The sequence below is a fragment of the Colossoma macropomum genome, unplaced genomic scaffold, assembly GCF_904425465.1.
Source record: "Colossoma macropomum unplaced genomic scaffold, Colossoma_macropomum, whole genome shotgun sequence".
In the NCBI taxonomy this organism is placed as follows: domain Eukaryota; kingdom Metazoa; phylum Chordata; class Actinopteri; order Characiformes; family Serrasalmidae; genus Colossoma; species Colossoma macropomum.
In genome coordinates this window covers 30,707,340-30,985,389 of record NW_023494786.1, presented here as the reverse complement: position 1 = coordinate 30,985,389, position 278,050 = coordinate 30,707,340, and the positions used below count along the sequence as shown (strand labels likewise).

Genomic DNA, 278,050 nt, shown 5'->3' with positions numbered 1-278,050 from the left:
GTGGACCTAGATAATAAATGGAGCTCACGAAGTAGTCAGTGAGCAGAAGTACAAGCAGGTGTTTCCAATAAAGTGGACAGTGAATCAGGTAGCTGCTTTGATGGTATCTGAGCAAAACCTTGGTCTGAAGAAGAGGGGAAAAAAAGTGGTCAGCAAAGTCCAGCTATGGCAGAAAGTACAGAGAGTGCAGCAGAAGGTTGAGGTAACGTTCCTCGGAAAATGGGCACTGTCCAACAGAAAGAAGTGCTAAGGCAGAATGAGCACTACACCAAGTGTAGCCGCTGTGATGGAGATCTGGAATGTGTTATGAATGTCTGTAAGCTACGGAGCCCCGCTGGTCACATCCCCTCTAAATAAAAATAATGACTTGGTAAGATGTGGTAATGAGAATTAAGCATTGACCACAGCTTAATAAGGCATGATCTCGTTCCCTTGCCTTACTAAGTCGTGGCCACGCATTACGATCTCATTCCCATGCAGAGTTTTTTATTAATACGGGATGTGACCAGCAGGGCCCCGTAATAAGATATTCAGCATAAAACCAAAAGACATAAAGCTCTTATTGGAATCTGCAGGGCCACAACACAGCACAGTCTAGCGTTTCCCTCATTCAGACGCACCATAAAGGAATAATCCAGCGCTTTACATCTACTGACGGCCAATTAGTACAGAATTCTGATACATTTCCCTATAAATTAAAACTAATTTTCTAATAGAAACCACTGGGCAGTTTAATTTATCAACTGTCCAACAGCTTCTGTTACAAGAAAGCTGCGAGTTTGACTTTGTGATGCTTTTTTAGATACAGGGAAACATAATCGTCATTGATGACTGACGGAACGTACAGACTGTGGCAGACAGAATAGAAAAAGGCAACCGTAGTCCTTTAAAGACCCTTTGAGGTTCTCAACCTTTTCCACTTCAACGTCCACCAGCCAGGTTATCACTAGAAAGCATGAAGCCTCAATGTCGAAATGTCATTTTTGGGAAATTTTCAACACAGCGATTTGTGGGGGCCGACTCTTGCAATGCATGATGTACATGGAATATCAGCAGAATATTGGTGTGGACAACTGAAAGGTCAGGTTTTTCTAGAGGCAAAGGAAAAATTATATTGTATTATTTAATTGTATTGATGTTGTTAACCGCCCGAAAACATTTTATATCTTTTTTTATTAGGTCAATTATTTTTTCAATATATTTTTCATGACAAAGTGCCATCATAGGTGCCCAACAGACCACTGCCCCCACCTCGGTATAGGTCCAAGGACCACCAAGGGGTGTGTTGTGGCCCACTTGTGGTCCTCGCCCCAGTTGTTGAGAAACCCTGCTTTAAAAACCTGTGGTCGCATAAAACGTCTTTAAAGGACCTGAAACTGAAATTTCCTCACCTTTATAAACAAGAGTTTTGGTGTAGTATGTAAGAACTGCTGAATTAACAAAATGTACTGTCCACTCTGAAGTCCATGCAGTCTGTATACTGAAACTAAGCTGCAAAAACATCGTTTTGAATTCATTGTTTTTATGAGGTCACATTACACACGTCCACCCATTCAGCTGTTTAGCGCCACCAATTCATGCTGAAGTTATAAGGAATGTTTGAGGCCAGACTTTAATGAGGCATTGCAGTGCAGCCAATCAGAACAGAGCTCATTTACGTATATCAGTCTTAAAGGCACAGTAATAAAAAAAACAGCCTGTTCATTTCTAAGGGCTGGAGTTAAGTTCTTTCAGTGAATTTCAGTCTTAATATCTTGTACAATGAATTTTAGACTCTAAGTTTCAGCACTTTTTATATAAATTTACAGTTTTAAATGCATCGATTATGTGTTTAATTTAAAAAGAATAACGTAAGATGTTTCATGCAAGTGGTTGCAGGTAAATTGAATGAGAGAAATCACTTCTTTAGAGCTTTTGGGTGAAGTTGCCCTGCAGATTTGAGGAAAAAGAAGAAAAAGTGACCCAATGAAAGCTGGTAAGTTGCATCAGATAGTAGTTTGAGGGGTGAAGAGAATGTGTAGTACATCACTGTACATGACACTGTTTCAAAAAGACCACAGTCGTGCCTAAAACACATACATTCTACTGTATAATAATAAACCTAAAGCCACCTCAACAGTCCACTGGGTTAGAGACAGCTTCCTCAGTGGATGAGTTAAAAAAACAGCTGTCCACTGAAGACGACCACCGCAATGAGCTGAGCAGCGGTGGTCTGTCGTCTCTGCAAGAAACCCAGAACAGAAGCAATATAAAAAGAGAGAAGAAAGAGGGAAAGTGAGAGATGCTAGACTGGAAGTCCTCCACAGTGTAGGTGGGTGCCAGGCGCTGTCTGGGGTTGTGCCTGCCAATCCCTGTGCCAGCGCTGCCAAGAGGTTTGGGTGAGGAGGGCTTAAACGGTTTTCCTGGCCGTGAGCACACGGACGATGGAGCCCACGCCGCCTGCTGAGAGAGCCTAAGAACAAAGACAGAAAGAGCACTTAGGTTCAGTCCCAATTTCACCCTTCGCCCCTACCACTTAGCCCTTCCCCTACGTTTTGAGTGTTCATGTCTAGGGGTAGGGTGTCCTGATTGTTGTTGAGATAGAGGGGTAGGGCTACATGGCTGAGCAAGAGACCAAAGAAACCCACAAATGTGAGAATTTTCTCTGTTACAAAATTACAATAACCATTTTATTATCTTAGTTTAACGTAATTTCAGTGTGTTATGGTCCTTTTCTTCATAACAAGCATAAAAATTGCTAGTATTATGCTGATGTCTCGGAAACTGCTAGCTAACTTTCCCGTTCCACCTTAAATGGTGCAGCAGTTACAGTCTGGCACCTCAGGCATCAGAACTACTACCCACATTTAAGGTGGAACGGGAAAATTCGAACAAGAAGCTGGTGAATATCTGACTTCAGCTTCATATCACTGAAGAATTAGGGGTGGGTGATAAAGGCATATGATGCCCTAAATGTAACTAAAGCCCAGCAGTGAGGAGCTGAACTTTACCCTCCTCTGCTGTCACTGCAGACTGGCAGGGTCGCCTACAGAGCAGCACTAGTAGCTGTTAATGAAGTGATGCTCTTTTTATTTGAGGGTTTCATTTCATAGGGAAGATTTCAACCACTAAAACCTGTAACTCAGCTACAAGGGACAAAGTGAAAACTCAAAAACAAGGGTAGGGGTAAAAATAAGAGATGGGACTGGGCCCTAGACGCATCCAGGAGTGGGTGATATGACAAAATACAACATCACGATACTTAAAGACGTTTTCTTGATACATAAAATTTAGCCTGTGTTCACACTGCAGGCAAAACCAGATTTCTTATATCTGACTTTTCAGTCTGACTGTTCAGATTTCGAGTAACGAAATCCGATTTGGACGGTCAGACTGCAGTCGCACTTGCTCACATATCTACAGTGGTTGCCGTAGTAACTGTGCACCTATGCATACGCTGACCAGTGGGGTCAAAACTTGATGATAACTAGCAAACAGCACTTACTTGTGTCACCTGTTTTAACACCGTCATTGTTTTCTTATTTAACACGTTCTGTGTTAAAAGTATCTCCGAATGCGTCTCCAACTGAACACGCCGACGTGTCCAGTTAGAGACAGAATGTGCTATTTTTAGTTTTTAGTGTATATTTCACAACAGTGTTCACAACAACAGCATGAACAGAATGTGACATTAGTGAAGCTTGACCAGGTCAACAGACTGCTAATAAGCTCAGGGCTGCAGCGATATTCAGAGACGGGCTTTGTCGCTGTGAAACAAGATACGAAGTAAAAAATATGGTACCTAAATGTCCGTTTAAATATGCATCGCTGACTTTCTTGTCACACACTGATGTCATGAACTGCTGCGCTCTGAATGAGAATCACATGAAATCCAACCTGACCACTCAAATTAAGTCACATGCAGGTGGAATCGGATTTCAAATCACTTACAAGGAGGCTTGAGTATGACTGAAAAAAGTCAGATTTAATGTGGCTTTTTGACATGTGTACATACACACACACACACACACACACACACACATATATATATATATATATATATATATATATATATATATATATATATATATATATATATATATAGATAGATAGATAGATAGATAGATAGATAAAATGGTAACTTGACAGGAGAGAGCAAAAACATTCTTAACTTTTAATGCAAGTCAGTGTGAAGATATTTATTCCAAGTAATTTTAGAGGATTCCTATTGGCTCATTCATCATGAAATTTTCACACGATGTAAAAGACAGTCACCATGTTCAAATAATGCAGAAAATTAAAATTTGACAAAAATAGAGAGACATGTTTTTCTTTGGACAGCGATGATACACACACACACACACACACACACACACAGCTCCTGTCAGAACAAAACCTTGTAATTTTTCAGTTCTTGACATAATTAGAAAATACCCGTTGTCCTTTACACTGTGTGTTAATTTCATGAAGAATGGACCAAAAGAAACGGCCCAAAATGACTTGGAAGAAAAGTCTGGTTCCATTGACTTACATTAAAAGTAAAGTAGGTTTTTTCCTTCTCCTGTAAAGTTACTAATTTGGAGATACGAGTTTTTAATCCGACAACAGCGATATATATATAGATTTTTTGTCGTGCTCAAATCAGCTAACAAGGCAAGTTTCTGAGGCTTAATAAGTTGCAACAGACAAAGAACCACATTCAATAATAAGGTCTAAAACTAATGCAATGTTCAGACAGGCAGCTTAAACGCAGTTTTTTTTTGTTCTCTAATCTCAACACCTCTGACGTACTGTTATCTATGTGCTATACACTTTCGTGAGGCCCTCAGGGTGTGTCCTCAGTGAAGGAGTGAGCAAAGTCGCTCTGCTGTTCCTCTGTTTCAGCTTTCGCTGCTGAGGAAGCTGCGCTCATGTGACGCTGAAGATTATGAATAAAATATTACCTTTTCGTGCCACTGCAGCAGAACCGCACTGCTGTTCTCCGAGGGCCGCTCGAAGCCTTTGTAGATGTACTTCATCAGGAGGTCCACTTTGTTCTTATCCAGAGACTGCACCGCCTTCTCTATATCACTGCTCTTAAAGGCTGTGAGTACTTTCAGCACCAGACCCTCAGCTCGGTCCTGCACACAAACACACGAGGTACAGTTACACTGACCATGTGACATGAACCTACAGGTAACAGGTAAAATGAGTTACCAGAAAACTGACTGAGTGTTGGGGATGCACCGATACAGGAATCATTCCCAGATTAGCATTACAGTGAAATCTAACATTTATTGCTGCAGGGCTTCATTTAGTGTAGTAATCCAGCTCCTGTGCTCTATAACCGTTATATTTTACATTTCACTGCTGTCAGAAGAAAAGCTTGTATCTCCATTTATGTTGTTTTTCAGTTTTTGACATAGTTTGAAAATGCCTGCTGTCCTTTACATTGTGTGTACATTTCACGAAGAATGTACCAAAAGAAACGACCCAAACTGACCTGAAAAAAACTCTGGTTCCTTTGACTTACATTAAAAGTAAAGTAGGTTTTTTTCCTTCTCCTGTAAAGTTACCATTTTGGAGATACGAGGTTTTCTTCAGACAACAGCGAGATATATATATATATATAAGTTGTGAATAAGATGTCTGCTGTCAGGCTCTGTTTCGCACTGCTGCTGTGACACTGTGGGCCGAAAACCTATTTTTAGAGAAACTTACTGAGTCAGAGCTGTTCACAGTGGTGGTGATAGGAACCAGACGTCCACCTCTAAAAGCTCCCTCACAGAGAGTTACTACATGAACTGGTTATTAATACACTGCCTGATGACTGAGACACTGTTTTCTGATAGTTTTTGACTTTTTTAAATCTTATTTATGCCAGAGGAGTACATGCAGGGTGTTTGTCTGACGTCTGAGACCTTGTTTTATTATTTTTTTCAGGTTTTGGCCTAAAATATATTTTTAAACTTATTTATAGTGAAGAGGGTCAAGGGTGTAAAATAAAATAGTCCCCAAAGAAAATGTTCAGATTTTCCACTATTTTCCCATCATCAACATTGCATATAAAACTCAGAAGACTCCTGTAGGTTCACTGGTGGTTCTGGATAGTAAATAAACTGCCTATATTTGTGTTGTAGTCATGGCGACCCCTGGTTCCTATCACCACCACCATAAAGACATCTGAGTCTCTACAACCAACCATTTCACACCAAACCACTCTGAATGACTCTGTTTACGACGATTTCATTATGGAGATATTTTCAAAAATTTGGTGGAATTCCCCTTCAAAGAAGCTGAACCTATTCAATATAAGGGCTGTGCAGATACACACTAAAAAAGATGGATCTTCAAGGGTTCTTAAGTAAGAGCAATGGTTCTATTTCTACATGCAAAGAACCCTTTAAGCATGAAATGGTTCTATATAGAACTCCTGGTTCTAAACAGAACCATTGCCTTTACAACTTTTGGCCATGCAGTGCGGCTCTGGTGTTCCTAAACTCTGACTCACCTTCACGTTCTGGTTCTTGGTGTTGATTGGTGGGTTCTTCAGCACGGCCTGCAGCGCCCCCATCAGGTTTCCTGTGAGCAGCACTCAGGAAAAAACTCCACTTTAACAGCAACTGTAGCTTTAAAAACTACACCAAACACATCTAATCTAACAGATCTAATCTAACAGATCTAATCCAACAGATCTAATCTAACACATCTAATCCAACAGATCTAATCTAACACATCTAATCCAACAGATCTAATCTAACACATCTAATCCAACAGATCTAATCTAACACATCTAATCCAACACACCTAATCATTCACTATTACAGCCCAGTCACTGCTGCACTGTCTAAGTTACGGAGCTCCTACGGTGACACGGTGATTATTTTTAATACGGTGTGGCCAAAAATGTCTACATTAAAGCCACATATTCATATACTGAGACCACAAATTAATATACAAGCCACACATTAAAATATTGAGGCCACAAATGAATGTTGAGGCCACAAGTAACTATGTTGAGGCCACAAATTAATATACTGAGGCCACAAATTCATACAGAGGTCACATATTAACATAGTAAGGCCACAAATTAATATAGTGAGGACACAAATTAATATATTGAGGCCATAAATTACAATAGCAAGGCCACAAGTTAAAATATTGAGGCCACACATTAATATATTGAGGCCACAAATTCATACAGAGGTCACATATTAATATAGTGAGGCCACAAATTAATATAGTGAGGCCACAAATTAATATATTGAGGCCATAAATTACAACAGCAAGTCCACAAATTAAAATATCGAGGCCACACATTAACATACTGAGGCCACAAATTAAAATATTGAGGCCACGAGTAACTACAATGAACTCGTCGCCTCAATATAGTAAATCGTGGCCACGCCTTATTAACAAATAATCACCTGGTCAGCTCAGGGGCTCCGTTAGACCGCAGGTAGCCCGGTTAACTTTACACTGACGCTATTTCTGCACATTTGCAGTCAGAGTTGGCGCAGCGGGCGGAAGCTGCCGCCGCTGCTGCGGGGAAATGGGGTGAACGGTAAATGAATGGAGCCACTGCCGCTACCACACCCATCACAGCCGCGGACGGAGAGGCGCGAGACTCGGCTTAATCACCGATCAGCGCCAAAACAGCACGTTTCATCACAAAACAGCACGCGGGTGCGCGCGCGAACTGCCCGGCCGCAGGGCGGCTGGTTCTGAAGGATATTGTCTGATCAGCGAGTCCACCTCAGCCTCGTCCGGACCCAGCTGGTTCTCCCCGCCCTCCTCCTCGTCCACGAACTTATTCTCGTCATACTCGTCCACGTCCACCTTCCTGAAGCGGTCCGACACCGTGTTCTTCGACATATTTGACTCCTTATTAAAGTCAGCGAACGAAAACCGTCTAAATCTGAACGCCGGGCCTCCGGGACTCACTTCTCTTCCTGTAGCCGCTTCCGCGATGAGCTCCTCTCAGAGCGCCGCCTGCTGGCCGCCTGCGCGATCGCTGCATGCACTGCCACACTTTGACCACTGGGTTGTGCTAAAGCGCTTTCGCTCGCCTGTCCACTATCAAGCGCGTGGTTGCTGATTTTAAATGGTCTAAATTTCCTAGGTTTTCTGTTCCCCCCCCACTTGTAACGTCTATGTGTGTGTCTGGACCCCAAAACAGTCGTAATTCATACTGCAGAAATGTTAATACCAGATTATTATTTCCACAGCATGTATTCGCGGAGTTATTATACAGGGACTCTTATTGTGAAGGAGGGACTGGCTTGTGTTTCTGTGTACTTCACCTAGATATACAAACTGTGACTTTTTATTATTATTATTATTTATTTATTTATTAATAATTACATTTGTACAAAAGCAGTCTAAAGCAGAACAGATATAGTTAAGTCAGATAACAAAATGCATAAACAAAAGATGTGGTTAACAAATTTAAACAACGAAGTTTAAACAAAAAAAGAAAGCCAGAGGAAAGAACGCGTGTTTTTACAAAAACAAATAAGGTGCATATACCATCATATACGTCATTCTTTGACAGCTTTTTTTTGGAGAGGGTAACAGAAGTTATGTGTTGTTTAGCTTCTGTTTCAAATTTGAGAAAATCTGGTTTGGAGTGAGTAAAGTTACATTTATGTATGTATATGTGTGTGTATATATATATATATATATATATATATATATATATATATATATATATATATATATATATATATATATATATATATATATATAAACTGAGATAAGTGCCGGTTTATGAGGAGCCTGGCCTTTTCCTGTTTCCCCCATTCTATCTAAAACATGACTGCAAAACAGCAGAGGGCGCCCGCGAGCGAGTCCTCAACGAATGGGGGTGAACAGAGCAGCTAAAAACAAGGAGTTAAAATAGTTTCTAATCACTTAAACAGAACTGTCCTTTAATTTTAGAAAGTAGAAGGATGCATTTTACCAAAAAGGCAAAGAAAACTCACCTGTACGTTTCCTTCTTTCCACAGCAAACGAGTTTTGGGCAGCTACAGAAAAGTCTTATCTTTTTGTCTTAACTTAAGATCTGACAGGTCAGGATACGATTTTTCGTATTACAGAAGTAAATTTTATCTAAATTTAGGAATCTTATCTTACAGCATCTTATCTTTTCTCAAGTTAGGAAATCTTAACGTACTCGATTGAAGTCGACAATCAACTGTTGTGTCTGTTACCTAGCAACCAACCACACACACAGCTGAAACGTAAACACGTAATCAAGTTAGTTAGCCAGACGGCTAACGTTAACATTAGCTACCGTTACTGAGGTAAACAGGGTCAAATGAAACTAAAGCGCGATGAACCACCATCACTGTAATAATTCATCAACATTAACACACGAAGGTAATCAGCGGGACGGTGGAGGTCGAGTCTGCAGCGTCTGGAGCTTTAAAACGCTGTTAGAAAAAAAAACCCACAAGTCAAAGCACCGTTTTCAACAGACCACTGGAGTCGTGTCGTCATTTTGTAGTCCGCTCCATGCTCGTATGCCCATATTAGGAACTCCAGGTCTGAGCTCCATTTCTCTATGGACAGAATGAATAGGGTTTTCTAAAAATCGCCTCTAGCGCCCCCTGTGTTAAATAAAAAATGTTCAGAACCCGATACGTTCTGTCCTGTGAACACTTTTCTCCCGAATACCACTGGATCCTCCGAATCATGAGGTCGTTAAAGAGCTTTCCCTGTCGGTTCTATACCAGCCAGAGTCTCTGCTGCTCTGCTAACACTGTAATCTGTGATCAGTCACCCATTACAGAACTGACTCTCTGTGTGTTTTCCTTTCTTTCTTTTCTTTGCCGAGTTGAACAGCTGCCCATCCTGTGCATCTGATGCTGCTGCCTCTTCTGCCTTGATCAGGTGCCACCGCTGCCAGCCCTCTGGACCGGCTTGACCACCATTGAGCTTCTTGCTGTACAACGCTGTGCAAACCTCACCCTCACAACCTGACCCCACTGATGCTGCTGCTGCTGCGTGAACTAAACTAATCAAATTAATCATTTGCTCCACCTGTTTTCTACGGAGCCCTGCTGGTGACATCCTGTATAAATACAAATAATGTGTGGCCACGACTTAGTAAGGCGTGGGAATGAGATGATTAGGTCGTGGCCACGACTTAGTAAAGCGTGGGAACGAGATCCTAATGTGTGGCCACGACTTAGTAAGCCGTGATCTCGTTCCCACACCTTACTAAGTCATGGCCACGACTTAATCATCTCATTCCCACGCCTTACTAAGTCGTGGCCACGCATTATTTTTATTTATACAGGATGTCACCAGCAGGGCTCCGTAGTTTTCCCTGTTTTTATACTATAATCTTTTATACTAATGCTGTTTACTATCCGGTGTGGACCAGAGGAGGATGGGTTCCCCTTCTGAGTCTTGGTTCCTCTCAAGGTTTCTTCCTGTTTCTCTTAGGAAGTTTTTCCTTGCCACTGTTGCCACTGGCGACGCTCATGGGGGCTCGGACCCGGATTTCTTTCTGTAATGCTGATTTCTTTGTAAAGCTGCTTTGTGACAACACCTGTTGTAAAAAGCGCTTTATAAATAAACTTTGCTTGCTATAACACTAATAGTGCTACATGCGAGCTAAAGCTACTGTGCATCAATCTGATGTCACTAAGCTACACGAAACTAAGGCAGTCAGTGGCGGTGCTCTGACCAGCTGTGCTGCCTTATCGAAATGCTCTACCGTAGCGCAGAATTACACCCTCTGGGTTCATCTTACAGTTAAGAAAATATTTAGGATATTTTGGCAACTTAGGATGTTTCTGTAAAACCATTTTCTTATCTGGAAATAAGATCAGATTACAGACTTAAGAACTGTTGTTCCGTAATGGCCTCTGTCCTAAATTCAGTTTTAAGTTGCCATGACAACAAAGCAGATCTCAGACTTAAGAATTTTCTGTAATACGGCCCCAGGACCCCAGCATTATTGCTACCGAGTGCTGATTGGTCAGAATTACTGCTACTGAGTGCTGATTGGTTGACGAGCGGAGCAGCTCATTCTGTTTGCACTCACTGACGTCATGAACGTAAATTAGGCGCCGTTTTAAACTCCTATAACTCGAGTTTAAAAGCTCTTAAAATATAACAGCGGTGTTAAAATGTTTTATGCTGTTCTGTGTTCAGGAAATGATTGTGCTCCATATCAACCCATTCATTTTGGACTCGCTCGGGAGCGCCCTCTAGTGTTTGAGAAACCCGGAAGATACTACACAGTGGTAATTCTCCTCTCTACAGGTTCTCTGCTAAAACCACGCTAATCATGAACTACATATTTTGAGCCTCTAGCTTTAGGCCAGTGTCTCATTTTGTTTACAGGATGTCTTTTAGTCCCGATTCTGGGTCTGAGACACCCTTCATCACTCATCTTCATCATTCGCGTAACCTGCAGTGCCGTTTAAGAAGAAAATATGATTTCATACATTTGTTTATTCTGTTTGTTTATTTTATAATCATGAAATAAACATTAAAATAATATTGAAATCATTGACAGCCTTTAAATATATAACATAGAACTTAACAGATAATATTAAACATGCCTGATTCATAAATAAGACTGGTTTACTATTAATTAATGAGCATATACACGATGCCATTCAGAAACATTCAACAGTATTAAAGGAGAGTTCCACCCATTTTTCAGAATTGCTGCATAATTAAATCGTTGAGATATACAAAGTCTGAATGCCTCTAAAAGCTCCCTCACAGAAAGTCTCATGTCTGAGACACTGTGTTATGATATTTTTGACAAGGTTTTGGCCTAAAATATGTTTTTAGACTCCATTCATACATGCAGGGTGTTGTGAGGCAAAATAGTCCCTAAAAGAAAACTTATTTTTCAGGTTTTTCACTATTTCACCATCAACATTCCATATAAAACCCAGAAGACGTGTAGGTTCACTGGTGGTTTTGGATAGTAAATAAAATGTCTATATTTGTGTTGTAGTCATGGTAACCCTTGGCTCCTATCACCACCACTGTAAAGATATCAGAACCATTTCACACGAAACCACTCTGAATGACTCTGGTTACATCTCAAACACTGAATTATGCAGAAATTATGAAAGATTGGTGGATTTGCCCTTTAACAAATGATGACAAATGATGATGAAGGAAACAAAAATAGTGATTAAATAAAAAATAATGTAACTAAATCATTATAAAACCTCTGCTACTCGGCCACAGCCTTATGAACGTCTCCGTACTACAGAGGACCCAGTGAGTGAGGTGATGGTGGAATGTGCATGAGGAGTAAAGCAGATAGCAGGCAGTCGGTGAGGTGTGTAAAACATGCCACATCACGCCATCACTTTCAGCCCATCCCAAACGGGGGGTGGTGCTTACAGTGTCCGACTGTGTGTCTTCTTACCCCGGGGCTGGGGAGGGGGGTAACTGAATCCTTTCATAAATGGCTTTGCTTTTTTTTTTTCCTCCAGAAATCCAGGTCACAACAAAACAACTGCATGTGCAACAATGAATCAACAGCTTTCCCACTGTGACTGAGTGACTTTTCATGACAAAATAAAAAGAAAGGAAAAATATATATAAGAAAAAATATATATATAAAAAAAAAGTAAAGTAGGAGAAAATTAAAATGGGTAAACAAAAACAGACCACCGCTGTGTACCAACCGTACAATAAACACCAATACGGTAAAGTGTACCTTAGAGTCGGATGCAAAAGTTCGTGCAACCCTAGTCAAAACACATTTCTGCACATTTTAATACACAATACCAGTTTATCTGCTGAGTTTAACTCACTGGAAAATATTAACATTTTATTTCTTTTTACTTCTTCTATTTTAACTTAGAAAATCAACAAAACATGTAATTTGACCAGCGACATCCAAACTTTTGTTTATGACTGTGCACGTTGCCATGCTAACTACATGAGCTGACTACTAGGGATATATATATGTAAGCTCCCTGGACCAAAAATGAGTCACCCTGTGTGTTTAAGTTGGTAGTAACTCCAGGCTCCTGCAGATGGCGCTGCACAAGGGTGATCTGGCTGTAAATGCCTGCGTGTGACAGGATTTATGGATTGAGAAAAGGTGGTACAGTGCAGTAAATGTCTTGTTCGATGTGTGGAAAATGGGTCGCAAAGCAGATGTTATTCATTGGCCAAAAGGAGTGACTGCATTTGGGTGTACCAAAGGCCACAGTGTGAAGGAAGTAGCTGTCATACAGGTCGACCAGCAGTGGCAAAAATCCCAGTCTACAGGAAATTCTCGTCAGAATTGTGGCCGAAAGACAAAACTGACAGGCAGGTCCCGCCGGCATGTTTCACGGCTTGTGAATAAAAATCGCTTCCCTGCAGAGAGTTCTTTCAGAAATTGGTTGCGAAGGATCTGCATTTCTAGAAGCAATTCTATCCTGGAAGCAAAGCTTATTCACAAGTTCCCCGGACAAAAATAAGTCACCACCTTAAACAAGCAAGGTCACTAATTTTTTGTCCGGGGAGCTTATATATATGCACTCAATGAAACATGCAGTGGGTTAATGGGTCAGTGTTTTTAAACTACTGTCTACATCCATGCTATGCAAAACCTCAGATGGTTCTTGAATGCTAGAGTGAGCATCGCACTAAGAGGCTTTTGGAAACTGGGCCCTTACCAGCTTCATCTTTTAGCTACCTTTTTAGCTTCTAATATGTCATCTCTGTAGAAAAGCATTGACCAGTAGCATGGGACACTCTGGAGAAGCCAAACATGAGCCTAAGGTCACCAGGCCCAATGCCAAGCATGGGCTAGAGGGGTATAAAGCCTCCAACACTGTGCTGTGGAGCAGTGGAACTGTGTTCTCTGGAGTGATGGAGCTCCATCCAATACCTTTGGGATGAGTTGGACTGATTCAGAACTGACCATCCGACATCAGTACCTGACCTAACTAATGCTTAATCAAATCCTCACAGCAATGTTCCAACATCTAGTGTAAAGCCATCCCAGGAAAGTAGAGGCTGTTACTGCAGCAAAGGAGGACAAACTCCCTATTAATACCCTTCATTTCAGAAGAAACGCTGCACTGGAGGAGCTGGAGTCTACAAACTCAGACATCTAGTGTATGTGATGTTTGGCTTTTCACCAAATTTTGAACATTCTCCAGCCATAACACAAACAGCATCTCTATTACCGCTTCACACTGTAGTGTCCATCAGCACTGTACTCAAAACTGACCAATTTTAAGAGTGCATGTTGGATTATTTCTGCACTACTGAATATATTACATACTAGATTACGATTAGATTAAGTGACCCTTATTAGTCCCACAACGGGGAAATTTCACCTCTGCATTTAACCCATCCGTGCAGTGAAACACCACATACACACTAGGGGGCAGTGAGCACACTTGTCCAGAGCGGTAGGCAACCCTATCCACAGCACCCAGGGAGCAGTTGGGGGTTAGGTGCTTTGCTCAAGGGCACTTCAGTCACGTACTGTCGGCTCAGGGGATCGAACCGGTGATCTTCCGGTCACAGGGCTGGTTCCCTAACCTCCAGCACATGAGATCAGTGTTTAGTACACAGTTGGGACACAGCAAATTGTCGCTGTTCAAAGAAAAACACGTATCATTTGAACACACTAGCTGTCCTTTACACTGTGTGAAAATATAACGATTAATGGACTAATAGCAAAGCACTAACATGACCTGGAATAAAATATCTTTACATTGACTTACATTAAAAGTTAAGACCATTTTTGCCCTCTCCTGTATTTTGTAGATACTTGTTTTTCTATGGACAGTGATGAAATATGTACTACGTGTGGATTCCTCTCACATCTCAAAGATCCTCCAGCCAAAAGTCCTTTATGGCTTTAGACAGTTGTGCAATGCAGTGCATCAGGTAATGCTTAGTAATGGTCTTATAGAGGTCTGTAGAAAAGACTGGAACTGAAGAAAATCTCCCCAAACATGAGTAAAAAAGTTCACAAAACAACAAAACTCCCCAACTCTGAAGAAGGACATCCAGTTATGCTTTGTTATGTACATTTTTAACTTATTGTCCAGCGAATGCTGATGCCTCAGCGCAGCTCCCCTGCAGGCTGTGATTTCGCTGTTTTTGGGTTATCTCTTTGGGGCGTCCTTTTTTATGCTGCTGGAGTCGCGTTTCAGGAACCTCTTGTTTTCAATCTCGTTCAGCGAGAGAGTAACTGAACAGCGAGACGGGTTCTCTCGTCTCTGGAGAATGCTGTCTTTGATGGCATCTTTAATAACCTGCAGAACAATACAGAGAAATTGGAGCGAGATATTTTTAACCCCCTGAATTCCACACACACACTTCCATTCTCCACTCACAAAACTATGTGACATGGATCTTAAATGATATTGGAGCTGGATTAGCTGGACAGTAATAATTGTGGAGTGATTTTAATCCAGTATGAATCTGCAGTGTGTGTAGTTTTACAGTCTGACAGTAATAATTGTGGAGTGATTTTAATCCAGTATGAATCTGCAGTGTGTGTAGTTTTACAGTCTGACAGTAATAATTGTGGAGCGATTTTAATCCAGTATGAATCTGCAGTGTGTAGTTTTACAGTCTGACAGTAATAATTGTGGAGCGATTTTAATCCAGTATGAATCTGCAGTGTGTAGTTTTACAGTCTGACAGTAATAATTGTGGAGCGATTTTAATCCAGTATGAATCTGCAGCGTGTGTAGTTTTACAGTCTGACAGTAATAATTGTGGAGTGATTTTAATCCAGTATGAATCTGCAGCGTGTGTAGTTTTACAGTCTGACAGTAATAATTGTAGAGTGATTTTAATCCAGCATGAATCTGCAGTGTGTAGTTTTACAGTCTGACAGTAATAATTGAGGAGTGATTTTAATCTAGTATGAATCTGCAGTTTAGAAAAAAAAAACCTGCAAACAGACGCAGCCATGTGGCGTGTTGTTATTGTTATTGAATGTGAACTGTGGCGTAACACGGATGTGAACATCTGGGCTGTGATCTTTCTGTCTGGACATGTATCAGAGTTTGGGGAAATTACTCAGACACTTTTCCCTGTAGGAAGTGACCAATCAAATTCTGACTAATTCAATTACACAATCTCTTCTGGTAAAACTAACCCAGCTTCAACAGTGCTTCAGCTTTATGGTATTTACTTAACAATTAATAGTAATCATTGGATAATACACCTTAGGTCAATCAATAACTGAATAATAAGCCTAGAGTTTAAGGTGGTTAATAAAGTACAATAAGAAACTATAATCACATTTTAATAACAAAGTCTATCATTAGCCTTTTAAGAAGGCTGAAATTTGGCACGTCTCATGGACTGTGAAACTGAGCAAACCTCGATATTGTTGAGCGTGTTGAACTCCATCAGGTCGTGCAGCTGTTTGAAAGCCTGGTTGGAGTATTGGAAGTTGAAGGTGGAATAAGGAGTCGCAGGATCATCAAATATATCGAAGTCACCGAACTCCTTCTCCTTATCCGTCTCTCTGGGCACTCCTTTAAGGCAAAGGCACGCAAGGCAGATGTTAAAAGTGTTTATTTCGTATGGCATTTCTTAAAAATCAAAGAATTTTGAGCTTTAACACCACAAATTTAAATTGATTTGCTGTTGAAAACCGTTTGTGTCACCCCAGTCGACCCCAGATAATAAAAATATGCATACTGTTACAGCCTTAACAAAAAAAATGCAAAACCCTTTCATATACAAGTTTTGTCAAGCTGAGAGAGTTGCACTGTTGTGAATCTGAAAGTAACATGTCCTCGCATGTTTGGCGTGCATGTCTTTAGTTTCTGTTTGCCTTGTTTACAGTCATGTTTACCTACTGCAAATTCAAAGCCTCTCAGAAACAGACTAACGAGAGTCGAGAGAGCTGAGCCGAGAGTCGCACTGTTGTCAGTGTGGCATCAGCAGTGTTCATGTACCTTATTATACCACCTTACGTGTATTTCAGATGTATTCTGGACATTGTGGCGTTGTTTCCGTCTATAGAATTCACTCTGCATTTGGTGAACTATACGGAGTTGCAGCTTTAGACTGAATTCAGGTCAAATCCAAACTGAGACTTAACACTTAAAAGCACTGCTGTTCTCTCCAGCCATCTGTTCATACAATTACAATACAAACACAATACAAAGTACTAAACTAAAAATACATCGCAATATATTATATTTACATTTTGGAATATACTGACGACACACAGTGCTTTGCAAAGGTTTAAGGCAGCAAAGAAAATTGTATTTTACCTGCAGAAAGTATGTTTTTGCCAGTAAAACACAATATTAAATCAGAATAAGTACAAATAAACATAAACACAGTAACATGTACCAATATTTTTTGTTACCAATAATAATTTTGGTACCGATAATAAGTTATAGACATGTTAGTTGAAAGAAGACAGTTTAGTTCCTGTCTTCTCATTGCTCTCTAGTTATTGCATGGGCTTGTTCAGTTCCATCAGCAGCACCTTATTCAATTTAATGAAGGACTGATTTGATAAACTAGGTATTGGACAGTAACTGTAAATACTGGACTACCTTGATGGATTGTCTATTTGTATTCATTCTAAACTTATTGTTTTTTAACAAATAAATGCTTTTACAGTGCAGATATCATTCACTCAGATGGCACAGTACTGTGTGACCATATCCTTCATTTTCACAGGGGTTGGGTTTTTAGGAACCTGACATGTATATCCAACAAAAACTGATCTACAAACTAAAAACTGTGTAAAATGTTTGAGGAATAATATTGACCAAGAAAAGGAGAAATGGTCCAAAGTTACTTTGGAATAAAACCTCTTTATATTTCAAGGGACAGTTCAGTGAAAAATCAAATTTACACAATTCTTCTTTCACCCCAGATGCAATCAATCAGCCAAGACTCTCTCTGGAGTCTGAATTTTGCTTCTTTAGGTTAGCACAGGAGCTACTAGGCTAATGTTGCTAACAAACAATGTAAGTCAATAGTCACCCAAAGCTTTTCTGTAAACACATCCCCAAAACGTGTCTCAATCTGCTCAAACCACACCCAGGTCTTCGTTAAGGTCATGCAGATGTGAAGTTTTGTTTGCGATGTATTTACAGAAAGGTTTTCTAGTGTTAAAATTAAACTTGGGAATGTTTCCTTTCCCTCCTACAAAGTTACCATATCAGAGGTACGATGTTAGAAGGTAGCACAAACACAATAACTTCAAAATGGACAGAATGTAAAATGCTTTTTTTTCCTCATAAGGCATGGTTTCCTCACCGGGGGCTTTGAAGTCTCTGAAGTGGATGTTGGCCAGGACGAAGTGGATGACGGTGGGACAGTGCTTTTCCCCCTTGGTGGGTTTAAAAACGTAGCACTCCTGCAGCCCCTCTCTGTCAAACACCTTCACGTCGATCTTGGGGAAACGGCAGCTTGTTCATTCGTGCCCATTTCTCCGCCAGCAACAGCTCCTGATACGCAGAACAAATTTAAATCAGGAATTCCATCTATGTTTTTTTAAACATTTCTGCATAACTAAATGGTTACGATGTAAACAGTCGTGGTTTTGATATGAAATGGACCATTAAAGTGAAACTTACTGAGTCGGAATGGTTCACGTTGGTGGTGATAGGAACCAGATGTCTGAAGAATTTAACGCGTACTTAATCCAGTATGTATCTCCAGTATATAATGCTTTGGATAGTAAATAAAATGGCTATATTTGTGTTGTAATCATCACTGTAGAAATCTGAGTCAGACAGCTTCTCTACAATGAACCATTTCACATCAGACCACTCTGATTGATGTTGTTTTCACAACCACTGAATTATTTTTCTTTATGGAGAAAAAAATAACATCACGATACTTGAAGAATTCACAATACGTATCATAACTGCCAATATCAGGCACTGAACCTGGCACTAGTGTCGCACAGAGGTGAAACATCTTGCTTTAAGTTTTCTGCATAAAATAAGGTGCATAACAGAAAACTGCACCTGTACTGCACTGTACTGTATTGTACTGTCTTAGAAACAAGAGGCAGACAATCCAAGCAGGTAAAAGGACAGAAAGTCCAATGATGTCAGATGGGTGGCATTATTGATTGGAACAGTTTGTTTTGCTAATTTAAAAGCTTTAGTTTGGCTTTTATTTCTGTCAGAAAAGAATCAGAAGATATTTTGATCTTATTTTGAAGTTAAAACTGGCAAACAAGGATCATTTAAAACAGCCAAGTAAATTCCCTGACTTCATTGGCATCAACACAGAAATAGATAGGCTGCTATTTCTAACCATATCTTCATGATATGTCATGATATGGGCACTGAATTCACTCAGAGTGAGCACTGGTTGGGTTCACTCAGAGTGAGCACTGGCTGGGTTCACTCAGAGCGAGCACTGGTTGGGTTCACTCAGTGAGCACTGGTTGGGTTCACTCAGAGCGAGCACTGGTTGGGTTCACTCAGAGTGAGCACTGGTTGGGTTCACTCAGAGCGAGCACTGGTTGGGTTCACTCAGAGCGAGCACTGGTTGGGTTCACTCAGAGTGAGCACTGGTTGGTTCACTCACAGTGAGCACTGGTTGGGTTCACTCAGAGAGAGCACTGGTTGGGACCACTCACAGTGAGCACTGGTTGGGTTCACTCAGAGTGAGCCTGGTTGGGTTCGCTCAGTGAGCACTGGTTGGGTTCGCTCAGTGAGCACTGGTTGGGTTCACTCACAGTGAGCACTGGTTGGGTTTGCTCAGTCAGCACTGGTTGGCTTCACTCAGAGACTCGACCCTGTCTCAGTCTTATTTGGACTCGGTCTTGACTCAGCTTCAGTCTCATTTGGACTCGGTCTTGACTTGGTCTCACTTTCATTTGGGCTTGGTCTTGAATCAGTCTCACTCTCATTTGGACTCGGTCTTGACTTGGTCTCACTCTCATTTGGACTTGGTTGGGTTCGCTCAGTGAGCACTGGTTGGGTTCGCTCAGTGAGCACTGGTTGGGTTCACTCAGAGAGAGCACTGGTTGTGTTCACTCAGAGTGAGCACTGGTTGGGTTCACTCAGAGCGAGCACTGGTTGGGTTCGCTCAGTGAGCACTGGTTGGCTTCACTCACAGTGAGCACTGGTTGGGTTTGCTCAGTCAGCACTGGTTGGCTTCACTCAGAGACTCGACCCTGTCTCACTCTTATTTGGACTCGGTCTTGACTCAGCTTCAGTCTCATTTGGACTCGGTCTTGACTTGGTCTCACTTTCATTTGGACTTGGTCTTGACTTGGTCTCACTCTCATTTGGAGTTGGTCTCACTCTCATTTGGTAATAAAGATAAAATTTTTCATTCATTGAAATGTACTTTAATTCAATTTTGGCCACTTTATGTAAATTAATCACTAGCAACATGTTTTTAATAGTAAGTCGAACAACCCAGCTGGTTCATAATTTAAGCGTACTTGGTTCCTGAAACAAAACGAAAGTTTAACCTCTTCTTTTAATAGCAAGGAGGTTAAGAGAGCTCTTTTCTGACTTCCCCCTTTCTGCAATGACCTTAGCTTTACTTCAGTGAAGAACAGGCCTGTCCAGACACTGATCCCAGCACAGCGACATGTTCTTATGGATGTTAATACATCTGAATGTGACGATTTTGGAATGGTAGAACAGATTACATTAGATTAAAATAATACAATATTCAATATTGTGAAGCATGGCATTGTTTCCTAAACCTTTTGTTTGATGAAGAACAACTGAATTCAGCATGAAAAGGAGAAATGTTTGTTCCAAATGGTCTAAAGTGATTATGCTTTGTGCTGGTATAATCTGGACGAATATCTAACAGGACAGTTTTATTCATAATCACGTTAGGACTTTTAGCACCTCATGGACCTGGTTTGTAACTAAGTAACTGCCTTAGTCATGTTTAGCAGGTTGAAAATTTTCCACAAGAGGGCGCACTCAGATAAATACTGGCGCTTCACATCAATGACACTGTGTGCTTTTGTTTACTGTTTTGTTCAAATCAGTCCTCAGACTGGACTTAATAAACTTTATGAATTAAGGGCTAGAAAAAAAAACTCTTTAGTGAAACACAAAGCTTTTTTGAAGCATTTGCTCTCATACAACCTTGGAGGACATATGAACCAATGAAAAAATTCAGGTATGGCCTTTAAAGTATTAAGAATGGTAACTGAACCGAATCGAGGTCAGAGATTTTCACTCCTGCTGTTGCTGAAATCTCTCAAATCATGTAAACCTACTAAGAGGAAGTAATCTAAAAGCACGCTTGCAGGCCTTGCACTGACCTTAAATGGAGGGCTGGAGTCTCCGGGCCTGGCTGAAAAATCGAAGGAAATGATGAGGTCGACGCCCCGCTGTGGACGCAGGATCAGCGGGTAGGGGAGGTTGAAGGTCAGACCGCTGTCCACCACGTGAATCTTCTTGCTCCTGACGTCCAGAGGCTCATAGATGTCCTTGAATTCATTGGGATCTATAAGACAAAGCAACATCAGTTGATTTCAGGTAGAATGAAGCTGAAGGAGAAGCGATCTAAGTCCTCTATGGTGTTTACACTTTAAAAACCCCCTCATATATTTTGTATAATTACTTCTGACTTGCAGCTGATTGAAACAAGAGGATAAATTGTGTGGAAAGTGTAGATTCTAAACTTTCAATTCATACCACAACTGTGTTTGTATGTATAAGATCTTTAACTCTGATTTGAATTTGATGGAAAGTTATTATTGTCTTATTTTGCAGGGAAACATACAGAGACCTGTCAGAATGCAAATAAATACATATGTATTATGTAATTAATTAAAAAGCTAGTTAAAATGTCTATCTTTTACTGACAACTTTATTAGGTACAAAAGTCTGAATATGCCTGTACAACATGTTTCTGTACATTCTGAATGTTGTCAGCAAAATGTGCACATCACTTCTAGATTAATACATCATTGCAAATATTGCCAAAAGTAAGTAGACTAAAAGACATAACTCTACTGATTATACTTGTAAACTCAATACACGACTTCTTTCTGTATATCTAGAACACGAATTGCTGCATAATTCAATAATTAAATGTAAACAAACTCATTCAAACGCTCTGTTCTAAACAAACTCACACGGTCAGAACTGTTCACAGTGGTGGTGATAGGAACCAGACGTCCACCTCTAAAAGCTCCCTCACAGAAAGTTATTATATGAAATGGTTATGAATTCACTGCCTGATGTCTGAGATAAGATTTTGACCCGAAACGTATTTTTAAAATATGCGCAGGGTGTTATAAGACAAAATAGTCCCCAAAGAAAATTTATTTATTCCGATTTTTCACTCAATATTACATATAAACTCTCAGAGGACACGTGTAGGTTCACTGGTAGTTTTGGATAGTAAATAAAATGTCTATATTTGTGTTGTTGTCATGGCGACCCCTGGTTCCTATCACCACCACTGTAAAGAAATCAGAGTCGCTACAATCAACCATTTCACACCAAACCACTCTGAATGACTTTAAATCTCAACCACTGAATTATGCAGAAAATTTGGAAAATCGGTGGAATTCCCCTTTAAATCATCCAAAAAAACCTAAAACAACATCCGTAGTTTAGTTGAAGAGTTTGTCTCAGACATCAGCCGTGTTTTTCCACACAGCTTTGAGTGAAAGGGAACCAGCAGCAGTCAGGCTGAGTCACCTTGCCGAAAGCCGGAGAGAGACACGCCTTCACTTCTGTTGGCTTACTGAGCTTCACACTTAAAAAAACATGACTGAAATGAGTTCAGTCCATGGCCAAACCTGCAGCGGCATGCAGAGGAGCGAGTGTGCCTGCATAATTCATGTGCGTTTCACTCTTGTTCATGGAATTAGACCTTTTTAGTTCCGTTCTAGGGAATTAAAGGAGAAAAACTGACATAACTTCACTTTTCTAAAATAAAAGAGTTTCATATAGACGAGTGTTTCTGAACCCTGATCCCCTGAGGCTCACTGCCTTGCGTTTTTTAGTGTTTAAACCACATCTGATCCAACTAATCAGCTCATTAACAGCCCATTACTGAGTTAAAGTGGGTAAAGTGGGTGTGTTAAAGCAGGAAAAGCACTAAAATGTGCAGGGCAGTGGGTCTCCAGGACCAGGACAGAGTCTCAAAATGCTCCATTCATTCCATCCGTTCAATAGAGAACCATCTACAGCACATTCTCCATCAAGCTGAAGAACCATTCCATGATGCAAAGAACCCTTTAAGCATGCAAACGGTTTATTGAGTGTTCATGATTCTATATAGAACCATTTTCTTTACTAAAGAACCCTTAAACAACCATTTTTCAAAGTGTGTACAGCAGTTTAGCCCTGCTCAGTCTAGAATGAAGCACAATAGAGGGCAGCCAATCAGAACAGAGTTCATTTGCATATGTCAGTCTTAAAGGCCTAGAAACAAAAACAGCCTGTTTAACCCTTGTGTGGTGTTGGGGGGTCTGTGGGACCTATTTTCAGTGTTTACCAGAAAGTAAAAAAATGATGTGATTTATTATTATTTCAACCTCAGATTTCTTGTCCTTTGCTCATTTTCTGTGAGGAACATATAAAATAACCCATTTTTAGTGCCTTCACCTTTATATTACTCATGTGGTGTTGGGTGAACATGCGGGGAATACAAGTGTGGAGCTGCTGCGTCCTTCACTCTGTTCTCCTCCTACATGGCCTGCTAATAGTGTGTGTGTGTGTCTGTGTGTGTTTGTATATGTATGTGTTTGTGTGTGTGTGTGTGAGGGTGGACAACATGGACAGGCTGCTGACTGGCTACAGCTGCTAAAGGAGAACCCTACGCTGGACACTTTAAACATCTGGTATTTTTACATAAATTGTTTTGACTGTATTGAGTTAAATAACCAATAATGCGGTGGGTCCACCAGACCACTGAGTATCAAACACATCAACACCACACAAGGGTTAATTCTAAGGGATAAAGAGAGGCTAGAAAATGGCCACTTACGACTATTTCTGGTGCACAAACCCACACAAACGTGATAAGTGGACCCCGGAGAAAAAAAAAAATCAGTAAAAATGTGAGATATGCACCCTTTAACCCTTCAAAAGCCTGGAATTATTATAGTTCTGCTATAATATTTCAAAGCATTACAACACAATCAATTACAAAGGTAGTTATGTGTTAAGAATTCATTTTGAATTACACTTGATTTACATTCTGTATCAACAGGTCTGAGTTTTCTTTCTGCAAAAACAAGACTGAACACAGTTACAACATAGTAACTCTCCATCTTATTCAAATCACAGTGAATCATCTACTTACAAACACAGACGTGGTTTGGACTGACAGTTTAGAAGCTGCGCTTTCCACCCTATTTCTCCACATGTTGCAATAAGCCACGCTTGAGAAATAACATGATCAATGATAACAGTGACTTCTGAAGGTTGATTATGTATTCAGCGCACTGCATGGACCTGTGCTTTCTCATTTAACCCTGTCTCGCCTCAGAGTCTTCGTCTTTGTGCTCTTCAACTGATTAAAATCTGCACCCTGGGGAGCTGGTGAGCATTCACGTCCACGTCGGTCAGTAAAACGGATGAGCATGTGGAATCTGTGGAATGGGGAACTGGAGTTTTCCATAAGCTGCTTTGTTTCCTATCAGTGTGTAAAAGAAGCCCCACGCTGCCTTTATTGCTGGATGCACTGCAGTAGTTTCTAAGCGAGCATGTGCATGTTCAAAACGCAATTCGCATCGCCATGGTAACGCTTATAATTGATCTGTTTCATCAGGGTAGCAAAAAAGACCACGGCAGTGAATTTCCTGTTCATGCATTTGCTTGCTCAGAATGGTAGTTTGTGGCTTTGATAGCTCTTTACACATCAAACTAAATAAGAAGCACTGAGAAATCGCGTGATTAGATAAGAGAGAAGCAGCTGAGCAATGAAAAGGGTTAAAACTGTGAACTCACACAGTAACAGTCTAGACCTGACATGCAAATGAACAGTTTTGTTCCAAAATGCATTCAAGACCACTTTCAAGAATTTAGATTTTTTTTTTTCATGGTATATGTCGTCGGGAGCGGTCTTTCTTTATAACGCTTTTTGGAAGAAGCCTTTAACGACTATTCCATCCAACTGAGTTTAAACTGTGCTACCACAGTAAAAAAAACTATTTAAAATAATTCAGTATTCAGACCTTAGATATTTACAAGGATTATGTTATGATCTATTTTAAAACCAAGGCATTAATAGAGACAATAATAAGCTAAATATATACAAAATCATCATCTATAGGGCACTTTCTATTAGGAGGTGTCTGTCCCAAACACTGACCCCTAAATTTACACTTCGATGCTTTTTTTTAACATTTCTTTTAAAGTGAAGTTGAAGATTTATGAACATGTAGATTTGTTATGAGTTTAATCTTTAAATACACTGTAAAAATGGCTCATCAGTTCAACCTAAAAACACTACTTCATGTAGCAACAAATGAACTAACTAGTTTTGTTCAACCTAAATAAATACTTTAAATAAATTTTTCTTTTAATCAGTGTATTTTGAGTGGAATAAAACTTGTTCAATTACTTGTTTCTACAAGAAGTCATTTTTAGGTTGATCTGATGAGCTGTTTTTTTTACAGCGTAAAAAACTTCATTCAAAAAACACACAATTTCATGTCACTACCGAAACACAGCTTTAGTCTGTGGGCAGAGCCTTATTTTAACCATGCCCCCTGCATTTTAGAGCAGGAAGTGAGGCTGCATCCCTGAACTCACGGCCACATGGTGAGCAGTTAGACCCCAATGTTTTGAAGTAAATGTGTCCCAAAGGCTGAAAATCAGTGTGAACATTAAGAACTGTCAGTAGTGAAACATTTCCTGCAAATAAGTAAACTTTTTATGTTTTAAATATGATGATTTTATCTGTGTACAGCTGTTCAAAGCTGTGTTTGCTGGTCATGTACTGGCTGGGTTTTTGAGTTCTGCTCAAAATTAGCTAAAATTGTCACCACCGAAACATTTGGTAAAGTTTTGGTAGTGTTTTGATTGTTTTGGTGGTGACAAAATGGAGTGTCCAGTCATTAGTGTTAATAAAATAAGCATAATTAAGGTTTGGGGTCACTCAAAGCAAAAGGATTTTAGTCTAAAGCTAAAGTCAAAAGTCCAAAATGTGTTTTCAACTCTTTGAACTTTGGCTTTGAACCAGTTCAGTAGAACCATTCATATCCAGCATTTTGTAATGAAGCTCATCACATACTGACCCACCCAGCAATGACACCAGAAACAACAATCAGCTCTTTAATCTCAGTTCCTCAAAAGCTGCACTTCAGGTTCAAACCCCTATGCGTGCTTTAGCCCAGTTCTTGCAACACATCCCTGAATCTAAACAGCTTTGAACACACCCGTGTAGCCCTATACAGAGGTCAGGAGTAGCTGTGGGACACGTCTATAATCACTAACGTTTTTAGAGTGATTTCATTTATTAATGTATTGTGAAAGTTGTGCCTTATTGTGTTTAAAAGTACACTCTTAAAAAAGATGGTTCTCAAGGGTTCTTTAGTAAAGAAAATAGTTCTATATAGAACCATGAACAGTCAACGAACCATTTGCATGCTTAAAAGGTTCTCTGCATGGTGAAATGGTTCTTCAGGTTGATGGAGAATATGTTGTATATGGTTCTATATAGCACCAAAAAGGGTTTGTCTGTTGTTACGATGTCAGGCCTGTTACAACAGAAGAACCTTTTTTGGTGTTATATATGTTGTATGTCGCTGTTGTCGGAAGAAAACCTCATATCTCCAAAATGGTAACTTTACAGGAGAAGGAAAAAACCTACTTTACTTTTAATGTAAGTCAATGGAACCAGAATTTTTTCAAAGTCATTTTGGGTTGTTTCTTTTAGTCCATTCATAATGAAATTTACACACAATGTAAAGGGCAACAGGTATTTTCAAATTATGTCAAAAACTGAAAAACGTCAAAAATGGAGATATGAGGTTTTCTTCCGACAGCAGCGATATGTTACTCAGATGCTGATGTAAATTTTCAGCCTTATTTATCGTGGTCTTTGTTTTTATTTTATGTTAAATTGATTAATAATTTCTTGCTTTTATTCCCAGATATACTTCAGATTTAGATTTTAATTTAGCGTAAAAGTGGAGAGGGCTTTATTTGTTCAATGTAGTCGGATGGTTATTAATTTGAACATGAGCATTATTGATATCTTGCAAAAGAAGTGTGATTTTTCGTATGGTGTTCATCCTCTGTTTGATTTTTTGAAAACGTTCACTTTTCACTATAACCAAAGTGGACATGCGAGCTCTCCAGCTCCTCTGGGGACAGATTTTAATCAGTTAAAGGAGACAAAGATATTATTATTAAGTGTTTTAAGGCAGACTTAACACTTCTATTCAAACTCTTTAGGTTGAGCTGTTGAGCAGTTAGAGGAGAAAATTCAGCTCAAACAGGAACCGTTTTCACACCTGTGATGGCGTCGACCTCCTCTTCCACCGAGGTCTGGTGCATGAGTCCGCTGTAGGGTGTGAAGGGTGCGGTGGAGTTCAGGTTCAGACCCAGCATGAAGTTATGAACCTTCCCCTGCTCGACCCTCACGAGTGTTAAAGAGAGACGAGTCGCCCACCATAGACGAGAACATACGCTGGACCCAGCTGGCCTGAGCGTGGCGCTGACGCTCATCCTCCACCTCCGCACTCTCGGTACCAGCTGAGAGAGAGAGAGAGAGAGAGAGTGTAGAGAGAGAGAGGGAGAGAGAGAGAGAGAGAGAGAGAGAGAGAAAGTGTAGAGAGAAAGAGGAGAGAGAACACAGTGAGCGAGAGAGAGAGAGAGAGAGAGAGAGAGAGAGAGAGAGAGAGAGAGACAGAGAGAGAGACAGTGAGAGAGAGAGAGAGAACAAAGAAAGAGAGAGAGAGAACAGAGAGTGAGAGAGAGAGAGGGAGAGAGAACAGTGAAAGAGAGAGAGAACAGAGAAAGAAAGAGAGAGAGAACAGAGAGAGAAAGAGAGAGAGAGAGAAAAGAGACAGAGAGAGAGAACAGAGAGGGAGAGAGAGGAAGAGAGAGCGAGAGAGAGGGAGAGAACACAGTGTGAGAGAGAGAGAACAGAGAAAGAGAGAGAGAGAGAAAAGAGACAGAAAGAGAGAGAACAGAGAGGGAGAGAGAGGGGGAGAGAACACAGTGAGAGAGAGAACAGAGAAAGAGAGAGAGAGAGAGAAAAGAGACAGAAAGAGAGAACAGAGAGGGAGAGAGAGGGAGAGAGAACACAGTGAGAGAGAGAACAGAGAAAGAGAGAGAGAGAGAGAGAAAAGAGACAGAAAGAGAGAGAACAGAGAGGGAGAGAGAGGGAGAGAGAACACAGTGAGAGAGAGAGAACAGAGAAAGAGAGAGAAAGAACAGAGAGAAAGAGTGAGAGAGAAAAGAGACAGAGAGAGAGAACAGAGAGGGAGAGAGAACAGAGAGAGAGAGAAAGAACAGATAGAGGACAGAGTGCAGAGAGAAAGAGGAGAGACAGAGAACACAGGGAGAGAGAACAGAGAGAAAAAAACAAGTCAGAAAGTGAGAGACAGAGGGAGAAGGAAAGAAAGATTATATAAAATGGAGGGAAAAGGAGAAAAAGAAAAACGAGAAAGAGAGAAAGAGGGAAAAGAGAAAAAGAGAGGGAAAGAAAATGAGTAAAAGAAAAAAATTCAGAAAGCGAGCGAGAGAGATAGATATAGATAAATATACACAGAGAGAGACAGAGAAGTGAGACTGATGCCTTACATGATAACTGTGCTCTTTAACAGCTGGTGGGTTTGAACTGTATGTGTGAGCTTTGTACAGTATACAGTATAATTCTGTAACATAACCTATAGTTCTACAATATAATGTAGAATTCTATAAGATAAACTAGACGTTTGTACTATAATGTATTATTCTATAATATAAAATAACCTATAAATCTATTATAAAATGTTAATTCTATTATATAACCTAAAATAAATAAAATGATATGTCTATAGTTGTATAATATAATATAGCCTATAATTTTACAGTACAACATAGTCTATAATTCTATTATATAACCTATAATCCTATAATATAATGTATTACTCTATGATGTAAGAGTGGCTCACCCCTCCGAGGCTCCTCTTCGTTATCTGTTGAGTCGTTTCCAACAATCTGCTCAAGTTTAATTTGCTCTAAAATAAAAAAAAAAACATCACAGAATAAAGATCTACATTCCTGTAAAACTTTTGATGCTGTTCAGCAACATGACTCACCACTCTGATCGCTCAGCTGGACAGTCAGGTCCATCATATAGACAGATATACAGAAGGATATGAGGGAACAGGCCTTTACGTTCCACCATACCGCAAACCAGAAACAGGCCCATGTGCTACTGTTATCCTGGACCAATTCGTTCACACAGAACTGCTCTTGTGTTTATGACAGTAATTATGAGCTGGATTGTTTTTTTATTACTTAAAATGACTTTTAAACGTAATTTATTTACTCCACCATTCATAAGGTTTTATGATTGTATTGCCTCATGATACCTGATATCTGCAGAAGGACACAGCACACATATTTAACCCCTTAAACCCCTAGACGCCTGTATGTGGGTCCACACTTCAATATCTCACTCTTATAGCTATGCGAGATACATATTAAGGTATTTATGTTATGTTATACAAGTTATGTAGTATTCAGTAAGTCTTAGAGAGCACACATCATTGAAAATGAATATTTTGTTAAAAGTAAAAGAGTCTCCAGTACCTACAGCCCAAACACACTTGATTGTTTTTGTGATGTCAAAAAAAAAACATCTACATATATATGCCTACAGCAGTTTAGCTCCGCCCACTCACACTGAGGTTACAAGGAGTGTTTCAGCCCAGATTGCCTCTTGAATACAACAGGTGGCAGCCAATCAGCTCATTTACATACTGTCGCACAGCAGTGTTCCTTTAAACAGTGTGATGAGCGGACCAATAGAAAGACTCCAAAATGAAAAAAGAGGAATAAAATCTCTTTACATTAATGTACCTTAAAGTTAAAAACGTTTTTGTCTTCTCCTACGGAGCCCTGCTGGTGACATCCCATAAAAATAAAATTAATGAGTGGCCACGACTTAGTAAGGCATGGAAACGAGATCCTAATGCGTGGCCACGACTTAGTAAGGCTTGGAGATCCTTACTAAGTTGTGGCCATGCATTAGGATCTCGTTCCATTGCGTTGGCCATGCATTATTTTTATTTATACGGGACGTCACCAGCAGGAACCCATATTCTGCTGTAAAGTTCCTATTGTTGAGATTTTCATTCATTCATTCATTCATTTATTTATTTATTTATTTATTTAGGACATTGACGATGTATCAGTCCTAAAGGTTCAGTAACAAAAACAGCCTGTTTAATTCTAACGGATAAAGAGAGGTTGGAAATGGTCAGGTAAACATAAATTCTGACTGTTTTGGTACATAAACACAGACAAAAATCAAAAGTGGACCTGAGGGAAAAAAAAATTAAATACAAGACTATAAGAATAACGATACAGTCTGGCCCTCAACAGTAACAACTGAATAACAGGCCTGCAGTTTGAGAGGATTTTATGACTGTGTGCTGCGAACATCCTGCAGGTTTCAGATCAGCTGTCTAAAGGTATCTGGAGTAAAACACAGTCGTGTCTTACAGATCAGCATCTCGTAGATAAGATTCCAGCTTACACGACAAAGCAATATGACTCCAGTGATGTGAAGCAGTGATCCTGAACTGCTGCTTACCGAGTTCTTCCTCCATAGTGCTGCCGTCTGTGGTCTCCTTCACCCCCAGCACCCGGTTAAACAGGATAGAGAACGCACTGCCCCACACACCTGCAGCACACCACGAACAGATTTAGACACCAAGCCTGCACAACTACAGGTTTTTAAAGGCTTTACTTCAGTAAACCAGTAACAAACTACAAATACAGTACACTCTTAAAAAGAGTTCCTCTAGGGTTCTTTAGTAAAGAAAATGGTTCTATATAGAACCCTGCATGATTAAAGGGTTGTTTGCATCATGATAGGGTTCTTCAGACTGATTACGAATGTGCTGCAGATGGTTCTATACAGAACCTTTTTGAAAAGGGCTCTTCTACTGTAACAAGCCTGACATTGTAACAATAGCAGAACCCTTTTTTGGTCTATATAGAACCCTTTTCAAAAAGGTTCCACATAGAACCATCTACAGCACTTTCTCCATCAATCTGAAAAACCCTTTCATGATGCGAGGAACCCTTTAATCATGAGGGTTTGAGTGTTTTACACAGAACCAGTTTCTTTACTAAAGAACCCTTGAAGAACCATCTTTTTGGGTATAATTACATTAGAGCTGGTCGATATTTATCTTCTCTGACATCTGATACGTTGGAACAGACGAAGTAGCGCCACTTTTAAAAATATTATCAAAAGCTATGAATGCAATTATTTGTACTTCAACACACTGAATCTAATTAAACAGGACCAATTTTGCCCTTTAACCTGAATTTAACACACTGGAGAAAATAAAACACAAAATTATGTACCATAGCTTTTGCACAGGCTACGCTTCATGTAAATTCAGGACATAAACATTAACATACATTAATACTCGACATCAAATTTAATGACACTGAAATGAACCAGCTGTCCCATTTCCCCAGCTTCTGCTCGCTCTCTTTATTCCTCCTGCTCCTTTCCTCTCCTCCATTCCTCCGTGTTTTTCCAGGGTAGGGGAAGAGCAGCAGGAAGAAGGGTGGGGGGAGGACAGGAGCAGTGGCAAAAGATTCTGGACGCAGGCCTTGACTGGTCCAGGCTGCTGCCACAGTGGCCGGTGCTGTGGGCTGTTTATAAACACAGCTCTGTATTTATGCAGGATGAAACGTTCCTAAAGCGGCAGGATGGACAAACACTTTGGGCTGATGGCCAGAAGCTGAATTTAAGAGGCGTCTTTACAGGAATATTTAGACTTCAAGACGTCTTTGTTTTTATGACATACACATGGTTCTTCAAGGGTTCTTTAGTAAAGAAAATGGTTCTATATGGAACCATAAACACTCAAAGAACCCTTTGCATGATTAAAGGGTGTTTTCCACGGTGAAAGCGTTTTTCACATTGACGGAGAACATGCTGTAGGTGGTTCTATATAAAGAACATTTTTGAAAAGGGTTCTATATAGCACCAGAAAGGGTTCTTCTATTGTTACAAGCTTGACATTGTAACTATAGAAGAATGTTTTTGTTGCTATATAGAACCCTTATCAAAAAGGTTCTATACAGAACCGTACATAAGACATCATTCATTAGTCTAAAGAACAATTTCACTACGCAACGAACCCTTTAATCATGTAAAGGGTTCTTTAAGTGTATATGGTTCATGGTGCAGTTACTACACTTAAAAATGATGGTTCTTCAAGGGTTCTTTAGTAAAGAAAACTGTTCTATATAGAACCATGAACACTCAAAGAACCCTTTGTATGATTAAAGGGTTCTCTGCATCATAAAATAGTTCTTCAGATTGATGGAGAACGTGCTGTAAATGGTTCTGTATAGAACCTTTTCGAAAAGGATTCTATATAGCACCAAAAAGGGTTCTTCTACTGTTTCAAGCTTGACATCTTAACTATAGAAGAACCTTTCTGGTGATATATAGAACCCTATTTAAAAAGATTCTATACAGAACCATACATTAGATATTATCCATCAGTCTAAAGAACCATTTCAGTACGCAAAGAACCCTTTAATCATGTAAAGGGTTTTTAAGTGTTCAATATCCGAGCCACTTTTATATGTGGTTCTAGATTGGATGCGTATCCGATTCGTGGCCATGCGACCTGGAGGAGAACGCTCAGATCCGAATTCATGTTTTTTCCTCTGCGCATGCACCATTGTTCAGTGTTGACGAGGCAGCTGCGCCAAACCTGATGTCAGAGCCAGCAAACGCTGCAAAAGCAAAAATCACATTTTTTTCACCCTCATTTCGCTCTAATAATGAAACTGAGAGCTGCTCAGAGTGAAATATCTTTGTGACGAAGACTCGTTCTGCTGGTTAGTTAGTTGTTCATGATGCATGTGGTTCATTCAGGTGATGTCACTGACGAGGATGTGCACATGCGGGTCATTTCAGGATGCAGGTTCTTTCACATCAGTGACAAACTGGAGTCACTTATCTACACAACCGTGAATTATCAGTTTAGAAAGATCAGATCAGCCACAATGACTGACACAGATTTACATAAACATTCCTAAACAGTCACTCTTGTGGGTCTCATGAAGGCTGTATTTGCCAACTCGGATGTTAAGTTGATACAACATCTTTGTCAGGTGACTCTGATTTTTTCCCAACATTAAGATGCGCTGAGACACTTTCTGGGGTGAAATGACGTAGCCTTGGTAGTCAGTGTGTCAGATCAGCCTTTATGCTAGAAAACGGGTACTGGAATAAGCATTCATAAATGCTTACGTGGGCATATGTCAGTTGTCATGACGGTCTTATGTAGGTGTCATGTAGTCTTATGAGCACTGAACTACAGTAAGCTGTTACCAGATATTACGAACAACCTGACAAAAGGTATTTAAAGATGTTTAATTCACTTTTATACGAATTCTGTGAACAAGAAGTGTATAGAATGATGAACAATACACTGTAGATGTTATTTTACATTAATCTTCACTTCTGAAATATGATTTCTGTATTACAACTACAACTCTAGATGTTCTACACTCTTAAAAACATGGTTCTTCAAGGGTTCTTTAGTTAAGGTTAAGGTTTCATATAGAATCATGAACACTCAAAGAATGCTTTGTATGATTTAAGGGTTCTTTGCATCAGATTGATGGAGAATGTGCTGTAGATGGTTCTCTATAGAACCTTTTTGAAAAGGGTTCTCCATAGCACCCAAAAGGGTTCTGCTATTGTTACGATGTCAATCTTGCACCAATAGAAGAACACTTTTTTGGGAACCCTTCTCAAAAAGGTTCTATACAGAAGCAAAAAGGGTTGTTCTACTGTTTTAATGCCAAGCTTGTATCAATAGAAGAACCCTTTTTGGTGCTATGTAGAACCCATTTCAAAAAGGTTCTATATAGAACCATCTATAGCACGTTCTCCATCAATCTGAAGAACCACTTCATGATGCAGAGAACCCTTTAATCATGCAAAGGGTTCTTTGAATGTTCATGGTTCTATCTAGAACCATTTTCTTTACTAAAGAACCCTTGAAGAACTGTCTTTTTTTTAAGAGTGTACAGCTTTCTCAGACATTTTAGAATCTTCTATGGTCCTGTTTGTATTCTTCACACATTTATCATTTCGTAAAGGGGAACTCCACTGATTTTTCAAAAATTTCACATAATTAACCGTTGGAGATGTAAGCAAAGTCATTCAGCGAGGTTTGGAGTGAAATGCTTTGGTTGATAGGAACCAGGCATCTGAGGAGTTTTACGCCTCTAAAAGCTCCCTCACAGAAAGTTATTACATGAAGAGGTTTGATCTATGCTGCGTGATGTCTTGTTTTATGATAAAGTTTTGGCTTAATATGTATTTGAATCCATTTATTTTAATCCACTCAGGATGGAGGGTGTTGTGAGGCAAAATAGTCCTTAAAGTTGTAAACAGAGTCATTCAGAGCGGTTTGGTGTGAAACGCTCTGTTCTAGAGAAACTTACAGAGTCAGAACTGTTCACAGTGGTGGTGATAGGAACCAGACGTCCACCTCTAAAAGCTCCCTCACAGAAAGTTACTACATGAAATGGCTACGAATGCACTGTCTGATGACTGAGACACTGTTTTATGATAGTTTTGAAATCATTTTGGCCTAAAACAAGTTCTTTTGAAATGCATTTATGACAGAGGCGTACATGTCGGATGTTTTGAGGCAAAATAGTCCCCTTAATTTTTCAAATTTTCCACTATTTTGCCATCATCAACATAACATAAAAAACTCAGTAGACTTGTGTAGGTTCACTGTTTGTTCTGAACAGTAAATAAAATGTCTATATTTGTGCTGTAGTCATGGTGACCCCTGGTTCCTATCACCACCACTGTAAAGAAATCTAAGTTGGTAAGTTTCTCTACAGTAAAGCATTTAACATCAAACCACTCTGGATTACTTTGTTTATATCTTGAGAACTGAATTATGCAGAAAATTTGAAAAATTGGTGCAATGCCCCCTCAATTTTTATCTACAGCTTCACAGAGTCATACTGATTATCTGACACCTGGACGAGCATGTTACAATGTTTTATGCACAAACAAGATTTTCTCTAGTGGACAAAACGAAAGGGTCAAACGTGCCGTAGTGATGTAATGATATGGCTAGCTGGACTCTTACCCATGAGGAAGTGCAGTGGGTTCTCCTCGTACTTTTTCACCACGCTGCCCATGAAGAACTTGCTGCCGAAAAGCTCGGGGGGCATGAAGGTGCCGTACTTGGCCATGCCGATCTCGTAAGGGCTGAACTCCACCCAGTCTGTCACGAGGAAATACGGGGAAACGTGTAAAGTTATGGCAAGCATTTCCACCTGAAACTGCAACATTTACATGAACCTGTGACACTCAGAAGGCATCCAAGTCAGTCTGAATGGGCCTTTCATAGATTCCTCAACTCATTCATCCTTTCCCACAGAAATGATGAATCAGAAATATCTCATCATGAGTCACCAACTTTAAACCCACTGTTTTCTAATAATCAGCCCTGTTTGGTCAGGTGTCATGTGACAATCTGCCTTCTCTAAAAATAGTCTTCCTATAATAATAGATGAAGCTGAGTTGGCGTGATGTTGACTCAGGTCAATGGAGAACCAAGAGTCGATCATTATTCCAGCAACCATGAGCAGCATTTGCATATCTGCCGCCACTTTATACAAATCTAAACAAATGTGTTCGGCCTGCGTCTCCGTGCTGGCCGAGGAGGAGATATCTGAACAAATGCTGACTATTCGGCATGTGATTTTCACTTTGGGTTGTTGTTTGTTGCGTCATATACCCTGGAGAACAACACCAGCGCTGTATTGTGTATGGCAGTGTTGGATGTGGACAATGCAAATGATGCATAGCTCCTAGCAAGGGGTTATGTAACCATAATACATAGTACTGTGGTAATTACACTGATTTGCATACAAAGATACTACAGAACTGCAAACAATGCCTCACTACACTATTTTTCAACTCTACTGGCTATATGTGGATATACGTATTAAAATGCCTTGTTATATTTAGCCTGTTAAAATCCCAGGCTTATAACACAGTAAGGCTTATTATTCAGTAACTACAGGGACTTCAGGGCAAACTGGCTGAGATATTCTTATGTATCATATTCTTATTCTTATGTCTTCAACATGGTGGTGGTAGTATGAGGGAAGGGCTGATTGAGGGAGGAAGGAGAACTCTGAGAACTTGGGCTGGAGTTCTGGGAAGCTTCTGCCTGTAGCTAGAAGGCCAACCCCCCCCTCATAGCTGTGGTAGGACTAATGTAGGACTGAGGAACAGGGATTAGGTGAGGTGGCGGTGGGGACTGTCAACGCTTTGTCACGGGAGCAGAAAGTGAGGATGTGAATTTATAGGGCGTTAGTTTGGAAGAAGGAGGGTTTTCAGGCATGCTCCTCCACTCAAACGTCAGTTATGACATAAATACATTTCATAGCTCATTGAAACAAGCAGAGAAATTGTTTGAAGTTTGCAGATTCTACACTTTCAGTTCAGACCACGTTTGTATTGATAAGCAGAAAAGAAGATATTTTATGATTTTAACGTTACTTTATTCACTTTAGACCGACAGGGACTATTATTATTATTATCCAACATTTCTGTGTATCTGCTAGCAGAGCGGCAGGTGGGAATTCTGGGCCCCCATGAAAATCTACTGTGTGGATCACTTGCCTCATTTCCCTTAACAAGACCTGTCACAACATTAAAACCTCCCAAAACTACCAGAAACCTGCTCCTTATTTTGTCATAGGACCATAATTCCAGCTCTTATTAATCATGCAGAAAGCTGAGATACTTAACTCCACTCAACTGGCTGAAACTGTAATGTTTGTAGCTTCTAAAAAGCACATACTGAGAACAATGAGAAAAATGTGCCATAATTTTTTCTCACTGAGAACAATGTGCAATATTTTTTTTCTATACAATGTGTAATATTTCCTTTAAATATATGTATATATATTTTTTTCCCTGTACATATGTTTTTATGTCTGTCTATGCTGTCTAGTATGTCTATGTGGAGTTGCCTTTTATGCTATATTTATGTATATTTTGCACATCAGAGTTGGTTCAGCTGTGCACAGCTTGTTTGACTTTGAGTTTGACATACTGCTGTCAAAGCAACCCTTTGTAAAAAACTTGAGGGAACCACCCCAGTGACAAGAGGGGTACTGCCCCAGTGACAGTACCTTTATTTCTGAGAGTGTAGGACAGATATATTATTCAAAGCCCCTACAGTCCAGCTATAGATCATGAAGTTCAGTTGTGGAATATTGGAGATATTCTGGTTTTAATTCATACTTTATTCATACTGTATTCAGACTTTACTGATGCTGTAAATCTGCAGTACGATGTGAGGTACTGTTTAATCGTTTATATGACTCGGTCCAAGTGAAAACTGCAGTTACTACACTCTTAAAAATGATTGTTCTTTAATGGTTCTATACAGAACCATGGGTTCTTTGCATGGTGAAATGGTTTTTCAGATGGATGGAGAATATGTTGTATATGGTTCTGTATAGAACCTTTCAGAAAATGGCTCTATACAGCACAAAAAAGGGGTTCTGCTGTTGTTACGATCACAAGCTTGATACAACAGAAGAACCCTTTTCAGTGCTATATAAAAATGCTTTCAAAAAGGTACTATACAGAACCATCTATAGCACATTCTCCATCAATCAGAACAATGCTTTCATGATGCAAAGAACCCTTTAGTCATGCAAATGGTTCTTTGAGTTTTCATGGTTCCATAAATAACTGTTTTTTTTTACTAAAGAACCCTTGAAGAGCCATCATTTATAAGAGTGTGCACCATAAGCTTCCTTTGTCTTAACAGCTCCACACTCTTAAAAATGATGGCTCTTCAAGGGTTCTTTAGTAGAGAAAATGGTTCTGTATAGAACCATGAACACTCAAAGGACCCTCTGCTAAATTAAGGGGTTCTTTGCATCATTAAATAGTTCTTCTTCATTTTTGCATGGTAAAAGTGTTCTTCAGATTGATGGAGAATGTGCTGTGGATGGTTCTATATAGAATCTTTTTGAAAATGGTTCTATATAGCACCAAAAGGGGTTCTGCTGTTGTTACAATCTCAAGCTTTATACAATAGAAGAACCCTTTTTGGTGCTTTATAGAAATGTTTTCAAAAAGGTTCTTTAATGAATGAAGCCTAAAAATGACATGGAAAAAGCTTCAGTGTTTCTAGGCCTCTGGCTCTGCAGGGCTCTCGCGTGCCACTTTAACCAACTTGAACTTGGCTGATTTTCAACCTGATACAAAGGTATTGTTGAGTGTTGAGCCCTGTTTTGTAGAAGGAAAAACAATCTTTGTTTTTTCACACTGTAAGTGCAGACCTCTATCAGTACAGTGTGGAGATCTAATGAAAACGTAACACATTACTTAACTACGAAATGACTTTTGTAATTACGCTGAAAATAATTCTGCATTGGTATCGAATATTTAGCTTCTTTAATCAGATCTGTAATAACGAATGCCTGAATGAAGGTAATACAGAGAATAAAGGCTTAGTTTGCAGTGTGCTTTCTCAGAGTGACATACTTACCGGCAAACATGAGCTCAGAAACTCTGGGTTTGACGTGAAGGCAGGTGAAGAGAGGCAGGGGGCTCTGACCTTCCTTAATCTTCTCCTGCATGGAGCTCAATTTTGTGTCCATCCGCTGTAAAAACATACGCAAACACACAAAATATGTAATGTCACAGATGAATTACGCAGTATCACATATACATAAATTAAATACCTATAAGCAATACCAATGTCCCATATTAATATATATATATATATATATATATATATATATATATATATGTGTGTGTGTGTGTGTGTGTGTGGTGTGTGTGTGTGTGTGTAAGAACTTATAGTGTTATAATGTATATATACATATATATATAGTATAGTATGCACTATATATAGTGTATGTACAGTCGTATGCAAAAATTTTGGCATCCTTGTCAAAATCCATGTTTTTGGTCTTCTGCACGTGTTAATGCACAATTACTGCTTATTTGCTGAATGTAACATAAAAATATTATGTATGTACATATATATATATATATATATATATAAAACATTTAAAAAATCTTTCAATAGTGTCTCCACATTTCATTTCTCTTGAAACTAGAATATTTCTAAATGTATTTAGTATCAAGTTTTGGGTGTAATTTCAGACTCTGACTGCAGTCTTAAATCACACATTAGCAAAGTGACCAAACAGCCTTCTTCCGCCAATGAAATATTGCCAAACACATCCGTTTTTTACTCAACAGGATGCAGAGAAGCTCATTAATTGAACAGAAGTCAACTGAGAAACTACAGCTGATTCAGAACTGACAGCTACCAGACTTTTAACCAAAACCGGGAAGAGAGAACACATTATTCCAGTTCTAGCTACACTGCACTGGCTCCCTGTACCATTCAGAATTGATTAACAGTTTAGCAGTCGTTTTAGTCCCAGTGGTTTTATGTTGCTACATAAACCCTCAGGTCCTCCACAGCCAGTCTGTCAGACATTCCAAACACCCCCCCCTCTAAAATAAAACCAGGGAAGCAGCCTTCGTCTACTACGAGCCCAAACTGTGGAACAGTATACAAAAAGTCGTAGAGAGGCGGGACAGGGAGAATTTATAAATGACAACTTAAAACACGGCTCTTTAATCAAAAACAATATGCTTTTACTATTTGTACATTTATTTAATCTGTTCTTTTAATTATGACTCTATAAATTGTTTATTCTTTTATGTGCTTTTATTTCTTTTCTAAATGGCTTCATTCTTTTATTTTTATGCCCCTTGGATTGAGTGATCTATCCTTGTCTATCATTGTTCCTTGATCTTGTGCATTTTAATTTTTAATTATTATTGACATAGCCGCTTTTCTGTTATTGTCTTTATTTGCTTGATTTTTTAATGTGTTTGTTTTATTTATCAATTATCTTTTTGTCTCTTCTTTCTGTGTTGTTTTTATTTTGTACTGTAAAGCATTCTGAGCTGCATCTTTGAATAAGTGCTATATAAATAAGGGTGTGCGACAGGATTCATAGATTGAGAAGAGGTGGTATAGTGCAGGAAATGTGTCGTTCAATGTATGGAAAATGGGTCATAAAGCAGATGTTAATGATTGGCAAAAAGGAGTGATTGCATCCGGGCATGCCAAGGCCACAGTGTGAAGAAAGTAGCTGAATTTGCAGGTGTATGGAAGCGTTCGGTTATACGGGTCGACCAGCAGTGGCAAAAATCACAGTCTACAGGAAATTCTCATCAGAATTGTGGCCGAAAGATGAAACTGATGGACAAGGACAGCCGGCGTGTTTTGCAGCTTGCTTCCAGTCAAGAATTGCTTCTAGAAATCAATGCAGGTTCTTCACAACCAATTTCTGAAAGAACACCATGAACATATGGAGCAGAGCGGCACGCAAGAGGATTTTTGCGCACACAAAAACTGGACTGTTCATGACTGTTCATGACTGGAAACGTGTTATCTGCTCAGACGAATCTGGTTCCTGCCTGTATGTGAATGATGCTTGGCGTCATGTTCGTCGTAGACCTCAGGAAGCCTCCAGTGAGGACCATGAGCAAGGTGTGGTTCAAGCTGGAGGAGCTCTGTGATGGTCTGTGAAATCCACAGATTTGAATCCTCTTGAAAATCTGTGGGACTACTTGGAACAACGAGTAAGACACCCGGGAAGGCATCCACAAAATCTGGATGAACTTTGACCCAAGAGTGTGACTAATTTTTTGCCCTGTGAGCATAAATATATATATATGTATGTATATAGTTGCTGTAGTGTAAGACCCTTATATCTTTTTCATTTTTTGCCATAAGTTTAAAACTCTACTTTGCCTTCTTCTCATAATAAACAGACCAACAGAAATGGTCTAAATCACCTGGAAAAACATCTTGTTAAATTAACTTATTTTACCAGTTAAGAATGTTTTTTCCTTCTCCTGTAAAGTTACCATTTTGGAGATTTGGTTGTATTTTGACCGTGGCAATATGTAAGTATCTATACCTAATAAGAGTTATCTAGGCTTAACCCTAAACCTAATCTCTGGTCCAAAAAGAAAAAACAAAACATGGAGGATAGCTTTGTTTTTCTAGTCTTCATCGCCCGGACAATGTATTGAAACAAACATATACATACACACACACACACACACACACACACAAGAAAACAGTCGAACACCTCCGCCTCGTAAATCCAGTTCCAAAGGGTCCACATTTTTCCCATAGCTAGAGAACCGGCTTTTCATTTTACTGTCTCTTCTTTATTTATGTCTGTACAAAAACAAAAACTTGTCCCTCTAAGTTTCCTGGAGGAGCCGTCTGAGCAGAGAAAAGCATGTTTTAGTTTTGGAGATACAGAGTTTCCTTTAGTGGGCAGCAGCGATAAGCGCACTTTGAATTGTACCAGGGTTTGAGTGTTAAACGCCAGGAAACATAACACTGTGGGCAGCAGCACTGAGAGATACGGCCTTTGAAAATACTGCAGTTAACCTCTACCATTTTGTAAAGGAACGCACAATGTTTTTCTAACTCTAATTAAACATACAGAGAACACAGCCTTCCTGCAGGCCTGTCAGGAGGTTTTATGCGCTGAGATCATGGGCGTGCCTCATTAATGTCAACATGCCTGAGAGAAAATGCCACACACTATTTCACTTCCAACAGGAGGCTCAGAAATCTGTATCAATAAAATGAGATTATAAACAGTACAAACACTAATCTAACTAATATGATGTGGTACTGATAAAGAAAAAGGCTCAGAAGTTGGAAACAAAAGACTTAACAGCCTTACAGCCGTAGTTATGCCAAAATGTAGCTGTCATGAAGCAAATATGCACTGAGTGGAGGAACACTGGCAGCTTAAATGAAAGCCACCCACAGTTGAACATGAGAAAAACAAAAAAGGAATATTTTGAAGGCTTTTTAGGGTCACAGAGCTGAGCTGACCTGCCTTAAATATACAGAACAAGCTTGAACACACCTGAAATTAGACCCCTTCAAGTAATCTGTACGATTCAAGCCTTTAGAAAGTAGTTCATTAAGAGTTACATATAGAAACATGACAACTCAAAGAACCATTTGAATGGACAGACAGCTGTTGGCATAGTTAATTGGGTCTCTATGACTGAAAACAATGGTTCTATATACACTATATGGCCAAAAATATGTGGACAGCTTAACATAATCATGCCTATATGAGCTTGTTGTACATCTCATTCCAAAATCATGGGCATTAATGCGGAGTTGGTCCTCCTTTGCGGCTATAACAGCCTCCACTCTTCTGGGAAGCTTTCCACAAGATTTTGAAGTGTGTCTTTGGGAATTTGTGCTCATTCACTATAAAGAGCATTTGTGAGGTCAGATACTGATGTTGGACGAGAGGGCCTGGTTCACAATCGACGTTCCAATTTATCCCAAAGGTGCTCAGTGGGGTTGAAGTCAGGGCTCTGTGCCGGCCACTGGAGTTCCTCCACACCAAACTCATCAAGCCATGTCTTTATGGAGCTCACTTTGTACAGAGGGTCTCAGTTATGCTGGAATAGTAAAAGGGTCTTCTTCAAACTGCTGCCACAAAGCTGGAACCATATGGTTGTCTGAAAGGTCTTTGTGTGCTGTAGCACTAACATCACCCTTCACTGGAACTAAGGAGCCCAAACCCTGAAAAACAGCCCCAGCTCATCATCCCTCCTCCACCAAACTTTACTGTCAGCATTATGCATTCCGGTAGGTAACGTTCTCCTGGCATCCACCAAGCTCAGATTCATCCATCAGACTGTAAGATAGTGAAGTGAGAGCCATCACTCCAGAGAACACGTTTCCACTGCTGAGTCCAGTAGCGGCGTGCTTTACACCCCTCCAGCCGACTCTTGGCATTGCGCATAGTGATCTTAGGCTTGTGTGCAGCTACTTGGTCATGGAAACCCATTTCATGAAGCTCCCGACACTCAGTTCTTGTGCTGATGTTGCTTCTCGAGGTGGTTTAGAACTTTGTAGTGAGTCAGGTGACAGAGGTCTTCAGCACTCAGCGGCACCACTCTGTGAGTCTGCATCGTCTACCGCTTTGTGGCTGAGCTGTTGTTGCTCTCTGACACTTTCATTTCACAATAATAGCACTTACAGTTGACTGTGGAAATCTAGCAGGGCAGAAATTTCACAAACTGACTTGTGGCAAAGGAATCTTATGACAGAGCCACGTGTAAAGTCGTTCTTCAGTACGACCCAGTCTACTACCAGTGTTTGTCTATGGAAATTGCATGGCTATCTGCTTGATTCTGTAAACCTGTTAGCAATGGGTGTGGCTGAAACACCTGAGCTCAATAATAAGGAGGAGTGTCCACATACTTTTGGCTCACTAAAAAGTGTTTTGCTATTGTAAAGAACCTCTTCTGCACTTTACAGAACAAGACTGTGAAGTTCTAAGTTGATGTCGGTACATATTTGCTTCTAAAACAATTAAAATTTAAACGATTATGTTTGCAAGCACCCTCAACAAGCAGTTTGGGTCTCAGCTAGTGAGATCTCAGTTTATTTTAAAGTGGTTTAACATCTCTGCCTGCGAGGAAAAGCTCAGAATTACAAGGTTTCACGCCTGAAATTCCCTGCAAGTCTCCCACTGAAAGCTTTCTTGCTTTAAAGCCAATTTGGTATCAGAGTTGACCTATTTTAGTTCACGCCCCTGGTCATATTAAGCGTGATTCATCATATCACATCACTAAAAAGACAAAAAAAATTAGATATGTGATGCTTCACTCCCCCCATTTCCACAGCCCCCATCTATCATTGAAAGAAACACTCAGCTAGTTCAGAGACCCTCCCTGATACTGTTTCACTCACTAATATGCCACAATCCAGAAGGAGAATGTGTTATTATTTCCAATTCATGTTGACTTTAACCCTTTAAGGCAAGAAAGTCACTATTACTTCTCTGTAAATAGGGAATTCCACAGATTTTCAAAAATTTCAGCATAATTAAATGCAGTTGTTTACATCTTTAAGACGTAAACAAAGTCGTTCAGAGTGGTTTGGTGTGAAACGCTCTGTTTTAGAGAAACTTACAGAGTCAGAATTGTTCACAGTGGTGGTGATAGGAACCAGACGTCCACCTCTAAAAGCTCCCTCACAGAAAGTTACTACATGAAGCGGTTATAAATTCACTGCCTGATGTCTGAGACACTGTTTTATGACAGGTTTAAAATCATTTTGGCCTAAAATATGTTTTTTTCAAAATGCATTCATGGTGGAGAGGTACATGTCGGATGTTGTACGGCAAAATAGTCCCCAAAGAAAACTTATTTTTTCAGATTTATCACTATTTTACCATCATCAACCTTCCATATAAACTCAGAAGACTCGTGTAGGTTCACTGGTGGTTTTAAACAGTAAATAAAATGGCTATATTTATGTTGTAGTCATGGCGACCCCTGGTTCCTATCACCACCACTGTAAAGAAATCTGAGTCTCTACAACCAACCATTTCACACCAAACCACTCTGAATGACTCTGCTTACATCTCAAACACTTAACTATACAGACGTCTTTTAAAAATTGTGAATTCCGTCTTAATAATGCGATTTGTCAGTGCTGTTGTTGCCTTTATTTGAACTGTAAAGAATCTAATCATGTCAAAGATTTGTAGATTTTTATTTTGTATGTCACAAACTATTATTTTAAACATGCAAACTCATAAATAGGAATATTCTTCACATTTAAATGGCCTTTTATTTTTACTCTGATAAAAGAAATTAATAATAAGCGCTTGCCTGCAACCACCTTACAATAACAAATGAAGCAAAAGAGCCAAACCGACTACAAGGAAGACCCACACAGTCCAGCCCAGCTGTCAGCAGAGCTGCAGGAAGGATCCTGGACAGTCCCCTCCACCCTCTTTATAACTCTTCCCAGCTTGCGCAGCTTCGCTTCACCTCAAACCCCCACGGTCTATAAATCCTACTTTAAACGATGGTTCATTCCAGCTTAGCAGCAATCCATGAACTAAATCCCAGAATACGCCACAAACTGCAATACTTGCAGATTTATTAAGGCAGCTGTCTGTTCTCTGATGATTAATGTCTGTGGTGTATGTGATTTATGGAAGTGTCGACACTGTCCAGCTCAGTGAACTAAACAGAAGTTTCTACATTCAACAGAAACAGTGAACTTTCTGAATCTTACTGAACTGAACTCAAAATCAAAAATATCCACATCGCACAAAAACATTTTTTTTTGTTTCTGGCAAAAAATTCCAGCAAACTAAGAGAACAGAGTCTACCTGCAAAAGCAGCAGGATACAAAGGTCAGCACCTTCTTTCTAATGATATTTTTCATATTCACATGAATGGTATCCAGGCAGCAGCGCAACGTCATTTGCATTTTGTGTATCGTTCACAGACTGACAGAATACAAAGCAGTCTTTGTATTTAAAAGCTTCCACACAAGCACAGTCCACGGATCTGTAGTGTACCGACACTGTCCAAAGAAAAACAGGTATCTCCAACATAGTGACTTTACAGGCCAAAACAGGCTTAACTTTTCCTGTAAGTTGAAGTAAAGAGGTTTTTTCCAAGTACCTGTGGAGCATTTCTGTTTGGACCATTCATGATGAAATTTTCAGACAATGTGAACATATTCAAATGATTTTTGAAAATAAAAATCAACAAAAACAGAGATACATGTTTTTGGACAGAGATGTATATCCTAGATATGTAACATTTTGCAAATCTTATGCTAGCCATCTTCTAATCATTTAAATACTTGTTACTGTATTTATGCTTATTTCCATTCATTCTAATGGTGTTTGGTGTTTTTACAAGCACAAACAGACTTCCTGCCCAGCAGAACGGTTTTAAACCGTGAGTTTTTGGACGGTACTGTAAGTGTATATGGACACATGCATGTGTGCATTTCTCACCCCCGGAATGAGCGTTTCTCCGATCAGCATCCCGAATATGTCTGTGAAGGTGACCGGCTGTCCGGCTGCTTTCTTATTCCACAGCGCCTTGATGTAGCGTTTGATGTGCTGGGGCATCAGCAGTTTGAGAGGACTGTTGCTCACGCTCTTCATCAGCTCCTCGTTTATCTCTCGGGGGCCTTTAGCTGGAAACTCAGGGTGAGAGTACAGAGTGGACATGTACCTGCAAACACAGCCCCAACCAGTCAGACAGCACAAAATAATAATAATAATAATAATAATAATAATGATAATAATTGTTAGCAATGTTGTGTTTTATTCAACAATAGCAAGTAGATGTAGAAATATACATCCACATAGACATATAGATTGAAATATTATAAACTAGACATGAAAGTATTTTTGGGTTGAGGATGTATTTAATATATATTCAATACATTTTTGGGAATAATAAGAAGATATTCAATATTAAATCATATACTCTAACTAGATCTGCATGTTGTCTGAAAGTAAGAAGGAAAATAAGAAGAAAAGAAGAGAAAGAAACAATGGACAGAAAAGAAAGAAAGAAAGAAAGAAAGAAAGAAAGAAAGAAAGAAAGAACATAAATGAAAGACAGAAGGAAAGAAAAGAGAAGAAAAATAAGTGAAGAAATGAGGAAAAAGAAAAAATAAAAGACAGACAAACAAAAGAAAGAAAGAAAGAAAGAAAGCAATAAAGAAAGAAACCGATAAAGAAAGGAAGAAAAAAAGAAACCAATAAAGAAGGAAGAAAGCAAGAAAGATTGCAAGAAAGAAAGAAAGTGAGAAAGAATGCAAGAAAGAGAGAAAGAAAGACAGAAAGAAAAAGAAAGTGAGAAAGAATGCAAGAAAGAAAGAGAGAAAGAAAGACAAAGAAAGAAAGTGAGAAAGAATGCAAGAAAGAAAGAAAGAAAGAAAGACAGGAAGAAAGAAAGAAAGTAAGAAAGAATGCAAGAAAAGAAGAAAGCAAGAAAAAAGAATGCGAGAAAGAATGAAAGAAAGAAAGAAAGAACGGAAGAAAGAAAGGACGTGATAGAGAAAGTGACAAAGAAAGAAAGAAAGTAAGAAAGAAAGGATGTGATAGAGAAAAAAGGAAGTGATAAAGAAAGAAAGAAAGAAAAAGAAAGAAATTGCTAAAGAAAGCGAGAAAGAAAGCAAAAAAGAAAGATAGAACGCGACACAGAAAGAAAGAAAGCAATAAAGAAAAAAAGCAATAGAAAAAGAAAAAAGAAACAAACAAACAAACATAAACAAAAACATTTGGGAGGAAACAGAAAAAATGAACTGATCTACAGCACAGAGGTTTCGAAAGCTTCAGATGAACTGAGAGGAAGAAATACTGAAATTATGAACACAACATTTGAACGGACGTTTTACACCTTCTTACAAATTATGATTAATTTTTAATGAAGTTCTGCAGTACGAGCATCACTTTAGAGTGGTTTTCTACATTGATCTGAAACAGAACTGGTGTTATTGGTGTTATTACTGTATATATCGCTGCAGCTGTGAACTGCAGTGCGCTCTGCCCTGTCAGGTCTGGTCTGAAATGTCCTAACAGAGGATTATGTAATGTCACTGTATCATCTGCACAGAGCGCAGTGGTGAGAAAGAGGAAGTGAGCTGCAGGGCTACACGCTCTAATAACACTGATAGCGCTATCTGCATCTACTTAGAACCAAGAAACAGAGAGGGCGACTTCTCATGATTATATTTGGCCGAGCCTCGAGAGCCACTCTCTGTCAGATGGGTTAGTTTTTAGCCCAACTGTAATATCAGTGTTGATTTACACTACAGTCCAGGTTTGGGCTCATTACTAGATCTTTGTAGTGATGATCTTCTTTGTGGTATAAGTTCATAAGTTCATATGAGTACTTCATACAAGCCCCTTACTTTCCCCTTTTTTCATGCCAAAAGTGCTGTTTGTATTCTTTTGTGTTTATTATACAGATAAATTGAATAAAAAATGTATAAAAATAAACAGACCATGTAGATCCAGACAGTCCAGCCACGTAGGTCGCACAGTCCAGCACTCCAGACTCATACAAAGCCTTCATGACCCCAGAAAAGCCAACCATGGCCCGAAAACCGCCTCCTGACCCCACGATGGCTATGGTGGGCACCTGAGTACAGAGACAGCTGCAATGAGACACGGTCCAGACAAATATACTGTACATACAGTACTGTACAAATTCAGTTGTCCACTCAACGTTCAGTGTAAAGGGCAGCTGGTGTTCTCCAGTTAAAGAGCTCAAGCTCACCTCTTTTTGCGAGCTGGGCAGAAAGCGCGGGTTCTCCATGTTGAGCAGCTTCTTGATGCCCAGCATGACCCTGTCTCTGCGTGTCTCCCTGAAGAGTTTCTCCTGGTCACACAAGGCCATGCTGAAGCGCAGGTCAGTGGATGAACTACAGAAAGCACAGGAGAATATTAATAACGTTAATAACTTTAATAACAATATTAGTACAGTGACTGCAAACTCAAAGGCAGTGAATTCATGAAGGCATTGGTCCTTTTAATACAGGTATTAAGATGTGCTTACCACACTTCCAGCAACATCTCTAGGTACACCTTGGTGGTCTGGTGGAAAATAACAAACAAAATTAAAAATGAGAAAAAATGAATGCATTCTATGAGCAATATATATATTATATGGGGTAAAGCGCCGCCACTGGAGCAGTGGAAACATATTCTTTGGAGTGACCAATCACACTTCTCTATCTGTCAGTCTGATGGACGAGTCTGGGTTTGGCGAATGCTAGGAGAACGTTACCTGACTGCACTGTGTCAACTGTAAAGTTTAGTGGAGGGGGGATGATGATATGGGTTTTTTTCCAGGGGTTGGTCTAGAACCCTTAGTTCCAGTGAAGGGGAATCTTAATGCTTCAGCAGAACAAGACATTTTGGACAATTTAATGCTTCCAACTCTGTGGGAACAGTTTGGGGAAGAACCTTTTCTGTTCCAGCATGACTGAGTCCCAGTGTACAAAGCAGCTCCATAAAGGCCTGACTGGGTGAGTTTGGTGCGGAAAAACTTGACTGGCCCTCACAGAGCCCTGACCTCAACCCCATCCAACACCTTTGGGATGAACTAGAATGGAATTTGGGAGCCAGACCCTCCCATCCAACATCAGTGTCTGACCTCACAAATGCTCTTCTGGATGAATGGACAGAAATTCCCATAGACACACACAAAATCTTGTAGAAGCTTCCCAGAAGGGTGGAAGCTGTTACAGCTGCAAAGGGGACCAACTCCACATTAATGCCTATGGATTTAGAATGGGATTCATAAAAGCTCCTGTGGGTGTAAAGTGTAGGTGTCCCAATACTTTTGTCCATATAATATAGTAAGATAATATTTTCAGTTGTTCTACACATTTTCATTCAATCACAGTTGTATGCAAAAGTTTGAGCACCCCTGGCCAAATTATATGTTTGTTGATTTTCTAAGGGGAAGTAAGTTAACACATCCTCCACAGAGAACACACTGAAATATGTAGTTTTTATGCTAATTTTAGTGGATAATTTCTGTATATTCGCTAAGTTTGAAAAAGCACAGTGCATAAAACGTGCCAGAACTTTTTTTCTAACATGTTAAACTCTGCAAATAAACAGTAATTGTGTATTAAAACGTGTAGGAGTGGATTCTCTGTAGAGGAGGTGTTCACTTATTTTCACTTACAGAATCAATTTGTAAACTGTATAAAATGTAAACATAACATAAAACACTATTAATAATTAACACAATTGCAATTAACCTTAAATTCTGAGATTTATTACCTCCTAAGGCTTTTTTACCTCAGTGACTGAGGAATGAAAACAGACAGAGGGAGGACCGAATGTCTGGACCTGCTGACAGGTCCTGGGCATCTAACAGGCTAATATAAACATATTTTCATTTTTCAAGTCAAACAGCCCTCTTTGTTTATCTTTTAGGGTGTAAAATGAGCCGGTAACATTGTGATTTTAACCCCGTGCCAGCTGTCTTCCTGAACTCCCACAGTCAGCCTTGTTATTCTTTGTAAAAAGCACGACTCTTATTGAATATCTGCTTTATCCCTCAGACTAAAAGACAAAAGATCAGGTTTCCTAACTTGGCCTCAATAACAGAAATCGTCTTTACAAAAAGCGCTGATGCTCCAGATTCTCTCCAACACCTCTCTAGCAGTTTCCCCTGCCATCCACTCCATTACTGGTCACTTGCCATGTGTTTGAGACTCCACAGCCTGCACTGTGTTTGTCACTGTGTTATTTATTCATAAGCAGCAGGGTGAACATATAAATTCACCCACGTCCATGAACCAGGACAGTGTGATCAGGGAGCTTGTTTCACTGGCAAGGTGCTCAAACCCTCAACACAGTAACCAGCAGAACCCTTTATCTCAGGATAACAGCTTCTAGACCTCCCTTTACTTCTAGAGTTACATGTAGGTGGCTGGGCCGATCATCATCCAGTAGTTCTTCACAAAACTCCAAACTGAAACACAGTACACACTTTAAAATGATGGTTCTTCAAGGGTTCTTTAGTAAAGAAAATGGTTCTATATAGAACCATGAACACTCAAAGAACCCTTTGCATCATGAAAGCGTTCTTCAGATTGATAGAGAATGTGCTGTAGATGGTTCTATATAGAACCTTTTTAAAAACGGTTCTATACAGCACCAAATAGGGTTCTTCTATTGTGTCAAGCTTGACATCGTATCAATAACAGAACCCTTTTTGGTGTTATACAGAAACGTTTTCAAAAGGAGAACGTGTTGTAAATGGTTTTATATATATTATTTTTGAAAATGGTTCTATATAGCACCAAAAGGGTTCTTCTGATGTTATGATATCGAGCTTGACACAATAGAAGAACCCTTTTTGAGGCTATATGGAACGGTTTTCTAAAAGAGAATGTGTTGTATATGGTTCTATATACATCATTTTTGGAAATGGTTCTATATAGCACCAAAAAGGATTCTTATATTGTTACAATGTCAAGCTTGACACAAAAGAAGAACGATTTTTGGTGCTATATAGAACCGTTTTCATAAAGGTTCTATATAGAACCATCTACAGTACATTCTCCATCAATCTGAAGAACCATTTCACCATGCAAAGAACCCTAACATGATGCGAAGAACCCTTTAATCATGCAAGAGGTTCTTTTAAAGGGTCATATAGAACCATTTTCTTTACTAAAGAACCCTTGAAGCATTTTTCATTTTTACAAGTGTACTTAACCTGTGTGAAGTCAGCGTGGGACGCCCTTTGAGGCTCCCTTATGAACCTACGCTCATTTCTGTTGATTCTTCTCTATTTTAAAGTAATGAGGTGGAATTTGTAGTTTTGCATTAAAGAAGTGACTCATACAGTTTTCTGTCAATCAATCAGTCAAGACATGTTCGGCGTCTGAAGTTTGCATCTTTAGTTTTGTACTGGAGCTAAAAGGCTAAGATCATAAACAAATGCTGGAAGTCTACGCAACCAAAATGTTTCTGGTGACACAGCCTTCAATTATAGCTGCAAAACAAAAAGTCAAGTCAAGTTAAAGTTTATTTATATAGCACTTTTTACAACAGGTGTTGTCACAAAGCAGCCCTACAGAAAAATCCGGGTCTGAGCCCCCATGAGTGTCGCCAATGTCGACAGTGGCAAGGAAAAACTCCCTAAGAGTAAGAGGAAGAAACCTTGAGAGGAACCAAGACTCAGAAAGGGAACCCATCCTCCTCTGGTCGACACCGGATAGCAAACAGCATTAATATAAAATATTAGAATACAAACAGGACAAACAGGCGGAGCAATGGTGAATTAGATAGTTTGAGTTTATGCAGCATCATCAGGAGGGTCAGTTCATGCAGGTGAGGTTCACAGCTTAGTACAGCATGAAACTCCATGGTGGTCAAAATGGTGCAGATCAACCAACAGAGATGGAGCTCTGGTGACTCTAGCAGCTGTGGTGGCTCCCGTGTGGCGACTCAGGCAGCCGTCGCTCAGGGGCTCAAATAAAGGCTCAAAAGAGTAATACTGCTAACAACAAACAGAGGTGAACATCCACCAATCAGCATTCTGCAAAGAAGGTCATGCTAACTTTTGTGGCCACCTATTTCCAATATTTAGCCATATTAGCATGTTTGGTCGAGCCATTCTTTCAAAATCGTTAGTGTATGGTAGGCGGGGTGGATCTAGGGGTGGGGCCACAGGGCCACTGGGCTCATAAGAAATCTGATTGGCCCCTTAAGTGCCCCCACTCCTGACACTCCAGTGACATCACTGACAAACTCATCACTTTTCAGTGAAACCTCTGGATTTGAATGGTGAACATGCTGCTCACATGATTTGTGTAGATTAAAAGAGTTTCAGAAGTGCTGATGGATAATATTAAATGAGCTAAAGTTACTGGAAATCCGTGCTTTAATGGTACAGCTAAAAAGCTCTTCTGTACAAGAGAAGTTTGTTGAACAGTTAGTTTCATTTTCACATTTTCATATCTCTCTTTGACAGCTTTTGAATGGTGAGTGCCAAAAGGCTACTGTGAATAAATGATCATTACAACCAAGACAGTCAGTTACCACTTCGTTTTAGTCTGAAATTGACGTAGAACACATTGATTTCTGGGATTGTGCTCCCTATGAGAGCTATGTGAATGCAAATTACATCGCAAGTGGCGATCATAGGGGTCCAAGCACTTCACATCTTATGGTGCCAGTAAAGGCCTTTCAGCAGATACACAAATGACAGTGATCTTTTGGAGTGGCCTCTATTTATAATAACTGTTGAGGAGGGCTCTTAAAAGGTCATGTTTGCTAAATTTCATACGTACTGGTATTGGTATGGCAAGCAAAAGGTTAATAAATATTTCAAAATACAGTGTGATTCAAAAAGATTCATCCGATTTCAAAGCACCATATTTTTACAACCGTGGGGCGCCTAGGAACCAATCACATACCAATTGAAAGAGGGGGTCATAGAGTTTCTGACTGTCAGTGGAAGACGGCTCCCTTCAGTCTGAGAGGAGATGAGACCCCTGAGCAGAAAGCGTTCTGCATTCTCCACTTCAATAAGAGTGAATCCGTCATAACTGTGCAGCGTGATTTTTGTCGGCAATGAACCTCTAACAGCTCAGAGCATTTGTCGTTGGTTCCACAACACTGGATGACCTCCGAAATCGCACTGAAAGAGCCGTGAGTGCAGCGACACCCGACATGCTCAATCCAGTATGGGATGAATCTGACTATGGTGTTGATGTTGTCTGTACAGCTGGAGGAGGTTCATACTGAGACCTTGTAAAATTACATAATAAATTTTATTCTCACTTAAACCATTTACAGTTTACTGCATTGATCTGTAATGATTTAAGTGAAATAAATCATTTTGAAATCGGATGAATCTTGTTGAATCACCCTGTACCTGGAAAGCAGTGCAGTTTTTGACATGACTTCAATTGCCACAGTTGTTGAATTCAGTGAATCTTTCTACAGTCTTTATCTTTCAAGGGTACCCAGTCCTGGTCCTGCCCTTACATAACACCTGATCCAATCAATAGATGCCTTCGGAGGCATCAGAAAATTCGACACAGGAGTGCTGGATCTAAATTCTCCAAGGTGGTGGATCTCCAGGACCATGATTGGTTCCCTCTGTTCTACAGCAATTACCTGTTTTCCTATATGAATGCTCCATAATGCATTTTCATTTAAAATAAATAAAAATATCTAAACTAAATATGCCAAGCCTCTGGACCCTGTACAGGGGGTTGGTTTCCGAACTTGTCCCATTTTTCACTGCTTAAGTGTTTGCATGTCTGTATTTGGTAGTTGTGAAATAGTTAGCCTCATGATTAAAGTTGACCTTGTCTGCTGAGTAATGAGTAATATATGTGTATTATGTGAATAATATATACGAATATATTATATAGACGTTGTGAGTAATTACAGAGCTCTAAATAAATGAAGGCATTTATTTGGCCCTTGAAGAGGAACTGTGGCCCTAATATGGCCCCACCTAAAAAAAGAGAAGAACCTAGAACCGCCAGTGATGGTAGGCCACTATAACTTGTCTGTTTTCACACCTGGTTTGTTTGCTAAAGTTTGCACCACAGTTTATTTTTTTCAAAGACATTGCATGCTTTTCATTTGGACTGGTTCACATCGCAAGGCTTAAAGCATCTCAAATTACAGTCATATGCAAATGTATCCAGTCAAATGACATGTTTTGAAAATAAGTGAACACATCCTCCACAGGGAACCAGTGTAAATATGATGTTTTCCTGCAGATTTTAGTGCTCAATTTCCAATAAGATCTAACACTGCCACTCAAATGACTTATTTAGAAGGAGAAAAGAAACAAACAACCAAATAAATAAATAAGAACAATCTTTCTTCAAGTCTAAACCCCTCAGATGAAACATATCTGGCATATTTATATAATATGTTTCACTCGCCCAATGGAACATATTAATGTTGCATTGAACGGTGTTCCAGTAGCCTATTTTTTCAGTTCTAAAGTAGAAAAACTCAGACAGAGACAAAGAATGCTTCCTCTTTATGAAATACTGGCTGGATTAAAATGGTGTCCCCAACAAATCGCAGTTCTGTGTTCACATATCCAAGTGCACAGTTCACTTGATCTTCCTCTGATGTGAAGTAATCCATACATTAACCAAGCAGCATACGTAAATCCCTTTAACAGAGATATATTTACTCGACCTGGGATGAGGGAAATGTTTCATTTTTGTGGTTGTGCGAAATCTTATTATTATCTTGTGCTCTTTTTCCTCTACAAGCCAAGTCATGTTTCTTTGTTCTTGTTTACGGTGGTTTCACCTGTAATTATGACAAATGCAAGTCACCTGTGTTAGCTCTGTAAACGTAGAGTGCATGTCCTGTTTTTTTTTGTTTTTAATGAATGCTGTGCAAACCGAAACATCATGACAATTTTACGTTAATAGCTTAATGTTATCAAAAATGATTTGTGTTTCAAGTTGTTTTGAAGGCAGCTTGCTCTGAGCTGTCTGAGCTCAATGTTGTATTTTCTGTGAAAAGAATAAAACATAAAAATTGAAAATGTGCTATAACTTTTACACTGGTCACATTTTATTTTTAGTTTATTTTTTCCCACTATGTTAAAGCTGTACCATGTGACATTTTTGGGTTGAAATTGAATAGAGGTGTCGTGTTGGGAGTTTTTCACATCATATTATTCATCCTTACTTATTAACGTCACATGCACCAGCTCAAAAAGAAGGTCCGGCTCGATGTTTAGGTCTCGAACGATCTCAAAATCAACACTATGCTGATGAAGATCTGATGACAATAGTAGATAATTCACTCACATCCTCAGAGACACGTCTTTCGCCAAGTTTTGACTGAGTTCTCCTTGAATTCTCTTGCCATCCTCAGATTCATCCACTCGGGGAGGGGGGCAAAGTAAAACCCACACTACAAAATGTTCTTCCGCACGTTGCATGCAATTACACGTTTCCACCAGAGAGGTCTCCAAATTCCCAAAAACTTACACAGTGTAGCTTTAAATTCAGCAAATATAATCCACAGTAATTGTGGATTAAAATGTGCATTAGAGTGTTCTCTGTAGAGGAGGTGTTAATTATGTTCAGACTAGGAAATCAAACCCAAACTTTTGCATATGACTGTATAAATGGAGGTATTCATAGACTGGTCAGGAATGGATACGGATGGATTTGGCAGGGATACAAGCGCTCAGTCACTTTCATGTTTTTCTCTACTAGTGCCAAAAGATGGAAAATTTTATTTAACCAATCACCCCACGGATGCCTGAACACATCTATCAAGGCTAAGTTCTCAAATGCATTACATTGCTAATCTCTAACTGCTCACACCTGCCATCATGAGCAGCAGCTCGTGCTGCAGAAACGATACGAGTGCCTGCTAGGCTACTGTTAAGTCCGTTACAAGAGGGTCTCAACTTTAAAAACTGTCTGAAGTGTTAAAAGTGAAGTGTTAAAAACATATTATGCATCAAGAACTTGCACAAACCCTCTTCTGCCCCTGCGTTTTCACAGTTTCTCTCCCCTCTGTGAAGCTTGTAGTACAGAAAGCTCATTTATGAGCGTGATAATGAATTATAAAGTTTCCTGCTGGGCCTGTGAGCAGAACAGAGCAGAGCGGTGGCTGTTAAACTGCAGACCGATTCTTTAATCCTTTGTTTGCTGCCGAAACTATGCTGAAGAATTTTAGGACAGGCTGTTCTGTGCCACTGTGCAGCGAGATGGCCTATATTGTTGAGAGACGAGGCGTTTACAACCCAGAAAAATATCGGAGCTGCAAAAAAAACTACATTAAAAAGCTCATGAATAACCTGACCTAATATTCTTCAGCATATTTTGAGCAAGCAGCAAAGGATAAGAGGGGAAATCTGCATTGTTTCTTGCAATAAACTATACTTATCACCCAGAAACTGTTTCACAGGAAGGAGACAAACTGTGAAAAGAGAGACAGTAGATTGTGCAGGTTGAGAGTAAATGAGTAAATTATAGATGCTTACAATGCACTTATAACTGTTTGTAAAGGACCGGTTCACCAGAAAATCTATTTTACACAACTTTCTCCTTTCTCTAAACATAACTGCTCTGCCAGAACACGTTTGGTCTCTAATGACAGTCTATGTCACACTTTTATTATATTAGCCTCGCAGCTCCACATGTTTTGAATGCTCTCCAGCTTACCTTGCCAATAGACATGGCTACAGTCTCTGGCTGCCCTATTTTGAGTTTGTTGATGGAATAAGTAGCCGTGCCCAGAGTTTCATCCATCACATAGTTAGCATCCATTAATGTCATCTGAGAGGAGACAAAAATAGTGAGAATGTGTTAAACACCATACAGGAAGGACTGCCAAGCCACATGATATACAAGTCAATGAGTATTATACGCTGTTAGAAATAAAGGTTCTGTTCAGGTACATTTTTCGTTCATCAAGGTACAAACAGTGTGAATGTGCCCTCAAAGGTACAACAGTGGTTTTAAGGTCCAGTTGTGAACCTTAAATAAGTTTTTCATAATGTAAAAGTACATATTTGTCGAGTGTGGAGTCAATACAACTTAGAAAATATGATTTCAATGGATTACGGTACAGTTTTGTTCCCTGACTAAAGGTACTGAGATGTACCCTTGAGGGTCCCACCCCAGTGACAAGAGGGGTACTGCCCCAGTGACAGTTTAGTACCATTTTTCTGAGAGGGTATATATATAGAAAAATACATATATTATAATGTCTCTTTAAATAAAGAACAGATTAGTATTACAGTAAGAAAACAAAAAAATGAGAAGACCTCATTCAGGAATGTGATGCTGTTTTGAATAAACAACACAAAAATTGCTGCTAAAGAAACTCCAGTTTGAGAATTCATAATACTGAGCTGTTTTAAGGCCATATTTTAAGGTTAAAACATAAAGTTATTTATAAATGGCTTGTTTTATATCTACAATACATTCTAAATTACTATGTATTTTAATCACAGCTTATTACTGCAATGGTACAGCAGTAAACAGCATAAAAGACATTTTATTACTATCCAAAAGCACCAGTGATTATTTTATATGTAATGTTGAAGATGGTAAAATAGTGATCAGTTTTCTTTGGGACTATTTTGCCTCACAACACCCTGCATGTACCTCTCCACCATGAACGCATTTAAAAAATTATGTTTTAGGCCAAAATATTGTAAAACAGTGTCTCAGACATCAGGCAGTGAATTCATAACCATTTCATGTAATAACTCTCTGTGAGGGAGCTTTCAGAGGTGGACGTCTGGTTCCTATCACCACCACTGTATATCCACCAATATCACTAGTTATAAGAATTTTTGAGCTCCTTAAAATCATTATTAGTGACAAAATTATGTCAAAAGTCAGACAAGGTAACATCTTGGACGACATGAGAAGCCACTGTTCCTCATTATGTGATGGTCTGAGTATGAACTGCCCACCTCCAGCACATTCTCCTGTTGGGGGTCCAGCAGGAAGTCGAACGTTTCGTTCCATTTCGGGTTGATGTCGTTGTCTATGTGCCGTGTTCGTTTTCTCGACTCTGGAGCTGTTGGGATTGAGAGCTCCACATATGGGTCCGGCGTGTCCACTGTACGCACACACACACACACACACACACACACACACACACACACAAACAATGCTGAGTAACATGCTGATACACGTCAGTAAAATATGAACATAACAAAAAACAGATGTCTGCACTCACGCAGGTCCCCGAGCGCTCCTTTAGTGACATTCTCCGCTCTTGCCACAGTCACTCTGAACTTATGAGAATACTGGTGCTCTACCTGGCAACACAAAACAAACACACTGATGATAAATGAATGCAAGGGACATTCTCATACGCGCCAGAGGACAGGAGCATTATGGGTGAACATTGGGCATGCACGTTTGTATGGATCGATTTCATACGATTTAGTGACTTTTAACGAAAACCAGAAAAAAACGTGAGTAAAATAAGACAATGAGAAGGTCAAGTGCCTCAGTTTTTAAAACTGAAAGAATAAAACTATTTATTAGTTTTAGTTTTTTACTTGAGGTTTAAATTAAGGTTAGAAGTAGAATTAAGTTTAGAAAATGATTGTGGCATATTAATATTGCATTGTGGTTACAGATATATAATACTTACGGGATATATTATAATTACAGATAATCACATATAGGGCATATCACTACATAATAATAAGGGAGACATCATTATTATTACATTTAAGTGTATACATATATGTAATACATATGGGAGACATCATTATTTTTACATGTAGTCATATATATATACATACACTGCAATTATTATTACATATTATTACATACATAGGTACTTACATATATGTAATACATACAGGGCATATTATTACTACATGTATGATGGCATTTTAGGGCCACTGTTAATGAAAATAAAAGTAGCAGACTTCGAAAATAAAGTCAGAATATTTCAAGAAAAAGTTGTAATATTTCGAGAATAAAGGCGTAATATTTTTTTTAAAAAGTCGTAGAATTACGACATTAAAGTGGCATTAATACAGGAAAGATCGCAATATTGTGGCCAAAGACTTTGCGAAGTGAAGGCAGCACCTCCTCGTGTTAAATGAGGGGCGGTGAGGAGTTAAAGTTCTACTTTCATATCGATTCACCCATAAAGAAACACTCAGTCTCCCTGTCTCTCCTGCTCATCAGCACCAGCCTGTTATTAGTATAAGAACCGGCTGAAACGGCTGAGCAGGAAACTGAGTTTATCTAGAATAAAGAGCCAGACGAACTCGGAGGAAACTGTCTGTCTGTGTTGTTGAAGGAGAATCGCAGGCAGGGTCGTCTACACGGCTATCGGGGGGCTACATCTCCCCCCATTCAAAGAGGGCATGGAGTTTCACAGACAGTGAGAATGATGATCAAAATGATCCACAGAGAGACAGGAGTGAGTGGAGCTCCGGCGCCAGTACAGCAACCGAGACCCCAACGGGTTATGGAAGCCCCTCTATAGTTATCCTCCAAATATTACAAGTTAGTTCTTGTAACTTTACAACCTTTTTCTTTAAATATTACAACTTTATTCTCGAAGTCTACTATTTTTAATTTTTATTAAAAGTGGCCCTAAAACGTCGTCGTACCACATGTACTACTTACGTATGTATGTATAAACACTCAAATGCAGAAGTTTGGGCACCCCAGGTCAAATGTTTTGTTGATTTTCTAAGTGAAAGTAAGTTTAACCCTTTAAATCCCAGGCTTATTACATACTAAGACTAAGGGGTTTCAATGCAAACTGGCTGAGTAATTCTTAGGTTACAGAAGTGTGTAATAAAACTGTGGGCCTGCCGGTGAGCCCTGGCCATTTAAGGGATTAACACATCCTCTACAGAGAACACACTTCTGCACATTTTAAAACCCAATTACTGTTTATTTGCTGAATTTAACATATTGGGAAAAAATAAAACAGAAAATGCCATAGATAAGTGTGTTTTCAATAGAGGATGTGTTAACTTATTTTCACTTAGTCATTTCACTGGGGGTATTTAAACCTTTGCATATGACTGTATATATTATTACACGTATATACTTTCGTATATCTAATAAATATGGGACACGTGTATGGCCCCATGTCCTTGGACAAGCATGTGCACTGCAAGCACTTTAAAGCAACTCACTCCAAAGAAATATGTATGAATGACCATCAGGGTTTTTCACATGCAAACCGATCCCAGGAAATTTAGCATGATTACGTAGGAAACTGTGTCGCTATGTGAGATCCAGCAGTGCTGGTTAATGCTGATGCACTCCAAAGAAATAACCGGATACGATGCAAATACTTATTGCACTTCTGAGTCAGGCTGGATGCCATTTGACCTCAAATGAACGTTTCCAGTGAAATCAGCCACAATGAGAGTCACTGACGCAGTTGAAGTAATGATCAGACCACAAGACAAATGCCAGGACTTACTATAATGTACTGATAGGGGTCTATGGCAGACATTGTGTCAGTAATGGAATAATCACAGCGAGGAAACACATTTAGGGGTCAAAAAAGCCCCCCTCTGTTTGTCCTGGGAAGCATCTGTCAGCTCTATAAGGGAGAAAAGAGAAAATCATACAATCAGTAGGGGAAGAGGAAATACTCACAGAAAAATCACACAACGTAGCACAACACGTGAATCGAACAGGTCATTTCAGATCACAGAAAAGGCACCCACAGTTCAGCTGTTATCAGCAACGACACTGGAAAGCAATGCTTAGAATTCACTTTATTCAAAGGTGCAGTTTATAATGAACAGACTTTTTTGCTTTTGTCTTGAATTTATTTAGACTATAATTGAGGACACACAATCAGAATCAGAAATATTTGCTCCAAACACAAGATTGGCAATTTATTATTTAGATTTTGTCCGATCTGTGTTGCAATTTTATAAGGGAAATAATGTGAGGCTGGTAAAAGCATGAGCTCTCTATGCTAGACCTGAACCAAATCTCATAGCATCATTATATATGACTCATTGTGCTTAACACAAAATCACCACTTATACAGGTGGGTGATATGATAAAAAAACATCATATTATGATATTTAAAGACATTTTCACATATAAAAACTTAAAAACAACCATTAAAAAAAAATTTATTGCATGTAATTGTAAAATATCATCACATCGCCCACCTCTAGCCTTTTTCTTTCCATGTAACACTTTAATTATGTCAGTTAAAACGGATTTTTAATGCGTGTCCCACACATTGCATCTCTCTTTGAAATGAATCATGCAGCTGTTATGCTGAGAAAGGCATACTGATTATCATGATAACAAAATTTATCATGATAATTGTAAAGCGCCATATTGCCCACCTCTAGCCTTTTACTTCCCATGTAATACTTAATAAAAGAAAGTAATGCAAATGTGATCTTCGTTCATCAAACCCACATAGTGTGAGCTTCGGGTAAAAAATATTTAATAACCTAATAAGAACTGGCCAAAAATCAGCCGATTTGGCTGTAAATATTTAATGACCGGTGCGTCCCAAATTAGAATATACATATAAAACTGAGAAAAGTGTAACATGTTAGTACTTTAAGACATTTTCACGATACACAATGTGCCACTATACATATTTTATCTGATATTTGATCAGTTGGAAAAGACAAAATAGTGCCACATTTAAAAAAATAATTCAAAAACTGTCTCTATAATGATTTGTATTCAACATTTCAGACACTGAGCTGCACTAAATCCAGTCAAACAGGACTAATGAGGTTCTCCTTGTAGTTAAACATGCAGTTGGGTAGCGTTTTTAAGTACTGATGTCTCCAAGTCACTCAGAGAAGCATATTGTGATGTAATATCATCAATAAATACTGTCATATTTCCCAGCCATATATATAACCATCACCAAAAGTGAATAAAATAAAAGACCATATTTTGAGTTAAATGTCTGTTTTCAATATTAACACTATCCTCAACAAAAGTAAATAAACTGACTGCAGTTACTGCTGAGGTTTCATTTCAACCTTGTTCATGTCACATTTTTAAAAAAGATGGTTCTTCAAGGGTTCTTTAGTAAAGGCAGTGGTTCTATTCAGAACCATGAGTTCTATATAGAACCATTTGCATGCTTCAAAGGCTCTTTGCATGGTGAAATGATTCTTCAGATTGAAGGAGAGTGTGTTGTATATAGTGTGTTCTATACAGAACCTTTTTGTAAGTAGGTTCTAAAACAAGACAAGCCTGGCACTGTAACAAAAGCAGAACCCCTTCCAGTGCTATATAGAACCATACAACACATTCTCCATCAATCTGAAGAACCATTTCACCATGCAAAGATCTATTTAAGAATGACATGGTCCTAAATGGAGCTCACAGTCATTGTTTTGACTACAGAACCACATTTTTAAGTGTGTGCTTTTGGCAATAACTATGTTATTAGTATATTATACTAGTATTAGTAGTATATCAGTATATTCGTGTGGAAATGATGTACATATTTGAACACAGCCAATTCAGCTGCTGTTTGCCTGTCAGTGTGTTCCACTACAGGCAGAGGGAGCTACTGTGAATAAAGCCGCTGCATGTTCAGCTCTCAGTGCGGAACTCAGAGAGCCTGGAGCAGACAGTGACTTATAGAGCAGCAAAAAGGAGCAAAAACAGAAAAAAAGCTAACAAAACAGCTAAACAAAGCTCATTAACCATAACTTCTCCAAGATATGGGGGCTTTTCAGGTCACCAGCGGACCAAAGTCAACTAGAAAAGCTCTATAACTTCATTTTGGGAATATTTCAGGTATAGTTTACCAAGACAGACTAATGTTTTGAGGTTGAAAATGGCGTTTTATTCTAATTCTCCGTTCCACCTTAAATGGTGCCGCAGCGCCTGTACTGTGCAGCGGAGTCGTTTTGTTCTGTACGGGCGCAAGAATGTAACTGAGGCACCGTTTAAGGTGGACCGGGAAATTCGAACGACTCAGGCTGATGTTAGTCGTTTTCTGGATATATTATCCTACTTACAACAACGTTCACAGTTCCTGGTGGTTATACGCGACAGTTTTGGCCCAGTTTAGATGATAAAAAGCCCTAGAAACCTTACCTTTACCGAAGGATAAGAACATGACCACCAGCGCAGCACATTCCTCTCCAAACTCTCTGACAAACTGGAGAGAGGCAGAGATGAAAAAACTCTCCTGACTCAAACTCCTCCCTCATCACTCCGCCCTCAAAACACCAGTCAGACTCGGGTTAGACAAAACCAGTCTAATCAATATTATGACAATTTTATGAAAGGGGAATTCCACAGATTTTTCAAAATTTAGTTAACAGACTCATTCAGAGTGGTTATAGACATGGTGGTGATAGGAACCAGGGGTCACCATGTCTACAACACAAATATAGCCATTTTATTTACTATCCAAATCCACCAGTGAACCTACACGAGTCTTCTGAGTTTTATATGTATTGTGTTGAATAGTAAAATAGTGGAAAATCTGGAAAAAAGAAGTTTTCTTTGTGAACTGTTTGCCTCACAATGCCCTGCATGTATCCCTCTGCCATGAATGAATGAAAATAAATGGGTTAAAATACATTTTAGGCCAAAATCTTACTATAAAACAGTGTCTCAGTCATCAGGCAGTGAATTCATAACCATTTCATGTAGTAACTTTCTGTGAGGGAGCTTTTAGAGGTGGACGTCTGGTTCCTATCACCACCACTGTGAACAGTTCTGACTCAGTAAGTTTCTCTAGAACAGAGTGTTTCACACCAAACCACTCTGAATGACTCTGTTTATGTCTTAACCATTTAATTATGCAGATTTTTTTGAAAAATCAGTTGAGTTCCCCTTTAAGCACCTGAATTGTGATGTGGCACAAAACAACAACCTACAGACTTCCACTGTACACTGAATGAGCATTGTAATATGTCACTAATGCAGTGTAATATTCTTCAGTAGTTGTGCTTTTATTTATATCGTATGATGAGAAGATGATAAATTGATAAAAATGTATAAAATCTTAAAATTCACCAGGGACTTTTCTTCCTGCTCAGACAGAGCAACACAGCTAACCGAAGCTGGTCCATCTAGAATACCAGCTAACAAGCTGCTGAGCAAATATCAGTGTTAAAGTTTTTCAAATTAAAAGCATATTTGCATTAGTGATTTACACAAATAACTGAGGACATGATGTTGTTGGACTGTTTTATGCTCACATGCACTACAAAAAAGATCAGTGTCACTATAAGAGGCCTCCATAGTCTATAATACACTTATATAATAATATAAGTCTGTAGTTTTATATAAACATATAAAACATATAAAAACTGGACAAAACTAAGAGAAAAATGTTGGAGTATTACTGTAAGTTTAGTTTCCAGCCTCCACCCAATCTGAACATCATCACAGGAAACAGTACGTAGAGCATGGGCAGCGTCCTAAACCAAAGTGTACACTATACACACTGTGCTAATGAATATGTTATTCATCATGGTCTACTTCTTTGGCATACTATGTACTGTATGAACGTATGCATATATATATATATATATATATACACATATGACTTTCATAAGTAAGGAAAGGAAAATTGCCTTCATAATAACATTCCCTCAGGAATTTTGTGAATTATTATCCATCCATCATCTAAACCGCTTATCCTTCTGGGTCGCGGTGGGGTGCTGGAGCCTATCCCAGCTGTCATTGGGCGGAAGGCAGGATACACCCTGGACAGGTCGCCAGTCCATCGCAGTGAATTATTATTATTATTATTATTATTATTAGTAGTAGTAGTAGTAGTAGTAGTCGTAGTGGTAATAGTAGTATGGTCACGGCACTCATATCACACCCCATAAAATGGAAAATGTTTTCATTCATTATATTATTTGTATTATATTATATTATATAGTTCAAATAAATCCATATGAAATAAATATGTGGGTGCTGTTCATTCATAATCCTTCATTAACTGTTATTATCATCACCATTATTATTATTATTATCATTATTATTATTATTATTATTAGTAGTAGTAGTAGTAGTAGTAACATTACTATTATTGTCACAGCATTCACAGCACAGCACCCAGCACTCATATCACACCCCATAAAAATGGAAAATGTGTTCATTTATTATATTATATTATATTATATTATATTATATTATATTATATGATTCTGTTCAAATAGCTCCATATGAAATTAATATGTGGGTGCTGTTGACTCGTAATCACTAATTGCGCTTCCCCACAGTTCACTTTTCACCACAGGGTGGCGCACACTGTCCGAGTACCCAGCGCTCAGACGTCTGATTATGTCCTTTATTCCTGTAAAAATTCTGTCGTGGTAACGACACCGGAAACTTGATGGGGGCAAAGTTTTAGTTACAATCACCATATTCTACGATATGATTACGACTATGATTATGATTATAATTATAATGATCATAATCATCAATGGGCTATCCTTATCATCATCACCATCATCATCACCATCATTACGGCGCGCACCATCTTCATCATCACCTTCATCATCAAGATTACTCCCTCATCACTCTCAATCTACTAAACTGCAATTAAAAACTACTTCTGTTGAAGGACAGGAAGCTGTTGAAGAAAAAAAGAGAGCTTGGAAAAAAGTAAAGAAAAGAAAAAGTGACGTATTCTGTCGACATACCAGACTTTTTTGAGTGAGATCATCGGGTGACGTCAGCACAGGATTTTAAAAGGCAGCGCTCGCACTGAGAGGAGCAAACAGACGCTCAGCGCCGCAAAAACGAGCAGCTGAAAGAACCGAGTACAGCTAAAGGGATGAAAAAGACTATTTGCTTCTTCTTGCTTGTAACCCTGAACGTTTTCTCCTGCCATGGACGTAAGTTTAACCCTCCTGCATCTAATGGCTTAAAAATGTTGGAAAAAAACGAGGCTGAAGCTGCTTTCTTGTGCTAATATTCCGTTCCACCTTAAATGGTGCAGCAGCCGGAATGGAACTGCTGCACCATTTAAGGTGGAACGGAAAATTCGAAACCAACGTTAGATTTACACTGAAATTGCACTGCATTCTGCATTTTTAGGGGTCCAGGCACCTAAGCTGATAGAAAAGCTTTTCTTTAGTCAACATTTTGCTGTTTTCTTTCCTTTCATTGAAGAAAAACATGCATGATATATTTGCAGAAATAAGTCTTACTTCTGATATTATATTGCACAATATCTTTTCCTCAATATCTATTTACAATGTTCCTTATTTGATGTTATGTTGCATAATTAAGTTGTTTCCTTTGCCTCTGGTCTTTGCAGTGGACCCTTGCTGTGCCCAGCCATGCCAGAACAAAGGTATATGTGTGTCCAAAGGTGCAGACTCCTATGAGTGTGACTGCACCAGAACCGGGTACTATGGAGAAAACTGCACCACCCGTAAGTCGCCCTCCGCATCCTGTCTCCATTAACGGTCAGCAGGCCTCTCTGCAGTGAAGATTTTGACCCTAACATCTTCTTTTTGCCCTGCTTTTGTCTTCAGCTGAACTGCCCACGAGGATCAAGTCCTTCCTGAAGCCGAGTCCGAACGCGGTCCATTACTTCTTGACCCATTTCAAGTGGATCTGGAACATCATCAACAACATCTCCTTCCTGAGGGACGCCATCATGCGCTACGTTCTCACATGTACGTTAAATCATTACAGAGAACATGAACATATCGTCACTGTCATAAGAACATTAGATATCTCAGAAACAGGAACATTAGAGGACAAGAAAAAACTGGTTAATGCAGCTTAAAAGAACTTTAGGACATTTCATTTTCTGTTAATGTAGCTTAAAAGAAACGTAATACATTATTAGTTTGTAAATGTGGCTTAAAAGAACTTAAAGAAAGTTACAGCTTCAAAGAACTTTAAGAACTTTCTATTCATCTGTTAATGTAACTCAAAAGAACTTTCAGAACCTTCTATTTGTCTGTTAATGTAGCTTAAAAGAACTTTAAGGATGCTCTATTTGTCTGTTAATATAGCTTAAAAGAACTAAAAAACTTTCTATTCATCTGTTAATGTATCTTAAAAGCACTTTGAAAATGTTCTATTTGTCTGTTAATGTAGCATAAAAGAACTTTAAGAAAGTTACAGCTTCAAAGATCTTTAAGAACTTTCTATTCGTCTGTTAATGTAGCTTAAAAGAACTTTAAGAAAGTTACAGCTTCAAAGATCTTTAAGAAGTTTCTATTCGTCTGTTAATGTAGCTTAAAAGAACTTTTAGAACTTTCTATTTGTATGTTAATGTAGCTTAAAAGAACTTTAAGTGCTTTATATTCATCTGTTACTAACTAGACTTTACTAACTTTTTGTTCATCTGCTTGTAATGAAGCTAACATGTTGTTATAAAGTGTTATAAAGGTTTTGAGGGTTTATGTGTGACAGTGACAGTTTGCTCATATTATGCTCTGTTAGATTTTTTGTAATTGCTCTCGTTATCTCTTTGCAGCGAGGTCAGATTTGATCGACAGCCCGCCGACCTACAACTCTGATTACAGCTACAAAAGCTGGGAGGCGTACTCCAACCTGTCCTACTACACCCGCGCGCTGCCCCCACTGCCCACTCACTGCCCTGGTGGAACAACTGCCCTTCCAGATGCCAAGCAGGTGGTTGAGAAGGTCCTGCTGAGAAGACGGTTCATCCCGGATCCTCAGGGAACCAGTCTGATGTTCGCTTTCTTCGCCCAGCATTTCACCCACCAGTTCTTCAAATCCGACTTAAAGAAAGGAGCAGCCTTCACCAAATCTCTGGGTCATGGAGTGAGTGTCGTTTACATCTGCAGAGCGTAAAACGCTGTGTGAAAAACTGCTGTTTACATCCACAAAGCACAGCTTCACATTAGATAACACAGTGCTTTTTCAGGATGCCACTCTATCAAGTGCTGATTGAACTAATTTGATGACTCTGTCATGTTTCAGGTGGATCTGAGTCACATTTACGGTGAGACTCTGGAGAAGCAGCACAAGCTGAGACTTTTTAAAGATGGAAAGATGAAATATCAGGTATAACACTACGTACTCATCACTGCTGATGAAAGAAAACCTTGTAGCTTTATAAGAGCAGTTTAAAAGTACTGTTAGCTTTAATCTACACTCACATCATGAGATTTTGTACATTTCTGATGGCCCACTCATCATAAAATATCCGAAATTATGTTAAAAAGGGTTTAAGAAGTTTTCGAACAGTATAAAAAAGTTAGCACCGCTTAACTTTCCTTGTTAAGGGTTTATGAATGACTTACATAGTTTAGCAATGGTTACTAATTAGGTCATAAACACCTTGAAATCATCAATAATCAGATATAACTCATAAATGTAAAGGGCCAAATATTGAGCCCACTTTCATCTACACTGCACTACATCTAAACCTCAGATCTTTGTGGTTACTTATCTTATTTAAGGTGGTGCTGAACATTGAAGAGAAACTAGCTTTATATTATAATAGACATGGGCTGCACTGCATTTGTGGGGTCCACATGCTGAAGCTAATGGGAGAGTCTCGTATTTTCTTTTTCTTTTCTTTCCACAAAGCAAGATTTATCTGTAATGTGCTTCATTTTATATTTTCACAGAAATAATTTTAACCCTTGAAAATCTCAAGCATGTTACAAATTAAGGCTTATTATTCAGTAATTACAGGGAGTTCAATGCAAACTGGCTGAGCTGTTCTTAGGTTATAGAAGTGCGTAATAATCTTCGGGCTCGCTGGTGGGCGCTGGCCATTTAAGGGCTTAACACCTTCCTTTTACTTTATTACTAATTAATTTAAGATCATTTCTCTTTTTATTTATATGTTTTAACTGCATATCCCTTTTTTAAGTAAACAGCTTTTAAACCAGTCAAATTGTACTAAATGGAAAAGATGGAGTTACTGGGTGTTGATATTAAGCAGTTTTTTGGTTTGTTTTTGTTTTTTGTAAGAATCAATCATCCCAAATCAATAAATGGTCATCCTGAATGATCTTAGATTGATTATCATGGTACATTTTTCTAATATACTTAAAAAACAACCTTGATAGTTTTCATATGACAGTCTAATTGTGTAACTGAGGGGCTGTTTAAGAGTAAATCTGACCAAAGCTGCGTGTTGGGCCCTCAGGTTGTGGACGGCGAGGTGTACCCCCCGCTGGTGAAAGACGTTCAGGTGGACATGCATTACCCTCCTCATATCCCAGAGGAGCACCGCTTTGCTGTGGGTCACGAAGCGTTCGGCCTGGTTCCCGGCCTCATGATGTACGCCACACTCTGGCTGAGGGAGCACAACCGCGTCTGTGACGTGATGAAGCAGGAGCACCCAGACTGGGACGATGAGCGCATCTTCCAGACCACACGGCTCATTCTGATCGGTGAGTGAACCACCACACTGACCGCTCGTGAAGAGGCGTGATATTCTCGCGTATACAGACAGGGCTTCAGTGATACACGCTTAAACTCTCAGAATGCACTAAAAAAGTTGACTTGATTCAAATGTATATATCACATCTGCACAGTTGTGGCCAAAATTGGAAAAAAAAGGAATGATGTCAAAAATATTCAGTACATCACTGTTTTCAGTGTAGGTAAAAGCAATAGTGACAGACAGTAGATAATAGCAGAGCCCTTTTGGTGCTATTCAGAAGCATTTGTAATCCCTGGCCAGGGCCCAAAGTTTTATTACACACTTTATAACCTAAGAATAGCTCAGCCAGTTTGCATTGAGGTCCCTGTAGTTACTGAATAATAAGCCTTATTATGTAGTAAGTCTGGGATTTTAAGAGTTTAAAAGGTTTCTTTAAAGATGAACCACATTCATGCATTCAGGTTGTTCTTGAAGTGTTTGCAGTTCTTTATATACAATCATTGTCTTGACTAAAAGAACGTGGAAGAACCATTTTTAAAGGTGTAATATTTCCGGTGCTATTTATTCCTTCATTTATTTACGTAATTTTTGCTCAATTTAAGTAAAATATTCCCTGGAATCTTCAGAAAGAGGAATGATTCAGTTATCAGAATTGATTGAGCTGAGGAAAGAATGCTAATTTACGATGTAGCTGAGTAAATTTGACTAAATGAAACAATAAAATAACAATATTAAGATAATTAAAGGACAGCTGAAGGAACAGTTCCACCAAAAAGCACTTTTATCCGGTTTTCCATTTCCACATTCGGAGTCCAAATTTTGCTTCTACAGTTTAGAACTGGAGCTGTTAGGCTAATGTTGCTAACAAACACTAGAAGTCAATAGTCACCCAAATAGCCCGTTCTGTCCTGAGCCACATTATCAAGTCTGTGCGGCCTTAATGAAGACCTAGATGTGGTTTAATCAGATGAATAATGTTCTCTTTCTTGCCCCTCCAGGTGAAACGATCAAAATCGTGATTGAGGATTACGTCCAGCACCTGAGTGGCTACCACTTCAAGCTGAAGTTTGACCCAGAGCTCCTCTTTAACCAGAAGTTTCAGTATCAGAACCGAATCGCCGCCGAGTTCAACACACTGTACCACTGGCACCCGCTGATGCCCGACACCTTTCACATCCAGCATCAGGACTACTCTTACCCTCAGTTCCTGTTCAACAACTCCATAGTGACAGAGCACGGCATCAACAACCTGGTCGACTCCTTCACCAAGCAGACGGCCGGCAGGGTGGGTACCTCCTCTCATCTGTTGCCGCTAGAGAAATGAAAATGTTCTGTTTTGATTGATGTTCTAATTGGATTTCATCTAATTTTCCTTCAGATATCTGGTGGGTGGAACCTGCCTCCTGCAGTGCAGGGCATGGCTGCTAAAGTGCTAGAGCAAAGCAGACAGATGCGCTACCAGTCCTTAAATGCTTACAGGAAACGGTTCAATTTGAGACCGTACACGTCCTTCGAAGACCTGACAGGTGAGCCTTAGCCATGGCTTTGGTGCTTAACCCCTGGAATCCTAGGCTTATTCAGTTATTAGACTTAAGACGAGTCTCATTCTGTACAACAAATTATTCAGGAATGACAATGAAGTCATGAGAGTTTAAGGGATTTATAGATTACTAGAAGAAAACGTGCATAAAAATGATGTGAACAGCATGACAGTAAGCAAAATAAGTGGAATAATATGAAAAATACAGCAAAAATTCAGTCATTCAGTCATTTTATTCAGTAATACAGAGTAGAATGAGCATTTCATTGCTGTCCAGAAAGAACTTGTATCTCCAAAGTGGTAACTTTACTGGAGAATGCAAAAATTGTTGTATTTTTTTAACATAATTTAATGTAAAGAAGTGATTTTGGAGCATTTCTATTGGTCAATTTGCCATGAAATTACAGGACTTATGTCTTTTTCACAGCAATGATATATAGACTCAAAATATAATTGCACTAAATATCAGCATATTTTCAGTTATTAAGTTAAAAAAAACACTTTAGCTACTTTTTAAAAGTCAACAAGCTGCGTAAATCTTAATCTGGATGTTTGCTATTTCTTCTAGGTGATAAAGTTCTTGCAGCTGAGATGGAGAAGCTGTATGGAGACATAGAGTCCGTGGAGCTCTACTCTGGGCTGCTGGTGGAAAAGCCCAGGCCCAACGCCGTGTTTGGAGAGACCATGGTGGAGATGGGTGCCCCCTTTTCCCTCAAAGGCCTGATGGGAAATCCCATCTGCTCTCCTGAGTACTGGATGCCCAGCACTTTCGGCGGCAAAGTGGGATTCGACATCGTCAACAGCGCCTCCCTGCAGAAGCTGGTGTGCCTCAACGTTAACGGACCCTGCCCTGTGGCGTCCTTCAAAGTGCTTGATGTAAATTTCCCCGTCTTCGCGAATGTTAACTCCAGTTCTGAGCCCTCCGCACACAGCACAGTCAATCCCACTGTGTTGCTGAAAGAAAGGGCTTCTGAGCTCTAAAAGCAACGAGTTGCACCACTTCAAGATTTTCAACAGACAGTTTTGGTCTCATTTTAATACGATTATTGATCTAAATGTGTGTTTTTTTAAGATTATTTATGAGATTATTTATTTGTGTATCAATTAATTTATTTATTTATTTATTAAGATGGGACTTATGATTTGTTCTGTGTTGATAACTTATGAATATAGGTTCTGTTTTGTAATTGTTTGTCATTTTTATGTGCTGCTCTGATATTTTTTTAGACAGTGTATCTGTTTAAAACCTCTCAAATCGCAATCCAGTTACATTCCGAATAAAATATTTGCTTTTTCATAAAAATAACTTTTATGGCAATTATTCTGTACAGTACATCAGTTGAGCCTAAAACTTTTTAGGCCTTTTAGCCCAGTGTTTCTCTCCAAAGGGCCACCTTTTTAGTGGCAACAACAAATCGCAGCTGTCAGAAACAAAACTGCGTATCTTCAAAATGGTAACTTTACAGGAGAAGGAAAAAACCTACTTTACTTTTAATGTAAGTCAATGGAACCAGAATTTTTTCCAAGTAATTTTGGGTTGTTTATTTTGGTCCATTCATCATCAAATTTATACACAATGTAAAGAGCAACAGGCATTTTCAAATTATGTCAAAAACTGAAAAACAACAAAAACAGATAAAAGATTTTGTTTGGATAGCAACAAAATAATGTGTAGAGCAGCCTAAAGCCATTCACAAGTATAAATCTCAATTCCAGAAGTTGAGAGAGTATGTAAAATGCAAATAACAGAAAACCATGAGTAGCAAATACACTTTGACCTACATTTAACCCCTACAATGGCCAGGTCCCACTAGCTGGCTCAAAGTTTTATTACACACTTCTATAACCTAAGAATATCTCAGCCAGTTTGCACTGAAGTCCCTGTAGTTACTGAATAATAAGCCTTAGTATTTAATAAGCCTGGGATTTTAAGGGGTTAAACATAAAAACAGTACAAGAGAAGATATTCAGTGCAAGATATTCAGATATTCAATTAATATTAAGTGTATTCAAGCCACGCCCCCCAACCATAGATCATGGTTTACTTGTAATAACTCACTCGGGTCACATTGACCCTTTCAATTCAAATCACACGAAATGAGCCATAAATATTATTTTAAAACTATATTTTCTTTTTTTTTCGATGATGTTTATAAGAGAAAACCTGAATAAAAGAAAATTGTGTATATGTGTGTGCATGAATGTGTGTGGACCAGGTTTATGCCACACTGTGGGGACCAAAACTGCTCATACACTCACACTGTGGGGACCTTTCTTCCTTAGTGGGGATCACAAGCCAGGAATGTGGTGAAATGTTCGAAAAACATCTGAAATGGGGGATGCAATCATGCTTAGGTATAAATTGAGCATCCAGGAAAGGCTTAGAACTTAAGGAGCAAGGATGGCTCAAGACTCACCACTTTGCCGAAAGACAAGTGTGTCAGTGATTGTAAGGATTTTAAGTATTCAGTGCATTGTGGGGCCTCTATAGTACATCAGCTTGAGGAACCCGGAGAAGCCTAAAAAAGCCAATGCATAAACCCACAAATGAAACCTCATCACTGTGTTAAACCCACGCTGATGCACACTGGAAATGTGTATTGGGGTCTGATGAGTCGGCCTTTGAGACTGTTCATGGAAATAATGTTGCGATTTCTGGGCCAAAAGCCATCCCAGACTGTTACCAGCGTAAAAGGTCAACAGTCAGGGTCTGTCATGGTGGCGGGGGGGAGTTGGAGGCGTCTGATGATTGTGGAAAATCTGTGAAAGCACCATTAACGCTAATATAAATATTTATATACATATGGGAGCATCATGCACTGCCTTTTATACAAGGTCTTTTCAGTGACGTCCATGTTTATTTCTGCATGACAACAGCAAATGAAATTCTGCACGTTACATCAGCACGGCTGCGTAATCAGAGAGTGTGGGGGCAAAATGGGTCTCCCATTCAAAACATTAACCTTTTCCACTCCTTGGGACCACCGGTCGTTCCAAAACGCACTTTGCCATATTCTTCATAACTTTCATATTTCATAAGCTACATTCAAAAGGTGGGGGTCATATGAGGCTGTAACTGTCTTCTTTACAGTCAAATAGATGGGTGATGTAATTTTAAACCCTTATAATAAAAGAAGCTGAACTTATTCTACTGAAAGTCGACCCATTTTTCCACAAATCTGGGAAAATCTAACTATAAACAGATGGCGTCTCTTCAGTGATCTGCTCTGTAAACATTATTTTTATAAAATAATACAAACAGCGTCTGAGATTTTTGGCTTTCAGCAGTAAATTGTAAGCTTATAGCAATATGTGTGATCATAGAACACGTTCTGTTAATTTGAGGGGAGCTTTTACTAAATAAATAAATAAGTAATTAAATAAAATAAAAATTTACATTTATTTCATGCAGTTACTGAATAATCTGCCTTACGATTTGGTCATTTAAATTCAGATGGACAAACCAAAATATACCGTGGTCAATAAGAACATTATGAAGTGCCCCCATGAAAGGCCCCATACGGCTGCATAAATTAAAAACTAAATGCAAGTGAATATTGTGTGATCTTGATATTCTTTCTGGACGTTCCCGTTCCTTTGTCCAGTTGCTATGATTGCTGCTGTTGTTGGGCTGTTTTTCCCCAACAACACACTTTTGGGACACTGTTTTTATATGGCGGAGAAAAATCCACACAGTCCACCAGCAGTTGTTTGAGTGGAAAATATAATCAGTTGCACTTCCAATACCAATAATTCAGTGAGCTCTTCGAAACGACCAATGTTTGTAAAGGCAGGCTGCATGACTAGGTGCTTGATTTTGTACACCTGTGGCAATGGGACTGAATGAAACTCAACTTCATTGACTTAGCCAGAGCAGAACAATGCAACCATTGAATGAAAAGAAAGAACTTATTTAATGATTTATTTATTTGTTTATTTTTTTTCATTTATTTATCTGTCCATCTCCTTTTTTCACAGCACTTTATGTACTAATCAAGGTCTTTACACAATGATGATGCTTTCGAAAACCTGCTTTCTTGCTCTCTCACTTTGATATCCTGTTGCAACAGAGCCTTGTGGCTTTGTGGTATAAACAATGAGAAACCGCACCAAATTACAGTCACAAAAGTTACAAAAAACCTCCAGAAACAATGCACCACAAGGAAAAACAGGTGGTTTTATTGTCTACATCCTACGCCTGCTGGAAATAGCCACGCTGTCACAGTCCCAACAGATTTGTGGACTGTGGCTACAGTGGCTTACACAGCATCACACACATTATTGTTAAACTGGTTTCAGAGTCTGTTTTTCATGTGGTTGCACAGCGTTACACTCAGTGAAGACTGCTGTACTGAAGGAGGCCAGTATACATGGCCAAATTATTAGAAACATCTATAGGAAATCCCTTCTTCCTGCATGTGTAGCAGACATTATCAAGGCAGGGAAGGTAGATCAGGACAGTTCAGACAGCCACAGCGCACACAGGGATAATGAGCTCTGTGTAGTGCATTCCTGAACACTGAACACAAGAGACATGGAGCACGATTAGTGCACTCTCTCCCTCTCTCTCTCTCTCTCTCTCTTTGTCTCTCTCTCTCTCTCTTTTCCTCTCTCCCTCTCTCTCCTTTCTCTTTCTCTTTTTCTCTCTCTCTTTTCCTCTGTCTCTCTCCCTCTCTCTTTTTTTGTTTCTCTCTCTCTCTCTCTCTCTCTCTCTCTCTCATGCATGCGCGGGTGTGAGCGGTAGAGTGAGCGGAGCGCGGTGAGCGTGAGTGCGAGTGGTTGGCGTTTTGCCAAACTTCTTTTCTCTGTTGTTGTGTCGTTGTCCGTCTGTATCTGTAGTTTGTTTGAGTGAGTTTGTGTGTGAGTGTGTGTGTGTGTGTGAGTGAGGTGTGGTGGGGTGTGCGGGGCGTCTGTTACCGGCGTTTTGCTGGGAGCATGGCGTCCCAAAGCCCCAGGCTGTATGAAAGCCTGTCTCGCTGGCATGGAGTGAAGGTGGAGTGCCGCGCGAGTGTGGAGGAGTGCTGTTTGGCGGCGGGGAGCGTCGTCGGGTACAATAATGTTGTGTCTGCTTCGCGCATGAACAGTGCTGTGGTGATGTTCCTGTCCACTGTGGACAAAGCCAACGAGCTGGTGCAGAGTGGACTCGTGATTAGTGATCAGTTCGTGTCTGTTCTGCCCCTCAGTACTCCCTCCAAAAAGATCATTCTGTCCAACGTCCCCCCGTTTATCTCTGACGAGCTGGTCGCTCAGGAGCTGTCCCGGTTTGGAAAACTTGTCTCCCCCATTAAAAAGATCCCCCTCGGCTGTAAATCGCCCCTGGTGAAGCACCTGGTGTCGTTCAGGAGGTTGGTGTTCATGGTGCTGAGAGATGGTGAGGACGAGCTGGAACTGGTGTTGAAGTTCAGAGTGGAGGGGTTTGAGTACACGGTGTTTGTGTCGTCTGACACCAACATGAAGTGCTTCAGGTGCGGCCAGACCGGACATCTCGTCCGAGCCTGCCCTGAAAAACTCAGCGCTAACGCTAATGATGCCGGGAGCGCGGCTGAGCCCGCGGTGGCCGTCCCCCCTGCGGCTGCTGCTCGGCTGCGGCTGCTGCGCGGGACCCGGCGGCTGCGGCGCCTGCGGGGGAAGAGCCGGCTGCGGCCGTGCCAGCCTCGGAAATGTCTGCTGGGGTTGCGCCGACCGCAGACGAGCCTTTCCCGGCGGCGCTAACCGCGGAGGAGCCCGCTGTGGACGAGCCTGGTGGTGAGGAGCAGGAGCGGGGGATTCCTGACCCGGGGGAGCAAGATAACCAGGTAAGGGACAGCGGGACTGAGGTCAGTCTAGCTGGTACAGCAGTGGAGGCTGCAGTGGAGGTGGAAATGGAAGAGGAGACTGTTTTTAAAGTTCCTAATAAAAGAAAGAAGCGGAACCGAGGGAAGGGCACTAAACAGGCCAAAACAGACAGCAGTGCGGTGAATGAGGTGGAGTCTGAGAGCGAAGGCTCTCTGTCTGACTCGGGCTGGTCGGTGTGTTCGCAGGAAGAGAACATGGCTGTGCTCTATACTGTTGATGATATAAGAAAGTTCTTGCGGGTCACCAAAGGCCAAAAGGGCGTCCGTGTTGAAGAGCATTTCCCAAACAGTTCACAGTTCATTCATGACGTCAGGCATTTTAGGAGGGAAGGGTCCTTCACCGCTTTAGAAGTCGACAGGCTGAAGAAGATCCTGACCAGACTTAATAAAGTGAGCACTGAGGATGAGGTCTGACACTTTCTGCCCTCCCTGGTTCAGAATGGCCTCTGTTTTCAGTGTGTTTTATCTATTTTATTTTTTAATGGGTGATGTCAGAGTGGCGAGTCTGAACATTAATGGGGCGAGAGACTGTGGTAAAAGAGCAAAGCTATATGAGTTGGTGAAGCAGAAGAGACATGATGTAATATTTGTACAGGAAACGCATAGTGACGTCAGTAACACTGCAGACTGGGCTAAAGAGTGGGAGGTGCTTGTCTTTTTAAGTCATAACTCTTCTTCCAGTGGTGGGGTGGCTGTTCTTTTATCACAGAGTTTTACTCCTTATTCTTATTCAGTGGATGAAATTTTAAATGGCAGACTTTTAAAAGTGACAGCGTGTTTTGAAAACACTGTTTCTGTTTTTATTTGTGTTTATGCCCCAACTGGGGGGATGGACAGGATGTCCTTTTTGGACACTCTGGACACTGTAATTGCAGGTTGTGGTTCTGATGAGTTTTTAATACTGGGTGGGGATTTTAACTGTACAGCAGACAGCATGGACAGGAACCACATGGAACCGCATGCTATGTCCCGTAAGAGATTGTGTGAGATGCTGGAGGCCCATGACTTGTGTGATGTCTGGAGGAACTTCCATGGAGGGCAGAGACAGTATACCTGGGCACATTCAAGAGATAACACACTCTCATTGGCAAGGCTGGATCGATTTTATGGTTTTAGGTATCAACTTTCTGCTTTTACACGCTGTCTTATCTCCCCAGTTGGTTTTTCAGATCATTGTATGGTCCAGTGCACAATAAGGAAACGTAACGTTAAGCCACAGAGTGCATACTGGCATTTTAACACTGCACTTTTTAGAGGATGCCAATTTTAGAGAGTCTTTTACTTTTTTTTGGGATGTTTTTAGCTCAATGAAAATGACTTTTAGCTCCCTGCAGCAGTGGTGGGACAAATTAAATACAAATTAAAGTATTCTGTCAGCAGTACACTCTCAATGTCACAAGGGACATAGCCAGATCTCTCAAAGCTCTGGAGACTGAAATAGTGGCGCTCCAGGGTTTAGCAGAGGCCACAGGAAATTGGGAGCATATTGAAGCTCTGAAAACTAAAAAGACTGCATTGGCTGACCTTTTAGGCATAACAGCACAGGGGGTGCTGGTCCGCTCACGTTTCCAGCGCGTGTCGGAAATGGATGCTCCTTCAAAGTTCTTCTTCGGTCTCGAGCGCAGAAATGGACAGAAAAGGTTTATGCATGCTGTGCGTACAGAATCAGGGGATCTCTTATCTGAGCCTTCTGAAATTCGCCAGCAGACAATCAGCTTTTTCTCAAAGCTGTACGAGAGCGAGTGGGCAGAGGCACGAGAGGTGGAGGAGGGATTCTTCCGTGACCTCAGCCAGCTCACGCGAGAGTCTGCTGCAGTGCTGGATGCTGATATCTCTCTGGGGGAGCTGTATGAGGCTCTCCAGGGCATGGAGAATGGTCGGGCGCCAGGTATTGACGGTCTCCCTGTTGAATTTTACAAAGCGTTTTGGTCAGTGTTGGGGCAGGATGTGCTGGATGTCCTCCAGAACAGCATAAGGGAAGGGAAGCTTCCGCTGAGCTGTTGGAGGGCCGTTCTAACCCTGCTACCCAAGCAGGGGGACCTAGCTGCACTGAAGAACTGGCGCCCCGTCTCTCTATTGTGCACTGACTGCAAGCTGCTCTCAAAAACGTTAGCCTCGAGACTGGGGAAGGTGATGGAGCAGGTGGTTCACCTTGACCAGACGTACTGTGTGCCTGGAAGGTCAATTTTTGACAATGTATATCTAATTCGTGATGTTTTGGAAGTCTCCAGACTATTGGGCTTAAAGACTGGTCTCATTTTTTTGGATCAGGAAAAGGCATTTGACCGGGTTGAACATGGCTATCTGTGGAAAGTTCTGGAGAACTTTCAACCCAGGTTTTATAGCCATGATCAAGGTTTTGTACAGTGACATTGAGAGTGTACTCAAAGTTAATGGTGGTTTATGTGCTCCTTTTAAAGTGCACAGAGGTATTAGGCAGGGCTGTGCTCTGTCTGGCATGCTGTACTCTCTAGCTATTGAACCTCTGTTGTGCAAACTGAGAGACTGCATCTCCGGTTTGTTTATACCTGGCTGTTCTACTCCACTGTGTGTCTCAGCGTATGCAGACGACCTTGTTGTGATAGCAAGTACCCAGACTGATGTGGATGTTTTAGCTGGAATTTTAAATGATTTTAGGGTTTTATCGTCTGCAAAAGTAAACTGGACCAAAAGTGAAGCAGTTTTAGTTGGTGATTGGGATGGTGGGGAACCCGCGCTTCCAGATGGGTTGATGTGGAGAAGGGGTGGTTTTAAATATCTGGGGGTGTATCTGGGGGACAGTATCTGTAGTGCACAGAACTGGGATGGCATGGTTGAAAAGATTAAAGGACGCCTCAGTAAGTGGAAATGGTTAGTCCCCCAGATGATGTGAAGCCGGAGTGGAGAGCACTGTATAAACCACCATTGACTAAAAAAGTAGCTGACCTGCAGTGGAGGATTTTACACGGTGTTGTCTCAGTCAACGCTTTTATTTCTGTTTTAAATCCTGAGATTTTACCACAGTGTCCTTTTTGTCCCCAGAGAGAAACTGTGTTTCATGCTTTTATGGACTGTTTTAGGTTTTGCTCTTTGTTTGAAGTTTTAAAGAATGTTTTTAGGTCTCTTAATGTGACTTTTACACTCCAGACTTTTATCCTTGGTTTTAAATACGTCAAAAGAGAGAAATCCAAATGCCAACTGATTAACTTCATTCTTGGGCAGGCGAAAATGGCGATATATATCAGTCGTAAGAACAAGGTGGCGCATGGGACTGACTGCGAGGCCACAAGGATTCTCTCTAGGCTGGTGAGATCAAGGATTTTAATTGATTTTAATTATAAGAGCATGTGTGATGTGGAGGCCTTTGAGGCGATGTGGTGCTGTGGTGGGGCCGTGTGCTCAGTGTGCGAGGGTGAGCTCTGCTAGCTCCTGAGCTCAGATGAGCCGGACTGGGTTTTATTTGTTTTCTTGTTTTTATCTATTTATACAGTGTTTGTCTTATTTTTACTTAATCAATTAATTTATTTCAATATAGCCTAAGATGACACTTTGTGACGGATGACTGTTTGAAGAAAGTGCTGGTTCAATAAAGGACCCTCAAAAGTCAAAGTCTTTCTCTCTCTCTCTCTCTCTCTCTTTTCCTCTCTCTCTCTCTCTCTCTCTCTCTCTCTCTCTCTCCCTCCCTCTCTCTCTCTCTCTCTCCCTCTCTCTCTTTCTTTCTCTCTCTCTCTCTCTTTCTCTTTCTCTCTCCTTTCCTCTTGTTCTCCAGACTGATAGAGAATGTGTTGTAGATGGTTCTATATAGACCCTTTTTGAAAAGGGTTCTATCTAGCACCAAAAAGGGTTCCACTATTGTTACAAGTTGACATTGTAACAATAGAAGAACCCTTTTAGGTGTTATATAGAACCCTTTTCAAAGGTTCTGTACAGAACCATACACAAGACATTATCCATCAGTCTAAAGAACAATTTCACTGTGCAAAGAACCTTTTAATCATGCAAAGGGTTCTTTGAGTGTTCATGGTTCTAGTGATTGAAGGTTCTTTGCATCGTGAAAGGGTTCCTCAGATTGATGGAGAATGTGTCATAGATGGCTCTATATAGAATCCTTTTTGAAAGGATTCAAAAAGGGTTCCACTATTGTTACAAGCTTGACATTGTAACTATAGCAGAACCCTTTATGGTGCTATATAGAACCAAATACCCACACATTCCCTGTCTTGCATGGTGAAAGGGTTCTTCAGACTGATGGAGAATGTGTTGTATAGCACCAAAAAGGGATTGTTACAAGCCCACAAACCCTTTTTTGGGGCTATATGGAACCCTGGTTGCTAAGAGTGAGAGGAAATGTTAGAAAACCAACAAAACCAGAAGCTCCCAAACGACTGTAGGTGCGCTTTGTAGTCGTACAGTGACAGTCTGTAGCCATCATTTATCAATGTTAAGGGACCACCATAGGACCACCACTGACCAGCAATGATTTTGGAGGTGGACCACTCGCAGCACAGCACCGACAATGACATGGTTTTTATTCAGTAACAACAATGAAAGTTACTTTGAGGCCTTGAGCTGCAGAGTTTATGTAGAGTTCATAAGGTTAAACCTCTCAGTGTCACCGCTAGGTTAAGAGTAGTCCAGCCAAGAGCGGCTCTGTGGTCCGAAAGTGACCGCTAATGAGGGGCTAGAGGATGGCTAACATCAGTAAGAGATGGGCCACAGTCTCTAACTGTACTCTAGCTTGGTGGGGTTTCCAATAAAGTGGCCAGAAAGTGTACACAGTGTGTAAAAACCCACCAGCACTGCTGTGCCTGAAACTCAAACCAGCATTCTTTTGGGAAATCTACAGTCATATCTGATTACAGCTCAGCCTCCCTGGTATAAACAATGTAAAATCTGCATACAAAATTATAATCAGAGCAAAAATAAATAAAACCCTAGAAAACAATGCATCATGAGTGGAAACGGGTGATTTTCCAGAGTTTACTTTCTATGTCTACTGGAAGAAACTGTGCTGTCACAGCTTCACATTAGTCAGACCTGCAGGGAACTGTGGATAAACTGTTTCACACGCACTGTAAAAATGATCTGATGCTTTAACTTTAAAAAGTACGTAATCTGGTTGCTTCAATATTTTTATGAGTTTATTGAACTTCTAATATAAAGATAATAGAACAGTAATCTGTTTTTCTACATTCTGCAGACTTATTTATTGAAGTATAATGAATTTTAAGGCAACCAGATTACTTACATTTTAAAGGTTAAAACACTGAATTGTGAATCATTTTTAAAGAGCAACACATATAATCTTTAAACTGGTTTCTCTTTCTAGAGGTCATTTACAATCAGTGAAGGCTGAAGAACAGGTTTTAAAAGCATGTGGTCGGAGAATAATCAGCTGGGCCAGTATTAGACTTCAGTATTTCAGCGTATTAGATTACGCTCAATGAAGAACGCAAAAGAAAGAAAAGGAAACAAGGAAGGAAGAAAGGAGGGAGGAAAGATAAGGAAAAATGAAGAAAAAGAAATAAAGAAGGAAGAAAGAAAAAATTAAAATTATAGGAAGAAAATGAAGGGAAGGGAGGAAGCAAGAAAGAAAAATCCACACATTGGATGTACTTACACATTTTCACCAGAGGGGTCTCCAAATCCCCAAAACTTACTTAGTGCTGATAGGATCTTTTGGAAATGTGTAATTGCGTGGAATGAGATATAGCCTGACTTTGCGCCGAGGACTGCGTAAGATTGCTAAGAGCGAAATGTTTTATTTCTGTGGAAATTGAGTTCTTGTGTTGTCTTGCTTTCATGATAACAACGGCAGCAGAATTCTAAAGAAATTAAGATTTTCCTCAAAGTCCTGAACTGGCTTGACTCATGAGATCCTGTTCCCTTCCATATAATTCAGCATGAATATACACCAGGAATACGCGTAGGCTTGTGTGTGCGTGTGTGTGCTGTGTTAAGGCAGACGGGCTATTACTTTCTGGGAAAGTGTTTGGTATGTACGAATTACTGGAAGCAAGATGGAATAAAAGAGAAACTGCCACTTTGTTCTTGCGCCAGAAACAGCAGAAAGCAGCTGGGGATTCAAAGCTTGTAAATATAAGCTGACTAGGAGTGGCTCACGAACACTGCAGACAGTTATCTAAGGATAAATTACAAATGAGGGGCCCTTTAACCTTCCTTCGCTTCGCTCTAGCTAATGTAACCTGGGCCTACAGCCCAACTCGGAGAGTGACGTTAACAAAAGAAGACTCCATTAACCATCCGAAAGTAGTTAAAAATGTATTTTTCTCCATAAACATTATATTTAGCTCAATTAATATCAGTTTTAAACAATATTTAGTGTTTAAATAAGTGTTTTTTTCATCTTGGTTTACTTATAACAACTCACGTTTTTCATTAAAAATTAATTTTCAAACTTTTTTTCATGTACGTTGGCAAAAACTAGGCATTTGTTTTGTTTATTCTTATTTAGACTTTTTAAAAACTTTTTGACATAATCCTAATTAATACAAACAAAACACCTCTCATGTTCCAGGTCAAAGTGACTCTTTCCATTCAAAGCACACTAAATGAGCCATAAGTCCAGCAGAAAAGGTTTAAAGCCTTAAAATATTTTTTCTATAATTTTTAAACTTTTAAATGGGTCAATTTGGCCCACAACATAACATGTGGGTTAAGAGTTTTGACCAGAGCCAGCATGGAAGTAGACTAGCTGTAATAAGCATGGAATAAGACTGGCTTCTGGGCCTTCAGAGAATGCCAAATGATTTCTATGAAATATAAGTCTGTACAATTTAGTTCATTTTTATTTAATAGAATCATTATAATTATTGTAAACCCTGCAAGTACTGTAGTAATGCTTATTTTCATTCTTAAATTTGGGTTGGAAACAAAAAGGTTAAACACACAATGGAAAATCATCCAATCAGGATCTTTCTCCTCGGTGGTATCTAGATAGATACAGCCAAGCGAGCTCTCCCATTGGTTAGGACTTCAGGAGCTGGACTGGCCTAATATGTCTGATTAATCACTCATTTAATTACATAATATCTGAGAGTGAAATCAAATCACATTTTGATTTACAAAGGGTGTGAACAATTGTCATTCTAGTCCTTCTGGAAGTTCTAGATACATAACTGTGTATATAAACAGTGGTCTTACCAGGTTGCAGTTAGTTGTTAGGAATAGAAAACAGTAGCGGCAGCTCTATGCCAGGACTCTTTACTGAAAAACTCGATTCAAGGCAAAATACCAGTTGAAATCTGCTAAAATCTCCGAATAAAACATATTGAATGTCTTACAAGCTTCAAATGTCTGTGTTTAATCTATAACAACAAGAAAATGAGCTCTAACATACTAATGGAATCCTATAGGGATGCTAACAGAAATTAGCAATTATTGTAGCAGTGTTTATGGCCAATATTTGACATTGTTGACCCAAACTGAAGGATTATGCCAAAACTTTGGAACAGGCCATATTTTATGTTTTATCATTTTTTTGCCATTTTGTTAAATTCAGCAGAGTGTAGAGGCTAAGGAGGTTCTTGGGAAGCGTCTCGCTTGCGGTAAGAGAGACATTTCTTGTTAATAAGTCGTTGTTGGCTTAATGATGTGCAGATGTGTTGGGCCGTGGGGCAGAAGTGCCAGTGTTATTGTTATTCCAGCTCTAAGAATGAAAACAGTGTGTTTTCTCATGTTTGAGCACAGAGAACCAGTTCATTTCAGGTCACGTTCCCAGAAACACCAGGCACATTTCTTGAACTGGAGGTGTGTTAAGTGAAAGTTGGCAGTAATGGTTAATACAGGGCTGTTCTCCGGGGTTGGGTTGGCCTCGTGACAAACCTTGTCTCATTTACTTGTGCAGTAAGCACGGCTCTTGTAACCGGGCAGCAACCGGCTGTGCTGTTACTGCGTTTTTCAGTCTAAATAATCTCTTGCCACGCAGGGTTTTAACAGTGCATCGCTGCTCAGAATGCTTCACACATTTACGGTAAAGCCACTCAAACCACTCCTCTAGGCTGTGCTTCCAGTATACTAACCCAGCAGATATCATACTGATTAGACGCTGGAAATTTTGGTTTGTACTGGAAAAAATATGCGTTTGATTTCCACATTAATAAAACATATTATATCGGTTTACCTACTTTTGACAATAAGTATGTTGATGTCATATATTATATTCATATCCACCACTGGAGAAGTCAGAGAACACCCTTCATGTATTTAATTTCCAGCCAAAACAGCCATTAAGTACAAGTTATTCATTTTTCAGAATCAAATAAAACCAGAAAACAAATTTAACAGAAAATTACACAGAAGCCTCAACAACTAAATAATATATCACATTTTTCAGTATTTAGTCTGTCACTCTTTCCCTTTATTCCAGCTTCCATTCTTTTCCTCAGAAATCTGCATTCCACACCTCCAAAGTTCAGTCTTAGAAGCTGGTTGATCATTTTCTGAAGTAATCAAACCCATTCAGTGGTGTTGAGATCTGGACTCTGGGGTGGTCAGTCCATCGTTCATCTTCTTTGTTTGATGTGTCCGTCTCCTTTTCTCAGTGAGGTTCTTCTTGACAGCTACACATCCTTTCAGACCCATAGCGCTGAGTCGTCTTCTCACAGTGGAAGGATGGACAGAAACACCTGTGGTTGTTTTCAGATCTGAAGCAGCTTGATTTTCTCCTCTCTCTCAAGACACCTCCAAAGTTCAGGCTTAGACGTTTGTTTACTTTAAGAAACAATGCTTAAAATAAGTGAAATGATCTGCCAATATAATAAGACAGTTTCATGAGACAAAATTCCTTAAAAGAAGTAAGAATGTATAGAAATAAGTCTTAATAATCTTACAATATTCTTACAACAGTCTCAACGAGAAATATTCGACATAGTGATGTTGATGTTTAGATGTAAGATGTTTTGATTTTTCTAAAAAAATTTTTTTTTTTGCAGTGCAGGAACCACTTGGATGTAAAATTGTGTATCCTGTGTGTATTTAATAAAGATATCACAAGGGTTCGTCGAATCATGTGCAGACTTCACTTGATTGCCTGAAAAGCCAGGTGTAAACACCCCGAGGACATGTTGTGGTCAGATTATGATGGAATCACTCAAACCACACGTGTTTTCGTTATCCGTGTACAGGTATGCAAGCAGAAATGTGTCTGTTAAGCTGACTAGTAGAGGATAAACAAGGAAATGAAAATTAGACGATAGACAAGGCTGGAGTTCCCAACACCAAGAGCCTTCACGCCCTCTGGGCTGATGAGAGTACCCAGGCCAAGCTTGTCGACTTGTATCGTAACGTGGAAAAAAAGTAAACCAAAGTAAAACAGGAGCGCATTATGTGTTGATTAGCTTTTTGAGAGAGAAAAGTATCATCAGGTCTCATGTGGTCACACTGGGGACGCATTTTAGTCAACAGTATAAATTGAATCCAGGCAAAGTTTATCCAGATGCGATCCAGACGCAAAGTGCATCCTAATGCAAGGTTTAAACAGGCTCTGTGAGACCCGACCCAATCCAGCCTGAGGAGTGCTGCTGAATGTAAAATGTGAACCCGACCTGAACTCGCTCGCATGCATTAACAGAGAGGAACTATCACAGTTCCACCTTAAACAGTGAGCAGTTACACTGAGGCACATTTAGGCCCCAGAATGTAACTGCTGCACCATTTAAGGTGGGACGGAAAATTCAAAGAAGGCAGTTCTAGATTAAACACAGACATTCCATGTTTAACTTGAAGCTTGTGACAGACATGTTGTGTATATATTTTACGCTTCACAGCGACTCTTTTGGTAAAGAGGTCTGATCTAGAGCTGCTGCAGCTGTTTTCCATTTCTAACAACCCACTGATTAGGCTCATGCTCATATTCACAGTCAGTGACGTATCTAAAACTTCCAGAAGGCCTACAGTGATTTGTAATAATGCTAATAGTTAGGCTAATGCATTAGGCCTTCTCTTCAGCTCCTGAAGTCCTAACCAATAGGAGAGATCACTTGGATACACTATATGCCCAAAAGCATGCGGACACCCCTTCTAATTATTGAGTTCAGGTGTTTCAGCTACACCCATTGCTAGCAAGTGTATAAAATCAAGCACATAGCCATGCAGTCTCCATAGACAAACACTGGCAGTAGAAAGGGTCGTACTGAAGAGCTCAAAACCTGGCACCGTCATGGGATGCCACCTTTGCCACGAGTCAGTTTGTGAAATTTCTGTCCTGCTAGATCTTCCCTGGACAACTGTAAGTGCTATTATTGTGAAATGGAAGGTACTAGGAGAGACAACAGCTCAGGAAGGATGAGGTAGACCATAAAAACGGGCTGAAACAATCTAAAACTCACAGACTGGGGCTGCAGACTGCTGAAGCATGTAACGCGCATCACTCACTCAAAACTGCCTCAGGAAGCAACATCAGCACAGGAACTGAGTCTTGGGAGATTCAAGAAATGGGTTTCAAGGCTGAGCAGCTGCACACAAGCCTAGGATCGCTGGCACAATGCCAAGAGTCACCTGTAGTGGGGTAAAACAAGCCGCTGCTGGACTCTGGAGAAGTTCTCTGGAATGATGAATCATGTCAGCAGTCTGATGGACAAATCCGGGTTTGGTGGATGCCAGGAGAACACTACGTGCTGGATGGCCAACAGTGATTTTCAGGGTTTGGGCCATTAGTTCCAGAGAAAGGTGATGTTAATGCTACAGCACACAAAGACATTTTAGACAATTATATGCTTACAACTTTGCAGCAGCAGTTTGAGGAAAGTTTTGACTGAGCCCCTGTGCACAAAGTGAGCTCCATAAAGACATGGTTTGAGTAGTTTGGTGTGGAGGAACTCCAGTGGCCTGCACAGAGCCCTGACCTCAACCCCACTGAAGACCTTTGGGATGAACTGGAACATTGACTGTAAGCCAGGCCCTCTCATCCAACATCAATATCTGACCTTACAAGTGCTCTTTTGACTGAATGGGCACAAATTCCCACAGACACACTCTAAGATGTTATGAAAAGCTTCTTACAAGAGTGGAGACTGTTATAGTTGTTACATAGCTCCATATTATTTCCCATGATTTTTAAATGGGATGCCCAACAAGCTCATTTAGGTGTGATGGTCAGGTGTCCACATACCTTTGGGCATATAGTGTATGTCTACCTGGTTGCCACGGAGAAAAAAAAACAGGATTAGCCAATTTTCCACTGGATGTTTCAGGAATTTAACCCTTTTGTTGAAACAACACTCTGCAGGGAAACGTTTTTCATTCACAAGCCATAAAACACGCCGGTGGTCCTCGTCCGTCAGTTTCTTCTTTCAACCACAATTCTGATGAGAATTGTGTGATGCGATTTCTGCCACTGCTGGTCGACCCATATGTCTGTACACTTTGATACCCTTGCAAATTCCACTACTTCCCTCACACTGTGGCCTTTAGCATGCCCAAATACAATCACTCCTTTTTGTGGAGTCTGCTTTGCGACCCATTTTCCACACATCAAACAAGACATTCACTGCACTGTGCCACCTTTTCTCAATCTATGAATCTCATCACACACCAGCAGGTATGTATAGCCTGATCATCCTTGTGCAACACCATCTGCAGGATCCTACAAGTTACTACCACCTTAAACAGGCAAGGTCACTAAGATTTTGTCCAGGGAGCTTACATGCATACACAAGCATGATCCTATTGCATTGAGCTGAACTAAAAGTTACACGCATTTTTAGGTCATAGAAATCTTCAGGCACTATGTGAAAGCCCATTAGACCCTGAAGATTACTCATCAGAATACAAACTCGAGTCCGACCCAAACCTCAGGTCAGGGAGCAAACCTCCAAGCACCTCTATGTAATGTGGAAATGACGTACAAGTAAACTCAGTGCCCCAGTGTACAGTGGCAAAATGCAGCACAGCTTCTGATAGAACAAAACCTCTCTATGTTACATGAGGTGCAAAGTAGAGATTAACGGCTGAAAACATTTTTCACAGCTTGTCAGTTTGGAATTCATCAAAACTCAATGGGAAAATGGCCGATGATGCGCTTCTCTAATTCTCTGCTACTTTTTCTACAATCCTTTTGTTGCAGACCTAATCAGAGCTTTGTGAAGCTAACAAGGGCTGGCTTTGGCTTCACGATGGTCAAACAAACAGATCAGGCAGAATAACAAATGTCAAGGGTCAAGTGTTTAAAAGAATGAACGTTCAGAAACTTTTCTGGACAGAAACTGCAGTTAGACATGGTACATTAAAGCCGAGGCACGCCTGGCTGTTCCGGTAGCTGAAAGACATTAAGCAGAAAGTGACTGAATTTCTCAGAAGCTGCTAAAATTACCGGGCATGGCCCAGTTTACACTGCATAAGGCTCATGCACTGTCATGCCTACTGTATAAGGCTTTCACAGTCTCTGGTGCCCTTGGGATGTTTCTAAAGAGGCGCAGTGGAAAAGCATTTAATCACATAATAGAGAGGCTGCATGTAGAGGCTGGCTGAGGGAGGGAAGCCGGGATGGAGAGATTGCAAGAAGAAAGAGAAATGTGAGTCACTAATGGCTCGACTCAAGCTGAGGAGTGGCTCTGATGCGACTGAACCGCCATAACTCACGTGCTGCCTCTCCGCCAGCCATGTGTATTACATAAACAACTCGCACACAGCAGAGCAAATGAGGCCTCATCAAGGGGTGCTTTGTCCAAACTTGACAGCACCTGATTGTTGAGATGTCTTTTCTTAAATACCATCAGGTGAAAGTGCACAAATTCAGCTTTAATTTGAGGGTACTTACATTCAAACTGGGTGAATGGTGTATGAATTACAACCATTTTCATACATAGCCCCCCCAATTTTAGGGGCTCAAAAATAATTGGACCAACTAACATAACCATAAATTCAACTGTCATTGCAAATCCTTTGTCTGAAGTCTGGAACCCATAGACATCATCAGATGCTGGGTTTCTTCTCTGATGATGCTCAACCAGGCCTTTTCCTGCAGCTGTCTTGAGTTCCTGCTTGTTCGACCTTTAGTATGCTTTGGGTCATCTAACAAGTTTTGCAGCATTTTGCTCAATCTGAGCAGATAATTTGGTCCCATACACTTTGGAATTCATCCTGCTTTTGACCACAGACACATCATCAATAAATACAAATGAACCGGTTCCATTGGAGCCCTACATGCACTAACACTACCTCCACCATGCTTCACAGATGAGCTGGTATGCTTTGGATCATGAACTGTTTTTTCACATCTCCATATTCTGTTCTTCCCATCATTCTGGCACAAATCGCTGTTTATTTCTTCTGTCCTTAACCTGTTCTTACAGAATTGTTCGGCTGTGTTTAGATTTGTTTTGGCAAACATTAATCTTCTCAACTCCAGTCTTCCTGTTTTTGAGGCTTACCAAAAGTCTGGCCTACTGGGGTTCTTCTTCACCATGAAAAGAATCCTGCTGTCATCCCCCACCACCCTAAAAGCGTTCTTCTATTGTTAGTTTTTTTGGTACTATACAGAACCCTATTCAAAAAGTTTCTATACAGAACCATCTGTAGCACATTTTTCATCAATCTGAAGAACACTTACACAATGCAAAGAATGCTTTAATCATGCTAATGGTTCTTTAAGTGTTCTATATAGAACTATTTTCTTTACAAAAGAACCCTTGAAGAACCGTCATTTTTAAGGGTGAAGCTGAACACTGTGGGCAGTTATTTTAGACAACAGGTGTGTTGTGCCAAATTCGGACTCCACTTCATGTGCATGCACGTCATGCAGGCTTATAGACCCCAAAGTCATATGGTGTCCTAAAACACACTGACAAGTCTGTGCAACCTTGATGAAGACATGGATGTGGTTTGAGAGACGTTATAGGTACATATTTATACAAAAGATTTGGGCGACTATTGACTTGTTAGCGACGTTATCGTCATAGTTCCAGCACCAAACTAAAGCATAATTTGGAAACTAAACATGTCCTGGCTGATCGACTACATCTGGGGTCTATAGACAACACACATTACATCATGAAGCTAGAATTCCTCTACAACCATGGGGGAAAGGCCACACCTTCGGCTCCAGCCACACCTGCCCTTGACTGCCCTGACTCAATAGCTCAACCATCTTGATTCATCCATCCGTTTGCATTCATTTTTTGGTGTGCTTCACAGGTGACTACAGAAAACAATGCATTTTGACCGTTAGTTGTTGAACTTTCAGGCCTTTTGCGTGCATGTACGTGTGACTGAACATTAAACGAGCATCTAAGACAAGATTATGAAACCTGTGGTGGACAAGCCCCAGGTTGATATAAAACATGACTCATTTTGCTTACATTTCCGCTTCTGCTCATGAAGCAATTGTGTCCAGAGATAAGGGAGGCTTGATCTTCTGATAAAGAGCTAAACGTTGCATGAGCACCTACAAATACTAGCCCTACCTCTCTCATTGCACAAGTACCTTCCATTTCGTGATGGGGTCACATAAACTTTGTTTATCTTTACTGGAAGATTTACCTGAAGTGTTCAGATCTTTCCAGATGTGATGTGCATGTGTAGATGAAGATTATGATGATTGTGATGGTTACAAAAACATTCATTCATTGAGCGCTGTGAACATAGATGCCATCAGATCAACCACTATACAGAAATAACTGAAGGTGTTTGTGGCCTCAGTCTGAGTTTAGAAGAGCGCTACTTACATTACTCATATATTGTCTTAGAGAACAACGTTAATTATGCAAGACGTAGTAGTGGGCAGTATACCGGTCAAAATTTTTTATTTTCCCATTATATACACCCAGATAGAGACATACAAACAGTGAAAACCTTGCTAATGTTAGCCTGTATAGCTGAGTGGTCAAGTCTGGGATGTTTCAGTCACTTTTCAAATGAAAATGAAAACTCAGTAGACCCTCGTTCATCTCCTGTTATCTTATCTGCTGCATCTGAAGTCGTCCCCTTTATTTTTAAGGCAGTGGACATTAAGAAACGATCGGTCTTCTGAGGTTAGCATTAGCCTAACTTGCATGCTAGGCCGACTGCAGCGCTTCCTTCCTATAGTGAGATAATTTTACTTAATAAAAATACCTAAAACAAGTAAATGTCTAGAAAAAAGGTAAATAATCTTAAATTGAGCTTACAACAATCTCAACAGGAGAAATATTAGATGTTTGCCTAGATTTAAGATCATTTTACTTGACAAGAAACCATTTTTTGCAGTGTATCTGCCTGACTCGGTCAGCTTGTGCATGAAATGGTCCTGAAGCGTGAATGATTGTGATATTTTTTTAAAGCTCCAGCAGTGTTTGACTGTCGGAGAAACCAGTGTGGGATGTACGTATGAAACAAATGACTTGATAAATTAGATGAAGCTGGAGTTAACTTCCCATTCCACCATTTAAATGGTGCAGCGGTTACACTCAGGTGCCTATTTAAGGTGGAGCAGAAAATTCAAACAAAAAGCTGCCCAATATGAAGCCAAGTAGAAATGAAGATGTGAAACTAGCCTGCAGGGCTAGTGTTAGAAAGCAATTTTGTGTATATTGTTCAGTTTTACACACTATATTGCCAAAAGTATTCACTCACCCATCCAAATCATTGAATTCAGGTGTTCCAGTCACTTCCATGGCCACAGGTGTATAAAACCAAACACCTAGGCCTGCAGACTGCTTCTACAAACATTAGTGAAAGAATGTGTCGCTCTCAGGAGCTCAGTGAACTCCAGCGTGGTACCGTGATCGGATGCCACCTGTGCAACAAGTCCAGTCGTGAAATTTCCTCGCTACTAAATATTCCACAGTCAGCTGTCAGTGGTATTATAACAAAGTGGAAGCAATTGGGAATGACAGCAACTCAGCCACAAAGTGGTCGGCCACATAAAATGACAGAGCGGGGTCAGCGGATGCTGAGGTGCATAGAGCGCAGAGGTCGCCAACTTTCTGCAGAGTCAATCGCTACAGACCTCCAGACTTCATGTGGCCTTCAGATAAGCTCAAGAACAGCGTAGAGAGCTTCATGGAATGGGTTTCCATGGCCGAGCAGCTGCATCCAAGCCTTACATCACCAAGCGCAATGCAAAGCGTCGAATGCAGTGGTGTAAAGCGCCGCCACTGGACTCTAGAGCAGTGGAGACGTGTTCTCTGGAGTGACGAATCACGCTCCTCCGTCTGGAAATCTGATGGATGAGCCTGGGTTTGGCGGTTGCCAGGAGAACGGTACCTGTCTGATTGCGTTGTGCCAAGTGTAAAGTTTGGTGGGGGGTTGTTTTTCAGGAGGTGGGCTTGGCCCCTTAGTTCCAGTGAAAGGAGCTCCTAATGCTTCAGCACCAAGAGATTTTGGACAACTTCATGCTCCCAACTTTGTGGGAACAGTTTGGGGATGGCCCCTTCCTGTTCCAACATGACTGCTCACCAGTGCACAAAGCAAGGTCCATAAAGACATGGATCAGCGAGTTTGGTGTGGAAGAACTTGACTGGCCTGCACAGAGTCCTCACCTCAACCCAATAGAACACCTTTGGGATGAATTAGAGCGGAGACTGTGAGCCAGGCCTTCTCGTCCAACATCAGTATCTGACCTCACAAATGCGCTTCTGGAAGAATGGTCAAAAATTCCCATAAACACTCCTAACCTTTGTGGAAAGCCTTCCCAGCAGAGTTGAAGCTGTTATAGCTGCAAAGGGTGGGCCAACATCATATTAAACCCTGTGAATTAAGAATGGGATGTCACTCAAGTTCATATGCGTGTGAAGGCAGATGAGCGAATACTTTTGGCAATATAGTGTATTTATAATTTTATGCAAAAAATCAGATCCACTTTTGTTGTCAAAAATAGTTCTTGTTAAAAGTGAAGGACATCTGAGAATAATAAGCCACTCACCTACAAAAAGTAAGTGCACATAAGCATCTAAAATGGTCTTTATTTTAAAATATATATTCACATTGGATTTATTTATAAATATGTTATTTTGCGGCAGCTGTTTCTACTGACAGCCTTCTCGGTTGTCAAACAGCATCAGCTGGTCATAATTTGTCTCATTAAACTCCTTTTAAATGATTAAATGATCTGCGATTGGCCCTTTCTTTCTAAATAAAGCACTGAAATAACTGCTGGGTTGTCTCTTGTGTTTTCGAGCTGGTAGAGATCAGTGTGGGTTTTTTAGAGAGTAACACAGGAGTAAAGTAATGAGACGTGATATGACTCTGTCCAAGCAGTATTTAGTAAAGTTATCCCAGTTTGAGGGAGGTAAGTAGAAATTGCAATGAATTACTTTTTTCGAGTAACTACCGCTACACTGGTTACTATGGCAACACACGTGCACACAAACACACGCATCCTTCCACACACAGCACACTCCCAGTGAGATGATTATCAGGCAACTTCATTGTTAAGTTACATTCACTGAATGATGAGTAATTGATAAAATGCTGTACCTTCCAAAACTAACTCCACTAAATCACTATAATGACTTATTGATGATCCACTCATCCACACACTAAAATGAACCACCAGCATGTTCTGCTATGTGCCTACTAAGAGAAACCCATATGGAAATCTGATATATGGGCATATAACACTGCTGTCGGAAGTAAACCTTGTATGTCCGTTTTTGTCGTTTTTGAGATAATTTGAAAATTCCTATTGTGTGTAAATTTCATGAAGAATGGACCAAAAGAAACGACCCAAAACAACTTGGATAAAAGTCTGGTTCCATTGACTTACATTAAAAGTTAAGTATGTTTTTATCCTTCTCCTGTAAAGTTACCATTTTGGAGATTTCTTCCGTCAACAGCGATGTGCACATATATCATAAAGGGTCATAAATGTAGTGTGCATATGTGTATGTATGAAATATTGGAAATAAATGCATAATATATGGATCATACATGTATGTCTGATACATGGTTGAATACACACCAGTAGTTTTAATTGTGACTCTGTTATCTGTTTGAAAGTATTGAATTATTTAAATGTCAGTGAACAATATTTTCATAAATTTAATGTTTTGATGGTTTTATAGCATAGCTTTATTTTTTATATATTTATTTTATAAATACATGTTTACAGTTTAGTTATGTAGCTAGTATACTAATGTTCACTTCATTAGGACGTATGTGGAAGAAACAAAGAAGATGCCTAAAAGCTTTATATTATATAATATGAAGCTAATAGGAATTTGTGTCTTCCAACTATGAATAATACTTTACACATATACAAACATAAATATGTGTAACAGATGTAAAATATACAGTGGTGCTTGAACGTTTGTGAAGGCTTTAGAATTTTCTATATTTCTGCATAAATTTGACATAAAACTTCATTAGATTTTCACACAAGTCCTAATAATAGATAAAGAGAACCAAATTAAACAAATGAGACCCAAATATTGGACTTGGTCCCTTATTAATTGAGGGAAATGATCAAATATGACATAATTGTGAGTGGCAAAAATATATGAACCTTTAGGATTAGCAGATAATTTGAAGGTGAAATTAGAGTCGGGTGTTTTCAATTAGTGGGATGGCAATCAGGTGTGAGTGACCACCCTGTTTTATTTAAAGAACAGGGATCTATCACAGTCTGTGGAACGTTTGTGGAAGTGTATCATGGCACGAACAAAGGAGATTTCTCAGGACCTCAGAAGAAGAGTTGTTGATTCTCATCAGGCTGGAAAAGGTTACAAAACCACTTCTAAGGACTTACAGAAGTGTAAAACTGTATCCATTTATACTGTTTTGTGTCTGTGCTGTGATCCGGTGTCGACCAGAGGAGGATGGGTTCCCCTTTTGAGTCTGGTTCCTCTCGAGGTTTCTTCCTCCTGTTGAGGGAGTTTTTCCTTGCCACTGTCGCCAAGTCTTGCTCACCGGGGGCGTGGACCCGGATTCTCTGTAAAGCTGCTTTGTGACAACATCTGTTATAAAAGGCGCTTTATAAATAAATTTGACTTGACTTGACTTTGGACTCCACCAATCCACAGTCAGACAGACTGTGTACAAATGGAGGCCATTGTTAATGTTAATATTCATGAGTCCACCATCAGAAGAACACTGAACAACAGTGGAGTGCATGGCAGGGTTGCAAGGAGAAGCTGCTGCTCTCAAAAAAGAACATTGATGTCTGTCTGAAGTTGGCTGAAGATCACATGGACAAGCCAGAAGGCTATTGGGACAAAGTTTTATGGACAGATGAGACCAAAATAGATCTTTTTGGTTTAAATGAGAAGCGTTATGTTTGGAGAAAGGAAAAAAAACACTGCATTCCAGCATAAAAACCTTATCCCATCTGTGAAACATGGTGGTGGTAGTATCATGGTTTGGGCCTGTTTTGCTGCATCTGGGCCAGGACGGTTTGCCTTCATTGATGAAACAATGAACAGGAATTTTCATGAAATTTACACACAATGTAAAGGACAACAGGAATTTTCAAATTATGTCAAAAACGACAAAAACGGACATACAAGGTTTACTGATGGAACAATGAACTCTGAATTATACCAGCAAATTCTAAAGGAAAAAGTCAGGATATCTGTCCGTGAGCTGAAACTCAAGAGAATATGGGTCATGCAGCAAGACAACGACACTAAGCACACAAGTTGTTCTACCAAAGAAGGTTAAAGAAGAATACACTTAATGTTTTGGAATGACCAAGTCAAAGTCCTGACCTTAATCCTATAAAAATGCTGTGGAAGGACCTGAAGCAGCAGTTCATGGGAGGAAACCCACCAACATAACAGAGCTGAAGCTGTTTTGTACGGATTAATGGGCTAAAACTCCACCAAGTCGATGTTCAGAACTAAGCAACAGTTACCGGAAACAGACATACAGTTATTGCTGCACAAGCTGGTCACACCAGATACTGAAAGCAAGGGTTCACATACTTTTGCCACTCACTGATGTGTAATATCGGATCATTTTCCTCAATAAATAAATGACCAAGTCTAATATTTTTGTCTCATTTGTTTAATTTGGTTTTCTTTATCTACTATAAGGACTTGTGTGAAAATCTGATGAAGTTTTATGTCAAACTTATGCAGAAATATAGAAAATTCTAAAGGGTTCATAAATATTCAAGCACCATTGTGTAGTGCAGATTTCTAGATATTTTTTTTACTTGTTTTACATCTTCGTATTTAGTGAAAGTGTTACTTTTTTCCAAGCATCATTTCTTGAAATGAGCAAAATCATCTGCTAATGAAATGAACCACAATGCCTGGATAAAATGACTTAAAACAAAAACATAGAAACAAGCCAAATAATGTAGAGTCTCAAAATGCGAAATATTCAGTGGTGGACGAAGTACACAAACCATGTACTTGAGTTAAAGTAGAGACACCCAAGGTGAAATATTACTGCAGTAGAAGTAGAAGTTCCTCCCTTTAGACCTCCATTTGAGTAAAAGTACAAAAGTATTTGCCTTCAAATGTACTTAAGTATCGAAAGTAAAAGTACTAAAAGATTAATTATGACTTTAATGTCCTATTATCATTTTTGTAACAAGACTCGCTTCATTAACTCATTTTAGGTGAAAATACTCCAGTGTCTCTCTTGGTAAACCAGTCTTTTAATAGAGTCATTAATTAGTGACGCTGATGTCTATTAAAATTATCATAAGCACAAAACACTGAAGGCAAACAGTTTCCATCAGGTAGAACTGAGTGGCTCTGAAATCACTTTTTACAAACAAGCAAAGTTTCAGTTTAAGATTTATTTGTAACTTAATTACAAGTTTAAGTTTAGTAAAAACTTTAAACTCAGATTCACAAATGAGTTTCCTTTACTAAACTGCATCTGTAGGTCTCTGTTCATAAACATAAACTAGCCAAAACTAATTTACTATAAAATGAAATAGTGTTTGCATAAATTCAGAATAAAGACACGTCAGTCACAACTGCATATGAGTACGTATTTCTATATTGTGGTCTATTTACACAAAGTTAGGTTAGTCCATCATTTATGTTGAACAGACACTCCTAAAATTTTACGCTGCTGCACTGATGTTAAACCGTGTGCTGCACTGGGTCGGTATGACCAACAGGTCAAAACAAGCTCAAGACTAAGTGTGCGCTGTGCCCTGATTGGTGTTCTTGCTTCGCGCTTCTTTCGTTTTGACATGTTATGTTTTTATACACTCATAAGCCAAAAGGAACGACAGATTTCTCATAATGTAGTGGAGTAAAAAGTGAGATATTTGACTTTGATGTGGAGTGAAAGTAAAAAGTCACCCAAAATGGAAATACTTCAGTAAAGTACAGATACATGAAAAAACTACTTAAGTACAGTAAAGAATTGCATTTACTTCGTTACTGTCCACCACTGGAAATATTATACAGTATATTATGTATATATAAGATGTATATGTAAGATGCTGAGATATAATTTTCTGCAGTGGGCTGAACCTTCTAGTCTGTTAGCCTAAGTGTAATCGAGACTGAACTGAAAGTAGCAACAATAATGGATGTAGCAACAATAAAGGAGAGGTGGGACTTCCTCTGAACTTTACAAACAGTCCACTGTTAATGCAATATGTCTCATTCATGTAAATGATGCACACATTGGAATCACGTAAATTCAACGCATTACCTTTACCAGTGTGGAAATGATAACAGAACCTGAAACTGTGTTGTTTTGCCCTCCAGCCTCCATAAATCAATTCAGTCAGTACCTGTGACACAGCAGCAGCTCAGCTCTGATCTTACCTATCTGTGACCTCAACTGGTGGCACATGAGCTGATTCTGAGCAAAACACCTGTCCCTTCAAACTCTGCACTGACGCACTACATGGTAACCGAACAGCCAATACAAAACAACAGAAAAGGAAACGGGACGAGGAAGAGCGTATTTGCACGAGAGCTGATTAATTGTGTCATATCTTACAAAAATCAAAACAATGATGACTTTATCACTTTAAACGAGGTTACACCAATGACTCCCACAGCCGGTGAGCCAAAGAGTGAATCACTGCACGATACAGCCGCTACGCAACAACTCACTGTAGGCCACATTGTAATGCTGTCATAACAGGCCACTTTATCAGAAACATCTACCGTTTAGTGCCATCTGTTTATGCGTAGCTTCTATTACCCATCCTCTAGCCCTTCATCAGTGGTCAGTTCATGACCGCAGAGCCACTCTTGGCTGGAAGTACGAGAAAGGTGTTTCTAATAAAGTGGCCAGTGAGCGGAAACACAAGGTAGGTGTTTCCAATAAAGCGGCCAGTTAGTGGAAGTACAAGGTACTTGTTTCTAATAAAGTGGCCAGTGAGTGGAAGTACAAGGTATGTGTTTCTAATAAAGTGGCCAGTGAGTGGAAGTACAAGGTACGTGTTTCTAATAAAGTGGCCAGTGAGTGGAAGTACAAGGTACATGTTCCTAATAAAGTGGCCAGTCGGCAAAAGTACAATGTGGTTGTTTCTAATAAAGTGGCCAGTGAGTGGAAGCACAAGGTAGGTGTTTCCAATAAAGTGGCCAGCGAGTGGAAGTACAAGACAGGTGTTTCTAATAAAGTGGCCAGTGAGTGAAAGCACAAAGTAACTGTTTCTAATAAAGTGGCCAGCGAGTGAAAGTAGAGGGTAGGTGTTTCTAATAAAGTGGCCATTGAGTGTACAGATTCATAGAAGATTAATTAAAAGTGAAAAAGAAAAATGACCATCATCAGCTAACTCAGTTTGTAGAAGTGTGGCAGTAAAAGCTCATTCAGTGATAAATGTTTACTATTACTAAAGCACCAGCAGCAGTGAGAGGTGGGAGGTGGATGAGATCAGAGCGGAAATGAAGGACTTGTATGGGAATGCACACTCTTGGGCTTTCCTGCTCCAGAAAGTGGGGCCCGTTGCTTAGGAACATCGTTTATTTGTTTTCTCTGGAGTGTCGAAGTCAACGTAGAATGTAGACTGAATGAACCACTGAACTTTATCTTACGTCCACACCAGGTCCACCCATTCAAATTCAGCCACTCAGTTAATGATCTACTTACATGATACAGTTAATAAAATGATTTCATGCCTTTTTAAAATGTTTGCATACAAATGAGCGTGATTTTTATGTCTGTTTGCAGTACGTTGTCATATTAATCCTATCTAGACAGGTTTACTTTTAAAAGTAATGCAATTTTACCGTATTATATTCATAAGTTTTGATGACTGATTTGCACAGGATAAGAAATCTCAGTGTAAACTGCAGAGACTGGAGCGGCTACACAACTTATGCATAGACTAAATATAAAAAATGTTCCATATTCAGTATATTTGGCAGCTCACAAGTAGAAATCATATCTAAACATTTAATTTAATCAGAACTCTCTTTACTCTAACCATCTATAGTTGTGTGCCAAAGTTTTTCATGTTCATCAGTGTGAAAAGTGTTCTGCAGATTGATGGAGAATGTGCTGATGGTTCTATGTAGAACCTTTTTGAAAACAGCACCAAAAAGGTTCTTCTATAATTACAATGTCAAGCTTGTAACAATAAAAGAATCCTTTTTGGTGCTATGTAGAAACCTTTAAAAAAAGGTTCTATGTGGAACCATAAACAGCACATTCTCCATCAATCTGCAGAGCATTTGCACCATGCAAAGAACCATTTAGGCAATGCAAATGGTTCTGAGAGTGTTCATGGTTCTATATAGAATCATTCATTACTAAAGGACCCTTGAAACACACATTTGTGCTAATATTTAATGAATGTCATCATTTTCTTCTTGCAATTAACAGAAAAAATGAAAAAGAAATGTGAAAATCTACATTGGAATTTTTCGTCATGTGACAGATTTTCCTTAACGTGCCTCTTACAATAAACACAGACGCACCCAGACAGTGTGTGGAGAGTCAGAGCCGCACTGATGAGACGAGAGCGCTTTTAAAGGAAAGCTGACACTTTACAGCTCTTACAGAGAGAGATGAGCAGAACAGACTGCAGCCCCTTTAAACAGAAACAGCTCAGACAGCTCTGGCAGAGAAACGTCATCTCTCACATAACAGATCCAATGAAAAGACTGCAATAGTAATACAATAAAATAATTATTAAAGTAAATAAATAAAATGGATAAAATGCCCTTATGAATAGGTTATGAGGGAAGTCTGGGAAGCTAAGGTTCACAGATGCAACATGTCAAATACAACTTTTTAAACAGATAAATCAAAACTTACAACTGTTTATTTTGTTTCGTTTTGTTTTGATTTAGAGGAAATGGCGTCAGCAGTATTTATTAGGAAATGACAAACATTTTAAGGTTAATCATTGATGAAAACAAGCTGCACTCTGACAAGCTGCTGTTTTAACTTAATGAAGTTTCCCAACTGCCTTGACCTTCTGAGTTAATTGAATCTCTAATAGTAAACAGAATAAGAATCTGTCTCCTGTTCTGTTGACTTACTATATGAGGGTCTCAAAATTTTAAGGCTGCCAAATAACTATTTTGAGTTGAAACACCATCTTAGAGCAGCAAAGTGACAATATTTAAAGCACTTTCACTTTATCGCTTGAATTTGCACAGAAAGCGAATGGAATCTTAGCCAGTATGTGCTTTGGAAAAGAAATCTGCTCCTCATTTCAAGGAAGACATTTTGATGAACATGAAGCTGAGTGTTGAAGATAAATATACCCAAAGCACTAGCACATGACTTAACTCCATTTTATGTTTACTTTTGCAGGTATTTTTTTTTTTGGCCCAATCCCATTTCACCCCTCACCTCTACCACTTAGCCCTACCCCTCCATTTTGCGTGTTCACGTCTAGGGGTAGGGTGTCCCGATTCTTGCTGAGATAGAGGGGTAGGGTGAAGTGTCAGGGCTACATGGTCCTCCAAACGGAGGTGTTATGAGAAAAAAAGAAAAAACAGCAAGATGGCTGAACAAGAGACCAAAGAAACACATAAATGTGAGAATTTTCTCTGTTAAAAAGTTACGATAACCACTGTATTATCTTAGTTTAATGTCGTTTCAATGAATTATGGTCCTTTTCTTTATAACAAGCATAAAAACCACCAGTAGTATGCTGATGTCTTTGTAGCTAGCTAACTAAATTTCCCATTCCACCTTAAATAGTCCAGCAGTTACATTCTGGCTCCTCAGTATCACCAAAGAATTGGGGGTGGGCGATAATAAATAATTGCCCCCCTCTTTGAAGGCATATGATGCCCTAAATGTAACTAAAGCCCAGCAGTGAGGAGCTGAACTTTACCCTCCTCTGCTGTCACTGCAGACTGGCAGGGTCGCCTACAGAGCAGCGCTGGTAGCTGTTAATGAAGTAATGCTCTTTTATTTGAGGGTCCCATTTCATAGGGAAGATTTCGACCACTACCCCTTGTAACTCAAGTTGACACTTGAAAACAAGTGGTAAGGGTAAAAATAGGAAATGGGACTGGGCCTTCTTTACTTGATTAACCTCTTTTTGCAGGCCCCCTAGTGGCCATTCTATTGGAAAGGAAACTGAAGCGGATATTTGTCATTAATATGATGAAATCAAATATTTAACTCTGTTATCAGATGAACTGTCATCTCTGTGTGTGACATGTTGTGACTCTGTGTTGAGCTGCTAGTGAGCAATGAGGGGTGAAAGGGGAGGGGTGAGACCCCCCTGCTGTGAAAACTGTTCAAACCTCTCCACAAAGACAGCCGTGCTGAGATAAAACAGAGAGCAGCTTTCTGTGATGTTGACTTGCTTGCCTGCGTATGAAGACGAAAATCTGGGTTTGTAAGTCATAAATCATCCTCCACATTTCAAAAAAAGTCCTTTATTTGTACATAAACTACTGTAATCCTTCATTATAGTGAATATCAAACACTGTTTCTCTGCCACGTCCATCTAAGTGTCACATTGCTGTGGCTTTTTTTCATTTACGTCGATTCCAGTTCTGCCCAAACAAACCCACAATCACTTTCTCTCAGCCGCTACTGTACTTTCCCACTGACTCACGGTTATACTAAGCTGTTTGTCAGTCTGCAGCAGTGTAGCACTTGCCTGTCTGGTATAAAGCAGTGGTGAGTAAAACTCTATTGCTGTCTGATTCACTGGGGCTGGACGTGTTTGATTTTGGGTTTTTTTTTGAGCTTCTGAATGAAGCCCTGTCTCCTCCTCTGAACTCGGGAATGCTCGAATGCACTGCAGGAATTTAGCTCACAGTGATGGCAAATGCAAATCACTGGCAGCGGAAAAGCGGCTGGCTCACAGCTGAACGTCCAATTTTTCCTGAGTCAGGAGTACGTGCGGAAATTAAAGAAGCAAAAAAGCATGTGGTGCTGTGAATGTCCACGATGCTGAAACTCTGTGCAGAAGTTCAACTCAAGTTCAAATCGAAAGTTTAGCCACAGAGATGGACTCACATCCTACAGTGAATCACATCCAGATTTTTGGAGTGAATCAAGTTCAAATCACAAAAATTACTTTTACATTTAAAAGTCAATTAAAGACCGTAGAAGCCAGTCTGCTCTACTACACACACTCCTGTCATTTCAGTTAACCCTTTAAACTGCAGGTATTATAGTCTGTAATAAGTATAATCCAATAATTCTTCAGTATCTACTATAGATTATTCAGTAACTACTTTGACTTATTATTTAGTATTTCAGTATCTACCATATATTATTCAGTATTTACTGAGAATCATCTATTGTCTACTATCTACAGTAACTACTACGAAATATCCAGTATCTGCTATAATTTTTCATCATGACAAAACAGTGAAAATCAATCATGCAGTCTAAAACCTTCAGTTCTAAGAAGTTTTATCTGCCAGCTGCGCTGTAGGAGTATAGATGGTCCTGTTCACTGGTTCAGTATTTATCAGCATGGCTACACAGCTGAAAAGACCTCAGTGACCCTACACATCCTGAGAACCTCCTGCTGAAACTTCCCTTGAGAAGGTGATACTGCTCTACCTGAACTATCAGCGCACGTCACCTGAACAGTTAGTTTTTTCCGAATGCTGTCACTCACCAAGATGCTCAACAAGTCACTCAGCATTAACAGTCTATGACAGGTGACATGACACACTATGACCACGACTGTACATCATTCCAGGCAGTATGACAGTATTTATTGCAAGCTGTAGACCTGCAGTGGCACAATGGATGAGGCAATATCCATTTCTTTGTTATTTATTTACAGTAGAATTACTCAAGCAGTCACACTTGTCACTTGAGCTTTGGTTCATCTTCACTGTCGTATCAAAACTGACATTTTTTCCTTTTTGAATACTTTTTATGCCATTTGGAAAATACAGCTGTGTAAAGGAGGGTTCCAATTTTTCAAATGATCTGCACAATTACATGGTCAAGGTCATTCAGAGTGGTTTGGTGCGAAATGCTCCGTTCGAGAGAGAATCAAATCAGAATTGTTCACAGTGGTGCTGATAGGAACCAGACGTCCACCTTTAAAAGCTCCCTCACAGAAATGATACAATAGGATCGTTTTGTGACAAGATTTTGGCCTGAAAATGATTATTTATAAGGAAAATTCCATATAAACACTCAGACACGTGCGGGTTCACTGGTGCTTTTGGATAGTAAATAAAATGTCTATATTTGAGTTGTCGTCATGGCGACCCCTGGTTCCTATCACCACCACTGTAAAGAAATCTGAGTCTCTACAATCAACCATTTCACACCAAACCACTCTGAATGGTTCAAATACTGAGCTATGCAGAAATTTTGAAAGATTGGTGGAATTCCCCTTTAAGGCCCTTTTGTCTTTTAGCTGTAAAGTTACCGTTTCAGAGATAACGTTGTGACGGTAAACAGTATGTTAGATTGCACTATTTCTTATGTTCCTATGCTGCGTGAACACTGTCGGTATAAATGTTCCGTACATATTGTACGTTGTTGCATGTGCAGTTGTGTGCAAAAGTTTTGGCACCCCCAGTCGAATGACAGTCAACATATCCTCTACAGAGAACAAACTTCTGCACATTTTAACGCACAATGACTGTTCATTTACTGTGTTTAACATACTGGGGAATAAATGAAACATAAAATGTGTCCTGTGAAACGTTATGGCACGTTCTGTATTTTATATATGTATATATATATTATATATGTGTTCTGTATGGACTGTAAATGCTGCATGTTCTGTTAAACACCAAATCAGATTCGAGTGTGGTATAGGTGGCAAAGAAAGAGTTTCTGGTCGTAATGCGCAGCAACCTGTGTCACTGAGTCCTGTGAAATCTGAAACTGGACAGTTCTCAGATGCCGACAGTGACATTTGCTTGTCTTTCCCTGATGCAAGTAAACACAAGCAAGGATTACATCTGTTAGCTTGATTTAGGAAGGAAAATAAGCTCGATCAATGGGAACAGCTCGGTCCACTTCATATGTTTATTTTGCATTCGCTCAGAAGGAGTGGAGGACGTGCTGAGACATGTTTCTGCCCGAGAGCAGACAGAGACAGTGACTTAACTGCCTCGGGAAAGAGCATGCTGCGTTTCGCTTTGACCTTAAGGTACACAGGAATGACTTTATCTCACCTCCTTTACGCACTGAACACAGATAACTTTGTCGCAACAGCAGCAGCTCACGTTTCGCCCAAGTCACTGTAAAGTCACTGTATCCGGCACGGTTAGCATTGTCCGCTCTCACGGCTTCGCCTCGACTTCCTGGACTTAAATCCTTTCGTTTTTTAAGCTGTTTTTTTTTTATTTTAAGAGTAAAATATTGTTTAGTTTGAGATTGTTAGCTTACGATTAGTTGGCTTGTGATTGGTTAACCTATGATTGGTTGGCCTGTGTTTGGTTAGTTTGTAATTGGGTAGCCTATAAGTTAGCACTGTGATTGGTTAGTCTGATCGATTAGCCGGCAACTGATCAGACAGTGATTGGTTGGCCTGTTACTGGTTAGCCTATGATTGGTTAGTTTATGATTGATTAGCCTGTGATGGGTTACCATGTTATTGGTTAGCCTCTGATTGAATATCCTGTGACTAATTAGCTTATGATTGGTTGGCCTATAATTGGTCAGCCTGTTATTAGTTAGCTTAGGATTACTTATCCTGTGATTTGTTAGCCAACAAATAGTTCTCAAATGCTTGGTTAGCTGGTGATTGGTTAGTCTGTGATTGATTAGTCTGTGACTGGTTAGCTTGTGATTGGTTAGCCTGTAATCGGTTAGCCTATGATTGATTAGCTTATGATTGTTTTTTTAATTGGTTGGCTTGTGACTGGTTATTCTACAACTGGTTACCGTATAACTGGTTAGATTGTAATAGATTCATTTGTGATTGGTTGGCCTGTCATTGGTTAACCTATGATTGGTTATCTTATGATTCGTTACCATGTTATTGGTTAGCCTGTGATTAAATAGCATGTAATCAATTAGCTTATGATTGATTGGTCTATAATTGGTTAGCCTGTTATTAGTTAGCCCATGATTACTTATCCTGTGATTGGTTGGCTCATGATTTCTTACCCAACAAACAGTTACAAAATGCTTGGTTGGCCAGTGATTGCTTAGCCTGTGATTGATTATCTTGCATCTTTGCCCTCCACCAAAGAAAAACTCCAAGATTTCTGTCAGTGTTGACAACAGTAGGTGCAGCCCAGAGGAGTTTCCCCTTTTGAGTGTTGGTTCCTCTTATTCTCTTAGTTTGACCCTCTGCGATGCTCATAAGAGGACTAAACACGTCTCTGGAAAACTGGCACAAAGATTGTTTTACTATACAAATGAAATTAAACTGAATTAGGCACTGGTTTGGCTTAAATGTCAAAACAAATTTCCTGAACAGTTGTAGGTTTGGGTTTAATAGCTGGTGAGGATTAAATGAAATCCATTCAAAGTGTTTATATTTCAGAAACCAGGCTACTGAGCTTAAGGGCCTGGTTTCGGGCTTCTGTACTGGCTTGTAAGAACAGAGATGGCTTTTTGCTAATATTCATGTCCTCTGCTTTATTTCTCTCCTTTATTTATCTGTGTGATGCTCTAATGCACCATGTTTTCTTTGGCGAATTTGTGTATTTATTTCTGCCTGAATATCAGCACTTTGAAAATTACTTATGTGTTTCTGAACAGCAACAAACCAGCTATGTCCAGTAATTTCCGGTAAGAAACCGCAGAATCACTGCTTGGCAGAGAGGCGGTGAAAGCTGTGAGGCCACCAGAGCAGGGAGCCGAAAAGCGTCATTTCCTTAATAACTGAGGCCCCAAAACCCGTACGAACTCCAGCACAGAGTCACAGACTCACTGCACAGAGGGGTCTGATGTAGGATTTCCAAAGGAGTAGACTGAATCTTTAGTTCCTCAGATTTTCTCTTCTTACGCAACCCCACCAGTCTGCATTCCTCAGACATGCCGTGCCAGGTGCTGGCTAACAGGGAGGAAATGATAGACCCCGAGGGATAAGCAAGGCACCTTTCACTGAAATCGCTGCAGAAAACCAACATGATTCCAACCACAATTACATAAACAGATTCCATTATCAGTGAAAGAAGTGGAAACAAATCATGTGAGAGAATTTTCCTTCGTGAGGTAAACAAGTATTAAAGGGCTCATATCCTACATTTTTCTTGTATTTTATTTCTTCCTCTGAGGGAACGTTTGTGTTTTGTGTTCCTGATATACAGTCATGTCCAAAAGTTTGTGCACCCCTTGTCAAATGACACTTTTTTTGTTTTTCTTAGCAAAAAAAGTTAACACGTCCACTACAGGGACTGTAGTGTGGCTTTTTTATGCTCCAAAATTGGAAACGAGTTCCTCTACGGAGAACACTTCTGCACATGTTAATGCCCTTCTGCTGTTTATTTGTTGAATTTAATGTTAAAGTAAAACAAAATGTTTCCTGTGCGGAACCTTTATTTATTCACATCACATAAATGGAAAATGGCTACTAAAATTTGCAAAAAACATTGATTAGGCTGTGAACTGTCAACTTATTTTCATTTAGAAAATCAACAAAAGTATGTAATTTGAAAAGGGGTGCACAAACTTTTGCATGTCTGCGTGTCAGTCTTGAAAAACATGTAATTTGACCAGAGGTGTTAAAATTTTTGCATACCATGTATGGAAAATTACATTTGTATGTAAATGAGCTCTGCTCTGATTGCCCCCATACGGTACCTTGTTCAAAAAGCTGTCTGGGCTGAAGCACCCTTTATAACAGCATGAGTGGGCAGAGCTAAATGGCTGTAGGCTGAATAGATGGATATATAAATACATATGTATATATGTATATTTTCAGGAAAAGCAGAATATAATATACAGTATTGTAGAGAAATGGATTTTGTGCAGGCATTCTTAAAGGCAAATTGCTCATTAATTAGTAATAATAACTTAATTGTTATAGTGCCTTTCATGCATAACAATGTGCTTCACAGTGTAGGTAACTAAAACAGTAAACCAGTGTAAATGAAGCACCATATAAACCATAAAAGAAGGACATCATGTAGAGAATTGCCAGACTCATTGAAGGTGTCTGATTCTTCCCTCAGAGCCGTCTAGGTCAATAAAATAATTAGAGATATGATTAGCAAATAAACAGTGATTGTGTATTAAAAAGAAGAGGAAAAACAGAAAATCAATAAGACATCGTTTGACCAGGGGTGCCCAAACGTTTGCATACAACTGTATGAATTATATATTAACATTTTTTACCATCTGCAAACAGAACACATGCAATGCCTGTCACAAGCTTCAAACGTCTATGTTTAATCTTGAAAGGCCAAAAAATGTTAATGCGCATCAGCATTAGCTTCGTGCTAACATACTATTAGAAATCCCCTAGGGGTGCTAGCATCATCATAGAAGTGGGTTTTTTTCTAGCTTTTTGATAGAGTTCTGCCATTTATGGCCCGAACTCAAGGCCTAGATCCAATAGTTACGGATTTTGTCCTGGATCCGTTTTATTAGGAAGCCGTTAATCCAAACCGGATCAACTAGATTTCCAAAAACAAACAAATCAGTGTGAACACAGAGACTGTCAGTCATGATGGATTTTGGAGCTTATCCGTCTTAGTGTCTTGTAAATGCTGACAGATTATCTCCTGTGATAGATGTTTAAGTAATGTCAGAATGCACGCGAGGTCAAGAGGGAGGTCAGAGGAAACAAAACCAGGAGAAATCCTCTATTCCACCTGAAACAAGGGAAGCAAAGGCGCAGAGAGAGTTGAGCAAAAACGACAGATTCACTGACGATTGGGAAAGAAACGAGCGCACAGCGAGCGAGGCGGCTGAGTCAACTGGGTGAAATCAGGTCAGACGCTTCAGGAATTTTACAAGTTTGTCCAAATAACAGTGTAATGTTAACAGCTTGGGCTCCAGCTGTTTCTGTAACTCCTCTAAACTGACCAGCCAGGTGCAGTGACCTCTGAGAGATAGCACTTGCATCATTTCCGCCCCGCGAAGGAAAAGATGATCTTGCAGGATTGTGCAACATGTGGGTGGTGGTCCTCAGCCAGTGAGTACGTTTGGAATCCCTTCTTTAAGGTATGTGGCAGGTAAGTGTGACTCACTTCCCATAGAGGAAGATTCCTGAGTGCCAGAGAGTGTGTGGGAGGGATGTTTCTCTTTTTTTCTTCTCCCAGTTTTTCCAGTGACCTCAGGAAAAAGCCTGGACATCCTGTTAAACTAGATTTTACCTCCATCTAGTGATCACCATGAAAAAACTCCACTATTCCTGAAGAATTTGCCTAAAATAGGTAGAGGAGAACTGGATGGAGGTGAAATCATATTTCAAATCAAATTCACAGTAAATTTACAGTAAGTTACTGTCAGTTTAGTACTGTAAAGCCCTATTTGAGCTGGATTAGTTTAAGCTGGGGAGGTGCTTTAATTTGAATGAATCCGTAAATTTAATCCTTTGCGAATCTGCAATGTTCATAGTTGTCACGTCTTCTAAGTAATACTCTACAGTGAATTACCTTCTATAGCCCTAATCAAGCTGGATTAGTTGTACCAGAGTAGGTCAGGGAATGTAAACTATCAGTATCAGTATAATTACCCCAAATTATGGCAAATAGCCCAGATCAAAACATCATCAAACAGATGCTCACATCAGCGTTATGCAACAGAACACAACACTTCCGAACGACAACAACTCATTGTGTGGCTAAATGGCAAATATGGTGCCAAAATATGACACCGGATGAGGGAGGAGACTTTACATCTCATTTCAGTGTGGGGTGACGCTCGTTATCAACGGTTATTTGAAATAATGTTGCATAATCACAGCAAACAGGAGTGAACATTCACTGAATTGTTGTGGATTTCAGTAGTCTGGTCATATTCTTGAGGATTAACGAATTGGGTCAAATCAAGCTCTGTTTTAGCTGTTAGTCTAAAACAGGTCAGCCTCTCCGCCCGCCTGCAACGTTTCTCAAACACTAGAGGGCGCTCCTGAATCCAAAATGAATGGGTTAAGATGGAGCATTTGACCAAAATCATAGTTTATAAATGCTTAAACATTTTTGATATATAATAATACATGAATTTCCTGAACACAGAACAGCATAAAACATTTTAACACCGCTGTTATATTTTAAGAGCTTTTAAACTCGAGTTATAGGAGTTTAAAACGATGCCTCATTTACGTTCATGATGTCCGTGAGCGTGAACAGCCAATGAGCTGCTCCACCTGCCACCCAATCAGCACTCAGTAGCAGCAATGTTAGCGTCCTGCTGCCCAAAACCCCTTTGCTGTAGAAAAAAGGAAACCTACAGGTGAGTTTTCTTTGTTTTTTTTAGTGAAATTCATCCTTCTACTTTCTAAAATTACGTTTTGGGAAAGTGATTAGAAACGATTTTAACTTTTCATTTTTAGCAGTTTAGCTCCATTTTCCCCCATTCATTGAGGACTCGCTCACAGGCACTCTTTGGCATCTTCATAAACCAGCTCTGGATATTAATGAGCGAGCTCTGAGTTTGGCAAATTATAGAAGGTAATTCACTTTAGAATTATTACTTAGCAGACATGTAAACACTACAGACATTTCAGATTAATACTGGATTAAAATCACAAATCACTCAAAATACAGCACAGATAAAACTAATGCAGCTCCAATAGGGCTTCAGTTACTGTCAGTACTGTAAAGCCCTAATGGAGGCCGTTGTGATTGCAAATGGCTGGCATTTTGGATCTTCAAGATTGGAATCCTTTCTCTTCCACTTCCGTTTTGCTGGCAGGACCTGCCAGGCTTGATTATGCTGAAGCTAAATGCTTTATACTTCTCATTACACATTGTTACAACCTGCAAGAGAACATTAAAACATGCAGGACAGTGTACCTTACCTACATTACATTTACTTTACACAGGAAGTCAAAAGGAGCTTCCAAAACTGGACTTCAAGAAATTATTAAACACTACAGAGAAAACAGGACTCCTAACTACTACCCGGGACACCTGGTAGACACCAAAACTGTCCAAACCTTTCATCTTTGAGAGAGAGGAGAAAATCAAGCTGCTTCAGATCTGAAAACATCCACAGGTGTTTCTGTCCATCCTTCCACTGTGAGAAGACGACTCAGCGCTGTGGGTCTGAGGGGAGTGGGGCTGTCAAGAAGAACCTCACTGAGAAAAGGAGACGGACACATCAAACAAAGCTGAACGATGGACTGACCACCCCATAGTCCAGACCTCAACACCACTGAATGGGTTTGATTACTTCAGAAAATGATCAACCAGCTTCTAAGACTGAACTTTGGAGGTGTGGAATGCAGTCTAGCCTGAGAATTATTTTGGCCAAATTTGAGTGCATACTAAAATTCAGTTTCTGACCTGCTGTAATGTGAAAGAAGGCTCCAGTATTTATGCTGGGAATCTTCTGGTTCTGCACCCTAAAACCTAAACCTGCTGAATGGAAAGCAGCCCAGCGGAAGGTCCACACATCTATTACACACTTCTAGACGTTAAGAATAACTCGGCTAGTTTGCATTGCAGTCAGTGTAGTTACTGAATAATAAGCCTTAGCCTGGCTTTACAAAGTGAAACTTGCCTTGTGAGTTGCCTGCAACATAATTTCCATGCAACTTGACAGTTAAAGAAAGCAACTCATACACAAAGTTGCGTGCAAAACATTCAGTTACTCCACTAGTTAGCAAAATTAGCAGCTTGTTTTTTGATACATCTTATTTCTCTTGCAATCAAGTTATCCACAAGGTGTAATTTACATATTTGCAGCATTTTTATCATCTTCACGTTTTGTTTTTTTTTGTCATTTATCTGTCTTTTTGGGATTCTTTATTGTATATTTGAGTTTTTATCTGTTCTGTGTATGTTAAGCCTTTTGAAAATGAATGTTTAAGTAGCCATTATGGTTATAGCCTACTTGATGTTTCAGTCATTCTGTCCTAGAAGCACAACAAGTTCATGGAGGAGCATCTCAGTCTCCTCTTCTCAGAACAATAATAATGTTCATCCGTTGGATCCCAAATGAACCTACAAAATTCAGTAAAATTATGGGCATCATGACAAGAGAAAATGAATATAGCTAAAAACATGATAACAGCAATGTGAAGAAGAATAAACTGTGGCACAAGCAGCTGTTTAAACAGCTGTTAGCATTACCTGGATCATCTTCTTTTCTACCACCCAATAAACCACCTTCTGTTTTATGTTCTTGTCCATTGATCCTTTAAACGACTTTAAATCAGTCTATTTAAAAGAGGGCATTCGACACGATCATGTGATGCATCTGTGTTTTGATTGGCTGTTCCGTGAAACTTCACTGAGACTCATGCGTTACAAGACTCAAATGTAATTTAGTTTCATGTAGGTCTCAAGCAACTTTGCAAAGTTGCATGTAAGTTTCACTTTACACTCTAAGCCAGCCTCAGAATGTAAAAGTCTTAAAAGGATTTAAAGAGGTTAATGTATCCAAATCTCACTCCTGTCCCTTTTTTCAGTTTTTTTGTTAACTTTGTTATTCTGACACTCGTTCTGACCTCTGTTTTGTCTTTGTTTTGTTCCCACGCATTTAATATCTGATTTTGATTAAGCGACCTTGACCTCTAAGCAAAACTACAGTGCAAGTGACTGTTTGTGGTGTAGGCTAATGAATACGCTGTTCTCACAAATACAGGCCACCAACACAGCAGCATCTTCAGTTTCACACTAAACCCAAGTGAAAAAAACGCCCAGCTTTGTAGGTCACTTCTTCTTCTTATACTGTTACTCATGTTTCACACGTTCGCAGCAAATACAGCAACCTCTGCCCACGTGCCAAGTGGCCCAACCTTCATGTGGTCCAGCAGATATGACTGCTTTACTGTTATGTCTAAACTTCCCATGCACTTTAAACTAGCTGACGAAGCAGTAATAATAATAATAATAATAATAATAATAATGCAATACAGTACAATACAGAACAATACAATACAGAAGTGGAAAACCACTGACACTAGTGTGGTCAGTGTGTGAACACAGTGACTGGGTGAAGTGGTTGATGATCAGAGTTGTTTTTAGTTTCACTGCTTCTGTAGCTGCTGACATCAGTACACTGTCATATAAACAAAAAAAGATGCAATACAAAAACTACATCTGTAAAACATTGAAAGATTAACTAGACATTTTTCTTCTTTTTTTTACATTGTTTTTTAAAACTTAGATTAGTCAAAAGTTCTCAATTAGTATCTTTTAGCACTGCATCTACACCCATATGCAAAGGTTGAACGCCCCTGGTCAATTTCCTTGTTTTCTAAGTAAAAATAAGTTTCTGTACAGGGAAGTTTTGGTCAACATTTTTTATTTATTTGCTGATTTTAACATGTAAAACATCAAATATAAAATATGCCATAATGTCTGCACAGGCCACATTTTATATTTAATTTTTCCCACCAAAATGTTAAATTCACTACACAAACAGTAATTGTACATTAAAATAATGTTAAATTCACCACACAAACAGTAATTGTACATTAAAATACTGTTGAATTCACTACACAAACAGTAATTGTACATTAAAATACTGTTAAATTCACCACACAAACAGTAATTGTACATTAAAATATTGTTAAATTCACCACACAAACAGTAATTGTACATTAAAATAATGTGCAAAAGTGTGTTCTCTGTGAAGGAACTTTTGCATGAATTAAGCACTACTGGTTTGCACTAACCAATGTCTAAAATGTCATTAGGAAATGGCAGTTAAGGGGAACTGTGGAAGTCAAGACAAAATCTGGAAGTCCAAGAAAACTCTCAGATAGAACTGCTCATATGGTCAGAAAGGCAAAGCTTTCAAACTTTCAAAACCAGAGGCACTTTGGCAACAGGTGCTGTGGAACGATGAAGTAAAAATGGACTCTTTGACCACAGTGACCAAAGGTATGTTTGGAAGAAAAACAAGCAGCATTTGATGAAAAGAACACCTTGCCAAATGTAAAGCGTGAGGGTGAATCTGTCATACTTTTGGGACTGTGAGGCAGCAAGTGGCACAGAAAACATTGCATAGGTAGATGGAAGAATGCATTCCACTAAATATCAGCAAATTCTTGAAATATATATAAAACAGTCAGTCAAGAAACTGAAGCAGAAAAGAGGCTGGCTTCTACAACAGGACAATGATCCTACTACACATACAGCAAAATCTACTATGAAATACTTCAAGAAATACAAGCTGAAGCTTTTGGAATGGCCCAAAAATCTGTGGGTAGATCTTAAACATACTGTGCATGCAAGATGGCCCGAGAATATCACAGAAACAGAAAAGAATGAAAATTCTTAAAATAATTCCTAAAACAAGAATAGAAAGATTCCTTGCTGGCTACAAAAAGCATTGACAGGCTGTGATATCTGCCAAAGGGGGTATTACTCAGTACTGATTTAATAGGGTGTCCAAACATTTGCATGTGCCACATTTAATACTATTTTCCAATTCCAAAAAATTTGGGACACTGTGTAAAATTTGAATAAATGTAAAATAAATGAGAAAACAACGCCCATATTTTATTCAGAATAGAACATAGAACACATATCAGATGATGAAAATGAGACATTTTACCATTTCATGAAAAACATTAACTCATTTAGAACTTGGCAGAAACGCATCTCAAAAAAGTTGGGACAGGGCCGTGTCTACCGTTGTGTAGCATCCCCTCTTCTTTAACAACCGTCTGTAAACATCTAGGAAGTGAGGAGACCAACTGCTGGAGTTTTGGGAGAGGAATGTTGTTCATTTTAAATGAGCTCAGGCCCAGAGAAGTTGGTGGTGTTTCTGGATCCTGTTTATATATGATTTCTTCTTTGCATGATACAGCTTTAACTTGCATTTGTGGATTGAACTGTTTTCACAGAAACTGATTTCTGGAAGTGTTCCTGAGCCCATGCAGTGATTTCCAGTACAGAATCTTGCCTGTTTTCAATGCAGTGCTGCCTGAGGGCCCGAAGATCACGAACATCCAATATTGACCGTCGACCTTGTCCCTTGCACACAGGAATTTCTCCAGATTCTCTGAATCTTTTGATGATATTATGTACTGTAGATGGTGGGATATTCAAAGTCTTCGCAATGCAGAGGAACATTTTTCTGAAATTGTTCCACAATTCTTAGATGCAGTTTTTCGCAGATTGGTGAACCTCTGCCCATCTCTGCTTCTGAGAGACTCTGCCTCTATAAAATGCTCTTCTTATACTTAGTCATGTGATTTAGTTGCAAACTGCTCCTCCAGCTATTTTTTATTTACTTTTCCAGCCGTTTGTTGCTTCTGTCCCAACTTTTTTCAGATGTGTTGCTGCCATCAAGTTCTAAATGAGTTTTTCATGAAATGGTAAAATGTCTCACTTTCACCATCTGACGTGTTCTATGTTCTATTGTGAATAAAATATGGGTCTATGAGATTTGTAAATCATTGTATTCTGTTTTTATTTACATTTATTTACATTTTACACAGCATGCCAACTTTTTTGGAACTGGGGTTGTAATTTTTTATATGTTAATCGAATATAAAGTAACTGTGCATTAAAATTTGAGTTACAGTAACATTTGAGAAAAGAGTCAGGGGTGCACAAACTTTTGCACACAACAGTACATGGACTCCATTGACATGTTTACATAGTACGTTCCAAACAAATGTATCCCATCTTCAGTCAGCTTTTCCTCACATGGACTACAGTAATTTATACAGTAGTTTATACAGTAGTTTATACAGTATCACTGTCTCTCTATGGAGCGACATCTTCTGAAGGTGATTTACTCTCCTGCTGTAATCCTATTACATGCCACTGAATTATGTCTGAGATGTCATCATGATGCTCATGTCTAATAGTCTAATACTCAAACAAAGCCCCTTAGGACACTCCCACCCATTCGATCACCACCGGTCCGCCACGTCGGCCACATTACAGTCCGAACGCTGTCCGCTCATAAACTAGGAAAACACCCATTCAAGACACACTAAACAATCAGGTAAGAATGAAAACCTGCAGATTACACTTTTTAAAAAATGAGTACCTCCATTTTTGCGATTTTTAATTTAATAACTGCCCTTTAAATTGTATGAAAATTTCATGATAAATGGAGAAGAAAAGATAGAAATGCTCCAGAATTGCTTGTATTGTAAAAAATGGCTCATCAGATCAACCTAAAAAATGACTTCATGTAGTAACAAGCCTTTGTTTCATTTAACTCAAAAAATTATGTTGATTAAATGAATCGTTCATTCAAAGGATTTATTTAGGAAGAATAAAACCACTTCATTTACTTGTTACCACATGAAGCCAACTTTTTAGGTTGAACTGATGAGCCATTTTTACAGTGTGTGTTGATTTTCTAAGTGTAAATAAACTGAAAACACAGTATGCACAGTATGCACTATTACAGTTTAGCTTCTGAATTTAACATATTGGGAAAAACAGAACTAAAATGTTGCCTGTGCAAAAGTTATGGCACATTTTATATGTTGTTTTTTTCCATGTTAAATGTTAAACTCAGCAAACAAATAGAAACCATGCTTTAAAATGAGCAGAAAATGCCATATTTAAGTGTGTTCTCTGTAGCAGATGCCTTAACTTATTTTCACTTAGAAAATCAACAAAGCGTGTTACTTGACCGGGGATGCTTAACATATATGAACACTGTATAAAATAGGTTGTCAGTTCAACCTAAAAAAATTATTCATGTAGTAACAACTGAATTAGTTTTATTGAACTCAAAAAATTACTTTGATTTAAAGAACCAGTCACTAAAGCATGTATTTAGGTCGTATAACATTACAACATGAAGTAACTTTTTTAAGTTGAACTGGTAAATCGTTAAGTGGTTAAGATGTAAACAGTCATTCAGAGTGGTTTGGTGTGAAACGCTCTGTTATAGAGAAACTTACAGAGTCAGAACTGTTCACAGTGGTGGTGATAGGAACCAGACGTCCACCTCTAAAAGCTCCCTCACAGAAAGTTACTACATGAAATGGTTATGAATATGCTGCCTGATGACTGAGACACTGTTTTATGATTTTGGCCTTAAATGTGCTTTTAAAATCCATTCATGGTTGATATATTTGCTCTGACCGCTGGTTCCTATCAGCACCACTGTGAAGAAATCTGAAATAAGTTTCTCTACAATGAAACATTTCACATCAAAACATTGTGAATGACTCTGTTTACACTTGGACGACTGAATTAGGCAGAACTTTGGAAAAAATGGTGGAATTCCTCTTTAATGCAACAGGATACATCTATTGAACTGACAGCTTGGCATATGAGGCATCTTTAATGTCTGAATGTGGTGAAGCAAAACGGTTTGTAAGAGCTTTTGCAAAAAGCTTTGACGTCAATAAGCTATTATGGCTGATGATAGGCTTAAAAATGATAGCGGTTTACCACGCCATCGAGTCGTTGGCCCTCTTACATGCGACAGCTTGCACGAGAACTTCTCCTTTACTCCTCAGTGTTGTTACTACATGCTTCAGTTTCTATATAACCACACTGGGTCATTTCCGATGTGGATTCCTGTACAACTGGAATAAGAGCTGTTTACAGTCAAGAGCGCTTGATCTGTGTTATTGTCTTATATGATTTTAAATTTACACTCATAATTTCTATGACTATTAACATTTATCACCGTCTGTAAAGCAACCTGAGCTGACGCCGGGATGAAAAGTGCTCTATAAATAAAGATTATTATTATTATTATTATTATTATTATTATTATTACACACATCATACACACCTAAAGATGGTTCTTTAAGGGCTCATTAGTAAAGGAAATGGTTCTATCTAGAACAGTGAAGACATAAAAGAACCCTATGCATGATTCAAGGGTTCTTTGTATGGTGAAATGGTTCTTCAGATTGATGGAGAATGTGTTTTATGTGGTTCTGTATAGCACTGAAAAAGGGTTCTTCTATTGTTAGGATGTCAAGCTTGTAACAATAGAAAACCCTTTTTGGTTCTATAAGGTGCCATATATGGTTCTATATAGGATGTTTTTGAAAAGGGTTCTATGTAGCACCAAAAAAGGTTTTTCTATTGTTACAATGTCAAGCTTGTAACAACAGAAGAACCTTTTTGGTGCTATATAGAACCATTTAAAAAAGGGTTCTATATCGAACCATATACACTCCTAAAAATGATGATTCTTCACAGGTTCTTTAGTAAAGGAAATGGCTCTATATAGAACCATGAACACTCAAAGAACCATTTACATGATTCAAGGGTTCTTTGCATCGTCAAACGGTTCTTCAAATTGATGGAGAATGTGTTTTATGTGGTTCTGTATAGCACTAAAAGGGGTTCTTCTATTGTTAGGATGTCAAGCTTGTAACAATAGAAGATCCTTTTTGGTTCTATATAGAACCATTTTAAAAAAGGTCCTATATAGAACCATATACACTTTTCAAAAAATGATGGTTCTTTATGGGTTCTTTAGTAAAGGAAATGGTTCTATATAGAGCAGTGAAGATATAGAAGAACGCTATGCATGATTTGAGGGTTCTTTGTATGGTGAATGGTTCTTCAGATTGATGGAGAAGGTGCCATATATGGTTCTATATAGGATCTTTTTGAAAAGGGTTCTATGTAGCACCAAAAAAGGTTTTTCTACTGTTACAATGTCAAACTTGTAACAACAGAAGAACCTTTTTGGTGCTATATAGAACCATTTAAAAAAGGGTTCTATATCGAACCATATACACTCCTAAAAATGATGGTTCTTCGCAAGTTCTTTAGTAAAGAAAATGGCTCTATATAGAACCATGAACACTCAAAGAACCATTTACATGATTAAAGGGTTCTTTGCATGGTGAAATGGTTCTTCAGATTGATGGAGAACGTGTTTTATGTGGTTCTGTACAGAACCATCTACAGCACAGTCTCCGTCAATCTGAAGAACGCTTCAATCATGCAAAGCGTTCTTTTACATTTTCATTGTTCTATATAGAACCAATTCCTTTCCTAAAGAACCACCTTTTTTAAGAGTGTAGGTGTGCATTGAAACCCTTGATCACACAGTTAATCTTATAATCCCTCTTCAACCCAGATAAGCTTAGGTGACACTGACAGCCTCAACAGGCCACACGGTACAGTCATAATCCACTGTTCTGCAGTTACATCACCAGAAGCGCAGCTGAACGATCCACCACACCTGCTGAAGCTCACAGCCTTTTCCTTCTTTCGATCTCGCCACACTCCTCTGACTATGCGCTTCTGAAGCTCCTGCTGTGAGACTGAACATTCTTTACATATTGAAAAGTCGATTTAGCTTTAAATCCAAAATTTCTTGATTAGAAGTTCAAGTAAAAATGTAAAACAGGGACACACTGCATCACCGATGTGAAGCACTGCACTATTGAAACAGCAAAAGCTACTGCAATGCTACTAGCGACCCTTGTGGAAAGCTTTCAGTAGCAAAAACAGAGGCGAGTTACAAGCCAGGTGCTCTGCTGCTAATAATGTAAAAAAAGGAACTAAGCCGCAGTCACACTAGAGATTTGTATTTCTAGTGGTGGACAGTAACGAAGTTAATGTAATTCTTTACTGTGCTTAAGTAGTTTTTTCTTGTATCTGTACTTTACTGAAGTTTTTCCATTTTGGGTGACTTTTTACTTTCACTCCACATTTCAGAGTCAAATATCTCACTTTTTACTCCACTACATTATGAGAAATCTGTCGTTCCTTTTGGTTTATGTGTGTATAAAAACGTAACATGTCAAAACAAAAGAAGCGCAAAGCAAAAACACCAATCAGGGCACAGCGGTCACTTAGTTTTGAGCTTGTTTTGACCTGTTGGTCATACCGACCCAGTGCAGCACACGGTTCAACGTCAGTGCAGCAGCGTAAAATTTTGGGAGAGTCTATTCAACATAAATGATGAACTAACCTAACTTTGTGTAAATAGACCACAATATAGAAATATGTACTCATATGCAGTTGTGACTGACGTGTCTTTATTCTGAATTTATACAAACACTATTTCATTTTACAGTAAATTAGTTTTGGCTAGTTTATGTTTATGAACAGAGACCTACAGATGCAGTTTAGTAAAGGAAACTCATTTGTGAATCTGAGTTTAAAGTTTTTATTAAACTTAAACTGTAACTAAGTTCAAATAAATCTTAAACTGAAACTTTGCTTGTTTGTAAAAAGTGATTTCAGAGCCACTCAGTTCTACCTGATGGAAACTGTTTGCCTTGAGTGTTTTGTGCTTATGATAATTTTAATAGACATCAGCGTCACTAATTAATGACTCTATTAAAAAGACTGGTTTACCAAGAGAGACACTGGAGTATTTTCACCTAAAATGAGTTAATGAAGCGAGTCTTGTTACAAAAATGATAATAGGACATTAAAGTCATAATTAATCTTTTAGTACTTTCACTTTTGATACTTAAGTACATTTGAAGGCAAATACTTTTGTACTTTTACTCAAATGGAGGTCTAAAGGGAGGAACTTCTACTTTTCCTGGAGTAATATTTTACCTTGGGTATCTCTACTTTAACTCAAGTACATGGTTTGTGTACTTCATCCACCACTGTGTATTTCTCATTACCTTGTGAAATAGGTGTAACCATTACTGAACTGGAAGCTTGGCAATGAAAATCATATGGCATTTTGGGGCATTTAGCAAGTAAGCGAACTCACCAACCACAAACTGTAAAACAAAAAAAGTAAAAAATACTTTTGCTAGACAATTATGCACTACCTAGAGTGTAGTGCTGCATAGAATGTGAGTGGCGTGCAGTGCATAGCTAAGCAGCTAACCTAGCAGTTATCAAGCTAGAAAACATGCCTACAGCCCTGCTAGAAAAACTAGCATATCACCAACAGAACCAGCATATGTTGTGTTTTGGATACTGGTATGCTGGTCAATCAGTATAACCATGCTGGGTGAGCAGCTAAACCAGGACCAATAGCACTAAAACAGGATAAATCAGTTTAAACCAGTTTTTGGCTTGCATGACAAAAGCTAAAGTGACTGGGCCTTGACTGTGGCTTACATGTTAAATAATGTAATGGCTTTTTCCCAAAGCATTGTAATGGGAGGAGTCATTTTCCCAGTATAAATTACATTTTAACATGTGCAAAATCAGTTTTCACTTTTTGATTTTTTTATTGAAATTCAAATTCAAATTGATTTCTTACCAGTGAAAATTGAATTATGGAGTGCCGTATTTACAAAACTAGAAAAAGCTAAAATCTCATCCACACCTCAGTTTTTATTGATTTAGAGAACATTATTAATTTCAAATTATATTTCATTTGTATGCATGTGAAAATTCACACCCTTAGTGGGCTGTTAGATCTGGTGTACTTTTGTCATGTGGCAAATTCTATGCCATGTCATTTACTACATGGTTAGTTTTGATTGTCTGCAACTAGAGCCGTTTTAAATTGATACGCAATCTTATGTAAACATATGCAAAATCTGTAGCGTTTCAACATATAATTAGTACATATTTTGACAAAAATATGAGCTGCACCTTCTTATTAAGCTGAATAGAATTTCTTGTCCAACCTAGTGTCAGTGCAAAGCTACAAAGCAGCGCATTGTGGGTGCTTGAATTCTGCAGCCTATCTAAGGGGCCTCAGATGGCTGCTTGAGAAATAAATTTCGGTTCCGTTTACTATGAAGCAATGTTCTCAAAGGAACTCTCTCCTAGTTCCAAGGGGAAATTGCATGACATGGGCAAATTTTGTGGAGCTCACAACATCCGCATTGATTTCCTGTACTGCTACCAAAGGCCGCATTAGAAACGATTGCGCAAAAAAAAATGCTTAGTAACTGCTATTGTTTCTCTGTGCAGGTTTACCATAAGGATGTCAGGCTCTGCTGATGAAGAGGAACTGCCAGCAACACATACAGGTACCAAGCAGACACTGACTACTCCACCAGAAATCTGAGATACTGCTGAATCATAGTCACGTAAACGGCCTTTACTTCAGCAAGCTGCTTTTGCTAATGTTAGAATTATGAGACATTGCACAATTAAAATGACCTTCTGATCATCAACAGATAAGAAAAGTATGCAGTTCTGGTGTATTATACGCACCAACCGTATTACATTTACGCAATACTGGACGTCTCTACCTTGTACTTGGCTACTGTCCAGAATTTAATGGATGACTGCAGTCTGGACATCACACAAACATAAGCCTTATCTTTCATTACGCACAACTCCAATCCCATTTTCCACTCCGCTGTGCTGCTTGTGATAAATCTCAGCATCGCATCCAGTCTGCTTTTGCTTCACTGAAACATGCTTGCACAGATATCCTGCCTACAGTACTGTGCAGAGGGCAGAGACCACCCTTTATTCTTTAAGTTTCCGGTCAAAACGGCCATTAGGTCATTGATTTTTCAAGAGATATTTCTGAGGAGATTAAACTTACATAAGGAATGAGAAAGCCAGTTTCCAAAACTGGAGGTAATTAAAATAATTAAAAAGCCACAGAGAGAATGGGACTCCTAAAAACCACCCGGAAGACCTAGTAGACCACCGAGACTGCCCCCTCAGATAAACAGCACTTAAAGCTTTCATCTTTGAGAGAGAGGAGAAAATCAAACTGCTTCAGATCTGAAAACATCCACAGGTGTTTCTGTCTACGGAGCCCCACTGGTGACATCCTGTATTAATAAAAATAAAGTGTGGCCACGACTTAGTAAGGCGTGGGAATGAGATGATTAAGTCATGGCCACGACTTAGTAAAGCGTGGGAACAAGATCCTAATACATGGCCACGACTTAGTAATGCGTGGGAACTTAGTAAGCCATGATCTTATTCCCACACCTTACTAAGTCATGGCCACAGCTTAATCATCTCATTCCGACACCTTACTAAGTCGTAGCCATGCATTAGGATCTCGTTCCCACGTGTTAATAAGGCGTGACCATGCATTATTTTTATTTATACAGGATGTCTATCCTTCCACTGTGAGAAGACAAATCAGCGCTATAACAAAGTTGTTATCTTGAGATCATGACAATCATCTTGTGATCTCGAGATAACAAAGTTAATTATCTTGAGATAACAAAAGTTATCTTAATATCACAAGATGATTAAGTGACAATCTCAAGATAACAACCTAACTATCTTGTAATCTCAAGATAACAAAGTTCTTATCTTGAGATCACTAGATAGTTGTTATCCCAAAATCCTCAATTAACTATCTTGTGCTCTCAAGATAACAAAGTTCTTATCTTGAGACCATGACTTAATTATCTTGTGATTTTGCAATAACAACAGTTGTTGTCTTGAGATCACAAGATAAGTCGCAATCTCAAGATAACAGCTATTTTGTGATCTCAAGATAACAAAGTTGTTATTTTATTCCAACTAGCTTTCATTCACTATTAGGAGTGTTAGCATGTTGGGTGAAGCAAGCTGGTGTAGATAATATCAGTGTAACTGGGAAAAACTGTTTAATAGTTCCATCTAACGATGAGTATCAATCAGTCTGATTTTCTGATGGTAACTCTTAAGTGAAGAATTGGAGATGCTAAATAGGTACTTGCTAAGTTTTCTTTACATTTGGTACAAGGGTGGTGCGGATCATCTCTGGCTGGGGTTACAAATCTTTTTCCACGGCTCTTCCAGGTCCTAAAGGAGTGATCCACGACTGGAGGAAGTTTAAGCTGGAAAGTGAGGACCATGAGAGCATGCCCCAGAAAAGGAGAGAGCTGCTCAGACAGATGTCCAACCCAAGGTCCAACAATGAGGATGACCCTGAGAGAGTCAATCGCAAGGTGAGTACGACTGCACCACAACACAAGAGGAAGCACTAGTGCCTCCATGTTACACAGGCAGGTGTAGAGGCTTGTGAAGGTTTTGTATTTGGGTGGAGTTGGAGTAAAAAGTTTTACCATTTATCATATGAAATTTAGCATTTTGGTCACACGGGACGACTGACTTTTAACAAAAACAGCCATAATTAATTTCTACATGACCATTTTTCAACCTTTCTTAATCCCTTACTACAGAGCCCTGCTGGTGACAGCCTGTGTAAATAACAATAATGCGTGGCCACGCCTTATTAACGTGTGGGAATGAGATCCTAATGTGTAGCCACGGCTTAGTAAGGTGTGGGAATGAGATGATTAAGTCGTGGCCACGATTTAGTAAGGCAAGGGAACGAGATCACGGCTTACTAAGTCGTGGCCATGCATTAGGATCTTGTTCCCACGCTTTACTAAGTCATGGCCATGACTTAATCACCTCATTCCCACGCCTTACTAAATCGTGGCCACACATTATTTTTATTTATACAGGATGTCACCAGCGGGGCTCCGTACCTTACAATTAAATAGGCTATTTTTGTTAATGCGCTATTAAGATCAATTATCTTGTGATCTTAAGATGACAAAAGTTAACAATTAAGTGACAATTTCAAGATAACAATAGAACTATCTTGTAATCTCAAGATAACAACTATCACAAGATAGTTTAGTTGTGATCTTAAGATAACAACTTTGTTATCTTGTGATCTCAAGATAGCAAAGTTGTTAGTTGTTATCTTGAGATCACAACTTAACTAATTTGTGATTTCAAGATAACAAAGTTGTTATCTTGAGATGATGACTTAATTATCTTGTGATCTTGAGATAACAAAAGTTGTTATCACAGGATAATTAAGTCAAGATCTCAAGATAACAACTTAACTATCTTGTGATTTCAAGATAACAATCCACAAAATTATAGTCACCGCTCATATGTAAATGAGCTCTGTTTTGATTGGCTGCCCAGCTCTTGTGCCTTATTTACAAAAGTAGTCTGGAATAAACCAAAACACTCCTTAAAACTTCAGTGTGAATGGGCGGAGCTAAAATGCTGCAGTTTGAATAGCTGGATAAATGTAAATAAGTTTGTTTTTGTGACATCACAAAAATAGTGAAATCAAAACAGGCAGTTTTTGCAGCTGGGTGTTCATATATAACCATGTTACAATTACTTTAAAGGATTTATCAATGGTTTAAAACAAGCTTATTAACCAGGTCATAAACATCTTTAATGGGAATTTCACCTGTTTTTCAAAACTTCTGCATAATTATATTGCTGAGATGCCATCTAGGTCAATCAGACTGGTTAAATATGAAATGGTTGATTGTAGAGGGCCAGATGTCTTTACAGTGGTGGTGATAGGAACCAGGGGTCACCATGACTACAACACAGATATAGACATTTTATTTAGTATCCAAAACCACCGGAGAACCTACACGAGTCTTCTGAGTGTTTACATGTAATGTTGATGACGGTAAAATAGTTAAATATATTTAAAGAAAAAAAATCTTATCTCAAAAAAATTTCAAAACAGTGTCTCAGGCATCAGTCAGTGTATTCATAACCATTTCAAGTTATAAACTTTCTGTGAGGGAGCTTTTAGAGGCATTAAACTCTTCAGACGTCTGGTTCCCATCACCACCACTGTGAATAACTGGTAAGTGTCTCTAGAACAGAGCATTTCACACTAAATCACGCTGAATGACTCTGTTTCCAACTTAACTATCTAATTATGCAGAAATTCTGGTGAAACTCTCCTTTAATAAGCACATATGAAGCATAAATAAAACAGTGAGCTGTTATATCTGATGAATGTGAACATCTGATGAAGCTGGTAGGTTTAATGCTGGCTGGTTGAGAACACAAAGTAAGATCAGTGACCAGCAGGATCTAAGGTTTAATGATTTTTAGATTCTTTTAATTATATTTAATATGTTTATGACCCACTGCGATGGACTGGCGACCTGTCCAGGGTGTATCCTGCCTTCCGCCCAATGATAGCTGGGATAGGCTCCAGCATCCCACCGCGACCCAGAAGCATAAGTGGTTTAGATGACATATGTATGTATGTTTATGACCCACTGCGATGGACTGGCGACCTGTCTGGGGTGTTTCCTGCCTTCCGCCCAGTGACTGCTGGGATAGGCTCTAAAACTAATTTTAGACCATCCATAAAGTAAAGAAGGGTAGTCACAAGGTAAAGTAGCGTTGGGTTCTTTAAGAACTGGCTGAAGTTCAATTTCACTTCAGCATCAGCTTCACTTTAACCAGCACTTCCAACAAAATTCAGAACAAGACAGGTAGATATGGCACTATTAGTCACCATCATTGTTATCACTGTAATATGTCTGGTAATGCACTGTTAGCCAACTCCAGTCCTGGAGGCCTCCGCACCCCCCCGGCACATCCCTCGGCAATGCATAGTCATGTTTCTCTGCTGAGTCATATCAATAGCTAATTATTAGGAACTCTTTCCTGAGCTGATTGAGGTGTTTTACAGCAATGAAAACACAACAGTGCAGTGCGGAGTCCTGAGGACTGGAGTTAGTAAACACTGCGGTATTATTTCAAGGGAAGCCATGAAGCAACAGGTGTCCAAAATAAATCAAATTTCCCATTTCGTCAAATGTAGCTGATTGGCCGAGACCTAAATGTCTTAGAAGATCCAGAACTGTGTAAAGGAGTTATTTTGGTGAACTGTCGCTTTAATCATTGCTGTGGTAACTAATGAATGCTTTCACCTATTTCATATAACAGCTTCACAATTACCAGCTTTATGATCATTATGATAATTGTTGACACCAAACATGTCTTGAATACACTGTTCCAAATGTATTCAGTAAAATATTCCTTTGCAATATGTTAACCTCTTTAACTCCTTGAGACCACCGGTGGTTCCAAAACGCACTTCGTCATATTCTTCATAACTTTCATATTTCATAAGCTACATTCTAAAGGTGGGGGTCGTATGAGAGCTGTAACTGTCTTCTTTCCAGTCAAATAGATGGGTGATGTCAATTTAAACCCTTATAATAAAAGAAGCTGAACTCACAATTTTTTTTTTCTACTGAAAGTCGACCCACTTTTCCACAAATCTGGGCTATAAACTATAAACAGATGGCGTCTCTTCAGTGATCTGCTCTGTAAACATTATTTTTATAAAATAATACAAAGAGCGTCTAAGATTTTTGGTTTTCAGCAGTAAATTGTGAGCATATAGCAATATGTGTGATCATAAAACACATTCTGTTAATCTGAGGGGAGCTTTTACAAAAAATAAATAAATAAATAAATAAATAAACATTTACATTTATTTCATGCAGTTACTGAATAATTTGCCTCACGATTTGGTCATTTAAGTTCAGACGGACAAACCAAAATATACCCTGGTCAATAGTAACATTGTCAGAATACATTTATGATACATGTTGATAAATCACATGGGAAAAATTCTGCTGTTGTCATTTTTTTACTTTATTCGTGCTGTTATGTGTTTTCAACTGTCATAAAAATTCTCTTATTTAAATGAAGTTAATGCCGTCCACTTATGCTCCCATAATCCCACCGCTGTCTCGTGAACTAACAAACAGTCTGCGATGTCCCAATAACATAATCTTGCAAATTTAACGATAATGTGAGGGGTATGTGTTTTTCGGTTAATGACATATATAACTTGCCATGAAACGCAGGCACAACAGCGATACAGTCCAGTACAACACAGAAGCTTATCACTTGTAAACAAATCTACTACTGAGGAAAGTATTTGGTTGTTATCCCTCAAAAACGTGTACTAACACTGAGATTAATAACTGATCACACTGATTTATCAGTCTACACAGGCTTTAGCAGAGCTCAGTAACACTGAGATTAATAACTGATCACACTGATTTATCAGTCTACACAGGCTTTAGCAGAGCTCAGTAACACTGAGATTAATAACTGATCACACTGATTTATCAGTCTACTCAGGCTTTAGCAGAGCTCAGTAACACTGAGATTAATAACTGATCATCACATTGATTTATCAGTCTACTCAGGCTTTAGCAGAGCTCAGTAACACTGAGATTAATAACTGATCACACTGATTTATCAGTCTACTCAGGCTTTAGCAGAGCTCAGTAACACTGAGATTAATAACTGATCATCACATTGATTTATCAGTCTACTCAGGCTTTAGCAGAGCTCAGTAACACTGAGATTAATAACTGATCACATTGATTTATCAGTCTACTCAGGCTTTAGCAGAGCTCAGTAACACTGAGATTAATAACTGATCACATTGATCTATCAGTCTACTCAGGCTTTAGCAGAGCTCAGTAACACTGAGATTAATAACTGATCACATTGATTTATCAGTCTACTCAGGCTTTAGCAGAGCTCAGTAACACTGAGATTAATAACTGATCATCACATTGATTTATCAGTCTACTCAGGCTTTAGCAGAGCTCAGTAACACTGAGATTAATAACTGATCACACTGATTTATCAGTCTACTCAGGCTTTAGCAGAGCTCAGTAACACTGAGATTAATAACTGATCACACTGATTTATCAGTCTACTCAGGCTTTAGCAGAGCTCAGTAACACTGAGATTAATAACTGATCAGTGGAGCTGATAAAATGGACAAAAGAGTGAAGTGGCCAGCCTGTGTGTGTTTTCTGCTTTACATTGAAAAATGAATGAACTTGTGAATTAAACAATGGGTGGTCTTTTTTGCATAGTAATGTACCTTAAGGTCTAATTTGTGACCCAAACAGATGAGCGTCCAGGAGTATGAGATGATCAAAGAGGAGGACGAGCAAAGTCTGAAGAAATACCGCAAGCAGTGCATGCAGGAGATGCACGAGCGCTTGAGCTTCGGGCCCAAGTTCGACAGCGTTTTCGAGCTGGAGAGTGGAGAGGCCTTTCTGGAGGCCATCGAGATGGAGCACCGCCTGACATTGGTCATTGTCCACATCTATGACGACGACATCAACGGCTGCGAGGCTCTCAACAACTGCCTGACCTGCCTGGCTGCTGAATACTGCAGCGTGAAGTTCTGTCGGATCCGGGCGTCCGTCACGGGGGCCAAGGAGCGCTTCTCTGAAGACGTTTTGCCCACTCTGCTGGTGTACAAGGGTGGGGAGATGCTGGGCAACTTCGTCTGCATCACCAAGCACTTCAACGAGGAGTTCTTCGCCACAGACGTGGAGAACTTCCTCAACGATTACGGGCTGCTCCCGGAGAAGGAGTTCGCGGCCTGCCCTGATGATGAAGAAGAGCATGGGGTGGAATGATCTGGAGAAAGATCATGCTGGTGGAGGAGAAGCCATGGCAAACCTTTGGACAGATGGGTTATGATCTCAACATGCATAGAGGCTCATTAACTCACAAGCTTTACTGAGACACACATACAGTTGTAAGCAAAAGTTTTCTGCAAAATTTAGGGCACAATTTTAACATTTTGGGAAAAATCATAAAATATATGCCATAATTTTTGCACAGGTAACATTGTATGTTTGATTTTTTATGTTAAATTTATCAAATAAACACTGCGCATTAAAATGTGTGTGGAGGACGTGTTCACATATTTTCACTATTGTCAACAAATCTGGGGCACACAAACTTTTGCACACATCTTGTACCTACTCTCATTGACCTTTTTATCAGAAACAGCCACCATACTGGGGCTACTTGTCACTGTGGTAGATGGAATGGCCCAGTAACTGTAAACCTACCAGCTCGGTAGGTGTTTCTAATAAAGTGGCCAGTGGTTACAGTAGCTCAGTGGTAAGAGAGGGAAACCTGCAGCCGGGATGTGATTGGTTCAAATCCCTGAAACTGACTTATTATGGCAGCATGCCAAGACACTTAAGCCCCTCTGCCCTGGGGGGGTGCTGTACTGCTCCCAGTGACTGATTTCTGTTGAAAAATGAATCAGTAAAGTATAACTTAACCTAATGAACTGGCAAACCATAAAGAAACCCTGATTGCATTGATAGAGACCTGCACCTCTACCTGTGCAATGAAGATTGAGGTCACAGACACAACATGAAGCAAGATGCGTCTAATCAGTCGATGACAAATCATCAACACCAGGCTGGGATATAATACCAGTTAAGTCTATACAGTTGTGTGCAAAAGTATGGCTGCAAATAAATAAAAATGATCCACTAAAATTTACAGAAATATTTAAGCCATATGCCATATTTAAGCGTGTTCTCTGTAGAGGATGCGTTCACGTGTTTTAACTTAAAAATCAACAGAACAGGACGTGTCACTTGACCAGACTTTATATATCATTAGGTCACTTTATCACTGTCAGACAAAAACCTTGTTCCCCTCAATATGGTAAAGTTGCAGGAGAAGGGAAAAAACATTCAATGTAAGTTACTGTAAAGACATTTTGTTCCAAGCCATTTAAGCAATTTGCCATTAGTGCTGGTCTGTTCATCAGGGCATTTTACTACACTGTAAAGGGTACCAGGCATTTTCAAATTATGTCAAAAGAAAACAATAAAATGTAAAAATGTCTAAACAAAAGTAAGTAACACATCCTCTACAGAGAACAAACTTATTTGTGACATTTTTCTGTAAAGGCACATTTTATTTACAACCTTGTTTCCAAAAAAGTTGGGATGCTGTACAAAAGATAAATAAAAACAAAATGCAATGATGTGCAAATCATTTTAATCCTATGTTTAATTGATAGACAATATATATTGACACTGAGAAACGTTATTGTTTTTTTGAAAAGTATATGCACAGAAGTGTGTTCTCTGATGGGTTAACTTATTTTTACTTAGAAAACTTATCACATATATACACACACACACACACACATATACATATATAATATATATATATATATATATATATATATATATACACACTCTTATACTGTAAGTCAATGGAACCAGAATTTTTTCCTAATCATTTTGGGTTATTTCTTTTCGTCCAATCTTCATGAAATTCAAACGCAATGCAAAGGACAACAGGCATTTTCAAATTATGTCAAAAACTGAAAAATTACAAAAATGGAGGTACAAGGTTTTCTTCCGACAGCAGTGATATACATAAATTACTGTGGTTTATCACATCTTTGGAAAGCTGAGCTCAATTTCCCTAACCACACCCAGGCCTGATTACTGCCACACCTGTTCTCAATCAAGAAATCACTTAAATAGGACCTGCCTGACAAAGTGAAGTAGACCAAAAGATCCTCAAAAGGCTAGACATCATGCTGCGATCCAAAGAAATTCAGGAACAAATGAGAAACAAAGTAATTGAGATCTATCAGTCTGGAAAAGGTTACAAAGCCATTTCTGACGCTTTGGGGACTCCAGCGAACCACAGTGAGAGCCATTATCCACAAATGGCGAAAACATGGAACAGTGGTGAACCTTTCCAGGAGTGGCCGGCCGACCAAAATTACCCCAAGAGCGCAGTGATGACTCATCCAAGAGGTCACAAAAGACCCCACAACAACATCCAAAGAACTGCAGGCCTCATTTGCCTCAATTAAGGTCAGTGTTCATGACTCCACCATAAGAAAGAGACTGGGCAAAAATGGCCTGCATGGCAGAGTTCCAAGATGAAAACCACTGCTGAGCAAAAAGAACATAAAGGCTCGTCTCAGTTTTGCCAGAAAACATCTTGATCTTGAAGACTTTTGGGAGGATACTCTGTGGACTGACGACTTTTTGGAAGGTGTATGTCCCGTTACATCTGGCGTAGAAGTAACACAGCATTTCAGAAAAGGAACATCATACCAACAGTAAAATGTGGTGGTGGTAGTGTGATGGTCTGGGGCTGTTTTGCTGCTTCAGGACCTGGAAGACTTGCTGTGGTAAATGGAACCATGAATTCTGCTGTCTACCAAAAAATCCTGAAGGAGAATGTCCGGCCTTTTATTCGTGACCTCAAGCTGAAGCGCACTTGGGTTCTGGACAATGATCCAAAACACACCAGCAAGTCCACCTCTGAATGGCTTAAGAAAAACAAAATTGAGACTTTGGAGTGGCCTAGTCAAAGTCCAGACCTGAATTTTCATGGTTCATGCTCGGAAACCCTCCAATGTGGCTGAATTACAACAATTCTGCAAAGATGAGTGGCCAAAATTCCTCCACAGTGCTGTAAAAGACTCATTGCCAGTTATCACAAACGCTTGATTGCAGTTGTTGCTGCTAAGGGTGGCCCAACCAGTTATTAGGTTTAGGGGGCAATCACTTTTTCACACAGGGCCCTGTAGGTTTGGATTTCTTTTTCCCTTAATAATAAAGACCTTCATTTATAAACTGCATTTTGTGTTTACTTGTGTTATCTTTGTCTAATATTTAAATTTGTTTGGTGATCTGAAATATTTAAGTGACAAACATGCAAAAGAATAAGAAATCAGGAAGGGGCAAACACTTTTTCACACCAGTGTGTGTGTGTGTGTGTACATATATGATACAATGATAAAAGCTAATTATTAACATAACGCGAGTAAAATGATGTTAATCCGTGTGAAAAACATCTGCGCTCTGTGAATAAATTACATCTGACTATGAGCTCCTCATGGGTGGCCGCGTTTGTGTATTGTTGTCCTGACATGTTTGTTCCTCCCACTGAAGATCAGAGGTTCTTCCAGGAGGTAAAGTGTCCTCAAGTGCTTTTCAAAGAAACTGATCTAAAAGCAAACAAGAAAGTCAGGATACAAAAGAATGACAGTTTCACTGAAGACGCACCCTCGTCCAAACATGCCCATAAAGCGAGAGACAGATCACAGATTACAGTACCAGTGTGGGGTCAAATAGCTGAGTGTATCTGTGGCAGAATAAGACAGCACTGATCCACTGAACATTACAGCCGGTTACATCAGCCCAGCTGTTATTATTCTCATCATCGCCGTCATTAAATTCAAATTATGCTCCTGAACCATTATAAACAGCAAACAGAACAGACCTAACTGCACGAACTGAGGTTCCTAAATGGTTCCCTGCCTGTAATTGGTATCCATTATGTAGAGATTCTTCAATCTTTAAGAGGTTCTCTTTAAAAAGGTTCTTCCATGGCATCACCCCAGAGAACCCTTATTACACCTTTATTTTTAAAGTGCCCACATCCTACATTCTTCTGTTTACCAAAACCAGCCATTCATATTTACATGGTCAGCCTTTGAATGAAACAGGCAGTTTTTGTTCCTGTACCTTTAAGACTGAAATATGTAAGTGAGCTCTGTTCTGATTGGCTGTCCTGTATTGTGCCTTGCTCAAAAGGCAGCCCAAGCTGAAACACTCCTTATAACTTCGGGATACAATTTCTATTTATTTGTGCACTGAGTTTTCCCAACATCCTCTACAATACCACACATAAATCTCTGCACATTTTAGTGCACAATTTCTATGTATTTACTGTTAGGAGTTTAACATATTGGAAAAAGACAAAACATACAGTACAAAATATGCCATAACTTTTGCACAGGCCACATTTATTCTTTTTTTTTTCCCAAAATGTAAAATTTAGCAAACAAACATTAATTTGGCAACAAAATCTGCAGAGGTGTGTCTTTGTAGAGGATGTGTTGACTTAATTTTATTTAGAAAATCAACAAAACCTGGTATCTGAAACCAGGGGCGTCCACACAACTGTATGCAAATGTATTGTTTTTTGTGACATCACAAAAACAACGAGTTCAAAGTGAGCTGTTTTGCAGCTTAGCTTCCACATATGGACTGTATGGACCGGACAGTATGTTTTGAAACTGTAACAGAGATCATATAGTACATTGCGCTCTTTCATTTAAAATAAATAGTTAATTTTCCACGCTGTGGGCCCTTCAAGAGTGTACAGTGTAAAAGCAGACTGTATAATATGTTTTGCAACACATGCGGATATGTAATGCATACTTCCGATAACTCTGCACCACCGAGGAGCAGAGCGGAGTCATAAACATCAGCTCTGAGGATGATTCAGCAAGTGGAAGGGAAAGAATAACATGTGGTGAAGACTTCGGAAAGCCGCAGCGCTTAGTGAGGTAAGGATGACGACGCAGCCCATGGCTCAGAGACGACCGGTTTAAACTCGGTCCAGAACAGCTGAAAAAATCTTACTGTCTGGTATTCGGTGGAATTTTACACTGCCACACGCTATTAAATGAGACAATGAGTTTATTTCACAATTACAACCGTCAACAAGTCATTTGGGCTGAATCCCAAACAGCTCCAGACTCCTTATGTAATGCACTACGTAGGTCACGAAATATGATGGGTGTTAGGGGGAGACCTAGCCAGCAAGGGGGGACTGGCCACGACTAAGGCTACGTCCACATTACAAGCCTCATTGTTGTTACAAGCCACACTCGTTTAGGTAAGTGACTCAAATCTGTCATTAATGTGAACGAACCGGTGTCCTGAAATGACCCTCATGAGCACATCCTGCTTAGTAACGTCACGTGAATGAATCACGTTCATCATGCAGAACGAGCTTCGCTGAGAAGATCCTTAACTCTGATCAGCTCTCAGCTTCATTATTAGAGCGAGACGAAGGAGAAAAAGGTGAGATGAGCTGCTTTTCCACCGTTTACAGGCTTTAACTTCTGTTCGGCGCTGCTGCCATGGTAACGCTGAACGATGGCACACACGCAGTGGGAGAAAAAGCACATGAATTCCAATCTGAGCGTCACATTAAGGTCGCATGGCCACGAATCGGATACGTATCCGATCTAGGACCACATATGAAAGTGACTCAGGTCGGATTTGAAAAGATCAGATTTGTGTCCACACAGCCCTGAAAACATCAGATCTGTGTCACATTAGGGCAAAAAATCAGATTGGCACCACTTTAACCAGGTAATGTGAACGTAGCCATATAAAAGTGGTTCAGGTCGGATTTGAAAAGATCAGATTTGTGTCCACACAGCCCTGAAAACATCAGATCTGAGTCACATTAGGGCAAAAAATCAGATTTGCGCCACTTCAACGTGGTAATTTAAACGTAGCCAAAATGGAATAAAAATTGAGTAAAAAATAGATTTTTTTTATCTCTAGTTTTATATATAGGTGTTATGTATGTTTTAGACGTTTTCCTCAATATTTCATTTTTTGCGAACTAGACGTTATTAAATGATAAATAATATCCTGTAATTGTCTATTTATGGTACTTTCTTGATGTGTTGTCCAGCTCAAAATCCAATCACCACTTTTCAAATACGAAGGATTCTAAATTATATTTTTTTATTTAATTCTCAAATGTAAAACATCTTTCTGACTCATTATGGAATTATCTTCGGTTATGCTGATCATTCTGGAAATCTCTTAACTTTAAACAGCTTTATTTGAACATAACAGAGTAGAGTACTTTCATCATATCAGAATCATTTTGTACAATGCACCGGAAACAAAACTGTTCCCATATTAAGGAAAACTGTGATTCCAGAGATGTAAATGGTGATTCCAAACTTTGGAATGCAAGTCCAACAGGGAGTCATTTAGCTCTCTATTAGACATACAATGCAATGGTCCTCATTCACCAACCGTTGTTAAGAAGAAATTCCTTCTTAAACCCACTTACACAGTTTTCACAAAGATCCTGACATTCACCAGTGTTTTCTTATTGGATATTTGTTCTTAGGTAAGAACAGAATCTTCACACACTTAAGAGCACAAAGGTGAGAACAGTTCAGAGGTTTAAGAACACGACATGAATCTGATGTAGACTTTCTCTTAGGACCTTCCTCAAGAACACATTCAAGAACAAACTCAGGAAGATATTAGTGAATGAGGCCCAATGTCTGGATGTAGAAGCCACTTGGATAAAACAGCTTAAGTGAATTCTGTCCTTAAAGGGGAACTCCACCAAATTTGTCAAAATCTCTGCATAATTAAATAGTAAATGTGTAAACAGAGTCATTCAGAGTGGTTTGGTGTGAAACGCTCTGTTCTAGAGAAACTCACAGAGTCAGAATTGTTCACAGTGGTGGTGATAGGAACCAGACGTCCACCTCTAAAAGCTCCCTCACAGAGAGATATTACATGAAATGGTTATGAATTCACTGCCTGATGTCCGAGACACTGTTTTATGATAGTTTTGTGACAAAGTTTTGGTTTAAAATTTATTTTTATATTTTTATTTTAGTCAATTTCATGGCGGCGGGATACATGCAGGGTGTTATGAGGCAAAATAGTCCCAAAGGAAAACTTATTTTTTCAGTTTTCCACTTTTTGACATCATCAACATTCAATATAAACACTCAGAAGACTCGTGTGGGTTCACTGGTGGTTTTGGATGGTAAATAAAATGTCTATATTTGTGTTGTAGTCATGGTGACCCCTGGTTCCTATCACCACCACTGAAAAGAAATCTGAGTCTCTACAATCAAACATTTCACACCAAACCACTCTGAATGACTCTGTTTACATCTCAACGACTAACTCACTCATACATTTTCAAAAAGTGGTGGAATTCCCCTTTAATTAAGCTGCACAAAAACACTAGGGGGAAATTTTTAAGTGGTAAGTATAAAACTACTTTGAGACCTTCAGAGTTTTTAAGCTGTTTAAAGCATGTTAGTGTAAAACACTTAACTACAATGAGCAGTTAAGGCCCTTTAATGCAATGAGCTTAAAGAGTAGGAGCTGTTTGAGATCCTGCCCAAGTTAGATTCATTGAAATGAACAGCTCCTTGTTTGTGAGCGTCCTCATGGTTACTCGTTAAGATACAGCAGGGATGTCGCTGTGGCGAGGAGGGCGACAGCAGCTGCCACGGCCACACCTGAGGAAAGAAAGAGAGAGAGAGAGTCAGTCAGTGATGAATGAGGGAGAGTTGTGTGAAAGGGGCTCCAGGAATGATGAGAATTCGTGATAAGTTTAAGACACGCCCTCGGTCACGGAACAAACCTGTCGTTAACATGACTCACTGTCTGTAAATCATTACAATGCTCTGCCACACAGAAGTGATGAGAAATAATGAATGGGCAGGATTTAAAAACAATAACAACAATATGAACACAAACACCTTTATTGTCACTGTACAAGTACAATGAGGTTCAGTGTGCACTTCACTACAAGCTACCTAAATCAAAAGAGGACGTAAAATAAAGAAAGCTGAAATAAAATAAAATAAAATAAAACAAAATAGATAGATAATTTTATATATAGGAACAAAAAGGGACACTCCGAGCAGAATCTGTTCATTTCATTCATTCGATGCTGTTGTGAGACCAAATGAACATCCACCCATTTTTCAAATTTTCAGCGTAGGTCACTGAGATGTAAGCAAAGTCGTTCAAAGTGTTTTAATGTGAAATGGTCCACTGTAAGGATTTCCTCATAGGTGTGGTGATGACAGGAACCAGGAGATGCAATGTCTACACTACAAACATCCTTCTCATTTACTATCCAGTGATCCTACACGTGTCTTCTGAGTGTTGATGCTGATAAAATAGTGGAAAATCTGAAAAAGTTAGGTTTTCTCTGGGGGCTATCTTGACCTCTACGCTATAAACAGGTTTTTAAAAATATGTTTTTGGCCAAAATCTTCTCAAAACTATCATAAAGACAATGTCTCAGGAATCAGGCAGTGTATTCATTACCATTTAATGTAATAGCTTTCTAAAAGGGGGCTTTTAGGGGTGGACGTCTGGTTCCTATCACCATCTCAGCTATTTAATTATGGAGAAATTTAGTAAAAAAAATTTGGAATCTTTTGAGCTACTTTTATATTTCTGCTCAAGCTGTGTTTCGTAAAGGTTTACTGGTACTGCAGTCATTATTTACTTCAACGTACCAGCATAGTAGTGTGAAGCTTTCTGCTGTTTCACTGGTTCAGTGTTGGATTCTGTTGGCACATCCTGAGCGGCTCCATCATCACGTCCATCATCCGCTTCCAAAACAGACGCAGAGCGACATGCTGAAACAAACAATCAATTAATGGGACAGGAAGCTCCACGGCTTCTTTCTTTTGTTATTACAGTGGCTGATTATCATATGGCCAGAGGCTCAAAACATATCCTGTCTTTAGTTGGGGAAAATTATGTATCAGTAAGGTTTTGCTCAAACCGGTTTAAACAGGGTGCACAGTCAACATTAACACAGCGCTCAGAATTTGAGGAAGGGAGTAGGAGTGACGACAGCTGGCTTGAAGATGACTGTGTAATACTATTCTCTGTAAAAACCCCTCTAAGCACATCCTTCTAGGGCCTTAAAGGGCCGATATCCAACACTCCTGTTTACTTCATCCTTTAGAACCTCTTTTTAATCCCTTATCCCTTAGAATTAAACAGGCTTTTTTACTGTGACTTTAAGGCCCGAGTCCCATTTCTTCTTTTTACCCCTACCCCTTGTTTTCGAGTGTCACCCTAACCCCTTGGAACTGAGTTATAAGGGGTAGTGGTTGAAATCTTCCCTATGAAATGGGACCCTCAAATAAAAAGAGCATTACTTCATTAACAGCTACTAGCGCTGCTCTGTAGGTGACCCTGCCCGTCTGCAGTGACAGCAGAGGAGGGTAAAGTTCAGCTCCTCACTGCTGGGCTTTAGTTACATTTAGGGCATCATCTGCCTTCAAAGAGGGGGGCAATTATTTATTATTACCCACCCCTAATTCTTCAGTAATATGAAGCTGAAGTCAGATATTCACCAGATTCTTGTTCGAGTTTTCCCGTTTCACCTTAAACGGCGCAGCAGTTACATTCTGGCACTTCAGGCGTCAGAACTGCTGGACTATTTAAGGTGGAACGGGAAAGTTAGTTAGCTAGCTACCAAGACATTAGCATGCTATTAGTGATTTTTTATGCTTGTTATGAAGAAAACAACCATAATACATTTAAACGACATTAAACTAAGATAATACAGTGGTTATCGGAAATTTTAAACAGAGTAAATTCTCACATTTATTGGTTTCTTTGGTCTCTTGTTCAGCCGTCTTGCCGGTTTTTCATTTTTTCTCATAACTCTCTGTTTGGAGTCTCTGAAAAACCTCCATTTGGAGGTCCAGTAGCCCTAACACTTCACCCTACCCCTCCATCTCAAGAAGAATTGGGACACCCTACCCCTGATGTGAACGCACAAAACAGAGGGCTAAGGGCTAAGGGCTAAGGGCTAACAGAGGACTAAGGCTAAGGGCTAAGCGAGGGGTGAAATGGGATTGGGCCAAAGACTGATATATCTCTATGAACTCTGTTCTGATTGGCTGCCTTGAATCAGTTAAAAAAAACAGCTTGGGCTGAAACGCATCTTATAACTTCAGCATGAATGGGCGGGGCTAAACTGCTGTAGCTTGATATATGTGAATGCATTGGTTTCCATGACATCACTAAAACAGTAAAACATTTGAAACGGGCTTTTTTTAGAAACGTAGTTTATACCTCACCAATCAGCATCAAGCTTATCTAAATCATCACACATTTGCCTTGAACCGTTTTAAATAATCTCAAACTGACTTGCTTGTGTTGTTTCCGATGCACAGAATCAGCAGAATTTTGCTCCAAATATGCAATCAGCCAATCCATTATTTGTACTTTGGCAGATCTGTGCTGTATATTTATCTCGCACTGTCTTTGAAAGTCAAGTCAAATTTATTTATAAAGCGCCTTTTACAACAGATGTTGTCACAAAGCAGCTTTACAGAGAATCCGGGTCCACGCCCCCAGTGAGCAAGACTTGGCGACAGTGGCAAGGAAAAACTCCCTCAACAGGAGGAAGAAACCTTGAGAGGAACCAGACTCAAAAGGGGAACCCATCCTCCTCTGGTCGACACCGGATAAGAGGACAGACACAAAACAGTATAAGTGGATAAAGCTGCTGCTAAACCTGCACCAAAATGCTCATCATTATACACAACTCATTGTGCTGAAAAGCCAGTCGCCTCTAACTTTCCACGTAGCACTTTTATTTGATTCATATTACTTAAATAAGCTACTTATTTTTCATGCAAGGACTGGAAGAACTGGAATCAGGACTGGCCATGAAAATGAATCATAAGTGCAACTCTACTGTTTGACACTGTTTGGCTACGTAGACATCCCAAGCCTTGGTGCTGCTCAGTTTTGATTTTTTTTTACTCAAATCTGATCTTTCTGACTTTTTGTAGGGGGAGTGACCCTCTTGACTGTCAGCTGCTCATGATTAGAGTGAGACAAAGGCAAAAAAGGTCTTCAGGATAGATGATACTGATTCATTAACACTGAATGTTAACACTTGTGCATGCACAATGTAGCAAAAGCAAAAAAAAAAATTAACATTAACTCTGGTTGATCTCATTAAGGCTGCAATCAGATAAGTAAGATAAGCCCACTAATCAGATAAGTATCTGATATAGAACCACAGCCTATGTGAAAGTGTCTCAGCTCTCATTTGAAAAGTTTGAAAGGATCAGATTTGTGTGTACACACGGCTCTGAAAATATCAGATTTCGGTCACATTAGGGCAAAAAAATCAGATTAGTGCCACTTTAACTTGGTAATGTGAACGAAGACTGTGATGTATTTACTGTTATCTAAACAAATGGACAAAAGAGCTATAAATAGTAGTAGCTGCCATCATGATGTCTGAATTGACTGTGTTTTTGCCAATTTTGCCCAAGAGCTCCAATGTAAAATTAAGAAGTGAACTCCGGACAACGATAACGTCTGGGCTGGTCAACTAGATTTGGGGTGGGGGATCTGTGATTTTTGCTGAACTACTCCTTTAAGCACCAAAACATGGCCTTGGTTTTATGGAGTCGGATCCATGCCGTTAGAAACGTGTATCTGAATGCAAAAAATCTGAATCTGAATGTCATCATTTTGAATCTATCACACCATTTGAAACTGAATTCTAAACAGAAACTGAATTTTTACAGGTTTGTTAGCGAGCAGCAGAAGACCTGAACAGAATTTGATGACTGATAATGAACGACTGAACACCTTCACATTTTCAGATTTAAAGGAGCCATAAATAATTTTCAAATTTACAAAGCAACCAGTATGACAATGTTATAAGAACTGTACAGTGACACCTACTGACGTGGGTGATACGGAGTGTCTATACTGCCCTCTGTGTTGTGGAGAGGTGATCACCCTCTCCTCGTTTGGCAGTGTTATCAGTGTCACTCAAACGATGTGGGAGTCAGAGGTCAGTTACTGGTAAGTGTAATAAATGCTCTTTCTGATGAGGATCAAGCGCTATTATGTCAATACGAGGTGCTGCAGAATGGAAACTAGAGCCATATGGACAACTCATATTTTTAGATTCATCGAAGCTTTCAATGATGAATTTAAATGATTTATGATTTATGATTTTTGATTTCGTTTAAATGTATGATTTCGTTTCAAACTGGCTCAGTTTGTAGCTGGAATGCAGCTGTTATTCTGATGCATATTTATAATTTTACAGCATAACTTTCAGGTCATAACAACAAATAAAGCATTTGACCTTTCCAGCAGAAAACAAGCAACTCAGCAGCTTTAACCAATGAGCACGCAAATCTTTTTCTTCTACGGTTAGTTCTTCTGACTGACATGTTCTAAACACGGTGCTGCCCATTGGTGGGCCTGTGCATCATCATGATGAAACTGCAAAGCAATCTGAGCCTTCATCTCAGGTGAGTCCACGTTATGAAAGAATTTTAAAAACAATGACAAATCATCCTCATTCATAGCGTTTCCTTTAGTGCTTCCTTTTGTGTTACTTATTGTTCCTTTATTTTTCCACGGTGGCGCAGTGGGTGGCGCTGTCGCCTCACAGCAAGAAGGGCCTGGGTTCGATCCCTGGCCGGGCAACCAGGGTCCTTTCTGTGTGGAGTTTGCATGTTCTCCTCTCCCCCTAGGTGTGAATGTGCAAGAACATTTCCTCTCACAGTCCAAAGACATGCGGTCAAGCCAATTGGACATGCTAAATTCCCCCTAGGTGTGAATGTGTGTGTGATTGTGAGTGTATATGCCTGTCTGTCTGCCCTGCGATAGACTGGCCACCTGTCTAGGGTGTATCCTGCCTTCCAGCAGCCCACTGCGGCCCAGAAGGATAAGCGTTTTGGCAGATTAAAGCAGTCAAACACTACCTCTTCAGCACCAGGTAATAATGCTCGTTTTATAACAGAAGTGTTGCCGAACGGCCAGTAAAGTGATGTTTCTTTAACAGCAGACGCGAGTTTAAAACATAGCGTGAATACATTCTGATCAGGTCTCTAGTGGCCTGTTATCAGCAACACTGACGTGCTTAATACACTCACACCACTAATGTTACAGTGTGAATGTAAGCTTGCTGTCCTGGTCAAATGGGCATTAATTTTCCCTCATCAAAATAATGGACAAGCATATACTGGTGAGTGATAGTCCATGTGCAGGTGTGCGAACTTTATCCACATCAAAGAATAGTAATTCTAATCTTCTGAAGCACCTGGCAGAACAACATGCTACTACAAAGCTCCCCAACGGTAGCGCTGCTGAACAAGGAGCCCTTCCTTCCAAGCAGCCAAGGCTTTCGAAGACATGCAGCCTATATCAGCAGTTAGAATGTCAACATTTAAAAGTACCACAAAAGTTACTTTCCCCAGTAACTAATTAGTTCTATATGTAGTAACTGGTAAAGTAATTCAATTACTTTTGAAAGAAGTAACTGTAACTACTAATTTCCAGTAACTCGCACAACACTGATTCACTGCTTCACTCTCTGATCAAAATAAAACCATTATCTCCATTAGAAGTTACCTGGAGCCTCCACACTGGTGTCTATGTCCTCCTCGGCTGATTCCCAGTCCAGCATCTCTTTAAGCCGCTCAGCTACGTCTGTGGCAGTCTCGTCCGGGAACATGTAGTCACATACGGTCAGGCCAGAGCCGGGCAGAGGGGCAAACACTCGCTGAGGAAGATCCTGCTGCTCACTGGCAGGACCTGCCCAGTAAAATATGACAAAATATCACTTTAACCTGGAAGGGAATCTGTTTACTTCTTAAATAGGAACATCTCCAACTTTACCATTTCAGCTTTGCAAATCTGATACTGCCATATTATCGGATTGATCCGTAAACACTAATTTACTTAACAAGATACGCTCCCTTTCGTCATATTCAGCTGATCAGAACAATAAAACATTTTAATGATGCTCTCTTAGTATTCCTCCCTAAAGGGGCATTCCAATGATATTTCAAAATTTCGGAATAATTAAATGGTTAAGATGTAAACCAAGTCACTCAGAGTGGTTTGATGTGAAATGATCTGTTCTGGGGTCAGAATTCTTCGCAGTGGTTCTGATAGGAACCAGACGTCCACCTTTAAAATAGTGAATACACTGACTGATATCTGAGACATTGTTTTATGATAGTTTTGAAGGTTTTTTTTATTATCAACATTAAAATATTAAAAATTTGTGCAGGTTCACAGGTGGTTTTGGATAGTAAATAAAATGGCTATATTTGTGTTGTAGACATGGTGACCCCTGGTTCCTATCACCACCACTGTAATAACATCTGAAAATGTTTCTAGAGTGAACCATTTCACACCAAACTATCTAAAAGACCTGGATTATGCAGGAATTTTGAAAAATTGGTGGAACTGTTTTTTTTTTTTATTGCAAATGCTAGTGGCGCCATCTAGTGCCTAGTTTCAATTAGTTCTCTTTAGGTTATTCTCGATTCATCTTAATGTCTATCTTGGACGTTTTCAGCCTAATATTCTACTGAATTTCTTTAAGTGAATGAGCTGTGAACTTGTTACCTTCTTCATTCATCTGCAGATCCTCCAAAAGCATCTCCACCCGGTCTGAAACCGTGTTCACTACGTCCCTCTTAATAGCCTATAAAGTAACAAACACTTATGTACTTATAACCCACAGAACAGAACTGAAGGCATTTATTTATTAGATCACAGATTCTGAGCATATTTGCAGACTTGTCATTTGCTGGATGTATTAATCATGAAGGCACCCAGTCACTAATGAAATGTATTGACCACTGTACTAAAGCCCATATCAATGCATGTACACATGCATGCAAACAAGGCAATATACAGACCAAGTACATGACACAAAAACAGAAAAATGGATGTATTATAAAAGATAATGATTTGCTGCCATCTACTGATCTGATTCAGAAGAAGAGTGGAACATCAGTGGGTCAAGTTCCAAACCACTAGTAAATAAAATTAAATATTATTGTTACTGTAATATACACCCACCAAGCACACGAGGAGCACCTTGTAGTTCTACAGTTACAGACTGTAGTCCATCTGTTTCTCTACATACCTCGTCACCCTGTTCTTCAATGATCAGGACCCTCACAGAGCAGGTACTATGTGGGTGGTGATCATTCTCAGCACTGCAGTAACACTGACGTGGTGGTGGTGTGTTAGTGTGTGTTGTGCTGGTACAAGTGGATCAGACACAGCAGTGCTGCTGGAGTTTTAAGCACCTCAGTGTCACTGCTGGACAGAGAATAGTCCACCAACCAAAAATATCCAGCTAACAGCGTCCTGTGGGCAGCGTCCTGTGACCACTGATGAAGGACTAGAGGATGACCAACACAAACTGTGCAGCAGCAGGTGAGCTATCGTCTCTGACTTTACATCTACAAGGTGGACTGACGAGGTAGGAGTGTCTAATAGAGTGGACAGTGAGTGGACACAGTGTTTGAAAACTCCAGCAGCACTGCTGTCTGATCCACTCGTACCAGCACAACACTCACTAACACACCACCACCATGTCAGTGTCACTGCAGTGCTGAGAATAGTCCACCACCCAAATAATACCTGCTCTGTGGGGGTCCTGACCATTAAAGAACAGGGTAACAAAGTATGCAGAGAAACAGATGGACTACAGTCTGTAACTGTAGAACTACAAAGTGCTCCTATATAGTAAGTGGAGCTAAAAAAATGCACAGTGAGTGTAGAAACAAGGAGGTGTTCCTAATAAAGTGCTCTGTGAGTGTGTGTTCCTTCTGAAATTGATGCAGAATGAATATAAAGACACCCCTCACCTGAGCAGCGTGTCTGATTCTGGGCTTGTTGGTGTGGCTGTATGCTCTGCAGTGAATGGTCCCTCTCACACGCACTGACCCGCTGCTCGCCTGCACCACAGCGCTGCACCTCTGAACAGGATCCTCCTGCATCAGACATTTACACACAGCGTCAACACTGAAACACTGAAACACTGAAACACTCTCACACACCTGAATGTGCATTCTACTCACCTCTGAGACCAGAATCTGCGCCTGTAGCGTCTGCTGCTGGCTCGTCTTCGTGCTCTTTTTCTGCCATGACAAACAGGCACCATCAATACAAACAATCAAAACATTGTCAAAATAACATTTATGGATGTGCTAGATTATGTTAAAGCAATCGACTGGCCAAAAAACTAAATGTACGCAATTTTCTTCGCTAATTTGGAATTTAACTATCTAACTAATCTTTTAATTTGGAAACGTTGGCTGTCATGGAATAAAACCATGCAGAAGATGGAGAGGTGCTCCTCACCGATCCTGACAGAAGCTCTGAGTCGTCTGATGCTGGTCTGCCATTAATGAGACAAAGACCACCCTCAATCTGTTTAGCCCACCTCCTGAGTCCATCCTGAAACACATATTTTTAATTCGTTTTATATATTATAATTAATACCCAAACATTTAACAACAGACAAACACGCCTACAATTCAGTTCCTCTCTCTCATAAGTTTCATAGTAGATACTGATTAATTCCTAATAGATACTGAAAATTCACAGGAAATACTGAATAATTCATAGTAGACACTAAATAATTCATAGTGAAACTATATTATTCGTAGTACTTACCGAATAAATCATAGTACATACTGAATATTTCCTAACAGATTATGAATAATACGAAGCAAATACTAATAATTCATTATAGATACCAAACAATTCATAGTATATGCTGAATAATTCCTAACAGATACTGAATAAAACAGAGTAAATACTAATAATTCATAGTAGTTACTGAATAATTCATAATAGACTGGATAATTCATAGTGGATATTGAAAATTCATAGTAGATACGGAACAATTCATAGTGGATACTGAATAATTTATAGTGGATACTGAATAATTTCATAGTGGATACTGAATAATTTATAGTGGATACTGAATAATTCATAGTGGATACTGAATAATTTATAGTGGATACTGAATAATTTATAGTGGATACTGAATAATTCATAGTAGATACTAAATAGTTCATAGTAGCTACTGAATAATTCGTAGTAGATACTGAATAATTCATAGTAGTTACTGAATAATTCACAGGAAACACTGAATAACTCATAGTGGATAATGAATAATTCATAGTAGTTACTGAATAATCCATAATTGCCACTGGATAATTCATAATAGATATTGAATAATTCGTAGTAGACACAGATTAATTCATAGTGAAAACTGGAAATCCGTAGTAGTTACTGAATAATTCATTGTGGATACTAAATAATTCATAATAGACACTGAATAAATCATAGCAGATAATGAATCATTACAGTAGACACTGAATAATTTATAGTAGTTCCTGAATAATCCATAATAGCCACTGGATAATTCATAATAGATATTGAATAATTCATAGTAGACACAGATTAATTCATAGTGAAAACTGGAAATCCGTAGTAGTTACTGAATAATTCATAGTGGATGCTGAATAATTAATTGTGGATACTAAATAATTCATAATAGACACTGAATAAATCATAGCGGATAATGAATCATTACAGTAGACACTAAATAATTTATAGTAGTTCCTGAATAATCCATAATAGCCACTGGATAATTAATAACAGATATTGAATAATTCACAATAGATACTGAATAATCATAGTAAACACTGAATGCCCAGAAGCTGAGAGTGTTGTGTGTTTTTCTGAGCTCAGAGTAACTGAACTTCACCTTTATACACTTCTCTGACGATGACTCAGTCACTGGGATCTGCAGGTCCACTTTCACAGAGCAGGTCAGCACGGGCCAGGAGGACGAGATGCCGGACAGATACTTCCAATCTGCAGGTTTTGCTGAACACTAAAGATGAGAATTCACCCAGAAGTGCATGAATTAGGCAGAGTCACAGTGGAGAAGGCTCATTAAAAATGAATTTAATTTGTAAAGGACACTTTCACAACATTACCTCAAGGTACTTTAAACTTTTTTTTACAGTTCAAAACAAGAGCTAAATAAGACATAAGGAGTTATACATCAAACCTTTAACTGCTTGGTCAAATACATCAAATCTGTTGGTGAAAAACAGGACTAGGACCTCTTACCTTGGGGTCTTTTACATCATATGTTTTGCAGATAGCTCTGTGTTCAGTAAAATTAAGGAGCGATTATTTACAGAAATATGGTACAGGATAGAAATCACTGACCGTAAGGAACAGATGGAATACTAAGTGCTATAGAAACTCCTCTCTTGTAGCTCCGCCTTGCTGGTGTACAGTTAGAGACAGTAGCTCATCTACTGATGTACAGTTTGAGTTGTCCATCCTCTAGTCCTTCATCAGTGGTCAGTTTCTTGTCTGGATATTTCTGGGTGGTGGTCCACTCTCAACCCAGCAGGGACACTGACGTGTATGAAAACTCCAGCAACACCGCTCTGTCTGATACACTCGTTCCAGCACCACACACACTATGATGTCAGTGTCACTGCTGTGCTGAGAATGGAACACCACCCAAATACTATCTGGACAACAGCGGCCCTGTATGTAGCAACAGATCTTCCACAGTCTGCAGTGGAAGTACAAGGTAGGTGTTTCTAATAAAGTGGCCAGTTAGTGGAAATTCAAGGTAAGCGATTTCAATAAAGTGGCCAGTAAGTGGGAATACAAGGTAGGTGTTTCTAATAAAGTGGCCAGTGAGTTGAAATACAAGGTAGGTGTTTCTAATAAAGTGGCCAGTGAGTGGGAATACAAGGTAAGCGATTTCAATAAAGTGGCCAGTAAGTGGGAATACAAGGTAGGTGTTTCTAATAAAGTGGCCAGTGAGTCGAAATACAAGGTAGGTGTTTCTAATAAAGTGGCCAGTGAGTCGAAATACAAGGTAGGTGTTTCTAATAAAGTGGCCAGTGAGAGGTAACAATCTTTAATTTGCTACTCTGCTTCACAGATGAGGAGCAGCGTTTACAGCAGGTAACTGCAAACTCACAGAAGACTAAGAATCCTGAGTATTTTGTTCTTCTTTCACGCTATGAAGGATACTTCCTCGTCTTGGAGCAGATGTGCAGTGTGACGCGGTCAGTCACGTCATCCTCGGACAGATCCCACAGTCTGCTCTTAGATATGCATTTATCCACAGCAAAGATGAGCTGAAGGCAAGACAAGACAAGGTTATTTATACAGCACACCAGCATACACAGTTCAAAGTACACACACACACACACACACACACACACACACACACACCACACACACCACACACACACACACACCACACACCACACACGCACACACACCACACACACACCACACACGCACACACCACACACACACACACACCACACACACACATTTTCTAAGCCACTTATCCTTCTGGGTCGCGGGGGAGCTGGGGCAGAAGGCCAGTTCAAAGTACTTTATAGAAAATTAAAAGTTAATTAAAACAAAAGTTGTAATAAAACATTAAATGAAGTTTAAATAAAACTAAAATGAATAATGAAGATAATAAAGTAATAAACATAGTAAATGGAATAGATGCAAAGTATGAGATGAAATAATGCATGCAAATATACATTATATATATATATATATATATAGATAGATAGATAAATAGATAGATATATATAGATATATGTATGTATGTTTGCATTATTTCAAGTCATTTTGGGTCGTTTCTTTTAATCCATTCTTCATGAAATTTACACACAATATAAAGTGTAACAGGTATTTTTAAATTATGTCAAAAACTGAAAAACAACAAAAATGGAGATATGAGGTTTTCTTCCAACAGCAGTGATATACATCCTTCACCATTACAGGAAGCTACATTTGCACTACATTTGCACCGTTATGAACGTTTCGTGGCTGATACTGATTTTAAGGGGTAAATATATTTCTTTTTATTTTATATTTTATGTTGTAATTTTATACTTCAATAGTTTTAGTTACACAGTGCTTAACTGAATTATTTGATTGTTAACCACACAACTCAAACAATCAGCAGAAACTCACAATCTTAAATGAAATAAACACTGTAGCACAGGGGGGCGGAGCTACCCAGAATTCTTTTTCATGAGTCCACTGCATAACGTAAAGGGTTTTCTGTGTTATAATGTTATTCTAACGCTAAAGGGAAGATCTCAATAAACTATACATGCTTTTTTAATACTAACCATGATGGAGTTTTGTGTTTGTGTTCACCAGTTCAGTCTGTATTGTTGTCCTTTAGGCCCTGTTTACGTCTGGCATTAACATACATCTTGGGTGGTCCAATTATAAGTAGACAGCATTAAGTAAAGATGTGAACAGGGTCCAATATGTCTCAAACCACCTGTTATGGTGGCCAGGCATGCATATAACCACATAACTAAGCTGCATTGACAGCATATTTGTGATCTAAACATGTGTATCAGCCTGTACGTTTACACAAACAAGCACTCGAGACACTGACGTAGTAAATATGCACACAGTGTTATGAATGAGAGGTCAGCTCAACTCAAAATGACACAGCAACTGATTTCATGGCTTTTCTTGAGTTGACTCAACTTGAGGACAGCAGAGTTCACACGACTCAAACTTCTTAGTTGAGTCAAAAGGTAATTTTAATTTTTCTTAATTTTTTTAGTTCTGCATCTCAGTGAGGTAAATAAAATTGACTTGTTTACTCAACCTCCTCACTAGCCAGAACTCTTTCCATCACACAGACCTGCTAGACATTGTTCCTCCTGGGTATTTACTTATGGATGGCTGTGGCATCGCTGGGGCTCAAACTCACAACCTCCTGTTGGGGTGACGGCTGAGTCCACTGCGCCACTCAGGAACACGCAAAGCAGCTCAGATTGTGTGTCTGCAAATGTTTAATAAACTGGAGAAAATCTTTGTTGTTTTGACTTTAAAGCATGGCTTAGTCTCATCTGGTGCAACTGTCTAATGATTCACCCCAACGTCAGGAGGTTGTGAGTTTGAATCCCAGCATTACCTTAACTGTCCATATCTGGAAACCCAAGAGGAAAATATGCCAGATGGGACTGTGTGATAGAAGGAGCGCCAGCTAGTAGAGAAACTGAGTAAATAAACGCAAATTCAGTTTTGTTTATCTGACTGAGATGCAGAGCTAGAAACTGTAGCTGGGAGAATTTTTGATTCAATTAAGAAGTTTTGGTTGGGTGAACTCTGGTGTCCTCAAGTCAAGTCAACTCAAGAAAAGCCATGTAATCAAATGATTAAGGTGAGCTGACCACTCACTTTTTACAGGCAGACGAAATCCAGCCATTAGTGGTCGCTGGTGACACATTTGAGATGCATGGAAATGCCAAGTGTAAACAGTTTGTCATCACACTGTCCACTTATGACAAGGTCACTCAAGACAGATGTTAATATTAAATATAAACAGTGCCTTAGTTAAACATCATCGCTGTCCAAAACAAAACATACTTACACTATACTAACTGTCTGTAACTCTCACAATATGAACACATACTGTACTGTGCAAAGGTCAAAGACCCCTCTTAAGTAATTTGTTTTTCAGTATCAGGAGAAAAAAAGAAAAGGTATATTAATGTATACTAAATATAATCTCATTGTTCAGTATTTCCTGTGTCCACTGTCCCTTTATTCCAGCTTCCATTCTTTTCAGGAGACTCACTTTCAGTTCCTCAAAGAATCTGCAGACACACCTCCAAAGTTCAGTCTTAGAAGCTGGTTGATCATTTTCTGAAGTAATCAAACACATTCAGTGGTGTTGAGGTCTGGACTCTGGGGTGGTCAGTCCGTCGTTCAGCTTCTTTGTTTGATGTGTCCATCTCCTTTTCTCAGCGAGGTTCTTCTTGACAGCGACACATCCTTTCAGACCCACAGCGCTGAGTCGTCTTCTCACAGTGGAAGGATGGACAGAAACACCTGTGGATGTTTTCAGATCTGAAGCAGCTTGATTTTCTCCTCTCTCTCAAAGATGAAAGCTTTAAGTGATGTTTATCTGATGGGGGCAGTGTTGGTGTTGACCAGGTCTTCCAGGTGGTTGTTAGGAGTCCCAGGAAAATGAATAACTTGTACTTTTTAAATGGGAATTAAAGAAATGAAGGGTGGTCTTTGACTTTTGCACAGTACAGTAAAAATGACCTTTTAAGTCACCTTAAAATAAAATCGTTACACTGCTTTCAGTGATCCTTCTCTGAATGAACTCTTACCCTTTTCAGCGTGTTCTGCGCTTCTTTTGACAGCTCAGGAGGGGTGATCAGAAACAAACCGAGGACGTTCACACCTCCAGGTAACATCCGAGAAACCTGTGAAGAGCAAAATGAGGCTGTAAAGGCGCTGTGACATCCCTAAAACAAAATAACCTACAGCCACAACACTGGCAGTCTCAGCTCTCACAGGCTGCTCACCTGCCTGGCATGCTCAGCCACCCAGTCTGCATCAATATCATCCAGCGGGCTTGAGACTCTCCGGCTGTCTGAGCCCCCTTCGCTCTCTCTGTGAGGAGTCTTCACCGCCAGCACCACAAAGTCCTTCTGTGCTGAGGACTGAGAGTAAATAGAGAGAACTTTTCATCATTCAACTATTTTGAATTAACATTTGAAATATATAAAAATGATAAAAAATATAACGTCTTCTCACCTGGCCAATCAAAAGTCCCGTCTCGCAGGATCCAGCAGCTGCTGAGAGGCTGGCGAGATATTTCTCCACAGACTCCTCAACAGTGTAGCCTCTGCCCATTCTGACCAGAACCTGCAGAAGAAATGGACACTGATAACTTGTACATGCTGTAAAACGCTTTAGTTTCTTCATTCAGACTTTACGTATTAAGTTTAAACTAGAGGTAGTTGATGCGGCAAAAATATAACATTATTATGATTTTATAATATTCATAATACTAAGAAAACAACCATTTTTATTCAATTTGTAACATATTTCGATGGACTAAATCCAGTTAAACGGGATTCAATTAGTTGTCTTTATAATAGGGCTGGGCAATATGACAATATTTATCATTGTTGTGATAATTTATGTCACAATATGTTACAATATGTTTTTTTGAGCATATTGTGGATATTGCAGAACTTCTAGGACACTGACTAACTGTATGTGAAAGATTTATTAGTTCTGTTTAGTTGGATTTATAGCAGAACAGGATGTGAATAAAAAAAAATAAATAATTAAATACCACCCAGATAGCAATCATATATCAGTCTGCTGACTGTTTGCCACAACTGGTCCACCCTTGGACCACCCAGATTACTGTCCTGCATACAAAGTCTAACTAGTTTCTAATCTCATAATTTAATCTTTAAATTACAAACAACTGAGAGAAAACAATTAAAGACAAGGCCTGATATAAATTGATGTAGTTGAACATGCTGATGCTGACACTGTGCCAGATTGGTTACAGCTGTATAACCAGCTTTATTAAATATTGCTGTTAAAATTACTCACTTAACCTACAAAGTTTTTACAAAGTTGCATTAAAGCCAGGTTAGGTCAGGAGTCACAACACAAATGATAAGAAGAGACATTTTGCCTTTCAACGAAGTCAAACCACCTTTGGAGCCACAACATTTAATGTCCAGTACGCGTTAATGTCCTAGTATAGGCTAAACAATATAAACAAGAGCGCAGATTTACTTCGCTCTGCTTTAAGCTTTAGCTTTAGCCGCTTTCCTCCCATCTCTCTCAGGAAACTTTTCTTCAAAACTAGAAGAGTTTCTTGTAAAATGTTTTAGCATCCGGCTGTTTTACGAGGCTGAAGTCGCTTCTCATTCGCCAGTTTCTCGTTCTAATTTTCCCGTTCCACCTTAAATTCTGCCTTAGGCGCCGAATGCAACTGCTGCACCATTTAAGGTGGAACGGGAAAATTCGAAAGAGAAGCGAGTTCATCTTCGCATCTTCTAGTTTACTTGCCACATCACTTCCATTTGATTTATTAATAAAAGATATTTTAGATATTTAAAGCAAAGTATTTGTAATGATCCGTAATGCATTTACATTATGGATCATTACAAATACTTTGCTTTAAACCTACCAAGTCCTCAGACAGTAGGAAGATAGAAATCCTGTATAGAGAAAAAAGATGCATCGATAATCGTTTTATAATCACATCGCAGCCCTCTGTATCGTAATCGAATCGAATCGTGAGGTGCCTAAAGATTCCCACCCCTACCTCTTACTATCTGGGTAGTAGTGCTACATCATAAATAACTCTATAAAAACTATGAATAAAACTATTTTATTCAATATTTCACAGTTAAACTGGACTAATTTTGCTCTCTTTTTAATGAAACATGCAGTTGGTCAGCGTTCAAGTACTGATGGTTAACATGATACGTTCAGAAAAGTGTATTGTGATGTTTTATATCATGATAATGATATATACAGTCATACTGCCCAGCCGTACACTCTTAAAAAGATGGTCCCTCAAGGGTTCTTTAGTAAAGAAAATGGTTCTTTATAGAACCATGGACACTCAAAGAACCCTTTCATGATGCGAAGAACCATTTAATCATGCAAAGGGTTCTTTGAGTTCTTCAGATTGTTGAAGACTGTGCTGTATATGGTTCTTGCTATACAACAGAAGAACCCTTTTGGTGCTTAACAGAACGAATAATCCTTTTGAAAAGGGTTCTTCTATTATGATATTAAGATTTTTACAACAGAAGATCCCTTGGGAGCCATACAGAACTCTTTTCCAAAAGGTTCTAATTAGAACCATCCACAGCACAGTCTCCATCAATCTGAAGAACCATTTCATGATGCAAATAACCATTTAATCACACAAAGAGTTCTTTGAGTGTTCATGGTCCTAATATACAACAACATATACATGGTGTACATATTTCTGAAAGGTTCTATATAGAAACATATACAACACGTTCTCTATCAATCTGAGAATCACTTTAATTATGTAAATTGTTCTCTGAGTGTTCGTGGCTCTATACAGAACCATTTTCTTTACTAAAGAACCCTTGAAGAACCATCTTTTTTAGGAGTTTAAACTCTGGCCAGGATGTTTGTGTAGGCCAGCTGTTGAGCTCCAACACACGCTCAGTGTGAAACCAACAACCAGGATAGGAGTCGTGTTAGTTTTCTGAACATCACCTGATCTTAAACCCACTTCCACTCTCAGACACACGCCGCGTCCCCAACCACACACTTCTGCCCTTCACACACTACACTAATGAGTGCACTTATATGTGTATACACATGGTATACGCGTTATTCCCTCACACTATTTAGTGTGCTAGTGCGCGATTTGGGACGCGGCGCCTCTCTCTTTAAAGCCCTTTACAGAAAGACGCTTTTAAAGGTGAATTAAATGACCGTTAAAACGAGAGCAGCTTCGTTCACACAGTCCGGGTCTGTTTAACCGGACTGTCCTCAGTTTAGGAGCAGAGAAAGCAGTAAAGCCGGAATTCTGACCTGTTTCTCTGTTTAATGTCCAGCTGCTTCAGCTCCAGCTGCTCTCTGAGCTGCGTATGAGGCCGCAGGAAAGACACGTCATCCGGGAAAAGCGAGGCCTGATTGGACGGCTGAAACGTGCCGTCTCAGAAATGTGTCGTCACTGTTTGGTTTTAGGGCCGCTCCATTCCTCCCCTCGCGCCCTCGATCACTTTTATTTATTCAGTCTTCAAAATCACAAATTCACAATAAAACAAAAGTAACGGGGCCACCAACAAAAAGTACGGAGCCCCTAAGGGGCCGTGGTTAGTTAATGACATCGCGTTCTCTCGCAAATGTTTTGCGTTCCCTCGCAAAATACATGCTCGTCAGACAGCAAGCAAACGTGGGACCAGAGGTGCCCAACGACACTGCCTACGTTAGAGCTAAAACTCCAGCAGCACTGCTGTGTCTGATCCACTTGTACCAGCACAACACACACTAACACACCACCACCACGTCAGTGTGACTGCAGTGCTGAGAATGAACCACCACCCAAATAGTACCTGCTCTGTGAGGGTCCATGGGGGTCCTGACCATTAAAGAACAGGGTAAAAGGGGGCTAACAAAGTATCAGAGAAACAGATGGACTACAGTCTGTAACTGTAGAACTACAAAGTGCACCTATATAGTAAGTGGAGCTGATAAAATGGACAATGAGCGTAGAAACAAGGAGGTGGTCATAATGTTATGCCTGACCGGTGTGTATTTATATTAGAATACGTGTTAAATCGCGATTTTCGATGTAAGACGGTTAATCTTAACAGCGCTGCGAGTGGAGATACCCACTCCGTTTCGAGGGGAAGTGGTCGAGGGCTCGACGGAAACAGGACTAAACCCTCCGCCCCGTTTGGCTCTTACGCTCCGGCTAACGTTCAGCTCCTGCTCTCCGGTCAGCGATGGCGGCGCTCCTGCAGCAGGCGCTGGAGAGGACGGAGATCAACAAACTCCCCAAAGCCGTGCAGAACAAGCTCGAGAAGCTCCTCTCGGACCAGCAGACGGAGCTGGATTCGCTCAAAGCGACCCATGAGCGCTACAAGACCGACTGCGGTGAGTAGCGGACCGGCTAACAGGCTAACGAGGGGGGTTAGGTTTGAACCGGTGTGCTAGATAACGAGGAACAGTGGGTCAGCTTACTCCTAAAGAACCAAGAACATCGTTTTATTCACTGAAAGGTGAACGTCTTAGCTGCTCTAGTGAACACCTGGCCGGCTTTATATTCGCCAACCTTCTTGTTCGAATTTCCCGTTCCACCTTAAATGGTGCTGCAGCTACATTCAGCCGCCTTTAAGGTGGAACGGAAACTTCGAACGAGTTCAGCTCCCTCAAATGAATGGGCACAGCGTTGGTTACGCGCTTAAAGTGGTTCTCTGCTACAGGCAGTGGTTCTGTTTAGAATCATGAGTCCTGTCTAGAACCCTTTCATGCTTTTGCACTTTGGCATGATGAGAAAGGTTCTTCAGATTGATGGAGAATGTGTTCTGTAGGTTATAGCACCGAAAAGGGTTCTGCTATAGCTAAGATGTCAAGCTTGCTAGCTATACAACAGAAGAACCCCTTTTGGTGCTTAACAGAACCCTTTTCAAAAAGGTTCTATGCGGAACCATTACATTTCTAAAAATGATGGTTCTTCACGGGTTCTTTATTAAAGAAAAAGCTTCTATGCAGAAGCATAAACGCTCAAAGAACCTGTTGCATGATTAAAGGGTTCTTTGTATTGTGAAGGGGTTCTTCAGATTGATGGAGAATTTGCTGTATATGGTTCTATTATAGAACCTTTTTTTGAAAAAGCTTCTATAGAGCACCAAAAATGGGTTCTGCTATTGTTACAATGTCAAGCGTGATACAATAGAAGGACTCTTTGGTGCTATGTAGAACGCTTTTCAGAAAGGTTCTGCATAGAACCATATATAACAGATTCTCCCTCAATCTAAAGAACACTTTCATGATGCAAGGAACTCTTTATCATGCAAAAGGTTCTTTGAGTGTTCATTTTCTTTACTAAAGAATCCTTAAACAACCGTCTTTGACTGTACAGCACGTAATGTATCAATTTAAAGAACTGTTTCTATAGAGAACTCGTGGTTCTAGAGAACCCTTGATGGACCATCTTCATTAAGTCTGTAGGTATTGAGCTCGTCAGCCATGTCTGGCTGTATTACACATGCAGGGAGAGGATTAAGGCCTTTAGCTATGAAGTCTCTTACAGTGTTTTCACATATGGTTCGTTTTAAAAGAACCGAACTGAGTTCTGTTAAAGTGAACCTGGAAGGGAACCAACTGCGATTGACCTCAGTTCTAGTTGTGTTCACAATGTAAGTGAACTATAAAGAGGACTCGGTTTTCTTTCTGGTCCTTTGAGATCTCAGACCACGACTCCATTAGAACTCGGACCCCTTTCACAGCACTCACGGTGGGCGCGGTGCTCACAAAGTGGGCAGCGTTCTCTGATAAATCTGACCTTTCGGGTGGCGAGAGGAACCACCAGACCCGCCTGCTGCTCTCCTATTGGCCGCGCTGAAACGGTCGGCCGAAGTGCATCACGTAGAATTGGAAAAATGCTCCTCACTGAGCTCCACCCGGCGAAACTCCGCGTCAGTGGTGAATCTTCATTCATTCAGCTTTCAGTGTGAAAGCAGCTTAAAATTGTGTTGCGTGCCCAGTTTGAGCCTTTAAGACGGTAAAATCACGCGGGCTCTCGCATCTGATCGCTTTAATATGTCAGGGCTGCTGTCTTGTCGCAGATCACAGACAGAATTTGTCCTGAGTAGAACCTTATAAATGACCCTTGGTCTGTTTTGCCTGCTGAAGTGCTGAAGACTGTGGCTGTGTGTACGATGGACCTCGAGGTCTTCACCATAAAGCAAAGCTAAAGCGGACTGGGGCCGTTTTGTTTTCACAATGTACAAATCAATCGAACCACAAAACGAACTACAAACAAAACGAACTGAGTTCGGTTCGTTTTTTGGGCTGTTTAGAGGGTCTGAGTTCGTTTGGCATGTTCACATGTGCAAAAGAAACCATGACTCAGTGGTCCGAGTCCACGAAAACGCCCTTAATGATCCTTACCCTTAATGATCCTTACCCCCGGTCAGTCAGAGCTTCCTCTGAGCTGAAGGCTGGTTCAGTGAGGTTAGAGTCCTCTCAAATAAGAGCTTCAACACCTAATTCATTGTCAAGTGCTCTTAGTTGTATTTCTCTATATAACTTGTGTACTTTGGAGCGTCAGGCCACAAAAACATGGCAGCAGCACGTTACACAGGTGTACATAGAGTGCAGATGCACAACAGTGTCAGATGAGCGCAGATTATACAGTAAATGCACCAGACAATCAATACTAGACAGGATACCAAAGCAATACATTCAAATGGATATAGTCGGAACAAAACCTTGTATCTTCAAAATGGTGACTTTACAGGAGAAGGGAAAAACGTACGTTACTTTTAATATAAGTCAGTGGAACCAGACTTTTTTCCCAAGTCATTTTAGGCAGTTTCTTTTGGTCTATTCTTCATTAAATTAACACACAATGTAAAGAGTAACAGGCTTTTTTTTCAAAATTAATTCATGAATTTGCGTGGATTGGCATCAAGCAGCATGACGGAACAGCTGTAAACTGCGCAGGAGGTTGAGGTCTCATAGCAGCTGTCAAATAGTTGATAGTTATTTAAGGTTAAAGTGCAGGAGCGCAGTGGTCGATGTTGAGGGGATCGGTGCGTTTAGTAATTTGACCACCTCAGGGAAGAAGCTGTTGCGGAGTCTCGAGGTGATGGAACTCGTGGAAGAAGCTGTTGTGGAGTCTGGAGGTGATGGAATGGACACCCTCGGGGAAGAAGCTGTTGCGGAGCCTGGAGGTGATGGAACTCGTGGAAGAAGCTGTTGCGGAGCCTGGAGGTGATGGAACTCGTGGAAGAAGCTGTTGCGGAGTCTGGAGGTGATGGAACTTGTGGAAGAAGCTGTTGCGGAGTCTGGAGGTGATGGAATGGACACCCTCGTGGAAGAAGCTGTTGCGGAGTCTGGAGGTGATGGAACTCGTGGAAGAAGCTGTTGCGGAGTCTGGAGGTGATGGAACTTGTGGAAGAAGCTGTTGCGGAGTCTGGAGGTGATGGAACTCGTGGAAGAAGCTGTTGCGGAGTCTGGAGGTGATGGAACTCGTGGAAGAAGCTGTTGCGGAGTCTGGAGGTGATGGAACTGTGGAAGAAGCTGTTGCGGAGTCTGGAGGTGATGGAACTCGTGGAAGAAGCTGTTGCGGAGTCTGGAGGTGATGGAACTCGTGGAAGAAGCTGTTGCGGAGTCTGGAGGTGAGGAACTCGTGGAAGAAGCTGTTGCGGAGTCTGGAGGTGATGGAACTCGTGGAAGAAGCTGTTGCGGAGTCTGGAGGTGATGGAACTCGTGGAAGAAGCTGTTGCGGAGTCTGGAGGTGATGGAATGGACACCCTCGGGGAAGAAGCTGTTGCGGAGTCTGGAGGTGGTGGAATGGATGCTCTGGTATCTTCTGCCAGTTATCAGTAGGGTGAAGAATCCATGTGAGGGGTGGGAGGGGCTGATGGCCTTAGTGAATGCAGTGCTTGTGGTCGGAGGTGTCTGGTGGGTAAAGACACCCTGATAATCTTCTCAGTTGTCCTCACAATCCACTGTAGGGTCCTGCAGTCTGAGATGGTGCAGTTTCCAAACCAGCCAGTGAGACAGCTGGTCAGGATGCTCTCTACTGTCCCCCTGTAGAATGTAGTGAGGATGGAAGGGGGAGGTTTGTTCACTTCATCCTTTACAGGAAGTTTCTGCTGGGCTTTCTTAGCTAGGCAGGTGGTGCTGTGGATCCAGGTGAAGTCGTCAGTGATGTGCACACCGTGGAAGTTGGAGCTTTTGGTTCTCTTCATAGTTGAACCATTGAGGTGCAGTGGAGAGTGATCACGACTCCCAATTTAGGTGGTAAACTTGATAAAAAAACAGTTTTAGCTCCTTTTAAAATATAAAATATTTTTAGAAATATAAGAATATAAAAATAATTAGTAAAAATTATAAGTCATTTAGAATCATTTGACACGGTGCCTTTTCAGTGATCAAATCAAGTCTTATATTTGTCATGATTGTGACCTGTTGTGTTTGTATTTGTGCAGAGCAACAGTTTTTCAATGTTGAGAAGAAGCTGACAGACACCCAGGAGCAGCTCGTGTCCAACAGTAAAGAGTACCAGACTGTCAAAGAGGAGAACAGCCGGCTCGGTAAGTCCAGTTATCAGAGTCTTTATGAAGGATTTTAGTTATTGAACAGTGTAGCATCAAAATGCATCCATTAATGCAACATCGCTGTTTCATTTAGTTGAAGAGCTCAAGAAGCTGAAGGACACTGAAGAGGAGGAGGGATCATCACAGCAGGTGAAGGCTTGGCTTTTACGCTTGTGCTCGTCTTTAATTTGAGCAAGTGAATCGCATAACAATGCATAACAGCTGCATATGCAGAAATCTGCATTATTATTATTAGTAATAAAGATCAGCAGTTGGAAACACACATATTGTCACTGTCCAAAGAAAAAAAAAAATCTAATTTTTGTGTTTTTTCACCATCATTTGAGCATGACAGCTGTCTTTTATCCTACATTGTGTGAAGAGACCAGTAGAAATGCTCCAAAATGTTGTGAAGTAAAATCTCTTTGCATTAACCTACATTGAAAGTAGAGCTGGACGACATGGCCAAAAATGTTATCACGATAAACAAAATTCATATCGTTTGATATCGATACATACCGTGATAAATGTCGAATCATTATTTCTTTCAAGTTTGAAGGCTTGTTTGTGCTCCTGGGTGGTTAATTGCTGTTTTAAACTATCCTTTATGGTCAGAACATGACAAACACTCACCAACCAGTGGAACATTTCACAGATCTGTCATGGGAGAGTGGGAGAAAGTGTCTGGTGAGCTGTTTTTACCAGCTGGAAAAGCACGGCTATTTTGTAATAGTCATAATTTAAGAAAGAAAACAGATTATTTTTAGCTGGTGCCGAGCGCTCGGCTACCCCGCTACACATGACATCACAGCATTCAGACACCAGCTAGCGACGACTGGATTCCTCTATACTATCGTAGTAGTTTAAGTGGTGAACCTCAATATATCAACACCAGACAAACAGAGTCTTCTTTTTAGGTATGTTTAAACTGAAAGCGGTGCTTTTGTGTCGTGTTTGATCCACAACATCATCAGTTCTCCGTGTTGTGCAGTGACGGAGCGCTGCTTCAAGTTAGCCAGCTGCTAAAAACAGCTGGCCTGGAAAGCTAGCGCTCTCCCGCTCTCCAATGCCTCACAGCTTCAGTTTACTTTCGTTTAAATCAGGGCTGTAATTTACATGAACCCACTTCTGTCTTTCATTTTTGTTGCTTGGGAATGCACTAATACTAAAATATGACTGTCCACCAAGGCTTTTGTTGAACATGGAAGTGTGAGAATGGTGTATTATATAGAACATTTATCGAACATGTCGTATCGCTCTATCGAGGAAAAGTTATATTGCGATAATTATCGTTATTGTTTTATTGTCCAGCCTGAATTGAAAGTAAAGAAGGTTTTTGCGCACTGCAGTAAACTTCACATTTTGGAGATACTTGTTATTCTTTGAACAGTGACTGTATGCAGCATAATATCACAGCAGTTTTGTTTTTTTGGTAAAGAGCTTCCCAGTTACAACAGAAGTTCCCCATTCTGTTTTGTAGTTTTGTGCGCTAAGTAGTGTGAGGCAGGTGAGCGCACTTGCAATGTGTTTGAATGCTTAATTTGCGCACCATTTATCAGATGGAAGTGGAAGCTGCATCATACCACTCAGGCACTCCGGACAAACCGTCCCTCAAAACTCAGCATCAGACTAAGAAGGGGTCTCTGAGCTACAGATATGAATGGCTGAGACTTGAGTGAAGGTGCTCCAATCAGTGAGATCCAGAGCTCTGCCTCTGCCTGTCTGTGTGGGAGCTGGGTGGCTAGAAAGGGGTCATTACTGAAGAAAAAACATGTCAAAGCACGTCTGGTCCTGGATAAAATTGGGATGAGATTTTGTGGTCAGATGAGACAAAAATTGTGCTCTTTGGCCAAATTTGAAGCAACCGTGAAGTTTCAGGGGTGAATGGGCACAAATTCCCACAGACTGATACTTTTGTCCATACTGTGTGTGTGTGTGTGTGTGTGTGTGTGTGTGTGTGCGTGTGTAGGTTTGTATAATCTGTGATCGGAGCATCCCCATGAAGAACTATTTATTAAAATGTGCTATGTAAGCTGGGGCTGAACGATTAATCGTTTTCAAATCGAAATCGCAATTTAAGACAATTTTCAAATCGCAAGAACTGCATTTTTTTTTTTTAATAATACCTTCAAGGTTCTTAAAAAAGATGGTTCTTTAGTAAAGACAGTCGTTCCATATAGAATCATGAACACTTAAAGACCCATTTGCTTAAAAAGTTCGATGCATGGGTAAAATGCTTCTTCAGATTGATGGAGAATGTGTTGTATATGGTTCTATAAGGTACCGCAAAGGGTTCTGCTATTGGTACGATGTCAAGCTTGTAACAACAGAACATTTTGATGCTGTATCGAATGACATCACAACCACAACTTACTGGCAGTTTGGCACACTATGCTCTGGGGGCCAAGCCTAAAAAGGTGGATATTCTGGTCTTCATGGCCAAAGTAAATATCAGTATCATTGCAATAAAAATCGCGATTCAATATTTTCCCCACATCGTTCAGCCCTAATGTAAATTAGATTGTAGTCCAAGTGTCTATTTTGTAAAGCAGTAATAATAATATTATTGCTATTCTTATAACAGTATGTCTGTTTTAGAGTAAACCAACAAAAGCCAAATATGAGCTTGAGGCTGAAAACAGAGAGCTGTCCCGCTCGGTTGAGAAGAAAACACAAGAGGTGGAAAACTTTAGCGGTACGACTTTTTTTTATTAATAAATCTGTATCATTAATTCTTCAGCTGATACGGCCGTGTGGTCGTTTTTTGAAACGTGCGTGTTTGTTTTTTCTTCAGAGGAGCTTAAACGGCTCAGTGACAAACTGGCGGAAACCAGCGCGACGAGGAACGAGCTTCAGCTCAAACTGGACGAACTCCAGTCATCTGAGCTGTCCATCCAGGTGCGTCAGTTACTCTCCTATATATAACACTGGTGTGATACTGAGTGTGATGCAGTGTGTAAACGCTGTTAAAGTTTCAGAGCATTTCGTTCGTTTCTCAGTCCATAAATGGAAACTAAGCTGCCAAAACTGCCTGTTCCGAATTTAATTTCTGTGATGTCGTTAAAAAAGGAAAATTATTTACATATATCCACCTGTTCAGCCTGCAGCCCACTCACAGTGAAGTTATAAGGAGTGTTTCAGGGCAGTCTGCGTTTTGAGTGGGTCACAATACAGGACAACCAATCAGAACAGAGCTCATTTACATATCAGTTTTACAGGCACAGTAACAAAAGCAGCCTGTTTAATTCTAAGAGATAAAGAGAGGTAGAAAAGTGCTCTGATAAAATAATTATGACCGTTTTTGGTACATAAAACCACACAAACGTTGTAAATTGACCTCAGTGGGGAAAAATATAAGAAATATGTAAGAGATGGGCTCTTTAACCTCTTATTGACCAGGGTATATTTTGGTTTGTCCATCTGAATTTACGTGACCAAATTGTAAGGCAAATTATTCAGTAACTGCATGAAATAAATGTTATTTATTTATTTATTTATTTATTTTTTGTAAAAGCTCCCCTCAAATTAACAGAACGTGTGTTTTTTGATCACACATATTGCTATATGCTTACAATTTACTGCTGAAAGCCAAAAATCTTAGACGCTCTTTGTATTATTTTATAAAAATAATGTTTACAGAGCAGATCACTGAAGAGACGCCATCTGTTTATAGTTTACAGCCCAGATTTGTGGAAAAATGGGTCGACTTTCAGTAGAAATAAAAATTGAGTTCAGCTTCTTTTATTATAAGGGTTTTAAATTACATCACCATCTATTTGACTGAAGAGAAGACAGTTACAGCTCTTATACGACCCCACCTTTTGAATGGAGCTTATGAAATATGAAAGTTATGAAGAATATGACGAAGTGCGTTTTGGGACCACCGGTGGTCTCGAGGAGTAGAAGAGGTTAAATGAAACATAGTAGTAGGTTAGGCTAGTCAGTGTTCAGTAAGTGAGCTTATCGAAGTCCCCAGCTTTAATACACATTAATCACAACAGCATTTTGTCCTGATTTAAATTACCGGGATAGTTTCAAGCTGAGTTCTTCATTTGTCCTTTGGCAGCACCGCGAGAAACGAATGGAGCAGGAGAAAGAGCTTCTCCAGAACCAGAACGTGTGGCTGAACTCGGAGCTGAAGAGCAAAACGGATGAGCTGCTCTCAGTGACCAGAGAGAAGGGCAAAGAAATCCTGGAGCTCAGATGTTCTCTGGAGAGCAAAAAGGATGAGGTACTAGATCTGTGGTATTGTTGTATGTGCAGTCATGTTTATCACCTGCCACTATGGCAGGAAAAAATCCATGTGAAAAACTTTAGAAAGGGAATTCCACCAAATGTTCAAAATTTTGGCATTATGCAGTCACTGCATTATAAACAGTATTTCAGAGGGGATGGATGTGAAATGGTTCATTGTAGAGAAACTTGCTCAGATTTCTTTACAGGGGTGGTGACAGGAACCAGGGGTCACCAGTAAATAGCCGTAATACTTACTATCCAAAGTGGCCAATGGACTTAGGTGTTGAAGGTTTGGAATCACTTTCAATATTAACATTTTTTGGTAATTTATATACACTTAAAACTCAAAAGTATAAAATGTACATATAAATGTTACAAACTTTCCTCCAAAGGTGTTTTTGATATTAAATGTTTCATAAATTCTGTAACCAAAAGCTATTAAATGGTTAATAACAGAGACTGAGATTTGATCTCCCCTTTAAAATGTGAGGAATTTTAGATATTAATTTTATTGTAAGTGTAATTCCAGCTTTCTCAGTCATTTTAGTATTGTTTATAGCTTTTGTTCATATTTCTGGCCACATCTATCATTTCTTCCTTTTTTATAGCTTTCTGCTGTTTATTTGAAACATGTAAGGTTGTACAGGGCAAACATTTTAGAATTGTTTTACAAAGATATCTGCAATCAAATTGGTTTTATATTACTGAAAGCTTTGATTACAAACTTTTAAACACTAGTGTATGTGATTATGATGATAGTAAAATAATGATAAATCTGAAATAATGTTTTCTTTGGGGACCATTTTCACCACAGTGTCTTGTAGGTACCTCTTTACCATTAATATTGTAATTAATAATAATGTTTCAGGCCAAAGCATTTTCAAAACTATTGTAAAACAATGTCTCAGACATCAGTCAGCGTATTTCTAACCATTTCATGCAATAGTTTTCTGTGAGGGAGCTTTAAGAGGTGGATGTCTGGTTCCTATCACCACCACTGTGAACAATTCTGACTCTGTAATTTCCTCTGTAACTGAGCGTTTCACACCAACCCACTCTGAATGACTCTGTTTACATCTTAACCCTTTAATTATGCAGACTTTTTTCAGATTTTTGTAAAATTCCCTATTAAAACAGATTCTTCTGTCTGAACTGATTAAATGGGTGTAAGATTTTTAACTGGAGACTTATAAACTCTCCCTGCAGGTAACCAGGCTTCAGGATGAGGTCAGCGGCCTTAAGAATACAACTGGAAACCTGCAGAAGAAGACCGAGGATCTGCTGACCAAACTGAAAGAGGTTGGTTACTGTTGATCTAAATAGCTTTGCTCACAATGTCTGCACAGAAAATAAGCATTTTAAACAACATCATCTCCTTCTTGCCTCAGGAGAAGGACCAGCGCACAGCCATGGAGGAGAAATACCGCAACGAGCTGAACGCCAACCTCAGGCTCTGCAACTTGTACAAGGTGAGTTGATTGTGAGCTCAGCAGACTGACTGAACAGCTATGTTTTACATTTACACACTGTCTCTGATTCTGAGCTGTCTGGTCTCCTCAGAGTGCAGCAGCAGACTCAGAGACCAAAAACACTGAACTCAACAGAGCCGTGGAAGAGCTTAACAAACTGCTGAAGGAGGCAGCAGAAGGTATGAGCAGCTTTGGCAAACATAGAGAACATTAATGACTGTTCAAGAATGTAAAAAGCCTTTAGGCCTTTATTGGCTTATTGCTGTTACAAAGCATGATGAAATACACTGAGCAATAAATAATTCACTGAATTAGGCAAATATTTTATTTATGGCAATTATGGCCAGTTGTGGGCTGGAGATTAGGGAACCAGCCTTGCGACCGGAAGGTCGCCGGTTCGATCCGACAGAGCCAACGGGGCGCTGTGGATATGGCTGGCCACTGCTCCGGGCAAGTGTGCTCACTACCCCTTAGTGTGTGTCTTCACTAGTGTCTATGTGGTGTTTCACTGCACGGATGGGTTAAAGGCGGAGGTGGAATTTCCCCGTTGTGGGACTAATAAGGGTCACTTAATCTTAATCTATTTGCAGTGTTCAGCCCTTGTTTTGACCTGTTGAGTCTACTTTTACAGTTATCATGGCCAAAATAGAATAATCACCCATCATTTAAAAAAAGAAGGAACTAGAAAAATACATCAAATATAACGTGCATGAAAATATGCAAAAGTTTGTTTATTATATACATTTATTCCTAATGAAAATGACACATCTTCCACAATATCATACTTAAATTAACAGTATTTTCTGTACATTTTAGTGCACAGTTTGTATTTGTTTACTAAGTTTAACCTATTGGAAAAAAGATAACATACTGTACAAAATATGCCGTAACTTTTGCACAAGCCACATTTTATAAATATATTTTTTTCCTAGTATGTTAAATTCAGCAAATAAATGGTAGTAGTGCATTCGAATCTGCAGAGTTGTGTGCTCTATAGAGGATGTTTTAACCCCTTAAATGGCCAGGGCCCACTGGCAGGCCCAAACTTTCATTACACGCATCTATAACCTAAGAATAGCTCAGCCAGTTTGCATTGAAGTCCCTGTAGTTACTGAATAATAGGCCTTAGTGTGTAATAAGCCTGGGATTTTAAGGGGTTGAACTGAGATCTTACACATCTGCTCTTCTGTCTTCAGTGTGAGAAATGAGGAGCAGTCACTCTTTACACAAAACTCTTGGGAAACTAGACGAGTTTTTAGGTTTACAGATGTTGCAGCACATTTTTTCAGATGTAATCCAGGCAGAGTTACAGTTTCTAGGCTATGAAGGACCAACTAGGTGAGCCAGTCTGCTACAGCGCCACCCTGAGGCAGAGCAGTGCTGCAGCTCTAGTTAATTAAGAATACCAAAGACAGACGCTCACTTGCTAAACAGTGAGCTTTCCCTGAATCTGTATTTGAGCGTCTGTTCTTCCCTAACAGACAGAATTACGTCATAATAAGTTTATTTTCATGGACCCCCAGAATTTAGATATTGAGACATTCACGGGTTCCAAGAGGTTAACTTAGAAAATCAACAACAACATATAATTCGACCAAACCTTTAAATATTACTGTCTTTAGTTTGGAAAACGTAACTTAATAACATGGAGTTCGTGAACTGCTTATAGACGAGTGACGTGCTGTGAACATAACGACACTGATACAACTAACTTGGTGGATATGCTGGTTTTCTTGGCTATAAAATGCAATGTGTTGGGCTTTTTAACATAATATGCTCTGTGTGTGTGTGTGTGTGTGTGTGTGTGTGTGTGTGTGTGACATCTGTCTCTTGTCCACAGCTAACAAAACTACAGAGAAGAAGTTGTCTGATCTGGAGGCCTCTCGAGGTAAAGTGGAGGCCGAGCTGCAGGAGAAGATCAGAAATCTGGAGAAGGAGCTGGAGAACTCCAACACACGCCTCGCAGAATTCAAGCGTAGAGGTTCAGTGTCTGATCTGTGATTTATGTTTAAACTAGGGCTGCATTAATATATCTTTTGTTAATTATCAGAATATCAACTCTCACAATACTGAAATTGCGGAGGGCTGCGATATACAAATGAGCCTCTAACCAGTCACCGAATGAGCATCGTGACCGATCACGAATGTTCTTTGGGTGTTCACCCGATCACAGTTCCAGATGAGTGAGGTGAAGGAAGGCGATCGCATGATCCAACACAAGTAAACCGTTTTAGACCGAAGTGCAGGGTTTTTTCAGGTGTTTTTAATGTAATGTAACCCTGCATTTACACTGGCAGCGACTTTTCGCCTCTTGTCGCCCATGGCTACGTTCACATTACAAACCTCATTGCTCAAATCTGTTTTTGCTCAAATCCGATCTCTGACAGGATGGTTCACACTCGTTTAGGTAAGTGATTCAGATCTGTCATTAATGTGACGAACCGGCGTCCCGAAATGACCCTCATGAGCTCATCCTACTCAGTAACGTCACGTGAACGAATCACGTTCATCATCAGCACAAACTAACGAGCAGAACGAGCTTCACTGTGAAGATCATTAACTCTGATCAGCTCTCAGCTTCATTATTAGAGCGAGACGAAGGAGAAAAAGGTGAGATGAGCTGCTTTTCCACCGTTTACAGGCTTTAACTTCTGTTCGGCGCTGCTGCCATGGTAACGCTGAATGGTGGAGCACGTACAGTGGAGAAAAACACATGAATTCTGATCTGAGCATCACATTAAGGTCGCATGGCCACGAATCGGATACGTATCTGATCTAGGACTACATATGAAAGTGGCTCAGGTCGGATTTGAAAAGATCAGATTTGCGTGTCCACACAGCCCCAAAAACATCAGATCTGAGTCACATTAGGGCAAAAAATCTGATTTGTCACTTCAGCCTGGTAATGTGAACGTAGCCCAAGTCACAGGTCACTGTGGTTTCACTGACACCAGGCAGAAATCGGATGCGTTTCCGCTAAAGGTAAAAGTCCTGTTGAGAAATCGCTTGTGTGCTTGTTTTTTACAGTATTTGGTTTTTGCGAATATCGTATATTCGTGACGAAAGCACTGCTGCCATTATTGCATCTCATAGGAAAAATTATCTAAGAACCAAAAAAGGAGCGTGCCGTTTCACAGTGGCGGAGATGAGGTGCGTACTGTGCTGCTCAGTTCCTATTGGTAATCGCCACATCGTTTCGCTTCTTATTTGTATAAAGTTAAACTTCGCTCAGAGTTGTAGCATTGCTGACTCCGCGCACTTCGCATCGGCAACGTTTGCGCTGCCTCCTGTCGCCGGAAAGCAGCAATTCTGATTGAAAATAAATGACCTCCAGCCACCTTGTCGCGTCGCTGCCGGTGTGAATGCAGGGTAAGGCATATATAGTTATTTACAAGACTGTTGTAAATTATGTCGGTATCACTTTAGTCGAGGGTGTTGAGGTAGCAATACGTGACAAATAGTCCAGCGCAACAGTTTGATGCTCAGGTTAAGTAACTTGTATTTTTAGGCATTGCAAGTAAAAGTCACAAGGATTTGGCTTCAGGGTGAGCTAGTGCCAAAATAACCTACCATCCTTGAATCAAAAGAAGACTTCAAACAAAATACGAATCGTCCTTGTCTACCTCCCTCTTGCTTCCGCAGCTTCTGTGTTACTGAGTCGGTATGTGTGTTGAGCAGAAATCAAAGTGTTTTGTGTTTCTTCACAGGAGTTCCAGCTCTCACTGAAGAGGATCTGACCAATCTGTCTCCAACCGCAGCTGCAGTGGCTAAGATTGTGAAACCTGGCATGAAGCTTATGGAGGCAAGTTTTCAGTAATTACTATGATTACAGAGAATATCACTCACTGTACAGCTGCTTAAAAATGTTCATTTCAGGTTATTTTCCTATCTACAAATTGTTTTAAGTACGTTTCTGCAGTGCTTTGCTTTGTGTTTAAGCACTAGTGATGTTATTAATTGATGTACTCTGTGCTCCCTTGCAGCTGTATAATGCGTTTGTGGAGGCTCAGGACCATCTGCAGCTGGAGAAGCTGGAGAACAAACGGCTCAATAAGGTTCTGGATGAGATCGTGCTGGAGGTGGAGACCAAAGCACCCGTCTTGAAGAGGCAGAGAGAAGAATACGAGAACATGCAGAAGTCCATGGGCAGCCTCTGCACCAAACTAGAGCAGGCCATGAAGGTATGTGTGCATGAATGTGTGACACTAGCGGTGGTGTATATTCACTTCCTACACAAGGTTTAAGAGGGCTTGGGCCAGCTCTGCTTAAACAGAAAAATTAAAAATGTGAAGCTTTCATGGCTTCAAACAGACGTTCAAGTGGTATACTCTTTGGTCCAGTTTTACACTGAACTCTGAATGTTGTTTGGGTAGCGTTTTATGTGTCTGGTGTGCTGTTCATGCTAGACTCTGGCTGAATCTAAAATGCCTCGCTACTGTCCTCTATGTAACGTGCACTGCATAGGCCATATAACTATGGCTTCTACTCTCAAATACTACTATAAACAGTAGACAGAAAGTCGTGCAGATAATGGCTGAATACGAATGGCTCTCTATTTGGCACATAAAGCTCTATTTAGATGTATAAACCTCTAAATAGGGAGTAGGGAGCCTTTTGAGATTAAGACTTGTTCTATCTTTGCATGATTAAAGGGTTCTTTGTATTATGAAAGAGCTCTTCAGATTGATGGCGGATGTGCTGTAGATGGTTCTACATAGAACCATTTTGAAAAGGGCTCCCTATAGCACCAAAAAGGATTCTTCTATTATGACAAGCTCAACATAGAATCCTTTTTGGTGCTACATAGAACCTAATTTAATTTTTTTCTATATAGAACCATCTACAGCTCATTCTCCGTCAAATTGAAGAACCTTTTCATGATGCAAAGAACCCTTTTATCATGCGAAGGGTTCTTTGAGTGTTCACGGTTCTGTATAGAGCCATTTTCTTTGCCAGAGAGACCTTGAAGAACCGCGTAGAAACAGAACGTTGTGCTTCATGTACACTTTCACTTCATATACACAATTTGTGACAGCAAACATTTTGTTTTACATCATATTCCTGAAATACGTGACTACAAACGTACATGCACTAGTGAGATCCTGCTGGTGTGGGTTTCCTCGCTGATGCCCACAAAAGCAATGTGGGTGCTTGTGGAGAACTGTTTCAGAACTTGGCTTTATAACCTGATATTTGACCTGAGGATGATCTGTGTCCTGTGATATCAGCATATCAAAGGCCAATATCGTTGTAATGATTAGTGACCAATATATTGTGTAGCTTTACCCGTTATTGATTTGAGTGAGTAGTCCCTCACAGCTATGGGAAAAAAGTTATTCTGTGGAAAGGAATCATGAATTCATTCTACTTCCACACAGTGAAAACAAAATATGGAATAACATTGCATGTGTGAAAAATTTCTGAAGTAAATTTACTGACATTTTTTTGGTCTGTTTATTACCAGGAGATTCACAAACTACAGAAAGAGACGGATGAGGCCAATAAGCGAGCCGCTGTGCTGGAGAGAGACAATCAAAGGGCCGAGAAGCAGATGGCAGACATGTCTCAGCAGGTGAGCTCAACACTTTCTGCTTTAATTTCCTGATTTAAAATGTGTTTTCAACAGAGAAGTGAAGTCAAGGCAAATTTGTTTACGTAGTACACTTAGTCAGCGAGAATTGGCCGAAGTGCTGCACAGTAAGTGAAATAAAATCTAATCGAGGAAAAGAGAAAAACAAAGCCCTGTGCAGCCTCACATGTCAGTGATTCTGTGCCCTTCTCACTCTCTGTACCTGTCGTCAGGTGCGTGTGCTGTTAGTGGAGTTGGAGGAGGCACGGGGGAACCAGGTGGTGCGGGAGGATGTTAACTCCGCAGTGAGCAGCAGCTCAGAGGTTTCGGGCCCGCGCCAGGTGGCCTTCCGCAGCGTAGAGGAGCTCCAGCAGCAGAACCAGAACCTGCTGGCTCAGCTCAGGGAGATGGAAGAGCAGCGAGAGAGGAGCGAGAATGAGGCAAAATCTGCCAGGTGCTCACTACACCTACACAAAAGCAAGAAAGTACAGCAGATATGTCCCTCAAACATGTATACTCTGGGGTCCACACTGAAAATCTGGGATTGTTTTTCATTTAATCCTGGAAATAAACAGCAGAGAAATTTAGAATTTTGTAAAAAGAAATAAAACGTTATGACAAATAAAATGAAGAAGAAATATTAGATGTTGTGCACTATTTGTAGGTCACTATTCATATTCAAGCAGATGTGTGACTTTGTACAAAAAGGTCAAGTTTTCTTTCAAAAGAAGGATTAAGACTCAAAAACCCGTCAAGTATTCATGTATATATTTTAGCCTCTTATGCTCGTGGGCATATTTTGGTTTGTCCATCTAAATTTACATGACCAAATCGTAAGGCTAATTATTCAGTAACTGCATGAAATAAATGTAAATGTTTGTTTATTTTTTCATTTATTTTTTGTAAAAGTTCCTCTCAGATTAACAGAACATGTGTTTTATGATGACACATATTGCTATATGCTTACAATTTACTGCTAAAAGCCAAAAATCTTAGACGGTCTTTGTATTTTTTTATAAAAAAATAATTTTTACAGAGCAGATCACTGAAGAGACGCCATCTGTTTATAGTTTATAGCCCAGATTTGCGGAAAAATGGGTCGACTTTCAGTAGACAAAAAAACTATTGAGTTCAACTTCTTTTATTATAAGGGTTTAAAATTACATCACCCATCTATTTGACTGGAAAGAAGACAGTTACAGCTCTCATACCACCCCCACCTTTTGAATGTAGCTTACGAAATATGACAGTTATGAAGAATATGACGAAGTGCGTTTTGGAACCACCAAGGAGTTTAAAAGGTTAAAGATTCTACTGTTAAACCCAGATTGTTATGCTGATAATATAATTTGCAATGAAACATTTTGTTTTTAATTAGAAAAGAATGCAAAAAGCATTTTCACCAGTGCTCTCAGACTTTTGGACTCTACTGTATATAATACAGTTGTTCAACCAAAAAAAAACCAAGAAAGTCACTACATGGTTGTTCCAAATATCTAGAAGATGACATTGAATAATGAGAATAAACTTACATGCAAAGTTTCTGTTACTGTAGATCAAACAGGACAAAAAAGCACTGATTTCCCTTTAAACATACCTAAAAGGAGGACTCTGTTTGTCTGGTGTGAGAGATTCACACTGCAGTTAATGCTTTTACACAGCGAGCGTCAGATATATCGCGGCCCACCTCTCAAACTACTCATGTACTCATGAAATCCAGTCGTCTGCTAGCTGGTGTTTGAACACTGTGATATGCTCTGACATGGCTGTGATAGGAGTGACGGCAGTAAGGCAGTGTGATCCATCACTGACCTACTGAGCGAGCTAATGTTTGCTGTTCGTATTAAACTAATGTTGTTGAGAAACTAAACAGTTTAGCACTTGTAACCAGATAGCCGAGCGCTCGTCACCAGACAGCTGAAAAATAATATTTTCTTTCTTAAATTATGACGATTACAAAAATTGCGGCTGAGCTTTTCCAGCTGGTAAAAACAGCCAACCAGAAACTTTCTCCCACTCTCCCGCGATAGATTGGTGAAATGTTCCACTCAGAAGATCATCTAGAATCAGAAATCGCTGCAGCTACCAGCATTTTTTAGCTACAGCACATCCTAGAAATGGATGTTTGTTATGCTGTCTAGTTATAAAGTTCTAGGAGGTTATTTTTCAATTTCTCTGTAAGATGAAGAACTTAAAACTGACGATACGTTTACAGACTATTTTGCCTTAGAATGCCCTGCATGTACCTCTTTGCCATGAATGGGGTTTTAAAAAAAAAAAAAACATTTTTAAGCCAAACTCTCTTTAAAACTATAATAAAACTATAGTCACAGACATCAGACAGTGTATTCATAAGCATTTAATGCAATATCTTTCTTTGAGACAACTTTTAGAGGCATTAAACTCTTCAGACATCTATAATTGTTTGTGAACAATTCTGTCTCAAAGTTTCTAGAAAGGAGCTTTTCAGAAATGTATGTTGTTTTTAAGTAAAGCGTCAATATCTCTTTGCAGGCAGAAGGAGTTGGAGCAGAATCTGGAACAGGTGCAGAAGGAGCTGGAGCTGCTGAAGGAGCAGAGAAACCAGCAGAAACAGCTGGCCGACTCTGCTTTAAGGCAAAGAGACATGTACCGCATCCTGCTGCAAACAGCTGGGGTCACCCTCCCTCCACAGAGTGAGTTGGCTGGATTTATTGGTTAGCAAAAAAAATGAGTTGAATTGTAAGCTGTGCACATAAAATAAGTTTGGCTCAGTGCTACCTTAACCTCTTATTCTCCAGAGTATATGTTGGTTTGTCCATCTGAATTTACATGACCAAATCGTAAGGCTAATTATTCAGTAACTGCATGAAATAAATGTACATTTTTTAATTTATTTTATTTTTTGTAAAAGTCCCCCTCAAATTAACAGAACATGTGTTTTATGATCACACATATTGCTATATGCTTACAATTTACTGCTGAAAGCCAAAAATCTTAGACGATCTTTGTATTTTTTTTATAAAAATAATGTTTACAGAGCAGATCACTGAAGAGACGCCATCTGTTTATAGTTTATAGCCCAGATTTGTGGAAAAATGGGTCGACTTTCAGTAGACAAAAAAACAGTGAGTTCAGCTTCTTTTATTATAAGGGTTTAAAATGACATCACCCATCTATTTGAGTGCGTTTTGGAACCACCGGTGGTCTCAAGGAGTTGAAGAGGTTAAAGGGCCCATATTATGGAAAACTCAATTTCCCTGAAGTTTTTCAGTAAGAGTCAGTGTAGTACAGTTTCAAAACCTACCGTTCACTCCACAGTCTGAAGTTACGAGGAGTGTTTCAGCACGGTATACGTGTTGAATCTGCCACAGTACAGGGTGGCCAATTAGAACAGAGCTCATTAGTAACAAGAGCAGCCTGTTTAATTCTAAGGGATAAAGAAAGGTTGGAAAATGGTCATGGAAAAATTTAATTACAGCTGGTTTTGGTACATAAAACACACTCAAATGGCATTAGTGGACCTCTGGGTAGAAAAATAAAATACAAAAATGTGGAATATAGACATTATAGGTGTTACAAGTAAGCTTGTTAACCTTTGAACCCAGTTTGAACCCTCAAACTCAACCCTAGCAAACCCTCTTATTCATTGGTGAAATACTCCAGCATGTTTATTTCAGCAGCTGCCTATTGGCTCCCATTGTAAGTGAATTTTTTGTGTAAAAATTCCCTTGAATTTTCTCAAAAAATTCATTGCATTCAGTAGTTTTTATTTATTTATTTATTTATTTATTATTTAAATTGACATACTAAGCTATTAATGTAATACAGGGATATCAAGACATTAAAGGGGAATACCACAGATTTAAAAAAAATTCTGCATAATTAAATAGTTAAGATGTAAACAGTCATTCAGGGTGGTTTGGTGTGAAATGCTTCGTTCTAGGGAAACTTACAGAATCAGAATTGTTCACAGTGGTGCTGATGGGAACCAGACGTCTGAAGAGGTTAATGCCTCTGAACGCTCCCTCACTTAACGTTATTACATTAAATGGTTATGAATACGCTGCCTGATGAATACGCAGCCTTTAAAGTCCATTCATGGCAGACTGGTAAATGCAGAAAACATTGGGGATAATTATGTAAGACAAAATTATCCCCAATGAAAACTTTTTATTTTTTTCCCCAGAAATTTTAGGAGTGAAATGGCCATATTTGTGTTGTAGGCAAATATAGCCATTGTGACCCCTGGTTCCTATCATCACCACGGTAAAGAAATTGGAGTCAGTACGTTTCTGTACGATGAACCATTTCCACCAAACCACTCTGAATGGCTTTGTTAACGTCTCACTGATTGGATTATGGAGAAATGTTGGTGGTGTTGGTGTTGTGTGGTTTGTTTGTTTGTTTGTTTGTTTGTTTTTAAAGACGTTGAAATGCATGGGTTTAATCAAACGGATGTTGTCTAGGTTCAGAGAGTGGGTCTCAGTCTGCCACCCCCAGCCGGCCTGGAAGCATGCCCACCCGCTCCACACCAGTCCGGGCCGCAGCTGCAGAGTCACTTCAGGCTACACAGGCTAAAGCAGCTTTCAAACAGGTCAGTCTCACTCCTTCACTCTCTCTGCAGATTAGATTAGATTAGATTAGATTCAGCGTTATTGTCATTGTGCAGAATTCAGGTACAGAGCCAATGAAATTATTTAGCATCTATCCAGAAATGCAAGTTAAGTATTATTAACATGTAAAGTGCAGGAAATAACCATGGTAAGCAATGCTGTGGATACAGTATGTACAAATAAGGACGGTAGAGTGGTGAAAATATGGATGTATGTGTATATATATATATATATATATATATATATATATATATATATATATATATATATATATATATATATACACACACTCTCTCACACACACACACACACACACACACACACACACACACACAGAGTCTCTGTCCAAAGAAAAACGTCTCCATTTTTTCAGATTTTTACTTTTCTACATCACTTCAGCTCAGCGGCTGCTCTTTACATTGTGTGACAGTTTCATGATGAATGGATAAACAGAAATGCTCCAAAATTGCTTGGATTAAAATCTCTTTACATTAACTTACAGTGAAAGAATATTTTTTTTCCTCTCCTGTAAATTTACCATTTTGGAGATGGATGTTTTTCCTCGGACAACGACGAAATGTAGATCATACGAACTGTGAGAGCAGCATATTTCAAATGATAAGAATGCAGAGTAAAAACATGTACAGTAACTGTGCAAATATGAAAAGTGCAGTAGTTGAAGGAGTTGAAGCGGGGGTCTCAGACTTCTGCTGTGATTGTTTTCCCTCTTCTGACACCTTGAATTTAGCTTATGAAGGCCTTGAGTATTAGCTGATGAGTTGACTGAGGTTTGAGGTGTAGTGCTAAACTCTGCAGTGCTGTATCTGTCCAGAATTGGGGCCTAATTTACAAAAATACTTTAATTTCATTCCTTCTTTGTTCAGCATCTACATAGGATTACTTGATTAAAAAACATAAGCTACGATCCCATTAACAGTCTCAGTGCTCAGATGTTTGTTAGGAGTCTGTTGACCAGGTCAGCCCACACTGTCCAATTCTGTTCATGCTGTAGTTAATAAAAAGTGAAACTCCTTTGCGATCGTTCTGTTGTCTAGTTATCATTGTAAGGTTTGCTAAGTTTTAAAATCTGTGCAAATCTGTGCATATGAGTGTTTTATAGATGAGGCCCCCGAAGTCTGAAAACCCGATTTAAAGAATGCTTAACACAAAATCTCTTGCGTTGATAATGGTGAAATGAAAGCAGGTGGGCTGCAGTCATGCTAACCCCCACGCTGCCCCAGGTGGCACTGCTGTGCTTAGTTATTAAGCAAAATGACAGATTTCCCCTGTAGGATTAATACAGTATGACTTATAAGCTGAATACTCATTACCTCTTGCCTCAGTTATCTACTAATCGATCTGTAGGGAATGACGGAATGACTTTCCTCTGACCGAACCGTGTGCTTCCTTTCTCACAGCTGAACGATGCGTTTATGACCTATAAGAAAGAGAAGGCGGAGAACGACAAGCTGATGAATGAGCAGAACGAGCGACTGCAGAGCCAAGTGTCAGCCATGACGTCCCAGAAGGCCAAACTGTCGTCTCAGCTTGAGTTTGCCTCTAAGCGGTGAGTGGCGCTGCTCTGTTGCAGCACCAGCCCGACTATGTTTTGTTATACTATATATGTATAAAGACCTGGTTGAACTAAATTAAACTGAATATTGTGCTGGCTTGCAGGTACGAGATGCTTCAGGAAAATGTGAACGGGTACCGGCGGGAGATTGACTCTCTGCGGGATAAAGTTCAGAAGCTGTCTGCCACGTGCCAGAGATACGAGCAGATCATCCACACCATGACGCAGGACATGAGAGAAGCCAACGAGAAGCTGGCGGTGGCTGAGGTGTGTGAGCCGTGTTCAGTTCGGTGTATTTGAAAGTGTTGTTTCACTTGTTTCACAACAAAAGCTGTTCTGCCTGTAATTAAAAGCTGTTCTGATTAGGCTGTAGATTTTACTAATTTAACCAGCCAGTAATAAAACAGCCTCTAAAATTAAATAAATCTGTTGCTTCTCCCAAAGGTGCGCAGTGAAAACCTCCGTAAGGAGCGCGATATTCTGAAGCAGGCAGAGAGCCGACTGACCCAGGAGAAAGAGTCCATCTTGGCTGAACAGCGTAACCAGAACCTGCTGCTCACCAACCTTAAAGCCATTCAGGTACAGCTCTGACCAAGGACGCTCTTCCACTGTAGGGCAAAATGTATGGAGTTAAAATAATAAGATCCAGAAACAAAATGCTGTTTTGTAAGAACACAACGCAGAGGCAGCATGTGTGAATAAGCCCTAACTCTCCATGTTCATAACATGAGTCAAAGAGCCCCATGAGTATTTACTGAGCATGTTTAGATACTTCAGCGTAAGTGTTGGTGAGTTTGGATCGTTGTTCTCATCCCCTGCTCTCTCACGTCTTAGCTGACGATGGAGCGCTCGGAGGCTGAGACCAGGCAGCGCTATACTAACCAGATCAAGCTGCAGGAGAAGGAGGTCGCTCAGCTGAAGAAGAGGCTCGAGCAGGAGGTTGAACAGAGACATGCCCTGGAACGCAGCCAAGACGTAAGCTCCACTCTGTAATCGTTCTCTTATTTTCCCAGAGGGGGAACCTTCAGGTCCATCTAGGCCTTCAGAGAAGGCCTAATAATTTCTGTGAATTAAAACATAAATGTTTGTAACTTTCAGTTCACTTTTGTTTAAAATGATCCATATTTAAACTCTTGAAGTATTGTATAGTATACTATACATATTGTATAGTAATTCTCTTATTTGAAGTTTTGCAGGGATGCAAAAAGCTTGAATTCTTGAAATGTCCGATTAGAAATTATCCGTCCAAATTTTTTTTTCCTCTGTATTATCAAAGTAGATACAGCCAAGCAAGCTCTCCCACTGGTTAGGACTTCAGGAGCTGAACTGAAGGCCTACAGATTACATTAATTACCAACATACTTAGGATATTACGATGGAATCAACCAGTGTCGTTTTAATTTCCAACGGCTGGAACCAGTTTTGTGAGAAATAAAACTTCACTCTAGGCCGTCTGAAAGTCCTGGGTATGTCAGTGACCGTGAATATGAAGTGTAGTCTAGAAAGGTGTCAGTCTGTTGTTAGAAATGGGGAAACAACCGCAGCAAGGTAAAATATGCAAGATGTCTGCATAAGGAATGTCTTTTACAAGCTTCAAATGCCAGCATTAAAAGTAGAATGGCCAAAAAATGTTCATGTGAATCCCTGTTAGCTTAGCACTAACATTGTACTAGAATCCCATTGGAGCGCTAGCAGAAATTAGCATTACTCAAAAAACATTTTTTTGGGGATTTGTTTTGTTCTCACATTCATGGCCTGAACGAAAGGCACACCTCTAATGGTCATCATGGTTCACCAGTCGGTTTTGCTTTCTCTTTTTAAATAAAAGGTTTAAGCACATATTCTTCATGTCGCTGATTATGAATGGAACCTAACAAGACCAGCTGTTTGTCCTAACATTTGAGGATTGTTCTGACCACTGCCTGTCATCCTGCTTTCCTTTATTGCCAGCCACTCCAGCCATTCCCCCAAAGACCTCATCCCTTTGTTTTTGTATTGATTATTTTCTCATTGCTTTGCACTTTGTGTGGTCTAGGCTCAGTTGGTGGAGGCTAAGAAGCAGCTAGCATCCCAGAATGCTCTTCACCAGAAGACCAAGGAGCTGCTGAAGAGCGCAGAGCAGCAGGTGTCCACTCTGAGACAACAGCTGAACAATGCTGAGAACCAGAGCAGCGCCGGCAAAGCGTCTGTCAAACCACCAGCTAAGGGTCAGCGCATACATCGCTACATTCTTCTGTGATAGCAGGTTTAGATCGATCAGCCGAGACATGTTTGGTGTCTTTAGTTGCTTCTTTAGTTACAGAGTAGAGCTACACGGCTAAGTTTGCTAACAAACAGTCAATAGCCACCCAAATCTTTTCCATAAATACACTCCCAAAATTATATTATTGTAAGGAAATGCATATTTTCACTGTCAGACCAAAACACTTTGTCTTTGAAATGGTAGCTTAATTGGAAAAGGAGACTTTTTTAGTTTTCAGTTCAGTTAGTTTTCAAGTTAATGTGAAAAGATTTAAGTTTTTATTTTGCCAAATTATTTTGCAGTGTAAATGGCAGATAAAGCTATAAAGTAGAAAGATGAAATACTGTTCCAACAGTAATGCCATAATGAATGATAATCATTATTGGATTATAAGGAGGAATATATTAAAATGTTTATTTTATATATACATTTTGGCCATATCATCCAGCCCTAGTCAAGAAAATGAACATCACTCAGTACGACCAGAAATAATTCACAGTGACCTTCATTGTTATTTCTTATGTTTTTTGGTGTCTGTGCTGAGTAAATGAGTTAACCTCCAGCGGTGCTCCTGCTCTCTCCAGCTGCAGCTCCTGGTGTTCCTCAGCAGGAGGTGGAGGAGCTTCGTGCTAAGCTGCAGCAGCTCGAGGACCAGAACTCTAACCTAAAGGAGCGTCTGAAGAGCACCACGAGCAGTGTGGAGGAGTACAGATCTATGGTGCTCAGCCTGGAGGAGCACATCGGCAAGGAGAAAGAGGTGAATATGCAGAGTTGATCTTAATGTAAAAACACCTCTGCCTTCTGCGCTGTAGACTGGGGTTCAGTCACCCTATACTATACCAGTCTTTGGGCAAGACTCCTAACGCTACCTTCACCTACCTGTGTAAAATGATCAAATTGTAAGTCGCTCTGGAAAAGAGCGTCTGCCAAATGCCATAAATGTTAATTTAAAAAAATGGTAAAAATAATTTTAATTATGTAACTTTAATTATGACCTATGTTACCAACAAGGTGCTCTAGATAAAGTTCTCAAAAATGCAAAGCTGTTAAAGTCCCTCTAGTGGAGTGAGACCAGTCAGACAGACCCCATGTGCTGTGTACATGACCTACCTCTCAGTCTGGCATTCAAGCTGGAAAAAGTGAATATTCTGCTTTTCTTGGCCAAAAAATAAGCCTGGACCTTAATTTATAGAAAACGGTCTCAAAGAATAAATCCCAAATAAGAAAACATCGGTGAATGTGAGAATCTTTGTAAATAGGTTTTTTTAAGAAATTTGTTCTTAAGAACGGTTGGCGAATGAGGCCCAGTCAGAGAACCAGAAGAGAGGAGAATTACCGCTCTGTAATGTCTTCTGGGTTTCTCTAACACTAGAGGGCGCTCCTGAGCGAGTCCAAAGTAAATGGGTTAAAATGGAACATTTGAGCAAAATCATAGTTTATAAATGATTAAACATTTTTTATGTTACATTAATGTAATGTGATCTCCATTTACTCCCATTCATTGAGGACCCGCTCGCAGGCGCCCTCTGCTGTTTTGCAGTCCTGTTTTTGATATAACGAGGGAAATAGGAAGTGGCCAGGCTCCTCATAAACCAGCTCTGGCCCAGTGTTCTTCTTGAGGTGTACAACATCAGGTTAAACTGGTTATTATTGCCACCTACTGGGCTGGCATGCTCATGCAAACATTTTCGATTTGTTTTTGTGCTGGTGTGGACGAACATTTCTTTTTTGAAAACGGAGGGAAAAAATGGTACATTTTTAAGATTTTAAAAAAGTCTGGATAATTTGTCTGGGATGTTCAGTCTTTGGCAGAGATAAAGATTGAGGAGTTGTCAATTCTCGATATAAACTTCGCCCTCTGTGTTCAGGTGGCTGAGGAGGCGCGCTGCTCCATTGAGAACCAGCTGAAGGAGGCGCAGGAGCTGAACAAGCAGCTAGAGGACCGTCTGAAGGAGGCGGAGAAAGAGAAGCAGGAGCTGCAGGATGAGAAGCTTAAAGCTGTGGAGAACGTGGAGAACACCGTAAGACAGATCAGAAGAGGTTTAGATTCTGCCAGGGCTAGAATCATGACAGTATGACGATGTCACATCTCTATGATCTGCTGCAATATTGACGGATTTATCTAATGTGATTAACTGCAGTGGAAATGTATCTATGGCTATTCTTTTTTATATATACAAATACAAAAAGTGACAAAAAGAATACCTCGTGAGAGAAACAATTGGTTCCTGGCAAGGCTGCGTGATGATTTTATCGTTATCGCCATGGGTTTCCGTGATAAACACATCCTAAAAGAGCTGCGATGATGGAACAGATCAAATTGCATCATACAAGCAGCGCCAGAGAGGCGTCATACATTACGGACACAAACTGTTAGAAGCCTAATGAGTGCTTCTCTGTGCTGGGACGATACCCTGCTTTATAAATAAGTAAATAAAAAAAATACTTATTGCTGTTGTCGGGAAAAAAAACATTTATGTTCAAAATGATAACTTTACAGGAGAAGGAAAAAACCTGCTTTACTTTTAATGTAAGTCAATGGAACCAGAATTTTTTCCAAGTCATTTTGGGCCGTTTTTTTTGGTCCATTCATCATGAAATTTACACACAATGTAAAGAGTAATGGGCATTTTCAAATTATGTCAAAAACTGAAAAATGACCAAAGTGGAGATCAAGGTTTTCTTCCGACAGCAGCGATGTATTTTGTTGTGTGCCTATACAAAATAAGAAAAGTCAGTATATATCTATCAAAAAGTGAAGGTTTAATGCTTAAGTTAATCTTTTTGTATCCGTTTTGTCAGGTGAAGGAGCTGAAGCGGAGTGTGACGGACATGCAGGCAGAACTGCAGGATGCTCTGCAGAGAGCTGCGTCCGCTGTGACTCAGGAACAGCGCGCCACGCAGGACAGCCAGCAGCAGGTGGGCAGCCACCACCATTCACCTGCAAAGCAAACCAGCGTTTAATTAACTTGGCTTAACCCGACAGTTTAGACTTCTTGTGTAGAAGCTGTCGCAGATAATCACACAGTCAGCTATTCGCAATTATGTTGATTTTTCAGTTATTTAAGCTGACTGTGCTTGTTTTTACATAGTTCTTAGCTTTCACAATCACGTTTCCACCTCAGCAAACAGAATGAGTGTGTTTTTCAACCAATGAGTTGCGAATAAAAGAAAGCAGAGGACAAATTTATTGAGATGTTATGGGTCCTAACTTCTATCTTTAAGGTGTTGTAACATTTTTAGAGGGCAGCTGTGAGTAGCGTTTGTTTTTATTTTAGTCAAAAAACGGGAAAATAACAAAAGCGAGTGATGCACTGATTTAGGACTTTATGGGCCAACTCTGATATCCGATATATAATATTACGTCTGTCATTTATTATTACAATAATAATAATTAAATAATTATAATTGTTAGCATTTTTTTCCTTTTGATACTGTTATGGCTTTGATATTGTACATCCCTTCTGATGACTCTAATGCAGTTTATTTGCAGGTTTTTTCCTCTGCAATAATTTTAACTTCTGAATAGAGGCGAGTAAAATGACAACTTTGTTGTTATCTTCAAAAATTTTATTGTGATAAACAGACTGGTTTTCTGAATATCATGGCTTAAAGTGGGGGGAGCTGGAGCCTATCCCAGCAGTCAGGGCAGAAGGAAACACCCTGGGCAGGTCGCCAGTCCATCACAGGGCCCGAACATGAGTAGTTCTGTTTAATTAAATGTAGTGCCAAAGATGTGAAATGTGGCAAAGGTTTATGATGCCCCTTCCTCCCCCACCCTGCTCAGACATACCCTCTGAACCTGGTAACTGTCTGACCCCCTTTAATATCATCGTCTGTAACCTGTGTATCCTCCTTTCTTCAGGCTAAGCAGGCCTCAGAGGCGCAGAGCAAATATGAGCGGGAGCTGATGCTGCATGCTGCTGATGTGGAGGCCCTGCAGGCTGCTAAGAAGCAGGCCCAGCAGGCGGCGCGGACCATTAAAGAGCTGGAGGAGAAGGCCCAGAAGGCTGCAGCTGAGCTCCAGCAGGGTCGAGTTTGCTGGGAGAAGCAGGAGAAGAGCTTGAAGGTAGTAATGATGGTGGGCTGGGTGGGAATAGGATTGCGAAAAGCTGCAGATTTACAAATACTGTACCAACATTGTTTGTACTTTATTCTAGTTGTGCCAAAGAGTTTTGAGCCGTATTAGGGCTGGATTAGTTTTACCTGATGATTTACTGTAATGTAAGGGATGACCGTCTGTGATTTCTAATCCAGTATGAATCTGCAGTGTGTGTAGTTTTTACAGTCTGACAGTAATAATTGTGAAGCGGTTTGAATCTGCTGTGTGTGTGTGTGTGTGTGTGTGTGTGTGTGTGTGTTTGTGTGTGTGGCGAATAAACTCCTCACATATTAAATTACACAGCCTCTGGTGAAACTACCCCAGCTCCCGTAGTGCTTTAGGGAATGCTTAGAGGAACATTTCATGCAGAAATACTGTAATTGCTTATAGAAGGTGAAAGAATTAAGGCCCCATCAGTGTTGTGAACATGATCTCTAAGTCTTTGGTCCTCATAAGGTTATTATTCATGATTATCCATGTTGGAGTAAAGAACGTCTTTGAGTCTAAGCCCATTTCGCCCTGTTGATGTGTTCAGGAGGAGCTGGTGAAGCAGCAGCAGCGAGTAGGTGACCTGCAGAAACAAAACAACATGCTGCACGAGCAGATGGAGAGTCTGAGCACGAAGATGGCCGCCACCGTTCAGCAGCAGGCGCTCAGAGAGGGCAGTCTGAACACATCGTTTGATGAGGACGGCAAGACTCATGAGCAGATCCTGGAGATCCTCAGGTGAACATCATCTCAGTCCCACAGTGCTGCATCACACGACGGCATTTCAGGGCCACTGTTAATAAAAATAAAAATGGTAGACTTCGTTCTCAAAGTGGTACTATTTCAAGAAAAAAGTCATACAAAAAAGTTGTAATATTTCCCAGAATAAAGTTGTAATATTTGGAGGATAAAGTGGGCTAACTGTAGGGGGCTAACTGTAGGGGGGCTAACTGTAGGGGGGCTGCCATAACGTGTTGGGGTCTCAGGTGCTGTACTGCCGCTGGAGTTCCACTCACTCCTGTCTCTCTGTGGATCATTTTGATCATCATTCTCACTGTCTGTGAAACTCCATGCCCTCTTTGAATGGGGGGAGATGTAGCCCCCGATAGCCGTGTAGACGACCCTGCCTGAGATTCTCCTTCAACAACACAGACAGACAGTTTCCTCCGAGTCCATCTGGCTCTTCATTCTAGACAAACTCAGTTTCCTCCGAGTCCGTCTGGCTCTTCAGTCTAGATAAACACAGTTTCCTGCTCAGCCGTTTCAGCCGGTTCTTACCCTGATAACAGGCTGGTGCTGATGTGCAGGAGAGACAGGGAGACTGAGTGTTTCTTTATGGGTGAATCGATATGAAAGTAGAACTTTAACTCCTCACCGCCCCTCATTTAACACGAGGAGGTGCTGCCTTCCCTCTGCAAAGCCTTTGGCCACAATATTGCGATCTTTCCTGGTATGACTCTTTTTTTCTCAAAATATTGCGACTTTACTCTCTACTGTATTTATTTATTTTTTTATTAACAGTGGCCCTAAAACCATATCATAGCACCAGGATTTCAGAATGACTAGTAAAAAAATGATGTTGATCAAGATGTTGATGCTAACAGAGTGTATTTGGGTGAGCAATCAAGCCAGATTTATTTTTTTTTTAATGCCATCCCTGGTCATGTGCAAAGGTTCAGGCGTTTATAGTCTCATTCCATGTTTTTCTTGATTTTCTAAATGAAAATAAATTAACACATCCTCTACAGAGAACTATTTATTTGCTGAGTTTAACATAAAAATGTAAAATGTGGCCTCTGCATAGCACTTTTTCTATTTGTTTTTTATCCAACATGTTAAACTCAGCAAATAAATAGAAATTGTGCACTGACATTTGCAGTAAAATGCCACATTTAAGTATGTCCTCTGTAAAGAGTGTGTCAGCTTTTTACTTTGAAAATCAGTAAAGGTGTAATTTGCCTGACGGTGTTCAGCGTTTTGAATACGACTGTATGTATGTCTTGTCAGCAGTGTAAATCTAATCACATAGTCTTTGTTTTTGTGCACTCTTAAAACAGATGGTTCTTCAATGGTTCTTTAGCAAAGAAAATGTTTCTATATAGAACCATGAACACTGAAAGAACCTTTTGCATAGTTAAAGGGTTCTTTGCATCCTGACATGGAGAAAGTGTTGTATATGGTTCTAAATAGAGCCTTTATGAACATGATTCTGTTTAGCACCAAAAAGGGTTCCGTTATTGTTATGAAGTCAGGATTGTTACAAAGGAAGAACCGTTTTTGGTGCTACATAGAACTGTTTTCAGAAAGGTTCTATGTAGAACATTATACAACACTTCCTCAGTCAATCTGAACTATTTTCTTTACTAAAGAAGCCTTGAACAACCATCTTTTTAAGAGTGTAGATGGCATTAGCTTAATTCGACTTGAATATTTTTACATAGTCAAACGTTAAATTCTCAAAGTTCTAGTCTTAAATATAAATGTAATATAAATATAGAACAAGCTTGTATGTTAAATAGAAGTTTAACCTTTAAACAGATAGAAAATGAGTTAGAAAGATGAGCTTTCAGACAAGAGCAAACCTGTCTGTTCTACTTAAGGCCTCACATTATGTATCTGTGTTGTATTAGTTGCTTTCCACTGGTGCTGATAAATCTGTAGAGCCTTAATACTGGCCAAATATGTTACTGGCCAAACGATACATTGTTTGGACCTAATTAGCGTATAACTGTGTTGATGTGGCTCTAAAGAATCTGTCAATTATTATTTTGACAGATGTGACCTCTGTAAATGCTGTCTTAGTAATACTATTCTAACCATAATGCACAATCCATGTGTTGCAGGTTTGTGCGTCGGGAGAAGGAGATCGCCGAGGCTCGGTTCGAGGTGGCCCAGGTGGAAACTCAACGCTACAAGCAGCGCATGGAGCATCTGGAGAAAGAACTGAAGGAGCTCCAGGACAGCCTGACAGCCTCGCGAGAGGAGCTGCAGGTGAGAGTGGGGGAAAAGTGACAGAAACACCCAGAGTATACAATAATGCATTAACAAGTTAGCGAATTCTGCGGTATGGATTCACAATTGACGTCATTAGTGTTATTAAAATGCCTCTCTGCTTTATGGTGCACCAGTCTGAAAGTGACATCGATTTGGCAATGATAGAATCAAACATGACAATATTTTAAAATAGTATTCAGTCTTAGTAATTGTGATGTTGTGATGTTGTTATAATAACAATAATAATAATAAAAAATGGAATAATAATTATAATAATAATAAAAATGGAATAATTTGAGATTTCATTATCATTAAGGTTTTGAGTGATTTAGAGTGGTGTGTTTTTTATTTATTTATTTTTTTTGGTTTTTTCCCCCCAGTGGTGGGGAAGGGAGGTCACAGTGTCTGCAAGACAGATATACCCATTTTATTAACTATCCACCAGTGAAGCTACACGTTAGGTCTAGACAGTATGACGATATTGTGGTTATCGTCAGTACATCAAGCTCAATGCATGTTATATTAGACCCTTAATTAGATTTCATGCAGAATAGTAGGTTAAATGTTGTTTCAAAGATATTTATACTCAGTTTTTGATAGTGTTGTTTAAATGCGGCACTTCTGTTTGTTTTTTTTTGTTTTTGTTTTTGTTGTCTGTTCCAACATATCAGGCCTAAAAATAAATAAATAAATAAAAATCTTGGATTGTGAAAACTTGTGAAAGTATTATGATACCAAATTGCCCACCTCTCCTGCACGTCTTATGAGTTTTTATATGTAAAGTTCTTCATAGTAAAGTGTGAATGTGAAAAAAAAAGTTTTCTTTTGGGACTGTTTTGCCCAAACCCCCTTTATGTACCCCTCCACCATGAATGATTTTATAAAGTGCATTTTAGGCTGAAACCTTCTCTGAATTATCATACAAGGCATCAGGCAGTGTGTTCATAACAGTTTCATGTAATAACTTTCTGTGAGGGAGCTTTTAGAGGCATTAAGCTCTTCAGACGTCTGGTTCCCGTTACCGTCGCTGAGCAGTACTGGCTCAGTAAGTTTCTCTAGAACTGAGCATTTTGCATGACATTTGGCAGACGCTCTTATCTACAACGACTTGGTTTTTTTCACAGGTAGGCCAAGGTAGTGTTAGGAGTCTTGCCCATGGTCTCTTATTGGTATAATGTGGGGTGTTTGCCCAGAAGGGGGGCCGAACCCCAGTCTACAGCATGGGGGCTACTACACCTTACCAACCAATCTGAATGGCTTTGTTCTTAAGCTTAACCATTAGTGCATACGTAATCATGTGGAATAACCCTTTAATGGACCTATGAGGTCAAATTTGCATCTCTGATCATGAGTACTATCCTTTCTGAATTTCTGCTGTGACCTCTGCTGTTTGCAGTCGACTGTGAAGACCATGGCTCAGCAGGAGGATAAGCTGAAGAGGCTGGAGAGCCTCAACACTCTGACCGAGACGAACAAGATGCTGAAGGAGGAGAAGAACAGGCTGGAGCAGGAGCTGCAGCAGAACCAGGCAAAGGCAAGGCCGTTACGCCTTATTTAGCTGTTAAACACGTCAGTCTGTTTCCCTTCGCGCCCAGAGATTTAGGCCGTGCAGTAATGTTAATGAGCTCAGTTCAGCTGGGAGACTAGGAGCAGTGTTGTTCTGTAAAAGAATGCTGTTTGAAAACGGCAGCTTCCCTCTCTATTGTGTGAACATTTAATGACTAATGGGCCAAGAGAAGCGGCCAGAAATGAATTGAAATAAATAAATTATGAAAAATTAAATGTAAAGTCCCAGATATGCTTCTCCCTTTTGGAGGCTATTTCCAAATGACTTAGTAGGTATGTATGCCAGTATGTATGTAAAGCCCTGTGAAACGTGGCTTGTCAGGCATTATAATAATATAAACCAGTGTTTCCCAGCCTTTTGCGACTTGCAGCCCAAGCAGGCGACCACAAAAGCTTCCATGGCCCAAAAGGAGATTTGCCTGATCAGATTGTAGAGCACAAACTGGCTGAATTTGATTTTGGTTGAGACACACATTCACTGTGTTTAGTCTCCAAGTAACGGTGTAAATTGCAAGTAGTCAACAGTATTTCTCATATTTAAAATGTTTAATTAAATGTCTGTAATACTACTACTACTAATAATAATAAGAATAAGAATAAGAAGAAGAAGAAGAAGAAGAAGAAGAAAAAGAATGTTCGTCTTTATTTATATAGCACTTTTCATACCGGTGGCAGCTCAAAGTGCTTTACAGACAGGTGATAACACTTTACAGTAATACAAGAAATTATTATTAGTACTAATGTAGAATTAATAATGGCAGATTAAATTAAAAGATCAATACCAAGAAACATGGAGTTTTAATTAAACGGCAAGTTAGAGATGGTTTTTTTTAAAATGTTTCTTAAAAATATTTCTATATTATAATGAATTTGTGGTTTTCTATAATATATTTAATTAATAAATAATTAAATAATTAATATAAATAATAATAATAATAATAATAATAATAATAATAATAATAATAATAATAATGGCCAACAGCCCTTCAGAAATACTGCTGCAGCCCAGGTTGAAAACCACTGAAATAAATGATTGTTACTATTATTAAACTAATAATATTAATACTATTAATAATAAAGGTGTAAAGTAATGAGCGTGAGGAATTGGTGAATAGGCCACGTGTGGTCCAGTCGGCTTTAAGGGGCTATTTGGCCTGGTGTTGTCTGTTTCCCCAAACATGCCCTAACACTTTCCTCCACCTCTTTCCCCGCCGCTCAGATGCGCAAGCTGGAGACTGACATGCGGCCTCTGCAGGAGAGCAATGCGGAGCTGAGTGAGAAGAACGGGATGCTGCAGGCTGAGAAGAGGCTTTTGGAGGACGACGTCAAACGCTGGAGGAACCGCACTCAGGTCAGCAGCGCTGTCCTCTCTGACCGGTAGAAGTGTAACAGTGTATTGTGAAATATTACAGTGCAAAACTGCAATCATGATACTTCAAAACATTTTCACGATACATGATGAGCTTCGTGGTGTTTAAATCTTTTTATTGTGTTCATGCAGTATTGATTTGACAGCACAACCAGGGTTCGCCACCAAATAAACGTAGCAAGTGAGGTGGCTATTCAGCCAGTATGACAACTCCAGGCTTGTTTAAACCTATTAAAATGCAGTGAACAAGAAAAGAATTAAATCTTTAATCGCAGTTACTTATATCGTCGCTGTCCAATGAAAACCATGTATCTCCTTTTTTGCTGATTTTTGGAGCTACTTGTTTTTCATTGGACAGCGACGATATGATAATTAATTGTCAGCTGAAATGTTATGATCGGGAACTGTAACCACATAAACAGACGTTTTGATAACGTTGCTTTTGCCTGTGAGCAAAATTATGGTGAAGATTGTGTTGGATTGATGTAAAAGTTGCAGTAATTTCATTCTGCTCATTCTGACTGTGGTCACATTGCGTTGTATAGTGGGCCAGTGTGGTCCAAATCAGAAGGGAAAATGTCAGATTCATTGTGCTTTTTGTTGTTGACACGGTCACAAAAAACAGTCTGTCACATACATTATTAAAAAAAAAAGGTCCTGTTTGGGCCACTTTTACATGCATTGTGTATTACATGCTATGTTGAGTTCATGTTTACTGTATGTTTTCATTGTCTTTGTTTTTTCATTCACATAAATAATCCAGTGTGGGCTTTTTTTTTCTTCCCCAGCCCTAATTAATACTAAATTATATGGATCTTATTTTAATGCGCTTTCCAATTTATTTTTTTTTAGTAGTTTTTTTTTCCCCCTGAAAGAACCTGATCAGTGATGAGTTGATGAGTTGATCAGACTGTTAGACAGACAGAAGCTGTGTTACTCCTGAAGGAATCTGAAAGGTTCCAGCTGTGATGAGAAGTGCTGGTCCGGACTGAGTGTGTGTGTGTAATCATCCACTCTCTATTGTTCTGCCTTGCAGCAACTGGTGAGCCAGCAGAAGGACAGTGATCAGGAGGAGAGCAAGAAGCTCCAGTCGGAGAGAGAGTCTCATCTGAAACGAATCCAGCAGCTGACCGAGGAGACGGCCAAACTGAAGAGTGAGGTGGCCAGGTCGGTGAACGGTCCATTCATTTACAAAGGAAGACAAAGGAATCATTTCGGTTCTGTTTTTGTCGAATTTTTTTTTCCACACCATTTGGTGCCGCCAGCTGCACTTGCTGTTTGTAAATATTTCATGACAAATAGACCAATAGAAATGTTCCAGAATTACTCATAATACATTTTTTTAATAGTTACCCGTTTTTAAAAAGGATGAAGCTTCGATTATAATATGCTACTATCATTGATACTGAATGAAGAGCAAATTAGTGGTCTGAATCTAACTTATCAGTAGCTTTGTTAAGCTTTGCAGGCATTATTAGTGATGTTGGCATTTTTAAATAATAATAATAATTGTTTTTTTTATTAATTTAGTACATTTAATTTTAGTCACAAAGTAAAACACTGACAAAAATTGAGATGTTTGATTTTAGTTTATCTGTTTATATTTATATTAGTCATTGTGTTGACTTGGTGATCACAAACATTCCTAATTTTGAAAAAGTGCCCAGTTTAGTGATTTTCTTGCTCAAACCACCAATCTGTGCTGGACCATCCAGGACCAGAATTGGGCCCCTTCTTGTACACAGCAAGGTCAAAGCAGTCTGTGAGAATTATTTTAGCCGTTTGTGTTCGTCAGACTGTGTGTATGTGCCTCTCTGAGCAGGGCCAACGCATCAGCGTCCTCCATGCAGAGTCAGGTGCAGAACCTCAGGGAGAACGTGGGAAAACTCACCACAGAGAGAGACGGCCTGAAGAAGGACCTGGAGGCCAAGAATCTGGACATTCAGGAGAAACTCAAAACCATCACTCAGGTCAAGAAGATTGGCCGGCGCTATAAAACCCAGTATGAGGAGCTAAAGGCGCAGCATGACAAGGTACGTTAGACAGACTTCCATTCAGACTGCTGCTACCGTGTTCTTATTGACTGCATCATTAGCCACATTTACATGCAGCCTGATAATCCGACTAATCGCTTAATCGGAATAGAGCACTTCCATATAAACACCTCAAGCAGTATAGACTAGTCCGATTGAGGCCATTCGGAATGCAGTTTCTATCCAATTGAACAATCCTGTAAATAATCTGTTAAATAGAAGAATAATATCCGTGTAAATGCCTGTATCTGATTACATTCCCTATCGGAAAGTACGTTCTGATCATGTTCGTCGCGTCATAGTGAAAGTTTATACTGTTCAACATGGCGGAGCAGAAACTGGTCTGCAGAGGAGACGAAGTTTATGCTCTGATCTTTAAAAGACGGCGGTGGGACGGACGTCCAGCTTATGTGTCTCAGAACACGACGTCTTCCTCTCGGCCTTCTTTAATAAGGACATGCGAAGGACGTTTTCCTGAGTCTGACGTCATTTTAATGCAATTAAAAATGGTGGATCGGATTATTTGTAGTGAGCATGTAAACTGAGATTTTCATTAGATTGTTCATTACAGTGAATATAAACACCGCAGTCTTAATCTAATACAGGAATGTATTCAGATTACCAAAAATCTTTGAATTTAAACACAACCAATGTCATTTTCTGCTCCTTTTAAATTAGAGACCTATAGACAGACTTATAGAGCAAGCTGACCGCTCATGAAAGAGAGTACAAAAAGTGTCAGCTAACATCAGAATACATCCAGTGCCCCAATCTGTCATATCAGAACCTCTCAGTTCCATATTATTCTGATTCTGTTTGTTTTCTATTTCACTGACACCAGCTAATGTTGTGTGAACTTGTCATGAGGAATATGTCAGTAGAAAAGGTCCAGTAATTTAAGTTTTTTTTTTTTTAAGGGCCCATAGCATGGGTAACTAAATTTCTCCCACATTTTTGAGATGAAAGTTTTCGGTTTGTAAACACTATTCACGTTTTAATGGGTTCCATTCAGTTTCCAGTCCATTCATGGAGAAAATGAACTGCAAAAAGAGCGAGTTCTGATTTCTTTGTATTTGTGACACAAAAACGCAGCACATGTATATACATACCCCCCCTAAATTAAGCGATTTAGCCCCACCCACTCTCGCCTGACAGTACAAGGAGGGTCTCTGTCAGTACTGCTTTCTTTGTTTTTTTTTTAAACAAGGCTCAATACAGGGCAAGCTTGTTTACATATATCTATCTTAAAGGCTCAGTAACAAAAACAGCCTGTTTAATTTTAAGGGAGAAAATAGTCATGTAAAAATGAACGATGTTTCTGACATGTAAAGCCTCACAAATGTTAGTGGGCACTTTAGGAGAAAAAAAATGTGTGTGTGTGTATGTATGTGTGTGTGTGTGTGTGTGTGTATATATATATATATATATATATATATATATATATATATATATATATATATATATATATATATATATATATATATATATATATATATATATATACACACACACACACACACACACACACACACACACACACCATTTCCATGAAAATGCAGTTCATCAAAAATCAGAAAAGTTTACAGTGCTAACATTTTTTTTATTAAATTTTTCATATTTAAAACCATGACAAGACTGAAAAAAACTATCGCAATCATTCATATGTATCTGATATATGTATTCTGCAGTGTTTTAGTATTCCTTATATAAACTTGCTCCTTGTGTACAGATATTATCCTGCAAAGAAGGATGTAACACAGTTATTGTGTAGTAGCGATTATAGGAGACCATCGGGATATAAAGACGGCAGTTTTAAAGTGTACATTGTGTGATAAAATAATGCTCTGTGTAGTTTTTATGGTGTTCATGGTGGCCTGTAAAGTCTATACAGTGTCTAATATCTTGTTCTCTCTTTTTATATTCCCCCCTGTCTCTTTGTGGTGTGTGCTGACTCAGATGGTTGCAGAAGCCGCCGCTAAGCCTGCGCAGGCGGAGGAAGCGCAGCAGGAGGTGCAGCAGGAGATCCAAAACCTGAAGAACTCTCTGACTCAAGCTCAGAACAAGACCACGGAGTTGGAGACACAGGTGGAGAGCATGCAGAAGGTAAACCTTAAAGAAAAAGGCCAAAAATAAGTTTGTTTTCCCTACAGAGCACAAAAACGTTTTTTAATGGTGATGAAATAGGCCAACAATGCTTTACAAATAAGGTCAGTCATAGTGATGATAGAGAATAGTGGCTAAAAATATTGCTGAAGCAATCAAACAGTGTGTCCAGTAACAAAAAAATAAACCAATATTATTTGGGCAGTGGGACAAAGGTGCAACAAAAAGAATAACAGTAATATAAACCAACATTATTTTGGTGGATCAGTGGGAGAAACGTTTTCACTGAATGATCAGCCATTTGCTCCACATAGCAAACAGATTTGGGTACTGCAGCCACTACGTGTAGGAATCGCTATCACGTTACGATATCACAATATTTCACGATACTCGAGCCACATTACAATTCCATTGCGGTATTTAAAGACTTGTGATATTCTAAGTATTGTGAAATGTCATAGAGACATAATTTGTTTAGTTCAGTGTTCATCTCACTTTGATCATTTTAACCAAAAGCATCCTGGAGCTTAACCTTTTCAGCTCCTCGAGACCGCCAGTGGTTGCAAAACACACTTCATCATATTCTTCATAACTTTCGTATTTCATAAGCTGCGTTCAAAAGGTGGGGGTCGTATGAGAGCTGTAACTGTCTTCTCTCCAGTCAAATAGATGGGTGATGTAATTTTAAACCCTTATAATAAAAGAAGCTGAACTCACAATTTTTTTTTCTACTTTTTTCTACCCATTTTTCCACAAATCTGGGCTATAAACTATAAACAGATGGCGTCTCTTCAGTGATCTGCTCTGTAAAACTTATTTTTATAAAATAATACAAAGAGTGTCTAAGATTTTTGGCTTTCAGCAGTAAATTGTAAACATATAGCAATATGTGTAATCATAAAAGACGTTCTGTTAATTTGAGGGGAGCTTTAACAATAAATAAATAAAAAAAATATATATTTACATTTATTTCATGCAGTTACTGATTAATTAGCCTTACGATTTGGTCATTTAAATTCAGGTGGACAAACCAAAATATACCCTGGTCAATAAATTAAGCACAACAGAAGTGTAGACAAATCATACATACATACATACATACATACATCATCTAAACCGCTTATCCTTCTGGGTCGCGGTGTGGTGCTGGAGCCTATCCCTGCTGTCATTGGGCGGAAGGCAGGATACACCCTGGACAGGTCGCCAGTCCATCGCAGGGCAGGTTATTAATATAGTTAAATATTAATTCATTTATGAGGTAGACAAACAATAATTGAAACAGGCTTTATCCTAAAATAGCCTGTGACCAGTGCTTTTATCTGCATGCTTAAAAAGATGATGATTCAATGATTATTTTATTATTGAAAATTCTAGTGGAATAATACATTTCTGTCTTAATCCACTAGATGGCGCCATTTCTTTCTGGTGAAAACAAGGTTAGTAGTTTTGCAGTTAGTGTAGATGAGCACATACTTATCTACACAGAGGAGATTTGGGTTTAATCTGAATCAGAAACACCAGCTGCAAAACACACACACACACACACACACACACACACACACACACACACACGCAGGGCAAGACTCCTCTCACTGCCTTTACTCACCACTGTAAATTGCTCTGCACTGTTAGAAAAGATGGTTCTTCATGAGAACCATCCTAAAGGGTTCTATGCATCGTGGAAAGTGTTCTTCAGATTGACGGAGACTGTAGATGGTTCTATATAGAACCTTTTTGAAAAGGGCTCCATGTGGCACCAAACAGTGTTCTTCTATTGTTACAAGCTTGACATCATAACAATAGCAGAACCATTTCTGGTGCTATGTAGAACCATTTTCAAAAAGGTTCTATATAGAAACGCATGCAACACATTCTCCATCTGAAGAACTCTTTCACGATAACTCTAAATCATGCAAAGGGTTCTTTCAGTGTTCATGGTTCTATATAGAACCATTTTCTTTACTAATGAAATTTTCTTTACTTAATTTTCTAAGAGTGGAGAGCAATTTAGAGTGGCAAGTAAATGCAGTGAGAGGAGTCTTGCCGGGTGTGTGTGTGTGTGTGTGTGTGTGTTTCTGCGCGTGTGTGTGTGTGCGTGTGTGTGTGTGTGTGTGTGTGTGTGTGTGTGTGTGTGTGTGTGTGTGTGTGTGTGTGTGTTTTACACTGTTGTTTCTGATTCAGATTAAACCCAAATCTCCGCTGTGTGGGGGGGGAATAAGTGCTCCACTACACTTTCTAACTGTAATACTCCACTGACCTTGTTTTCATCAGAAAGAAATGGTGCCACCTTGTGGATTAAGACAGAAATGTATATTGCTAATTTGTTAGTGTAACAGTGAGCTACACACACATTAAAAATTCAAAATTATGTAATTTTTGATAATAAAATATTGATACTTAACACCCATATAGCTTAATGTGACAATAGTTTGGGTTTTAAAACTGGTATTTTGTTTTGTTTTTTTGTGTTTAACCCCATTCCATCCCTAGCAACCAATAGCAACAATATAACAGGATGCTGCTTACTTTAACCTCTTATGCTTGTGGGTATATTTTGGTTTGTCCATCAGATCGTAAGGCAAATTATTCAGTAACTGCATGAAATAAATGTAATTTTTTATTTTATTTATTTATCTGTTTTGTAAAAGCTTCCCTCAAATTAACAGAACGTGTTTTATGATCACACATATTGCTATATGCTTACAATTTACTGCTGAAAGCCAAAAATCTTAGACCCAATAACAATAATTGTTACAGAGCAGATCACTGAAGAGACGCCATCTGTTTATAGTTTACAGCTCAGATTTGTGGAAAAATGGGTCGACTTTCAGTAGAAAAAAAGTGAGTTCAGCTTCTTTTATTATAAGGGTTTAAAATTACATCACTTCACTGGATCACATCATTTGACTGGAGAGAAGACAGTTACAGCTCTCATATGACCCCCACCTTCTGACTGTAGCTTATGAAATATGAAAGTTATGAAGAATAAGACGAAGTGCATTTTGGAACCACCGGTGGTCTCAAGGAGTTAAAGAGGTTAAGCTCCAGGATGCAGAGTTAAGCGTGTTCCCAGTAACTCCTTCAGTGACTAATAAGGCTCTGGTTTACTGCTTCACTTGTATGAGAAATGAGAAATGTGCCAACATACTGAAATATGCCGGTACACACTGTGCTTTTGTAGGCATGTTGTAAAACAAATCAAGCCTTAAGATCCTGCAGCGTTTTAATCCGACATTAAAACCTGTGGTTTTAATCACACCTTAAACCTCAGAAAGCTCAGATGGGAAAACAGTCTGGCGAGTTTGAATGAACTGAAAATAAATGAATCACTGTGGTAGGACCAGTGGGAGACTTTATAGAAGGATCAGTGTGGGCTCTGTGGTCCGACTCTCACCAGCCAGAGCTCATAAAGATGTTCCGATGTGTTAATATGTGGTTTTCCCATGTTATAAAGCAGGTGAGAAAAGACTCCGGCTGTGTTGTTAGTTTGAGTAGACGAGGCAGGACAGTGGGACTGCATCAGGGCTGGAGATGCGCATTTCAGCACATTTTAATATTTGAAATCTAACGGTTTAACTAATATTTGAGTAAAACAGCCGGACGCTGAAACATTTTACAAGAAACTCTTCTAGTTTTGAAGAAAAGTTTTCTGGCGGAGATGGGAGGAAAGAGGCTATAGCTAAAGCTTAAAGCAGAGCGAAGTAAATCTGCGCTCTCGTTTATATTTTTAGCCCATACTAGGATATTAACACACACTGAGACATACTGGACATAAATGTTGTGGCTCCTAAGGTGATTTGACTTTGTTGAAGGGACAAAATGGCTCTTCTGATCATTTGTGTTGTGACTCCTGATCTAACCTGGCTTTAATGCAGAGGGAGCCGGTCGGATTTCTCGCTCCTCCAGTAGTGTTTTTGTTATGTGACGCCACAGACGTGTGTGTGTGTGTGTGTGTGTGTGTGTGTGTGTATATATATATATATATATATATATATATATATATATATATATATATAATTTCACTATTTGCACTGTTTCAGAAAATTATTGCACCACATTCAGAAATGTGTTTTTTTTTGAACAACCAGGAATGCTTACAGAGTTTGTGAGTTTTGCTAAGTCAGTCTAAAGACAACTTGAAATCAAAACTTTTTTTTTCTTTTCTTGTTTTCCTGTAAACTCACATCAGAATGTAATGATTTTTGCCCTGCTGACTTCTGATTTTTGGGTATGTCACTGTGCACCAGCAGGTAGAAAAAAATAGTTATTAATATTAAAAAAAAGTTCACAATTCACCTCTCTCTTCCACCACCCCACCTATCATAAACAAAAGAAAAGAAATTTGACTATCGAGAACCACCACGTGTGTGTGTGTGTGTATGTATGTGTAATATATATATATATATATATATATATATATATATATATATATATATATATATATATATATATATATATATATATATATGTAGTAAAGCCCCATTTAACTGAAGCTATTGTAGGCTGTTTAATTTGTGAATGTATATGTATATTTTTTTTTACTTAATATCTGTGTCAGTGGTGTTGTGAATTTCCTTCAGGCCCTGGTGTGTATGTAAGAGCTCTTGTGAAGCTGTATGATTGTGTCGTTGTCCAGGTTGCTGCAGAGCGCGAGGCTGAAGTGAAGAACCTGCAGGAGCAGTTGGCTCAGGTTCAGCCCGAGCTGACCCGCCTCCGCTCTGAGCTGCAGGAAAAAAGCGCTCAGGAGGAGCAGCTCAGGCAGCAGATCACTGACAAAGAGGAGAAGACCAAGAAAGCCTTCATGGGAGCCAAGCAGAAGATCAGCCAGCTCAACAGTAACTCACCTTTACTCATATAGCACCTTTTTGTGCTTCAGAAGTTTACATTAGGGATTCATAATGATTTAGGAATCATATCGCTAGGTATTAAAAATATATAAGTACACTGTACGGCCACTGTTGGGACCAAGGGCTACCCCCTTCAACCCCAGTCCTCCAACACAATATTATGAATAAAAAAGAAATCTTTTAATACCTGCTAAACACTCTAAGTCTAAGTTCTCAAAAGATGTCAAAAAGGAAAGAGTCTTCAGACGCTGAGTTTGTGGAAGAGGGAAAAAGGCTTTTCTTTATTCCAGCATTAAGTGGCACGGGGTCTCGAGAGACCCAACTGCGCAAACAGTGTTCCAAACATCAGTTTATATATCATTTATCTGGGGTAATTTGATATCCCCCCACCTTACTTCTCAAACTTTGATATTAGCTTATTCTCATTCTGGATCAGTCTGGCCATCACATGTTGAGCTCACTCCACCAGTCTGCTTTACCTTTCAGGGTCAACTTGCCCCTCTCTTCACCGGGTCAGTAGGTACACACAGGCCTGTCTATGAACACTGGCATTGGAATGTGTCACATTGAAGTGCTCAGTGACTTTAAACGTGGCACTGTCATAGGATGCCTCAGTTACCAGTCAGTTCATGAAATTTCTGTCTTGCTAGATCTTCCCCAGTCAACTGTAAGTGCTATTATTGTGAAATGGAAGCATCTAGGCACAACAACAGCTCAGCCACAAAGCGGTAGATAGCTCAAACTCACAGAGCGGGGCCGGCGAGTGCTGAACTGCGTAGCACATTAAAACGTCCGATTTGCTAAGTTCTAACTGCCTCTGGAAGCAACATCCACACAAGAACTGCGTCAGGAGCTTCATTAAATGGGTTTCCAGGCTGAGCAGCTTCACAGAAGCCAAAGATCACTATGCACAGTGCCAAGTGTCTGCTTAAGTGAAGCTTGTCGCCACTGGACTCTGGAGCCGTGGAAAAGTTCTCCAGAGAGATGAATCGTGCTTCACTATCTGGCAGTCTGATGGATGAGTCTGGGTTTGGTGGATGCCAGAAGAACACTACCTACCAGAATGCAGAGTGCCAACAGTAAAGTTTGGTGGAGGAGGGATGATGAGCTGGGGCTGTTTTTCAGGGTTTGGGCTCCTTAGTTCCAGTGAAGGGTGATGTTAATGCCACAGCAGACAAAGGTATTTTAGACAATTATATACTTCTGACTTGGGGGGGCAGCAGTTTGGGGAAGACCCTTTCCTGTTCAAGCATGACTGAGACCCACAGAACCTTTATTTCTAACAGTGTACTGTACCTGTTAGCTACAGTAGCAAAACAAAGGAAGTAAACTTGCCAAACATGGCTTGACTTATCAACTCAACAATATTGAGGGATAAGAGACAAATTTAGTAAATTTTGAATTTTGCCATCAGTTAAATCGTACCTGACTCAGCGTTTGAGTCTGAGGTGTGAGACTCTGTTATTGTTTAACTGTGTTTGGTGTAAATTGTACCTCTATATGATATGTAGATGCGAAGGAGCAGCTGGCTAAAGAAAATGAGGAGCTGAAGCAGCAGCGGGAGGAGCTGGAAGTGAGGATGAGTGCGCTGAAGTCTCAGTATGAAGGGCGGCTGAGCCGGCAGGAGCGAGAGCTCAGGGAGCTGAGGGAGCAGCAGGAGAGACACGGAGAACAGAGAGACGAACCGGCGGAGCAGGGAACCAGCAAGGTACCGCACGTACTGCAGACCAGGACAATGCTAGATACCACAGATATCACTAGCAAATTTTTATACATCATAATGCAGCTCAAAACATTTAAGGGAATAATATGAACAATATTAATAAGCTTAAAGATATTTAGTATGTTAAAAGAAGAAAAGCAAAGATAAAAGGACAATCTATAAAACCACAGAATAAAATAAACGGATCTAAGACGTTCGTTTGTTCCAGAGCAGGACCGTAAGGACAAAGCAGTTTCACCTAGTTTAAAGTCCAGGAGATGCATATGTGGTTTGCCAGGTGTATTTGTTGACTGGGGATGTTCATTCCTGTTCTCTTTTGCAGACTCAGGAGCAGCAGAGACCCTCTGAAAGCAGACAGATCACTCTGAAGCCCACCCCTGCTGCTGACAGGGGAAGGTACAAACTCACAGACTTTAGATTTTAGATTACAATGAGCTCCGAAAGTGTTTGGACAGTTGCTTTGGCTGACTTTATTTTCTATCCACATATTTTTACTCAGATTATGACACTGAATTACTTAATGGAAACTGCAATTATAAAAGAAAATCACCACATTTCACGTGTTTGTCGCTCAAGTTGGATGTATATTTTATAAATAAAACACAATGCGATGACTTATAGTGGAAATATATTGGCTGAATAATAGTGAAAAATAAGTTCATATGACTGCTCATATGTGTTATCAGACAGTAAACAGATATGAGGTGACTGCAGCTGATTTATGGACATTTCCTGAGCTGTTACGTTTCTCAGTTCTGTCTGTGCTCTTACTGTGTAAAATTCGGACATTAAAGGGGACAGTGCACAAGTTTTTGGGTTTATTAAAAGGCTCAGTTCTGTATTCTGTATCAGTACCGCCGAAGCCAGTAATAAAATATGATATTACCATACAACAAATCTTTATTTGTTTATTTTATTTATTTATTTATTTTTCTTATTTATTTGTCAGAGACGTTGCCCCCATATACATACAGTTGTATGCAAATGTTTGGGCGCCCCTCCTCAGATTCCATGTTTTCCTGATTTTCTTTTTTGTGTTTACTTTATTACTGTTTGTTGGCTAAAATAAAACATTTTTTTCATGTATTTTCTTTCACATAGAAAATCATCCAATTATGTCATTTGACCAGGGGCGTTCAAACTTTTGCATATTGCTGTACAAGCAAAATTATGCACACGTAACGGGGCGTATGAGTATCACAAATATACTAGTGTTGTGTAGTCGTGTGATACACTATAATGTAAGATGATTTATTTTTTAATCATATTCAATTTGTCTTCTGTCTCCAGTGCCACGACCACTGAGCCCCCTACAGCAAACATCAAACCCACTCCAGTGGCTGGAGCAGCCAGCAAGCCCACTCCCAGCAGCAAGTCCACCCCCAGAGCCAGCATCCGCCCCATGATCACACCTGCTACTGTTACCACTGCAACACCCACCGCCACGGTCATGCCCACCGCTCAGGCGGAGACGCAGGAGGGTGAGGCAGAGTGATTTCAGTTCACCTGAACTGGTCGAAGAGAAAACCTACTTATTAACTTCCTTTATATGAAACTGTCACTTTAAATCTTCTTTATTTGTTAGAATTATTGTATTTAAAATAACAAAAATTAAGGTATTCCTTTTTAAACCTCCTCTATTGAAGAAAAAAAAATATTTATTTATTTATTTAATTATTTATTTATCTTCCATTTTGTCACAGTTTTTAACACAGTTATTCTTTATTCTTATTCTTGTCCCGTCTGCAGCCCTGCAGCCGTCTGAGGCTCCTGTGGAACACGTGACCGTGTTTGGCAGCGGCTCAGTGCGCTCCACTAGTCCAAACGTCCAGAGCACGCAGCCGATCCTGAACGTCCAGCAGAGCCAGGCCACTGCCTTCGTCCAGCCCACTCAGCAGCAGACCAGTCAGGAGCCCGCGGCAGTGCCCATGATAGAGGCGGTGCACAGCTCTCAGATGGAGAGACCGTCCACCTCCACTGCTGTCTTTGGTGCAGGTGTGTTTATTTTCATAATATGCAAAAAGTCTATGTTATGAACACTGCTCATAAGAAATACCTTTAAAAAATGAACAATATTGTTTGGTTTACAATTATACGTACCAAATTCATCAAACCATGTCTTTATGGAGCTCGCATTGTGCACAGGGGCTCAGTCACGCTGGAACAGAAAAGGGTCTTCACCAAACTGTAGCCTCAAAATTAGAAGCATATAATTGACTATTGATGTCACCCTTACTGGAACTAAGGGGCCCAAACCCCGAAGAACAGCCCCAGATCATTATCGTCCTCCACTCAACAAACCAAGCGCATTCTCTACAGAGCTTTACACACTTTAATATGACATTTTCCTGCTAATTATTGTGCACAATTTTCTGCAATAATTCCATTTTCTGCTGATTATTGTTCACGTGGTTAATTTGCCGAGTTTAACAAACCGGAAAAGAAATAAAACCTAACCTATAAAATGTACATAAATGTTACACAAGCCTCTTTACCTTTTTATGTTCAATTCAACAAATAAACAGTAATTGTGCAGCAGTGTGTTCTCTGCAGAGGATGTGTTAACTTATCACTTAGAAAATCAACAAAACGGCGTTTGAGCAAGGAATGCGCAGAAATTTGCATGTGACTATCTGTACATATAACCGGTGTGTGAGTGAGTGGGAGTGAATAGGGGTGGACGATGCTGCTTAAATGTAACATCACGAAACAGTTTCTTAGTACACAATCACATACGGCTGAACGATTTTGGCAAAATATCTAATTGCGATTTTTTTTTGTCCAATATTGCGATGATGGTTTAAGTTGTGATTGTTTTCTATAAATTGATTTATGGGCCTTTTCTTGGCTGAGAAGACCAGCGTACACTTTTTCTGGCTTGAGGCTTGAGCGCTTAGCGCAGTGCACCAGCCTGCTGGTTATTTGTGGTTTTAATGTCACAACACATGGATTTTTGGTTGCTTCTGATTAGTCGAATTCATCTAAAATGCTTCACAAGCTACATGTTATTAGATTAAATTTACCTATCAACAGTATTGATCATGGACCATGATGAAAATTGCACTCAATTTGTGATTTTGATTTAAAAACGATGAATCTTTCAGCCCTAAAATCGCAACACAATCCCAATCTGTGTCACAACGTTCAGATTCTAAAGCTATAGAGAATAACTGTCGTCATCTGGCTTGTGCACGTTAGTGTCGGCGAGTGCCGGCTCATCTCTGCAGAAGCGCATTCGAGAAGAGGAGCTGGAGAGTTCCGCTGAGGTGACGGACAGCACACAGGACGACCTGACCGAACCGCTGCCCAAGAAGATCCGCTTCGTCCAGAGAACCGGAGTGGAGGTGAGCTTTATCTGAAACACGGTGTTTCAGCCTGACAGTAATGTGATAGTTGCTGTGTGCAGACTGTGTGTTTGTTCATTCTCTCTCATTCCTTCAGAATAATTGGGGCTGTATAATTGGTCAGACTCTGTCTTTTAAGAAGCTTTAAGAAACCCTTCTCTTTGCAGGAGGATGTTGGTGCTGAGGAGAGTAATGATGCAGAAGCTGAAGCTCCTGGAGATGCACTGGAAGCTCCAGACGCTAGTGAGGTACGCAGCAATACATTTTATACAGCAGTTGGTTCTGACCATGAAAATTATTGAAAAGCACTGTGTGTTATCTGATAATAGGACTCAACCAAGTGTCAAAATCGAACACTCAACAAACCATTAATATGATTTTAAAAATGAGAAACAACGATTAAAAGCTCTGTTTGCTTCCTTTGCAAACTTACATTCAAACAGTTCGAGCAGCAGCGGATCAACAGTGAAATTGGCCACGTGGAACTATTTTAGGGTTTAGGGTAGACTTCTACCCCGATTTCAGCCCTGATTTTTGAGTCAGTTGGACTCGACAGCTGGAGAGAGAATCGAGTCGTGTGTGAGGGGCGCAGACTCAGATTTTTTTGCCTCCCGATTGTGTTTCAGACTAGTTGGAGTTTATCAAACGTTTGATTTTTTCCGACCCGACTCTGAGTGTAATCTAGTGTAAATTGGCCAGCGACTCAGTCTGAACAGACTCCTGCAACAGCCAATGAAAACGCGAGAAAGAAGAAAATACAGCAAGCAAACAAAGAAAAATGGCGAAAAGTCTCTCATGTGGAGCGAAGCTTTAAGTTTAAGGCCCGAATCGAGTTTATGTACATTTAAAACTCTTAAAAAATACCAAACTGACCACAGTTTTAAAGCCATGATTCTCACTTAAACATGTTTACCTACTGCTTTTTTTACTGTCTCAGCGCAAGCGGCAGAGAAAACAGCAGCAGCTCCACTTTCGTTTATTTGGGTCTCCTGGTAACAGGAGAATGCGCGAGTTCTCGCGAGTTCAGTGAGCTCAGTTCAGTTCAGCAACAGCTTAAAAGTTGAGTAGGGTGTGATCCCCAATCGTTCAGTGTGGATCCCCAATATTTCAGTCGCCCGAAAAAATCGAAATCCAGTGGGACAGTGAGAGACGCCCAGTCTGTTTATAATCTGTTCACACGCTAAAGGTCGTGTAGTGAACCCGAGGCTTAAGACAGGAGGTTTATAATAATTGTTCACCCTCAATATCAAGAGATACAACTTCTCCACTAGAGGTTTCATAACACCTGAAAACACAACATCCCACTCAATGCACAGAATAAAGCAAAACAACAGAAGCAGAAAGGAAAGCATACCATTCAAAATATAGTGCAAAATATAACCACAAAAAAAACAAAATTAATTGTCATGTACAGCCAACTGTTCTCCGTTGTTGATGTTGAATTTGGTGGCACATACTGTAGATAAATACTGTAATAATTTTAATAAGTGTATTTAATATTTATGTTTAGTACATTTACATGATCATACCTCAGTTATACTAGCTGCCACATTAATACTGAACCACTGATGTGCCTGTAAACATAATTGTTACTTGTTTGTTCTTTACTTTTACTTTTTCCTTTGTTTTGCTAAACTGTTGTATAAAGGCAGTTGGACTCATATCATGGATAACATTACAGCTGCGGTGACCAAATCACAGCCGTGATGTTATTTGGATGACAGTCTCCTTCTTGTTTTCCGCTGCTTAAAACTTCAGGCTTTGAAAATGACCATGTTTTTCTGGTGCAGCACTGAGTTTCTGTGTTTTCTTACAGGAGAGCTTCCCTGTAGTGGGTGAAGTCGTAGAGGAGTCTCTCTCTCAGTCTGTTCCTGGGGATCAGGTGAGCGAATCCCAGCAGCCCTCAGAGTCTCAGCTCAGCGCACAGGACTCATCTGACGAACAACGGCACGACGTCATCGTCATAGAGACGGACACCGACAGTGAGGAAGAAGAGGAGGCCGAAGAGGAGACCGGACAGGTCAGAACACAATTAAGAAGAAGAGTTGAAGCTCTTAAAACTCAAAGTCTCATAACTACTTATAGTGATGTACATTTATGTGATTTAATTATGATTTTTTAATTAGGTACATCATGAAACCTCACATTTCGCTACGACTCGGTTCAGTTAGAGGAAAAATTGCTGGCTGTATATTTGTGACTGTAGGAACTGAACTTAAACAGTGGTGGATTAAATATCCATATATCGCTGTTGTCTGAACAAGACCCTGTATCTCCATTTTTGTCGGTTTTTGGTTTTTGGCCTAATTTAAAAATGCCCGTTGTCCTTCACATTTGTGTAAAAATTTCATGATGAATGGACCAAAAGAAACGGCCCATAATTACTTGGAAAAAATTCTGGTTCCTTTGACTTACATTGAAAGTAAAGTGTGTTTTTTCCTTCTCCTGTAAAGTTACCATTTTGGAGATACGAGGTTTTTATTCCGACAGCAGCTGTGTGTGTGTGTGTGTGTGTGTGTGTCTCGTATCTCCATGTGTCTTGTATCTCCATTTTTTTTGTTGTTTTTCTTTCTTTTTTATTTCTTTTGCTGACTTCCCTTTATATTGAGTCAAAATTTTATGATGAATGAACTGATAGAAAGGTCCAAAGTGACTTAGAGTAAAATCTTGTTACATCATCTCTGTAATGATATGAAAGTAGTACAAGAAAACAGTATTTTGTTTTGACCAAAATTGACCAGATGCTCTATTAAATAATATTATAATTGATTGGTTCCAAAATGTTTGCAGTTCACCGTATTGGTAAAATGTGGCCTGTGCAAAAGTCACATTTTATATTTCTTGATTCATCAACAAAATGTCTTTTGACCAGGCGCACCCAAACTTCTGCACACGACTAAGTCATGGAAATTGTCTTTGAAAATGTGTTTCCTAAAAAGGTCGGCAACCCTGAGAATCAGCAGAGACAAAACGCTGGTGTGTGACGTCTAAATCGAAACATCAGCGTCCTAATTTTAAACGCACATCTTTCTGTTTATCCTCTTCTTCTTTCTGCAGTACGGGGAGGAAGAAGATGAGGATGATGAGGATGGAGATGGCGCAATGGCAGAAGGAGAGGAGAGTAACGAAGGGAGCGGAGACGCCAATGAGCCGTTTGAGGGAGACGACACTGAGGTGCCTGCAGCTCTTTGCTCTGAGTTTATGATGCTCCTTGTTTTTGTTGTGTTTTAATGTCATTTTTATTTCTGTGTTTTTCATTTTTAGTGGAATTTATTTCAGTTTTATTCAGTTTTCAGTGTTTTGTTTATAATAAATATTGCATTTTCACTCTTTATGTAAAAACAAACCACGTCACTGTTTAATTTTTAATACGATTTAAATAGTATTTCAGTTATTTTTAATGCACTGATTTCATGATTTTTGTTTTCCGCTCATACAGTAGATTAGATAAGTACTAGTTTTCTCTAATCATACTGAGTCTCTTGTTTTGGTGGTGCTGTATCACAGGCGGCAGAGGCCACTGACCCGGGCACTGAGAACGAGGAGAGTCAGGGAGCGTCAGACTCCATCCAGAAACAAGCAGATTCACAGAGCAGTGGTAAAGACACATGCATGCATACATACGTGTCGCTGCTTCTAGAACAAGCAGAAGATTTCTACAGGTTGCTTTCTTTCAGAGCTTTAGAAACATTAGTTAAGATAATCAACAGACCTTGAAAAAAACTTCAGGAAATACTGTAGTTTTTGATCATGTTTCCAATGGAGAAAAGAGTTATGTACCAAAAATCATCGCAACTTCTTAACGTGCACAGTCTGTACTCTTCTCGACCCCTTCTAACTCGCATGCAACAGAACCACCGCCGTCCTCTAATGCACCTCCTTCAAACCCACAACAGTAACAGTCTTAAGAACTGGGGAGACAGAACGAGCCACAGTAGCATGTGGGGTTTATAATGGCAGAGTCTAGCAACACGTTTACATTTTCAGAGTTGATTCTGAACTGACGGTAAACCTCGAAGAAGTGTTCACTCAGTTATTACAGACGGCGTGCCTCGGGTTTTCTGTTTCCACGGAAACGTATCACAAAGCCTTGCATCTCAATCTTTAATATTTATTTATTTATTTATTTATTTATTTTACATAACTTAAAATTCTAGCTCCCACTTAGCTTCTGTCAAAATTTCTTGATCAGCAGACCAATAGAAACAGTCCAAAAGACTTACAACAAAATCTTGTAACATAAACTTGCGTTAAAAGTTAAGAACCTTTTGTTTTTCCTCTGTAAAGGAGATTCAAGGTGTTGTTCAATATACACATAGAACACTGTATCAAACTCTCAGGCATTTAAAGATGTTGTTTAAAAGCCATTTATGTGGGACGAAAGTGTGTTTGTGTTTGTAAAAACACTATAACGTTGAAATAAATGCAAATAAACATAATAATAACATAAACAATACAGTGAAAAAGTTCACATACTTTTCGCTGCACATGAAGGTCTGTTAATGACCTTCGAAAGTTCTGAAAGAACATGACGGTAGAGATCTTCTGTTTCGGTCATCATGCATTTTAACATGTCCTGAAAGTGCTACCACGGCTAACGCTGAATGTTAGGACCACGCTGTATGACCCCCATTAGCCTTCGTTCTTCACTGACAGAGTTAGCATTGCTGTCTGAGCTCCTCCTTTAATGACCCCCTGTGTAGGTGAAGCCAGCGTTAGCACCGTGGAGCCGAGTCCTGCGGCTGAGCCTGTGAGGGAGCTGCAGGTGACCCCCAGCACAGCCAGCACCTCCAGCACTACGTCCTCCAGCCTCGGCCCACGCCTGCCGCAGTCCCCCCGCAGACTGCACCACACGCCCCCACCCCGCCTCAACATACACCCCATCCCTGAGCTCGGACCACCGCTCGTGCAGGTAAACCCACTCTACACCAGCCAGCAATGCTGCACATGACCAGTTTAGTTAAAAGAGCACAGTTCACAGTATCTCATACTGCAGATGTTATCGACTTCTCATCTTGAAGAGTTTTTGTTTGTAGTTTCCTAAAAGGATCGTAAGACTAATATATATATATATTATATATATATATATATATATATATATATATATATATATATATATATATATATATATATATATATATGAGGTACAATACAGGACAGCCAATCAGAGCAGAACTCATTTACATATGTATTGTGCCTCGTTTAAAAAGCAGTCCAGGCTGAAGCCTTCCTTATAATTTCAGCAGAAGTTACGTATAACTGCGGCATGGCTAAACTGCTGTATGCTGGACATTTAATGACATCATGAAAACATGACAGCACAAAAACAATTTCAAAACAAGCTGTTTTTGCAGTTCAGTGTTTACATATTACATCAAACCCTTTAATTTTCAAAAAACATACAAAGAGTTTCCACAATATGGACCTATAAATTCATTTCTCCAATAATAAGTCACTGATATTGAACTTATAACAAATCATGTGCGATTTTACATCTCTCACATTCTCCATATCTCACTCTGACACTAATTCTTTCAAAAAATATGAATGTTGATCAAATTTAGACTGCAAATTCTCAACACTACTGTTTGTAGTCACCTCACCATACTTTTTTCTATGTTTATAGATAAGAGTTTCATACAGTGTCAGAACCCACATATGCAAGTCTGTTAGAGATACTAAACACCACCACACGGTTTGAAGCCAATGTGTGATTTAGGTGTGGAGTTAACACCACGCTAATTTGGGGCGTATAAGCTTACATTACTTATTCACTACATTAGCCTTGTAGCTCCAGCGCGAAGCTAAAGAAGCAAGCTTGCAAACTTCAGACACCAAACGTCTTGGCTGATCGGCTGCATGAGGGGGGAAAACTGTTTGTGTTGAACTGATTCCTTTAAACGTTTTTAAAATGCCTCTTTCACAGTCTTTCAGCAGTGTGAAAGACTTCTTTAATGCTTACCATTAAACCATTCATTCACCGTTCATTCACGTCAGCATGTTGACTGACCCAGAAAGAAAACATTTGTTAATTCCACAGAAACTGTAGAATTTTCTGAAGTTGTGAAGCTAAGAAGGAGCTATCATAATTTTTTGTTTCCTCACAGAGGCAGTCAGGCCAGCCTAGACGATCATCGATGAGCCGAGCACCCCAACTTACTCCTGGAATAGGAAGCATGGTAAAAAGACACTTATTCTCCTTCACCTGTTTTCTCTGCATTTATTAAAAAACCCTCAGTAGATCTAAGAAGGTTTTCTCTGCATGTTTTCTTCCTGCAGCAACACTTCTTTGATGATGACGACAGGATGGTTCCCAGCACTCCGACTCTCGTGGTGCCGCACCGCACTGACGGCTTTGCTGAGGCGATTCAGTAAGTAGGAGCTGGATGTGGAACAGGGATTAATGCTGTATTCCCATTTCGGCAATAGGCATAAGATGTTCCACGTACTTCAGTGGAGCACCAACAGAAAACTGGTCCACCATATGCAGCACATGGCTTGCAAGAGTTCGCTAGCGGTGGAATAAATCAAATGTTGATTTTGAGGTCCATAGTTTTATTAGTTAAATTTACCCAATAGCTTGTGCTCTTGTAACGTAGGATAAACCTCAAGGCACTGCAATTTTCTTTACTCTGAAGTCAGAGCGAATGTGAAATAACGTGTTTCGGGTTTTTTACAGTGACATTTATGAGTGAAACACGATACCTGTGACAATCTTTGAGCTTGCTGAACCACCAACTACCATAGCAATGGCCTAGCAACACCTTAGCAACCCCCTGGATACCACAGCAAAAGCCAAGCGACACTGTAGCTGCTACCTGAGAACCCATAGCAATAGCTTAGCAATACCTTAACAACCCAGTTGATACCTTAGCAACAGCCCAGCATCCACCATAGCAACCACCTGGGATAACATGAGCAGCCAGACACCTTACAGTCATCTGGGGTTGCATTGCAGTGGTCTAGCAACACCTCAGCAACCACTTGGGATAACATAGCAACACTTCAGCAACTACTTGGGATTTCATAGTTAATGTTATTTTGCATATATATTATTTTGTATTTTGCCTAAAACAGGTCAGTTTTTATTACAGGTTGGCGTCAAATAAATATTTCAGACTGCCAGCACTCCTTTGATCTTGATCCTTTTTCAGCAGACTAAAAATATGACACGGTCACTACGGCAATATTTACGTGGTTAAAATTCACTGTTGGTGACATACCATTGTTGTTTACACTAATTCTGCGGTGGGGCATAGAACAGATTCGCCCCCCCCACCACAACACTGAATGTCTTTTTTTTGGACTTGAATGGATTACACCTCTTGACTTACTACGTTGTTCTCTCTCAGTTCTCCTCAGGTTGCTGGGGTCCCCCGGTTCCGTTTTGGTCCCCCTGAGGACATGATCCCTCAGACCAGCTCGTCTCACTCCGACCTTGGTCAGCTGGCCTCTCAGGGAGGTGAGTATGCTAACTGCTCTAGAGCCCAGACACTGACTTTGTTATAGCTTAAATAAACAGCCATCAACCCTTAACTTTGTCTCTGTTTTATGGATTTATGTTCTCCACTGTACATTTGGGGTAAAGGGAAATGTTTGCATTACGCTAAATTAAAACAGTTGTTTTCATGCATGTTTCAGGTTTGGGCATGTACGAGAGTCCCCTCTTCCTGGCGGCTCATGATGAAGAGTCTGGAGGCAGGAGTGTCCCCACCACCCCTCTGCAGGTGGCAGCACCAGGTAGCCAATCGCAACACTACTTTTGTTAAATAATTGCTTGGAACTGACCGCTATGTTGGAAATGGTCCCTTCCCTAATTATTATTTTCCAAAGGAGCAATTCATGGATGTTACAGGGAGCATTATTTTAGTCAAACATACTCATATGCAAAAGTCTGACCTCCCCTGGTCAAATTACTTATTGTTTTTCTAAGTGAAAACGCATTCTCTGTAGAGAGCACATTTAAATATGGCATATTTCTGTAAATTTAATGGTGCAGTTTCTACTTATTTCGTTCAACATATACTGTGAAATATGCCATAATACATATATATATATATGTATGTGTGTCTGTGTGTGTGTGTGTGTGTGTGTGTGTGTGTGTGTATCTGTGGATGAAACTCATAGAATCGATTATATTCAACTTTATCTTTGTCTGTAAAGTGACCGTTTTCACGGAGAGCCAGCCCTCTGATGTGTCTGAGCCGGCCTCGCAGTCCGTCCCCATGGTCAGCACCTCCACAGCAGGCCTGACCGTACCGGGTGAGGCTGTTCCTGGAGACGACGGTGACGATGTCTTCATGGCAGAAGCAGAGAGTGAAGGGTGAGGAACCGCAAGGCTTTAGAACTCACTGTAGAGTGTAATATGCAGTATTGTTGTTTTCTTCTTTAATGTTGTAGTGTTATATTGTAGTACTGTAGCATGCTTGCTTCAAAAGCAGCAGTGTAGCAGAGAATGAAAGAATAGCTGCGGGTTAGAGGTATATAAATTACATTGTGCTAGTAGGTGACTACTAACTTCCTTTCATTGTTTCTGATAGGCCTGTTCCTGCTTTGAATGTGTTTTTTTGTGTTTGAGTAGAACCAGTGGAGAGGCGTCGTTGGAGAGCCAGTCTGAACTGGAGTCAGCTCAGCCTTCTGATGACGCCAGCCTGCCTTCCACCAGCCAGGAACCGACCTCCAGCTCTGCTCCAGGTAGACTGTAGGGATGGGTCAGAATATGCAGTTTCGCTTCTCTCTAATGTTATCCGCTCTTTTGGTCAGGGTTTCTTATTTGTTCAGTCCAAAGAAGGAAGAGTAGAAAGACTACAGTGAGTTCCTTTTACCCTGTTCTTCAGTGGTCAGGACCCCCATGGAACTCCAGCAGCACTGCTGTGTCTGATCTACTCAGACCAGCGCAACACACACTAACACACCACCAGTGCTGAGAATGATCCACCACCCAAATAGTACCTGCTCTGTGAGGGTCCACGGGGGTCCTGACCACTGAAGAACAGGGTAAAAGGGGGCTAACAAAGTATGCAGAGAAACAGATGGACTACAGTCTGTAACTGTAGAACTACAAAGTGGAGCTGATAAAATGGACAATGAGCGTAGAAACAAGGAGGTGCTCATAATGTGATGCCTGATTGGTATATAAACGTGGACTACAGTATGTTGCATAGCTACAAATGGTAGTAACAGCCAAGCATGCGATGCAGTTTGGAAAATACCACCATTATTTCATATTTTTCAAAACATTAATTTTTTCATTTTTGTGTGTTTTTGTTCGTTTAAATGCCTTACCATGAATCTTCCTACACCTCCTTTTCAGACACCAGCAGCAGCAGCAGTCAGCAGCCTAGGCCCACAGAGAGGGTCCTAACCCAGACACAGCCCCACCGCAGAGGACTCATCAGGAGAGGTCTTTATCACTCACATGCACACCAGCAGTCTTTTAGCTCAGCCCTCACCTCAGTGAAAGGGTTCAGACCATATCATATATGCACAAAACACACAAGAAGCCTTGATGTGAAAGTTTTTGAGTTTTAATAAACGCAAAGAATGATTGCAGGGAAAAGCATACAGTTTTGAAAAGAAGCATCACTTTGGGTCAGTTATTCAAAATATCTCTGTACTTTAGCCTCAAACTTTGTTACAGGGCAGAAAATCTCTGAGTGTGATGTTTGAATAAAGTTTTTCATTTTGGTGTTTCTGACCAGGTCTCTCTCTCTCTCTCTGTCCTCTCTCTGCAGGGATGGGCTTTCCTCGGGGAGGACGTGGGCGAGGCCTAAACAGAGGCACTCCCTTCTGATCATGTCTCTCACCATTACGGCTGTTTAAATCCTTCTTTCTGCACTCAATCATGGAAGACCACCAGTGTTCTGACTTATGTTTTTATCAGTAATCTGCCCTCGGTGTGTTCTGCCATGCTGATGAATTTATTTTTGCTATTTTTTACTACTTTGTGAATAATGACCCTGAAGCTGTTCAGTGTTTTTGCTAATAAATGGTGACTTGCAGCTGGATGGGTAGCTTGTGCTTGTCTTCAGTCCCTGAGGGGCAGGTCACTTAAGGACAGTTGAGCCAGTTTCTGATGATGTTCTGCAGGGCAGGGGGTTTGGCGGGAGATGCCAGAGTGGGGAACTCTCCGCTGATCTTGATGTCGAAGAATTTAGCTGTAAAACAAAGAAAGATGTGGAAAATATCTCGATTACTGTGAATTCTCTAAACTACAGATCAGAGATCCGAATTTTTTTTTATCTGCCAGCAATATTTGATTGTTTGTTTGAAGAAATTCTTCACTTTTATAGAGAAATAAAGCCAGTTTGGACCAGTTTGATTAATGCCTTCTAAGCTCTCAGTCCTTATTACCAGTTATAAACATTTTTGGCTGAACTCCTTTAATTTGTTTGATGATGTTCACTACAAACACAAGAGGCCTGAAAAAACCTAGAGAAGTCTGTACATGTTAAAATCTCAGTTTGTAGGTGTGGGGAGATCAGATATTGTAGTATGATGATAAAAATTTGGAAGGTTACAGAATTTTGTCATTAGTGAAAGATTAGGGAGGATTGTTTTGTAGTATTTAGGCCACATGGTATGAAAAAATCTGAATTCTTAAAATTCTTACCTAGTGCAATGATTGATTAACGATTAAGCGTATTCATTTCCTTTAACATGTTTCACAGTCTGCGGCCATGTAGCCGCTTTAGGAAATGATTATATTAAAAACGTTGATTTGTGTTAAAAGTAGTGTAGCACAAAAATATGGCATTGCGCTCCAAGTAATCGGTGACTAATCTGCCTTTGTCTAAAGTTTTGAAAAATCCAAAAGTAACAAGTGCAAATGTTTGGGCTACACTCGATGGAATGGGATTATGTCACATGCAAAAAGCACACGTCAATGGCAGTCTTAGACATAACTGTTACAACACAGCTGTGAACAAAAGACTCAAACGTACGGAAGTCCGGAGAGGCCGTGAGCTGTTGCTATAATTTTCTGGATTGTTATCTCAAGATAACGAGTTAATTATCCTGTAATCTCAAGATAACAACTTTATCTTGAGAGCACAAGATCATTAACTGGTTATCTCGAGATAAGACTCGTTACATCAAAATAACAGTTATAACTACCTCATGGTCTCTCTGGACTTCCGTACAAATGAGCCTTTCACATTGTTTCAGTACTGGTTTTAATAAGCCCTCGTCCACTTGGCCTCACCTCCCCAGTGCCGTTCCATTGCTGTGTTCGCTGAAGTGAGGTTTATTAGCACAGTTGGCATGTCTGCTTATTATAAGCGACTTTGGGCTTATTTTTCTATGTAGTCGCTTACAAGTATCTGAATCACAATCGCACTATTGATGGTCCCTTAACAATACAGTTCCTTTAGCTAGTGCGTCAACAATGCCTGGGACTAATATATATAAAATAAATATGGGAAACTGTATCCTGTAATTTTAGAGTATTTTTGAAATGTTTGCTTATGGAAAGCAAAACAAAATAGACCTGGTTGCTTGTTTCTCTCGCGAGTTCTGGCAACCTGGTAATCCGATAACTGCAGAAAATCAGATTTAGTCAGTAATCCGATCACTGTGTTTACATGCACTTGAGTAATCAGATAATGGGGAAACTCCAGGTCTACGTGAGTCGGGCAGTAATCAGATTTCTGCTTTGGAATCAGCCAATAAACTCACAGAAGAAGACGCGACGTAAATGTAACGTAAAACTCAAACTTCATGCCGCAGCTTTTTTTAAAAGCATGGCGTCACTTTACCGGAAAATATGAACAAACATCATCTAGAAGGTGAAGAATAATTAAACCCTTTATTTCGTTAAGCATGTATTTGGTTTCAGCGCTGCTCCAAAAGTGTTTGGCTGACGTCTTGCGGCAACACTATTTGCTTATATCTGATTTCGCACATGCGCAGACTGAGAAATCTGAAAGAAATCAGAGTAAGAGTTCACATGCACTGAGAAATCTGATTACTGAGCTAAAATCCAGTTCTCTTTATCAGATTTCTTTGTCGGATTTCTAGATCAGAGTATGGTGTTTACATGACCATTTGAATAATCTGATAACTGCAATAATCCGATTATGATCGGATTACTGAGTGCATGTAAACGCACTCACTGTTGATTAGATGAGGGGCGAGTGAACACAAGTGTCCACTTCAGCAGCAGAACGTGCCCTGAAGTCATTGCAACCACTGTAGTTCCCTTTTTAACCCCCCCAAAAAGTAGACAAAGTAGTGCGCTTAGCTTCTAAGTTTTGTAGCTGGCCGATTAGCTAATCAGGCTCATGTGAGTGTGTTCTGAGTGGTGAGGTGGGCGTGATCATGTTAAATGGTCTGGCCTTTTTAAAAAGGGTACCCTGGTTCACTTAGAATGAAATTCTCAGCTTTGGCTTGTTTAGTGGGTGAAGCAGGACTTACGCCAGGAGAAGATGAAGTACTCGAATCCGTCGGGCTTCCTCGGGTTGGGCGCGGACAGAGCGGAGGTGACCGGGGTGGGGAACCCTTTCAAATTCAGGTTAATGTTGATCTCTGCAGACAGGCGGATCTCTGGAGTTCGAAGGCCGTGAACAACAAGAAAATGAGAGTCAGGTGAACACTGGCCCATTATATTAATACTCTTAATGAGAATTAAAGTGGTGTTTCCCACAGCCAGCTTTAGCTTAAGCCTAAACTTTTGTTTTAAACTTTATTGCCATTAACACACAAGTAACAATATCACCTTGAGGCTGGTCTTCTGGGATATAGCATATCAATGCTGTCGGAGCAAAACCTCATATCTCCATTATTGTCGTTACTTGGAAAAATGTCTGGTTCCTTTGACTTACATTAAAGGTGCAGTATGTTTTTCCTTCTCCTGTAAAGTTATCATTTTGGAGATTTTAAGAGCTTTTCTTCCGAGAACATACACATATGTTCCGATATATGCAGCTATATATATATATATATATATATATATATATACACACACACACACATACACACACACATATATATATATATATTGTAGAACCACAAAGTGCACCTATATAGTAGTAAGTGGAGCTGATAAAGGTCATTTTAGTTGTGATTGAGTGGTCTGGACATATATTTTCTGAGACATCATTGTCCACAACTGTATTCAACTCCAGTTCCTATTGTCCTTTGATGGGTAAAGTCTGACCTATCAAGCATTAGCTTGTTGTAAATATGGGATATTTGCTTTTTGTTGATGCAGAGTAACTTCAGCCTAAACTTAATGGTGCAACACCACTGACATTGCAAGACTTGCACATCTTAAAAAAGATGGTTCTTTGCATTGTGAAATGGTCCGTCAGACTGAAGGAGAATGTGCTGTACATGGTTCTATATAGAACCGTTTTGAAAAGTGCTCTTTATAGCACCAAAAAAGATTCTGCTATTGTTACGATGTCACGCTTCTGAAACCATCTGGGGCTATACAGAACAATTTTCAAAAAGGTTCTATACAGAACCATCGGCAGTGCATTCTCTAGCAACCTGAAGAACTCTTTTATGATGCAAAGAACCCTTTAATCATGCAAAGGGTTCTTTGAGTGTTTGTGGTTCTACATAGAACCATTTTGTTTTACTGAAAAACCCTTTAAGAAGCATCTTTTTTGAGTGTGTAGGCTTTATCCATATCCACAACACCGGCCCTCAGTGCTCAGGGTAACGAACTGCTTTTCAAGGTCTTATAATGGAGATTGTACATTAACATACAGAGCAAGTCCTCCGTGCCGTACCTGCTTGGCGAGCGCGGCGGAACTTGTTGTAAACAGAATTTTTCATTTTCTTTCCAGTGCAGGTTGGGCCGCTTCCAGCTGGGTATGAAAACTTCTGCATTGTACCTCCTAGAGAACAGACAGACTATGATTAATACTCTATTATTGAACCTGTCAGAAATATTCTCTGTTATGATTATAGAACAGTAAACAGGGGGGAGAGGTCAGCTTGTTTGAGCCAATTATAGTTCAGTACTAAAGCAAACAAAGCGAAGATAACCCTCCTTCACTGTTCCACTGTTCCCATCAACACATGTTAATGATGTACAGATAAATGAACCTCGGTTTTTGAATGAAATGATACGTAACAGACGAGTTATGGTTTCCTCTTTACCATTGAAGAGTTATGGCTTAGCATAAGGTGAGCGAAATGGCAAAAATATATCATGATACTTCAAGGAAGTTGCACAATACTCGATACAATATTTCACAATATTTATTTTTTCAGACATTTGATCGGTTAGAACAGAGATAGAAGAACCAGTAGTGCTACATTTAAAAAAAAATACTATCAAAAACTGTGAATACCATGATTTTTATTCAGTGGCTGTGTCTAAAACGTAATAAACGCTGCCTACGAATACAGTATTTTGAGGCAGAAAGGCAGCTAGTCATGTCCAAATCTAATGTTTATATAAAACGCCTGCTGAGGTTCTTCGGTTCGGCCGTTTTTTGTGTAGAAGTGTCCTTCGCTGCCTTACATAACCCTTAATCCTGTGTGCACGACGATGGGGTTAGAAATAGGAGAAAACACCAGGAGAGACACAGTGGACAACGCTGCCTTCTAAGGCACTGACCTATGAGGCAGCGGAGGTGGCAGGGCATCGAGGCAGTTGCCTTCAGCTTTGGACACAGCCAGGATTCTGCATGCTGTGTTGCACTAAATACAGTTAAATGGTAATTTTGCTCTCTTTATAATGAAAAAAGTATCAACAAGTTCTGACGGCACCCACAATACGTTCAGACCAGCATGTTGTATCGTAACATGATTTATCATGATAATGATATATCACGTCAGCCCTTAGCATTAGTTGAAGCTTAACTAGTGCTAAGCTTGATTGTAATACGTTGCATCCTTTAATACTTTCACCTTTCTTGAAGAAGTAAATGGCCTCGGGCCTCTTGCGGGTGGCGGGGACAGTCAGAGCAGCACTGATTTCTCCAAAAAGTCCATCAAAGTCCTGAGACAGAGACCTGGGGTAGCCTGGCTCCATCACGCCGTTCTCAAACACCCAGTAATTATCACCCTGAGGAGAGAGGAAGAAGAGAGAGAGGAAGAGGTTACCAGCTGAGGACCAGAGTGGGGGATACGACAGAGACTATATAATTCTGAAGTTATATTCTCTTATACAACAGTGAGTTCCAGCCACGCAAGCTGATTGGTTGAGAGGCGTTCTAACTGTGCTGTTATTTCACCATAACATCACGGGTTTTTCACAAACACTGTATCACTCTGCTGAGACGCCGTTGCTAAGCAACGACTTTGACAGCTGTAGGAGACACTCAAGCCATCTGAACGTTTGTACTTTTTACATTGTCACAAACAGAAAATGCACACTTTTAAGATCACATTTGACCGACAGCAGCTTTTCGGTCGGCAGCTGTGACAGAAGAACAGCTAAACAACCTGGAATCAGACAGAAATTAACCCAATACCATTCGCTGAACTAAATGGGCTGTAAGATGCTTTACAGACTGGCTGGAACAAAACAACATTAATACTGATCTGGCAAAAATTGACAAAACTGAGCTGAACCTGATATTGTGGCAGTTTTATGGCTCAGTCTGTACTTCAAAAGGCGAGGCTTACAGCAGACTGTGCAGAATGAGCAGAGCTCGTTACTCTGACGTAGCAACAAGCTGCTCGTTAAGGAACTATAATTTGGTGAAGGAACTGCGAACATTAAAACACATTAAACGCCGCGTTCACGGCCCAGTTTATTAATTTATTACTGTATTTATTTAACTGTTGTATAAAAGCAATAGAACACTTGAGGAGAGTTATCGCCAATAACATCACGGCTGTGATGATCTACGGCGACCAAATCACAGCCGTGATGTTATTTCGTGACATCACACTTCCTCTCGTGCTCTACTGCTTAATTAAATCGTCTTTAACTCTGTTTTTAGTGGGTGTAAGGGGGCAATGACGTCATAGTACTTTGAGAACTTTGTTTTATTTACAAGGAACAACATCGCTGACTAGGAAAGAACTGTGTAAACCAATAACAGGTACTGAAATTAGGGATACACTAAATCTTGGACTGCTGAAAATGTCGAGACTATAGTTTTCGTCTGAAACAGCACAAAATCCAAATAGTACTAATTATAGGCCAAAAGCGCCTCTTCTTGGGACTGCCGAAGTTCCAAAGCCACGGCCCCATGCTTTACATATTAAAAAATTAAAATAAAAGAGCAGAGTCGCTCTGGAATTCAGCTTTAGATGCATTTTGTAAAACTATTTAGTATCACATTTACATAATTTTAAAACTTAATATTTAATATTATTTAGCAAAGTAGTTGAGCTATTCTCCGGTTATAGAAGTGCGTAGTAAAACTTTGGCCACATAAGGGCTAAAGGGGTTCTTTCTCTGTCCCAACATGGTGATCATCACCTGTGAAGCATCGTCAGCATCATTATGTAAATTCAAAAATATCAGTAAAACCTAATTTATATCTAAATACAGAACTCTTTCTTTCCATTTTCAGTTTTTGTCCATTGTCCATTGGTGCATCACTAACTGAAGTAGTCAAATCTCAGACCTTGATAATGAAGGTCTTGCCCTGGCAGTTGCAGCGGGTGAAGGCCGTGTCGATGGGGGAGGGAACGCCCAGTTGTTCTGTGATGCTCTGGGCAGGACCAGCCACTTTGGTCTTCGGGTCCAGAAGCCAGAAGAAATGACCTGAGGAGCAGAGGATATGGATGATATGAGTCATAGCAGCGCCGGCCTTGAGGAACATCCTCAGTAAAGGAGCTGAGCAGAGACGAAGGGCTTTACCTTTGAAGACGATGATGGAGCCGTTGAACAGTGAGGTCAGAGCGTCGATGGGAAGGCCGTTACAGAGGTCAGGGCTGGAGCTCTCATCTTTCAGTGGACAGAGGTAAGGGGATTAGTGGGATTAATGGGACATACATATAGAGTTGTAAACTATTAAACTGTGTTAAGTGTTAAATGTTGTTGCTGCTTAATCCTCTGATGTCAGCCACACTGTTTCTCACCTTTATAGTTCAGCAGTAAATTATAAACAACTGGATAATTATATAAATAGATATGTATATATATTATAAATATAGATATTCCTATTTATATGAACATTTACACGTTTATTTCTTTCAAATGCAAATGTAGTTACTCTCATAACTGCCTAACATACATCAAGTCTACAGCAGTTATTGAATAATAACAATAAGCCAAGGTTCAATAATCGTAACAGCAGATGTATTATTCTGTATTTAATCTTACTAATAATTCAGTATCTGCTACTAATAATTGAGTATCTACTATTAATTACTCAGTAATTTCAATGAATTATTCAGTAACTTATTCAGTAATTTATTGAATTATTTGGTAACTACTACAAATTATTGAGTATCTACTATTAATTATTTAGTCATTTCAATGAATTGTTTGGTAAACTACTATCATTATTGAGTATCTAATATAAATTATTCAGTAATTTCAATGAATTGTTCGGTAACTGCAATAAATTATTGAGTGTCTACTATAAATTATTCAGTAATTTCAATTACAGCCTAGTCTCTATCGGCTCCATCAGTAGAATACGGTCCACTACCATGAATAAGGTCATCTTATCATATTCGTTTTCATATCATATCATATCATATTAGGTTTACAAATGCAAGAGAATTCCTTCAGTAATGCATTAACAGTGAAAGTGCAGCCCTTACTGGGCAGTCCTGCTGGGATGTTGGCTCCCAGGGCCTGAGTGATATCTGCCAGTGTGCTGGGTTTTCCAGCTCCACCTGCAGGTCCAGATCCGCTGGGGAGAAGGCTGGGGGCTCCACCTGCAGGTCCAGATCCGCTGGGGAGAAGGCTGGGGGCTCCACCTGCAGGTCCAGATCCGCTGGGGAGAAGGCTGGGGGCTCCACCTGCAGATCCAGATCCACTGGGGAGAAGGCTGGGGGCTCCACCTGCAGGTCCAGATCCACTGGGGAAAAGGCTGGGGGCTCCACCTGCAGGTCCAGATCCACTGGGGAAAAGGCTGGGGGCTCCACCTGCAGGTCCAGATCCACTGGGGAAAAGGCTGGGGGCTCCACCTGCAGGTCCAGATCCGCTGGGGAGAAGGCTGGGGGCTCCACCTGCAGGTCCAGATCCACTGGGGAAAAGGCTGGGGGCTCCACCTGCAGGTCCAGTTCCGCTGGGGAAAAGGCTGGGGGCTCCACCTGCAGGTCCAGATCCGCTGGGGAGAAGGCTGGGGGCTCCACCTGCAGGTCCAGTTCCGCTGGGGAGAAGGCTGGGGGCTCCACCTGCAGGTCCAGTTCCGCTGGGGAGAAGGCTGGGGGCTCCACCTGCAGGTCCAGATCCGCTGGGGAGAAGGCTGGGGGCTCCACCTGCAGGTCCAGATCCGCTGGGGAGAAGGCTGGGGGCTCCACCTACAGGTCCAGATCCACTGGGGAAAAGGCTGGGGGCCCCACCTGCAGGTCCACCAGCATGTCCACTGATAGAGAGGGACACTTTTATGGGGATGGTGAGCGGTTTCCCTGAAGGAGAACCTCCAGGCTGAGGTGAACCTGCTGCAGGACCCCCTAATGCTGACAAAAGGACAGTCAGGAAATTAGAGACCACCATTTAGTAAAGGCACAAACTGGAACCAGAGCTACACTGTAAAAATGTGTGCTGTAAATATACGTTTATTGACGTGATCCAGCTAAGCTGTATTTTGAGACCCCTACGCCGTCCAAGGCACAATAAAATGAGGTGTAAACAAAGTCAGTAATTTTAATTGTTTTAGAGAAACTTAGTGAGTCAGAATCATTCACAGTGGTGGTGATAGGAACCAGACGTCCACCCTCACCCTCACAGTTCTCTCACAGGAAGTTATTACATGAAATGGTTATGAATACAATACATCTAATATGAATTTCTAAAATCTATTTATGGTGGGGATGTACATGCAGGGCGTTGTGAGGCAAAATAGACCCTAAAGAATTTTCAACTTCAGATTTTCCACAATTTAACCATCAACCACGTTACATATAAAAACTCGTGTAGGTTCACTGGTGGTTTTGGATGGTAAATAAAATGTCTGTATTTGTGTTGTAGTCATGCCAACCCCTGGTTCCTATCACCACCACTGTAAATCGGAGTCTGTAAGTATCTTTAGAGTTAATTTTTCCTATTGAACTACTTTGAATGACTCAATCTCAAAAAGTGAATAATGCAGGAATTTTGAAAAATTGGTGGAATTTCTCTTTAAAAAGGCCAGTATAATGTATCATGTTATGTATCTGTTTAAAAGGGTGTAAACCGAACACAGGGTGTGAAACGCACATGCTTTGGGCATTTTTTAGCTGGCAAGGCAGCATTTAATTACAAACAAATTGTTTGCCTGCCCCATATTACATCATTCACATCAACGCTTTGCTTGTCACCTTATTAACAGTATTTTTTCCATTAAATTTTATGTGACAAAATGAGGACCCTTCCTAGGACAGTCCTAGAGAGGACCCACCTCTCTCAGCCGCAGTCGAGCTATCAGAACGCAGCCTGCAGGTGAAAAAGCCCATTAACCCAATAAAATATGAAATTTTCTGTGAATTTGAGATTCAGGACTGTCCTGATCCTCACCTGGTGCGTTAGCTGCAGGGTTGGCAGGTAGCACAGGGTAGAGCCCAGGGTTAGAAGGGAGAGGGGCTCCAGTGGGGTCAGCTGGATCTTTGGTTAGTGGCATTAACTCACTCAGACTGTCCAGAACAGTGGGCCCAGCTCCTGTGGTGAAAAGACAAGCAGCTTTACTCTTAACGCACCTGACTCAGAACTGCACAGTATCTATTTTATTATTTTTAATTTTATTTATTTAACTTTAGTTTCATTGTACCCCATTAGGCTCACTCGCTTAAAGGGGAATTCTGGTGATTATTCAAATCTTAATGCATAATTGAGTTGATAAGACTACAAACAGAGTCATTCAGAGTGGTTTGGTGTGAAATGGTTGGTTGTAGAGACTCAGATGTCTTTACAGTGGTGGTGATAGGAACCAGGGGTCGCCATGACCACAACACAAATATAGACATTTTATTTACGATCCAAAACTGCCAGTGAACCTACACGAGTCTTCTGAGTGTTTATATGTATTTATTTGTAATGTTTATGATGGTCAAATAGTGATAAATATGAAAAATGGATTTCAAAAATATATTTTATGCCAAAACTTTGTCTTATCTATTGTAAATCGCCAGAGGTGGACATCTGGTTCCTATCACCACCACTGTGAACAGTTCTGATTCTCTAAGTTTCGCTAGAACAGAGCGTTTCACACCAAACCACACTGAATGACCTTGTTTATGTCTTACTGAATTAATTATGCAGAAAGTTTGACCAATCAGTGGAATTGCCCTTTATGTACTTTCTGTAACTATTGTGTTGCTTTATTTTCATTTTATTACCATTTCTTTTTTCCCCTGTTCTTGAGCAGCACTCATTTGTAAAAAGGTTGTACAGATAAACGTACTGCATTCTTTAGAAGAAGGGAAAGTGCTAAAGTGTGCAGTGTGCAATAGCCTGTTTCACGCTACTCTGCTGTCCACTGCAGTCCAAACTCACCGCGTCTCAAAACACCTGGACCATTCTCAGCTGGGGATGGTGTTGACCCGACCTGAGCGTCAGCGTAGTCTGAAAACACTGCAGAGAAACAAACAAACATCTTTCCACTCACTTTCTGTCAATCAATCTCCATTAATGAACAAATAAAACTATTAATATTGGCGCAATTAATACAGAGAAAGCCAAAAATCAGATGTTTTTCAGTCGGATGGTAAACAAGTGCAAATATACAATAGGTTGTCATACAGAAAGCTTGATCACATTAGCATAATCATCAAAAGCTGGAATTGTGGACAAGATCTTATACCATATCAAACCTTTCAATCTGCTTCCATCTCTATTTTAGTTTTATTATCATTTCTATCTGTGTCATCACTCACATACGGTCTCATGCAGAAGTTTGGGTCAGATGACGTGGTTTTTGTTGACTTTCTAAATAACATATCCTCTACAGTGACCACACTTCTGCACATTTTAATGCACAATTACTGTTTATTTACTAAATTTAACATATTGGAGGAAAATAAAGAAGAAAATGTGGCTTGTGCAAAAAGTTATGGCACATTTTGTTTTTTATTTTTTGTGCTACACTCAGCAAATAAATAGAAATTCTGCACAAAAATTGTCAGATAAATTTAAGTTTGCCTTCTGTTCCTTCTTATTTTTACATAGAAAAATCAACAGAACATGTAATCTGATTGTAGGTGCTCAGGCCCTTATGTACGTCAGTACAGGCTCCAGTTTTATATACTCTACCTGGCTTTTCCTTTAAAGGATAAGTAAGCAGAGAAGAGCCACCCTTCTTACTTTACCATAGATTACCTATCCATTACCTATGGCTGTCTATTCTAAATGACCTGTGTGGTCAGTCAGTGACCCTGTCAGACTGTGTTGGCCCACGGCTCACGTACCTCTGCTCCTCTCCTCACTCTCGCTGTCTGACGGCTTCTTAGGAGGTTTCAGAGGCTGCATATCTGGCTTCTCCTGTGATTTGGTCTTGGGTGGCCCTAAAGACAATTCAGCAATAATATTGCACTCAGTATTCTACAAAAAACACAGAATATATATATTCAAGCACAGATATAGTGGGGTCTGAGGCCACATTGACAATCTGGGATTTTCATTTAAACCTGAATATAAATTAAAAAAGTTTTAGAATCTTGAAAAATGTAAAAAAAAAAGTATTGATAAGTAAAATAAAGAAGAAATATTGAAGATTCTGCAGTATTTCCAGCTCACTATTTAAATTTAAGCAAATAGTGGCTACTAAAAAATCATAAATTCACATTAAAATGTCAAAGATTTAGCTTTTTTGTAAATTGTCAAGCCAATAATATAATTTATAATGGGAAAAAATACTTTAATTAGGATTACTGAATATGAGAAAGGAGTGCAAATAGAAGCACTTTCACTAGCCTAAGACTTTTGGACCCCCACTGTATCTACTGCTGATCAGAAGCCCCTCAGACAATCAGGGCTGATTAATGTTGGGGTGAATTGTTACATTTATACAGCACCTGTTGGCTTGGACTGCTTAGCGTTCCTGGCTGCTAGTGCTCTGTCAGTGGCATCTAAAATAAAACAGTTGATAATACTTGTTAACACAGACTGCAATGAGTGAAGTTAGAGGAATATGTTTGCAACAAATTCAAATTTATATAGTTTTGCTCTTACACAATTTAGCATAGCCTCTTTCTGCACCAGCGGAATGAAAATCAACTTGTATATTTTTTATTAATATAATCAAATTAAATATTTTCCACCTATAACTCTGTTATCAGATAAACTACTCGACGTATCAAGATGTTGAAGCAACGTAGAAAATAGAATTTAAACACAATAAAACACTTACATACACCGATCAGGCATAACATTCTGACCACCTCCTTGTTTCTACACTCATTGTCCATTTTATCAGCTCCACTTACTATATAGGTGCACTTTGTAGTTCTACAGTTACAGACTGTAGTCCATCTGTTTCTCTGCATACTTTGTTAGCCACCCTGTTCTTCAATGGTCAGGACCCCCATGCACCCTCACAGAGCAGGTACTATTTGGGTGGTGGATCATTCTCTGACGTGGTGGTGGTGTGTTAGTGTGTGTTGTGCTGGTACGAGTGGATCAGACACAGCAGTGCTGCTGGAGTTTTAAACACTGTCCACTCACTGTCCACTCTATTAAACACTCCTACCTTGTCAGTCCACCTTGTAGATGTAACGTCGGAGACGATAGCTCATCTGCTGCTGCACAGTTTGTGTTGGTCATCCTCTAGTCGTTCATCAGTGGTCACAGGACGCTGCCCACAGGACGCTGCCCACAGGACGCTGCCCACAGGACGCTGTTGGCTGGATATTTTTGGTTGGTGGACTATTCTCAGTCCAGCAGTGACACTGAGGTGTTTAGAAACTCCAGCAGCACTGCTGTGTCTGATCCACTCAGACCAGCACAACACACACTAACACACCACCACCACATCAGTGTTGATGGACTACAGTCTGTAACTGTATGTGCTATAGATGGTTCTATATAGAACCTTTTTGAAAAGGGTCCTAATTAGCACCATGAACATTCAAAGAACGCTTTGCATGATTAAAAGGTTCTTTGCATGGTGAAAGCGTTCTTCAGAGTGACTGAGAATGTGCTGTAGATGGTTCTATAAGGAACCTTTTCGGAAAGGGTTCTATATAGCACCAAAAAGGGTTCTGCTATTGTTACAATGTCAGGCTTGTTACAGTAGAAGAACCCTTTTCAAAAAGGTTCTATACAGCACATTCTCCATCAATCTGAAGAACCATTTCACCATGCAAAGAACCATTTAATCATGCAAAGGGTTCTTTGAAAGTTCATGGTGCTATATAGAACCATTGAACCACGAGGAGATTGAAGAAGAAGCATCATTTTTAAGTATGTAGGCCAGTCCATTCCTCAGTATTGACCGTATTTATTAGTGTGTTTGTAGAGATGTTGTACCGCATTGTTCGTGGTAGTCGAAGCAGCAGGTGTTGTAGAGAGTGCAGTCCGGGTCACACTCGCACCCCTTCCCCCTCCGAAACGTCTCCCCACACCGACCCCTGCACGATCCACCTGTCAATCAACAGCACACCTTTACCTTTACTTTCTACGGTAAGGTGTGACTGGAACCACCCTACATCCCTCACAACAGGCAGACAGATGACAAAAATACTGTATATGTGAATCATATAAACATATAGTATATAAAATTAGCACTCAGTAGCAGTAATGTTAACCAATCAGCACTCAGTAGCAGTAATGTTAACCAATCAGCACTCAGTAGCAGTAATGCTAACCAATCAGCACTCAGTAGCAGTGATGCTAACCAATCAGCACTCAGTAGCAGTAATGTTAACCAATCAACATTCAGAATCAGTAATGTTAACCAATCAGCACTCAGTAGCAGTGATGCTAACCAATCAGCACTCAGTAGCAGTGATGCCAACCAATCAGCACTCAGTAGCAGTAATGTTAACCAATAAGCACCCAGTAGCAGTAATGCCAACCAATCAGCGCTCTGTAGCAGTAATGCTAACCAATCAGCACTCAGTAGCAATAATGCCGACCAATCAGCACTCAGTAGCAGTAATGCTAACCAATCAGCACTCAGTAGCAATAATGCCGACCAATCAGCACTCAGTAGCAATAATGCCAACCAATCAGCACTCAGTAGCAGTAATGCTGACCAATCAGCGCTCAGTAGCAGTAATGCTAACGTCCTGCTGTTTAAAACTATTTTGCAATACAGTTTTCTTTGATTTTATAATTAAATAAATCCTTCTACTCTCCAGAATTGAAGGAATTACCTGCATAAATTCATAGAAAGAGGGTCATTTTTTGTTTTTAGCCATTCAGCTCATTTCAGCCCCATCAAACAATCCCATATTTTTGGTATAAAGTAAGAAATAGGCAGTGGCCAGGCTCCCTTGTTGGTTCTGCTAGTGTTAATGTCTCATCCCACCTCCAGCAGTGCAGGAGACCCAATCAGCGTTCTCAACAAGGACACTGACAGGAACCCACACAAGCAGGATCTCACAAAGGCACATATGTTTGTAGTCACCAGTTCAGGTGTATATGAAGCAAAAAGGCCTGAGACCATTTTAAACGTACTTGATGTAAGAGGGATGCAGTCAAACCACTTGAATACACAGATGGTTCTTTGCATGGTTAAATGGCTCTTCTTGTCACACATGGTTCTTCAAAGAACCTTTTAAAATTGTTCTATATAGCACCAAAAAAGAGTTCCAATATTGTTACAAGTTATAGAACCTTTTTTGTTTGGTACTGTACAGAACGCTTCTTGGTCAGAGTGTAGATGTTAAGAGTCTTTAGCAGTTATTAAGCAGCGAGTCCATAACCATGGTGAGAGAGTCTGTTTTTAGAGGTGAGTGAGTGTCGATCGGCCTTACGGAAAGTGCAGACGTCCTCATAGTCCTTGCAGCATTCGTCGTGTGTGATGCAGTTGTAGTCGCAGTTACACAGCTGACCCCGGATGAAGGGCTCTCCACATCGCCCCCTGCAGCTCGCTGCACAGCAACACAGCACAACTCTGGATCTACTGTACATCTCTGAGTGGGAATCAGCTAAACTCTTAATGCAGTGTGACGGCTGAGGCATCGCTAACGTGAAACCATGAAAAGTTCACTTTTCAAAATGCTTTAATACAAATGAGCATGTTCTCTTCATCAGACTGACCATATTAGACCAAGCAGGTCTATTTAGAGAAAAACAATATCAGGTGTGAATATTCGTGGCAGTATTAGTCACAGTGCTACATGTTCAGAAATATATTTATGTGATATTGTTTTCTTCTAACTCATACTGAAATCTGATATATGGCAATGTGACATATATTAGGATGTATTGATTTCCCATATATCAAACTGATATTAGATATATATGCCAACTTATTTAAAACTGGCTATTTTCAAATATGGGACCTATAGTTTAGTCATATGTAACCATGTATGAACACATGTGTAACACAACAACAATATATGATAGAAAGCATTAATCATATAATAATGGATGGCACATATTACTCACATATCACTGCTGTCGGAAGAAAACCTTGTATCTCCATTTTTGTTGTTTTTCAGTTTTTGACATAATTTGAAAAAGCCTGTTGACCTTTACATTGTGTGCAAATCCTATGAAGAATGGACCAAAAGAAACAGCCCAAAATTGCTTGGAAAAAATTCTGGTTCCATTGACTTACATTAAAAGTAAAGTAGGTTTTTTCCTTCTCCTGTAAAGTTACCATTTTGGAGATACGAGGTTTTCTTCTGACAACAGCGATATGCTAGTTATTGCATTATTGCATGTATGCTGCTGCTGTATTTCATTTAGATTTTTGGTTAAAGAAAAGTGTTTCAGTGTTTGTATCAGACATATATGTAAGGTCCATATATATATATATATATATATATATATATATATATATATATATATATATATATATGATGATTTTCACTGATGGTTTTGGCTGGTCAGAGTCCAGATTTAAATCCTATAGAGAATATTTAGTCTCACATTAAACACAAACAAGCTTGACAATGTTTTTCAACTCTCTAAAGCCGTCGACAATATTGACTCTTCTTTCTGTAAAAGATTATCTGCAAATTTACACACTTCAACATTTAAAGAAATCAAAAGAGAAAGTTGTATTAAGTTACTATATCTGTGTTGTTAAGACTATCAAAAGCTTAATATTTTGCATTTTGGCCCATTTATTTCGCCCAGGAGTGTACGTACATGTACATATATTTTGAAATATATGCCTGATGATATATGTATATATATGATAATATATGGCTATATATTAGACTTCTGTAGGGAAAATAAACCAGCTTAGTCTGTAATGTAAGTTATTGCAACAGCAATAACAGCGGTTTGCAATAAATTTAAAAAGTTTGAGCTGTAAAAGCTGAAATCTGTAAAAGTGTCTGACCTTGGGCAGCACACAGGGGCAGGAGAACATAGGTCATCAGTAAGAGAGAGGAAATCAGTGAAGATCCAGCCATCATAGCGCTCTCAGTGGAGAATGACCAAAACAGACTGAGAGAGACAAGAGGCAGGCGGGGTCATACACAATTCCATATAATATAATATAATATAATATATACTCTAATAATGAACACTACAACATTACAGTTTAAAAATAAAGGAAAAATTAATAAAGATACAACCTATAGAACATAAAACCCAAAGACCCAGTAGAGCAGGGCAGCTTACCTACAGTCCGGTCAGAGGTCCAGTTGGTTTGTCCGGCTGCAGTTTGTCTCTTATATACCCTCGAGCAGCTGGATTTCTCCTGTGGACCAGAGCATTGTGTAATTAACCACTGCAGCCCAATTAAACCACAATGATGCAAAAGACTGACCTCCTACACACGTCCACACACTGTGTGTTTTAGCGTGTATCTGTATTACTGTCTTCATAAGGACCTGCTACTGAACAATGAATTAATACTGAGAAAAGTGCTGAACTGAATTTGCTTGTTTTTAAATGTGCATCATTTCCACATGAATATCTATTAACATCTATATTACATCAACATTATATTATTATACTATATTACATTATTTTATCTTTCCGTTTACTTACATTTAACTGTGTATGAACTGATCTAATACATATTATAATCAAGTAAGCTGAATGCATGACTTTTCTCAGTGAGGTTAATGAAGCCTAAGGGTCTGTGTTTTATTTCTCACTCTCATAACTACATAACTTACATGTTTTATAGTAGTTATTGAATCATTTATAGACATTAATGACTAATAAGAATTTATTTATCCTTTTTCTTATATATTTAATCTTCATTATCAGATTTCATGTTTAACCGCAGCTTCAGGAGCCAAAGTGAAATTGTTTTTGTTTTTTTTTGTAAGTGAAAACTGCATTTTATACTCAAGAGGAAACAAAATACAGAACGCCCCACAATCTGAGAATTTTAATGTTTAAACATTTTAGGTTTGCTTTCATATGGAAATGAAAATAGGTAAGCAGTTTTTCTTCTTCTCTGTCTCTGGCAACAGCGTGTCAAATTTTGGCTTGGCCTTTCAAGAATATATATATATATATATATATATCTCCAAAATGGTAACTTTTCAACATAGTATGTCAGAATTTTATCTTAATAACTCAAAATCTCAAGATGTCAAAGATTCTGTATATATATATATTCGAGAAGCCCCAAATATTCTGTGATGACTCTCACTGGGACGAAGCAATCTGAACAAAACAATGTGCAATGAGGTCCTCAGTATATGGAGCTTTGAACAAGCCGGGATGCCCCTGCGTCGGAGCGACGAGGAAGGTGCCGGACAGCCGTCGGGATGTTTAACCTCCGTTTGCAACTTCTGGGTGCAGACCCCCGTACCCCTTCATGTGTCTGGCAGAAAACAGAGATCACTTCCAGCTTTGCATGTAATGCAATCAATGGTCAAGGTATGTAGCGTATTTTTTTGTTTTGACAGCAGAGATATTTTCTCAAAATATTGATTCAGTATCTCAAGATAGTGATTTATTTTTTTCTTGAAATATTGTCTTAGTATCCCAATATAATGGCACATGTTCTCAAAATGTTGACAAATATTGAGAAACTTTGACTTACTATACCAAAATAATGATTTATTCGAAATTTAGCACACTATTTTTAAAAGTGTCAGAATGTTGACTTAATAACTCAAAATCTTAAGTCATATTTGTGAAAACAAGCCATTATTTTGAGATACTGCATCACTATTTCAAGAAAATAAGTCACTACTTTGAGATACTGCATCACTATTTCAAGAAAATAAGTCATTATTTTGAGTTACTTTGAGTTACTGCTAAAAACCGAAAACCCCACAGGTTCCCACAAAGAGAGTAAAACACACCATCCAGCCTACAAAAGTGCATCTGTCTGCCTGAGGATCGATGAGATCACAGTGAATAGATGCTGTTTTACGAGTCAAACAGTGGCAGCTTTTAAAGATCAGGCTAAATTAACGCGGTTCATTCTGAACTCTCGTGTTACAGTGTGGCCACCTCAATGGCCAAAAGAGGACTTTTAATCAACGGCCCGAAAGCCACAGACACGTGTAGCAGCAGGACTCTCACACTGTATGTTTTCCCTCTGCCACTCGTGTGTCTTTTCTCCGCCTCCACTGCTGTCTGTTCAGGTTGTTGAGGTGAGGGTAATTGTTCTTGGGGGTTTCGTGTGGGCCTCATGGCTGTTTTCGGCCGCCTGCTCGTGTCAGACAGACTCATATTACCAGCCCTGAGGTCACGCTGCTCAGTTTAATCCTGAAGTTGGTGATGGAGGAAACTGATTTAGATATTTTTGTGGTATTGGAATCAGACGGGGATCGTTTTTCACACTCCCACTGACTGTAATGAATATCTGCTGATGTGAGTAACGCGTGACAACAGACAAAAGGCCGCACATGAGCTTGGCTGACCTAAACAATCAGTTCCTGCACTGTGTGGTGATAATTTACTCTGAAATTGCTGAAATATACTGTTGGGGAGCCTCAAAAACAGAGGTAGAGCTGGATGATTTGGCAAAAATTTAATATCAGGATATTTGAAGATGTTTTCATGATTTATGATATGTCACATTTTTTTCTGACATCTGATAAGTTGGAACACATTTAAAAACTAGTGTCAAAAACTATGAATCCAATTACTTACATTGGGCTGCAATAAATTCACTTAAACAGGACTAATTATGCTCTTTGCAATCAAACATTAATTTACAAAGTACTGACTATATCCACAATGCGGTTGTCAAAAAATGACTTTTTCCTAAAAATATTGATTTAGTATCTCAAAATAATTACTTATTTTCTTGAAAATTCTGATTTACTATCTCAAAATAATTAAAATATTAATCAAATATTGAAATATTCTTTGAAAATGTTGACTTACTTTGATTTATCTTTAAATTTATAACTCATTATTTCAACATACTATGTCAGAATTTTACCTTAATAACTAAAAATCTCAAGATGTCAAAATTTTGCATTGATTTGGAAATTTGAGTTGTTTAAAGTCCTGACCACGTCCACAATGTGCTCAGAAAAAGTACCGAACTGTGATGAAATATGTCACAATAATGATAAATATTGTTATACTGCACAGCTGTACATGATGGTTAACCAGTGGGAACCTTCAGGACCTTCAAGGCAGAGAAGATCTAATGACTTCCGTTTAAAAAAAAGTCTGCAATTTTTAGTTCAGTTTTGTTTGAAATAATCCTCATACTTATATAGCTTAAGGGTTGAATAGGCAGGTGTATGTAAATATGTTGAAACCTTGATTTCTAAACAGGCTGTTTTTGCAGCTTTGTTTATATATATGGACTGTATGGACTGGGACGTGCACAGTATACATACATACATACATCACCTAAACCGCTTATCCTTCTGGGTCGCGGTGGGGTGCTGGAGCCTATCCCAGCTGTCATTGGGCGGAAGGCAGGATCGTGCACAGTATATGATTTGAAACTTTAGCAATGTTTACATGCTACACCAAACACTTTTGTTTAAAAACAGGGAGGAAATTTACAACCCCATTTCCAAAAAAGTTGGGATGTTGTGCAAAATGTAAATAAAAACAAAATGCAATTATATACAAATCATTTAACCCAAATAGTTCATTGAAAATAGTACAAAGACAACATATCAAATGTTAAAACTGAGAAATTTAATTGTTTTTTGAAAAATATTTGCTCATTTTAAATTTGATGCCAGCAACATGTTCCAAAAAAGTTGGGACGGGGGCAACAAAAGGCTGGTAAAGTTGTGTTATGCTAAAAAAAAAAACTGTGTCCTCCGAGCTAAAGACCACTCAGCTTGTTATCAGTGTACAGTTCAAAAACCAGTATTTATGATGGTGTAGGGGGGCTTTAGTGCACATGGTATGGGTGACATGCACATCTGTGAAGGCACCATTAATGCTGAATGATATATACATGTTTTGGCACCATATGCTGCCATCCAGACGACGTCTTTTTGAGGGAAGGACTTGATTATTTCAGCAAGACAATGTCAAACCACATTCTGCATGTATTACAACAGCATTGCTCTGTATTAAAAGAGTCCAGATGCTAAACTGACCTACCTGCAGTCCAGACCTGTCAGCACTGAAACATTTGGCACATTATGAAATGAAAAATATAACAAAGGAGACCCTGAACTGATGAGCAGCTGAAATCATATATCAAACAAGAACGGGAAAACATTTCACTTTCAAAACTACAGCAGTGTCTCCTCAGTTCCCAAACACTTACAGAGTGTTGTTAGAAGAAGAGGTGATTAAACTCAGTGGTAAACAGGCCCCCGTCCCAACTTTTTTGGAACGTATCGTTGGTATCAAACTCAAAATGGGCAAATATTTTTCAAAAAACAATAAAATTTCAACATTTGATCTGTTGTCTTTGTACTATTTTCCTTTAAAAATATGGTTTACATGATTTGCACATCATTGCACCCTATTTTTATTTACATTCTGCACCGCGTCCCAACTTTTTTGGAAATAGGGTTGTAGTTTTTCCAGGATATATAAATATAATTATTTTGGTATAATTAGAAAATAAATTTTCAAGAATACTCTGAATATACAAATGTGAATTACTTACACAGAAGTGGAGCATAGACAGTAAAAACAATACACAAAATAAAAAACAGCCCTAAATATATATTCTCATGCACACTTTATTAAATATGATTTATGCATTGATTTTACTTGTTTATCATCAATGCACTGATACATTTTTATACCCCTAGTTTCAATTTCTTTGAAATCCTACACAAAAGCGTTCTTCATTTGTTATGATTTCAAGTCTGTAACAATAGAAGAGCCCCTTATTGGTGCTATATAGAACCCTTTTCAAAAAGGTGCTATGTAAAAGCATATACAGCACATTCTCCATCAATCTGAAGAACCCGTTCATGATGCAAAGAATCCTTTAATCATGCACAGGGTTCTTTGAGTGTTCATGGTCCTATACAGAACCATTTTTCTTTACTAAGGAACCCTTGAAGAACCATCTTTTAAGTGTGTTCTACAATCCCGCTGTTAAAGGTGCAGTTTAAGAGGAGCCCCTTCTCTCAAACACAGTTTGGTATAGTTCGGTAAGTGAAGCTGGATGTTAAGTGTAACAAATACAGAGCATTAAAATATCCAGCATAAACGGAATAATCTGTGAGGCTGTGATCTTCATTCCCAGAGATGTAAGAACATTTTTACTGATACAATAAAACGGCCTGGTGTGAAGAACAAACGTAAGAGAGCGTGAAGACGTCCGCTCTGAGGGAAGTGGTTTTTGCTGAGGTAATGTCTTTCTAATGAAAATATAGGCTACCACACCTCGGAACACACTGTCCCCATTATTCAAACCTTCTGTTCTGACCGTGAGCTTCTACGAGTAGCCGGACGCTGTTACCGAGGCAGCTGCTGTCCAGACACGTGTTTATCCACGGGGCCGCGGCCTACTCGGTTCCCTCTGTCCTTAATGATGTCGTCTTTACTCAGTTCTGCCAAAACATACAGCTTTTCTGTTTAAATGTCTTGGCTGTAGTGGTGGGCGATGTAGCATCCAGAACACTGGCTGAATTGTTTTGAGTTGTGTATTAACTGTTACGTCAGTAGGATGCAAACACACACAGCTTCTTATCTGGATCTCCAGCTCCACCTTAAACGGTGCAGCTCTTACACTCCGGAGTCTGTACAGGTGTCAGAATGTAACTGCTGCTGCATTTAAGGCGGAACGGAAAAGTTTGAAAAAATTGTAGAAATTCAGATGTGGAACAACATTTAGCACCGTTTTTTGCCAGATTTGCAGAGCGAGTGTAGAAAGCAGTACTGACAAACGTTTATATATACATTGTTTGGTTTTCTTTTTACCTTTTTACACAATAAATCGTTTCTGATTCACTTTGTTAGGAAGTATAGTGACATCCCGGAGTAATGAGCCAAAAATGGGTTTTCTTAAGCATCTGAAATGGTTTTATTTGAAAATATATCGGTACCACTTATAAAGTGTTTATGAATGGTTTACAAATAGTTTGTTCGTGGTTATTAGTCGTGTCATAAACACTTCATTAATCATTAATAAGTAGTTATTACACATTATTTAAAAGGGAGCTGTTATATCTGATGAATATGAGTGTGATGAAGCTGACAGGTTTAACACTGACTAATGATGAAGTCACAATAACATTAAGAAACATCAAAATCTGAACAATATAAATGAATGTAAGTTCACTATTAGGCAAACAAAAGGTTATTTTGTGTTGTAACTGCTTATTAACGATTTAAAGGTATTTAAAACCTAATTATTAACCATTAATAAACTCATTTTAAACCATCTATGAACACATTATAAGGGTAGTCTTATTTTAAAGTGGTACCAAGTTTATTTTGACATACTGGAGCCGTCAGAATCGTAATAGTGCCAGGACATACATTTTTGGCTGTATGCCCACTGTTACTTTGCTGTGCTTTGTCCTAATCTCTGTCCTCTTTTTAAAGTCTATAAAAACTCTTTGCTTTCTGACTTATAAGACTTATAAGACCCACTAATATTTTTAGCATTTTGTCTAATATTTTCACATCTTTATGATTTTAAGTCATGCTTTTTTGACGTGCTTTTCTCACTCATTTCTTTAAAGTCAGTTCAAGTCAGCGGTTCCCAGTTATAGTCCTGGTGAACCTTTGCTCTGCACATTTGTGTGGTTCCTCTACTCTTCACACCTGACCCAGCCAATGAGGCGCATGTTAACTAGTTAAAGGGAGTGTGCTGTCTGCTGGGTCACCAGTGCCCTCAGATTCTGCATGTGAACAGAATCCAGTGTTGCTTTTTTCCACCAATTTTGATCCACATCTGTGGGAGTAAAAGCCCTCTTCAGACCACTGGGCAGAGAAAAGTGTCTACAAGTGGGGAAATCTAAGGAAACCTGCAACATTCTTTCCATCTTGGAGGTTTTCTCTTAGTTTGTCACTAAGAGAGCTGACCTTATTAAATTATATAAACTTTCTCATAACCTTTAAAACAGATATTTATTTATTTTTGTAACATTTATACAAAGGTACGCTCTTCATATAATGCACTTTTACAGGATTGACATCGTCACAATAGAAGAACACTTTTTGGTGCTGTATAGAACCATCAACAGCACATTCTCCATCCATCTGAGGAACCCTTTAACAATGCAAAGAACCCTTTAATCATGCAAAGGGCTCTTTGAATGTTCATGGTTCTATATAGAGCCATTTTCCTTACTTCTTTTTTAAGAGTGTATGATATACTACTACACTGTACTGCAGTATTAGTGGTGGCTGGTGGTCCATTTTGTGTATTTAGTGCTATTTTTTAAATAGATATTTTGCACATATAACAACAACATTAGTGAGCACACTGCTCTGTTATAACTTCAGATCCAGGCTTATATCATATAACTCTAAATAAAATAAAGCTGGGGAAAGAAAAAGGAAAAACAAATAAATTAATAAATAGAGGAAAACAGTAAACAGAAATAATAAAATAAACGGACAGAAATTTCAAGAAAAGATAAGAAATAAGAGGGTCTAGGTACGATACATAGACATTCATAGCAGCAGGTAGAAATAACAATTATGTATTATGTATTATAAAAAGAAAAAATTTGCTCAAAAAGCTTGCTGCTGTTTAAATTATATTTTTGCTATAAATAAGAGAAGGATGTTTACATACATTGCATTTGTTTTTTCATTAGAGGTCTTCAGCTGTTATCCCCAAAAATTTACATGTTCAATATTTAGTCTAAAGTGAAATTTGATGTTTTGTGAAGTTATTTAGTCAAGTCAAGTCAAAGTTTATTTATATAGCGCTTTTTACAGCAGGCGTTGTCACAAAGCAGCTTTACAGAAAAATCTGGGTCCGAGTCCCCATGAGCGTCGCCAGTGGTGACAGTGACAAGGAAAAACTCCCTAAGAGCAAGAGGAAGAAACCTTGAGAGGAACCAAGACTCAAAGGGGAACCCATCAACACCGGATGGCAAACAGCGTTAGAATAAAATGTTATAATACAAGAAAATTTGAACTTAGAACATCTGGGCATGTTGCCATTCCCACTGGCATTGCTTGACTCTCAGAAGCTGCAGTGCTACCAATTTGACATTTTTCCTAGTAACGTTAAGCTTTCAGTGCACAGCATCTGTGTAGAACTGCTTTCGCTTTGTCTTATAGATTCGTTAGTAGCTTTTGAACTTCAGAGCAGCCAGCATCAGTGCAAATGACAGTGTAAAGTCTTCAAATGTCGTATAGAAGTGAACTGACAAAACAAATCTCTACCATTTAAGCATGACGGCGGTGAGCCTAATGCAGTTATTTTTGTAAACAGGGTGCAACGGTCATCAATGGAGCAAAGCCAAGGGGTTGCCAGGGGTGGCCAGTCCCACCCCAGTATGAAGTATGGCCTCCTTCTGGCCACCCCAGTCATGGAAAGTGAGACCGTCAGCCATGATAAGTAAAATAGTCACCAGAAAAAGTTTTCCCACCAAGCCTGTGTGAAATGTTACGCTTCACAGTGCAAATCTGCCATCAGAGTCTTAACCACTAAGTTCTAATGTAAAAATTAGCATAACTTGCTGTGAGAGGATACGTTTACTGAGCAAACAGGCGAGTGAATGTGAGCTGCATTATGAAGTCGGCTACGTGATTTTAAGATTTAACTAGCAAACGTTAAGGCCTTTATAAGGTCTCTGTGCTGTGACGTGAACAGAAACCTGACTGGAAGTCGTCTTAATGCAGTTATGTTATAACTGAAGTTTGGGGGGAGGAGCATGGCTGAAACCCCTCCTTCTCCCAATCTAACGCCCTATTAATTCACATCCTCACCTTCCATTCCCATGACGAAGTGTTCACAATCCCCACCGTCACCCCATCTCCCCCCTGTTCCTCAGTCCTGCATCAGTCCTACTACAGCTATGAGGGGGGGTTTGGCCTTCTAGCTACAGGCAGAAGGTGCCCAGAACTCCAGTCCAGGTTTTCAGACCCCCCCCCACCCCAATCTTCCTTCATACTACCACCACCATGTTAAAGGCACGATCTGAACTCACAAACAAAAGTATTGATTTAGGAATTTGCTGAGCTGAGTGAAGACAATTTTCTCAATAATGTAACCCATGAATGGAAGATTAGAAATAGGTTATAATAGAAGTTATTAAGGACAGAAACATCTAGGTGGCTCTGTTTTAGCAGAGGCTTGATCACAGCAGTTTCCAGCGGCCCAGTGAAGAGCCTGAGAGGAGTGACCCATTCACTATTTGCAATAAATCCATTGCTGGGCAGCCAAGGCCTTCTTTTAAAGGCGAGTGGCAGAACATCAAGAACACATAATTTTAGAAGCTAAACTGTTTCCTTGAGAGTTTTCAGGTCAATAGCAGAGAATTTGGACTTTTTTATGTATCTTGTTATTTTGAGGTGGTACATGCTGACTCTATTCATAGAAGAAGTGGTGATCTGACCTTTAGGGTTTTATTACTAAAGAAAGCTGCAAATTCATTACGTTTCTCCACAGAGAGGAGTTCCAGGTCTGCCTGTGCTGGTGGGTTTGTCTGTTTGTCAAACACTGTAAATAAGGTACAGACATTATTGATGTTCTTATTAATGAGACTGCCTGGCTTTATGTACTTCTAAGCTGTGGTTATTAGTCTGTCTTTACAAATGTTGTAGTGAATTTGAAGTTTAGTGTGTCTTCATTTACACTCAGCTTTCATGCGTTCTCTTTTCTGTGTGCTTTGGGCCTTTTCTGTGTGCTTTGGGCCTTTTCTGTGTGCTTTGGGCCTTTTCTGTGTGCTTTGGGCCTACCAGAGGTTGTTTTGGTTCTCACAGGTGCCAAAGCACCAGTAACATTCACAACTTTAGAATTAAGGCTATTGAGAGCATTTTCAGGACAGTCAGATATTATACAGGGTACTTCATCCATAGTTATCATAATATTATTTTTATTCATATGTTTATCCATAGCAGTCATTATTATTATTATTATTATTATTATTCATAATATAATTTATTATTCATTATCATTATTATTATTATATTGAGCTCCCTATTGTTCTCAGTTACCTTTTCTTCACACAGACAGGCCTGGTCAGCTGGGCCAAATCTTTAGAAATAATAAAATATCTCACTACACACACTTAAAAAAGACAGTTCTTCAAGGGTTCTTCAGTGAAGAAAATGGTACTATATAGAACCATGAACACCCAAAGAACCCTCTGCATGATTAAAGGTTTCTTTGCATTGTAAAAGGTTCTTCAGATTGATGGAGAAAGTCTTGTAGATGGTTTGATATATAGAATCTTTTCAATATAGCACCAATAAGGGTTCTTCTGTTGATACGATATCATGCCTGTAACAATGGAAGAACCCTTTTGGTGCATATAGAACCCTTTTCAAAAAGGTTCCGTTTAGAGTACAGTAAATTCAGGTACATTTCTCTACACAGACAGGCCGGTTCTTTGGTAGTTCTTTCAATTTCAAAAAATTGGGACAATAGGTGAAATGCAAATAAAAACAGGAAGCAGTGTTTTGTAAACAGCACCTTCTTAAACATAGTTTTTTTGTAAATATATGCTGATATTGAAATTAATGATTGTTGTGAAATATTCAAAAAACATCTTAAACAGGTGATGTAACCATGCTTTGTTATAGTCCCAATGTCCAGAAACACCGCCGACTTCTCTGGGCTTGAGCTCATCTGAAATGGACTGATGCACAGTGTAAGCATGTGCTGTGGTCTGATGAGTCACATTTCCAGATTATTTTGTAAATAATGGAAGTTGTGTTCTCCGTGCCAAAGTAGAAAAGGACCATCCAGATTGTTACTAGCGTAAGTTCAAAAGCCAGAGTCTGTCATTCTATGAGGGGCAGTTATTAGTGCGTAAATAAACCCACAAATCTGTGAAAACACATTTAACTGAAAGATCTATACACATTTTGAAGTGAAATTGCTGTATTTTAGACATTTTCAGACCTTTTCAAGGATTTCAAGGACTTTTTTCAACATGACAATGCCAAGCCACATTCTGCATGTGCTACAACAGCATGGCTGTGAAATGTAATAAACCAACAACGAGGGCCCACTGTGGAGCGGGAGATTATTATGTTTGTTGAAAATGTTTTTTTTATGTTTAAAACAATATTATCCCACTTCAGCAACTGCAATTTTTGAACATTATATAAATAGCACAAAACAAAAATTCAAACTTCACCCAACAAAAAGCACACAAGGGTACTTGCTGTGCTTTAACGTTCTGTTCTTTTATTCATTTTCTGCTATTCTTGCAGTTAAACAATACTGAAATCTGGGGGTGCTGCTGCCTCCCCAGCGCCCATACTTCCTGCACCCCTGGATTATGATATGTAATACAGAAATAATAGTGCTTTTACTGTTGCTTAGTAAATAAATAATGAGCAGTCAGTTAATTAGCGGCTTCATAAAGCTTACTAGGAACATTACAAGGACATTATACTGTCACCCATATTGAAACATTACCAATAATCCCACTCCTCAAATACTTACGCCTGATAAACAAACTAAATACAGCATAAAGCAGTTTAAAACTTTTTTATTTCCATAGTGCTCTATAAAATACATGTTAGCATAAACATGTGATGGCAGTGACTGTTTTATACAATGAATAGAATAATTCTCCACTGTGTTACATAGGTGGCGCCATATAAGGTCAAAGCTTTGTACCAAAAAATAAAAGCTTCTAATGCACTACAACTTACTTTAACACAGTTTTCCTTTGAAAACAACAACATGTCATGTTTTATGATCATTTTTACAAAGGTTTTGGGTCGATATGTACACGTATTAGCAGTACTAATACAAATCTTTTATTCACACTGTAGTACAAAAGAAGAACGAGTACGTTACGCTGGGGTGAGTTTGTGCAGGGGGGGTATTTACAGGGGCACGGCTGGGGTCATGTGATTTGGTGAGGAGTTTCAAGCATCTCCATGAGGAACGTGTCGATGGGTGTGTCTCCGATGAGCTTGAAGAAGAACAAATGCTCCAGGCACTTCAGGCCGATGGAGCGAAGAGCAGGAAGCCTCAGCAGCAGCTTAGCAAACCTGCAGACCAGAAAACAAACATTTACCAATGTCTGCGCAAAAAGAAGTAAACTGATAAACACAACTACGAGAGCCAAACAGAGTCAGTCCTGTCTGTCTGCTCATGAAGTCTTCATCTTCATCACAGTAAACGCTGCAAGCACATGTGCAGTAAAACTGCTCCAGACATTAAATGCAAGTCGGTGAAAAAAGAGGATCAAACAGGGACTGAGGGAGTTCTGTTGGTGTTAATAGCCATTTAACTCACTGGCTGTCGTTTGGGCAAAACATACACACAACCGCTTTGTAGACACTCTCTCATCTACTTTGAAGTTGAAAATAAATCCTCATTTTGTCTCGGGGTAACGGCTCGTATTCCAGTCACAGGCTGCTGTATGAATAAAACAGAGCTTTAGGGTTCGTGTTGGGTCTCACCTGCCAGGCTGATGAGGGTATTTGTGTTTGGTGTAGGACTCCAGCGAGGCGTAAACCTTTTCCCTCAGCGCCTCCACCTCAGATGGAATGGACAAGCCTTTGGCATCTGTGGACCAAAATTAACATCTTTATCTTCTATTACAAACATTATCTATTCCGAATTATTCAGTATCTACTATGAATTATTCAGTAACTACTATAAATGATTCAGTACCTATTATGAATTATTCAGTATCTACTATGAATGATTCAGTATGTACTATGACTGATTTGGTACCTACTACGAATAATTAAGTATCTACTATGAATTATTCAGTAGCTACTATGAATTATTCAATAACTACTATGAATGATTCAGTATCTACTATGAATGATTCAGTATCTACTATAAATGATTCTGTATCTACTATGAATGATTCAGTAACTATTATGAATTAGTCAGTATTTACCATAAATTATTCGGTATCTACTATGAACTACTCATTATCTGCCACACATTATTCAGTATCCACTATTAATTATTCAGTAACTACTAAGAATTATTCAGTAACTTCTATAAACTATTCAGTACATACTCTAATGATTCAGTATCTACTATAAACGACTCAGTAACTACAAAGAATTATTCACTAACTACAATAAATCACACAGTTTCTGCTATTAATTATATAAATTATTATAAAATATTAAATATTAAGTATTATTATAAAATATTAAAATTACTTAGAAACTAATGTGAATTATTCAATAACTACTATAAATGACTCAGTAACTAATACACTATTCAGTAAATTTAAAAGGTAATGACATTCATTAAATATAAAATGTAAACATGTAAATAGGATAAATAGTTCTACATTGTGTGACTGAAATACAGAGTGTATCGTGATTACAGTATCAGTATACTAATCGTTTTAGCATATATAACAGTTTAATGGATGTTCTAGTTACAGTTACCTGGGTTGAAGAGTATGATGGCTCTAAGGCAGCCCAGCTCTGTCTTATCCATCTGCATGTCCTTCATTTTAGACACCAGCTCAGACAGCACCCTGCAGATCAGCCGCCAATCAGACAAAATCAAACAACTCACAACCTCAAACTGCCCTCAATATGGTTTTATTGTTTATGTTCAGTTTTTATGTACAATTTTTTTTAAATAATCTGAAACTGAATCTGAACAGATTGAAGAAATAAGCAAGTATGAATTGAGCTGAATTAAAATCGGAGGTCAGACCTGTCGAAGATGGAGCCCACTCCTGCACTGTGGGCACTGCTGCGGTGGACATGCAGGCCGGTGGCCAGCAGAATACCATCCTTTACTGCCACAGAGCGATGAGAGAACGAGGCAATCAGCAGCTCATTCCAGCCTGGACACACAGACAAAGCACTGCATTATTATTCTTATGAATACATGCTGTACTACTACTGCTACTGTAACCAATGAAGCCTAATTTCTAGTGCACATTTCTGAAAATCTTCAACATCTGGTTTATTCCACCACCGTGGAATTGTCTGTCACTGCTTGTTTGGCAGATGCCAGGAGAGCGCTACCTACTGAAATGCATAGTGCCAACAGTAAAGTTTGGTGGAGGAGGGATAATGGGCTGGGGCTGTTTTTCAGGGTTTGGGCCCCTTAGTTCCAGTTAAAGGTGATGTTAATGCTGCAGCACACAAAGACATTTTAGACAATTATATGCTTCCCACTTTGTGGCAGCAGTTTGGGGAAGAGCCTTTCCAGTTCCAGCATGACTGAGCCCCTGTGTACAAAGTGAGCTCCATAAAGACATGGTTTGAGTAGTTTGGTGTGGGGGAACTCCAATGGCCTGCACAGAGTCCTGACCTCAACCCCACTGAACACCTTTGGGATGAACTAGAAAAGAGACTGCGAGTCAGACCCTCTCATCTAACATCAGTGTCTGACCTCACAAATCTTTTGACCAAACGGACACAAATTTCCAGAGATACACTCCAAAATCTTGTGGGAAGCTTTCCAGAAGAGTGGAGGCTGTTATGGGGGGCAACTCAATATTAATGGCCACGGTTTTGGAATGTGTATATATATATGTATATATATATATTTACATATAGCACATTATTTAAGTAAAAATACCATATATAATCATAATAAATGCAAATAAACATAAATACAGTAAAAAATAACAATAAAAAAAAAAGTTGATATCTTGTGAGCTAGTTTGAAGAACAAAGTTTGGTTCTAGATTTTACTGGACGCCCCCAGCTTTCACAAGTATTCTTAAGTGAATGATAACCACACATTATACTGGACACAAGGAAAAAAGTAAAGGTTTGGAAATGGTTAAACAAATACTTTGACATACATTAAAATTACTATATTATAAACTATATTAATATTATAAACTATATTAATGTTATTAGTATTCATTGTTATATTAGGATTTGACTGAGCAAATAACCTCTTATTGCCCAGATAAACAGCTTTTTTAATTCTAGTGTTCTCAGATGCCTAAAACTTTTGCACAGTACTGTATAAACAACATACATACACTGTACACACAATATATACACTGACCTGCTCTTAGGAGGATGACCTGGTCATCCAGAGGTAACTGAGAGAAATGCGGGATGCGCTTGGCCCACTCCACCAGAGTGAACAGCTGTTTATCGGCCGCCTGGCAGATGTTGGTAACAGGGTCATTGGTCTGTCAGAGATGGGGGTACGTTCACATCAGAAAACAGGAACGAAGACAGTAACTATATAATACACATAGAGTTTAAGTTGATCCGACAGCAGCGATATGTTGGTAAAATGGTAAAGAAGTAAAGAAAAATCTTCATGCGAGTTTGTAAGAAGAAGTTTGAAGTGATTTCTTACTGTGTTTGCTGCGTTAGACTGCATGTAGGCCTCTGTTTTTGGCTCCACAGATAATTCAGCATCTAGAATTTTCTCCACTGGCATGTCTTCATTTAAAGTGCTGCTTGAGTCAACCTCATTATCACTCTTCTCTCGACCCCGCTGCCTCTCTTCCTGCACAGCTGCAAAAACACACACATTAAAAACCTACACTGCACAATCCGTACTCGACTGTGCAAAAGTCAGAGACTACCCCTCATTTATTTAGTTTCCAGTTAAAGATAATCCACTTGCATAATGAAGAGAAAGAGATAAATAAGTCTTTCCAAAACTGGACTTAAAAAAATTATTAAGAGCTACAGAATAAATGAGACTCCTAACAACCACCTGGAAGACCTGGTAGACACCAAAACTGCCCCCATCAGATAAACAGCACTTAAAGCTTTCATCTTTGAGAGAGAGGAGAAAATCAAGCTGCTTCAGATCTGAAAACATCCACAGGTGTTTCTGTCCATCCTTCCACTGTGAGAAGATGACTCAGCACTGTGGGTCTGAAAGGATGTGTAGCTGTCAAGAAGAACCTCACTGAGAAAAGGAGACGGACACATCAAACAAAGAAGCTGAACAATGGACTGACCACCCCAGAGTCCAGACCTCAACATCACTGAATGGGTTTGATTACTTCAGAAAATGATCAACCAGCTTCCAGCTTTGACTGGAAATTAAATGAAATAAATGAATGGTCTCCGACTTTTGCACAGTACTGAATATTGCACATCTAAATATTGATTTTTTTCATACACTGCAATGAACCATATTGATATACTTAATCCAACTATGCAAATCTGTTCTTTATTGCTGGCAACACAGTGTGTGTGTGTGTCCTAGAATTTATGGCTGTCTGTGTGATCTTTTGTGATATACTTAAATATTTGCTAAAATGATACATAATGATGCAGATGCATAAAGTACATGATCAGTTAGAGTCAGAATAATAGAATGAAATGCACAGAATAAGTTCAGTTCCACCTTAATTACATACTAAAAAGGGAAGCAGGAAGCTGACCTGTCTACTGGCTTCTTTGCATATGTCAATATTTTTTATTTATTTTTTTGGCCTGTATGAACTTTTTAACTGTAATTGAAGTCTATATACATGTGCCTACATAGCACTCTGGTCAGAGTTTTACTATTTCTCTCTCTCTCTCTCCGACAGCAGCGACATGTTGGTAAGTTTTTCTTTTGAGTACTTACATGTAATCGGTAACACTTTACTGTAGGGTGCTGTTCATAAGGCTACATGACACCTACATAAGCTTGTCATGATAACTTAGTCCTCCATAAGTTTTTATAAACGTTTATTCCAAAACGCGTCATTTGTTATAAAGGCCAATTTTGATCAAAGTCAGCTAAAGTAGCCTTTATGACAGATGATGCCTGTTGTAATATGCATTTATGAACAGTTATGTAGGGATATGACATTTGTCATGACAACCTTATGTAGGTGTCACGTAGCCTTATGAACAGCGCCCTACAGTAAAGTGTTACCGAAAAATCTTCATGCGAGTTTGTAAGAAGAAGTTTGAAGTGATTTCTTACTGTGTTTGCTGCGTTAGACTGCATGTACCGACAAAAATAGAGATTTTTGTCTCCATGAGGTTTTGTTCCGACAGCAGCAACATATATATATGGATTCAAGGTGTAGTTTTGAGGTGATTAAATTGCAGTGACATCATATTTTCTAAAAGCTCGCATCAATTCAGTGCTGCTGTGTCTGCTGAAGCCTCACCTTCTCTCTTCATGCCCATAGCCAGACACTTCTGATAGCGGCAGTACTGACAGCGGTTCCTCTGCCGTTTATCTATCAGACACTCTTTACTGTCCCGGCACATGTACGTCAGGTCTTTCCGCACTGTTCTCTTGAAGAAGCCCTTACAGCCCTCACAGCTGAACACACCGTAGTGCTTTCCTGCACAGAGCCACATCAGAGAAGACAGAAGAAGAAAAAATAATTATATACTTTTTGCAACCATAAACTGTTTTTATCATTATTAGAACCAGGGCCATCAGTGGAAAGATGAGTGGTAAGGAATTTAAATTCCAAATCAAATAATCAATGGAAAGCTTCAAATTCTTGCTCAACAGCAGGGCTGTAGTCAGAGAAGGCAGCAGAAATAAAGTTATAAGTACCTTTCATGTCTGCAGGGTTGTGGTAGTTAACTTTAACATTGACTGACTTCATGCTTATGTGGGTAGGTTAGAGTTGGACTCATCACAACACTAAATGAAATTTAATCAGTTTTCTTTTGTTGATGATACTTAACAATTGCTTGGAACTGAGTAAAGCTGAGTCAGTTACGTTGCTTCATTGTAATTCAGTCAGCTGTCAAATTTAATTGACGTGTTACTGCAGCCTTGTTGAGTAAAACTTGCCCATTGGCACATTCGGTGGGTTCCAAGCCAAACGCTACCTCTACATTGTGGGTCCTGGCATGAAAAAGTTTGTGAACCCCTGTGTTAGAGCTGGAAAACACCGAACCCTGCAGGTGAAGGAGACTCCAGGACCAGGATTGACTGTATTAGACGGATGTGATTATGAGTGATGCTGAGGTTACCTGAGGAGCGATCTCCACAGATGGAGCAGATGTGTTTGGACAGGGAGCCTGGACTGATGCACTGGAAGCTGCTGCTCCTGCTGCTGCTGCTCAGACTGAGAGGAGGCTTCACGTCCTCTGAGCCGTTCAGGGAGCTCATCTGCAGCAGGAGGGACATGACAGGCAGGCATTAGGAGTAAATATAAACAGGGCTCAATTTGAGGGATATAAGGTAATGCCAGTCCCCTCTGAAACTCTGCCATCTCCCTTTCACATAACAGTGAGTGTGGTGATGTGCCTGCTTCTATAGAGCTAGAATACCTGGGAAAAATGTTCAGTATATTGGACATTTGAAATGATGAGGGTACATTTTCAAAAATGGCAAAACTAACACTAACACAGGTCGCCTATGTTAACCAGTGTTGACCAGTAAAGGTAAAATAACAAATTTCACCTTATTTTCTTAGTATTTAATTACTTTATATTGTTTGAAAAGACTCAATTACACTACACTTAGAAATAAAGGTTCTGTGCAGGTACATTTTTTGTTCATGAAGGTACGAACAGTGTAAATGTTCCCTCAAAGGTACAACAGTGGTTTTAAGGTCTGATGGTGAACCTTAAATAAGTTTTTCCAGGTGAAAAGTTCGTATTTGTACCTTTTCATAACCGAATGTTTTAAAACAGAGCAGTAAAATAAAAGCCTGGAGACGAGACGGGGTGTGTGGAGTCAGTACAGCTTAGAACATATCATTTCAGTGGATTATGGTACAGTTATGTTCCCTGACTAAAGGTACTGAGATGTACCCACCATCCCTCCTGAATGTTTTTCCCCAATTCAACTACTTAATAGTTTTTTTTTGCTTCACAAAATAAGATATCCTGGATTATCGGACAAGCTTTGCTCTTCTGAGTGCTTTGTGTAACTCCACTCTGAACCAGTAGAGGGCAGTAAATGATTCAGAGGTGAGAGAGAATCCCAGTCGCACACAGTGGTCAACAGCAGAAGGCTAACTAGTACACTGTATTTCTGAAAGCGTCCAGATAGCCCTTCTAATGAGTGAATTCAGCTTTAAGGTGCACCCACTGCTGACGTAAGTGTTCAACTATGCACACACAGCTTGTACAATCTCTTAGAAAAGCATAGACTAGAGGGTTAATAAAGCCCCCGAGCACTGTGCTCTGAAGTGATTGACCTTTATCTAATACCTTTGAGTTGTAGTGATCCAGAACTAATCATCCAACATCAGTCCCTGACCTCACTAATGCTCTTGTGGCTGACAGCAATCAAAATCTCACAGCAATGTTCCAACATCTAGTGTAAAGCCTTCCCTGAGGAGTAGAGGCTGTTACATTAAAGGAAGACAAACTCACTATTAATACCCAATGAGTACCCTTGACTTAACATAAATGGGAGGATATTTTAAACATGAGCCCTACATTTCCTCCTGGGATACCATAGCAACAGCCCAGCAACACCTTAGCAACCACCTGGGATAACAGCAACAGCCTAGCAACACCTTAGCAACCACTCAGGATTCCATAGCCACAGCACAGCGACACCTTAACAACCCCCTGGATACCACAACATCTTAGCAACCACCTGGGATACAATAACAATGGCATAGCAACACCTTAGCAACCACATGGGATACCATAGCCACACCATAGCAACCACCTGGGATAACAGCAACAGTCTAGCAACACCTTAGCAACCACCTGGGATTCCATAGCCATAGCACAGCGACACCTTAACAACCTCCCTGGATACCACAACATCTTAGCAACCACCTGGGATACCATAACAATGGCGTAGCAACACCTTAGCAAACACATGGGATACCATAGCAACACCTTAGCAACCACCTGGTATTCCACAGCCACAGCACAGTGACACCCTGGATACCACAACATCTTAGCAACCACCTGGAATACCATAACAGTGACCCATCAACATCTTAGCAACTACCTGGGATACCATAGCAACACCTTAGAAAGCACCTGGGATTTCATAGCAACGATTTTGTCAAGCCAACTTCAAGTTCATTCAGCAGTGTTGTGTCTGTTTGTAACGAGATAACAAAGCCATAACAAATCCAAAAAAAAAGTAAAACATTTTTTAACCACTTTTTAAAATGTCATTTTTAAAGCGTATTAACTGCTATGTTTGATATATTGCCTTGATTTACTTTGATTTGTTGCTGATAGCAAATGAAAGCTGAAACCCAAATGGCTGAGGTTTCCCTCTGTGTCACTAGGTCTTCATCCCAAAGCACATTCTATCCCACTAAATAGTGTGTAAAAATAGCGCATATACAATTAGATGTGCACTCATTAGTGTAGTTGGTGAAGTACAGAAGTGTGTGGTTTGGGACGCAGCATTAGATCAGTTAGTGAGACGCGATCAACAGCTGCTCTGCTGTGCTGCTCGTTAGCTGCTCATTAAACACCTCCAAGAGAAGGTTTGAGGTATTTTTTTGATGAAGGATCATTTATTAAGATAAATTAGTGCATTTATTGAGGTGAATTAATGCATTTATTAAAGTAAATTAATGCATTTATGGAGGTAAGCTGATGTTGGCTTCATATTCGCCAACTTTCGCTCCACATTTAAGGCACCTCAGTGTAACTGCAGCACCATTTAAGGTGGAGCGGAAAAATCAGGTGAGAAGTTTGCGAATAAGAAGCTGACTTCAGTTTATATATGTGTGAGTTTACTATTTAAGAGCTTTATACAGCCATATTTTTAGTTTTTGTAAAATCTGATGGACTGGATTGTTCTGAACCCTGGAGATCTGCAGGCCATACAGATCCAGTCCACCAATCCGGCTAATCTCCTCCTCGAAGTGTTTTCTGAAGACGCATCTAAAGATTCTGCATATCTTTTTTGTTGTCATTCAGGTCTATTTTGTTTGGTTTTTATCCACCTGCAGGGCTGTAGCTGCAGTACCAGTGACAGGACAAGCTCTAACAGAGCACAGTCAGAGTTACAGCTCACCTCCCAACATGGCAGCATGGTTTTCTTAATGACGCAGTCAATTACTATGAATAAGGAGTTAAATGTGTCCCTCACAAAAGCAAATAAGTCTTACTATTGATCTATATAAAGAACTGTGAAAGCTGGAGGCCCTGTGAGTGTTTCACCTGTGGACTGTAGCCCATGCTGGGTGTGCTGGACATGGAGGACACGGGGGAGCTCAGTGAAGAGGACGTGATGACTGAGAAGGGGGATGACAGGCCACTGATGACGGACGGATGGTGATGGGTTACCATGGAGATGATAGGGCGCTGGCAGGGGGGAGGCCTCAGGTGATTGTGATTGAGCTGCACTGAGGAACCTGCAATCAGAACAGAGGGAGAGAGAGAGAGAGAGGTCAGTGGGGTCACAGTCCACCAGTGGGGAAAGCTCAGGGACTTCTAGGTCTTCAGAGAAGAACTGATGATTTAAGTGAAATAAAAGAAATATGTGTGTAATTTATAGTTTTTTATTTAATAAAATCATTCTGCTTGTTGCATTTAAACTCTGCATGTGTTGTAGCAACACTTATTAATTAATTATCGTATCATATTTATTGTGTTGTTTCTAGTTTAATGTTTTGCACACTCACGTCTGCATATTTGCACTTTGTACTGTCTTATTTTGTTCCATGTTGCACCGTGTTGTTCCTGGAGGAACGTAATTTCGCTCCACTGTGTACTTGTGCATAGATGGAATGACAATAAAAGCCTCTTGACTTGACTTCAATTAATTGTTAAATTTTGGTTGAAAACAAAAGGGTTACATGTTTGAACCACCCAACAGAAAATGATCCAATGTGGATTTTTGAATCTCTTGAATCTCAAAGGGGCGTAAGCAGAAAACAGCGTAATCAGAGACGTGCTTTCCTCTTTTTTGACCAAGTATTTTCATTTGTGGCCTGAACTGAAGGCCTAGCTCTAACTGTCATGGGTCATCACTGCTGTCCACACACTGCATCCAGTCAGAATGCAAATAGAGGTTTAGGGGGGATCAACACATCCAATCTTAACCACATGATAAAAAAAGAAACATAAACACAACTATATTGAAAAGTCGTTGTGTGTCTGCAAAATGCAATTACAAAAGAATGTAATTTTATGTGAAGTATTTCTCACTCGTAGCTCATCGAAACAAGTGGAGAAATTCACAAATAGATTCATGCAAGTATGAGTCGAGTCTCGAGTCTTTAGTAGAGAATTTTAGTTTTAGTGTTGTTATTAGCTGCAGTGTATTCACTGACCAAAAGTAAACCTACTAAACCCTGTCAGGCTCAATAAAACTTCTTATAACAGAAAAGCTTTCAGTCTCATAGACAGAACTGAAGCGCTAAATGTGGTGTTAAATGAAAAAAAGCAAAACAACATGAAACGACTGGTTAGTCTGTAGTTTGTACAGCAGATCTGCTAGCTAGATATCAAACTAGCTAATTCAGCTGAAGTTTTAAAGGGACAGCATCTGTAATTTGATAAAGCATCCGCTAGATTAACTCTCAACTTGAGGTATAACAGAGATGTTTTAAAGGAGGAGACTGATCACTGGTTGAAATATGAACTGGAACCTCATGATGCTCAAAATGGCCTCTGTTTGTGGAGAAAGTCCCGCCTTTCAAGAGAAACAGCCAATCAACTTGCTGTTTCAGCCGTGAGTGGGGAAAGCTGGCATTCAGTGGCCATCTTGGCTGCAAATAGCTGACCGTAGAGTGAACAGAGTTTCCTTTAAAGGCCTTTGGCTATAACAGCTATCCCTCAAACTAGCATACTTGCTAACTGTTTGAAGTTTTGCATCCACACCTTGTTCTGTCCACTGGACTGAAGGTTCTTTAATGAAAGGCTTGTTTGAAGCTGTAATGAAACCTGACACCACTTCAAGCTGCAGGACAATGGCACTGAAGGAATGACTAGGCATGACTAGCAATACTACAAAAACAAACGGTTTTATTCATTTATCGCATTAATGTTGGTGGTCCGGTTGTGTACATTGTTGTTGCCTGCCTAATAATTTGCAAATCGAAGGTCTCAGGGTCAAGTTGTGTGTCGTTTAAGTCGAGTCATGAGTGAGTCAACATGAGCAACTCGATGTGGTTGGTGTACTGTAGTGCGTAACACCTCTGCCTTCTATGCTGTATCAATCCCCGCCTGGGTAAGCACCCTACACTATATCTATAAGCGTCCTTGGGCAAGACTCCTAACACTACCTTCGCCTCGATAAGAGCGTCTGCCAAGTGCCATAAATGTAAATGAGTCAGAGTCGCTGACTTGAGTCGCCATTTGTGGCACAGAAGAAAAACATTCTTCAATTTTTCCCATGTTTTTGTTCACTTTTTGCTTATAGACAAGTAGAAAAGTGCAGACACAAACCAGTTAATGGTAGTCTTTCAAGAGTTCTTTAGTAAAGAAAAAGGTTCTATATAGAACCATGAACACTCAAAGAACCTTTTGCATGATTAAAGGGTTTTTTGCATCATGAAAAGGTTCTTCAGATTTCAGATGGTTATATATATATCACCTTTTTGAAAGGGGGTTTGTATAGCACCCAAAAGGGTTGTTCTACTGTTGCAATGTCAAGCTTGGCATAATAGAAGAACCCTTTTTGGTGCTATATAGAATGATCTAAAGCACATTCTCCATTAATCTGAAGAATACTTTTATGATGCAAAGAACCCTTTAATCATGCAAAGGGTTCTTTGAGTCTTCACGGTTCTATATAGAACCATTTTCTTTACAAAAAAATCCTTGAAGAAACATTTTTTGTAGATGACTGATTATGTGTCTACATTCAAATAACTGTTTAATGTAAATAGCAAAAGAAAGTGATCACTCTAGATTTGTAAGGGTTTAACCGCCAGCTGTTCCCTTGGAGAAGCTCCTGCAGGCCCCATCCAGCTGTCTTCTGGAAGTCTGGAGATGAGCCTGTGCTTGAGCGGAGCGTGTGGGGTATCAGGTTGGCAGCGTCTGCACACTCTCTGATGTTACAGGTTGGCATCTTTGCCAGATCACAGGAACGACTACAGGCCAACATCAGGTTCACCTTTCACAGTGTAGGTCAGGGGTGTCCAGAGTTTGGAGGTTTCCCCACTTAAACATGCCTAAGTCAGTAGTTCTGCAGTGTAAGTGGAATTTGAGGGACAGCAGGGTGTACAGTGCACCATCGACTGCCCAGAGCTTAAAGGGGAACCTTTCTGAAAGTGGTTCTATATAGCACCAAAAAGAGTTTTGCCCTTGTTACAATATCAAGCTTGTAATAACAGATCAAGTTTTGTTGCTTCATGAGACCATTTTCAAAAAGGTTCTTCAAATTAATGGAGAATGTGCTGTAGATGGTTCTATATAGAACCCTATCACCATGCAAAGAACCATCTAATCATGAAATGGTTCTTTGAGTGTTCAGGGTTCTGTATGGAACCACTGTCTTTACAAAAGAACCCTTGCAGAACCATCTTTTAAAGACTGTAGTACACACTTGTCTCTTTAAGGGTTCTTTACTGAAAGCAACGGTGAAATCGTGAAAGCGTTCTTCAGATTGATAGAGAATGTGCTGCAAATGGAAATCTAGAACCATTTTGAAAAGGGTTCTATATAGCACCCAGAGGAGTTCTTCTGTTGTTACAAGCTTGACGTCATAACTATAAAAGATCGATTTTGGGTGCTAAATAGAACACTTCTCTGAAAAGGTTCTATATAGAACCATCTACAGAACATATAAAACCATCATATCCATATAAAACCATGTTCTTTACTAAAGAACTATTGAAGAACCTTTTTTAAGAGTGTGGGTGAGTTTAAACAGGGAAAACACCAAACTGTGCCGACCCTCCAGAGCTGAACTGAACATGCCTGGTGTAGGTCAACCATACAGCACGTTCTCCTCCAGCAGTGCAGAGGAAGGAACCTGCTCAACTCGCCTTTATACATGCAAACACTCACACGGCCCATTTAAAGAGCTTCAGAGGAACCGCTGAGGCCAGAACCTGATACTGCAAAGGCTTTTAAAGAACAACAACAATGCAAAAGTACAGCATATTATATACAGCACATAAGCCTGTGTCTATCCTGGAGTGGTGATAATAATGTACAGTAAAGCTTCACTGGGAATAATACCATCCCTCTTGGACCAGCACGACATATTAAAGCATATATGGGTCACTCTCCATTTGGAGTGGGAATTCAGGTGGATCTGTTTTTAAATTTCAAACATATTTTACAGTCACTGGTGTTGTGAATATGGTGTAACAAACCCAAAGAAGCAGTTTAATAGAGCTGAAAATACTGTGTTAAAGCATAATATGAGTCCTGATAACACCAGAGACCAAAATCTGTGACAAATTAATATTTTAATAAAATACATGTTTCTTAAAAGTAGTGTAACGTTAATGATATAAAAAGTAAACATGAATCTGTTTTACACAAATTCCTAAGTTAAACCTCTTAAAAATATTGTCTTACATTAAAAATGATTTCTCAAATGTTGAAAATTGGTTTTGTGAAGAGCTGTTTTACAGAAGCAGAGCGAATATAAAACAGGATAAAAAAAAGAAAAATCAGAGAATCATAAGGGAAAAGTGTCATTTCATCTTAGGTCAACTGTGTAAATGTAGATACTGACTTTTGGAGCTGTGCCTAATATTTTAAGCATCTTTTTAAGCCCTGAAAACTGTGTGACATGGTTTCCCACGACCCATTTAATGAACCATTTAAGAAGAAACATGAGAAAAAAATCAAACAACTGGTAAAAATAAATGAATAAGATGATGTCATAATGGGATGCCATCCAATCAGCTACTTGTTACTAAGCAGTTTATGCGCTTTAACATATTGGGAAAAATTAACACATGAAATCTGGCCTGTGAAAACGTTATGACATTTATTTTTCCATTATGTTAAACTCAGGAAATACATAGAAATTGCGCACTAAAATTAGCAGAAAATTTTTGATTTGTACCTTGTAGCAGATGGATTAACTTACTAGTCGACCACTACTGCACAAACCCCTCCCCGTTCTGCATGCATTTGCATAAAGAAGCTTAATTCTGAAATATAGGAAGCTAAACATGCAGTCTAACACATCTCTATTACACAGATACAGGTAACATACAGTCAGCCTACATTGGCATGTTCACTGTCAGCAGTGCCTACGTTTCGAAATAACAAGCTACATAAAGCCATCAAATCAAGTCTGTACTCACCGAGCATGGTGAGAGACTGCGTGAGGTACACTGCGCTTTTCCAGTGTGAGGAACGCTCGAGATTTGATTCACATATAAACTCTAAGACAGATCAGTTCTCCTGCTTTTGCCAGCAAACTCTTCATGATATTAATACACTTTGTAGGTGTCACATTTCAAATGAGAATATTGGCGATCCAAAGACTGAGCATGCAAAATCTCTCTCTCTCTCTCTCTCTCTCTCTCTCTCTCTCTCTCTCTCTCTCTCTGCCCTTAAAGTAAATTTTTAAAGTCAGACTTCAATATTTGTCAGCAAAATTAAATACTGAAAAATGCTGCTTGCATAAATTTTCAACACCTTCAGACCGGTACTTGGTAGCAGTAATGCCAACCAATCAGCACTCAATAGCAGTAATGCCAACCAATCAGCTTTCAGTAGCAGTAATGCCAACCAATCAGCTCTCATTAGCAGTAATGCTAACCAATCAGCACTCAGTAGCAGTAATATTAACTAATTAGCACTCAATAGCAGTAACGCCAACCAATCAGCACTCAATAGCAGTAACGCCAACCAATCAGCACTCAGTAGCAGTACTGCCAACCAATCAGCTCTCATTAGCAGTAATGCTAAACAATCAGCTCTCATTAGCAGTAATGCTAACCAATCAGCGCTCAGCAGCAGTAATGCTAAACAATCAGCACTCAGCAGCAGTAATGCTAACCAATCAGCACTCAGTAGCAGTAATGCTAACCAATCAGCGCTCAGTATCAGTAATGCTAACCAATCAGCACTCAGTAGCAGTAATGCTGACCAAACAGCACTCAGTAGCAGTAATGCTAACCAATCAGCGCTCAGTATCAGTAATGCTAACCAATCAGCGCGCAGTATCAGTAATGCTAACCAATCAGCACTCAGTAGCAGTAATGCTAACCAATCAGTGCTCAGTAGCAGTAATAAGCAGCTAGCTTGCCAAGTGCACCCACTTCACAAGTCAGTGCAAACTGCAAATATCTAGTACGGCTGCTGCTTTAGGCTCGAACATTAAACACAGACAACTGCAACAGCGGAAGAAGCTCTCTGGGTGTGAGAACTGTGGGAATTCTGTTGTAAATCAATCTAAAAAGCATATTAAACACTGTAACTAAATACAGTCGCACCAGAGACGTCCTCAGGGCTGAACTGAGCTGACCTGAAGTGAACTGAATGAATCCAAACGACTGCATAAAAGAGACCTACTCTATACTCTGTTTACTGACTTTGCTCATGTAGAGTGGAAAGCTTTTCGCATTTACAATAGTCCACGAAGAGCTTCTCAGACTGTGACTCTAACCGGCCTCTGCTGAAAGATCTGCCAGCCTGCTGCTGACCTGTTGACCTAAACTGGTGTCAACGGTCAAAGGTCACATCTGGAGATGAGCTGGTGACACTGTTCTCAAACGAGTCCTGTGAAAAATCCCAAACAGTGCTCAGTCCTCATCTCTTTCTCTCAGATAAACACCACAGCGGAGGGGAACCTGCAGAGCCTTTAAACTCTGTACAGAAGGCCTATTGGTTTCTATGAAATAAAAAAATATACTTATGTGTAGTTTACGCTTTAATTTTGTTTAACAGAATCGTCATGCTTGTTGTATGAAGCTCTGGAGATGATGCTGTAATTTTCTTATTTCATTAGCTGGGTTTCCATTCAAATGTTTTGTAAATGTTATGTGCATTTATGAAATTTCAGCAGAAAAAAGCGAAACAAGTCATGTTTCCATCCACTACACTCTTAAAAAGATGGCTTGTGGTAATTTAGTAAAGTAAATGGGTCTATATAGAACCATGAACACTCAAAGAACCCTGTGCATGATTAAGGGGTCTCTGCATCATGAAAGCGTTCTTCAGATTGAGGGAGAATATGTTGTAGATGGTTCGATACAGAACCGTTTTGAGAAGCGTTCTATATAGCACCAAAAAGTGTTCTTATATTAATACAAGCTTGACCTTGTAACAATAGCAGAATCCTTTCGGGTCCTATATAGAACCCTTTTCAAAAAGGTTCTATATAGAACTGTCTACAGCACAATCATGTATATTTTGAATCAATCTGAAGAACGCTTTCATGATGCAAAGAACCCTTTAATCATGCAAAGGGTTCTTTGAGTGTTTAAGGTTCTATGTTCTAGGCTAAACAGGCTAAAAGACAGCAGCCTAAACAGGCTAAAAGACAGTAAACAGGCTAAAGGATAGCAGGCTAAACAGCCTGAAGGATAGCAGGCTAAACAGGCTAAACAGCCTGAAAGGTAGCAATCTAAACAGGCTAAACAGCCTGAAAGATAGCAATCTAAACAGGCTAAAAGACAGCAGTCTAAACAGGCTAAACAGCCTGAAGGATAGCAGCCTAAACAGCCTGGAAGATAGCAGGCTAAACAGGCTAAACAGCCTGAAAGACAGCAGGCTAAACAGGCTAAAAGACAGCAGTCTAAACAGGCTAAACAGTCTGGAAGATAGCAGGCTAAACAGGCTAAAAGACAGCAGTCTAAACAGGCTAAACAGCCTGAAAGATAGCAGGCTAAACAGACTATAAGACAGCGGTCTAAACAGGCTAAAGGATAGCAGACTAAACAGGCTAAAAGACAGCAGTCTAAACAGGCTAAACAGCCTGTAGGATAGCAGGCTAAACAGCCTGAAAGACAGCAATCTAAACAGGCTAAAAGACAGCAGTCTAAACAGGCTAAACAGCCTGAAGGATAGCAGGCTAAACAGCCTGAAAGATAGCAGTCTAAACAGGCTGAAAGATAGCAGGCTAAACAGGCTAAACAGCCTGAAGGTTAGCAGGCTAAACAGGTTAAACAGCCTGAAAGACAGCAGGCTAAACAGGCTAAACAGCCTGAAGGATAGCAGCCTAAATAGCCTGAAAGATAGCAGGCTAAACAGGCTAAACAGGCTAAACAGGCTGAAAGATAGCAGGCTAAACAGGCTAAACAGCCTGAAAGATAGCAGGCTAAACAGGCTAAAAGACAGCAGGCTAAACAGGCTAAACAGTCTGGAAGATAGCAGGCTAAACAGGCTAAAAGACAGCAGTCTAAACAGGCTACACAGGCTGAAAGATAGCAGGCTAAACAGGCTAAAAGACAGCAGTCTAAACAGGCTACACAGCCTGAAGGTTAGCAGGCTAAACAGGCTACACAGGCTGAAAGACAGCAGGCTAAACAGTCTGGAAGATAGCAGGCTAAACAGGCTAAAAGACAGCAGTCTAAACAGGCTAAACAGCCTGTAGGATAGCAGGCTAAACAGGCTAACAGACAGCAGTCTAAACAGGCTAAACAGCCTGTAGGATAGCAGGCTAAACAGGCTAAAAGACAGCAGTCTAAACAGGCTAAAGAATAGCAGGCTAAACAGCCTGAAAGATAGCAGTCTAAACAGGCTAAACAGCCTGAAAGATAGCAGGCTAAACAGGCTATAAGACAGCAGTCTAAACAGGCTAAAGGATAGCAGACTAAACAGGCTAAAAGACAGCAGTCTAAACAGGCTAAACAGCCTGAAGGATAGCAGTCTAAACAGGCTAAAGAATAGCAGGCTAAACAGCCTGAAAGACAGCAGGCTAAACAGGCTAAACAGCCTGAAAGATAGCAGGCTAAACAGGCTATAAGACAGCAGTCTAAACAGGCTAAACAGCCTGTAAAATAGCAGGCTAAACAGCCTGAAAGATAGCAGTCTAAACAGGCTAAACAGGCTGAAAGATAGCAGTCTAAACAGGCTAAACAGCCTGAAGGTTAGCAGGCTAAACAGGCTAAACAGCCTGAAAGACAGCAGGCTAAACAGGCTAAAAGACAGCAGTCTAAACAGGCTGCACAGGCTGAAAGTATTTACTGAAGGATTCACTGTAAAACAGCAAAATAAGAAGTAAAGAATGTTTTTTTTTGTTAAATCTGCCTTAAGTAGAGACCCAGTGTTGGAAAATGAATGTGTGGCAACTATTAGCGAGATGCTAATATAACACAGGAAACTGCACAGAGGCACTAGTGGAAACTAGCATTGTGGAGGTAATGTGGTGAACAAAAGCTACATAAAAGGTTTCTGCATTACACACTGTTATATTAGGATATTTTCATTATTATCTGAGAAAATGACCGCAGTGACAAAACATTATTATTAATAATAACCGATAATTTCTTATTTACTGAATTTCGCCCCTGATAAAATCACAGTTACGCATGACCTCTCGTGGCTTACTGCTTCATTCAGAACTCTAAGCCCTCTGAAAGACAGAAGGTTTAACTCCATTCTGCAGCTGAAAATAAATTAGAAAGGCCCAAATGCCTGTAGCACGTACTAATTGTGTCTAACAGGCAGCTATTATTATCGCTGATTAGAGGACAATCACACAAGTATGTAAGGATGAAAGAAAGTGAGTGAGAGAAAGAACAGCCTGTTCATTCTGTTCATTACAGCTCCAGGAATCCAGGAAAAAATAACGTCAGGAGATGAGGAAAAATAAGGGAGGTCATTTTAATGATTCGGTCTTTAAAAGCCCAACATGTTTTCCACTGAGTGCACATAACATGGCAACAACATCACTATCTTATTCTGGGTGTCACGATTATCCATTTGCTGTATTAAATCTGTAGGACAATTCCACCCATTTTTTTAAAGTTTTTGTATTGTAAAGTCATTGTGATTTGTATTTAAATCATTCACTAAACAAAGTGGTTTGATGTGAAATGGTTCATTGTAGAGAAACTTACAGACTGATTTCTTTACAGTGGTGGTGATAGGAACCAGGGTTCACAATGTCTAAAACACAAATATAGACATTTTATTTACTATCCAAAACCACCAGTGAACCTACTTGTGTCCTCTGAGTTTTATATTTAATGCTGATGATGGTAAAATAGTCATAAATCTGAAAAAATAAGCTTTGTTTGGGGACTATTTTGGCTCACAACACCCTGCATGTATCCCTCCACCATGAATGGATCATAAAACAATGTCTCAGATGTCAGGCAGTGAATTCATCATTGAGTACGCTTACATGCACTTAATAATCCGATCACTGCAGAAAATCAGATTTTGTCAGTAATCCGATCCACAAGTTTACATGAACATGGGTAATTAGATAATGGGGAAACTCCGGGTTTTCATGAGTCTGACAGTAATCAGATTTCTGCTTTACAACCAGCCAATGAACTCACAGAAGACATGATGTAAACTCAAACTTCACGCTGCTGCTTTTTAAAACGAACATTGCACCACTTTACCTGAAAATATGAACATACATAATCTAGAAGATGAAGAATATTTAAATCCCTCATTTCGTCAAGCATGTATTTGGTTTCAGCGTCACTCCAAAAGTGGTTTGCTGCGTCTCGTGGCAACACTGTTTACTTATTTCCGGTCTGTTCTCGCGCATGGGACTGAGAAATCAGAAAGAAATCAGAGTAAGAGTTTATATGCACTGAGAAATCTGATTACTGAGCTAAAATCCAGCCTCTTTATCAGATTTCTTAATCGGATTTGTAGATCCAAGTGTGCTGTTTACATGACCATTTGAATAATCAGATAACTGCAGACTGTTTTGTGTAATGACTTTCTGTGAGGGAGCTTACTGAGGCTCTAAACTCTTCAGACATCTTCATTCCATCACCACCTTAGAAACACTGTGGAATTCTACTTTAAATTATAGATCTAAAGGCGTCAAGATGATGTCATACTATGTCAGAATGACGTAAATCAAAACATAAATCAAATAAAGAGGCAAACAAAGAGGCAACTGGTTGTTCATTTTACAACTCATGCATAATTATGCCATTATATTTGCATAATATGCTACAGTATACAGTTGTGTGCAAAAGTCCGGACGCCCCTGGTCAAATAACAATAATTTTCTAAGTGAAAATAAGTTAATATATCCTCAACAGAGAAAACACTTCTGCACGTTTTGGTGCACAAATTACTGTTAATTTGCTAAATGTACTGGGGAAAAATGTTCTGTTCTGTTTTTCCCAATATGGTAAAAAAAATAAAAATACCACCCACTACCACTAAATTGAATGCGCAACGTTTTCAGTGCAGCTTTGCTTTTTTTTAAGGTGTATTTGTAGGAATTTGGCTGAAAATCTCCATATGAATGGCTCACACTCATTCTCAGGAGTGTGTCTAGCGACTTTGACAACCAAGACAGGAATCAGCTCAGTAAAATGTCATCTGAGGCCTATCTTAATAAAGTGACCAGCGCACTGCCAGTCCGCTAAAGGACCACTGGCAGTGACTCATAAATCTGAGCGCGCTCCGTGTGAGCAGACACGGATGTTGCGGGATTAATTACAGAGATGTCAGCAGGTCTCGCGGCTGTGGCTGACATTAGAAAGCACAGTGTCTCAGTATGATCATGACAAGAACATCAGCCCGCACAGTGGTGTCCTCATTAACCAGAGCAGAGTGGTTCAGAAGGAGGAGATGCAACAAGACGCGTTAATGAACGCACCACAGCATGAGACTGCGCACCATGACAAGCAGTACAGCACTGACTTTATTACAACCACCTACCTTGTACTTCCACTAACAGGTCACTTTACTGGAAACACCTACCTTGTGCTTCCACTCACTGGCCACTTTATTGGAAACATCTACCTTGTGCTTCCACTCACTGGCCACTTTATTAGAAACACCTACCTTGCACTTCCACTAACTGGCCACTTTATTGGAAACACCTACCTTGTGCTTCCACTAACTGGCCACTTTATTAGAAACACCTACCTTGCACTTCCACTAACTGGTCAATTTATTAGAAACACCTACCTTGCACTTCCACTAACTGGCCATTTTATTAGAAACACCTAACTTGTATTCCCACTCACTGGCCACTTTATTAGAAACACCTACCTTGCACAACTCATTATTGGTTAGTTTCTGACACAAGGACAGCTGTTGACCAAATAATTGTTGGGTGGTGGAGTGTCCAAAAATATCCAGCAGCCTTACGGTCAGAAACTGCCTGCTGATGAAGGTCTAGAACAGGGCGGGAAGACCTGCAGGGCCGGATTCCGTCAAAGTTTAGTGATTTCCCTACTCAAGTACACCTGATTCAGCTCATCAGCTAATTACCATGTTTAGTTGATATGTTAGAGCAGAGAATTCCCCAACCCTGGTCTAGAGGATGGCTAACGCAACCTGTACATCATTAGATGAGCTACAGTCTCTAACTGTACACCAGCAGGGTGGAGCTAAAAGAGAGAGGATTCTGATAAAGTGGCCAGAAAAACACTTATTATAGACTAATTAAAGGCTGACACAGTGCTACACTGATACACAGAAACTAGAGACTGAGGCTGAGAATACGTCTGTTTGTCGTCACAGTCATCCTTCAGCAATCAAGAGGAAAATACTGAATGTAGTAAGTTTACGTAAGTTGTCCACATTGAGTGACTCATGATTATGTTGAGTAATGATCAGGAAATTGCAACTCCTCAAGACAGGTGCTGCTGCTGACCGTGCTGAGAGGGAAATGAGTCTGCAGTGTTACAGAACGTGAGGATAAGCGTACTGCTTACAGGATGAACTTACACTGCTGTAGGCCTACACCCACTGCTTAACAAATCATCATTCTCTTTTTTATTTTTATTTTTCTACATCGTTTGAGCACAGCTGTCCTTCACATTGTGTGAAGATTTCATGAAGAATGGACCAGCAGAAACGTGCCAAAATACTAAGGATACATTTTGTTTTTTACATTAAATTACACTGAGTTAAAATGTTTTTTGCCCTCTCCTGTAAAGTTACTACTTTGAATATATATATATTGATATATCGCTGTAACCTCCTATCTCCAAAATGGCAACTTTACAGGAGAAGGAAAAAACATACAGTACTTTTAATGTAAGTCAATGGAACCAGACTTTTTTCCAATTCATTTTGGGCCGTTTCTTATGGTCCATTCTTCATGAAATTTACAGACAACATAAAGGACATCAGGCATTTTCAGATTATGCCAAAAACTGAAAAACAACAAAAATGGAGATATAAGGTTTGGTTTCCAACAACAGCGATATATATATATATATATATATATATATATATATATATATATAGTCAGTGACAATATAAATACATCAAATCACGAATGAATCCTTTAAATGACTCTTTATGGAATTATGTGCTTTGCAGTTTGTGTACCGTGTAATAGATTATCAGGTAATAGGCCCATGTCATAAAATATACTCTTAAAAATGATGGTTCTTCAAGGGATCTTTAGTAAAGAAAATGAACCATGAACACTCAAATATCCCTCTGCATAACTAAAGGGTTCTTTGCATCCTCAGAGTGACAGAGAATATGCTTCTATATAGAACCTTTTTGAAAAGTGTTCTATATGGCATCAAACAAGGGTTCTTCTTTTGTTACAGGCTCGATAACAATAGAATAACCCTTTTTAGTGCTATATAGAACCATATAAAACACACTCTCCACCAATCTGAAGAACCATTTCACCATGCAAAGAACCATTTAATCATGCAAAGGGTTCTTTGAGTGTTCTTGGTTCTATATAGAACCATGTTCTTTACTAAAGAACCCCTGAAGAACCAGTGTGTACATCTGAGGTCAGTATGCATATTTGTAGATGAGATCAGAGCTTTTCATTAAAGATTAGATACAAAAATCTGTGCAGAGATAAAAATTGCCACGAATACATTGATTCATCTGGACGCTCTTGTACCAGCACTTCGTTCATCTACTGGCAATTTCTCACCTAATCCAGACAAACTGATCTGCAGATTTATCTCAGGTGTAAATGCAAATTGGTTAAAGGGGAACTCCATTGAATTTTCGAAATTTCTGCATAATTAAATGGTTAAGATGTAAACAGAGTCATTCAGAGTGGTTTGGTGTGAAACGCTCTGTTCTAGAGAAACGTACAGTCCGAATTGTTCACAGTGCTGGCGACAGGAACCAGACGTCCACCTCTAAAACCTCCCTCACAGAGAGATATTACATGAAATGGTTATGAATTCACTGCCTGATGTCTGAACCACTGTTTTATGACAGTTTTGAGAAGATTTTGGCCTTAAAATCCATTCATGGTGGAGGGACACATGCAGGCTGTTGTTAGGCAAAACAGTCCCTAAAGAAAACATATTATTTTCAGATTTTTCCACTATTTTACCATCATCAACATCACATATAAAGGCTCAGAGGACACATGTAGGTTCACTGGACATTTCAGATGAATGTGAATAAAATGGCCATATATGCACTGACCCCTGGTTCCCATCACCACCACTGTAAAGAAATCTGAGTAAGTTTCTCTGTGATGAACCATCTCACATCAAGCCACTCTGAGAGACTTACATCTCAATGACTACATTATGCTTCAATTTTGGAAAAGTTGGTGGACTCCCCCTTCAACTCCATACGAAAGACACGTTTCAGGCACGTGCAGCGGGGTTGGTAACGCTAAAGTAAACGGCCCATCAAAGCAGAGAGAAAAAGAGGCAAAACTAAAAGTTATGGCTGTGAAGGCCATAAATAAGGTGAAGGCAGTAAAAGTGCTGACCCCTGACCCTTCACCGTCACCTGCACACTTCAGCAGCGCTAACTGACCGCGCACATGAGCGCACAGCTGATTTAAAGCCCTCTGGATTTATGGCTGTCCGGTCCGAAGTCCTCTGGAGGAGTTCACGAGCGCAGATGACCAAACAAACAAGCAAACGGACGCGCGGTGGGGAGAAAAGGTGCTCGAAGAAAAGAGTCAGTTGAGAGAATAAAGTATGAAAGTACTCACCGAGCTGCAGGTAGTCGTTATTATCCATTTGGTGCTGAGTGAGTGTGTGTGTGTGTGTGTGTGTGTGTGTGTGTCAGTGCAGTAACAGCGTGGAGCTCCAGCCTGTATCTCCCGCACTGAGGGGCCCCACACAGGGGGGGAGAGCACAGACGCACCAGAGGGCCTTTCACAGTGACGCTCAGAGGAGGGCAAGATGATTTACACAGCACCTTCAGTACACTGTGGTCATTCAAAGTGCTTTACAAGTGAGACAATACAAAGACAGTTCACATAAAAATTGAAAAATGTGTAGGAGAATAGAAATGAAAAACAAGATTAAACCATGAATCGAAGATGGAATCAAAAGAGAAGAAATAAACATTAATTAAAAATCAAATAAAAAAAATTAGGATAATAAAGTAATAAAGTGCCATTACAGGACAGAAGTGCAGTGGAGCTAACAGTGTTTAAACCGAGCTGAAAGCTGCTCAAATACGAACATTTTCAGCCCGGTTTTAAAGTGTCTGGTGTTGGGGCTCTTCCAAAGGTCAGTTTATGCTTCTGTGATGAATCCACACTGTAAGTCCAGCATAGGTACACCGTAGCTGCATTCCCAAGTCCAGGGGTCGGCAACATGCAGCACTGGAACGGCATGTGGCTCTTTTACTGTCCTGTTGTGGCTCCACAGCAGAATTAGATTTGTAGGTAAAAATAAAATAATCCTCCTTTACAGTAAAACAAAGCTCTGCTGATCGTTCAACACAGTTTAACAATATTTAACCCTTTAACCTTGAAGGTTGGTGCACAGACTGCTGGTCACCATAGCAACGCAGACAACAATCTGGTCTAGCTAGTAGCTAACGAAACGGCAAAGAGAAAGATTTAAGACGAACATTGATAATTTGGAGACGAATGGACTTATTTGCCTTTATAATCACTCCAGCTGGTTTCCTGATCTGTTTAATCTGCAATGAGAAACTGTCAAACACTAAAAAGTCACGAAGCTGAAGTCGCTTCTCAGTCACCAGCTTTTTGCTTGAATTCTCACTTTCCGCCTTAAATGGTGCAGTAGTTACATTCTGGTGCCAGGCACCATTTAAGGTGGAACGGGAAAAAAGCTGGCGAATGAGAAGCGACTTGAAAAAAGTCAAACACTGAGAGACATTTTAGAAGAAACTGTTCCACTTTTGAGGAAAAGTTTCCTGCCGGAGATGCGAGAAAAGCGGCTATAGCTGAGCTAAAGCTTAAAGCAGAGCAAAGTAAGTCTGTGTTTTCGTTTATATTATGTTTTTCCTACACTGGTACATCAGCACAGACTGAGACATATTTACTGCCAAGATGGTAGAACTGTTGTGGCTCCCAAGGTGGATTGATTTTTGTTGAAAGGACAAAATGGCTCTTCTTAACGTTTGGGTTGCCGATCCTGGCCTACGCCGTACACTACACTGTACACTACGACGTAGCCTAATGCGCACCTCCCTAGAAACGTAGCTACACATTGCGACGACGCAGACTGCAACAGCTGTGATTGGTCCTCTTGGTAGCGTCACATTTTCGTCTCCTCCTTCACAAGAATAGAGGATACAAACCTTTTACAGTGAGAACAAAGTCGACTGAATGGTTAGAGTGACAAAAAGCCAAAATCAAACCTGTTCTGTAGTGTTTTAAACTGTAGCCTGCTTGGCTAAGCTAACGAAAGCGTACCAAGCCTCCCACCGCAACACAGGCTCGGTTCTAGCTAACTGATGCTTAAAAAACAGCCGTTTAAAGGATAAAGACTCATATCTGAGAGCACAAATTTGAATGCCTGGTGTTGAAGTGATAGAAAGCAAAAAATAGAGTTGGTGTAGCTGCAGAGTGACACAGACACATCAGTGCACAATTATCACAAGAGCATAGTCCACTTGTGTAAACTACGGCGTATAATCTGCATTGATTTGACGCAGAAGCATAAATCGGCCTTCTTGCTCTCTGTCAGCTGATTCCATTTAAGAGCAGCTTAGTAGCTAAACGCTGCTTCTCCATGTTTAGTCTTTACCTTCGGCAGGACTATCTGACCAGTTCCTAATGATCTGAGAGTTCTGCTCGGCTCATATCTCTGCAACATATGAAATAAATATGCTGCTTCTTCATCTTACAGACCAGTAATATTACTTTAAAGTTCTTGCTCATAAAGTTATATATAATAAAATATATATATAAAAAAGTAGACATTAAAGACGAGTTCATTGTTTTTATTAAATATCAGATACAGAAATCTGTACAGAGATAGAAAAATAGCCAAAATCTATTAACTCCTCAGGTCCCTCTTGTGCTGGTGCTTCATTCATCTACTGATAATATCTGATCTAATCCAGGCAAACTGATCTGCAGGCTTTTGATCTGCAACTGCAAGGAAATGCAAATTGGTTAAAAGGGGGATTTTTTAAAAGGTCTCTGCACAATTAAATGGTTAGGATATAAAGACTGCAGGACAACTGAATACAGTCAAATGCAAAGGTATGGACAGATTACATGCAAATTTTAGTGCACAAGTTTAACTTTTTGGTATAAAAAAAAAATATATATACATATATATATATATAATGTAGAATAAATATATTTTATATAAATTATATATAATGATGTGCCATAACTTTTGCATATTTTATATTTTGATTCAATCCCCCCCCCAGTATATTAAATTCAGCAAATTAACAGCAACTGTGCACTAAAATGTGCAGAGGTGTTTTCTCTGTAGAAGATGAACTTATTTTTTTGTTACTTGGAAAATCAACAAAACGTCATTTGACCCAGAGTGCCCAAACTTTTTCACACGGCTGTAAGCTGAAGTACTCTCTCCTGTTTGAGTGGGTGGAAATGTTCTGTTGAGCCACTCAGAGTGAAAGAAAAACAGAAGGTTTTTGATGTGGCACCTAGGGTGGTCTGTCAAAATTAAAGGGGTTGCCAGTGCCACCTCAACCACCCCTCTGGCTTCACGCTAATAATGCAAAAACTGACTGAAAAATTTGATTTGTTCATCTTATTTTTCTATCTTGAGTGGATTGTCCCTTGATTTTGAGCCGCCTCGGGTCTTGTGTTCTGAGGCCCTGCAAAAAAAGAAACTATGAGGTCAAAAATGCCATAATTTACATTTTATTTTACTAATTAACAAAATAGTCTGTCAAAGCTACTTAAGCAGGATGAAGACAAATTGTGCTGATGTAATATATTCCATTAAAGGGCACATACTTTGGAAACCATGGATACCATGGTAGCTGGGTATCCAGCTACCATACCGTACCATGTGTTCTGTAAAAACTGTTAAAGCCAGTGAATACAGTACTTATATGGAAACTAATCTGCAAAAACAGCTCGTTTTGAATCGTAAACCAACAAGTTTACATATATACACCTCTACAGCCTGCAGCATTTTAGCCCCGCCCATTCACGCTGAAGTTATAAGGAGTATTTCAGCCTGGACTGCTTTGTGAAGGAGCAGCCAATCAGAGAAATGTCATTTGCATATATCAGTCTTAAAGTCACAGTAACAAAAACAGCATTTTTAAAGCTAAGGAATAAAAAGAGGTCATGCAAATATTAATAATGGGCACACAAAACGTTATGAGTGGCTTTCAGGGGAAGAATAAAGTAAGATATGGGCCCTTTAATGAAAATACATTTAAATCAGTGCGTCACTTTGTTTCAGTGCAGGCAGAGCAGCGGCCGCGAAGAATGCGAGAAGAAAGAAATTCCCAGAATTCCAACAGTTCAGTCCCTGCAAGGATGATGAAAGGTCCGGAGACCCCCTAAGAATCCCCCCAAGATTTCCCTTCAGAGTGTGGGGTCATTTAAGGGTGAGCTCCTTTTACCAGGCTGAGGTTATTCAGGAGTCACCGGTGCTCTCGCTCTGCTCCTGTGTTGACGGGCCAGCGCTGAGAGAATGCTGGAGCTGACCGCTCAGGCAGGCCGGCGGATGAGAACAGTGTGAAAAACACCACAAAAGAACACAGAGGGATGCCCAGCTAAGATAAACGGCTTCTCTTCCAGCCCATCCCACACTAATCAGGCTCTTTTCATCTGTTCCCTGTTAGGTAATGTACAATTCTGCAGTTAAAGGGACAAAGAAGGCAATTTATCAAGACTTTCATTGCACATTAACACTGTACTGTACCACAGCTACACTGTACAGAGTCAATTAGTTAGATTTATTATTATAATATTCATTAGTGATAATAAACACAGCAACACACACACACACACACACACACACACACACACACACACACACACACACACATTATTTAAGTTGCTTATCCTTCTGGGATCATATGGAATGTAACAGAGACACAAAATACAATAATATTTGTCAATAAGAAATATGACAAATATTATACTTCATTGTAATAAATCCAAAGAATATTTGTATTATTTTATTATCATTACATATTAGTATATATTAAACTACTTTGTCATATTTTATATTTTATCCCACTGTAGTGATTCGAGCCAGATTCTGTAAACTGGGGTGGAAATCCAATTTTTTTCCCATAATATAATTTTTCATAAAGCAAAATTTTACTTTTTTGGGTTTTTTTTCTCTTTCCTGTCACATGCCTTTCTTTGGCTCTCTACTTCATCTATTTTCTTTTATCCTTTATTCCTTTCTATATATATATATATATATATATATATATATATATATATATATATATATATATAAAACAGAGAGTTCCAGTCCTAAAATCTGATTGGCTGAGCTGCGTTGGATGCCGTTGTATAATAGCTGATATACATACAGCTAAGACCACCTCACAGCTGAATTCTGTATGACTGCAGCAAGTCATAAAAAATCCTTGTGCTGTTAAATGAATAATATTTGTCCTGATAAATGAAGCAAGAACCCGGTTCTGTTTAAACTGAGGAACAGAAAACTTATTTTCTACTAGAACTAGGCTGATCAGCAACAGGCTATCAGGCCCTTCATTAATATGCTGGCTATAAATCTGCTCACTTTAGCTTGAGATAAGATAAGAGATAAGATAATCTTTTATTAGCTCCACAGTGGGGAAATTCACAGTGCTACAGCAGCAAAGGGAGAGCAAGGCACTCAAGAAAAGAGTAACAAGAAGAGAACTAACAAACAAAGTAATCAACCTTGTTAATTACTCACAGTTTGTTACTTACTGCTGTATAGACAGGATAAATAATACTAAAGATAAAAAGAGTTGAAGATAAAAAATAGAAACTCTATCCTTTACATAAACTCTATTCACAAAATTAACAGTATTAACATTTTAAATAAAAAAGCTAAAAATATTTACACTGTAAGGATATTTTACCCAAATTGCACAGTACTGATTATGTTGCGCATGGGAATGGAGATGGATTAACAATATTAACAATATAAATAGAAAAAGCAAAAAATCTTTACACTGCAGAGATATTTTACACGTATTGCACACAAAAGAACGAATCACTAACTGTCTTGAAAAAACCTGCAGTAGTGGAGCTTTGACGTATTTTGTGCTCCTCCAAAATCACCTTCAGCCAGCATATCCTATCCTAGAAAGTGAAGACTGTCATAATAATGTATAAAAGATTAATAACCATGCCTCTCCAACAAAAACGTCACTTAGCAGTTACACAAGTTCAGAAACAACCAGCTGACTTCATTTCACTTCAGCTGTCAACAGAATCCTGGAAATCATATAAGAGCATCAAAACACCAAATTCTACAGTTCAACTAAGTTCATTGACTGTCAAAGAATTTCATGCATCCCAGTCGCCTCTCACATAAAGATCGCTTATAAATCCATAACCTGACTCCATCAGCACACACAAAGAGTTAACTTTAAAACTTACAGCTGATAAATATGTGCAAACCAGCTGTGCAGGTCTGCTTTTTAGGACATTCTCAGACCTCAGCGTCAGGCATCAGACAGAACAGCATCATTACTGGGACTAGATGACTTTGAGTCCTGGGAAAACCACCATCATGTCTCAGATCTCATGTAATTAAACATCGGATAAAACAGTGCCATAAAAAAAGGTATTAGACCAAACACAGTCAGAAGCCTCAGGGAAAAGGCAAGCTTGGTCAGTGCGCATACTGGTTCATATAAGTTAGAAAACTAATGTGTATTTTCAATATAAAACCCAGTATAACATTTGCAACTGCGTGGGTGGGTGTCCGCTACTTCTAATGATCGAGGCAATTTTGTCTGGTCCGACAGCTTTGCGTCTGACACTGTTCGGTCTGTTTGATCTGATGCTCAATTATATCAGATCTGAGACGTGACGGTGGTTTCACCTGAGATTTGAAGTCATTTAGTTCGAGTAGTGATGCCGTTCTGTCTGAAGTCCGGGTACTGACGCTGAGGTCTGAGGATGTCCTCAGATGTACACCGTACAGGAGTCTAAAGCATGCACCGTTTACTGCAAAGATATAGCTAGCTATTGTGTCCAAGTGAGCACAAACGGCATCGTAACCAGCTTTCAAACCTTGTTGAGATTAGATAAAAGTCAAATTCAATGTTAGTATTAAATGAATTGCAGAAAAAAAAAACAACAAATATTGTAGTTTTGTTGTAAATTCGACCTGCTGCTGTTAACCTAGCTAGCTAGCTAGTTAACTAGCAACCTCATCAAGCTAACGGAAAGGCCACCACGCAGTGGACACACCACATCGTTCAACGTTCAAAAATAATGAATAAAAAGTGATGCTGAAAGTTTTACTTTATTTAGTTTATAGGAGTAGAGTGTAAAAATGAACTTGAACCTGCCATTTACCGTTTAACTTAACATATGTTCACTGTATATATATTTTTTATTATTGCATTTTTTTAAAGCAGACCCTAATTTGCCCAGCTCTGTTATAGTAATTAAATTAACATGAACTTTGACCCACGTTAGACTGTTCATTTTTCATTTTTTGAGTGATTAATTGAGCTTCTGAAGCTGCATTTCTAAACAAGGGTTTTATTTCTTACATAAGAGTTAACCTCTTATTCTCCAGGGTATATTTTGGTTCTTCCATCTGAATTCACATGACCAAATCGTAAGGCTAATTATTCAGTAACTGAATGAAATAAATGCAAATTTTTATTTTATTTATTTATTTATTTATTTTTTGTAAAAGCTCCCCTCAAATTAACAGAACATGTGTTTTATGATCACACATATTGCTATATGCTTACAATTTACTGCTGAAAGCCAAAAATCTGAGATGCTCTTTGTATTATTTTATAAAAATAATGTTTACAGAGCAGATCACTGAAGAGACGCCATCTGTTTATAGTTTATAGCCCAGATTAGTGGAAAAATGGGTCGACTTTCAGTAGACAAAAAATTGTGAGTTCAGCTTCTTTTATTATAAGGGTTTAAAATTACATCACCCATCTATTTGACCTGAAAGAAGACCGTTACAACCTCATATGACACCCAGCTTTTGAATGTAGCTTATGAAATATGAAAGTTATGAAGAATATGACGAAGTGCGTTTAGAAACCACTGGTGGTCCCAAGGAGTTGAAAAGGTTAAAATAAGGGTTCAAATTTCATATTCAGTGTGTAAGGCAAGCTCAGCCAATCAGAAGACGGTGATGTCATAATGTACTAAAAAGGAAAGACACCTAATGTGCGAAAAAAAGCCAAGCCCCCCGATGACATCACAGCAGACGCATGCGCGGAGTGCCACGCCCCCTGTGACGTCACAATGACCGTAGCCTGTACAACTTTGAACCCCGAGAGTTTTGTTTCATTTCAAGTTTGACGCTTGAGCTGTTCACGTGTCTCACGAGCTTCATTTAAATCAACTGATCTAGAAAAATGAATGAACTGAGGAAGAAAGAGAAGAAGGAGAAGAAGAAGGTCCAAGTGGTGGTCAGCCTGCAGTGCATGGTTCTCCTCCTGAACTGCTGCAGAGGTGCGCTTCGGAACGTGAGGAGGACCCCGATAGAACCCTGCATGACCGGAACCGGACTTCACCAACACCGAAACTCGAAAAGGAACCCAAAAAATCGCTCTTCAAGAGAACCTTTGGACTGTTCAGCAAATCAGGAGCTGGAAAAAATGGACGGAATATGAAAGGAAAGAACGTTACTGGACGAAATGACAACACAGGTATGCAAACTCGCAGCCAGACGCCCACTAATGGCCACAAGGGGGCGCCCATAAGCTCTGTTGCTCGGCTGGGCAAGAACCCAGCCGTCACTCCTGACCTGCATGAATCAAGACCTGGATTGTCTCACCTCACAGATCCGCACGCCAGCACCATCGCGCTTCCTACCAAGACAGAAGCCTTTGGCAGCGAGAAGCAGAACAAAGAGTGTGAGGCCCCCAGCGCCGGCAGGAAGACCACCACCGACCATCTCCCACCTCAATCAGACGAGCATCTTCTGTACTTCTTTCTTTATCATTTACGTCTTTTCTCAGTTTATTTCACTCTTATTTATTGCGTTCTTTCTACACTGAACCTTTTCTGAAGAACACACCTGAGCAGTAAAAGAACTCTGCATCACAAGTATGTACAACTTAGTCGTTCTGGAACACAGGTACACATAATGTAGACATTCTAGAACCTGAATACACACAACAAAACTTTGGTTCATTTATTTATTTATTTATTTATGACACCAGCGCTGGAGGAGGAAGACCACCAACCATCTCCCAACTCCACCAAACTGGCATCTTCTGTTCTTCAGTCTTTGAACTATTCTTTTCCTCAGTTTATTTCATCCTTTGTGACCTGAATCCTAAATAAATAACTCGCCTGTACAATAAAGAATTGTGAAAACTGTTTCAAACTCCCCCCTCATCACATCCAGCTCAACAGCAGACAGACAGGCTTCTCATTCCTCCTGTTTTTGCTGTGTATCACTAAGTAACTGCTAAATATATGAATTTATGAATGCTAATGTGTACCTGGATTAAGATCTTCTTTATTCTGTACTCTGTGTAGCGTTTACGGTAGACTCCTGTGGTTAAGGTGAACATTGATGTGCGTGCTAGCTCGCTACAGCACACCGGACACGTTACGAAGGCCTACAGGGAGAGCCGATAAACGGCAGGTTTGAGTTCATTTTTACACTCTACTCCTATAAACTGAAGGAATTAAACTTTCAGTGTTACTTATTACACATTTTTGGATGCCACATGATGTGGCGTGTCCGCTGTGTGGTAGCCTTACTGTTAGCTTGATGAGGTTGCTAGTTAACTAGCTAGCTAGGTTATCAGCAGCCGTTCGATTTACAAAACTACGATGTTTGTTGTCCAGTTTTTTCTTAATTCTTTTGAAGCTAACATTGAACGTGACTTTTATATAATCTTTTTAATGTTTGAGAACTAGCGAACAGTAGAGGAGGCTGTCGGGCCAACGCCGTTTGTGCTCACTTGGACACGATAGCTAGCTAGTTAACCTGACATCCAGGCTGCATATCTCGTCATTAAATACTTCACTCTTTACATTTCTGTACAGCTGGTTTATTAGCTGTAGGTTTTTTAAAGTTAATTCTTCGTGTGTGCTCAAGAAGTCAGGTTATGGATTTAGAAGCGATCTTTATGTGAGAGGCGACTGGGATGCATGAAATTCTTTGACAGTCAATGAACTTAGTTGAACTGTAGAATTTGGTGTTTTGACGCTCTTATATGATTTCCAGGGTTCTGCTGACAGCCAAAGAGAGATGAAGTCAGCTGGTTGTTTCTGAACTTGTTGTAACTGCTAAGTGATGTTTTTGTTGGAGAGGCATGGTTATTAATCTTTTATATATTATTATCTCAATCTTCACTTTTCTTCCATGTAGAATATTCTTGTTTAAGTGGAATTTGGAGGAGTACAAGGCTCTTCAGACCACTTTAAGCGTGGAATATTGCAGGTTTCTTCAAGACAGTTAGTTGTTTGTTTATTTGTGAAAGTGAACTGAAGCGAACAAATTTGTAGCCAGAGGCCTGTTTTCCACTGTCGAGCCAAATGGTTCTCAGGGCTGTACTGGGCCGTTCCTCGCTGGGCCGGACTTGTGAGACAGGTTACGGTTTGTTTTTCCATCTCTTATAACGCTAAATCAGAACCAGGAAATACTGAAGAAGACTACACAAATGAGTGGCTAACTGCTAACAGGCTAATAGCTGTGCACACACCACCTACCACAAAACACGTTTGATTCCGTCAGTCACTCTCAGATTCTTTATCCTCTAATTTGAAGTATTTACAAAAAATACAAAATAAAAAGTAAAGAATATGTTACATGAATGTTTTACATGTGTCAGGTTTTTTGGTTAGATTGGCCCTAAACCCAGTGTGGGAAAACAAATGTGTGCCATTGTTAATGTGATGCTAACACAACACAGGAATTCACTTTGAGGCGCTAGTGGAAACTAGTGTAATTGTTGCTGTAGCAATTCGGTGAGCAAAAATAAGTCTTAAGATTTCTTCATTAAAGCCTGTTGTATTATGATATTTTCATAATTATACAACTCAGTTTTGTGAAGTATATTGACTGCAATAAATAACAATGGCCGACTGAAAGGTGTTGTCTTCCTTCAGCGGTTTGCGGTTGCTCGGCAACAATAACATACCCTAAACAAATTACATTCCTTGGTAAAAACATTGATTATTATCATTATTATTTATTATGAAATTATTATTTTCATCTTTTTTTTTTTAATCTTACATCATTGCCATTTTGTAAATGCAATAAGCCACTCAAGGCCGTGCATTACAGTGATTTTAACACCCAATAAAATCACAGTCACGTACGCCTCTCGTAGCTTATTGCTTTATTTTAACGTAGTGCCTGAACACAGTGCACTGTTGGCCACTTTTACCAGAATTGTGAAGTAGAAATGAGACATTGACACTGACCACTAGCTTATTAGCAACTGTCTCACCTCGAGCTCCTCATGTTGCTCGAGTGAACACAGTCTGTTGCAGAATATTCAAGCTTGAAACCAGGCTAGCAGTAATGTCAGCACATCATCAGAAAAGGACAGAGAACCTTCCAACACCGACCACCCCTCTGACCATCCATCAGCACTCAAACGCAGCGTGTCCCTCCCATTAACCCTACACAGATGTAACAGACAGGTCAGGAGAAATGACCATCACCTCCCTTAACCTCATTCACATGAATAAAGGACAGTCACACCTGATGATTAGAAAGGGACTAAAACCCTATATGGTGCTGTGTTATAACTTAGCCTGATCGCTCAGATTCACCCCTGAAATACACTGGTGATGCTTTAATTATATAGTTTTAGGTGGACGCTGGGAACCAACTCGCACTTCTGATGAGCACTTCTGATTTTTTGGGTATATCATAATAACATTTTTAAAAGAAAAGATTAAAGATGAAAAGATTAAAGAGTGGTTAACAACATTTAATTTTTTTTATAATTCAGGTTGCTTAATGCCTTTTCACTGCAGCAATAAAACACAGTTTCAGCCTCAGGTCAGATGCAAATTTTTATTTATTTTTTTTAATTAATTTTGAATTAAAAAATATTATAATTACATTGGAATTCTATAATAAATCAAACTGTTATATTTGATTTTATTTGTTAAAATATCAGTCGAGTTGATTTCACTACAAGGCGGGCAGAAAAGAATGCTTTAGCTATGTTAAGTAATATTATTTATTGCATTCACTGTAATTAGATCAGAGGACCCTGTAGCTGGTAGAAAACAAAATGTATCAGCTTTTTTGTTTTCTACAGGCCTGTGAAGTCGTGCACATTTCTCTAGTCAGTTTAATGCCGACGTAAGTAGGTCTAAACTGGATTTCTCTATGACAAAAATGAACCAGTTTTTCCAAAATTTCAGCTTTCGCATCCCGTGGTAAACAAAAAAGGTTCCAAATCTGACATGTTTTGTCCTACGTACATTTTTCCACTGAATGTCACTGAATCCTCAGAACAACAAGGTTGTAATTCTTACTACAGAATGAGCAAGACTTCAGAGGTGTACTGAAGCACTGGGAGTGGAGCTTCACTTAATTCTGTCTGGTTTTTGTTTTTATCACTTTTTATTTTTCTTATTTTTAAAATTTTGCTTTATTTTTTAGTCTTTTTGTAATGAAAATATTTGTGTGTGTGTGATGTGCATTTTCATTCAACAGAATCAAGCTTGTATTTATCGCTGCTTCCACTAAAGCAATTACAATAGCAGTGATGACGAGTAGAGTGAGTACAGCTTACTTACTGTTCAAGCTTGAAGCAAAAACAGTCTTATCTCAATTTCAGTGGTTTGTCAGCTGATGAGGAGCAGAGAAAAATTAGTTACTGCAATTAATAAAGGAATACATTTTGTCA

At 39.6% G+C, this 278,050-nt stretch overlaps 8 protein-coding genes across 8 annotated transcripts; 3 read left to right on the top strand and 5 right to left on the bottom strand.

Annotated features, from left to right (window-relative positions):
• Positions 1 to 1,119: 1,119 nt before the first annotated feature.
• On the bottom strand, positions 1,120 to 7,939 carry arpc5a (actin related protein 2/3 complex, subunit 5A). The gene is made up of 4 exons (XM_036565321.1): positions 7,694 to 7,939; positions 6,470 to 6,542; positions 4,923 to 5,099; positions 1,120 to 2,452 (listed from the first exon to the last, which is right to left on the bottom strand). The coding sequence occupies exons 1-4, from the start codon at positions 7,831 to 7,833 to the stop codon at positions 2,390 to 2,392; spliced, it is 453 nt and encodes a 150-aa protein (XP_036421214.1). The 5' UTR covers positions 7,834 to 7,939; the 3' UTR covers positions 1,120 to 2,389.
• A 6,461-nt stretch (positions 7,940 to 14,400) lies between these two features.
• On the bottom strand, positions 14,401 to 63,244 carry pla2g4aa (phospholipase A2, group IVAa (cytosolic, calcium-dependent)). Its single transcript, XM_036565316.1, is given in 20 exon segments — positions 14,401 to 15,212; positions 16,294 to 16,451; positions 18,202 to 18,346; positions 18,348 to 18,392; positions 21,200 to 21,384; positions 27,362 to 27,476; positions 27,478 to 27,602; positions 29,009 to 29,074; positions 30,658 to 30,747; positions 35,225 to 35,362; positions 38,660 to 38,774; positions 46,026 to 46,248; positions 48,032 to 48,168; positions 48,307 to 48,451; positions 48,586 to 48,623; positions 56,729 to 56,842; positions 57,991 to 58,139; positions 58,260 to 58,341; positions 60,492 to 60,614; positions 63,116 to 63,244. Coding segments are annotated over 19 exon segments (2,253 nt in total). The 5' UTR covers positions 60,525 to 60,614; positions 63,116 to 63,244; the 3' UTR covers positions 14,401 to 15,062.
• Positions 63,245 to 65,767: 2,523 nt separating this feature from the next.
• On the top strand, positions 65,768 to 72,209 carry ptgs2a (prostaglandin-endoperoxide synthase 2a). The gene is made up of 9 exons (XM_036565313.1): positions 65,768 to 65,883; positions 66,309 to 66,425; positions 66,529 to 66,672; positions 67,485 to 67,795; positions 67,955 to 68,038; positions 69,135 to 69,381; positions 70,373 to 70,659; positions 70,753 to 70,900; positions 71,483 to 72,209. The coding sequence occupies exons 1-9, from the start codon at positions 65,823 to 65,825 to the stop codon at positions 71,893 to 71,895; spliced, it is 1,812 nt and encodes a 603-aa protein (XP_036421206.1). The 5' UTR covers positions 65,768 to 65,822; the 3' UTR covers positions 71,896 to 72,209.
• A 49,658-nt stretch (positions 72,210 to 121,867) lies between these two features.
• Positions 121,868 to 129,231, top strand: pdca (phosducin a). The gene is made up of 3 exons (XM_036565315.1): positions 121,868 to 121,920; positions 123,653 to 123,801; positions 128,590 to 129,231. The coding sequence occupies exons 1-3, from the start codon at positions 121,875 to 121,877 to the stop codon at positions 129,106 to 129,108; spliced, it is 714 nt and encodes a 237-aa protein (XP_036421208.1). The 5' UTR covers positions 121,868 to 121,874; the 3' UTR covers positions 129,109 to 129,231.
• Positions 129,232 to 136,146: 6,915 nt separating this feature from the next.
• Positions 136,147 to 154,417, bottom strand: odr4 (odr-4 GPCR localization factor homolog). Its single transcript, XM_036565312.1, has 14 exons — positions 154,324 to 154,417; positions 151,528 to 151,638; positions 151,296 to 151,433; positions 151,098 to 151,193; positions 147,955 to 148,061; positions 147,025 to 147,061; positions 146,654 to 146,782; positions 145,237 to 145,332; positions 144,954 to 145,013; positions 144,741 to 144,866; positions 143,485 to 143,563; positions 142,480 to 142,662; positions 137,580 to 137,702; positions 136,147 to 136,565 (listed from the first exon to the last, which is right to left on the bottom strand). Exons 2-14 carry the CDS (start codon positions 151,624 to 151,626, stop codon positions 136,498 to 136,500), a joined length of 1,341 nt encoding a protein of 446 aa, XP_036421205.1. The 5' UTR covers positions 151,627 to 151,638; positions 154,324 to 154,417; the 3' UTR covers positions 136,147 to 136,497.
• A 783-nt stretch (positions 154,418 to 155,200) lies between these two features.
• Positions 155,201 to 213,326, top strand: tpra (translocated promoter region a, nuclear basket protein). The gene is made up of 51 exons (XM_036565311.1): positions 155,201 to 155,391; positions 159,459 to 159,563; positions 159,661 to 159,716; positions 162,165 to 162,261; positions 162,361 to 162,464; positions 163,633 to 163,797; positions 165,009 to 165,101; positions 165,191 to 165,271; positions 165,363 to 165,450; positions 167,112 to 167,252; positions 168,979 to 169,073; positions 169,255 to 169,452; positions 170,736 to 170,843; positions 171,074 to 171,294; positions 173,355 to 173,515; positions 175,289 to 175,416; positions 176,854 to 177,002; positions 177,113 to 177,275; positions 177,453 to 177,587; positions 177,843 to 177,983; positions 179,044 to 179,215; positions 179,835 to 180,007; positions 181,119 to 181,271; positions 182,053 to 182,169; positions 183,116 to 183,319; positions 183,888 to 184,078; positions 186,184 to 186,331; positions 187,731 to 187,868; positions 189,120 to 189,251; positions 190,306 to 190,436; positions 191,092 to 191,302; positions 193,259 to 193,405; positions 198,042 to 198,240; positions 199,764 to 199,960; positions 200,298 to 200,371; positions 201,266 to 201,456; positions 201,725 to 201,970; positions 203,174 to 203,319; positions 203,487 to 203,567; positions 205,136 to 205,339; positions 206,377 to 206,493; positions 206,827 to 206,917; positions 208,023 to 208,231; positions 209,427 to 209,498; positions 209,599 to 209,690; positions 210,672 to 210,781; positions 210,961 to 211,059; positions 211,483 to 211,642; positions 211,901 to 212,013; positions 212,633 to 212,722; positions 213,054 to 213,326. The coding sequence occupies exons 1-51, from the start codon at positions 155,241 to 155,243 to the stop codon at positions 213,110 to 213,112; spliced, it is 7,047 nt and encodes a 2,348-aa protein (XP_036421204.1). The 5' UTR covers positions 155,201 to 155,240; the 3' UTR covers positions 213,113 to 213,326.
• A 24-nt stretch (positions 213,327 to 213,350) lies between these two features.
• Positions 213,351 to 230,136, bottom strand: prg4a (proteoglycan 4a). Its single transcript, XM_036597728.1, has 16 exons — positions 230,126 to 230,136; positions 229,842 to 229,948; positions 228,301 to 228,417; positions 226,850 to 226,963; positions 225,397 to 225,450; positions 224,791 to 224,886; positions 223,880 to 223,957; positions 222,905 to 223,045; positions 221,626 to 221,868; positions 221,005 to 221,558; positions 220,094 to 220,175; positions 219,858 to 219,997; positions 218,185 to 218,341; positions 217,056 to 217,163; positions 215,734 to 215,862; positions 213,351 to 213,476 (listed from the first exon to the last, which is right to left on the bottom strand). Exons 2-16 carry the CDS (start codon positions 229,915 to 229,917, stop codon positions 213,370 to 213,372), a joined length of 2,196 nt encoding a protein of 731 aa, XP_036453621.1. The 5' UTR covers positions 229,918 to 229,948; positions 230,126 to 230,136; the 3' UTR covers positions 213,351 to 213,369.
• Positions 230,137 to 241,444: 11,308 nt separating this feature from the next.
• On the bottom strand, positions 241,445 to 265,911 carry rxrga (retinoid x receptor, gamma a). Its single transcript, XM_036565310.1, has 10 exons — positions 265,788 to 265,911; positions 250,991 to 251,184; positions 247,868 to 248,006; positions 247,042 to 247,221; positions 245,274 to 245,434; positions 244,971 to 245,100; positions 243,654 to 243,786; positions 243,377 to 243,468; positions 242,420 to 242,525; positions 241,445 to 242,005 (listed from the first exon to the last, which is right to left on the bottom strand). Exons 1-10 carry the CDS (start codon positions 265,813 to 265,815, stop codon positions 241,858 to 241,860), a joined length of 1,311 nt encoding a protein of 436 aa, XP_036421203.1. The 5' UTR covers positions 265,816 to 265,911; the 3' UTR covers positions 241,445 to 241,857.
• Between the last annotated feature and the right edge of the window lie 12,139 nt (positions 265,912 to 278,050).

Coding starts and splice junctions, on each gene's coding strand:
- arpc5a (XM_036565321.1), bottom strand. CDS start 7,833: ATGTCGAAGAACACGGTGTCGGACCGCTTCAGGAAGGTGGACGTGGAC. Junction 6,543..7,693: donor GTGGACTCGCTGATCAGACA/ATATCCTTCAGA, acceptor AGTGCTGCTCAC/AGGAAACCTGATGGGGGCGC. Junction 2,453..4,922: donor TGCTGCAGTGGCACGAAAAG/GTAATATTTTAT, acceptor CTTTGTTCTTAG/GCTCTCTCAGCAGGCGGCGT.
- ptgs2a (XM_036565313.1), top strand. CDS start 65,823: ATGAAAAAGACTATTTGCTTCTTCTTGCTTGTAACCCTGAACGTTTTC. Junction 66,673..67,484: donor CATGCGCTACGTTCTCACAT/GTACGTTAAATC, acceptor ATCTCTTTGCAG/CGAGGTCAGATTTGATCGAC. Junction 70,660..70,752: donor CCAAGCAGACGGCCGGCAGG/GTGGGTACCTCC, acceptor ATTTTCCTTCAG/ATATCTGGTGGGTGGAACCT.
- pdca (XM_036565315.1), top strand. CDS start 121,875: ATGTCAGGCTCTGCTGATGAAGAGGAACTGCCAGCAACACATACAG. Junction 121,921..123,652: donor ACTGCCAGCAACACATACAG/GTACCAAGCAGA, acceptor CGGCTCTTCCAG/GTCCTAAAGGAGTGATCCAC. Junction 123,802..128,589: donor CTGAGAGAGTCAATCGCAAG/GTGAGTACGACT, acceptor TGACCCAAACAG/ATGAGCGTCCAGGAGTATGA.
- odr4 (XM_036565312.1), bottom strand. CDS start 151,626: ATGGGCAGAGGCTACACTGTTGAGGAGTCTGTGGAGAAATATCTCGCC. Junction 148,062..151,097: donor CGCAGAACACGCTGAAAAGG/GTAAGAGTTCAT, acceptor TCTTGCCTTCAG/CTCATCTTTGCTGTGGATAA. Junction 143,564..144,740: donor GAATCAGACACGCTGCTCAG/GTGAGGGGTGTC, acceptor GTTACTTTATAG/GCTATTAAGAGGGACGTAGT.
- tpra (XM_036565311.1), top strand. CDS start 155,241: ATGGCGGCGCTCCTGCAGCAGGCGCTGGAGAGGACGGAGATCAACAAA. Junction 165,272..165,362: donor GGCTCTGCAACTTGTACAAG/GTGAGTTGATTG, acceptor TGGTCTCCTCAG/AGTGCAGCAGCAGACTCAGA. Junction 182,170..183,115: donor CGCAGGACAGCCAGCAGCAG/GTGGGCAGCCAC, acceptor TCCTTTCTTCAG/GCTAAGCAGGCCTCAGAGGC.
- prg4a (XM_036597728.1), bottom strand. CDS start 229,917: ATGATGGCTGGATCTTCACTGATTTCCTCTCTCTTACTGATGACCTAT. Junction 218,342..219,857: donor GCAAGACCTTCATTATCAAG/GTCTGAGATTTG, acceptor CTCTCTCCTCAG/GGTGATAATTACTGGGTGTT. Junction 215,863..217,055: donor CCGCCGCGCTCGCCAAGCAG/GTACGGCACGGA, acceptor TTCGAACTCCAG/AGATCCGCCTGTCTGCAGAG.
- rxrga (XM_036565310.1), bottom strand. CDS start 265,815: ATGGATAATAACGACTACCTGCAGCTCG. Junction 245,101..245,273: donor AGTCTAACGCAGCAAACACA/GTAAGAAATCAC, acceptor CATCTCTGACAG/ACCAATGACCCTGTTACCAA. Junction 243,787..244,970: donor GGTCATCCTCCTAAGAGCAG/GTCAGTGTATAT, acceptor CTGTGTGTCCAG/GCTGGAATGAGCTGCTGATT.